Source organism: Homo sapiens, chromosome 4 (genome assembly GCF_000001405.40).
Source record: "Homo sapiens chromosome 4, GRCh38.p14 Primary Assembly".
Lineage (NCBI taxonomy): Eukaryota > Metazoa > Chordata > Mammalia > Primates > Hominidae > Homo > Homo sapiens.
Window position 1 is genome coordinate 107,795,092 of NC_000004.12, and position 252,028 is coordinate 108,047,119.

The window sequence follows — 252,028 nt, forward strand, 5'->3', positions numbered from 1 at the left end:
TGTTGGTGATACCATAGTGTTGGTGATACAACAGTGAAATAAGTCTCTCTCCCTGCCTTCGAGGTGCTGCTTTTAGTTTACTCCATTGCTGCATTTGAATTTTTCATTAAACTCTGGAGAATGGGCACTAGGTCTCATTCATCTCTGCACTCTCAGTGTCCTGCTGAGTTCCTGGCATACAATAGATCCACAATGAAGGCTTGTTGAATAAGTGAATAAATAAACAAAGGAATTAATTAAGAAACAGAGGCTACTGAACAAATATCTAAAGATCTAGGTAGCCCTGAGACCATTGAAGTAAGAAGCAATATCCATTTTTCTCTCTTCTTTGAGTTTAGAAAACAAAACAGACTTACTCTTTGCCACGATTCCTGCCATCTGGCTCCCAACCAGCCTCCAGAACCTGCCATTTTCCCATGAACATATTATTTCCTCCTGCTCTTTCATTTGTTCTATATGAAAAAGTTGTCCAGAGTAGCACAAGGAGCAAGCTGTTTAGTTTAATAAGCAGCCAATTAGCCAGAGTTTCTTCCCCTTCGATCTCCCAAAGCAGGTCACGTGGTGGGTTATTGCTAGCTTTTCAGATTTATCTAATACTTGCATTTTCTTCTGTGAATTTATTAGATCAGTCCTGAGCCACAGGTGACCCAGAAATCTGGTGGCTTATAGGAAGTAGAATGTAACAAAAGTGTCATTCTTGTGTCCTGAAATTCACTATGTATGTGAACTCCACATTTGAGCAGGGCATGGAATCAATTTGCAATTATTTACTAACAATGGCCCAAAGAGTCATCCTGTCCCCCTGAGCCTAGGAAAAGCCTATTTAAGTGACTTCTCAGGAGGTTCCCTGAAGATGTTCAGGCACTCAGCACCAAGCACCACCCTCTGGATGCTTCCACTTAGAGATCTAGGGAGAAATCGGGCTTTGTCCATCAAAACTGTGTGGAGAGTTCTAGTTAGTGAAGAAGAATGATCAGCATAATGTCACCTGTCTGCATATAGATCATTAGCCTGGACATTTTTGTTTCTGGGTTTGAAGCAATCACCATACATGAATCATGTTACTTTCAAGACTATGATAATTCTGGCAGATTATAAAACAGCAAAATAAATAAATAAGAAGAAAGACTGTGATAACTGTGTAGAACAGAAAACTCTTCAAAAGCTTCTTTGGCAAGAATAGTATTCATTCATTTAACTAAAAACTTACCTACAAAGTGAGAGACAGCAAACTAGCCAATAAAGATGAGCATAGACAGGTTCCTGTCCTGGAGGGACTTACAATCTAAGGAGTAAGAAGAGGTCAAAGGAAGGGGGATTATTTCGAATTTATTAAGTGCTGTGGAAGAACGTATACAAACTACTCTGACAGTAAAGAGGTAAGCGAAATCTGCTCTAATTTATACAATGGAGGCTGTGTAGCTCAGCGGTTAAGAATGCAAACTCTGGAGACAGATGCCCCAACCCCACAGCCCAGTATCTAAGCCTCACAGGGTGTGAGAACTCAAGGACTAAATGAGTTAATACAAGCACTTGGTGAACACTTACCAGTTGTTAGCTCCTCTCCCCAAATGAAGCTATCAGGCTTGTTCTATCCATTGCTATTTAAAATGATCTTTGCCCCATGTGTAACTCCATTTTTTTCTCATTATTGAATATTAATTTCACTCTCCGGAGTTTTTGCTAAAAATATAAATAAAAATTGTTGTTGCGCATTAGCTGTTAAAAGCTGTTTCCAAGACCAATGAGTGTGTTGGCAACAACAACAACAAAATCAGGCTTGGAAGGACATAGGTCCCAAAAACATAGCCAATTCGAGGTGGCCACTAGTGCAACATGAAAGAGTATTCAAGTCTCCCAGTGTCTAGGAAACGAGTTTTTTCAGTACAAACAGGTATACTGTTGAGCCCCAGGATAGAAGAAGGGACTCCAACTGACAAATTTTAAGGTATGGCCACAGGCAGTTCCAAATACCTATTTAATCCCAAAGCTATCTTTGGGTTATGTTTTGGGGATGGGGGTGAGGAATTCTGTCCCTACCTCTTCATTTTTCATAGGGAAAGAGAGAAATTTCTAAACTCCAGCCCTTGGAGGAAAGGACTAGAAACACTTCTGGACTCTCCTGACCCCTCCCCATCTCCTTCCCAAGAAAGGGGGAATGATATCTCTGATTGGTGACATAGGAAAGAAGAAATAGCATTGGTCTTTGGTCACTTTTCTCTCTCTTTTAGAGGGCCTGATCTCAGAATGCTATAGGCTGAATTGTGTTCCCCTACGAAACAGATGTTAAATTCCCAACCCCCCAATGCCTTAGAATGTGACCTTATTTGGAAATAGGGTCTTTAATGAGGTAATCATGTTAAAATGAGGTTATTAGTGTGGTCCCTAATTCAATATGATGGGTTTCCTTATAAAATGAGGAAATCTGGACAGAGACAGACGCAAGAAGAGGGAAGGTAAAGTCAAGAGGCAGGCAGAATACCATGTGACAATGAAGGCAGAGATTAGAGTTAATGCCACCACAAGCCAAGGCATGTGTGGGGCTACCAGAAGCTGGAAGAGGCAAGGAAGGATTCTTCCCCCGTAGGCTTCAGAGGGAGCATGGTCCCCACTGACATCTTAATTTCAGACTTGTAGTCTCCAGCGCTGTGAGACCATATATTTCTGTTCTGAGCTCTAGCCAACTGGTACACAAAACACTTTCTCCACTCACCCTGCCGTAGACTGCCTTCCCCTACAAAGAAACCTGCATGTTCATCCTGTTCAGTGACTAAAAGTGTTGAATTGAATAGATGTGAAGTGGGTATGGCCAGGAAGGGGGTCCCCTTTTCTCAACAGATTTCATTGGTAGCAAAGCGAATCATTTGATGTGTATCTTAAGTCTCAGTCGTTCCTGAATTTGGAGTGGGGAGAGAGTCCTGATTTTCTAGCCTAAACCCCAAATCTAGGCTGAGGCACATACTTTACACGTATTAATGCATGTAATCTTCATAATAAGCCTACAAGAATATGTCCTATTATTATGCCCATTTTATAGGTAAGAGAGTTTAGGCATGAAGAGGTCACATACCTTTCCCAAGGACAATGAATGCTGAGGACTGAACTGCAGGCAGCCTGGGGCCAGAGTCTACATCCTTGCCCACTAAGGGGTGCTGCCTCCCCAAGGGCTACATTCCAAGGAATAAGTCATCAAATGGTTCTATTAAATGGGAGTCTAAGGGTAATCACTGTGGTCCTCCCTATGTACATGTTAATAAGTTTGTATGCCTTTTCTCCAATTAAAAAATAATAATAAAAGGAAAGGGATTCTGTGGTCAAATTTATCAAGAGAACCCTGGGTGAAAAGAAGTGTTTTCTTTAATCTCTTCTAATCTTCTCAGAGTCCTTACAATGCCAACATGTCTTGTGACTGTTAATCAGGATATGGAGCACAGCGTTTGACCACAGAGCACTTTTCAGGGAGCACTTCTTGGGACTAGTGTTCTGAAGAACACCAATTTGGGTCTGAGAGAATATTTTGAGTGGGAGGTACTCTTTCATTTGGATATAGTTCTAGAATCTTTTATAATTTCTATAAGCCAATCAAAATGCTCAGAAATCCCTTAGTTTAAATTTTACAAAGCGTTTAATAGGGCTTAGAGGGAAGGCCGGGCATTGAGATCCACACGCTGAAGCGGACACATGTCCCAGCCACAGAAATAGAAGACACTGGAATGACTGTAACACCAGAACACAGCCTACCTACCTGCGGAAGGTAAGGCACAGCCTCACAGGAAGATGGGATGATTTCAAAGAGGAGTTGGACTTGAGCAGGCCTTGAAGGATGAGTGGGACTTCAGGCAATCATTTTGGATTAACTACCTTAGGACAAAATCTCTCTGTTCCAGGATGGAGTCAGACATCCTGCTGACTCTTGAGATCTGTTTTGATCCCACAGTTTGGACAGAGAAATTTTCCTACAGCTAAGAAAAGATCATAAATTGGTAGCCTTTAGGAAGGATGTGACCAGCAGATCCTTGTTTGGACAACACGATGTGGCTGGTGTGTGTGTGTATACGTATGTGTATGTGTACGTGTAGGTTTAATTTCATGTATATACTCTTGGGACTCACCATCTCTCCCATTTTACTGTCCAGTAAATGTCCAGTCCCGGAAGTTATCTGAGCTCCCCTTTCTAGGCTGATGTAATCACATGCACAACTAAAAGATGAGGTGCCTTTACGCCCCTGTCAACATTTCGGTATGACTGACAGTATCATGGGAAACATCAGAGAGGAAGGTTCTTCCCAACCCTTTTCAGCGTATATGTTTTGTTACTTACCAGAACCTGCCTCCAAAATGAATTCCCACTGTAGAGCAGTGGTATATATATTTGCACTAGTCCTGCCTATTCAGTATTCAACTTCAGTACTTTATATAATGGGTTATATTACATTAAACTAGATAGATCTATCATCCTCTTAAATGTGGTGGGGAAAAGGAGAAGCACAGGATGCCAAGTAATTTAAAATATAATCTTTAAAAATCATTAGATAATGATCTGCAGGCCAGCTAAGTCATTTTCCTAAGGAGATTTTTGTCTTGAAATCTTTTACAGTTTTGGTTGTTCTATAGCAGGATGGTTGCTTCACCAATGTTCAGAAAGTAAACATTATATGCTTATAACATATTGTTATGGTTATAGGCACTTGAGTGCAATAAAATACATCCCTACCCACAATACTCTCAGTAGAAGCGTCACCCCAAGAACTACTCTATGCCTGCTTATATTAATAATTACAGTCACAGGAGGACTGGACAATGATGTCAACAGAAAAGCTTTTTTGAGCTCATTTTTTCCTTTGCTCCTCAAGAGGGGCAGAGATAATCATTTCACTTCCCCAATCAAATTCGGTTCTCACTTTCAGCGACGCTGCAAATGGAATTGACTTTTTTCTTTCACCTTTGCACCGGCATTTTCCTAGTGGGACGTTGTGATTCTGAGAGTCCACAGGATTTTGCAGAGCACTACTGTGGAAATGCTCTTACTTCTGACTTCCTAGCCTCCCCTCTGGGCACTCATTCCCTCCGAAGGGCTTGGGTGGTGGGAAGAACAGGGCAGAGGATTGTGCCAGCGGCAGTCACTCCCTCACTGGAGAGCGGTTGCCCCTGTCCCTTAGCAGATATCGCTGTCTTCCTCTCACAGGGCAGGAAACTGCAGTCATGTGGACAGTAGGGCACTGAGAGCAGCCAGCATTGAAATGTTTATAAGTGAACAGAAAACAATGAGTTGGAAAGGGTGGAGCAGGGGACTTTGCTCTTCATTATAAACCCTGCACTAATTGATGGGTTAACTAAATATTATTAGTATAATTTTTTTAAGTTTAAGTCCTCCCTTAAATGTTTGGACTGCTGCCCCAACCCCTTGCTACACTTTGCAGGCAAAGCTTCCTGAAGGAATTGTCTACACTTCCTATATCTCCTTCTTCACCTCTCCTTCAATCTTACTGAAAAAAAAAGGAAAAAAAGTTGTAATGTGTAAATGATTTTTATCAATATGTGCATAGAATTTTAAATATTTGGCTAGTACTAAGAGGCTTTAATGAAAACTCACATTCCCCTGCCCAGCCCACAGTCCTGTTCCCCTATCCCACTCCCAGTGGAAACCACCTTCAACTTTCATGCTGTTTTTACTGGTAACGATTTACTGCTATTTCTTGATCTATTTTAATTTTTTAAAATTCACCTCCTGTTATAGAAGTTGAACTCTGTCAAGACACACACACACACACACACACACACACACACACAGAGAACTTCCCTTTCTTTCTTCATCCTCTCAATATCACTTTACTATAATGTTTGGCTAAGTCAGCAGTCACAGTCATTGACATTACTATGAGCAGTAAATATTCACTGCTTGACCCAAGTTGTTCCTTATGAATATTGTGGTTTATCCTAGAGTTTAAACTGTCTTTGCTTAGCTTTCCATGTAGCTAACATTATATTTTTTCTAAATGTTCTGATAGAGCTGCTGAAACTCTACTAATAATTTTTGCCAGACATCTGAACACATCAGTTCCTTCTTCACCTGGCAACCTCCCTCCTAAAGACCTCTGTATTCTACCCCAGGTAGGATAAGCTGGTTGCCCTCTTGAAAGACCTGTGCATGAAACCTCACTCTTTCCTCTGTTGTATCCCCTTCTATTAATCAAGGTAAGGTAACTGCCATTATAAATAGATCTCAAAATGTATAAAAACACACTATTGAAGTCTATTTCCTACTCACTGCTATGGACTGCATTGTGTCTCCCCCTCCTATGCCATATGCAGTGAAGCTCTAACTCCGGTGTTTATAGATAGGCATTTTAGGAGGTAATTAAGGTTAAATGAGGTCCTAAGGGCCGGCTCCTAATCCCATAGGATTGGTGGCCTTATAAGAAAAGGAGGATATTGCAGCACCTTGATCTTGGACTTCCTAGCTCCAAAACCATGAGAAATTAATGTTCATTGTTTATGCCCCCCAGCCCATGATATTGTGATATAGCAATCCAAACTAAGACACGTACAAAATTGTATAGTGAACTAGTTGGCAGGAAGCCCTCTTCCATGCAGCCACTCAGAGACCAGGTTGACAGGAGCGCTTTGCTGTCTTTAACACACTCCATTCGGTTTGCCTGGGAGCCATTCCCATTCCAGCCAGCCCAAAGGGGAAATGAGCATGGAGGAATATGTGTGGTAAGTTTTTATAGGCCAGACCTGGAAATGGTGCCATTCATAAACACTACTGTTAAAGTGGCTATGAGTCAGCCATGTGGGCACACTTAATAGCAAGAGGAGCTAGGGAATGTAGTAGTGTGTCCCAGGAAGAAAGCAGCATGGGTCAGGGTAAGTGGTTGGCTGACTGCCACACCTCTGTGTATTGGATCTCGTTTTCCTTTTGTATTGCTAGAATTTATACACCAATAGTTTTCTTTGATTCAAATGTACATGGAAGGGGAATTCTTCAGTCTTTACATGTCAAAAAACAATTTTACCTCATACTGACTCAGTTGACTCTGCATATCAAAGTCACAGCTCCACCCTCATCTAGTATTCTGTATGTTACTCAGCAGTCCATGCCATTCTGCATGCTCATCCTTTTCACTTGCTTTATTTTTTTCTCTTAATAATCTCTTGGTGTTGCATCTTTGTTGCTGGTTCCGAAATACCACGTTTTATTGATTGTATTAGGTATTAAGTGTCTCTTTCAATGTGGAAACCCATGAAGTTCAGTTTTAGACATATTATCTCCTTGATAATTTGTTCCCTCTTCCCTCTTTCTCAAATTCTGATTAGTCAGAAGTTGGACTTACTGAATTGTTCTAATTTCCTTGCCTACTGCTTTGGAAGAGTCTATTGGAAAAACAGCTTTGAAACAGTTTATTGGGTGTTCAGTTTTTCCCCACATAACCTATGTGGAGATGTTCCATATAGCCAAGGGATACACCTGTCAAGTGATGGCTATTTATTTTAGTGATTTATTGGGAAGCAGAGGTCACTGTATCATGTCATACTTGCTTCCCATTCTTCTTTGTTTTCTTTTTCCCTTATTTTCTACCCTGGGATTACACTTCACAATAACGCAATCATGCTTTGCCTTAGTCTATATTCTGAAAGGAATCTCCGTATGCATGTCAAGGTTGAGGGGTGTTTGTCAGCTACAAATGTTAGGGTGCTTGTTATGGACGGAATATTTGTTGAAGGTCTAAGCCTCAATGTGATGGTATTTGGAGGTGGAGCCTTTGGGAAGTAATTAGGTTTAGATGAGGACATGAAGGTGGGCCTCCCTGATGGAATTAGTATCCTTATATAGCAATAGTTATATACAATTATAAGGATATAAGGATATCCTTATTCTTATAAGAAGAGGAAGAAAGTCCAGAGTTCTCTCTCTCTCTCTCTCTCTCTCTCTCTCTCTCTCTCTCTGTGTGTGTGTGTGTGTGTGTGTGCAACATGTGACGACACAGCAAGACAGTGCCTACCTACAAGCCAGGAAGAGGGCCCTCACTAGGAATGGAATCTTTATGGTCCTTGATCTTGGACTTCCCAGCCTCCAGAATCATGAGAAATTAATATGTGTTGTTTGAGCCACCCAGACTATACGGTTTTTTGTTATGAAAGCCCAAACTGACCATGACAGTACCTTTTCACTGGATGATTCTGAAATTATCAGTACATGTCAGTCTTTTCTCAGGGGTAATTTAGATTCTCCAGAGAAGAATCCTTCAATCTGCTATCCAGTCTGTTGCCAAAATTCTGGAAGTAGAGCAGGAGAAGGGAGTCCAGAAACTACAATTCAGTGTGACAATTTTCTCCATATTAGGCCTCCATGCCTTGTCCTTTTGCCAGTCCTAGTGTCTCAAAGTCAAGAGTCTCTAATCAAATTTCTCCAGAGAATAAGACTCCTTGGGCAGGTTGGAAGCACATGGGGATAGGGTCTTCTGGCTGGGCCATGTAAGGCAGGGGATTGGTGAGCTCAATCATTCTATAAAACTTTCAACAAGCATTCCTGTTTTCATCCAGGCTTCTCACCTCTGCCTTCTGTAGTACCTGGAGTACCTGGAGAATCCAAGTGCAGAACATCTAAGGGTTCCTACATGGCAAACTGCCTCGTTCCTCATTAAATTTCTCATTCCTGTTACTTCTTCCAAGTACACAGGTGTCAAATCCATTTCTACTTCTCCATATACTTTCCATATTCCAAAAATGTATTGCCATTGTTGCCCGCTCTTCTTTTCTTTCTTATATGTTTTGACGTTGTGTTATTATCTCTTGTTATTCCTCTTTTCTTATTTAGTGAGGATGTATGACAGCGCAATCCTCCAGCTTATCCTTGAGCCATTTCCACTGCCCAGAAACTTCTCTTACTGAGGTTAGCAAAGATCTCCATGTTGCCAATATACTGGGGGCTTTTCTAGCTTTATATTCCCCAGCTCCACAGCCAGAGATGATATTGTTGGTCATTCTCTATACAACACCTCTCCAGGCATCTCCTGGTTTTTCTCATACATTACTGGTCCTAATTATCTATCTTCTTTCTTGGATTCTTCACCTCCACCTGACCTTGACATATTGAAATTCCCCAGGTCTTAGGACCTCTCTTTTCTAGCTATGCTTTTTCTCTGGGTAATTTCATCCATTCTCATGGCTTTAACTACTATCTACTTCTAGATTAATATTTCTAGACCTCACCTCTCCTCTGAGCTCCAGATTCTTCTACCCAGCCCCCTATTTAACATCTCCTTTTAGACATCAAATAATTATTTTTACTCATTCAGCCAACATTTATTGGGTATCTACTATGTGTCAGGGAATATTCTAGGTTCTTGGGACAGATTAATGTCAAATACCTCTCTCTCATGATGCTTTCACAGGAGACAAGACAAAGATTAATAATAGACTTTATAGAAGTGTTATAGTATAACAAAAGGTGATGAAATAGAAGTGATACAAAAAAGAAAGAGTAGAGTGCCAGGGATGAAAGAGCAGTTAGGATTTTAAATGAGATTGTCTGTGTAGATCTCACTGAGATACTGAAATGTGACCAAAACTTGAAGGAAATGAAGTCAGGAAGGTATCTAAGATATCTGTAGAAAAATTATTCCAGGCAAAAGGAAGAGACTACAAGGGTCCTGAGAGAGGAATGTGCCTGGCAAGTTCAAGGAAGAGCAAGGAGATCGGTGGAACAGAATGAGCAAGGAGAGTGTAGGCAATGAAGTAACGAGGAGAGGGTTGGAGGGGGGGAGAAAATATAAGAATTATATATCATTGAAATGACTTCAGCTTTAACTCCAGAATTAGACATGGACTTATTGGATAGTTTTAAAAAAAATTTTTAAAGGTTCCTCTTAGCGCTGTGCAGTGAATAGATACCATAATGGAGTATGGGTAAAACAAGTAGGAGACTGGGTCTGTCTAGTGCAGAAATTTCAAACTTAACATGTATAAAACTGAATTTTTAATCATTCTCCCGTAAATCTAGTCTTCTCTATCTCTGCCCAGAAGCTGAGGCCAGACACTTATGAGTCAGGCTCAGTTCCTCCTTTTCTATCACCTCCTTCTCTCTAAACCCATCAGTAAATCCTAACCTCATCCTGTGAACTCCTCACCATCTCCGCAGCCATCCTGTTTGTTCAACAACCATTGTCTCTTGCCTGGTCTGTCACAACTGCCTCCTCATTTATCTCCTGCTTTCACTCTTACCACAATCCATTTTTTTCCAACAGTAATCTTTTGAAAATGTAAATCAAATCACATCATTCCTTGCTTAAACATCATCAATAGGAAATGGAGAGAAACTGCTTACTAAGTAAGAGTTGTATTTGGAGTGAAGGCATGTTTGCAAATTAGATAAAAGTGGTGGTTGCACATACCGCAAAAGTACTAAAAGCCACTGAATTGTTCACCTTTAAATGGTTAATTTTATATTACATGAATTTCACCTCAATCAATTTTTAAAAACGCTTTGATGGCTAGTCATTGCATTTCTTACTATATAATTAGGTGTAGATTTGGTTGCAAGTTTTAGAAAACCCAAAATAATAGGGACTTAAACAACATAGAAGTTTATTTCTCTTTCACATTAAAAAAAAAAAACCCTGAGAATGGCCCTTATCAATAGTCAGATAGGATGTACATGGAGTGCAATGAGGTAAATATATTTGACTGAGGGACTGAGAACACCAATCAGTGCTATTCTCCATGACATAATCCCAGACATAAGTTACAGGATAGTGCAGTGTCAAAAAAAAAAAAAAAAAAAAAAAAAAAAAAGGACAGCAGCCTAGATAAATAAGGCTCTGGAATCAAATTCGTGACAATTACTGGGGTCTCCTTCACTGGGGCTACCACAGCAGCAGAGACACATCATCTGATGATTGGGGGTGTCTGTCACTCTCTTAGCCAACCCTTGGGGTTCATTCCTCCCAAATCATCATCTCCTAAAAAAAGAAATTTTTTTTCTATTTATTATTCAAATGTATTATACTTTATAAAAAAGAAAAATGCTGAGATGGTCTTTCAAAACCATTATTTAGGGGTAGAAACTGCCAAAACAATACAGAAATCAGAAGAGAAAGAGCAATAAAATTTTCCAGTTTGGGAAGGGAGAAAAACACAACGATAAAAGCATTCCTTTGCCTTTTTTCTCTGCCACCCAAGTTCTATTTGTACTTGACAAGACCAAACTAAACTTTTTTGCCTTGTTAGGAACTGCAAGGATTTTTCCAAATCTTTTTTTCCCAGACCACAACAGACCTCTTTCAGTATAGCTGGTTGATTTCAACTTTTCACCTTAATCCCATTGGATTTCTCTCCCCCGTTTTCTCAAGAGAATGTCATTTGAGTACATATTTCAGTGCCAAAAGAATGAGGGAAATGTTTTGGTTGGATTTTTTTTTTCTGTTGAGACAGAGTTTCACTCTTGTTGCCCAGGCTGGAGTGCAATGGTGTGATCTTTGCTCACTGTAACCTCTGCCTCCCAGGTTCAAGTGATTCTCCTGCCTCAGCCTCCCAAGTAGCTGGGATTACAGGCATGCACCACTGCATCTGGCTAATTTTTTGTATTTTTAGTAGAGATGGGACTTCACCATGTTGGCCAGGTTGGTCTCGAACTTCTGACCTCACATGATCTACCTGCCTCGGCCTCCCAAAGTGCTGGGATTACAGGCGTGAGCCACTGTGCCTGGGCGAATATTTTTATATCACTAATTACTGCTCAGTGAGGCTCGGATGCTCCAGTATAAAAACAGATTCCTTCTTTCAGACATGTTTTCATTTGGCCAGAACTCTGCATCCATCTTTCTGTTGTTGCAGTGGAAGACTTCATGGGAGACAATCTCAAAGAGTTTCAAGGACTAAGGAATTGCCTTATTAAATGGTGGTATCTCAAATTTTTTTTTTGCTTCATTGACTATTTCATTTACCTCCCTAATATTTCTGCAATTCTAAGCATTTCTGTTCATGTAAAGTAAGAACAGTGTCTCAGTTAAGAGCATGGTCTCTGAAGCCAGCTGCTTAGTTGAAGCCTGGCTAAGAAAGCTGTACAATCTTGAGGGCTCCCTCAGTTTCCTCATCTTATTGAGATGTAGAACTGAGATATGCCAAGCACATTCTAAGTGCAATGTAAGTGCTAGCAATATCCAAGAGTTAGGTATACACTTGTTGCTGTGGATCATATGAGGCAAGACTGACACCATCCTGCCCATATGCAGCTTATTAAGGTTTAGGCAAATTACTTAACATAGACTTGATTTAATTATTTGTAATAAAGTGTCTCTCTCACAAGATTGTTGTGAAAATCACGAGATATGCCAAGAAACATGCTTAATATGAGGTATGGTGAATATTAAACACTCAATGAGAACTGATATTGTCTGGCAAGAAAAGCGGATAATTAAACAGCCTTAGAAATGTAATTATAATAGAAAAAGTTCAGGGTGCTAAAGGAGCACCCACCAGGATATCTAAATTGAGTCCTGATAAATAAGAAGGAGTTAGCCAGATAAAGAAGAAGGGAAAGAGAGGTTCCAGAAAAGGAGGCCAGAGAGCCTCACCATTTTAGATGAACTAAAAGAAGTTTAACACAGAATGGGAGCTGGGAATAGCAAAAGAAAAAAATGAAGTGGTAGACAGAAATCAAGTTATAATAAACATTTTAAGCTACACTCGCAGTTGTATTTGATCCTGAGAAATAGGAGAAACAAGAAGCTATGCAATGGGCTTAAGCAGGATAGTGATAAAACCAGAAGGCACAGAAGGCATCTTAGAGTCTGGTGGCCACAGAGAGTGGAATGGAATGGAGGGGACCAAAACTGGAGGCTGGAGATGCCTTCAGAAGCTGCTGTTGATCCTAACTGAGAGATGGAAGGGGGCACTTGGGCAGGGTAGTGACAACAGGTGGAGACCTAGTATCCTTCATCAGTCACGCTGCTTTGCTGAGCACTTCACATCTTCATTTGAAATGTCCCCTTTTTTTCTTATATGTACAGAGTTCACTGTGACTGTTTCTTTGGTTCAGCTATTCTCTGTAGTGAGGAGTATTATTTGTCCTCCTGAAACTTCAAAAATGTGATACCACTGCTGCAGGTGCTGGAGGAGCATTCACCCGTGTTTGCTGGCTTCGGTGCTTATTATCTCCCACAAAGAGATTATCTCCCACAGTTTTATTTTCCTCAATTCTTTTTTTTTTTTTTTGAGATGGAGTCTTGCCCTGTTGCCCAGGCTGGAGTGCAGTGGTGCAATCTCAGCTCACTGCAGGCCTCCGCCTCCTGGGTTCAAGTGATTCTCCTGCCTCAGCCTCCCGAGTAGCTGGGACTACAGGCGCATGCTGCCACACCCAGCTAATTTTTGTATTTTTAGTAGAGACGGAGTTTCACCATGTTGGCCAGGATGGTCTTGATCTCCTGACCTCATGGTCCACCGCCTCAGCCTCCCAAAGTGCTGGGATTACAGGCGTGAGCCACCGCACCCAGCCTATCTCCCACAATTCTTAATCAGATGTTGTTTAAGCATTGTACCATGGGTTTTACATGCTGCTGTCTGAAGCTGCCCCCAGATATGCCATGTGACCAGCAGTGACGCAGAGATGATTAGGACCGTAGTTTTCTATCCAGAAGGTTAATGTTTTACCTTACCTGGAGGAGGAGTACAAGTACTTCTTCAAAAAATCAAATAATGAGTTACAAATGTCTTCACCACCTGACCATACCCTATCAAACAATTTTTTTAAATTCCTTGGGAATGACTTGGCTGGTGGGGGACAGGAAGAGTGTAAATTAGCTCTTTCATGGGAGCCCCACCCCCTCTAAGCACCGACTTCTTCATCAGAGTACAATGTGACTTGGCATAATCCATATAGAGGTTATGAGTTGTAATAAGATTAATGAGCAATAACTAGTTTATTTAAATAAAGAAGAAATGCCATGTTAAAGGTCATTGACCTTAACTGTTTTTCTCATAAAGCAATATGGGATTTGCAGACGAGAGGATTTATGGTTTGTTTTGTTTTTATTTTTGTCCAATAGATACCCTGGGAAGAATGACCTCAAGCAAAATTGTAAGTAAAGGAGGTGAACTTAGCATTTCCTACTTTACTGTTCGCTTTACTCTTTGCTTTCCCAGCCTTCAACTAAGACAGGCCCAGTCCCAGGGAAGCAAAGATGATCACGGACTCAGATGGCAAGAAGAACCTGCTGAAAAACATGGATTTGGGGTCATGAAGATAACAGAAGGAAGTGAAAGTCAGAGCCAATTCAGTTGAGATCAATGTCCAATCTGAGTGCCATGAACAGCAGGTCTTCCTCCCCTTCTCCTCCCTTCTGACCCTCCCGTGTGCAACTTAACAGGTAACTTCACAAACTTCAGATTTGTACTGCCACTACAACAGCAAGCTTTGCTCCATGTCACTAGTGCCAAAAAGACCTTTGGTCACTACTAGATTAAATCGTATCATTACTTGGAACTGTGTCCAGTCCAAAACAATAAACTTGTAAATCTCCCTCTTTCTTTCTCTCTCTCTCTCTCTCTCTCTCTCTCTCTCTGACAACAATGTCCTCAAATCTACACTTCAAGTTCACATGGAGACTCGGTCCTTATCCCTTTCCCAAACCCCCCAGTTTCCTCCTCCCCTTCATGGACTTTGTAGTCTAACCTGAATTCTCTCCCCTCACTGAATTAAATTTATTAGGTTTCTACTTTATACCATTGTTCTAGACCAGTTGTTCTCAACCTGGTTGTACACTGGAACCATTCGTAGAGCTTAACACACACACACTGTGAGTAGTCCCCACCTAGAGATTCTAATATAATTGGTTCATGGTGCAGCTTAGGTATAAGAATTGTTAAAGCTCTCCAGGTGATTCTAATCCACAGGTAAGATTAAGGAAAGCAGGTACTGATCCAGGTGCTGAAGATATATAAATAAAAAGACAACTAAGGAAGAGTCCATATTCTAACAAGCTCAAATTCTATTCCTCTTCTTATTATCAGCTGCCTGAATTTTTTTTTTTTGTTTGTTTTTGTTTTTGATACAGAGTCTTGCTCTGTCACCCAGGCTGGAGTGCAGTGGCACGATCTCGGCCCACTGCAACCTCCACCTCCCATGTTCAAGCAATTCTCCTGCCTCAGCCTCCCTAGTAGCTGGGACTACAGGCATACGCCACCACACCTGGCTAATTTTTTTGTATTTTTAGTAGAGATGGGGTTTCACCATGTTGTTCAGGCTGGTTGTGAATTCCTGACCTCAAATGATCCTCTGCCTCGGTCTCCCAGAGTGCTGGGATTACAGGCGTGAGCCACCGTGCCTGGCCAGCTGCCTCAATTATCTTGCCAGCTTGTTCTCTTACTATAGTTGCTCCTTCAGGTTTTGGTCTTAAATGAAACCATCAAACCACTGACTGGACTCAAGCTCCCAGGTGTCCTGGCACAGCTGTGTTAAACATGTGACTCTGCTGATTAGCTGCATTACAAATGTATGAGCTCCATTATCAGCTTGGCTTTCAACGCTGGAAAAATTTTACTTATATTTTGCCAACTCCCTTTCTCATTTCTGTTAGTAGATATTTCAAATCTTTATCTCTCTCTTAAGCCCCCATCAAGATCCTGCCTCTCTAAGCTGATAATTCAACCTCTTATTTAACAAAGAAAATCACAGACATGGTAGTAAACTCCTTCAGTGATCTTCCTCTCAACATTAACACTATACCTTTTTTCTCACTTGTATTTTTCATTTCTTTCTCTCTTCTCTACTCTCTACAAATGTGCTCAAGCATCTGCCTGCTGAATCTGCTTTGAATCACTCCGTTTCCTCTCTCTCCACTCACTGACCTATATCTTGAAAGAAATCCCTATACTTGTGGCCACAGCCTCCTTTTTTCCACTTATTCCTTCATATTTGCAACTTGATTTCCAATGCTATTACTCTGTAGGACTTCTTCCCAATTATTCCATGTCATGACACCCAAAGAAAATTATTATGTTTATTCAGCATCTGAGGACAACAAACAAGGTAACTTTAGCTGCTCCTGGCCATGTCAGAAACTGAAGGGGCTTATCTTGAGCTCACCTGTAATCATTCATGACTTACCAGCCTGCCTTGGCATATGAGGTGGGAAGGTCTGCTCCACTGAGCTGCTCTGGCGAGGGACACTAGTGGCCCCCATTGACAAGCCCCACATCTGCTTCTCTGTCCTCATCTGCTCTATAGCAGAGTTTATTGATTGTGAAAATTCTTTAGTTAAAGTTGTCACAGGTTGGTCAAGATAATGTGGAATTGGAAGCCAGAAAGTAGGTGAGAATAAGAGAAGGCTACTTTCCTTTCACTGTCTCGTAAATTAAATCATTTGAGAGAACTCTGCCATCAACAGGCAATGCCTTGGAATCCATGCTCAGATTAGGTGGCCAGAGATAGTCATTACTACAGGCAAAGGGCCTCAGAGTCTTAATTTGGCTAAGCAATGGGTAAATGGTGACACTCAAGAATTACTTGTAGGTTGGGCGTGGTAGCGCACACCAGTAATCCCAGCACTTTGGGAGGCCAAGGCACATGGATCATTTGGGGTCAGGAGTTAGAAACCAGCGTGGCCAACATGGTGAAACCCCGTCTCTACTAAAAAATACAAAAATTAGCCAGGCATTGTGGTGGGTACCTATAATCCCAGCTACTTGGGAGGCTGAGGCAGGAGAATCACTTGAGCCTGGGAGGCAGAGGTTGCAGTGAACCGAGATCACACCACTGCACTCCAGCCTGGGCAACAGAGAAAGACTCTATCTCAGAAAAAAAAAAAGAATTACTTGTATATCACTGTAGCCCTATAATGGTCTCACAAATTAATTGTAAGTAATTAAGATCCTGAGCATAGATTATCTGCATGTTTCTGAGGAGAGGCCATTCAAGGAGTTTTTGCATTAGAAACCTTAACATGATTATTGTGTGTGTGTGTGTGTGTGTGTGTGTGTGTTTTGAGATGGAGTCTCGCTCTGTCGCCCAGGCTGGAGTGCAGTGGTGCGATCTCGGCTCACTGCAACCTCCACCTCCTGGGTTCAAGCGATTCTTCTCCCTCAGCCTCCCGAGTAGCTGGGACTACAGGCACGCACCACCACACCTGGCTAATTTTTCTATTTTTAGTAAAGATGGGGTGTCACCATATTGGCCAGGCTGGTCTCAAACTCTTGACCTCATGATCTGCCTGCCTCGGCCTCCCAAAGTGCTGGGATTATAGGCACGAGCCACTGCACCCGGCCACGTGTGTATGTTTTAACTTGGGATTGTCCAGGGAAAACCTGTTCACTTTACCTTTACATAGATTCCTTTTCTCCTTATTGGCCCTTACTGTAGAGGTTAAGGTTTGGCCTGAGAAAAGAGCATTTTCCACTAAAATAAGAGAGGATAGAATGTTAACAGCTTGGCATACAACTATATATCTAAACTGTATAGCAGTTGGTAGATATAGTGGGAGGTGGCCTGACAGAGTAACTGGCTAAGTGAAATTCTGAGATTATGGTCTCTTCCATTTGTCCTATTATTCCTATCCCAAACTGGGCTGGGGATGCTGGAATTTACTGCTTTAGGGAGTTGTGCTGGCTACTCATCATTTCCTCCTCCAGATCCATTCTCCACCCTTCTCAGCCCTGTTCTCTACGCCTGGACGCTGACTGCATCGCCTGGGTGTCCTCACCCTTCAGCTTCTGATCGGGGGTCCATCAGTAGGAGATACCAGGAAGAAATCTGAGAGTAGGAGGAGAGATCGGGATAATTGCACCTCTCACTCTCTCCCTCTTTTGCTGCAGTTCTGAGCAGCTACAGTCCTCCACCTAAGGCCACAGCTCTCGCCCAGCAGCTCCCCTCAGACAATCCTTCTTCCATAATTCCAGCTCTTGTTGGCTCTGGAAACATTTTTCCTTCCCCTTACAGCTTACAGGTGGTAATGACTTCCCAGTAGACACTGGGTTTTTCATCATTTTTTATTGTATCTTTGTGCTGGCCTCTCTGCTACACCCTTTATAAACAGTCCCTTCATTAAGGTCTTTTTTGTTAAACTCTTTGAGTATGCATCTTTTCCTTGCCAAGATCCTAACTATATGAGTACATGTATAGCTATATGCCTATGCTTCTGCATTTCAGTGAATATAATTACTATTATTATTCTAGGTTTTTCTGTTAACTTTTTCTATTTATGTAGTTATCTACAACTTAAATTACTTAGCATGTAGGAGGGGCAGTGGGAGGCCAGAAGCTAGCTTGTTGGCACTGCCAGAAACAGTTAAAACCAGTTCTAAGTGGATTGGCATGTCGCCCATAAGTTGGGTTGAAAACGTATGAAAATAAATTTTAATTTACTTCCAGGTGAAATATGATTACATTATGATGAATATAATTCTAAGTGTTTATCTTATTTTTCCCAACCGTATTGAGGAAAAAAAAAAACTTTTTTTTTTTTTTTTTTTGAGAACTCTGTTTGTTGCTCAGGCTGGAGTGTTGTGCAATCCAGGCTCACTGCAGCCTTGAACTCCCGAGTTCAAGTGATCCTCCCACCTCCTGAGTAGCTGGGACTACAGGTGCCCGCCACCATGCCTGGCTAACTTTTTAATTTTTTTTAGAGACGGGGTCTCACTATGTCACCCAAGCTGGTCCAGAACTCCTGGCCTCAAGAGATCCTCCTGCCTTGGCCTCCCAAAGTGCTGGTATAATACCCGGCCTGAGAACACTTTGAAACTAGGAATATATGCTACTCTTTTGTCTCTTTTATAAAACTCAGGCTAGGCATGGTGGCTCATGCCTGTAATCCTAGCACTTTGGAAAGTATGGCCGAGGTGAGTAGATTGCTTGAGCCCAGGCGTTTGAGACGAGTCTGGGCAACATGGAGAAATTTTGTCTCTACAAAAAAATACGAAAATTAGCTGGGTGTGTTGACAGGCACCTATAGTCCTAGCTATGCAGGAGGATGAGGTGGAAGGGGCACCTGAGCCTAGGAAATCGAGGCTGTGGTGAGCTGTGATTGTGCCACTGCACTCCAGCCTGGGTGACAGAGTGAGACCCTGTCTCAAAAAATAAAAAATTAAAAAAAATTAAAAATAAAAATAATAAATAAAACTCAGCATACAATAAGTACTTGATAAATGTTTATGGGTTAAATGGGTTTGAAATGGGTGAAAAGGACACTTAATTAAATGTATTTATTGAATAGCAACAAGTTGCTAATAGTGAAACCTGGAATATATGCCACAAAAATAAGGTAAATTCCTCCTTCAAATTTAATCAGAAGAAAAGTAAACGTAATATATTAAACCACATGAGAGGAAGAGAGGGTTAAAAGAAAGACGAGATTAATTTATGTGAACCTGCTAGAACAGGGCAAGGGCAGGAGAGAATGAAGACTATCAGGTTGGGTGTGTCTATGAGGCTGGGGTATTATGTCAGGAAATTCAGTAGAAAACATTGGATTTTGAAAGGCCAAAAAGAAATATGAAATGTTTTTTTAAAAAAAATAATGATAGGCAATTACTTTCTTTTGAATATTTAAACATTTGATATTAATTACTGAATGCGGACTAAAAAGTCATAGAAATTTTATTTAAGGGGGTGTTGTAAAATATAACAAATGAGTTAATGGCATATGTAAGCGCTCTGGATTCTTTTCAGTAACACCATTAGTACAAATGCAAGGTGTTATTTCACATTGAATTTATAGATCATATGTATGATATATACTTTAATGGTTACTATCTGAAAACACACTTAAGCTTAGGAGAGTTGAAGAGGCTGAGGAGAAGTCAAGATTTCAGTCTATTATTACTCCTCTTTCAGTCTCTTTATCATACCATATAAACTACTAGGAAGTTGTAAAGATTATTGACATAGTATTTATTCATGTTTGAGATCATTGACTGGATACTTTCATAAGGAAAATACAGCACTGCACAATTATTACCTTCCCTTCATTATAGAAAAGTTTGGATAATCAAGCAGACTTTGTATATTTCTCGTTAGACAATTCAGCTTGAGTTAACTGCTGAAAAGTCAGGTCTGCATGAAGTTAGCATGTCCTCTGGCAATATCACTTTTTTTTTACACTCTTAATTAGAAAAAAAGTCTGTTTTAACTTGCAATTGAAGTACTTTTAGGAAGGGCAAGTTGGAGTAAGGTGATTTAATCATATGTAGTGCCCCAATAAACTGTGGAGAGGAGGATGTATGTGTACTTCTCACTGGAATAGAGCCAGGGGAAACCACTGGAGAGGCAGTCGATAAAGACATGTGTGGTCTAGAAGGCTAGCAGGCTGTCCAGATGTATCCTACAGGGAGTCACTTTCCTGGTGTGGGCACCAGTCTGTTAAGAGTCTGGTCTTTAGTTTGGTAGGCTTGACATTCAATATTGCTAAAACACTAAGGTGACTAGCCTTCTAGTGACTGACTTACAAGAATTATAGTCACAGAACACTCTCAAAACCGGAATATAACTATTAAGCTTGTTAGTAAATTCCCTTCCTCTAGACTAGTCTAGGCTGGTGACTGACAAACAATGAAGGAGATTGGGAATGGGATGGTGAGGCCTCGTCTTTCTTTTTCTTTTTTTTTGAGACAGGGTCTTGCTCTGTTGCCCAGGCTGGAGTGCAGTGGCACGATCAGGCTCACTGCAACCTCCGCCTCCTGGGTTCAAGTGATTCTCCCACCTCAGCCTCCCCAGCAGCTGAGATTACAGGTGCCCGCCACCATGCCTGGCTAATTTTTTGTATTTTTAGTAGAGGTGGGGTTTCACCATGTTGTCCAGGCTGGTCTTGAATTCCTGACCTCAGGTGATCCACCCTCCTTGGCCTCCCAAAGTGCTGGGATTACAGGTGTGAGCCACCACATCCGACCTAAGGCCTCTTCTTTCTATTGAGGCCACTGAGAAGAGGCCTCAGTCTCCCTGGAGAAGCTTTTCAAACAATTTAAGTCACCTCTGTCTTCCCTTCCCTTCTCTCTCTTATCCAACCCCAGACAGTCTTATAATTTTGATAGCCCCTTCCAAAAAGATGGCATCATCCCTGATGAACATTATAGCTAATATTTCTTTAGATAGTATGTAATTTGCATCTACTGCATAGCAAAAAAATTGAGGATTATCACCTTAGCCTAAAAATTTCCAAATTTTTCTCAACGTAAAAATCATCTCAGGCACTTACTTGAAATAGTGGCTAGAATCCCTCCCCTGAGGGTTCATTAAATCATGGGTGAATCCCACATGGTGATGATCCTTAGGAAACTTGCAAGTTCAGGCAATGCTGCACTAGGCCAGTCCCCCTGGGAATCAAATCGTTGTCAATGTACAGAACTCCTTTCCTTTGCTGCTGCTGAATTTTCCAAGGCGTGTGTTCCCAGTACTCTCCAGAAGACTCTCCGCCTATATCTGCCAGGTCCTATATGGCCCCAACACTTACCCCTTGATGATGGAAGTGAAGGTCATACAGTAAAAACAAAGCAATGTTAGCCAGTCAAGCACACACATAGAATTCCACAGGTTAGACCAGCCTTACTTCTGGTTCAAGCATTATGTTTCAACCAGATTCCCCTGAGTGATGGATATTTATACTGTTTTCTCTAGCCCTATCAGTTTACTCCCTAACCACCCCTACTCCATCCACAGCTGTATATTATCCCAGCAGACCCCATGGCTTCCTCTTCTTGATCAGCAGAGTGGCCCTAGCTCTACCCCTACTGAAATCTCTCTCTCTCTTCCCCAAGAGCTGCTCAGTACTTTTTAACTGTTTTTCTCCTACCTGTTTCCATAATATTCATCATGATTTGTCATTCATTATCACATACATCTAAGCACAGGTTAGTGGTCTTTGGGTCCTGAGGGAGGAAAAGGGAAAAGGCAGGGATCCTCATAGCAGTGCCAACCTAAAAGGAAGAAGTTGAGGCAAAATTAATATAAGTGGAGAGTTTATTTGGGCCAAGCTTGAGAATTGCAACTCAGGAGCACAGATTCAAGTTGCCCTGAATATACACTCCAATTAGCAGCAGTTACAAGTGGATTTTTAAAGGCAAAAAAGGGGACTCATACACAGTTGTTTGTCAGAAATTCTCATTGGCTTATTGTTACAGAAATAATAGTGATTAGTGATTGGCTAAACATTGTTAAGCTATAGGGTGTGAGTTATAGTGTCCAGTGTGACATTATTAGGCTAATTTATAGCTACTTGTGGCAATAGCAAGAAGTTTCAAAACATGAATACATAGCTCAAAGTGGGGAGTGAGACATCACTGTGGGTTCACTTTAAGGTTTTTCTGCACCTGATAATTAAAAGAACTAGCATTCTCAGATAACAGTTCTTTTCTCCCTATGGAATCTAAAAAAAAATCAAACTGGCTGGGTGCGATGGCTCATGCCTGTAATCCAGCACTTTGCAAGGCCAGGGCGGGTGGATCACTTGAGGTCAGGAGTTTGAGACCAGCCTGGCCAACATGGCGAAACCCCATCTCTACTAATAATATAAAGTTAGCTGGGCGTGGTGTTGCTCCTGTAATCCCAGCTACTCGGGAGGCTGAAACACAAGAATCGTTTGTACCTGGGAGGCAGGGGTTGCAGTGAGCAGAGATTGTGCCACTGCACTCCAGCCTGGACAACAGAGCGAGACTCTGTCTCAAAAAAGTAAAATAAATAAATAAATAAGTCAAAGTCATAGAAACAGAGTAGAATGGTGGTTGCTGGGGCCTGGGGGAGGAGGAAATGGGGGAGATGTTGATCAAAGTGTACATACTTTTAGTTGTAAGATGAGCAAGTTCTGGGTATCTAATGTACAACATGAGTGGTGTCAAATGTGTTGTGATCATCATTACACAATGTATACATATATCAAATCACATTGTATACTTTGAATATCTTCACTTGTCAATTAAATATTTTTTAAAAATTAGAAATCTCACCACCTGACCTCTTACGTTTCCAAATTCTTCCATCTGTTACCCCTGGTCCATATGTTTTGCAATGTCCTTGGAAACCCTAGGCCATTGATCCTTTCACTTTTCCCTTATTCATTAGCCTCCTCCTCTATTTGCTTGTCTCCCTGACCATCTTTTATTTCCTAGTCCATGGTTTCATTGATGCCATCCTAGGCTTTTTCTTTTTTGGTCTATCGATTCCAACCACCAGCTCCATTCTCTGTGCTTATGCCCAGGTGGCTGAGTGCTACTAGAGACAGCCACTTAGTTAATACCAAGATTATACCTGATTATACAAGAGTATAGTAATCTATAGTGCTGACTTCGATTCAGCCTTTGGTGCCACCTGTCAATTTTACAAAGTTCTTGTTCTTACTTTCCAGAATGGTTACTTCAAACTGTTTCCATTGTTTTTAGAACTTTTTCTACTTCCTTATTCTCAGTTGATGATGTCACCTTGTGGTCAGCAGAATGGGCCCACAAAGTTGAGCACACCCTAATCTGTGGAACCTGTGAATGTATTATATTACATGGCAAAAGTGACTTTGAAGATGTAATTAGGATTGTAGGCTTGAACACAGTGATAGTATACTGGATTATCCAGGTAGGCCCAATTTAATCACATGAGCCCTTAAAAGTGGAGAATGTTCACCAGCTCAGGCAGGAAGATGTGGCTGAAGCAGAAGGCAGAAACATTCCATGTGTGAGAGCATTCCACACACTGTCACTGATCTGGAACAGATGCCTCTAGGAGCTAAGAGTGGTCCCCAGTTGAGAGCCGGCAAGATATTAGAAACCTTCGTCCTGCACCTGGAAGCAACTAGATTCTGCTAACAACTTGAATGAGTTTGGAAGCTTGCCAGAGTCCCCTAATGAGAGCCCAACTGGCCAACACCTTGATGTCAGCCTCATGAAACTCAGAAAAGAGAAACCAGCAGAGAAGTCTATAGAACTTCTGACTTGCAGAACTGTGAGATAATACATTGGTGTTGGTTTAGGCTGGTAAATTTGTCATTCATTTGGTATAGCAGCAATCGAAAACTGACCCATGTCTCCTAACAGAAAAATTGAAGCATCAAAAGGAACTTTTTCTTTTATTTTTTTGAGACAGGGTCTGGTTCTGTCACCCAATCTGGAGTATAGTGGCACAATCTTGGCTCACTGCAACCCCCATCTCCCCGACTCCAGCCATCCTCCCACCTCAGCCTCCCAAGTAGCTGTAGGCATTCGTTCCATACCTGGCTCATTTTTGTGTTTTTTGTAGACATGGGCTTTCACCATGTTGCCCAGGCTGGTCTTGAATTCCTGGCCTCAAGCATCCGCCCACCTTGGCCTCCCAAAGTGCTGGGATTACAGGTGTGAAAAGAACCTTTTCAACTTTGTACAAGCAGCCTATGAACACAGATGCACCACTCCCATGCTTTTCTTTTCCCTTCCTCTCCCTTGTTGTTTTGGAGGAGTTGTTCCCTCTAATCTTTCAGGCTATTACTTCCATCTGTGTTCAGATGCTATTTCCTCCTGACTTCTCATGAACCTCAACTCCTCACTAACCTCTCCATTACCTCTTTCCTTATGTCCTTTACAGATTCCTTCCCATCAGTGGTCCATCAATTTTAGAACATTTTCATCAGTCTAGAGAAAACCCTGTACCCATTAGTAGTCACTCTTCATTTCTCACCAACCCAAATTATATTTTAACAAACTTATTCTGGGAATGCTTTAGCATCCCTCTTGTTTATTTATGAGACACGGTCTTGCACTGTTGCCCAGGCTGGAGTGCAGTGGCACTATTACAGCTCATTGCAGCCTCAATCTCCTGGGCTCAAGCGATCTTCCCACCTCAGCCTCCTAAGTAGCTAAGGCTACAGGTGTGTGTCACTATACCTGTCTATTTTTTTTTTAATTGTAGAGATGGGAAGGTGGGTTCTCGAACTGCTAGGCTCAAGTAATCCTCCACCTTAGCCTGTCAAAGAGTTGGGATTACATGTGTAAGCCACTGTGCCAGGTGTGCACCCTTTACTGACCAGCTGTCCAGGAAGCCAACTCACAGGTTCTCTGCTGAACCAGCTCTTCCTCACCCTACTCAATCAGAATTCCACATCTCCATAGCATAAGCAAACTCCCTCTGGTTAAGGTCAACAAAGACCTCAATGTCACCAAACCCAATGGACATTTTCTAGTCTCTATTTCACTTGCTGTCTCAGGAACATTTGATATAAATGGCATCTCATCTTTCTCAAAAAGAGGCTTTTCGTTGGCTTCCTTGTCACCACATTCTCCTGGTTTTCTTCTCTCTCTGGACCTGTATTTGTAGCCTCATTTGCGATGTTTTCCTACTTTACCTAAACTATAATGGGTTTTCCCTTGGACATCTTCTCACTCTCTAATATTTCCAGACAATCTCGGTTGATTTTCCGTGGAATCCTTTACTATTACATGCTGGCTATTCTCAAATTTGTATCTCCAGTCCATGCCTCTTTTTCTGAGTTCCAGACTAGTATCATCAGCTGCTCACTTTTCATTTATACATCTCACACCTCAAACTCATCAAGTTTGAAACTCATCATTTGCCCCCCAAAAGCTGCTGCTGTCTCAGCACTCCCTGTCTTGGTAAAGGGCACCACCATCCACCAAAGAGCTCAAACCAAAAAAAATATAGAAGTCATCTTTGGCTTCATCCTCATATCCCAACTGATCTGCAAATCCTGCAATAAACATCCTCATGCAAAATTAAAAAAAGAAAAACCTTTCAATTCCTGAGACATATGTTCGTTTAGAAGGTAACATGGTGATTCTTTTTCTTTTTCTTTTTTATTTTCTTTTGAGACAGAGTCTCGCTCTGTTGCCTAGGCTGGAGTGCAGTGAAAGGATCTTAGCTCATTGCAAACTCCCCCTCCCAGGGTCCAGCGATTTTCATGCCTCAGCCTCCTGAGTAGCTGGGATTACAGGCATGTGCTACCATGCCTGGCTAATTTTTTGTATTTTTAGTATAGACGGGGTTTCACTATGTTGGCCAGGTTGGTCTTGAACTCCTGGCCTGACGTGATCTGCCTGCCTTGGCCTCCCAAAGTGCTAGGATTATAGCCATGAGCCACTGTGCCCGGACCATGGAGATTCTTAGATAAACAGCCATGGGCACAAAGTAGGAATTCAATACAAATTTGTGGGTTGAGCAAATGACTTTAGATATGTTCAGATTCGAGTTACTGTAAGAGGAAATAAGTACTATAGATCTACATGTTTTCCTAAATCAGTATGTTTTATCAAATCAAAGAAATACCTGTAAAACTTGATTTATGCTGCCTTGGAGAAAACAATGGACAAGAACACACTTATCTATCATCCATTTCTCTCCCTTGAAACACTCAGTGCCATTATTTTTGAAAGGTGATGAATTGCAAATTTTGTCACTTTTCATACATGGTAAGAACAAAAGGTGCAGTTAAAAAACAAAAAAAAAATCATCTTTCTGTGAAAAGGATGTTACTATTTCTTAAAACATAGAAATTAAGATGAGTAATTTGCTTTCTCATATGTTGATAATGAATAGATTGAAAAAACTTCGTATCATCCATTATCAATTATATTATTTAATATATGTACTTGGGGATATTTAAATGGTATAATAAAATGACCTAATTACTTATTTCACAATATTTAAACTGAGGCACAATAGTAACCACTAATTCAAAACTACCCATTCAACAGCCTTCCACACAGAGGCTTATGAGGGAACTACAGGGTTTATATCAGCCAACAGTGCAGGCAGAACTGCAAGCTTTGTTTGGAGCTTTTTGACTTTATCCATGTACACAGGCCAAAAAGCCCACAATATCAATTGAGATCTGTAGAAAATTGTATTTAGACTTATCCCATAATGTCCAAATATTTGGATCATGAAGTAGGGAGTAGGTGGGATATTCACGCAAACTTACTTATAGATGGCTATACATTTGAATCTAGTCATTCAGTGTTACCAATGGATAGGACACCCATGCTTCTGAATTAGCTCTGTGATTGTCTATAAAAACTGCTGATTTGAATTTTGACTGCATCCTAGCAAACCAATCCATTTGCTATTGCCTTCTGGGCAAAATGCCTGGGCTTTGTAAATTTGAAAATGAGCTCCTTATTGAAGGGGAAAAATAAACCCCAGGACAATAACTTTCGATTGGTGGTCTCCTCTGGGTTCTAACCTTTAAAAGTAGCTCTAAAAGAGTCCATTTTCCACAACAATGATGTTGAGCCCTTGGTTAATTTTAGGAGCATTTTCATTTGGGGGAAACTTCTGTATTGTGACAACATCTTTTTTTGGTTTTATATTTTAAAAATTTGGGGGGACCGGGCACAGTGGCTCATGTCTGTAAATCCCAGCACTTTGCGAGGCCGAGAAGGGTGGATCGCAAGGTCAAGAGTTCGAGAACAGCCTGACTAACATGTTGAGACCCTGTCTCTGCTAAAAATACAAAAATTAGCCAGGGTTGGTGGCACACACCTGTAATCCCAGCTACTCGGGAGGCTGAGGCAGGAGAATTGCTTGAACCCAGGAGGTGGAGGTTGCAGTGAGCTGAGATTAAGCCACTGCACTCCAGCCCAGGCGACAGAGCAAGACTCCATCTCAAAAAAATTTTTTTAAATTTAATTTTTGTAGGTACATAGTAGGTATATTTATGGGGTACACACAATATTTTGATATAGGCACATAATGCATAATAATCACATCAGAGTAAATGGGATATCTACCATCTCAAACATTTATCCTTTCTTTATGTTACAAACCAATTATATTCTTAGTTATTTTAAAATGCACAATTACTGTTGCCTGTAGTTGCCCTGTTTTGCTATCAAATACTATACCTTATTCATTCTATCTAACTATATATATATTTTTTACCCATTACCCATCCCCCCTACCCTTCCCAGCCTCTGGTAACCATCATTCTACTGTCTCCATGAGTTCAATTGTTTTAAATGTTAGCTCCCATGAATAAGTGAGAACATGTGAAATTTGTCTTTCTGTGCCTGGCTTATTTCACTTAACATAATGACCTCTAGTTCCATCTATGTTGTTGCAAATGCCAGGATCTCATTCTTTGTTATGGCTGAATAGTACTCCATGGGTATATGTAACGATTTATCCATTCATCTGTTGATGGACACTTAGGTTGCTTCCAAACCTTGGCTATTGTGAGTAGTGCTGCAATAAACATAGGAGTGCAGGTATCTCTTTGATACACTGATTTCCTTTTTTGGGCATATATACCTAGCAGTGAGATTGCTAGGTCATACGGTATCTCTATTTTTAGTTTTATGAGGAACTTCCATACTGTTCTCCATAGTGGTTATACTTTTTACATTCCCACAAACACAAGGGTTCCTTTTTTTTTCCACAACCTCGCCAGTATTTATTGCCTGAGCACCTTTTCATATACCTGTTTGCTATTTGTATGTCTTCTTTTGAGAAATGTCTATTCAAATCTTTTGCCCATTTATTACTCGGACTATTAGATTTTTTTTTCCTATAGAGTTGTTGGAGCTCCTCATATATTCTGGTTATTAATCCCTTGTCAGATGGATAGTTCCCATTCTGTGGGTTGTCTCTTCAGTTTGTTTCCTTTGCTGTGCAGAAGCTTTTTAGCTTAATATGATCCCATTTGTCCATTTTCTTTGGTTGCCTGTACTGTGACGACATCTTGAAGTTGCGAGTTTGGGGATTGCCTGCCTTGTATATTCTTTTCTGTTACCATCATCTTTAATAGCCACAAATGACTGTTGACCCACATGATATCTGCACTAGAAACCCAAAGATTCCCGTCATTATTTTTGTTGATTATATGGAAGCACCCATAAACCAGCGCAAATCCTAAACATAATTATCTTGTCCAGAAGGAGACATTAATGTAAAACTTATGTCAAGAAAGATTTAGCCACATTCCCTCGGATTGGTCATTCCTAGTTAGAGTCCTTGAGGCTGCCATCGTTTACTTTGAAAACTGCCCAGCAGGTGTATGAATAGCAACTCCAGGACAATGTAGAACCATTACCATTTTAAAGACAGCAATCCCCCTTTTAAAAAACTACTGAGGCCTTCGAAGAAACCACACGGCTGCCTTGGGCCCCAAAAGCTGCGGAAAAGCGCAGTATTCAGTTAAGCAAATAACTACTTACACTGTTTATTTTGGTTACGATTCCTTAAGTGAGAAGTAAATCAATTAACAGGACAAATGACACGATGGTTAGGCACGAAAGGGACAGTGCTGCCACCTCATTAGCTTGGAGCAACCTTCCAGCTCATACCATGCGGACTGATGACTAACCTTGCCAGGCAACGCTGTGAGGTTTGGAAACCCACCTCTTTGACCTAGGCCCGGTCAACACCGATAAACCCTCTGAATCAACGCTGGCGCTCCCAAGCCCACTCACACGCCGTCAGGAAGCAGTTTCCGAAACAGGCCGGGTGCGGGGGTGGGGGATCCCGTTCCAGCCCCACCCCTGAAAGTTGCTGGGAGTGGCACCCAAAGAACTTTCCCAGATTGATCTCTGTTGCCGCTCAGGGAGGTCAGCTCCAGGCCCTCAGCCTTTCGGCCGGGAGCCAAACTGCCCTGCCTGCCAAGCCCCTCCTTCTCTGCACCTTAAACAGCCGCGAGGGGAGAGTCGGCTGGGATTTTCTTCTTAAGAAGTCGCGCAGGTTTTTCGAGCTCCACTCTGCGCCAGGAGAGCCACGGCAGCAGGAACGGGCACTGCTGCCACCGGGCCGACGGGTGAGTCACTGTTTGGAAATGGAGTGGGCGGGCGAGGGTGTGAGAGAATGAATGATGTCAAGAGCGCGCTGGGCGCAGGGCGCAGGGAGCGGGCCGCGCGCGGCGGGCGGGGAGAGCGGGCGCGGGGCCGCGGTCAACACTGAGCGCCGCGCCGTGGGCCGAGTGGGGCGGGGAGACCCAGCCCTCGGCGCGCACGGAGCCTGGCCGGTGCTGCAGCGCCGCCGAGTGCGGCCTCGGGGGCGGCGGCCGCGGGAGGGACCCGGAGAGCTGCTTCCCCTAGTCAGGCCGCGGCGTGGGAGGGCGAGACCCCGAGCAAACTTTCTAGCGGCTTCGGCCCGAGGGTGGTGACGCCCGGGGCTGGTCGCGGCGGCTGCGGCAGCGGGCTCCATCCCCTGGCAAATCCCCTTCCCGGGAGCAAGTGCCTTCAGCTGGGAGTGTCTGGAGCCCTGGCCACCAGCGGGTAAGGAGCGCGCGGAGGGGCCAGGAGGAGGATGGGCTGGGGAGCGGAGAGTCCTCCGAAGCGCGGGAGGGGAAAGGTGGATTGCGAAGCGGGGACGTGGCTCTAATCCGGCCCCCACCCTCCCCGCCCAGGGCATGCTTCCTCGATTTTGTGGTCTGGAGGAGAGATGTGTGCCTTAGTCTCCTTCCTCTGAGCAGTCATCTCATTCATTTGCAACCCATTTCGGGTACCCCGGTCCTGGCGTTGGAAGGGCACAGGTTAAACCCCAGATTGTCCAGAACCACTCCGGAGGTCAGGGCTGAAGTTCAGTTGGTGGAGGAGGGACTGTGTGTGTGTGTTTGTGTGTGTGGTTTTTCTTTTCTTTCTCTTTTTTTTTTTTTTTTTTTTTGAGAGGCACTTACTGATGATGTGTGAACAGTAACAGCCCAGCTCTGGGCAGCCCACACCGAAACCCTTCAACGTGTGGCATTCCAGAGCTGCTCCCTTTACGGAAGGGAAGACTTGGTTTCTCAGCGAAAATAAGGGGCGGGGAACCCCTGTCAACATCCATCCAGAGGTATGGATAATCATTAATTATCCACGGCTTGAAACCAACTCAAAATGTTATGTCCTGTAGTCTTTTTTATTTATTAATGTTGCCGGTCCTCTATTTCAAGTCTTGCCTGCTCTGAAATGACCTTAAAATCATTTTGACATGTGTGTTATATTTTGAAGAGATTCAACTGTTTAGTGTCACTGGATTCGGCGTGGGTTTTCAATCTGTACCTAACTTTTCAAATCCTTGGTTTCATTACCAGTCTCCTCTATTAACGGTGGGTGCTCAGGCACATTAAACATTCTGAACCAGTAAAATGGGATTATAGCTACTTCAGATAATAAGGTGGATTAAATAAGGATTAATAATGAGGATAATAATGAGGATTAAAGCGCAAAAGACTTCTCATAATGTCTGGTACAAAGCAGACCCCAACAAATTATAGCTGTTTATATATAAATAATAGTGTGTTGCAGCTGGCTTAGGTAATAACCAATTAATTTCCACAGAATGTCCTCCTTATAAGCCTGGTGGGCCGAGGGTTAGCATGTGAAATCCTTTGGCAAGTTCCTTAGATTGGGAAGTGATGTTTTCAGCAAGTTAAACATTTTTAGTACGGATACCTGAGAAGGTTATGGTTTCCATCCTGTGTCATGGGAACTGCCATTTACTGTTTAAACAATGTCAGAGCAATGGCTGAAAGTGACAACCTGGAATTTACAGGAAGAAAGGACGTGAGGAAGCTAACTTTACCTTTACCTTTTTTTTTTCCTAAAGAAGCAGTGCAAGCAGTGCAAAATTTCCTCTTTATGGCCCTTTCCTTGGTCTTCTAATGTTCTTACTTCACAATAGTCTGGTTGAAGTGTTTTTTTTTTTAACAAGTTAATGTTTAATTTGGTTCCTTTGGTTTCATTTTTAAGTAAAGCTAGTTGACTTGTGAACCTAGAGGGAAACACTTGGACACCTTGAGGTGGCTGCACCTTGTTCTGAGTTTCTCCCCTCGCAGAATCTCATAAAAGCCCTAGGAAATGTTTGGAAGAAACTTTAGCACTTGTGCACGTTATTGAAGACATTTGCTCTTACCATAACTATAACAACTTACAGGGTGAAAGATCTGGGAGCTGTCCTACGACAGTACCGTGTAGTGAGATCATGGACATGGGAATCCAGGAGACCTGAGGCTCTCTGAGCTGTGTTCCTTTGAGCAAGTTTACTTAAACTCTTTGGGATTTTTGTGGGACTTTAAACAAAATATAGGGGAAAAATAGAAATAATCTTAGAACTATTAAAATAGACAATGGAGTATCAGTGAGAACTTTTTTTAAAAGTGATGCTTTGAGGTGAGATGTTTCTTTTTTAAAGGAATAATTACTGAGAGTTTTGGACAGTTTTAGACTAAACAATGACTTACCCACCTTTAGCGTGTTGTCTCAATGGAGAAATTGAAGGCTTTGTCTTGAACTACTAGTATCAGATATTTATTTGCTTAACGTTTAGTATGCAACAACTACATAACAGCCACTGTGCTAGGGGCCAGCAATGCAAACGAAGGAGATAGTTGCTACCCCAAAGCTTATAGTCCAGTAGAGACCTCAGGCTGTGATTATCAAGAGGGGAAAAAAGGAGTCAAAAAAGGAGAGTGCTGGGGACTTGGGAAGAGACAAGAAGTGATTAGGCCGTCATAGGCTGCCTCCCACTGATAATAAGAGATCTGGTGGCATTCTGAATGGTCTTGAATAGGGGCTCGTAAATTCTTTATGAGGCCGAATAATAAAAGTATGCCTTGCTTTACACAGTAAAATATTACGGACAAGTGATAGCTCTTCAGTTTAAATAATTTTAAATATTCAAAGCAAGCTTGTTTAAATGAAATCTGAAGGGTCAGCTCAGCTCAACTGAGATATATTTGCTGTGTGGCTGGGTGCAGTGGCTCACACCTGTAATTCCAGCACTTTGGGAGGCCGAGGCAGGCAGATCACTTGACGTCAGAAGTTCAAGAGCAGCCTGGCCAATATGGTAAAACTCCATCTCTACTAAAAATAGAAAAATTAGCCGGGCATGTTGGTGCTCGCCTGTAGTCCCAGATACTCGGGAGGCTGACGCAGGAGAATCGCTTGAACCTGGGAGGTGGAGGTTGCAGTGAGCTGAGATTGCGTCACTGCACTCCAGCCTGGGTGACAGAGCTAGACTCTGTCTCAAAACAAAACAAAACAAAACAAAAAAAGATTTATTTGCTGTGAACAAAACACTATGGTAGATTTTTAAGAGGATTATCCTTGTATGAGTATTCCAACTTATTAGTTTTCCCCATATTATAAGTAATGTGTTACTTATGGAAATTTATAAGTATAGGCAAAACAAATCAGCCATAATCTCACCACCCAGAAAATCATTTAACATTTCTATCTGCCCCCTCTTTATATTTTGCCCCTATGCACAGATAACACAAACAGCTAACGAGTATTGATCTTACTATGGGCCAGGCAACGTGACAGTTGCTTTATACATCAAATCTCTTGTAATCCCCACTCCAACCCGGTGAGGTAGGTACTCTTATTACCTTCTTTTACTGAGGATACAACTGTTTTAGGGAAATTAAGTAACTTTCCTGAAGTTGCAGCAGCTGAAATTTATCTCTACAAAAATGGGTTCATTCTCTATGTTCCAACTTACGTTTTCTCTCCTCATCCAAACATGGACAACTGTATGTCACTAACATACTCTTACACAGCATCATTTTTAGTTTTCTGTTTTGTGGCTGTGTCTCAACCAGTCCCCTATCGCTGAACACTTAGTTTGTTGCCAGTGTTCACTATTTTAAGCAGCTCTGCATTAAATCTTTCTAGCTATGTCTGTGTACACATTCTTGATTATTTCAGTTATTTTGCATTTTAAAAAGTGAAACATAATGTTTAATTTAGCTGCCCTTTTTTCTAAACTGTATTCAGAATTAGAGAACTTTTCCCTGTCTCTTTAATTTAAAATTTCAGAGTCTTAATTTCTGCGTTCCTTTAGCATATCTCATAAGATTTCAGCAATAGGATCAACCTTCTCTATGGAGTCGCACAGTGGAGCAGTAGCTCATTATGCAAGGAATTTATCTGTTGAAACGGGAACATACAAACTTTCTTAAAGTACTGTTTGTGTGTGTTATTTTTATTAGCCATGAAGCTAAATGTCTTTTTTGGGGAAGTATAGCAGAATGGAGAGGTGCTAATTTTGCCAAGGAGCTCTCTGAAGGACATTCTACTTCTACACTTTGATGAAGCATTAGAACCCAGTGAGACAGATGAATTAAATACTTTCAGGTGTTGCATTTAGCAGACTTATCACTACCTTTAGAATAAGTTCCATCCATTTTAAATAGGTCACCTGTTTTTTAAAACATTACACATTTGTTGTTTGACATTTTGGGGCTGATTTAATGAAAGTGCGAGAAATTTCTATTAGTTTATTTTTATTATAAATATAAAGCATTTCTTGAAACATTCTCAAGTTTTACAATAATATCACATCTTTGCTACTCTGAGTCAAAATTTTAGTTTTTCATTCACTTTTCTATTTTGATTTCCAGTGTTAATTTATCTTTAAGGTTTTGATAAAGGATGTTAGAATATGAGTAGTGTTCATTTCAGCCACTTCATACAGATACCCAGATCAGTTCACTTTATTAATTTCTAACAATGACTTGTAATTCAAAGCAAAGTTTAAAGAAATAGCTAATAGAATTAAAGTCAAATCAGATAATGAGTTATTTTATAATTGGTTTCCCCTCTATTGACAAACCCCTATACAATTTGAAATTCAGCCTTATAATTTTGTGTTTGTGTTTATTTAAATTGATATCTCGCTTAAAGCTTTCAAACTAAACTTGTGCAACTAACTGAATTATTTCTTTTATATGTACAGTCTTTCCTTTCACTATACCCCATTTACTATTTATATTATTATTCTTTTATTTTTTTAAATTGAGACAGAGTCTTGCTATGTTGCCCAGGCTGGTCTTGAATGCCTGGACTCAAGCGATCCTCCCACCTCAGCCTTCCAACGTGGTGAATAACAGGCATGAGCCACCCTTGTCAGCCATGCAATTCCTTTATTTTTCCTTCCAGCTTTTATTTTGGGTGTGCAGGTTTGTTACATGGGTAAATTATGTGTCACAGGGGTTTGATGTACATATTATTTTGTCACTCAGATAGCATAGTACCTGATAGGTAGTTTTTCAGTCTTCACCCTCCTCCCACCCTCTGCCCTCAAGTAGGCCCCTGTGTCTGTGGTTCCCTTCTTAGGGTCCATGTCTGCTCAGTGTTTAGCTCCCACTTATAAGTGAGAACATGCAGTATTTGGTTTTCTGTTCCTGTGTTAATTCACTTAGGATAATGGCCTCCAGCTACATCCATGTTGCCACAAAGGACATGATTTCATTCATTTTTATGACTGCATAGTATTCCATGGTATGTATGTACCACGTTTTCTTTATCCAGTCCACTGTTGGTGGGCATCTAGGTTGAGTCCATGTGTTTGCTATTGTGAATAGAGCTGCGATGAACATACATGTGCATGTATCTTTATGGTAGAATGATTTTTATTCTTTTGGGTCTATATCTAGTAATGGGATTGCTGGGTCAAATGGTAGTTCTGTTCTAAGTTCTTTGAGAAATCTCTAAACTGCTTTCCACAGTAATTAGCTGAGCCAATTTACATTCCCACCAGCAGTATATAAGTGTTCCCTTTTCTCTGCAACCTTGCCAGCATGTTTTTTGACTTTTTAATAATAGCCATTCTGACTAGTGTGAGATGGTATCTATTGTGGTTTTGATTTGCATTTCTCTAGTAATTAATGATGTTGAGCATTGTTTCCTATGCTTGTTGGCTGTGTGTATGTTGTCTTTTGAGAAGTCAGTTTGTGGGTTTGCCCATTTTTTAATGGGGTTGTTGGTTTTTTTTGCTTGTAAATGTTTAAGTTCCTCATAGATTCTAGATATTAGACCTTAGATAGAGTCCTGTTTCCAAAGAGAAGTGGAGACCACTCAGGAAGACTTGCAGCATTAGTTGAACGTGAAGTTCAGTCTTTGAAACAGAGAGAGGTCAGTTGTGTGGGTTCTCCAAGCTTCTCCAAACACAGAAGATGGAGTTAGTGTTGATAAATAGTGGTGGTTAAATAATGATACTATAAGTACTAGTGAAGATTAAATGAACTGCTATCTTCATCTTCAGACAGCTCTGCAAAATGGAAATTATATCCACTCTGTAGGTGTGGAAGCAATTTGGAAAGTGTTTAAAGGTGAAACAAGGCAAAAGTACCCTTAAAGTAGCCAAGGGTACAGAGCTGGTGGGAAGTAGAGCAGGGAGTTGAGGCCAGGCCCAGCTGATTCTAATGCCATGCACTTCCCAGTACCCTGCATGGCTTTCTGTTTTGTCTCCACTAGCTTCAGCGATATGTTGGGTTTTGAGAGACATAGTTTGATATAGGACTGTATGTGTATGCTCTCCTGGAACATTTCTGTGGTCCGTGCTGCCTTAAGATCATGAAATTATGCCAGAGGTGAACCCTGACAGGCTTAGGCCGGCTTGGACCTGAGTCACAGCACTGCCACTCATCACTAGATACCCTGGAGCAGCTTCCACAGGTGAACCTCCATTTCTTGGCTGTATAATGGGAGTAAAATAATATTTACCCCATAAGGTGACTATACGAATTACATGGCTCCCTGTGTATAAAACATTGAGAGTAATGCCTGCTTCATGGTAAATATTCAAGGGCTCAGCAATCATTATTTTCTGCATATAAGCTGCACTTCTAACTTTTAAAACAAAGAGTTCAGTCCCGTTGTGTCAAATGGAACCATTCTTTCTCGTTAAGGTGGCATGTATCTTTTGGAATGGTATATCCACATTCAAGTGTTACATCTTGGCTGTGCTAATAGGAGCTGGAGCCTGTCCCATATTTTTCCCTCCCCGTTTCCTTTGGGGTTAAAATAAAATGATTGAAGTTGGTTGTACACTGCCATTGAATTCAAGAACTTTCATAAGAAGTGTATAACATCAGCTGTGAATGCTGAAAAGCTTTTCAAGCCACAGTCACAATATGCCTGCCCTCTTAGCAGATGCTGGTAGCGGTAGTCTAGCACAACTGGTACTGTCCCTCACAGAGCTTAGGCTTCTGGGGAGTATTGTACCATGAACACCACTGTCCCAGAAAGTGCCCGGGCCACTAAGAATCACAAACCCTACTGTCCTCGCCAGTGCTGTGCGTCTTTCTTTAGGAGGCCCTGAGACAGTTTATTTAACACAGCTGCTACTGTCTTCTGATATTTGCATTTGTTCAGCGAGTTGTTGAACCACCCAGTTATTACTACCCCAGTAGTTGCTACCAAACTTTCATAGCAACAAAGGGTATTGTTTTGGTTAGTGTAATATACCAGTTCTTCTGCATGAATGTCATTGAATATATTTACGTATATATAAAATATATGCCATATGGTAAATTAGCTAGGGCTGAGAAGTTTGCTCCCTTGAAATATAGTTTCATTGGCAAGTTATAAGCAGCAAGCAGGAGCATTTAAAAGTTTATTTAACAAATACTTATATTCACTATGTGTCAGGGTTTGTTCTAAGTACTTAAAACTGTTACTCATTTACTCCTAAAATTCACTTTAAGGATCCTACTTGAAACACAGGGGGGTTAAGTCACGTACTTAAGGCCACACAGGTGGTAAATAGTTGAATTAGATTTTGAAAGCAGGCAGCTTGACTGCAGAGTCTAATCACTGCACTGTTGCTTGTGGAATCTAGCATGTTTCTCACAGTTTGGGCCCTATTTGTGTCTTTGTGTATGCAATTTTGCCAAAGAAAAAAATTGCACCTGTTCAAACATATGATCAACTCCTTGGTTTACCATGTGGAGGATTACAACTAGATTATATATTTCAATATTGCTATTGAAAGACATTGATAGACTGGGTACTGTGGCTCATGCCTGTAGTCCCAGCACTTTGGGAGGCCAAGGCGGGTGGATAGCTTGAGTCCAGGAGTTTGAGACCAGCCCAGGCAACATGATGCAACCCCTCCTCTACAAAAAACACAAAAATTAGCCAGGTGTAGTGGTGCACACCTGAAGTCCCAGCTATTTGGGAGGCAGATGTGGGAGGTTTGCTTTATCCTGGGAGGCTGAGGCTGCAGTGAGCCAAGATTGCACCACAGCACTCCAGCCTGGGCGACAGAGTGAGATCCTTTCTCAAAAAAGAAAAAAGACGTTGATACTAATTTTCACTATAGTGTTATCAAGCATTTCCCTGTAAAAGCTTCTGAGTGCATGGTCGACCCTGGTGATGATCCGGGAAGGAAGCATGCATTCTCCCATCCCCCACTCAGCACACTCAGCTGAGCAAGACTAGCAGCAATCTCAGGCCTCCTGTCCTAACAGCATTCTTTTTATTTTTTTAGCTTTAGGGTTTTCATTTGTTGTAAATTAAAATAGTTAAAAATCTTTATCGGAGGAGAGTAGCTTGTACACTTGAGGTTGCTTTGTTTTCTAATTACTGTTGGAGATGGTAGTAAGCAGAATAATGGCTCCCCAAAGATGTTCACATCCTAATTCCCAGAACCTATGAATCTGTTGTGTTACACAGCTTGAACATTCCTAGTCTGAAAATCCAAAATGCTCCAAAATCTGAAACTTTTTGAGTGCCAATGTGACACCATAAATGAAAAATTCCACACCTAACGTCACATGATGGGTCGTAGTTAAAACAGTCAAAACTTTGTTTCATGCACAAAATTATTTAGAACATACAAAATTACCTTCAATCTGCATATAAGATGTATATGAAAAGTAATGACAATATTCCAAAATTCAAAAAAAAATCCAAAAGACTTCTGGTCCCAAGCATTTCAGATAAGGGATTCTCACTCATCCTGCACGGAAGGGGGAATTCAGGTTGCAGATGGAGTTAAGGGTGCTGACCAGCTGATGTTGACATTAAGATTATCCTGGGTCATCTGGGTGAGCCCAGTGTAATCACAAGGACCTTCTGAGTGGAAAAGGGAAGCAGAAGAGTCACAGCAGGAGAGTTGACATTATTGGAAAAACTCAAACATCCATTGCTGGCTTTGAAAATGGAAGGAGGCCACAAGCCAAGGAATGCACACAGTCTCCAGAATCTGGAGGAGGCAAGGGAATGAGCTCTCCCGTGGAGCCTCCAGAAAGGAGCACAGTCCTCCTGACACTGTGATGTTTAGCTCAGAGAGATCCATTTTGGACTTCTGACCTCCAGAACTGTAGGAGAAAAAAATCTGTGTTCTTTTAAGCCTCTAACTTTGTGGTAGAGCAGCAGTAGAAACAAATACAGAGCAATCTGTGTTTTGATTTGTTCCTTATGCCAGTCCTAGCAGAGGGCTGCCTGATCTCATGATTTATTACAGACACATTAAGTATAGCAAGGTTTACATTTTGACGGCTGTTTTATTTTATATGTAAAATTAACCACTTTGTGGGAGGGAGAGTTAACTTTTGATAATTCTGTGTATTTCTATACCTAACAATTATTTAAAATGACAGTACCAAGGTTTCCAGGAAAAAAGTGTCTTAGTAATTCTGGAGCAGGTAGAGCCACTTGAATCTTTTTTGTCAGAGTTGCCTAACAGGAATGTGGCTCTGCATCCTATGTAGTTGTGTCATACCTTTGCATTTGTTTAGGGTGAAATGATAGTCCCAGCATGGTGATACTGGGATGGTGGAGATTATCACTTAATTTTTACTCCAGGTTCCTTTTCATTTTTAAAGATCTGGTATTTTCTCATTTGCCTAGCAATGTTATTATGAAATCCCAGAGAACAACAGCTGTAAACAAAAGGTGACATCATTCATTGGGTCATCTATTGTAAGTATGTAAAGGGCTATAGGCTCTTAGAGTAGACAATATCTCAGAATCACAGTGTCAACTTCTGAAATTAAAAGAACAAGAGGCTGGGCCCAGTTGCTCATGCCTGTAATCCCAGTGCTTTGGGAGGCCAAGGTGGGAGGATCACTTAAGGCCAGGAGTTTGAGACCAGTCTGGGCAACATAGCCAGGCCTCCATCCCTATCCCGTGCAAAATTAGCCAGGTGTAGTGGCACACACATGTAGTCCCAGCTACTCAGGAAGCTGAGGCAGGTGAATCTCTTGAGCCCAGGATTTAGAGGTTGCAGTGAGCTATGATCATGCCACTGTACTCCAGCCTGGGCAACAGACCCCATCTCTAAAAATAAAATGAATAAGAATTATAATAATAGATGGGGTTTTTTTTTTAAGGAACCCTGTGATAACAATCCTATATTCAGTTAAAGGTCTTCTCTTTGTACAATGTAGCAATAGCACTAGTGTAAGAAATAAAATCTTGGGAATTTTCTTGTGTCTTAAAAAGTGGAATCAGAAATAGTGTAGAATTTTGGTAATTTTTATGAAATACAGGTGGAAAATTAGCTGCAGTTTCTAGGGGGAAGAGATTGTCTTGTGTAGAAGTATAAAAAAAATTGGAAACTCAAACCATAGAGACAGAATATTTTCATATTTGTAATACTTTTAAATGCATCCTTTTTAGATTTGGAGTCACTTTGCGACTTTCAGAGAAAAATATCTATACATATAAGCTGGATTGAATTCCTCTTATAAATGTGCACGTTTGAATAAAAACTCGATGTGGGAGGATAGGAAGTTTTGGTCTGTATTCTAAAATGCTTTTAGAGATTTTTCTAGGCCCTTGCTTCTCTAATTTAGAAACTTCTTGAGCCCTGGCTCTGTGGGTGCAGTGTCGCATCGGACTCTGACTCATTTGCTTACATTTTATCCTTGTCAAGCAATTCTTGGTTAATAGTTTGCTTTGTCGTGCCAGTATCTCCATAACAGAATGGGGATGTCTTGGCTATATAAGTAGCCAAGTAAGAAAGCTTCACTAGTACCAGAAGGGTATCTGTTCCATCTCCCAGCAATTGTTGATAAAAGATTGATGTTCTCTGTTGCATCTTTTGTTAATATGAACTAAAACTTATTTCTCTTTGATGAACTAGTTTCTGAGCTTACAAAGAGCAGACTCCGGACCAATGTGCCCAGAATCCCTAAAGAGTTAACCATCTCCCAAGAACCCAGTACTGTCAATGGAAATATAACATGAGCCATACATGATAGCCATTTATGTAATTTGAGTTTTCGAACAGCCACATTACAAAAAGCAAAAAGAAACAGATGTAATTATGTTTATAACATTTTATTTAGCCTAGTATACCAAAATATTATATGTAATGTTACCAGTTATAATCAATATAAAATTCTTGAAATTTTTACATTCTTTTCCAAGCCTTTGAAATCTGATGTATATTCTACACTTACAGATATCTCAGTTCAGACCGGCCACACGTCAAGCACTCAGTTGCCACATGTGGCTGGCACCTCCTGTACTGGGCACTGCAGCTCTAACCAGCCTTATCCTTAAGGAAAAATATCCCACATAAATCTGAAGACAATTCATTAAGCGTTGCCATCCAATGACTTTGGCATATTGTATTTTAAAAACTGAATTATATCATGGAGTTACTCAGTGAGTGTCACAGCACACTGGTTCCAGTGTCTTTTGCAAGTATGAGTTAACAAATCTTACAGTGAAGCTTCTCTCTGAGGTTGTCTGTACCTTCGATTTGTGAATATCAATGCCATAAAATGTGCCTGGGCCTATAAATGAAATGTTTAGATTATTTGATTCATGAGTATGGGAAAGATGACAACTCATACACTTTTGCATCTGGTCTGGTCTCTTAGCTCTAGTGCATCAATACATTTAACTCCTCATCTATCACCTCATCGTCTACCTCTTGTCCACCATCATCTTTACCCTATCCTTTCCTTGTTTTTGTGGGTAATGCTGTTTACTAATTTGTGCTCTTCCTCAGTTGCTTATTTTGACAATTTGGGAAGCAAGGCCACTGTAAAATCTAGATCAGAGAAAACATTACTTGATATCAAATATTTGGCGGCCGGAACACATATGATTAGAATGTAAGAAGACCCAGGCATAGTAGAGAGACTGGGAGAGAGGATGGGCAGGGGAGGGAAGGGAGAGGAGAGTACAGTTCTCTGGGGGAAAAATAACTCAGTGCAGATGAAAGATTTCATAGCAGAAAACTCACCTGACCACTGGGGAAGCCACTGCATTTATCAAGCTTCCAGGATAGGTTGCCTTGGATTTCATAAATATATTGACTTAATCAAATAACTTCATGACACAGATTGCTGAGATGCAGTCCCAAGCCCTCCTCCATTCCTTTGGAAATTGATTAATGTATTTAACACTTTTTTTTGCACTTGCTAGGTGCTAGACCTCATTTTTGATTCTGGGGATTCAGCAGTAAACAGGAGTCTAGGTTTCTCCTCCAATGGAAATTGGTTGTATATGTTGAGAGAGGAAAAGGTGTTGAAAAGCAGGACTGATAGGATGATAGGCAAGTAAAACCAATGAATAAGTTGAGATTTGGACTAGTTATTGGAAGGAAGTAGAGAGTGACTGGGGCAGCCTACCCTAGGACAGTCAGGAAAGGTTTGTCAGAAGAGGTCAGATTTACACTGAGTTGTAAAGGCTGAGAAAGACTCAGCAGAGTGAACAGAATGTACAACCTGTGGAGGGAAAAAGCGTGATTACACAGGAAAGGGAAGAAGGCCAATCTGCTGCAGCCTGTGAGCAGCAGAAGTAGGCAAGAGATGGGTGTGGCGAGGCAGGCAGGACCGAGTTGGGTAGGGCTGGCATGCTTTGTAAGGAGTATTAGTCTTGTTCCAAATGCCACGAGAAGGCATTGTGATGTGACATAAGGAGAATGAGGTCTGATTTACATCTGTAATAGATCCCTCTGGCTGCTGGGCAGAGAGTGGAGTAGGAGGGGGTTAGAGCAGAAGCAAGGAGATGGTTATGAGGCTATTGGGAGCATTCTGTATGAGAATTGATGCAGCTTGGAGAAGGGTGGTGGTGGTGGAGATCGAGAATGTTGGATGGGTTTGAAAGTACTGGAGACTTACAGATATGATATGTGGCATAACAGTAGAAAAAATTAAGCATGACTCCTAGTTTTTTTTGTGGGTAAAGAGTTGTAGTGAATGGTGGTGTAGTTTAGCCATTGATTAGAGTTGCCCATTAGTCATCCTAATGGTGACAGATGTCAAATAGCCAGTTGTGATGCAGAGACCTGCATTCAGGGGTGAGATCAGGGCCAGAGTTGTGTCAGTATAGAAGTGATATATAAAGTTATGGGAAGTCTAGAATCACCAGGGAATATTTTGTAGGCAGAGAGGCCCTGAGGAATAACAGTTAATAGGTCAAGTAGGAGACCATGGGGTAACCAATGAGGAGGACCGAAAGAACAATGTCCCAGATGCTACAGGAACCAAATGTTTAAGACAGGGTGGAGTAATCAGTTCTCTTGTTAAGTTCTTAAAGAGTTGAGTAAGATGAGAACACAATGTTTGTTGGGTTTAGCAATGTGGAGGATACTTGAGATCTTGTTGAGCATTTTTAGAGAAGTGATTCAAAGCACAAATTAATTACTTCCAGCATCCCCTGCAGGAAACTTTCCTGCTCTCTGTCTTTTCCACTTTACCCTGTGGGCTAGAGGACTTCTTCTTCTTCTTCTTCTTCTTTTTTTGAAGTTACATATTAAAATATTTTGAAATAATTGTGCATTTACAGGAAGTTACAAAGATGATTCAGAGGGTTTTGTTAGCCTTCACTGGTTACTCCTGATGGTTGCATCTTGTGTAATTCTAGTACAATATCAAAACCAGTCCTCTTTTTGTTCCAAAGTTCGCAGGCCCTTCTTTGTCACTCCACTACTATATTATAATCTGGTTTTCTGTTTATATTGTATTTCTTCTAGACAGAGTGCCTTGAGCAGAGTTTATCCTTTTTTTTTTTAAGTATTTCCTAGCATGGTGCCACTTCATACCTGTTTGCTGAATTAATGAGTTGAATATTCTTGGATGCTGCTTTTTGCTTATATCATCTGCTACTGTGTTCTCTTAGGCAGAAGCAAATGAAGAGCCCAGGTTTCCTGTTTTCCAATCAATCTGCTAACCTCTTCCTGCACCATCTGCCTTCTGTAGCCACTGCCTTGCCTGGACTGAGGATATCTTTGCCCAGAATTACATCACTCCCTCTCCTCTCTGACTCTTCCTCCACCACAACCAAGCCAATTGCCAGTGATTGATTCTGAAGGCTTGCTTAGCTCCATTCCTTTCTTCTTGGACATTTCATTTGTACCCTGTACTTTTTTGGGAGTCATATATGAAAACCTGTGGAAATCCCCTTCTTACCTATTTCAGAAACTCCATCTTTCCCCCACCTCTGAGTTCTTTGGGTGAAGACATCTCTGAATTTACTTCATACAATTTACCATTTTTGAAACTTTCATTTGCCCCATTGCACACTTAAGTATCTTAGAGACCTAGAAAGTTTGGGTTCTATTTGCCTGGTAATAGTTGACCATGGCAACTTCAAAAGGGTTCTTTTTAACAACTTCCCCCTGCTCCACCCCAACGGTAGTTATTTTGCTACCAGGGCTGTGTGGAAGTGGTTTTTTTTTTCCCTTCTCTCCTACTTCTATCAGTTTGTTTTCCACTTCATTATCCTCCTGTTGCAACACCCCAATTATGCTAGTTGCTGTGGAGATATTAAGTGTATTGCTAATGGAGGATTATTCCTTTAAGTGGAGGGGTAGAAGCAAGAGGAGGTTATAAATCTTGTTTTTGTGCAAATGTTTCCTAGTAACAAAAATAATTAATGTTACTGGAGACCGTGGTATATAAATGGCTATATAGGATTTGCTTGTGTTTTTAGAAGGGATTGAATTTCTTAATTAAAGAAAATATTAAGATTCTGATCTTATTGGAGATTAATACCCTATTTTAATACTTTGCTGTTCATTAAGTCCCTTGAACATAAATTCCCCATATAGACAGAATATTTTCTTGAAATGATCTTTTAAAATTTATTTTTAAAAGCTTTTTAAAACTTTACTAGAGGGAGACACATTTTTGAATATTGTTCCATCTGATTTCTATTTCTTGAACTCTTGCAGCTTCCCATGGCCTTTATTCTATAATAATTAAGGTGATTGTGTGTCCTGGTTCACGCTAGTCACAGTGTATACCTATTGTCCTAGTGTACTTATTCATTAGTAAGGCTGTCTTTCACTGTCACAACTGGCCAGGTTTGGATGTTAAATTATATGGTCACCCTACTTAAAGACTACGTTTAATAGAAAACTGAAGAGTGAAGTATTTCATATATCCTGTTTTAATCCACATAACTTTTATACACATATGCACATACATATGTAATTTTTCACTTTTGCAACTAAACTTGTAGAATCTTGCCCCAATGTCTTGAAACTGCAGAAAGATATATATTGTTACTGTTGTAAGCAAGTCAAAAGAACTTTTCTTGATAGAACTCTGATTTCCTCATGTTATGTTTTCACTAAGATTCACTGCACTGTAGTAATGCCTGACTTGGCTCCTCCTAACTGGGCGAGGGCTGTTTTTGGGTGGTCAGTGTTGTACAAATATTAGCTGTTGTGATTTGAAAAGATCGTATCTCAAGTTTGATTCCCTCCTCCATATACATTTTCACCTCATGTTCACAATAGATTTCTTCTCCTAGACTGTTCATAGCCTCATCTCTCTATTAGCAGCTCAGTTATTGATATACCCAAGGGTAGACTAACAGCCACTGGAGTGAATAGGAAATAGGAAAGGAAAGATCTTTTAAAACTTGGACACAGTAAGAGGTAAAAAGTTCCATGTTGATATGCAATCTTGCATTTAAAAATATTCACATTCTTTCCCTAACACCTTCCTCTTAATATCAAGTATATTATTGTAAAAACTCTGAAAATCATACTAAAATTTTTATAATTTAATGAAAGATCCTGGAGAAATTTTTGGGCAGGTTATGCTCTAGGGCCAATGGGATCTTGAAGTGATTGTAAAAGTGAGTAAGAGTTAGTGAATTACTAGTATTGGAGGCCATCTTTCAGGGTTAATCTCTAGAAAAGAGTCCTGTTGCACTCTTCAACATGTCAGCAGAATCAAGGTTGGTGAAGGTAAGAGCTTGGTGACAACCAAGCAAGCACATATTTTGTGCCAGGCTGAGTGTACTATTGTAAACAAAACAGATGTGGTCCCTACCATCATGGAGCCTACCACCTAGTGTGGGAGACACCCAATTAAAACAAGGAAATGGGCATATAATTACAAGTTATGGAAAAGGACCAATGGTGCTGGGAAAATAAGAAGAGAGACCCACTTTAAAGAGTGATTAGTAAAAGGCCCCTTTTAGGAAGGAATATTAAAGTTGAGAAGCTGCTGGCCATGTGTAGTTGTTAACCCAAACCAAAACTCTATGAAGTTGGTGGTGTATCAAGGTGAGACTCATTAAGTAATTTGTTCAGGGTAATTGAACCAACTATTACCAAACATGAGGCCCTTCTGGGTTCCTCTTGCAGAGTTTCCCAAATCTTTTTTTCATTATTAACCCCTGAAGGCACCTTTTAGGCAAGTTTTTTCTAGCCACTCTTTTTCCCCTGTGAAATTTTAATGCCTTTGGAAGACTACAGACCTTTTTTTTTTTCAATATGCTTTTCAAGCACCAATCTTTGCCCTTGTTGAGAATGCATGGTCTAGCAGTAGGGCTCATTTTGAGGCAGTCAGAAATTGTCCTTGGATCTTCAGTTGAACTTTAAGTCCCTTGAAGTAGAGACCAACACTAGTTGGGAAAGCTGTAATAATAGATGCTACTTATCATGGTACTTTTTAAAAATTTTTTATTTTTTATGGGTACATTGTAGGTGTATATACTTATGGCCTTTTTTTTTAAGAGACAGGGTCTCACTATGTTGCCTAGGCTGGAGTACTGTGGTGCAATCACAGCTCACTGCAGCTCAAATGATCCTCCCACCTCAGCTTCCCAAGTAACTGGGACTACCATGCATGCCACCATGTTCAGCTAAACTTTTCAATTTTTTTTGTAGAGATAGGGTCTTGCACTGTTGCCCAGGCTGGTCTTGAACTCCTGGGCTCAAGTAATCCTCCTGCCTTGGCCTCTCAAAATGCTGGAACTTACAGGCATGAATCACTATGCCTGACCTTTAAAAAAATTTTTTTTTAATATTCCATGAGGTTGGGAGAAGCAGAATAAAGATGTTGGAAGTAGAGCTTGAAAGTTCTTAGATGGCTTGTTAAGGGTAGTCATGTAATATGTATTAGGTTGCGAAAAAAGTAGGGAATATATTTGAAATTAGGTAAGAAAGCTGTAGTCTGTATCTTCTGCTCTGTATCTGTGTCTGTGTGTTAAGGTGTGTAGTAGGCTGTTCTTGCATTGCCATAAAGAAATACCTGAGGCTGGCTAAATTATTTCAAAAAGAGGCTTTAATTGGCTCACTGTTCTGCAGACAGTACAAGAAGTGTAATGCCAACATCTGCTTCTGGTGAGGGCCTCAGGAAGCTTACAATCATGGCAGAAGGTGAAGGGGAGCAGGTGTCTCACATGGCTAGAGCGGGAGCAAGAGAGAGAGGAGCGAGGTGCCACACACTTTTAAACAACCAGATCTCATGTGAACTCAAAGTGAGAACTTATCACCAAGGGGATGGTGCCGAACCAATTCATGAGGGATCTGCCAGGTTCTACCTCCAACACTGGGGATTACATTTCAACATGAGATTTGGAGGGGATGAACATCTAAATTATATCAAGATGTGTGTGAGTGAGACATTTAGATCAAATTAGTTCTAGTTGTCTGGTAGACAGTCATGGAAACTAGAGTAAGGTGTACACGACTTAATGACCTGTCGTGTAATTCCCATGAGTGCCTCAAAGAATTTTTGAGGCAGGCTCATTCTATCAGACTTCAACATTTTAAAGGCATTACATCCTTTTATTGTTTCATCAGCCACTAGTGCCAGATAGATCTTAACTTTTTTTTCAACTCTTTAAATCCTGTGGTGTAATCGGAGCTGATTTTCCCCCTTTTAATCTTTTTGTTTTGTTTTCCTTCTTAACAAGCAAATTCCCTTTAGTAGGGGCAGGAAAATTATGAAACTACATTCAGAAAGGATGTGATTTATAAAAGTTCCTTCTAAATGAATTAGTAGGAAAGGCAATATATGGTATTAGTCGCTACATTTCGTTTCTGTTCTTTTTGCCCCATTTGCACAAGCAACTGAGCCCCTACTTTGAGATGGCCCTATTTTGCCATCATCACTAAACAAAACAAGACCTTCAGTTTGTTTTTAAATGGTGTGCTTGAACCTTCTACTAAAATGTTATTTGTGAAACAATCTTAGGGTTGGGTATAGACTCACTGGTTTTTTTTTTTTAATGAAAACTTCCTCTTCACTTTTTTATACAAGTAATTAGCTATTCTGGCATTCTGAGAATCCTTTGATCCCTTCAACTTAAATATTGACAAAATGCGTAATTTGAATCATTTGTTCTCAAAAACGTTTTTACTTATTTATATGAGAATTGATTATATTCTAAAGAGAATGTGGATTGTGACTTTAAACTTATCCTGAATTTAACAAATTATTAAATGTTTATAAAGCACAAATGTTCCTAATAGTTTCTTAATATGGAATTTGGAAGCAGAAGTAGTGGAAGATGTGTGGTGTCAGCTGTGAATTGCCATGGATGTGCTTGTCAACAAAGAGAAGCCGAATAAGCTGAGTGTCATGGCAACAGAGACTGGAGGAGGAGCTCTGAGGCCTGGAGTGCTCAGGTCAACCTCCATCCTCTGGGTGCTTTCACCTGAAAAGGCTCAAAGATCTCACATCCTTTGGGTTAGGACTGAAGAGTAAATTTATTGTGCAACAGAGTGCTGTGTTATGAAGGGCATTCAGTGTGACCAACCAGGTTCCAAGAAGGCTTGGATGTCTTCTTCTCTGTCCCCTCAAGTCTGAAGCAGGGCAGAGCCCATTGAATTCTAGATGTAATTCACAGAAAACACCAAAAAAGTTTCAAAAGTTTGTTTGAAATTGAGATGTTTTCATTTAAAATCACAGTATAAAACTTACATGGAATTTTGAAAATGGCAGAAAATTATTTTTGGGGACCTGGCTGTTATTTCTGCAGTCAGTTTTCTGTCTTATGGTAGAATCTTATTTGTAGATATGCTTCATGTTAACTGTATATTCTTGATCGATGAGTAGTTTCAAGAGGTGATTAAAATACCTCTTTTTGCCAGGCACGGTGGCTCACGCCTATAATCCCAGCACTTTGGGAGGCCAAGACAGGCAGATCATGAGGTCAGGAGTTCGAGACTAGCCTGGCCAACATAGTGAAACCCAGTCTCTACTAAAAATACAAAAAAAGTTAGCCGGGCATGGAGGTGGGCACCTGTAGTCCCAGCTACTTGGGAGGCTGAGGCAGGAGAATCACTTGAACCTGGGAGGTGGAGGTTGCAGTGAGCTGAGATTGGGCCACTGCACTCCAGCCTGGGTGACAGAGTGAGACTCTATCTCAAAAAAAAAAATGCTCTTTTTAAAATCATCTTGCATTTGGCCAGGTTGGGTGGGCATGTAACTAAAGTGTCTAGGAGTGTTTAAAAAAAAAGTGTCGGATGGACATGGTGGCTCACACCTGTAACCCCAGCACTTTGGGAGGCTGAGGCTGAAAGATCACATGAGCCCAGGAATTTGAGACCAGCCTGGGCAATGTAAGGAAAGATAGTCTGTACAAAAAATAAAAATAAAATTAAGCATGGAGGTGCACACCTGTGGTCCCAGCTACTCTACTGGAGAATCTGAGGTGGGAGGATCACCTGACCTCAGGAGGTCAAGGCTGCAGTGAGCCGTGATTGCACCACCGCTCTCCAGCCTGAGCAACAGAACAAGATCCTGTCTCCAAAAAAATGTGTCTATTCTCATTAAGACTTAATTTTAGATTCTAAAATGAACCAATTTTAGATTCTAAAATGAACCAATGAAATGACAGTCCATCTCTTCAAAGAGCTCATGTGTAAATGGGATTTAACCAGGTATAGTCAAATACAGATTAATTTTCTTTCAGGTGCTGATTGATGTAGCCTTTGATCTGTCTTAGTTCCTAATGGAGACTGGACCATTTGTTCTCTCTTAAACTGGGGAGAGAGTTGATACAAGCTGTGGCAGATGATTGTAGCTCTCCTAGAAAAGAGGCTTGGAAGTCTTCTTCCCTGTCCCCTCAAGTCAGGGGCAAGCCAGAGCCCATACATGCAAGAGCAGTTTTGCTGAGCCAGGAAGGGAAACTAATCAGGAAAAATGAGACAAGAGGCTAGGCTGAATGCCCCAGGCCAGGGAGCAGAAAGTTATAGAACTCCCTAGAGATGGAGTCTTTTGGGCCACAGGATGATGTCGTAGCATCCTGCAAGAGGCATCTGAGGCCTGGATTAGCAGAACCTTCCTTCTCCAAGGCTCTGAGAACAGTCTGGATTTGGTACTGGAAGCAGGAAACAAGAAAGAGTGATCATCATATGTTGCAGGAGTAGTAAAGGAGCCCGTGATCTGAAAGGAAGAGGAGCATGTGGCCATTTAGTGAAAACAGGGTTACTGAGAAGCATTGTGAGGTGTGCTCTGCACCTTCCTCTGTTGTGTGTGGTTTGTACCCCAACATTCTCAACATAATCAGCTGGTCCTCAAGGGTGCTTCACTATTGTGAGCCTAATGGGACTCACAAACCAAATAAAGTATAGGATAGCTGTCTCCCCTTGAGAAAAGGTTTTAAACAAGAGAAACCTGGCTTGTAGTGTGGTTCCTTGAGACAAGCAGCTACTAAACCCTTTAATTAGGGGCACTATTAAAGTGAATCTTGGGCTACAAGTATGTTCTTAAGGGATGTCTGAAAAGATGTCATTTTGGAAGTAAAGCAAGTCTTCTCTTAGGCATTGTTTTGTCAGGGCACAATTTTGCAGATGCACATTAAGGATTTGTGCTAAGCTTCCCTACATGTGCTTGTGTTGCACGCTGAATGAGGGATAAGGCGTGTCCTGCCATTTGTTATATAAAGCTTCCCTTTCATGAATATGTATGTTGAATAGGAAAGCTATAGGAGGCAGCAATGGAGTTACAGATCTAAATGTTATGCCACCAAATGGAATGCTGCCCTGACCACAAATGTTGTTTCATCAACATTAAGCTGCATTTAGAATGCTCTTTACTTTTAGAAGGCTTAAGTGCTTTCGAATTGTAAGGTAAATTTAGATCAGTGATTGTATTTGAGCAAATTGTCATTATTCTTAAAGGATCTAACTAGGGGTGTGGAAAGCTGTTTTTTTTTATTATTATAATTGTACTTTAAGTTTTAGGGTACATGTGCACAATGTGCAGGTTAGTTACATATGTATACATGTGCCATGCTGGTGTGCTGCACCCATTAACTTGTCATTTAGCATTAGGTATATCTCCTAATGCTAACCCTCCCCCCTCCCCCCACCCCACAATAGTACCCAGAGTGTGATGTTCCCCTTCCTGTGTCCATGTGTTCTCATTGTTCAATTCCCATCTATGAGTGAGAACATGTGGTATTTGGTTTTTTGTCCTTGCGATAGTTTACTGAGAATGATGATTTCCAATTTTATCCATGTCCCTACAAAGGACATGAACTCATCATTTTTTATGGCTGCATAGTATTCCATGGTGTATATGTGCCACATTTTCTTAATCCAGTCTATCATTGTTGGACATTTGGGTTGGTTCCAAGTCTTTGCTATTGTGAATAGTGCCGCAATCAACATACGTGTGCATGTGTCTTTATAGCAGCATGATTTATAGTCCTTTGGGTATATACCCAGTAATGGGATGGCTGGGTCCAATGGTATTTCTAGTTCTAGATCCCTGAGGAATCGCCACACTGACTTCCACAATGGTTGAACTAGTTTACAGTCCCACCAACAGTGTAAAAGTGTTCCTATTTCTCCACATCCTCTCCAGCACCTGTTGTTTCCTGACTTTTTAATGATTGCCATTCTAACTGGTGTGAGATGGTATCTCATTGTGGTTTTGATTTGCATTTCTCTGATGGCCAGTGATGATGAGCATTTTTTCATGTGTCTTTTGGCTGCATAAATGTCTTCTTTTGAGAAGTGTCTGTTCATATCCTTTGCCCACTTTTTGATGGGCTTGTTTGTTTTTTTCTTGTAAATTTGTTTGAGCTCATTGTAGATTCTGGATATTAGCCCTTTGTCAGATGAGTAGATTGCGAAAATTTTCTCCCATTTTGTAGGTTGCCTGTTCACTCTGATGGTAGTTTCTTTTGCTGTGCAGAAGCTCTTTAGTTTAATTAGATCCCATTTGTCAATTTTGGCTTTTATTGCCATTGCTTTTGGTGTTTTAGACATGAAGTCCTTGCCCATGCCTATGTCCTGAATGGTAATGCCTAGGTTTTCTTCTAGGGTTTTTATGGTTTTAGGTCTAACATTTAAGTCTTTAATCCATCTCGAATTGATTTTTGTATAAGGTGTAAGGAAGGGATCCAGTTTCAGCTTTCTACTTATGGCTAGCCAGTTTTCCCAGCACCATTTATTAAATATGGAATCCTTTCCCCATTGCTTGTTTTTCTCAGGTTTGTCAAAGATCAGATAGTTGTAGATATGCGGCGTTATTTCTGAGGGCTCTGTTCTGTTCCATTGATCTATATCTCTGTTTTGGTACCAGTACCATGCTGTTTTGGTTACTGTAGCCTTGTAGTATAGTTTGAAGTCAGGTAGTGTGATGCCTCCAGCTTTGTTCTTTTGGCTTAGGATTGACTTGGCGATGCGGGCTGTTTTTTGGTTCCATATGAACTTTAAAGGAAAGCTGTTTTTGACTAATGTTTGGGTGTTGCGTTGCATCTTAAACCACGTAATTGGAGTATTTCTTGTTTTACTTTGTGAAAACAGATTATTGTTGTCTTAGATAATACTAAGAGTTTATAGCTAATTCTGAGAAATACTTTTTTGGTAAATTAATAGGCGTTTTTTAAAAAGCAGTTTCAGATTTACAGAAACAATGAACAGAAAGTACTGAGTTCCCATAAGCTATACCCCTACCCCTCAGTTTCCCACATTAGTGTAGTACACTTTGTACAGTTAAGGAGCCAATATGATATATTATTAACCAAAGTCCATAGTTTAGAGTTCACTTTTTATATTGTACATTCTGTGGGTTTTGAAAAATGTGTAATGACATGTAGCTCTCATTGTAGTACTATACAGAATAGTTTCACTGCCCTAAAAGTCTGTGTTCTGCGTATTCACTCCTCCCCAATCCTCAACCTCTGGCAACCACTCATCTCTTTACTGTCTCCATAGTTTTACATTTTCTAGAATTTCATGTAGTTGGAATCATACAGTATATAGCCTTTTCAGATTGGCTTCTTTCATTTAGCAGTTTGCATTTAATGTTTCTTCATGTCTTTGTAGTTTGAAATAGCTCATTTCTTTTTAGCCTGAATAATAATACTGCATTATGTGATGTACCGTAGTTTGTTTACTCATTCACCTATTGAAGGACCTCTAGGTTGTCTCCAGTTTTAGGCAATTATGAATAAAGTTGCTTAAACATTTGTGTGCAGCTTTTGTGGGGACAGAAGTTTTCAATTCATTTGAGTAAATACCAAGGAGAACTATTGCCTTGTCACATGCTAAGACTCTGTTTAGTTTTATAAGAAACTGCCTTACTGTCCACCAGTGTGGGTGGATTATTTTGCATTCCCACCAGCAATGAATGAGAGTTCCTGTTGCTCCACATCCTCACCAGCATTTGGTGGTGTTAGTATGGATTTTAGCTGTTGTATATGGTTGTAGCTCATTGTTGTTTTAAATTGCAAATCCCTAATTGCATATGATATTGAGCATCTTTTCATATAATTTTTTGTCATCTATATGTCTTGTTTGATGAGGCATCTGTTCAGATATTTTGCCCACCTTTTAATTAGGTTATTTTTCTTGTTGAGTTTTAGGAGCTCTATTTATATTTAGAATATGTTTTTTATCAGATGTGTGTTTTGCAAATACTTTCTCCTAGTCAATGACTTGTCTTTTTCTTAACAGTGTTTCTTAGAGTAGAAGTTTTTAATTTTAATGGAGTCCAACTTACCAATTTTTTCTTTCTTTCATGCTTTTGGTGTTACATCTAACAACCTATTGCCAAACCTAAGGTCACTTAGATTTTCTTCTATGTTATCTTATAAATTAGTATCTAGATTCATTTTTTTTTACATATGGAAGTCGGGTTGTTCAGCACAATTCGTTGAGAAGACTATCCTGAGAAGCAGTACTTTCAACATGCAGAGAAACAGACTGGTTCTCTAAGGGAATGCTTAATTTCTGCTTGAGTTCCTCGTGTTCCCTCTGTAAACCTTTCATGAAGTTTCATAGAATAGAGAGCTGTGTCTACAGGAGGGTACAATGCGTTGCCTTTCTCCTTAGTTATGTCTGAGAGCACTCCTGTCCAGCAAAACTGACTGCAATGCTGAAATGTTCCATAATTTTACACTGTCCAGTACAGTAGCCACAAGTCATCACATGTGCCTATTGAATACTTGAAATGTAGCTAGTGTGACTGAGGAACTGAATTTTAAATTTTAATGAATTTAAATTAAAATTTAAGTAGCCCCATGTACCTTGTAGCTGTTGTATTGGACAGTCCGGCAATAGAAAGTCAGAACAAATTTGAGAGACTATTAAATCAGTGTCTTTATTTTTCTCCTTCAACAAATACTTGATAATACTTACTATGTACTAGGAGATGTCTGGGTCCTGAGGGTACAGATGAACTGCAAATTGTGGTTGAGTTCACTGTGGTCCACAGAATTAAAGTGACTTTTTAAAGATCACAATTGACTTTTTAAAGATCACAATATCAGAGTCCAGATTAAAACCAGATCTCCTAATTGTAATAAATAGTTTTTGCCCATGGTCTTTTCCCCAGAAAGCCCTTGGCTTGTTTTCATCATATTTCCCTCTGCTCTCAATTAGAGGGTAGCTCACAAACTACATTATTCCATTATTATTACATTATTACAATTTAGCCAAAGTACTAAATTTGAAATGAAAAACAAAGTGAAAAATGAGTGTGTGTATCCCCACTGGAAAGAATACACGTGTGATATAGTTTGGATGTGTGTCCCCACCCAAATATCATGTTGAATTATAATCCCCAGTATTGGATGTGGGGCCTGCAGGGAGGTGATTAGATCATGGTGGTTGATTTCTCATGAATGATTTAGTATCATCTTCTTGGTACTGTTCTCACAATAGTGAGTTCTCAGAAGATCTGGTCATTTAAAAGTGTATGGCATCTCTCCTCCCACTGTCTCTTGATCCTGCTCTGGCCATGTGATGTGCTTGCTCTTCCTTTACCTTCCACCATGATTATAAGTTTCCTGAGGCTTCCTGAGAAGCAAGCAGATGCCAGCATCATGCTTCCTATAAAGCCTGCAGAACTTCAATTAAACCTCTTTTCTTTATAAATTACCCAGTCTCAGGTATTTCTTTATAGCAGTGCAAGAATGGTCTAAGACAATGTGGTTACATTTCCCTTATACTTTTTTGTTTGTTTAGAAATGTGATGGAAAACTGGTATTGTTTACTATCTCTAAGCCTTTTTGGAAAGATAAGAATTATTCTTTACTTTTTCCTATAGCAAGCTTTAGACTCTTTATGGAGGTAAGGGAAAACCTCAGAGGTTCTCTTTCTGTGTGGTAAACCCCATCCTTCTCTTGAAGGTGCCATATTCTGAGATCAAGGGGCATCCAGGGTACCTAGCCCAAGAAGAGAGGTGTGATCACTGAAAATGACATTAGTAACATTTACTCCTTTCACTTTCCCTTCCTATAGTACCTGAGGTGTAGCCTCTGACCTTGCATGACTTAGAAGTCTGAGGTAAAAGCATGTGGCTGACCTATTTACGTGGTCAGCATCACCATCCCGTTTTGTGACAGCCCATTAGAGCTTGGGTGGTTTCTGAGGTTCCACTGGCAGGTCCTCTGATTTCCACCTTGATACTCATCCAAATGCATTCATCTTCCCAACTTCTGGGGGCTTTGCTTTATTTTCCTTTATGTTGCTCAAGATTCAGTTGCAAAACCTTCTACGAGTGTACCCCTCATTTCACTTTCTTCTTCTCTTGCTCCAGTGATTCCTGGTACTTTAATACTCTCTTTCATATGGACACCACCAAATAACTCCTTAGCATCCTGAATATTTAATTTCTTAACTCCCGTTTTGTTCTCTCTGCATGTCATCCTGCCTCTAAAACTTAAAAGAAGACTTGAAAAAACTTTGCTTTGTGAAATAGGGGTTTATGTAAATATGCTAATATGCAACTTGCTTTCTGATTGCTTGGAAGGAATATTGGAAGCCTGCAGGGTGTGGAAGTCTACGGTGCATGCCATGCTCATGGTACACCTGGTGGAAGTCTTTGTAAGAGTTATGACAAGTACAAATCATTCATCTTTCAAACAAGTTTCTCACAAGAGAAGCAAACCGCTGATAACTACAGAGGAGGCTAGAGTAAGCAACCTCTTAGAAATCTTAAGAACAAGGACAACAACAGATTAGGAGAGAGGAAAATAAAAACTAGAGGACATGGATTGCCAACCAGGTAGTCCAAGTAATTACCATCCAGTCAACGAGAGATTTGGATGGCTAGAAAGCTGAAGGGCACTGCCTAACCTGGATAGTTAACATACACTTAGCTCTGACTAAATTACTCAGGTATAGCCATTCTGCTCAGTCTGTTAACCTACTCAGGTGTATATTCTACAGGATCCTTACAGTTTTGACAATAACACTTCTGTATATCCTGATGAGTTTTTCTGCATCCCAGCAAATATCCTCTCTCCCTAAGCAAGAAGGGCAGCTTCTCTATAATAACCCCCTCCCAAATTTGCTTCTATCTTAATTCACATTTTTGAATTAAGTTTCTTGTTTTATTTTTACTTTGGGTTTCATTTCTATTTCAAAGACAGGATTTTATTTGAGCATGAGTAGTAATCATAGTAAATATGTACATTTTCCTTTATTTTTATCAACTATATAATTAGGCTATATTTAACTGGAGAGGCTGACCTCTTTGCTACTTGGTGGTACATCACCACAAATGGCATCTTGCTAAAAGGAAAACTTTTAAGATTCCAGACTGAATGCCTTTATTTGCTTGCCCCACACACAGACTGATCAAAATGAAAAATGAGGTGTACCGTTTTTATCCTCGGAGCATAATGATATGAAACAATGTGCTTGTCATAATAATTTTTTTTTTTTTTTGAGACAGAGTCTCACTTTTTCACCCAGGCTGGATTGCAGTGGCGCGATCTCGGCTCGCTGCAAGGTCCGCCTCCTGAGTTCACTGCATTCTCCTGCCTCAGCCTCCCGAGTAGCTGGGACTACAGGTGCCTGCCATCACTTACACCCAGCTAATTTTTTTTTTTGTACTTTTAGTAGAGACGGGGTTTCACCGTGTTAGCCAGGATGGTCTGGATTTCCTGACCCCGTGATCCGCCTGCCTCAGCCTCCCAAGTCATAATAATTTTTTAAAAAAGAATGTGACTATGGTAGCTATTTGGAAATGTGTTTTGGGAGTTTTTGTGTCATCTTTTCTCTTTAACTTTCTAATTATAATAGCAACTCATGTTTATTTTAGGAAATGTTATGCCTGGATAAGCAAAAGAAAAATTTAAGTCATCTATAAATCTATTATATGTTAGCATTTTGCATTATCTTTCTAGTCACATTTATATTTACACATGCAACTTGTAGAAACAGGAGAAATAGGATCATACACATATCATTGTTTTATACCCATGAATATATAATGCACCTCTTATCATTCCCCACTAACTGTGATAGGAGCATTTCATTATTCCATTGTACCTACCCACCATGTTGTTTTTAACATGTCTCTTATTATTGGACACTTGTTTCTCATTTTTTTTTTTTACTGTTACTGGCAATGTCTTGGTTAATAGGCTCAGAACTAATCTTTGTTGATGTTCTTAGGAGGTTTATAGAATATATGAAATATATTTTACAATAGCCCTGGAAAGCAGTGTAATAATTTTATGTTGGTATTTTAAAGAGTCAATTTAATATGTAGAAAAATGGTATCTCACTTCTTTGAGTTTCTTTTCTCACTGGTAAGGTTAAACACTTTCTCACTTTAAATGTTAAAGTATAAGAGTTTATTTTCTTTTATTGTGAAGGTTTGAAGGCATTTGTTTAAAATTATTTAATTTTTACTGTTATGATATTATATGACCTTCTTGTCATCGCTCATGACTTTAACCTTAGGAGGTTAATCATTTGGATATAACAACTTTGTGTCATGAAAGAAAGAACAAGATTGCCAATTGTCTGGGCCATGGAAGACCTAACAGAAACTGTAGAAAGCAGAGCTTATGAGACAGAACTTTTTAATAGGTGTGTCAGGCTTTCTGGGCTTAAAAAAAAAGTCCTGTTTCTTGGATATTTTAATTCAGTCTGCATTGGGCAGAGAGAAGTACAGAGTTGCCTTTCAATATATTTTAAATTTAACAGTCTATAATTAGAAAACACTATTTGAGCTCTTATAATAAACTTTCACTCTGAAAGTACCCATCTAAATTAGTGGGTCATTCCTCCCCACTCCTTTTCTCCCTCCCCCTCAGTCACATCTGCCATAGCCATATCCATGGACTCTGCTTCTGTAAGTTCAAACTTGTGGGTCACTGTTTCATAATATTAAATGATATTAGTGGGGCTTACTCCCTCCCCTTATAAGATTACTTCAGTGACTTCCTTATCTTGAGAGGAACTGACATGTGATTCTTTAGGAACACAGCTTATCTTATAAAATGGGAGTTAGTCAGTGAACAAATATTTATAACCCTCAATTCTGTGCCAGAAAGACAGCAGAGAATCTGACACATGTGATCCCTTCCCTCACAGAGCTTGCAGTCTCACTGGAAAGAGACAAGTAAATCTCTACAAATAACTGACCAAAGTTACAGTTAGCAAACTGTTAAGTCAGAGAAAAAGTAGAAAGTAACGTGGAGCAAGGGAAAGGAAACCAAATGCGGTCTGGAATGGTCAAAAAAAGCTTCTCCAAGAATGCACAGGAGTTAGTTATAAATGCCATCTCTTGCTCTCCTTCCTTGCAGAATGCTACATTTAGTGTACGTGAACCGCAAGGGAATTAATCTATTTTCTATTCTCTTTAGCAATACTCCATAGGTATGCAAATGAAAATACATTGCTATAGTTGATTAATAAGATTATTACCATTTTATCTGAAGAAAACATTGTTAAATAATTAGCCTTAAGAACAACATGCTTTGCCAGATGGAATGAAAACGGCTGATAAATCACTGGGACATCAGCTTAGTCACAGGACTGTGTAATAGCTGTGGAAATTCAACTTTATCGTGTCTTCCATGTACAATATGGGACTATCTGAAGGAAGACGGGTCGTTTTCTAGCTAAGGTTTGCACCGTATAACTAGTCTTTTAAAGAAAAGTTATCTACTGTCCAATTTACAATAAAACATGGCTTAAGCATAATAGCTTTTGTAATTCATAAAAGTTCTGTGTTTAACTGTTAGGTGGAGCCTGAGATGACTATGACTAATAGGAATATTCTTCCAAGTTGTTTAATCCCCTGAGATGATTATGGCTGTTCTTTAGCCAGACAATGGCTCTGAAGTCCATTAAACTTAAAAACAGATGCTTCTAGGGGGAGTTGCTTTTCAATGCATCAGGTTACTTAGTGTTTTTATGTGGCTATATTTTGGCCATCTCCTAATGTTGGAGAATTTGTTTCAGAGATCTGGAACTGTCTCCTCCTCAGCTCTGGTTATCAGAAGCATGGCAGAGGGAAATGGAAGTAAAAGATGGATTGGAGATTTCTGGTGCAGTTGTGAGCCGATCATCAGAGCTGTATATTTGTATCACATTGCCTTGTCTTCCTACTACAGAAATTGTAGAGAGTTATGCCTTGGGATTTATTGAGAAACAGTGAAAAACTATCAAGTGACGTCATATGGCGGTCTTCCCTGGTCTGCAGTATTGCTCATTGCCTCTTGTGTACAGACCATATTAAAGTTAAGTGTCAAATGCTTTCTTTTTCCTCCTGAGGAACAAAATATGGTTCCCACTTGCCTTCCTCCAAACACATATGGAGATATATGCATTTTCTCTCTTTCTCTGAGTTTGGAAAATTTTTTCCCCTCTATCTACAAAGGAGTTGAGAGCCAAATATGCAGTACAGTTTTAGTCATTTTGCAAGACTTAACTAGTATGCTCTATTTTAATCATTTAACAAATACATATAATGCTTACTATATACCAGGTGCTGTTTCTGATGTCTTTATTAGTATTAACTCCTTTGGTTCTTTCTTTTTTCTCCATTTATTTCTGCTTTGATGTTTATTATTTCCTTCTACTAATTTTGGATTTGTTCTTTTCTAGTTCCTTGAGGTACACCATTAGGTTATTTATTTGGAGTCTTTCTATGTTTTCGATGTAGGCATATGGTGCTATAAAATTCCCTCGGTACTGCTTTTGCTGTATCTGATAGGTTCTGGTATGTTGTGTTTCCATTTTCATTTATTTTGAGAAATGTTTAAATTTCCTTCTTAATTTCTTTGTTGATTGTTCAGGAGCATTTTGCTTAATTTCCATACATTTGCACAGTTTCCAAAGCTCTTCTTGTTATTGATTTTTCGTTTTATTCCATTGGATTCAGAAAAGACACTTGGATATAATAGTGACTTTTTTGAATTTGTGGAGACTTGTTTTGTGGTCTAAGATATGATCTATTCTGGAGAATGTTCCATGTGCTGCTGAGAAGAATGTGTATTGTATAGCCGTTGGATGAAATGTTGTGTAAATGTCTGTTAGTAGGTCCATTTGGTCTAGAGTATAGTTTAATTCCAATGTTTTTTACTGATTTTCTGCGTGGATGATCTGTCCATTGCCAAAAGTGGGGTGTTGAAGTCCTCTACTATTATTGTTTTGCAATCTGTCTCTCCCTTTAGATCTATTTTTGTTTTTATATAACCTTTGATTCTTTTAAGGACCTTGTTAAGTTAGTACTATTTATAGATGAGGGAACTAAGGCTCAGGGAAATTAAGTATCATGCCTGGAGCCATAATACTTAATCGTGGAGTCATGCTAAGTGTGGAGTTGGCCTTCAGAATCCTTGTTCATAAACATCAAGCTTTGCTGTCTCTGCAGTGATTTGCTACCGGGAGCAGGTAGAACAATATTCAGTCCCAGGAGATAGCATTCCCTCTTCCACTACACCTTGTGATCAAGAAACCTTCTCTATATTTACCTGCCTCTGTGATTCTACATTAATCATCTCACAGTAGTATTTTGCTGTTGTTATATAATTTACTTTATTCCTTTGTGAAATTATACATTCTACATATACTTTAAAATAAATCATGAACTTATAAGATACTATTTAAAATGAATGTAGTCTTAATGTAACACCATGTTAAGATATATACAGAAAGGGATTTTGGAGTAGTAAGCTTGAATTTGTTTTGCATTTCCAGTATCTACCCTTTTGCCCATTCTCCTTTTTGACAAGGGCACACATTTTCAGCTTGACTAGATGAAAAGTGCTAGGTTTGGCTACGTAACTGAATAAAATCTATAAGCTGACCATATTAGAAATATCATTAATACCATGCTCTAAACAATTGTAATTGTCCACAGACTTGAGTTAGAGTGCAAAAGCAACTATCTGCTTTAATTTTATTTGCGTGGAGTGAGTGGGGATGGTAGGTGGAGTCGAGAGAGGGTGATAACCGGAGAAGGGTTCCAAGTGAAACGAGAAAAACATCCTCCAAGGATAAGGTGATCTTTCCAGAGGGGTAAACATGTACCATGGGGAGTGTAGTGTACAGTATCTGAAGTGTAAAACTAAACTGCTTGTCCCTTTTAATGGGGTCTAGTAATGCTTACTGGAATATAGCATTTTGGGCCAGTTGAAGTTTATTTCATCTGTTCACAGCATTTCAGATATTCTTTTGTTCTTTTAATTTTACAACAGTTGCACTGAGATGTAATTCACATACCATAAAACTGGCCTTTTTAAAGTGTACAAATCAGTAGTTTTTGGTGTATTCAGAGTTGTGCCACCAACCCCACTATTTAATTCTAGAATATTTACAGCACTCCAGAAAGAAACCCTATACCCATTAGCATTCACTTTCCATTCTCTTCTTCCCCTAGCCCTTGGCAACCACAAATCTTTCTGTCTTTATGGATTTGCCTATTCTGCACATTTCATATAAATGGGATCATATAACATGTGGTCTTTGTGACTGGCTTCTTTCACTTAGAATAATGTTGTCAGGATTCATTCGTGCTACAGTGTGTATCACTGCCTTATTCCTTTCCATTGCCCAATAATATTATATGGGTTTGCCACATTTTGTTTATCCATTTAATAGTTGATGGACATTTGGGTTTTTTCCACTTTGGGGCCATTATGAATAATGCTGTTATGAATATTTGTGTACAGTTTTTGCTTGGACTGGTGTTTTCATTTTTTTGGGGGGTATATACCTAAGAGTGACACATTTGTTCTTGAGTTTCTTCCAAGAGTTGAGTATTTTTGATTAAGATGGGATCTCAACTAAAAATCGATTTCTGGTTGCACATGAGTGTACATCCTGCAGTTGTTAAACAGATTTTAATGAAATTTGTTAGGTAGTTAAAAGATATATATATATATATATATATGCTACCAAATCATATACATATATGCACTATTGGGTAGTCTCAGGTTGTATTCTTTGGATATTCATATTGTGGTTCTATGAACTGCAGACCTCTGGCCAGTAGCCTATATTTTGCTTCCATCCACAAGGCAAATTTCAACTAAAAAATCCATTGAAAGACTGCAGCAACTGTATGTATTTCAAAGGAAATCTTCCACCATTTAGTAGAAGGTGACAGATTATGCACAGCACATCAACCTAAGTTTCTGTGACACTTAGTTTGCCCTTTATGTACATAGTCCTTCTACTGTCCTATAAAGCCCTCTGCACTCCTCTTCCCTTCTCTATGCCTAGTTCACAATACTCCCGCCGTGCTTTCCATTCTTTTTAAACCTTCCTGGCTCATTCTTGCCTCAGGGCCTTTGGGCCAGCCCAGCCGTTCCCTCTGCCTGGCTTACTCTTCTTTTGTAGCTGCCCCACCCCCCCCATCCCCAACCCTTATTAAGTCTTAAATATCCCCTTAGAAAGGCTTCCCTGACACCACTTGCTCTACATCGACCACATCAGCCTTGCCCTGACTCTGACTGACTTTTTTGAGTGACATTGACTGGTCTTCTTGTTTATCTGTGTGTTCCTGTGTTAGAACGCGAACATCAGGAGGCAAGGGAATCTGCCTGCCTGCCCTGCTCCAACTTTAAATAGGGGCTGGCAGGTGTTAAATATTAGTGGAGTGAATGGCTGAGTTGCTTTTCTTGACCTGAAGTGTCAGTACCTGTTATAGCCAGTGTTTTCCTGGCAACTCTCCTAGAGGGCCAGTATTGGAGAGCTCTAGGAGGGTAGCATCAGAGGGCTCTTCATTCCACCTCCACCCCCAGAAAACTAGCAAAACATAGCAACAAAGCCTCATTCTTATTTAATCTCTGACTTTTTCTTCCCCTAGAGCTGCATCCTGTGGCCCTATAACACTCTTCTCCAAAAGGACCTGCCAGAGACTGGGAGTGTTGACTGCTGCAAGGACCAAGGTGGGAATTGCTGTGCTACCATCTGGAAACAGTAGGTTTGGTGCTTCCTGCTGCTATAGCATGAGTCTAACTTACATCAGCTGAAGGTTGGCTGTCTATCAGTTGTCCTGCAGCTTTGCTGCTGCTATCTTCCCTTCTCTGGTTAAGACATTCATAAATGTCGTAACTCTGAGAATTTTTATTTCATCCTCAGGAGAGTCTTAAATTTCAAGTTCTTTCAGGTGAATGGATGTTTTCTCGGTCTTGGATTGCCGTTTTAAATGACAGCCAGAGAAATAGAGGTAACCCCATAACTTTCTAACCTGTTTGCATTACTGCCAAAAGAGAGCACTCAATTAACTGTCTCAACCATGCCTTAAGAAAACAGAAAATCTTCAAAGAGATATCAGTCAGCCATGCACCTTTCAGCAACAGTACGGAAATTACTAGCAAAGTTATTCTGTTTTTATAGTTATCTAAACCAAAATTAAAGAGCTGTGGCAGTTATACCCATTCTATGCCCACTGAGGAAGAAGAGGTTTTGCTTGTGTGGTTGAAGCAGTACAACTCAATTCACTGCCTAGAGTACTTGGAATTTTATTTCAAGTATAATTTTATTCTTGAAAATAAAAATAGTTGCATTTTTTAGTGCAAAAGAGTTTCCCTTTTCTTGCTATATCTCTGGGCACCTTAAGACTAGGGTTCATTTGACCCTGATGATAGCTGTTTTGTTTTTTTTTACTTTTTATCATTACTGTTTATTGTGGTGTTTGCCTAAAAAGATTTCTACCCTAAGATAGACACCAGGACCATGTAATCCCAAATCATTTAAAATAAATATTTGTAGGTAGTTAATATTATTCAGCACAGTATTCTATAACATTATTTGTCTTCTGTGAAATTCACAATAATTCTAGGAATGTTGCTAAGGTTAGAATGCCTACTTTGAGCTGGCACTAAGAATGGCAGCTATTTCTAAATATTTGACACCATTTTGATATCTTTCCCTTTGTCTGGTGGTGTCTGTCTCATTGAAGCTGAGTGAAGAAAAGAATTCATTTATTCAACAAATACTTACTGAACGCTTTCTATGTGCCAGGCATTCTTGTCAGTGTTGCGAATGAGGCAGTGAACAAAACAAAATCCTTTCATGAGCTTTAAAAAAAGCTCTTGAATATCCTCAGCCAACAAACCAGAGCAGGGAGGCACAGAGGACTTGCCTCGCTCTCAGGTACTCTGGGGAAACCCCCTTCAGGATGGCAGATGGACACAAGCAGGAAAGGAGAGAGTGAAACCCTGATTTGGAAAATAAAGTAGTCGTATGTTCTAATTTAATCACTGCAGAATTTTAGAAGTGTGTTAAAATAATAAACCAAAAAAAGGTGCTAGGTTGATATAACTTGGGCTTGAAAAATAAAGGATTACTGTTTTTTTTTTCCTTTGCAATGTCCCACACACTTGATGTAAGGATTACTTTTTAAGTATACCATTTTCATACATTTCGCATTCACAGAGTCTGCCCAAATTCTGCCTCCACCATCCTCTCAGCCTCTGTCAATGTCTAAAGCATCCTTCTAGAATTTCTTTATGCATAAATAAGCAAATAGGAATATTCCTATTTGCCCTCTTCATAATGTAAAAGATAGCGTACTATATTTCTCTGCAATGTATGTTTTTTTTCCTTACAATATATGTAGGAGGACTTAATAAGCTAGTACTAAGACACTTTCCTCATTCTTTTTTTAAAGCAGTTACAGAATAACAGAGTCCATTTATGGATGTTCCACAGTTAAAATAGTGATCTATTGATGGACAACATTTGGGTTGTGGCCAATTGTTTGCTCTTAAACAGTACTGCAGTAAGTAACTGTATGTAGGTTATTTTGCATGTAGACAATATATCTATATAAACTTGTAAAGTAGAATTGCAGGTCATAAGGTGTATGTGTAATTTTAATAGATATCATTAAATTGCATCTCTGAGAGGAAGGTGTTTTTTTTTTTTTTGAGACGGAGCCTCTCTCTGTTGCCCAGGCTGGAGTGCAATGGTGCGATCTCGGCGGCTCACTGCAATCTCCACCTCCTGGGTTCAAGCAATTCTCCTGCCTCAGCCTCCTGAATAGCTGGGATTACAGACACCCACCATTGCGCCTGGCTAATTTTTGTATTTTTAGTAGAGATGGGGTTTCGCCATGTTGGCCAGGCTGGTTTCGAACTCCTGACCTCAGGTAATCCGCCTGCCTCGGCTTCCCAAAGTGGTGGGATTACAGGCATGAGCCACTGCACCTGGCCAAGGTTTTCTTATTACATATCTACTAGAAACTTGTGAGAGTACCTGCTGTCATCAGCGTCTGGATATTTTGCCAATTCTCATAGCTTAAATGTCAGACTGGGTTGCGTGCCTTGGCAATGTGTTCTTATAGCATCCTGAACTTTCAATTATCTAAACATTTATCTCCCTGTGTGATAATGATTTGTTTGTTTCTCCAACCAGACTGCAAGCTTTGTGAGGCCAGGGACTAGGTCGGTCTCTTTCGCCTGGCCATAACAGACATTCACATATCTAATGAAGTTTAAATACATTTTCGAAAGATGAGACAATTAGTGGTAATTTAGCTCTCAGGGTATACAAATGCAGTAAACTGGCTTGCTGTCATAGATGGGGCTCTACTGCTATTTAATTATTAGAAATCTTCAGTTTCAGCATGGGAACAAACATTCTTCTTTTATGTTACTGCAATTTATATTAAGCAGGTAGTCAGCAACAAATTCATGAGGTTAAATCCTCAGTTATCTGCTGGCAATTTGATTTCCCAAGACCTAAATTCGATTTTGAGAATCTGAAGAAATAAGCTTTCTACTTCTGGTTATATGCATGAGCCAAAACATTTTACAGGGCTTCAGGAGGTCCACCTATCAACTACGAACCCCAAATTAGAAAACTTGCTTGAGAGATGTGGTTAAGGACTTTGAAATAGTTTGGAGAGTGATTCAACCCCCTTATTTCTTGCCACTAGTAATTGCAGCCTACAGTTAGCCAGTTCTAGATAATGAGGGTACTCTTTTCTTAAATCTGTTATGGACTTTGGTGGAATTCAAGAATTTTTTAATATGGAAAGATTTTTTTCCTTAAATATGCCTTTCAAAAAGAAAAATATTTTGGAGGAGATAAAGGATTAACATGTTTAAGTTGAAAATCTTTGCTAAGTAAACTCATATACCCATTTTATAGTTGTTAAAAAAGTGAAGTAATTCATATCTATTTGATTTTTAATAGTTCTTACAAATATCAGGATACTGAAACCCCAAGGTAAGGATGAATATTATTGGATGAAAGGAAGAAAAAATAAAATTTTCTAAACAACTTTTGTATCCTCCTGTTCATAAACATTTAATAAATCTAGAACTCAGGACTGTCCCACTAAGATTAGGAGTAACATTTAAGCACACCCTTACATCTTATTTTCTTGTTTCTATAGCAGGCATGTCCTCTGACAAGAAGAGCAAAAACGAAAGAAACAACAACAGAAATCCCAGTATTGGGGTGGTGGTGGGGGCGGCTTTTCTAAAACCACTTTTCTTTCTCTGAGTATTTAACGCATAGAAATGACTGGGAAAGTAGCGGAGACCTAAAATAATAGAGGAAAAGCCGTAACTGTCGGAGAATGTATATGGAATGCAAGCCCACAGTGTTTTGTTCTAGATTTTTGGCTCCTAGAGTAACCCAGGCACACATGCTAACTTAAATTTGAAGATGAAGGTTAGTAAGGTGACTTTAGGCCAGCTTTGCTATATATTTGTATTTATGACGGTATTGGAGGGTGAACCTCCTTGATTCCGAAGCTACTTATATTGTGCTAATCAATTCTTGTTATCAAAGAAAAGGGACAGATATGCGAATATGTGAAAGAACTAATTCTTTTAAGGATGACAAGTAATTTCCATGATACTGTATAACTCTTTTCCCTTTTATATGTAAGAACCCTGTAATTAGCTTTGTCTTAAAAGTTTTTTTTCAAAACTCTGTAGGAAAAATAGTAGCCTATATTTCAGCTACAAAGGACCTGTTTATTCTGTGTACAGCATAGTGCCTTTTGAATGCTCCTGACTTAAAGAGAATGACTGAAGGAGCCTCTACCAAGAGTGAGAAAGTGGGAAAGAACACTGTCAAGTTTAAGCACTAAATCAGCAGTCTAGTGTTGGGAGGACGTCGTGCTGAATAGATTTCTGCCTTATATCCGACTGTACCTGTGCCTGAGTTGTCTTCATCCTGCCAAACACAAACAAGTTGCTAGGCAACAGGAGTGATTCAGATGTTCTGAACACCTCACTGAATGAAATGTCTAACCATGATGTTTCCAGGAAATGCCGCCTCTACAAGTCACTGGGCAGCCTGATAAACATTTGCATGTGCCCTGAGGTCAAGTGACCTAGAGCTTCTCGCTTATGTGTTATAAGGTGGGGCCAGCTAATGTTTGGAAGAATGCCACCTTACTGGGCAAACATGGATAGTTTTCATGCTCCTACATGGTAACTGTGAGGAGGAAGAGTTGGGGACAGGACTGGGAGAAGTGCAGTCTCTCCCCAGAAGAACTCACCAGGATGGAAATCCATTGCCCTTGGGTCACATCTCTAATTGTAAAAATAGCCCAAGATCCCAGAAAATCACAACATAGCATGGTTCCAGGAGCCTGGACTCAGATGCGTTCAAATTCTACCTCTGTCACTTGTTACATTTCTAACTTCATACCTCAGATAGGGGTGGTAATGGTGACTACCCTATACAGTAGTTGTGTGTATTAATGTTAGCATTTGGGGAACACTAAAACTGGCATCTGTCATAAACTCTGGGAAAGCATTAGCTTGCTCGCCATGCTCTAGACAGCTCCTTGAGAGGTGGGGGCTGAATTGTGAAGGAATGAAGAAGAAGAGAAGTGAGATCTTTTCCAAGGATGTATTTATTCTTTTATGATTTCAAGGACTGCAATCATAGAAATTTTAACCATAACATCATTTAAGAAAGCTCTTCAAGGTCTTTCAGCACTGCATACTTTGAGAATTATGTATCAAAAAATGACCTCAGGGTTATGCAGCGGAAAGGCCATGCGATCATGGAGCATTGCTTTAGGGCTTCCAGTGGATATGTAATGCTCTGAAGCTAGATATGGGTTTTTGCTTTACTGTTTTTTCCTTCTGTTATATCCCCCTTTTTATATAAGATATAATAAAAATGCAGTCACAAAAAGTAAACCACAGTAAGTCAGATGAAATGTTTGGGCTCTGTGACATATATGGAAACCATATTTATACAGACACATTAGTGACTCATTTAGGAAAAGAAAGGTACCTGAAGCTCTCTGGGAAAGGGTAAGATAATTCTGGTGTCTTTGAGTGTGTGGGCTGCCACATTCATTCAACTGCTATTCTAGGGCTGGGCTGCAGGTTCTTGGCTAGTGGCCAGGAACACCAACACAAACAGGACATGGACTCTATCCTTGCAGCTCATAACCAGCAGAGGAGATAGCCCTGTGTTAAGCAGTGAGCTTTTAAAACCCTGTGCTGGGCTGAAGAGATGTGTAGGAGCATAGGTATGGGGAGAAAGCCAATGGCATTCAATCTCAATCTGATCTTTAAGAGTTCTAAGTTCGCTTGAATTTATCTTTGCAAGGGAAATCAGAATGTTAGAGAATTGTGTTGGGAATGTGTCACCACATGCCAGGCTAGTGGCTCTGCAGTTCCTGAGCAATGTTTTGTAGTAGTGACTAAACCCTGCTCTGAGGAAGTGGTGACATTAGGAGATGCAACGGAGAGTAAAAGTAGTTGGAACCTTTCTTCCTGAACTTGCAGAGTCTCTCTCTCTGGTTCTGTCTTTGCTGACTGAGAGATGGTGGTGTTTCCCAAGGAAGTAGTTGGCCTGAAAGTCAAAAGGATGAAAAGGATTGGGGAGTGACTCTCAGAGTTGCCTCAAAAGCCAGTCATAATAGTTAATTTTGAATTAGGTAGAAACTCTGGTCAGTTGTACAACATAAGTACATGACGTTTTATTCAACAGCTATAGAGATTTCTTTAAAAATATGTGTTTTTAATTGACAAATAAAAATTGTATATATTAAGGTGTATAACATGATATAATGATTTATTTATTGCCAAAATAATGGCCTAGTGTCTTAAGGTTAACTTTTCAATCTCTATAAAAAGTAAAGGAGAAAGCCCGTTGAACTGTAAAATTTTCCAGCTTTCCTTGAAGTCACAATATATAAAGTGCTTCACTGAATTTAATGTTGAAGGTAGAATCCCTGTTTTATATGCAGTCTTATGCCTTGAATAACTTCCTATAAGTGTATGTTGGTTTGGGGAAAATGCATTTAAGTTTGGTTTATTTTATAAAGAGCCCAGAGGTTTTTCTATTTTATTACCATTTACATGAATTTAAGTTCTCTATCTTTCATCAGGTATCTTTATGTTACTTGGTGGAAAACTGTATTAACATTATTCATAAAATATTACTGAACAAACATAACATTTTCAAAAACAGCCATAAATAATGCCTCAAGTGATTCAAATAAGCTTCGATAGAATTCACGTTGTTTATATTTGTTTGTTCCAAGAAGCATTTGAGATAGGAATTTATAGTTTTAATGAACAAAGTTCTAAGACATAATCAGCTGCTTTCTCAAAGCTATCTGGCTTAGGAGTGTATGTCATGTATGATGTTAAAACTGGAATAGTCTGCAACCCAGAAAAAAATACACAATCTGGGATTGCTAATCTTTTACGAGAGAGGTCTCATCTAGCTTAATACTGTAAATTGTCTACCTTTAAACATTAATGCTAATGGAATTTATAGTTTAACTTTAAATCAAAATATGCAATTTCAGATTACTTGGGATATTATTATATTTCAATTTTAGGTATTTTGGAAAAGGCCTTTTAAAGTACCAACTATTTATAAACACTAACCAGTTTATACTAATTGGTATTACATTATTTCCTAATTTTGAATCTGCATCTGTATAATGGTCAGTTAGAATTATAAAGCAGAATACTTTTTTATATTCTTTCATGTTGGCCTCTGAGCTCACCCAATAACTTTTCTATTGTTTACCTTCTAATTAACTATCTCTTGTTCTAGGGAATATGACCTTTCAGCTACAACTTTATAAAATTATTTTCATTAGCTTTAATGCCTTATTTCTTCTCTAATAAACCTGAATCAGGAGCTCTTCATTAAGATCTTATTTAATTGGTTTCAGTCCTGGTGGAAATCCCCCCACCCCCATAGTCTCCTCTTGTTCCATTCAGATGCCTTAAGTAGTGACTAGAACCTAATGGGTGATTCTTCCATGAATTTATTTTCCTTTTCATGTGGCTTATTCTGACTGTGTGATTGCCACAAGAAATAAAAGTATAAGATCAACCATAATATGCCAATGGCCAATCATTTAGCATAGCCCCTTATTTGAGAATGTGATAGGGGTAGGACAGAAGAAACTAAGGACCAAGGAGATTGCATTAATTCTCATCAAGTGGCAGAGTCAGGGTTAGAACCTGGATTTTAGGATTCTAAGATGTTACAATGTACATTTGACCTGAGTTTAATTTGCTTCTGAGATTAGCAAGGGCATGTTGTAGGGGCCATGGTTATTGAATAAACTTTTGTTATTGATTAATAGTAAATTCACATGGATGTGTTATCCACAAATTATCTACATCAAGCTAAATAAAAATACCAAGTTAAAAAAAAACTCTTGGCTGGGCATTGTGGCTCACACCTGTAATCCCTAGCACTTTGGGAGGCCGAGGTAGGTGGATCACCTGAGGTCAGGAGTTGGAGACCAGCCTGGCTAACATGGCAAAACCCTGTCTCTACTAAAAACAGAAAAATTAGCCAGGCGTAGTGGTGTGCACCTGTAATCCTAGCTACTCAGGAGGCTGAGGCAGGAGAATCGCTTGAACCTGAGAGGCGGAGGTTGCAGTGAGCTGAGATCGCGCCATTGCACTCCAGCCTGGGTGACAAGAGTGAAGCTCTGTCTCAAAAAAAAACCAAAAACAAAAAAAAAACAAACCAAAAAAGTGTTTGGGAAATATTAATATATGATGGGACCAATCTCACGGTGGTGTTCTGAGCACTAGATCATATGATGGTTAGTACATTCTTTATCAATAAATTACCTTACCCTATTTCTTTTCTTTCTGTGAGACATGGGATTTTTATTTACCTTTTTAAACTTTCTTTGGTGAGGTCACTAACATATCTTTTATTTCTTTCGTTTTATATGATGATATATTTTTAATATGGCCAAGAGTCTTAGAAATCTGTAAAGTAATGGTGTTACACTGAGAAAACTACAACCCAAGATTGCAAAATTACTGACCCAGGATTAATCATGACTTGTTTGTGGCCAAACTGAGAGAGAGATTCTTGGATTCTTGTTTTGTGACTTCTGATCCAGGGCTTTGTCATGGCACTATCAGTTTTTAAACTTCTTTAGCCATGGAACCCAGATTTCAGATGAGATTTTGGGTAACCCCTCTAAAATAGAAGGAAAAGCAGAGCTCCTCAAGTTGAAAGGAGGTGGAGGCCTGAAGACACATGCACATGGCCTCCCCAAGACTCTCTGTACTGTAACATACTACTCTCCTCCACATAGTTCACAACACAGATGAAGGGTGTACTCCTTCTCTCCTCCTCCAAATATGGTCTAGTTCTTTTCTGGAGCATTTCTGTCCCCTATATCTGAAATGAACGTAATTGGAAAGATTGGAGGAGTTACCGACCCAGCCTGGGAATTACATTTATAAATGAAATGCCAGTCTTCCCAGTTGATTCTGGAACATTTTTCCTGTGTGTCAAGAGGAAGCAGTGGGGAGATGTTGCTATGAGAATCCACTGATGTCTGATGTTGGTTCTTCTGACATAGCAGGGCTGTGCTATCCCATTTCCTTTTCTTTGCTGTAAGAATTCACCCTGAAGCTGTGTGCTCATTTGCGACGCTTTTCCCAAAGAGGGGTAGAACAGCCTGCCGAGTCAGAGCTACCAAAGTACCAAATGCTGGCTTCACTGCTTACTAGTTGGTGACCTTGGGCAATTCACTTGATATCTCTGTGCTCATCTGTAAAACATGGGTAATAATATTTAACCTCATAGAATTGTGGAGATGATTAAATAAGATAATCAAAGCATTTAGAACTGTGGCATTTGGGCAATAGTAAGTACTATATGAGTGTTAGCTATAGCTCTTGTTCTTAAGTCTAGGCTATATAAATTTATTTTTTTTATATGGAACACTTCGCGAATTTGTGTATTACCCTTGTGCGGGGGCCATGCTAATCTCTGCGTCATTCCAATTTTAGTATATGTGTTGCCGAATCGAGCACAGGCTATATAAATTTAAATCATTAATAGGATACATAGTCAAAATTTTTAAACACTTGGAAAATATTCCAATCTAGTGTTGTTAAACTGAAATAAAAATATATTTTTGGCAGAGGAAATATAGCATAATAGTAATAAAGCCCAATTAGCTCTGCATGATCACAATGTTGATGAAATTGTTTAAAGTGTATATTTGTAAATACTTTTCCAAATAAAAGCTTAAAATAACAACAAAGCCACAATATAATAATCACTTGGGTTTGCAATATAAATTAGATTGTTAAAGGCTTGGAGAAATTTTCACTTTTACTTAGTTTTGCATGATTTTATCGTAGGTAAGGAAAGCTACACAAAGTGGTCAACCAACATTTCCCAGAAAACTCTTTTTGACAGTTGATCTTCAAATTAAGGTTTCTGATTGCACTTCGGTAAAAACCTCTGCAAAGAAAGTGTGTATTTAGGCTGTTATCTGTTGAAGAGCAATAATGCCTTTGATGAGTGCATTCTTATTCTTAAAGTTGCTGCCCGCCAGGTGTGGTGGCTCTCGCCTGTAATCCCAGCAGTTTGGGAGGCCTAGGCGGGTGGATCACCTGAGGTCAGGAGTTTGAGATCAGCCTGGCCAACATGGGTGAAACCTTGTCTCTACCAAAAATACAAAAATCAGCTGGGCGTTGTGGTGGGCGCCTGTAATCCTAGCTACTCGGGAGGCTGAGGCACAAGAATTGCTTGAACCCAGGAGGAGGAGGTTGCAGTGAGCCGAGATCGTGCCACTGCACTCCAGCCTGGGCGACAAAGTGAGACTTTGTCTCAAAAAAAAAAAGTTGCTGCCATTTTCAGAATAAAATGAAGCCTTTTTCTGCTCCTGTAATCATAGGATTCTGGAGCCCTATTTTAGAGTTAGGATTTTCTTTTTCCACTATCCCTTTTGTACCTGCCTTTAGCACCCCTGGATATTTTTCACATTTGAAAGCTTTATGATTATTGAATATTATGTTCAAGTAATTTTGTGCATTTTCTTACTATTGACAGCCTTTGAACAAGTCTGATTTGTACTTACAGAACACCATTTTTAAGAGATTTGTGTAATTGTGCATGAATATAGGTCAAAAGGTAGAAGTAAAGAATAGTAGCCATACCATGAACATGTTGGGCACAAAGCACCCAAGAGGGGGAGGTTGGTTTCTTAAGAAGCAGAAAGTTATAAATGGAAATGAGTGTTTCTTTTTAAAAGGGAATTTAGGAGAGAGGGGACACTAGGTTTTGTAACCCAACTGGGTAGTGAGTGCTGTATTTGAAAGTTCATTTCTAGGTCCAGTAGCACATACCAGGGAGTTGTAGCAGGAAAGGTTTGTTGGAGGATATGACATCTGCTGAGACCTGAAGCACGAGAGCCAAGTGTGTAAGCAAGTCGATGGGATTGGGAAGAAGTTTAGGCTGCTAAAAAATTTTTACATAAAGCTTGATAAGAGGGGATATTGCATGTGAAATAAACAGAAATTCAGTAAATATGGTGGAAGTGCAGGATTTAGGGGATGGAAAAAAATACTAGTTTCAAAAATTGAGGCTAGAAGTGAAGGTAGGGGCCAGATTATGAAAAGCCTTGTAAGCAATGCTAAGAAACAATAGATGTCAGAAGGACATGCCACCATCTAAAAAGCAGTCTTGAGAACAAGTAATTGGATAAAGGTGACCTGACTAGGTATTTGTTTTTTTAAGTAAATTGTGTTAATTTTGTTAGGTGTAAAAATGGCATTAGGGTCATGTTGGGGAAAAAAGAATCTCTTTCTTACAGATGAAATTACATGGTCTCTGAGACTGCTTCCAAAAATACAGAGTAGAGGACAGATTAAAAAAAAAAGATTTCCTGTGATAATTGTTATGGCTAATGGGGTTCACTGTAGTATTTTCTACTTTCATTATGTTTGAGATTTTCTATTATAAATTTTTTCTTAAGTCAAAATAAGCAATGGACTTTTGGGTCATAGGGAGCCATTTAAGGTCTTTAACGAGGTCAGTAAAGCAGGAAATAGATTAGGAACAAAACCAGAGAGGAAGGGAGTGCTGCATTAAATACCATGATTGTGGAGCTGTCAGTTTTTCCTTGTGTAGGAATGTCCATGATTTTATATCTTCTTGGTGAGCTGTTCTCTATTATCTATTTTCTCAATACTTTTACGTTGTACTCTAGTTGTAAAAGTACTGGTGATGCCTGCTATTCCTAATAACTATATCAGCCTTTTATTTACAAAATAATCTTGTATGTAGCTTTTTAGTGGATGGATTGGATCCATTTAAAAATTGTTGTGGCTGTTGATTTGTTTGGACTTATGTCTGTCCTCTGTAAGTAAGAGATGTCTGTGAAAAGAAAGCAGAGGTAAATAGATGGGAGATTAAAATGGACAGGATTTGTAGTGATTTTCAGGTGAGCAGGGGAGGGAGTTTGAAGTCGGGTAATAGCCAACATTTATTTACTCCGAGTAGCTGATTGGATGGTGGTACCGTTTACTGTGATAAGAAATGGAAGAGGAGGTGCGTGAGTGGAAGGAAATGTCAAGTGTGTTTTGGTACATGAGTTGTAAGCATCTGCTTTTTCTTTGTTCTTAGAGCTATGAACTCTTAGATGGAATTCATTCCTTTCCTTTAAAGATACCCGCCATTAACCCATAATCACTTTTGCCAATTTTAAGATTTCCTCTAAAGTATAGATGCACGTTAACCAGAATGTCATTTTTGGTTTCGTTTGGTTTGGTATAAGCTTTGGAAATGGGCTCCCAATGTCCTATGCTTATTGATGCAGATTATGCTGTAAGAGATAATTTTAGAAACAATAAAAACAAAAACTCATTTTCTAGGCTGCTTCTTTGTTTCATGGTAAGCAAAGAAGTATAATTCTTTGATATTTTTAAATATAAATTTTTGATAGCATGTTTATATTTTAAAAAGCAATTTAAAGTGATTATTTATAGGCAAGCACTTTTATTTATATAGAGTCATCAATGACAATTAGATTTAATGGAAATAAGATTAACTATAAAATTACATCTTTTAGCTTCCTAATGCTAATTGAACATTGAGTTTGTAATGTTTCCTGACTACCTCTTGGCATTATGTTCAGGTTTAGAGACAGCGATTTTAATCATCCTGTGTTTTTCTAAGCCCATTTCACCCTTTAGAAAACAGTTTTGATCATAGTTCACTCCCATGGATAGACCAGTGCCAAACCAAATAGGATAAGTACTTGGCTGATTTTCTATTCACTGCTGATAGGCGGAGCTTGGCATTTTAAAAGGCTATTAACAGAGAGAGAGAGACTATTTTACTTATTTCTGATTTTATTTTCAGTTTTTATCTATATACCCTAGACGTTTTAAAAATTCCTGTTAAGTTATATATAACCAGTCTTTTTCCCATTTTATTTCTGTCATTTGAATTTACTTTTCACTTTTACATCTACCTGGCATATGGTTTCACTAAACTTCAAATGTTATTTCAGGCTGTTTTCTAATTTGTAAAAGTTTTTATCTCTCATTGTTCTTTTTAAGTGACTTCTGCTTGGGAAGAGGGGAAAAAGCAGTTACTGAATCAAAAATGCCTTGAGGACGGGAGCCAGCTTTCTCTTCTGCCGCCTTCCTTAGCACTTAGGACCCAATTCTGCACAGAACAGGAGGACATAAATAATTCTGTCTTTGTTGGCTGTCTGTTTACTTTACCTTCTAGGCTATCAGCAATAGTATTAACCATTGCTACATATTTAACCGGCAAGTACTGGTATCTTGAGTTTGGTCACTGTTTTTCATTCAACCCAGGGTACAGTTTTAAAAGTTTTCTATACCTGTAGTTTCTATCCCGTTTACTCAAGATAAAATTTAAAAACGTCTGCATTGAAGGTCAAATTCTGAATTCTTGTTAGATATTTGATAGCTTTAACTTTTATGTCTCCACATAATGCTTTTGTTTTTATTCTTCCTCTGCTTATAATATTGCATCTTTAGCCTTTTTTAAAAAACCTAATATGCGTTAAACACTTATTTTAAAAAAACAGCACTGGGATGATCAATTAAATAAAAGTCCATCATGACCAGTGTAATTAGAATACTATACACATGCTATTTTGATCTATTATAAATAGAAAAGAACTCAAAGGCAAAAATCCATAATTGAGTAAGTATGGGAGCATCTTCAGAGGAATCTTTTTAGTTTTAGAAAGTTATATTAGTACAGGTTTCTAGAGGGCATTTACTGTAATTGGATCTCAGTAGGTTGGAACATAGATGTTCCTGATGTTCTTTTGACTTGATGTTGCACTGATTTTTCTTTCTGACAATGGTTGTTCATTTAAAATTTTAAATTGAGTGTTATCTCATAACACTCAAATTGAGTGTTTAAATTGAGTGTTATCTCATAAGCCTGGTGAGCCTAATTGAATAGCCACCCTTTAACGTCCCATCCTGCTTTGTCTTCGTAGCAGTTTTAATCTTTCATTATTATTGTCTTACATTAGCAGAATTCAAGCTCCATGAGGGAAGCGACTTTTTAAAAAATTGTTATATCCCTAGAACAGTGACTAGTACATAGTTGGCACTCACTAAATATTATTGAATAAATAATTATCTTAGCCAAGCATAGTATTGTGCACCTGTAGTACCAGCTACTCAGGAGGCTAAGGCAGGAGGATTGCTTGAGCCCAGGAGTTAGAGGCTGCAGTAAGCTATGATTGTGCCACTGCGCTCCAGCCTTGGTGACAGAGTGAGACCCCTTCTCTTAAAAAAAACAATAAGAAGAACAACCTTTGTCTTTTTAGGCAGTAAAATTAAAACATGCTGCTTATTTATTTTTTCAATGCAAAAAAAGATAAAAAGTGAAGTAAATGTTCCATGTAGTATCACCCTTCCAGTAACCATGTAATTTATATAACACAATTTTCTTTATATAATATACATTTATTTATAATGTAACTAGTCCCATTTTGATGGACAGTGTGGTTCTGGTTTTTCAGTCTTACAGATCCAGAATCACTTATCCACAATTTCAAAATCTGAACAGTAGTAGAATTACTATGTCAAAAGATAAAAGCATTTCTAAAGCTCATCATATATTTACAAAGAGATTCTCAAAAGAATGGTACCAATTTATGATTCTACCAGCAGCTCACTGCAGTTTTTATGCTCCGTTCTGATTACAGCTTAAATTACATTTTAATGGGATTTGTTTCAAAATAACTTTCCAGTGTTCCTTATCCATGAATTAGAATAGGGTAGAAGCTTGTGTGCTAATTTGTCAATGAGACATTCTGTAGGAAGTTCTTATTATTGGTAATTTGGAAATATTTAGTCACAAGAACTCTTTTGCCTACGATTTGTCAGAGAAGGTATAGGGGAAATCAGCTTCAAATAGGAAGTAAAGAAATGAGTTCTGGCTTACCTCAGATTTACCTTCTACTTCTGTTTCTCTACTCCCTGCAGAAGTAGATATCACAGCAGAAGTTCTTCTCTGTTACCCATGTTTTCTCAGGGTTTAGATTTCTGAAATCACTTGCCTTCATATACATACGAGGGATATGAAAAGAATGTGAAAATGAAAAACTGACTTAATGTGCAAAGAAAGACGAGCATCAAGGCCCCAGATGAAAGCCTTGATTATATAAATAATCAAAATTATATTTTATATATTATTAATCTAAAATTTATTATATACTTATGCTGTGTTTATTTGCATACAATAATGAACTGTTCCTGAGAGAGTATCTGACTTTTTCACATGGTAAATTAGTTTTAATTGTGGTTCTGTATACGATTTACTGTTGCCACAGTCGAAATATTTCAGTTCAGTCTGTAGAATTTCAATATCACGTTGCTGTGTAAGAGCACCTGCCCACAGTTCCCACCACAATTTGGATTTTCATCCAAATACTCAGGATTTTAATGGCAAGGATTGATCCCCCTGTAAGTTTTACTTTTACAGAACATGTCTTACTTTGGGCTCCTAAGAACTATTTAAGTGCAGCTGCAGTGTCTACCTTCACTTTTCCACATTTTTATTCTCTTTTAAGGCTTTATTGCAGAAACTCTTACTCTTGTTCAGCTATTCCTTTTCTTTTCCAAACTCATTTCTCTCTTCTGATCACCTTCCGAAGGGACAGCTTGGATACATTGGAACTAAATTTCTTGTTTTATAATATATCTAAAAGAAATACAAAATAAGAGCTGTATACTGTGTTCTAGGTTTCTGCGAAAGAAAAACAGGCAGTTCACTAGGGATCACAGCATAATTAATGGTGTACAAATAGACACTCCACAATCATTATTGTGCCAGCAGCCACCAAAGCTTTGTGATGGAATGTTCAAGCTCTGTACAGGGGGCATTACTTTAGTAGAGTAGGCAACAAAAGACACATTTGTTTATTAGAAACTTTGCTTTGCAACTTTGTGAACCAGCACAGTTGGTCACAAATGGAAATAAAAGTCTTGAGTGAGCTGTTCTGCCTTTTTTAAGAGAGAAATGCGCCATTCCCTGAAGGTTGCTGGATTAGTTTACTTGCTCTAGAGCTAGCAACATAGGGATTTAGTTCTAAAGAACCTTATTTTTCCCTAGAAGACTATGTCTGTTGGTAGCCATTCTGAATATACTAAACCACTAATGTTATCTAAAACAGTACTTAAGTACTATGATGAATAAACCAAATTTATTTCCAAGTGATTTTTTTAAGTATACAAACTTTCTAGTGAACATTTTGGAAATTTACATTTTATGGCAGTTTCTTCATTTCCTTGATTTATTAGAATAAATGAAAATTCAATAGATAAATATTGTATATTTTAAGTATCAATATCATTGTCACTTGCATTCCTTAAAATTGTTTAAATGGCATTGTTAGATGCATGATTTTAATCTTTTAGGTAAATTTCATGTCTTAGGTTATTCTCTTCGTGTCTCTACCTCATGTCTTCAGTGAAGGGTTGGGTTGAGATATCTGCGTCCCTCTTCCTAGAGCCAAATTTGAAGAACATAAATCATCATTATTAGGTTATTTGCAGAAGCCAATCTCTGAAGCCTATGATTGGAAGCACTGGTCAAATAAGTGCTTTTGAGAGACAATTATTTATTTAAAAGCAACATAACAGTTTAAGTTCTAGGAGAACCTACAGCCTATTACAACAACCTTAATAGCTTTAGAGAAGGTTTACCTTTTTACAGTTTCATACCACTTGAAAGCAGTGGCTTATTTAGTCACTCATGCAAAAGCAACTCTGGAAAAACAGCCCTGCATAAATCGTTCTGTTATAAAGACACATGCACATGTCTGTTCATTGTAGCCCTATTCACAATAGCAAAGACACAGAATAACCTAAGTGGCCATTGATGATAGACTGGATAAAGAAGATATGGTACATATATACCATGGAATACTATGCAGCCATAAAAAAGAATGAGATCATGTCCTGTGCAGGGACATGGATGGAGTTGGAGGCCATTATCCTTAGCAAACTAATGCAGGAACAGAAAAACAAATACCATGTGTTCTTACTTATAAGTGGAAGCTAAATATTGAGAACACATGGACACATAGAGGGAAACAAAATACACTGCTGCCCACCTACCGAAGGGTGGAGGGTGGGAGGAGGGAGAACATCAGGAAGAATAGCTGATGGATGCTGGGCTTAATACCTGGGTGATGAAATAATCTGTACAGCAAACCCCCATGACACACATATACCTGTGTAACAAGCCTGCATCTGTACCCCTGAACTTAAAAGTTAATAAAGAAAAGAAAAACAGCCTTGCATTTTTAAATGGAAGCAGAAAATAGTATAGACTGTATATGAATGGTCTACATTGTTTATTACTTCATTTGTGGAACATTTTTGTGGTTGGCATAAGAGAATGAAAAATAGAGGATTTACAGTCCTTTCTGGTTCTTCTGTGTTGTCTCCCTTTCTCTATTTTTTCCTTTCCTTTTAATGAAGACCCTGCTCTACCTTGAAGAATCCAGGTGGACTGAAGCATAGGACTTCAGGACACTAGGAGCTTTCTAGCCCTCATGCTCCCCACTCCACAATGCCCCATACTAAGGCCTGGTAAATTGCAGCAAGTGATGGAAATAAACTGTTCAAAGTACAGATTCTAGAACCAACCTTCTCCTTAATAATTTTTCAGTGCCCAATTCCTGCTTCTAGGAAATGTGCCCCTAAACCTCTCAGGCTGTATTAAGCTATTTCTTGAACTCATTTTGTTAGCACAGAGCACAAAGCACAAATGTAATAACCAGTAACCCATTATATTTTAAATAAATATCAATGTCTAATTCTAGACATTAGACTCCTACAAGGAAATGATATTGAAGTGTATCTAGGTGCCATTTCTGCAGCAGCACAGGGATTGAGTAAACTTCCTGTTCTTAGGCATGTGCCATCCGCTATAACCACCAAATGTTCTAGCCACAGCACCTGGTTAAATGTTTCTCCTCAAGTCTCTGCCTTTATCTCCATACAGAGCAGGATTATCTAACTCACTTCTATAGATTTTTGCTTAAAGGTAACTTTGCTTAAATCTCAAAACAGAGAGGTAATATCTCTTCCATTGCACTAGTAAACAGCAAGCAATGTTTCAAGAAGTCATTTTTAAATACCCGTTTCAGTCGCCTGTTTTTATTATGCTTTGCAACATTGTTTTGAAATGGTATGAAATATATACACTGGTCTCCATGTGGTAGAGGGAGCAATCAATATGTGGATTTCTAAAATAATCTGAAGGTCACAGAATACAAGAGCTGTATTAAAATAGAGAGTTATAAAGTTATTTTCAGAGAACTATTCTTTTTTTTCATTTCATTTTTTATCCTGAGTTTTCTACAACAAGATTATGTTTCCAAATCTAGGAAATTTTTTGTGGTAGACAAGGAAATATACTGTTGACTTTGATTATGATCTATTTACTTAGAAGGAGATCTCTAGTTTCATTTAGAGAGTGTTATGTGGTTTGGGGAATATAATGTTAAACTACTAGACTCAGGTTTTGCTTTTCCTTCTTCCCTGGACTAGCCATTATTCTTAGGAGAAAATATTAACTCCAATATAAGTCTTAAATATCTTATTTTAAAACTATTAAATGGGACTGGGTGTGGTGGCTCACACCCATAATCCCAGCATTTTAGGAGGCTGACTTGGGAGAATCACTTGAGGCTAGGAGTATGAGACCAGCCTGGGGAACATAGCAAGACCCATATTTCTAAAAAAAAAAAATTATTTAAAAAATTAGCTGGCATGGTGGTGTTCACCTGCAGTCCTAGCTACTCAGGATGCTGTGGCAGGAAGATTCCTTGAGCCTAGGAGTTTACTGCAGCCTGGATGTCAGAAAGATATCCTGTCTAAACAAAACAAAACAAAAATGACTAAATGGGATGTTTTTTAAGTTTTTCAACACCTCTCACTTCAATAGGTAATCTATGCAGCCTCCTGTTACAGAGTAAATTAAACCCTGAGGTATTAAAACCTAAGAGAATCAGTTTCTAGGTATATAAATCTTGGGGATATATAAGGAAAGCTAGGAATGTAGAAGCAGATAATTATCACTGTTGTTCAGTTAGGCTGTTATATTTAACCTTACTGATAAAGCCCCCAGGGTGTTTGGCCTAAACAACTGCTGGCTGCTTTTGTTTGACCATTAAACATGGAACAGGTAATGCAAGTTGTATGAAATGTTTCTAGTGACCACGTGTCTATCTTGTACGAAATGATTCTAGTGACCACATATCTATCCTGTAAAGATTTTTTGTGAATTAGTAAAATGATAGTTTAGGTTATTGAAAGCGCAAATGTCTGTTTATATTATAGGGACTTCCTTTGTTCATCTGCTAAAGTAGATAAGCATTTTAACACAAAGATAAGCCTTCAACACAGCTTATTCTCTGAGGCCATGGGTATGTCATACTTCACTAGCAATAAGTCCAAAAAGGGATGGAAAGTAGAAAATTTCCACCTCACTCTTTCTTTCTTTCTTTTTCTTTTCTTTTTTTTTTTTTTTTTTTTGAGATGGAGTCTCACTCTGTCACCCAGGCTGGAGGGCAGTGGTGCAATCTCGGCTCACTGCAACCTCCACCTCCCGGGTTTAAGTGATTCTCCTGCCTCAGCCTCCTGAGTAGCTGGGACTACAGGTGCGCACCACCATGCCCGGCTAACTTTTGTATTTTTAGTAGAGATGGGGTTTCACCATGTTGGCCAGGATGATCTCAATATCCTGACCTCACGATCCACCCACCTGGGCTTCCCAAAGTGCTGGGATTACAGGCATGAGCCACTGTGCCCGGCCTCAGCCTTGCTCTTTCTACTAAACACCGAAAACATCTAGGTCAAGAAGGAAGACACTATTTGGGGAGTCCCGTCTTCCCTACCCTACAGAACCTCTAGATGTGTCAGAAATGGAGCTGGGGAAAAGGGGTTGGGAGCAAGCATAAACCATCATTTGGGAAAAGCTCAAATGCATGATATGCTCCCCACTCTCACACCTTAACTTTGAGAACCTCTCATCTAGGGTATATTTGAATGGAAATGTGAAGAATTATTTCAAATATCCCCTAGTCTTTGACCTTGTTTTACAGTCTTCTTCTGTCTTCAGGGTTTGGGTAGCCCTATCTATCTTTCCATTAACATACCTACCTATCTAGTTAATCTACCTACCTACCTATTTATCTATTCTCTCCTTTATTTTTTCATTTGTCCATTCATTCACCTTACAGCATTTTCCATATTGTACCGTGGATTATTAAAGCGACTTCCCATGTGACTCCATCTTCTTTTAAGATTCTCCTTCTGGAGAGCTTTAGCTTCACAATCCCAGGGCTGCAATTTCTCTCTTTCCAAAATATGCTAAGAATCAGATTTAATCATTAAATTTTCCAGTCACCAACAGAAAGCCTCACAGCTAGGAAATGTCTAAAAAAAGAAGCCAGATTTTAAAATATCCTGTGGAACTTCCAGTTGTATTGAAGGTACTTTATTATATCAACGTCATTAAGGCAGAAACAGTTGATACAGGTGAGCAGTCTTCCACCATCCCTGTGTGCTACACTGTGGACTGCAGATCATCCCTGCTTGTGAGATACTCTCAGTTCTACAGTTTATTGTTTTCAAATTTGTACAGCTAATATTTGCTGTGGGTAAGTACTGTATTCATTTCAACAAGTATTGAATGGTCTACCTGGCCATTTTTTTTTTTTTTTTAGTGAGAAATAGACCGATTTTCCCCCTTTTAATCTAGCTCTTAGTAAATTTTGATGAATTTTGCTAGAAAATCCATCTTGTCATTTTATGTTGTTTAATTACAAGTTTTTTAGAGCACAGTTTACACAAATTTTGTTAAACAGTTTGCTTTTCATTAGATAGTTCTTGATCTTGTCTGTAGAAAATTTAGAAATGTGTGTTATTTCAGAGTCACTGCAAAAGTAGTGCTCAGCTGGTAAGTACAACACTTTAAAGGGATAAGTGAGCCCAGAAGTTAATAAGAGAGTATGGGATGTTCCTTGGTTTTCTAGTTCTTTAGAAATAATTTATCTTGATGGGCTATTTTTTTTTTTTCGAGACCGAGTCTCACTCTGTTGCCCAGGCTAGAGTGCGGTGGCACCATCTCATCTCACTGCAACCTCTGCCTCCCAGGTTCAAGTGATTCTCATGCCTCAGCTTCCCGAGTACCTGGGATTACAGGCACACCCCACCATGCCTGACTAATTTTTGTATTTTTAGGAGAGACAGGGTTTTGTCATGTTGCCCAGGCTGGTCTCGAACTCTTGGGCTCAAGTGATCCACCTGCCTCAGCTTCCCAAAGTGCTGGGATTATAGGCGTGAGCCACCGCACCTGGTGGGCTATACCTTAAACAGCTTAATTGAGTGATAACTCAATATCATAAAATTAAATTGTTTTAAGGGTAAAATGAAATGATTTTTAATAAACTTACAGAATTATGCAACCATCATTACTAATTTTAGAACATTTCTGTAACCCAGAAAGAAACTTCCAGCCCACTTGCAGTCACTGCCATTCTCACCTGCATTCTCAGATAACCACTAATTACTTTGTATCTGTTTGTTAGGCCGTATCTTTCTCTTCGTATAAAAACTGGATATAGAACCAAAGTAGTCCAATCTGCCTTAATATGGGATGGAAAATAAGTACCAGAAATCAAAATATCTGCCCTCTACCCAAGCATATCTCCCCTGAAGTTCAGAAGTACAGCTACTAGAAGCTAATTTTTCAATTATATCTTTTACCTGAATTTTTTTTTTACCAAGCCATTCTCAGAAGAAAGTGTCATCAAGATACCATCAAGCTTTCCCATTTCCCAAATTAAAAATCCTATCATACTAAAAAAGATATAGGACTTAGTTAAAGTATAAAAACTTGTAATGATCTGACAAGGACTCTTTTCAATGTTACTTTTGTTGGGAAAGTATTTCAGAAATACATGGTAACTTTTTGGTAAGCAGTGGATCTCCTGTCAGTTTTCAAGAACTTGTTAGTAAAAATACTTAACAAATTTTGTGGGTGCTTCTGAAATAGAATCCCATCACTCACAAAGCACCCTCACATCCATAAGCATATTGGTACCTTCCCATTTTGGCTGGAAAGAATTTTATAAACAAGTTAGTCTCAAACACTGTTAATAAGAAAAAGCTGGCCGGGTGCGATGGCTCACACCTATAATCGCAGCACTTTAGGAGGCTGAGATGGGTGAATTACTTGAGGCCAGAGGTTCGAGATCAACCTGGCCAACAAGACAAAACCCCATCTCTACTAAAAATACAAAAATTAGCTGGGCATGATGGCATGCTTGTAATCCCAGCTACACAGGAGGCTGAGGCATGAAGATCGCTTGAACCTGGGAGGCTGAGATTACAGTGAGCCAAGATCGTGCCACTGCACTCCAGCCTAGGTGACATAGCGAGACTGTCTCAAAAAAAAAAAAAAAAGAAAGAAAAAGAAAAAAGAAAAGAAAAAGGTAAGATGTCTTGGTATTTAGGAAAAACTTTATGGGCATGAGATTTCTTAGCTAAACTGAATGCTGTTAACATAAAATTATATACCCACGTGTATTACAGATTTAATATGGTAGCTTATTAGTAACATTAATTAAATGGCAGATATGGGTGATAGGGAAATTTTTAACAGGCTCCTTTTCTTTTTTCCCCACAATAGTGGTGAATTATAAGTTAAATTTTTTTCTAAGTTTATATTGATTTTTACAAAATTATAAAGACTGAAGAATTGCCTGTATTGCAGTCTAGAAAACCTCAGCACCATGCAATATACCAGATAACAAACCTGTACCCCCAATCTAAAATAAAAGTTGAAATTTAAGAAATGAAAAAAAAAAGTTCATAATTGATTGTCTCTTAATCTTTTTCAGTGATGCTATTGTTGATCTTTTCATATGGAATGGTACTAGAGGCAGTGGTATACCATTTAGGCACAGAGGCTCCTGAGGTCAGATTCCTGGTTAAATCTAGGCTCTGCTACTTCCTCTCTGACCTTGGGCAACGTACATCATCTCAATTTCTTTTTATTTTTTTTTTATTTTTATGGGTACAAAGTAGGTGTATATATTTATGGGGTACGTGAGATATTCTGATACAGGCATACAGTGTGTAATAATCAAATCAGGGTAAATGGGGTATCCATCACTTCAAGCATTCATCACTTATTTCTGTGATAAACATTTCAGTTATAATTTTAGTGATTTTTAAATGTACAATAAATTATTGTTGACTGTAGTCACCCTGTTCTATCAAATACCAGAACTTACTCATTCTATCTAACTATATTTTTTTACCCATTAACCATCTCTACTTCACCCGCCCTGCCACCCACCACTACTCTTCCCAGCCTCTGGTAACCATCTTTCTATCTCTATCACCATAAGTTCAATTGTTTTAATTTTTAGCTCCCACAAATGAGTGGGAACACATGAAGTTTGTCTTTTTGTGCCTGGCTTATTTCAATTAACATAATGTTTTCCAGTTCCATCCATATTGCAAATGATGACATCCTATTCTTTTTTATGGCTGAATAGTACTCTGTTGTGTATATGTACTACATTTTCTTCATCCATCCATCAGTGGACACTTATGTTGCTTCCAAATCTTGCCTATTGTGAATAATGTTGCAATAAACATGGGAGTGCAGATATCTCTTTGATATGCTGATTTTCTTTCTTTTGGATATATTCCCAGCAGTGGGATAGCTGGATCATATGGTAGTTCTATTTTTAGTTTTCTGAGGAACCTCCATACTGTTCTCCATAGTGGCTTTACTAACTAACATTCCCACCAACAGTGTACAAGGATTCCCCCATCTCCACATCCTCACCAGCATTCGTTATTGCCTATCTTTTGGATAGAAGCTGTTTTAACTGGGGTTAGATGATATCTCATTGTAGTTTTGATTTGTATTTCTGTGATGATCATTGATGTTAAGCACTTTTCATATAGCTGTTTGCCATCTGTCTGTCTTTTGAGAAATGTCTATTTGGAACTTTTGCTTATTTTTTTACTCAGACTATTAGATTTTTTCCTGTTGTTTGAGCTCCTTATATATTCTGGTTATTAATCTCTTGTCAGATGGATAGTTTGTAAATATTTTCTCCCATTCTGTGGGTTGTCCCTTCACTTTGATTGTTTCAATTTTTAAAAAAAATCTGGCTAACAATATTTCTTAGGGTTGTTATAGTGATTAATTAGATAATACAGAAGCATAGTACCTGCCATGTAAGTAAGATTTGCTGAGAACTATTATGTTGTGACTATTTTATTCTACAAGTTGATTTTTTTAATGGCTTTATAGTGACAACAGTTTTCTTTTTTAAGGTCTAAGAAAGCTCTTGTGTCTGTTAAGAAATTCAGCAGATTGTTTCAACTGATATTCAATTCAATAAAATTCTGTTTCAAGACCTAGTTTTTCTTAAACCTTTAAGTTCAATGTATAAACATCTATTATTCATTATTGCAGTTTATAAATGCAGGAACATGCTTTTTTTGATCAATGTTTTGCATCTATCTTGAACAGATTAAATTCTTTTAAATATTAAAACTATAATCTGTAGATAAAAATCTCTTAATTTTAAAATTATATTTACACATTTAATATATCTTAAACACTTCATATGCACCACAAGGCACACTTACAAATCTGGAACACAAAGCATTTCTACGCCCTTCTACTGGAACCCATGTCTATGCTCAGTAGCCTCTGCAGCTGCCGTCAATGAGCTTCAGATCTGAACTGCCATCCCTGCACCTTTTTCTGTAGCCATAAGTATCGATCACATGGCCTTTTCCCATTTTTTGAACTATAACCTTTGATATGAATTATTGAGATTCTACAGTTTCTATTAAGTTTGAAGTTTCTTCTTAATTTGATACTTCTTTTTTTTATTTTTGAAATAGAGTCTTGCTCTGTCACCCAGGCTGGAGCACAGTGGTGCAATCTCAGCTCACTGCAACCTCTGCCTCCCAGGTTGGAGGGATTCTTGTCCCTCAGCCTCCCAAGTAGCTGGGACTACAGGCGTGTGCCATCACGCCCAGCTAATTTTTTGTATTTTTAGTAGAGATAGGGTTTTGCCATGTTGGCCAGGCTGGTCTCAAACTACTGACTTCAGGTGATCTGCCTACCTCAGCACTGTTTTCTTCTTATATGGTATTTATATATCTGTCTTGCAATTTTATAGTTACTATGGTATCACACATTATGTGTAATATTAAGGTAACCATAATTCATTTAGCTAACCCCATGTTCTTAGATTATTTCCAATTTTCCCTTATATGTAACTGTTGAAAATATGCTTGTAAAAATATGTTTTGTACATCTAATCTAATTCCCTTAAGATAAAGTCATAAAATAGGATAACTGAATAAAAATGCCATTCAAACCCAATTTAAAAGCCTATGTAAAAAATCATTATTCTTGCTGCACTGTCTACAAATAATTAGGCCAAGTATAATAAAGCAAACCAGTCCTACCATGATTTGTCTTTAGTAAAAATGGGGAACTGGAGAGAGAAAAATTACATTTCAAAAACTATAGTACACTTGTTAGATTCTAGTCTTGCCTAATGTTTTTCAATTTTTAATATTTTCTACAGTTTGGACTGAATTCTAATTTTTCTTGGCTAGAAGTCTTCAAAATAATGTTTTCAATTTTTTCTTCTTTTTTCCCCATTTTTCCTAATTTGAAGTCACTGAAAACTAAGCTGTGCTTTCATGAAGCCCTGTGAACTGAAGCTAGACAACTTAAACTTCAGAAGAAAATAACAATCTATTTACATTCATAAGCCACTTTCATACCTGCCTACTAATGTATGGACTTCAGAGTAATGTGATCTATATTGATTTTCCAGGATTATTTTGTTTGTTGTTGTTTTTCTCCCTTCCTTCCCCTATATTCTCTTCATAGGACATGAGACTTCACAACCTTCTAAAAATGAGCTTTCCTAATAACTCAGGGCCTACCCATCTAGGAACAAACCATCCTAGCCATGAGAGATAAGATGAAACCTGAGCCCAGAGACTTTTTCTTCTAAAATGCTTTCTCCAAAAGATTTAAACAAAGGGGGGGGAAATGTGAAAGGAAAATATCTCTGGGCCCCAAAATCACTAAGCTAAAGGGAAAAGTCAAACTGGGAACTGCTTAGGGCAAACCTGCCTCCCATTCTCACACATCTGCTCACTGAGATAAATGTATAACTCATTGCCGCCTCTGGAGAGGCTAATCAGAAACCCAAAAGAATGCAACCGTTTATCTCTTATCTACCTATGACCTGGAAGCCCCCTCCCCACTTTGAGTTGTCCCACCTTTCCAGACTGAACCAATGTTCATCTTACATATGTTGATTGATGTCTCATGTCCCCCTAAAATGTATGAAACCAAACTATGCTATGACCACCTTGAGCACATGTCATCAAGACCTCCTGAGGCTGTGTCATGGGTGTGCATCCTCAACCTTGGCAAAATAAACTTTCTAAATTAACTGAGACCTATCTCAGGTTTTCAGGGTTCACACTATAGTTATCCTTTCCTACCAGTGTCTGGGAAAGCAAAAAAAGCCACAATAGTTCCTCTCTCAGTGGATGGCAGTTTCATTAGTTCATTTGTTTAGGGTACCATGCCAGAGTGCAAAGCATATGCCAAGCCTTCTGAGTCTTCTTACATTGCAAAATACTGGAAGTTAACCTAGATAATACTGAAAAAGTTAAAGATCTCTATAGATTCATCTCCCTTTAGAAGGCAAATGGCAAACTCTGAACCTTCCAGTTACACTGCTAGTGTTTTGTTACATTTTTTTTTTTAACTAAGCATGATTTATTCCAGAAATGTAAGGAAGATTTAAAATTAGAAAATGATTGTAATAAAATACATCACAAACATGTTTAAAAGGAAAAGACATTATTATCTGGAGTGAAGCCAAAATGGCATTTGGTAAAACTCAGTATCCAATTGATGTTGCAAGGGAAAAATATTCAGTATTTTATTTTAATAGAAGTATGTATAGTTAGGCTCTTTTGATGTCAATATCACACAATTTTAGCTGTGTAATATATGTTCTAATACCTAGTGGGAAAAGTCTTCTGCTGCTTTCATATTCACTCCTAAATAAGATTTAGAATCTTTTTGTCAAATACAAGAAAACACATCCATAGACACCATTGTGCTTCTGTGTTTTACTTCTACATCTCTACTTTTTAACATTGTTCTAGCCAATTAAGCCAAGAAAATGAAAACAAAACAGGCAGGTAATGACTAAAAGGCAGAAAAGAATATATATGTGAAAATAACTAAAACATACAATATTCAACTGGAAGGTTAGATTTTGTTTACAAATTAAAAACACAGTATCCTTATAGAATCAGTAATAACCAGTTAGAAAACCTAATAAAAATATGATCACTTACTTGACTATTGGTTACTGATGTAGCCACTACAACAAAGACAAAAATGGCCTCAAATTTTAATAATTAAAATAAATGTTCAGAACTTATTTGAGGAAAGCTGTAAAAATTAGCTGATGTGGATAGAAGCAAACATAAAGCTATACTATATTCATACATGGGAAGCTGAGGTTATTATACCAGTAAAGATTTGATGTTGCCATACTATATAATGTGAGTCATTTCCTTTTAATAATGCCAATAGAATTTTTCCTGTAGTCTGATAAAATGATTCTAAAGTTCATCAGAGAGTAAAAATGGTAGCAGCAGCAGGTTTACACCACTAGGTTACATTACATAACTAATACAGCACCTTTGTTGTTGTTTTTTTTTTTTCTTGGAGACAGGGTCTCACTCCATCACCCAGGCTGGAATGCAGTGGTGTGATCACTGCTCACTGCAGCCTCAACCTCTTGGGCTCAAGTAATCCTCTAACCTTAGCCTCCCAAGTAGCTGGGACTACAGGTGCACCACCACACCCAGCTAATTTTTTTTTTTTTTTTTTTTTTTTTTTTTTGGTAAACGCAGGGTTTCGCCATGTTGCCCAGACTGGTCTTGAACTCCTGGGCTCAAATGACCTCCTGCCTTGGCCTCCCAAAGTACTGAAATTACAGGTATGAGCCACCACATCAATAGAAGGAATCTCCTCAGATAAGACTTTTTTAAAACCAGCCCAGCCGTGGATTTGTATCATCAAATACCTGTGAATTGGGTGATTCTCTCCTCTTGAGGTTCTAAGATAAAGCTTGGAGCTCCTAGGCCTGTCAGAAAGTGACATTCTTTACTTACCACAGGTCAGGAACCCTATACAGGGACTGTGTAGACATGTATGAGGCCAGTTTTCCCAAGAGGCTTTTATTGGCTCCATAAGTCAAGTTTGATTCTTTAAAGGAAAGCACACCATTCCAGCCTAAGCCTTGGTAAAATAACCAGTTTCTCCAGTTGTGTCCTGTTATAAATGAAAACAGATTCTTATTGCACTTACGCAAATAACTGTATTGCTGTAAGTTAAGAATACAAATAGTTGCCAATAGTTTCCAAATTCTTGAGAAAGCAGGTAGAGAGAAAACAAATATGCTCCACATTTTGTTCACAGGAGTATACTTTACTCAATTGTTAAAAGCTGTAAATAGCTTAAAAGTTTTCCTGACTCTGAAAAACAAAGGATGAGCAGGTTTTAAACAAAAAAAGTTAAAAAGATTACTTTAGACTTCTGTTAGTTTAGTCCATGCAGTTAATTCCTGTTCTGCTTAATATTCATGAACATTTCAGCTCTCCATGAGTCCTGAAAGTTTTTCCTCTATTCTGATGTCACAGTCTCCACAGTTATCAGAAACCTGCATTCAGGAGCACCTGTAAGGGTTTTATAGCTGATTATAAAACCACCTTCTAAAGAGGACCAAAATAAGACAATTTTCTGTGGATGACAAAACGTTTTAGGGCAGCCATAGTCAAAGACACAATTGGAAAGAAATTTGTTACCTCTGTGGCATACAATAATTTAACATAATTATAATTATTACTGATAATGTACATTAAGTCATATCAGAATTATGGAAGTTTCCCATAATTTTAGAACACATACCAATAGCATATTTATACAAATACAGCCCAAAGAAAACCAAACATCATTTTATATTTGACAATGCTTTCTGCATAATTTTTATACCAAAGCCAAATATGTCATTTTTGGACTTTAGGGAACCTAATATCTTAAAGGATTAATTAGGTAAGAAAAAGGCATACTTTATAATTTGATTTGGAAAGTTTGTCAAATATCAAAAGTTTAAAACACTTGATATCACAAAATAGGATCACAGGTCATTGTAAAATAAGTCATTTCATTTAACCAAAGTGATAACACAAGGATAAAAAGGCAAAACCTTCATTCTTTGGGAAAGGAGACTTAATTTTCCAAACAATAAGCCTGAATAAAAACAGCATGAAGCCAATTAAATTTGTTTTTCAAAATTTTATAAACCATAAAATTTTAATTTTGACCATAAGATAAAACTTCCATAAGCCTTTTATAACCTTTATAACCTTTATTAAGGAGTCAGTTAATGCTTCAAGAAAACCTTGTTAATCAGACACAGGGACCCATATGCTTGTCTTGCATCAGTGTGTCTTTGACATTGATAATTAATTTGTAGAGAAACTGAACTTATCTCTCAAAATCAGTTCCTACAGTCTCATACGCCCACCTCTTCCACGATAGTTCCTGGGCCTTGAGGAGTTGAATAGCTTTAATTTCTGGCCCAGTGTCTTAGGAATGCAGTTTATTTTGATTGGCATCTTCTACCTGGCCTGAAGATGGGGTTTAATTGCTGTCAGTGTTTAAAATTTAACAGGACTTGGTGTCCTTTTCAGACACAAAAGTCAAAGGCCTGTAACTTAATGTCACAAGTACCTTAAAAGCACATACAAAGAGATACATGGATGCAATAACCTTAATTTAAAAAAAAACTTTTAATCTCAGTTTTTTCCTAAGCAAACCAAAACTTAATAATATGACAACTTGATAATATAAAAGTTTATTTTTAAATCCTCTCATTGTGACTTACACAGACCGTTCATGACATGCTTGGACTTTCTGGTTTGTCCTGAACATCCCTCTTTCTTAAACAACCAGTCATTCTACTCTAGGACTAAATTCTCTCTCGTATGAAGAATCTCATACAAAATTATTTTTCATTTGAAATTATTTCTCTTTAAGCTTTCTTACCAAAAAAAAAATTATTTTTATAACTTTCTCTACATCTCTTGTATTTCCTGGTTCATTTTACCTGGTTTTATACATAACCTTTAAATAAGCTTTGAATTAGACAAAAATTGTTCACCCTTTTTTAAAAGGACACACTTTTTTTTTAAGAAAGAATGTTTTCCTACAAATATATTTTATTGGAAAATATCCAAATAATGAAATATCTATTATTTAATTTAACTTTAGATTCTAAATTATGACCTGTTTGTCTACAATTATTTATCCCATTACATTTACCTAATTATTTTAATTGTTTATGTAGATTATTTATGAAAACTGTGATAGTCATCATTTAAAGTTTTGGAACCACCATTGCAAAATTGTAACTGAAACAGTGAAAAAGATTTAAACTAACTGACTTCATCTTGCTTTTAGCCTCCAATCTGTCCTTGTTCATTCCTGGGTGTAGGCCAAACTATTTGGGACCTTAGCTTATAGTTTAGCTTTGAAACAAAGACAGTAACAGTCCTTTCTCAAAACAAACCTCAGTCCCTGTGGACTAAACTGCCCAAAGCCACAAGATTAGAAGTTATGGTAATCTTACTAAATTCAAGATGTAGCTATTTTTTATTAAACCAATATCAATGTCTTGTTTATTAAAGGTTACACAAGGAAAGTTCATTCAGCTTTGGGCTAGGTTCATAGTTTTATAACCCCCATGTCAAATTTTGACACCTTATAGTATTTGGCAGGGATAAGTATGAAATTGCTTGATTAATAAATGCAAACAAGAATGTATGCTGGCAATTCTTAAGACATTTCTAATATTACTTTACCAATAATTTTAAAGCTAGCTTATTTATTAAAGATTTCACTTAAGTTCCGTAAACTTGAAAAAGCATTTGATTAGTCTCTTATTTTTTCCTGATAAACTATTTGATTCAAGTGCTTTTTTCTTTAAGCCAATTAATTAGAGCTTTTTAATATATTTTCAGTAGTGAAACATTGTGTACACAACATATAAATGCATAGACATGTTAGGCATGCCAATAGAAACACATCTTAGATTCATAAAAAACGTTTTTTTCCTATCCTAGATTTTCAAGATTTTGATAACCTGTTTCACAACCTTAGGTAGTTGTCAGCTAAATAGCCTTAAATTTGCATATTAAAGGAAACAACTCAGGTGAAAATCAAATAGCAAAATTTGCATCATAAGATACAGAGAGAAAAAGTCTAGAGGGAGATTAAAGATGGATGCCAAATCGAACATAAAATTATAAAAATCTATCATAGGATTGCATAAGGAGACCAATTTTATTTAGAGACTACCTATCTTTTAACCAGATCTCTGAGCCCTGGGCAGAGCCCACACTGAATCCTGGGTTTCCAAAAAGGGAGAATTTTTATGAGGCTGGACCATGTGATGTTTTTATGGTTCACTTAAAAAAAATTTTTTTAAAACAAAGACATTTTTAAGTGTCTAAACTACACTTTTCTTTAAAAACCCAAGAGTAGCCTCTGTTGCAGTAACTATTTTAGTCAATAAATCAGGTAACAATATAAAAGCAAGCAGTTTAAAAGCTGAGATGAACTTGTCTGTTTACACTCTTCAAGTTCCATAAGGAGAAACAGGTTTCTCCCCGAAAGGGAGTCTGGTGTCTTCTCCATTTTCTTTAAGGAACCCCAGGCTATTATAAACTAGTTTAGGTCCCTCATGCAGCAGAGGGTGAAAGAGAAAGGAGAGACAGCAGAAGTAAATGAAGAAAACAGAATCCAGTCAACTGAGAAGAAAAAATTTAAAAAACGGGCGCTAGGCATGGTGGTTCACATCTATAATCCCAGCACTTTGGGAGGCCAAGGCAGGTGGATCAACTGAGGTCAGGAGTTCAAGACCAGCCTGGCCAACATGGTGAAACGTCATCTGTACTAAACATACAAAAATTAGCTGGGTGTGGTGGTACGTGCGTGTAATCCCAACTACTTGGGAGACTGGGGCAGGAGAATCCCTTGAATCCAGGAGGTGGAGGTTGCAGTGAGCCAAGATCACACGACTGCACTCCAGCCTGGACAACAGAGCAATACTCCACCTCAAAAAAAAAAAAAAAAAGACAAGGTCCTGGGGGAGAAAAAAGGAATAAAAACATGAAGGCCTTTTAAATACAAACACATGTAAACGTACAGACACACATCTTGGATGGTAGTTTTCAATTAAGCTGACTTTAACCATTAAGTTCCTTTAAAAAAACAACTCTTTAAATCTCATTTCCATATTTCACGAACTAGGACAAATTGCCGCTATTTCAGAAGTACCAAGTATCAAACCAGAAAGGGCTTGATTTAGGAAACAAAACTCAGGCTGTCATGGTGGGAAAAAAAAGGCAGAACCCTAGCTATTGAAATGCAGTGTGAGGTGACTGCCTTTGCTTTCAGTTTGACCTGGCTAGCAAAAAGGTGGCTTTGTTATGTAAATAAAGCCCCTTAAGTAGTCAAAATTAAAATTCTTTCCTTTTTTTTCTTTTTTTTTCCTTTTTCTGGCTGTTTTTCTCCCCCCCATTATACCACCTTACCATACTACCTTTTTTGTGTGTGTCTATGAGAATTTAGCCACTTCAGTGGCCTTGTTCCCCATAATTTGGAACTTTCCTTCGGATTTGATCAAGTCGGAAGAAGTTGGTCAAACCCAATGGGAAAAAGACTGAAACAACAAGAAAAAGAGAAACAATAAAAAAAAACAGTTAAGCAAAAAAAAAATGATTGCACAACTTATATGATTACTGAGCACTCTAATGGTAAAGACATTAAGACCAGCTGGTTGTTGATTTTAACTTTAGCCAAGACAAACCCCAATTTAGTTATCTAGGGGTTGTTGGGTCTCAGGCTGAAGACTGCTTTCTATCCTAGTGAAGCAGCCTTGTTGTCTGGGGTGATACCTGAGGTTCATTGTCTCATGCAGAGGAAATCAAGGACATGGACACACAAGGAGTGAGGTTAAAAGCAGAGGATTAATAGGCAAAAGGAAAAGAAGAACTTTCTCCTGCAGAGAGAGGGGTCCCAAATGGGTTTCTGCTTCCTCAGTGAAATGCAGGTTTTATAGATGAGCTTGAGGAGGTGGTGTTTGATTTACATAGGGCATGAAAGATTGGTTGGACCAGGTGTGCCATTTGCATAAGGGTGCAAAAAGCTGGCCACCCCCACCCTAATGTTTTATTATGCAAATGGATTATCTTCCTGGCCCACACCATGTTGCCTGTTTCTTTACACATGGTGACAAAAAGGAAGATGGAGCCTACACGTTGAACATACCTGGCCCCCAGGTAGCCATTTTGTATTGGCACAGCTGCTGGCAGTAACCTGTGCAAGCTTCCAGCTTGCTTATCTATGTCTGCAGCTCAATTTTTCAGGCTGCTCTTCATTAGACAAAAGAAGTTTCTCGGGCTGCTTTCTGTTAGAAGGGAAGCCTTGCCAAGAACTCTTACCCTCACTATCTGCCTAAATAACTTCTATCTCCTGTGTCACTAGGAGCAGGAAAAAAAAAAAAAAACCTCATCTTCCCTGTTGGAAGGGAAACTCCGTAAAGGAGTTACCTACCTTCCATCATCATGGAAGCAGGAAAAACTTGCCTGCCTTGTGTTGGAAGCAACTAAAACTCCAAAAAAAAAAAAAAAAAAAAAAAGGTTGTACAGCAAAATAAACTTTAGATCTCAACCAGAATTGGGGAGATCAGGGATTCTCTGGAATGGGTGCTTCCAGGCCTCAGCAAATTGTCCTATTGGTTTAAGCCATAAAGATAGCCCAAGGTTGAACCAAGCACTGATAGGAGATTTGTTAAAGGTCAGGGGCACCTCCACTCAGAATCCCTCTGTGGTTACCAAAATGTGAACCCTGAAAATCTGAGACAGGTCTCAGTTAATTTAGAAAGTTTATTTTGCCAAGGTTGAGGTTGCACACCCATGACACAGCCTCGGGAGGTCTTGAAGACATGTGCCCAAGGTGGTCAGAGCACAGTTTGGTTTCATACATTTTAGGGGGATATGAGACATCAATCAACATATGTAAGATGAACATTGGTTCGGTCCGGAAAGGTGGGACAACTCAAAGTGGGGAGAGGCCTTCCAGGTCATAGGTAGATAAGAGATAAATGGTTGCATTCTTTTGGGTTTCTGATTAGCCTCTCCAAAGAAGGCAATCAGATATGCATTTATCTCCATGAGCAGATGTGTGACTTTGAATAGAATGGGAGGCAGGTTTGCCCTAAGCAGTTCCCAGCTTGACTTTTTCCTTTAGCTGAGTGATTTTGGGACCCCGAGATATTTTCCTTTCAAAATAGGAATGAATATGTTGTGATCATTATCTTGATGACAAACATTTCGTCCCAAGATTTGTTCACACATGATGAATGTGCTATGTATATTTAATCTTAATGAAATCCCAAGGAAAATATTAATTTTAACACTAATAACGATAAATGGGCATTGTACTCACATAGTGTTCTTACTCCCAGGGGCACAAAGCTCTTCACAATTAATTATTTCAGTCATTCTCATAGCAGTCCCATGAGGTGGGTGGCTGAGTGTGTCCTCTTGGAAAAAAAAAAGAAAAAAGGTTACTAATTGGATTTTCTTCTGTTCCACATTCTGTGTTCTAGAACCGAGTAGCTACCTTATAAAGACCATCTGTACATCCACTGTGAAATGGAGTTTCAAAATCACAAGCTTCTTTCCCACATGAACATAAGACTAGGAGCACATATGGAAGAGTAAAGTTGAAGGGAATTTGGATGATGATTTGGCAAGATGCTGTAAGTGGATTAGGCAAGGCTGCTAAAGAGAGACAGGAAATGGCTGTGTTAGTGCTTCGGACCTCCGTTAGAAGTAGCAGTTCATGGTGTTGAAGGTTTGTTGTTGAAAATACCTTCCTGAGGCACCTCTTCATTGTGCTTATTCTTCCCACAACATTGTGCCAAGACACTGTCAAGCCTGGGCCTGTCAAAGCCTGGGATGTCAAAGGCCTGGGTCTTTCTCATCCTGCTGTAATGTATTGATAGCTGGGGGCTCTGCAGAAGGACAAGGGAAAGGTGAGATGTTTATAATTCTCAGTAGTACCTTTTAGCTAGTCTCATGCTCCCTTATCCCCCATTTCTCTACCAGGCCAGCTTTCCACATGCTTTTGCTTTCTCAGAAACAGAGCCTGTGTGTGGACACATCTTGTCCCTGGAGCAGGGAAACAGTACAGCTAAACCTCTCACTTTACCTAGTGATCAGCTCATCCCTCTCCTTCCTTTCACAATATGCCATTCAGTCTTCTCCAGTAGTCTTTCATCATTTTAGTCCTGTCTCTTTGGTTAGACTGCAAGCTCTTTGGCTGAATGTTCAGGTCAGGTGTTTTTCACTCCTTTTAATTTGCCCTACATAGCCTTCAGCACTGGGGCATTTAGGTGCACAGTAAACACTTGTGGTTTATCTATTTGCCACCCATAATTGTAAACAGACATTGCCTGTACATATTGACTGCCATTTTCGCTGTGTTTTTTTTCTTTCATTAAATAAAGGCTTAGCTGTCATCACTTTGAGTTTGTCCTCCTCAGTTTTCCCTGAAGTTACCCTGAAACGGGGAGGCAGGGGAGGGGGGAGGTCCTTTAAAATGCAGTGGATTGTGCTTAAGTTGAGCAGTGTATCCAGGGAGAGGACTAATTACGAGGTTTGAAAACCTCATCAGGTGGCTGGTTTCTGTAGCAGGACTAAAAGACTGCTCTCCTAAATTGAGAACAGCTGGGGCTGTGTGCTAGCAAGTATAAAAGAGGTGGCAGTGGTGCCCCGTGTCCGAAAGAAGTGTGTGCTCTCTGGAGCCTGTGGAGCTGAAGCCAAAGGTAGTTATCCTCATCAGTGTCGTGGTGGGTGAGTCCCCTGAGCTGGTCCTCTGGAGGCCCGTTTCTGTTGTTTGGTAGAAATTGTGGTAGCTGAATCAAAATATTGTTAGTTACTAATTTATCATGCCAATTGTAGTGAGGTATTTTTATCCTTCAAATAAATTCTACTTGTTACCTGCGTGAGAGACATAGCTAAGGCTTGGTGTATCTTTTCAGAGTTATTTTGAAGGCTGCCAGCTTTTCTTGTATATGGTGTGCGTCTCTGAATATAAAAGGATAAACTGAGGCTGTGCCATTTTAAAAATCTTGAATGTGTTGTTCTTGAATCTGTTCTTAAAAGCGGTCACTTAAAAAGACTTCTGTTTTTTAATTAGAAAATAGAAAATTGACTATTTTGACAAATGAAGAGTAACAATTATTCAATGCATATAAGCCTCTTACCAGTTTTTTATTCTTTCTTTATGGCTCATAGAAAATACAGTCTTAGGAAGGATTGATGTGATCTCTGGGTAATTTCTAGCTTATTATGACTTCATGGTTAGCAACAAGTGATAGTGTCTGATGAAGTGTTTGCAATGTTAGGTCCTGATTTTTCTTTAAGGAAATTTAAAGGGAACTGATTGTTAAAATGTTCCTATTTCTACCAATACTAGCTCAAAAAGAGACAAGAATTCCAAGATAAAACTGTTCAGTATTTTGTAAATAAACTTGATCTCAGCAGCTTTAACTAGGTTCTGACGTTACATTTATAAAGCAAATGGCTTTGGTATTTGTTTCCTTAGTTTAAGAATGTTTCTGTTTTGGATGGTTGACAGTTGGACAAGCATAGTTTCTGAACATAATTTTGTTTTGCTTTTAGGTGGGATAGTAACATCTTTTTGAGGGAAGAATTGGCTTCCTTTCTTGAAAGTGGTGAAGGTACAGCATATAGCTGCATGGAAGAAACAGTAATCGGATGGCTACCTTCTACATTTTGTATTAGGAAACAAAGTCCATTGTAAGAGTCCATGTTGATCTTGGAAATAGAAGGATTGAAAAAAGCTAAATTTCCACAAAGAACAAGAACTTGACCATCTCCTTTTTGATCTGAAGACTAGGGGACAATGGATATCATAGAGACAGCAAAACTTGAAGAACATTTGGAAAATCAACCCAGTGATCCTACGAACACTTATGCAAGACCCGCTGAACCTGTTGAAGAAGAAAACAAAAATGGCAATGGTAAACCCAAGAGCTTATCCAGTGGGCTGCGAAAAGGCACCAAAAAGTACCCGGACTATATCCAAATTGCTATGCCCACTGAATCAAGGAACAAATTTCCACTAGAGTGGTGGAAAACGGGCATTGCCTTCATATATGCAGTTTTCAACCTCGTCTTGACAACCGTCATGATCACAGTTGTACATGAGAGGGTCCCTCCCAAGGAGCTTAGCCCTCCACTCCCAGACAAGTTTTTTGATTACATTGATAGGGTGAAATGGGCATTTTCTGTATCAGAAATAAATGGGATTATATTAGTTGGATTATGGATCACCCAGTGGCTGTTTCTGAGATACAAGTAAGTAAATCTAATGTTTTGAGGATTTGTCATGGGTTTGTTTTTGAGTGAATAGATGGGTTATTGAGATTATTTTTCCTTTTTTTCCCCCAATAAATTCAGTCTTACCCAAACATTTGATGAAAGAAAACAGTAGAAAGCTCTACCACATTGAATAAATTCAGTCACTATTCAGTAAGTGTTTGATGAGCAACTGTGTATGAAAGTGGCAGTGTACAGCAGTACTGTGGTGGATGACTCAGAGTTGATGAATTTAAGGTGCAGTTCCTGACTTCCAGCAACTTGGTGCTATGGTATTTGTATGATAAATCAAGAGGCTTGGAAAGGAATAACATTCACTCCCATCATGTTTGTTATTTCAGGCTCTTGACAAGTGGGAAAAGGAATAGGTTGAGAAACTTTTTTCTCCATTACTCATAATGTGATGTCTGTATTGGTCTAGAGTCAATAGCCTGCTTTAAGGTTTGCCTAGATTCAATTCTCAAATTTTACATTTCTGTGGGGCTGGGTGTGTGGATGTGGTTTCGGTTTTTTGTTTGCTTGCTATCTAGTTACAAGTGTTTAAGAGACTGAGTTTAGAACCAGATCCATGCGGTTTTGATTTTTAGATTTCTAAAGTAAACTTGCCCTCTGATTTTCCTTGGACACCACAAAGGAGCTCATGGTTCACTGGGTTCAGCCTCCTCATTTTTGGAATAGTAGGAAATCAAGAAGAAATAAGTCAGGTACTTTTGCTTTGAAGACACTTAAGAATTGGACATAGCCCTGAAGTGGTTATTTCTGCTTCTCTATGTGAATTCTGACTCCTAGTCCATAAAAACGAAGGCTCCTTAATTCCTCCTTTCCTCTCATTCATCATTTAGACATTTGTTTTCCACTGGGATGGTAGTGATTAAATCACTAAAATATGATTTTGATCAAAACACTGACCATAATACAGAGTTTAAAAATGTAATGTATGCTAACTTGGATACAATCTGAACATTCCAAGTCAAATAGGATTTCAGTATTAATGCCACAAGATCATTCTTAGAGAATTTTGGCTGTATTGTTTTTTAGTTGGTAACACTTTTCATTACTTGATCAATTATAGAACTCTCAATGTGGTATATCCACTCAGACCCTAACACTGTTACTGTTTTGTGATTAGAGGAATTCAGTCTATCTTTGTTAAAGAGTTCCCCAAATGCAACTTTGCAGTCTTAAAACCTTATTCCACAAACTGCAGTCATTCCTAAGCATTTTCCTTAATATAACTCTTCATGTGTTTCCTTAATATGCTTAAGTAATAGACTTAGCTATGAGTTGTCTTTTACTTAAAAAAGTAACCTGCTCCTGAAATTGTTAAAGGATGCTTTATGCTAAAAGCAAAAAATGTATTTATGAACTTCAGTGTTTTTCTCTTTAGTGTCTGGAAATTAACACAATGTAAGAGCCTGCTAAGGCGGCAGATAATTTGCTTTCTCCTTTATTTAGAGCAAGGTTTTATTGATATATGTGTGAAAAGAGAAATTGTCCAGAATCTGGTAAGTATGTGGACTCCACCCTGAAGTACAGTCTTTCCCTCAATTTAGCTGTATTTTCATCTAGATCCTTTTTGAATTTTCATTAGATAGTTATTATTAACTGCCTCTACCTACCACCTTAGATTTTCAACATGTCCAAACACACGGTCACATAGCCAGACCATAAATTTTAATGATATCCACTGTTTCAGTCGCAATTCACACAAGTTTGCCTTTTTACATTTGAAGTAGAATTGGATCTTACATTTTAGTAACTAGTAGAATAATTTTTATAACCTGTTTTGAACATCCCAGCTGAATGAGGAATGTTGCTTGCTCTCTCTTTTAAAAGCACCTTTCAAAGCTATGGGAAAAAGTCATTAGCACTAGTTCTTTTTCTAAATAAGGCTGTAGAGTACATCTTTCACCTTCTAAGTTGGTTTTCTGTTCTGAGTACAGCTGAACTCAGAATGCTGGAATGAATGTAATTGACTCATAATAATTTCTGCTTATTACTTCCCCTTGTCTAACAGCATGGAGCACAATTCAAAACAGCACTCTGTTGGAACCTGAGGTTGGATCAAAGGCTAAATTGGTTTTCCCTTAACCAAGGGAAGAAACTCAGCACTGTTTATTACCTGCTCCTTTTTAGTACCAGGAAAGGCAGAACTAGAATAGCAAGCCTTTAAAGAAATTCCTTGGGGATAAATAAATACTCTCATCTACTAGTCTAGGTGGTGTTCCCTTCTATTTTTTTTTTGACCCCAGAAACCTTGGAATATTCTTAAAATAGCTGTTGGAAACAGACAGCTGAAATATATATTTATACATAATTCTTGAAATTAGAAGTTCCAAATGTTATCTGAATTAGACCTTGATTCATGTCAGAACCACAATCTTAGGGAAAACTTAAAATATGTCACATTACCTGAAACTGCCTGTTTTTTCAGAAGTCTTTGATCACTACCAGTCTTGAAAGCTTGAGACCTCTGAAAATGAGAGACCTAGAGTAATATGTTTTATGCAGTAATGAAGTTACACCTAGCAAGTCTAGGGGCTTTATGTGGAGTCCCACTCATCTCTTAATCCCCAGAGCCCAGAGCTGACAGACCTAACTATACAACAGAAAAGGAGCTGTCCTGTTCAGCTGGACTAAAGACATTCAGACCCATGATGCCCATTCAGATACCCATGAGGCAATGGTACAGTGGCAGAGCCCTTCCCTTTTGAAGACAGGATCCTCCGTCATCCACTGGGAAGCCTGCCTCAGGCTGAGGACTCAGGTCATGAAGCACAGGGGCTGATGTTAGGACAACGTTCTTCTCACAAAAATATAAAGTGAAAAATGACTTGTGGGATTTTTTTATCCTTTTTTTGATCAAGATTGAATGAAATAATCAGCTTACACATTCACTATTAAATGTAATTAACTGTATGAGAACACTTTGGACATTTTCAAGATAGAGTTTTTTGAAAATCTAGTCATAGAGAAAATAGTTCATGCCCGTATTGTCAAAATACCTTCAGATGGTCCTCAAATAAACCCTGCTTATATACCGTGGGCTAAATGTGTTGTCACATTTCCCTATGTGTCTAATTATGTAATGTCACCTTGGCTCATTAGTTAATTCCTCTGTTACTGTGGCTTGCTTATTCCTTTCATATGTTCTCAAGAAAGGGTTTTAATGCAGTGAGTTGACTGAAAATACAGACAGGTTCATTCTCTGGCAAAGAGTGCTTTTGAGGAGAGGTGACTATGTAGACTCTTCGTCTACTTTAGTTCCCCCACCCCACACACACACATCCTTTGGAAGCCAAACCACCTAGATTTATTGCAGTATGTGAATCTTCATTTCTGAAAACTGTGGTGCAAATCTCTCCATGAAACTGTAGGGATGGGCAACTCAAAAGTAAGCCTTTAAACTCTGTGAAACTGTGGTTTGTTTGTTAATGCCATTCTGTACTGATTATTCTTTATCCTGTTAAACATTGTTTTATTTTTCATTAGGAGTAAAACCAACCAGTAAACTTGTTTTTCCCCATCCCTATTTTTTCTTTTAGGTCAATAGTGGGACGCAGATTCTGTTTTATTATTGGAACTTTATACCTGTATCGCTGCATTACAATGTATGTTACTACTCTACCTGTGCCTGGAATGCATTTCCAGTGTGCTCCAAAGGTCAGTACCTCCAAACTGCCACTTAGAAGAAATCAGGCAAACAGTTATTGATCACTTACCCTGTATTATACATTCTTCTAGACACTTCCCTATGTGTTAGCTGAAATCTAGCATCTTTTCTATTTTCTATTTAGATTTGAGGGGAAGAAATTAAAATGTATTTATAAAATATATACCTTTTGTGCTAAAAAAATGTATTTTCTGTTAACTGAAAATTACCATTGGGGGTTTGACTCTGCTTTTTTACCTTCTCATTTACTTATTCATTAATGCTTTCATTCTACAGGCATTAAGCTTATGTACCAGGGATTGTAGTAACCCAAACAATGTCCCTCTTCTGGAGCTTATATTCTATTGAGGGATGACAAATTATAAACAAATTCATAATTTGTCACATGCTGATAAGTCAGGTGATTGTCAGGTGATTGTCACAAGCAGAACAGCAAAGCTGAGTAAGGTGAAAGGGTGCTTGAGGGTTCTATTTGATATAGAGGTCAGGAAAGCCTTCTTTAATAACGAGGCATTTGGGCAGGAACCAAGACAAGGAAGTGAGCCATGTGGACGGCATGAGAGCTGCAGGCTAAAACATTGCTTATTCACAGTGGGTTAAAGGAAGAGTAGGGAGGCCGGTGTCTCAGAGTGGAGTTGTGAAGGGTTGGGGTGTGCAGACCACAGATCACATAGGGTCTTGCAGCCTAGTATAGGAACTTTAGCCTTAGTGGTAGCAGTGGAAATAATGAGAAGTTGTTCAGTTCGGGATATAGGATATGCTAATAAGTTGGATATGGGTTTGACAGAAAGAAGTCAAGGATGACCCCAAGGTTCTTTAGCAGCTGGAAAGAGAGAGTGGCCTTTGACTGAGATAGTGTGTGAGGATGTCTTCTGAAACCATCCTAAGAAGGAATTACAGTTTATCCAGGAAGAGCGAGTTCTTGAGAGAGCTGTTAATCATCTCGGACTTCAGTGCACCCTGGTTTACAAAATGGAAAATTACAAATCATGTGCTTTCTGGACAAAGGAATGAAGTCTAACATCATATTTTACTGAACACTAAGCAGATGTCTGAGGTGAAAGAAAAATCAAGCTTCTCTGAAGACGTCCACAGTCTCCCTCACCAAATATAGGTGTGGTTTGGAGAAGCTATACTTTTCCAAAGCCATCAAAGCAGAAAATATCTGTAATTAAAACTGTGCATATTGAATTTAAACACTGGCCGATTTTAGTGAAGCTAATTTAAGGCGTGGGAGAAGTTCAGAAGTGTAATAAACACTTCTAAGGGGCTATTGCAATGTGTTAAATGGAGAAATGGCCACAGAAAAGAAGGCAAACCCATCTTAGTAACGGATGAGGTTTGCAGGATGAATTGCTATGATTACAGAAAGAAAGTAAATTAAAGATTGTCCTCTGTGGAAGAGTTGCAATCTTTGGAAGCCACATCAGTGCCGTTGGATAGCCAAGCTACAAATAGTCATAGTGGAACCTCTAGTAACATCCTTACTAATCATCTCCCAGGTTCACTTGTCGGGACCCCTTCCTGAAGCATAAGCAAGCCATATATGCCTGAATCATGGTTCAGTAAAACAAACACAAATCACTTAGTTTGACTAGAGGTGAGGTGCTTTTACAGAACAGGCATCAGAGTTGTGTTCTAAATTTGGTTCATCTGCTGGCTTTGGGTGCTGCTTAGATTTTTATGGTTACAAAGCTATTACAAAATCTTGTCTCCTGTGTTGCTGACTCTATAGGAATGTCCTTCATGAGTATAAGCATGGCAGAACTTTGTATGTGGAAGCCACTCACTATGGAAAAGTGTCATATCTGTTATAGTAATTGATGCCTGTACAACTTGTAACTCACCAGACATGCTTACAAGAGCCAACACAGTGAAAGCTTTGCTTTCCTAGTTTTCCAGTTGCCTGCTCCCTTATGTATCCTATGGTTCACTTTTAATTTTTTGCTTATAATTTGCTTCAACCTCCAACCCAAGTTTTGATTTACAGTCAGACAATCTGTGTTCTTCAAAGTGTGTTTACATAAGTGTTGGCCCCATTATTATAAAAGGATTATGTGAAATGATTTAGCTTTGCAAACCTATTTTTCCACATACAAGAATGTTTGGCTGGGAGAGCAACATTCCCTTCCCTGAGAAAGCTTTCTAGGGCGAGCTATCCCTCATCTTGGCCATAGGTGGCCAAACACTTACCTCCTTCTTCTTCTTTTTTTTTTTTTTCTGAGATGAGTTTTGCTCTTATTGCCCAGGCTAGAGTGCAATGGCGCAATCTTGGCTCACCGCAACCTCCACCTCCCAGGTTCAAGTGATTCTCCTGCCTCAGCCTCCCAAGTAGCTGGGATTACAGGCATGTGCCACCATACCTGGCTAATTTTGTTTTTTCCTTTTTTTTTTTTAGTAGAGACAGGGTTTCTCCATATTGGTCAGATTGATCTTGAACTCCTGACCTCAGATACTTACCTTCTTAATGGAAGAAACAGTGTAGATGATAAGCTTTCCTTTTTGGCAGCAGCCAAGTTGGTCTCTCCTGTACCTAATGTGCCACCCATTGCACTCCAGTCTGGGTGAAAGAGCAAGACCCTGTCTCAAAAAAAAAAAAGGTCTTTCTGTATTTCTCTTCCATGTATTCTATTACATGATTTTTTTTTCTGAGCATTGTTCTTTGATTTTCTCAATTTGCTTTATACTTATCTGATCTGAATCCCCCACCCTATCTAGCCCCTCAATAATTCAGTATTCCAATTTTCTATGCCTACAGTTTGGACCAACTCCTTCCAGTATGATTAAATTGTAATGGGGTACAAACCTCTCTGGCCCCTGGCCTAGCCCAGCGTTGTTTCTCACTGTCATCACAGTGGCTTTGCAGGGCTGCTGCACCTTGTCCAGAGGAGCTCTCCCAGCCTCCTGCCGTAGCACACAGGCTATTTCTTTAGGGGATGTTTTTCCTAATCAAAGCTACTCATTTTTAAAGCTGCCAGTACATCCCTAATCCATCATTTTCAAACCTATTTAAATTATTTAATGAGTTGCAACTCCTCTTCTTAATTGTAAATGTTTTGATCAGACATTAATGCAGCTATATATCTGTCCACTTTAGGCTGCCCACCTAATACAAGATACCAATACACTGCAGAGAATATTGGTAATGTGGTATGCAGCTGAATCAAATATTAACCATTCAAAACCCTCACTTCCCCCTGCAAAAAGAAAGTAGCTTTGATCTGCTTTTTAGCACGTAGCTGTGGTGAAGTCATTGGTTATTAATATTTTTAAAAGCTTTGCCCAAGGACACACCACCACCAAGACATATTATTAGTAACATATTGAATAATTTAAAACGTCAATAAAGCTTGCCAATAAATGAATAAAACCCAGTTTGAGGAGCTTCTCCTTGGATTCTTTTTGACTTTCTAGGTTAAAAAGAAAAAAAAAATCACAACCTGGTGTCCTTTCTAAGAGTCACACAATTAGACTGAAACATGATTTTAGCCACTTGTAAATTCCCTTCTTAATCTTCTTGTGTCATTCAGCTCAATGGAGACTCTCAGGCAAAAGTTCAACGGATTCTACGATTGATTTCTGGTGGTGGATTGTCCATAACTGGATCACATATCTTATGTGGAGACTTCCTCTTCAGCGGTCACACGGTTACGCTGACACTGACTTATTTGTTCATCAAAGAATGTAAGTAATAGCCCATTCCCACTGAACTGATAGCTGTAGTGGGAGGGATCCCTGGGCCCTGAAATTGATAGGAGCCCTTATTCTCTTGGGATTGATAAGCTGTGAAAGAGACGGATGTGTGTGTATATATGTATGTGAATGTGAATGTGTGTGTGTGCGTGTGTGTCTGTATATATATAAAATATAAAATTTCAACTAGTCATATGTGATTTGAACCCTGAAGGCTTAAAACCTGGCCCTGGCTTCTCTCTAGCATTTAACATGCCTCTAAAACATCTCCCTTCTTGGTTAGTACTTCTTAAGGTATGAAAAGCTATCTTAATATTGGAATTAATTGTTAATTTTATTGCAAAAAGGATTGGTACATTCTAAAGACAGATGTAATGACCTTTGAATTATTTGTAGGACACTTCCATTCTAGCATTCCAAATAATTCGGTTAATGTGTTCCCCTTTTTAAAACATTTCCAAGTCCCACTTTATTCTAATTTCATCATCATCTAGCACTTTCTGTGCTTTCATAGGAGTCTTCATGGACCATTTTGCCAATACCGATTATTTTCTTCTCAATAAGAAATGTGGTGGCAAGAAATAAAAATCTCTTTCTATATTTGTATGCTTAGTTCACATTATACAAAATCCTTGGGTTTTCTAGTAGGTTTTATGGCCAAAATCATGTCTTGTTCTTTGTAGGGTTGTACTGTTTTAGCTGCCCAGTAGGTCTCATTTTTATATATTTCGGAGGATTTGTATATTTAGGCCTATTACCTCAAAATCTTTTTGAAGTAATAATGCTTCTTCCTTCATGTTTGCAAAGCTGGTCAGTATTACCCTTCATATTTAGTTCCAAGTTACCTCATGGCAGTATTTTTTGGAGGTTTATCTTAATCCTTTTCACTGGGCATATTTAAAAGGGGGTCTTTCAGCAGAGAGCAGCAGAAGGCAGCTTCCCCTCCCCTGTCCTCCTTGTTCTTCCCTCCTCTCTTGGCCCTTTGTTCATCCAAATAGATTTATCCTAATTGGTGGTGTGGAAGTCAAGGGTTATCTTCAGTGGTGCAGAAGTGAATTATTGCCCCTTTGATTACCTGGGGTATTTAAGTTCTGCTTTGAGGGTAAGATGACAAGAGTTGAGGTTCTCTGTAGTAGATGAAGTCAAGTCTTTTTTGTGAGAATTGTAGCGTCTTTTTGTTGCTTCCTTTGTAAATTCTACATACAGACCTGCAGTAGGGAGAATAGTGGGATACATGTGGGGTCTTCATACTTGACTTAAAAGCTTTTTCCTTATTTCTGTTCTCACACTCTTGTGGTGGTGGAGTGGGTCCTGGATCTGTCTCTGCACCATCATCAGAGGATGGTCTCTTCCTTAAATTTAGTCACTCCATTTCTAATATTGAGTTATTGGTTCTGGGGGGTTGGATGGAAGGATATATGTTGCTTTGGTTCTAACTCTAATTTTCCCAAGGAAAGTTCCATGAGTATGCTATGTAAGATCAGTCATTTTCTAGTGTAGATGTACATTTGAGTTTAGGATCTTCTCTATAATCTGAGGATCATAAAAAAATTACAGAAGAAGATGGGGATGAGGGTGGAGGTGGGGGAAGAGGTGCATTTCAGAGTGAAGGCACTGTAGGTTTAAAGTAATAAAAACACCCCCAGGAAACTTAGATTCAGTTTTCTAAAATAACTGAAAACCAACTGATATTAACTGTATTAGTCTGTTTTCACACTGTTGATAAAGACATAACCAAGACTGGGTAATTTATAAAGAAAAAGTGGTTTAGTGGACTCACAGTTCCACGTGGCTGAGGAGGCCTCACAATCATGGTGGAAGGCAAAAGGCATGTTTTACATGGCAGCAGACGAGAAAATGAGAACGAAGCAAAAGGGGTTTCCCCTTATAAAACCATCAGCTCTTGTGAGACTTATTTCACTACCACAAGAACAGTATGGGGGAAACCACCCCCATGATTCAGTTATTTCCCACCAGGTCCCTCCCACAGCACATGAGAATTATGGGAGCTACAATTCAAGATGAGATTTGGGTGGGGACACTGCCAAACCTCATAAACAATAATAGCAAATAGACATAATACTCTGTCCCAGGCACTATTCTAGGGCCTTGATGTAAATTAACTCATTTGATCCTTACAACCACCCTCTGAGGAATGCAGTATTTTTTCCCATTTTTCAGATGAGTAAACTTAAGCTTAGAGAAAGTGACTTGGCCACAGTGCAGAGCCATCATTTTGAGAAGCAGGTATTCATGTTGAAGGAGGCTGAATCCAGGGGTTTTGCTTTTAATTTCTTGGCTCTGTTTAGAACTTTGGAAATTCAAGCTGGCTAACTCTATCGTATTGCCAAGGAATAGTCTACTTATCTATAAGCAGGGACATTGCTCATTATTGTACATTCTTTCATCTCAGAGCAACAGCAAGGCAACTTGTGATTGATTTTATACTTTAATGAAGGCCTCTCAGTATGTAGAGACATTTTTTCCCAAGACATGATTTTGACTAGAGGTTTCTAAAATTGTGTACATTTATATATAGTGTGCAAGGAATACCATTCTGCTTTCTCCAATATTTGATTAGAAATAGAGGGACAAATCTGTAATACTTAACACAAACTCAGTTTATAGTCAGTTCTGTATGTAAGCAGAGCATTCCATGTTTGTGTCTGTTTTTTTCTATGCAATTAGGAAAAACATTTATCTTCTAAATTATACCATATGTTCTTGTTCTGAGTAAGCAGTGGTTCCAGTGGTTTCTTTGAAAAGTCTGCTTCTAGAATTAGATGTATCATTTATATATATATTTTTTTACTTTCCCGCCTTTTGATCAGTTTGGGCTCTTTTCCTTGTTTGCTCTGTTGTCATGAGTAGATTTAAATTTAGTTGTGAGAGCACATGAAGATGTGGCACCAGGACCATTTCGGGGTTAGCAAGGGAGGGCTTCATACAGTCGTGCAAATATTATAATTGGGGGGTAGGTTCATGATAAAATTAGCCTGGAGAAATCAGACTAGCTGTTAGTGCCAATCATCTGGCTAGTAGAGAACAGTTTTTTGGTTTTTTGTTTTTTCACCTGGCCACCCTACCAAGTCTCTATTATTTAATGAGCCCTAGGGCTAGAATTCCACACAGACAGTGATGTTAGCTATTATTTGTGTCATCATCTAGCTCATTGTTATCCCTATGGGATGAATGAGAAGAGGATTACCATTTTGCCATTCTATTTCAAAACAGCTTCTATTCAATCTTTTCTTTGGGTCAGCCAGTGTTCTCAGTTAATGAGTGGTGGGCCCAATGTGGTAGCATAACAGGAAATACATTTTTATGAGAAAGCACTGCTGGGGTTTCCAGCCGTTCCTAAAACCTCACTTGCAATTCCGTGAGTAGTAAAAAGAAGATTCAGGCCACCTCTGGACCTACTTCAACTTTGCTTCTTGTGAATAAACAAATGCAAAATAGTTCTAGTTTGCCTAAACATTTTGAACTTCTAAGGTAAATCCCAGATGACCTGTAAGTTGGGAAGCAGGGTTGCTAAGAGACCTTGGGGGTGGGAGGCGGGTAGGGTCTGAGGTGCTGGGAAACGCATATTTAGTGAGACCTCCAGATTTCTCAATGTTCATTCAATTTTTAATGTCCTGAGTCTAACACAACAGTTATGGGGACTGGATCTGGCTCCTAAGACTGCAAGAGTAAGGCCTCTCCCATTAAAATTCTGAGATTCCATGAGTTTTCTTCCAGAACTTAGTGGCAGAATGAAGTAACTGACAAGTAATAAGGAATATATCCAAAATTAGAAAATCAGACTTTCAAATGCCATACAGGTTTATTTTCTTACTGTGTGCCATTTGGGACCAACAGAGCAACGGCTAGTTTTACCAAGAGATTATATTTGAATGATACCTGATTTGGTATTTCATTTAAAGTTCTGGAAATGGGCTGGGCGCAGTGGCCCATGCCTATAATCCCAGCACTTTGGGAGGCTGAGGCAGGCAGGTCACCTGAGGTCAGGAGTTCAAGACCAGCCTGGCCAACATGGTGAAACCCCATCTCTACTAATAATACAAAATTAGCCAGGCATAATGGCGCACCCCTGTAATCCCAGCTACTCGGGAGGCTAAAGGAGGAGAATCGCTTGAACCCAGGGGACAGAGGTTGCAGTGAGCCAAGATCGTGCCATTGAACTCCAGCATGGGCGACAAGAGCGAAACTCCCTCTCAAAAAATAAATAAATAAATATAAAGTTCTGGAAATGGATCCTTTTGCTATTCAATCATCTTTCTACATGTGAATGTAAATATCACTATAAATGTAAACATAGTTAAATATGAAATCAATTTCAGTTTATTGGATTAACTTTTATTGTGAGCTAATACAGCTTTAAAATAAAACAGATCACCAAGCTGCTAGAGATGAACTCTGGTTTCAGTTATATTTGTCATTAACACTTGTGTGAGAAGGGGAGGACCATCATGTTTAAACCAGTGAGTGCCACAGTTGTCTCTTACAGCTAGTAAGTAGAATGAACTTTTAAGTGGCTTTACCAGGAAGGCTGAGTCCATAAGTGAATGGTTAGGAACCCTAACCTTTACAGAGGGAATGTTTTATAGTTTCTATTGGCAATAACAGTGTAAAATTGCTGAGAATCAAAATATTGCTAGCCACAATGCCATTCCTTCTGACCCCCTTACCCTACACATACCCCTGGAGAAATAATATAAATTTAAAACCTGAAATTACTCCTGCTTTCCCATTTCCCCCCTTATTTTCATAGACCACCACCTTTTCTTTTGATCCCTACTATCTTTCTTTCCAGTGGGAAAGTGGCTCCTTTATGTGAGCCAGTATGCAGCAATTCCAGCAAACCTAATAAGAAACAATTCTGTTCTTTCTTACTAAACAGCTTATTCACGTGGGTAAGGCCTAGAATGTCTAGTGTTACCAGCTTCCCCAGTGAATGACTATTACGCCCGCTGCCAGGGAGCCCCTCTGCCTCCCTCCTACCTGAGCAGATCCTGGGCAGTTCATAGTGACTCAGTTTAGGTTATCAGTTTTATCCTTCTGGTGACTTCCTGATCCTGGGTTATTCTACTTAAGGTCGTTAGGACAGACTGTAATCATTACATTCATCTCTGGGAATCTTATTAACTCTGTAATTTTTCTACTGTCCAGATTCGCCTCGTCACTTCTGGTGGTATCATTTAATCTGCTGGCTGCTGAGTGCTGCCGGGATCATCTGCATTCTTGTAGCACACGAACACTACACTATCGATGTGATCATTGCTTATTATATCACAACACGACTGTTTTGGTGGTACCATTCAATGGCCAATGAAAAGGTGAGAGCAGTGAAGATGCTTGGATAATTTCTTTTCTTTGAATGCAGTGGACCCTTTTCATGTCGTGGGGTTTTAGATAGCCTAATGGGGATAACCGATGTTGCCACATTCACTTAAACATATATCCATTACTGCTTTTTAAAATAAAGCAAAGAACTTCACAAATATAAATGCCATTTATGGATAAAAATGCCATAAAGTTATGGAGCACAGTGCATTGCTAATTCAGGTAACTTAAACTAGAATGAAAAAATATATGTACTAAATTAAAATTTAGGAACCTTCTCTGTAAAAGCATTGTAGTGCAGCTGGGTAAGACATAATCCTGCCTTCAACTTAAATTAATTTTAAGGAGAAGGTAACAGCTATTTTTTTTAATTTTTTTTTTTTTTGAGACAGAGTCTTGTTCTATTGCCCAAGCTGGAGTACAGTGGTGCAATCTTGGCTTACTGCAACCTCCACCTTCCAAGTTCAAGCGATTCTTGTGCCTCAGCCTCCCAAATAGCTGGGATTACAGGTGCACGACACCACGCCTGGCTAATTTTTATTTTGTATTTTTAGTAGAGACAGGGTTTCACCATGTTGGCCAGGCTGGCCTTGAACTCCTGACCTCAGGTGATCCTCCCACCTCGGCCTCCCAAAGTGCCAGGATTATAGGCGTGAACCACCGTGCCCAGCCGATAGCAGCTATTGTTTAAAATCACACAAAATAAATAGCTTATGAATGACTGGATTTGGTATATCCTCTGGTGATAATGGTGCTCTCTGGCTTCCCTTCTGATTCTTCCTCATTTGCTACTGCTGCTTCCTTGTTTCCAGATGCCTTTTCTTTCTTCTCCCATTGAAACTTAAAGAGCTAGCTCAAATGCCACCTCTTCCAGGAAGCTGTCTCTAACTCTTGCTCTCTTCCTCTGGTCCGAAGGCAGAATTATTCCTCCCAGTCTCTCTTTTCTCCTAGTCTTGGTATGTGTCCTTGGTGTAATAGAGTTGGTCTGTGTACCATGACTTACTTATCTTTGAATAGACTTGCCATATTGTCAATTTGGAGAATTTGTGAGCAATTGAAATATTACATTTCCAAAGGATCTACGTCCAACTCTTGGTGTCCACTAATAAATGCTCTTTCTTTGGATTACTTTATTTCTCTTTGTAGCTCTGTTTCCTATTTTGTAGTCTCCCATTTCCATCTTCCTTCTTACACTTCCATCTAGTTGACTACTGACACCACTGAACCAAAATTTTCATCTTTCCTCTTAAATGTGTTCAACTTCTGAGCTCTTCTTTCACTCTTTGACTTGCTTGGCCCCTAGATTTGATCACTCACACATCCTGAAAATTATTCCTCCTGAATAATTCTGAAATCCATTCCCAGAGTCTCCATTCTTACTGGAATTGCAGGCAGAAGAAATTGCATGAGCCACAAAGGAAAGAAAGACACCTAGGTGTGTTAGGGGAGCGGAGTCATGGTAGAGTTAGGGAAAGGACATGAAAATCATTACTGCCATGTGATTCTGAATTCTGTTTTCCCTAGGTTACAGTGAATGACAATTTAAGAAAATAATTGGGATGCAAATTGAGAAAGATATGTCTCATTTAAATTTTTTTCTACCATTTACAGAACTTGAAGGTCTCTTCACAGACTAATTTCTTATCTCGAGCATGGTGGTTCCCCATCTTTTATTTTTTTGAGAAAAATGTACAAGGCTCAATTCCTTGCTGCTTCTCCTGGCCGCTGTCTTGGCCTCCTGGCTGCTTCAAATCATCATGCAAAAAGTATTCACGGGTTCAGAAGATTGGTGAAGACAATGAGAAATCGACCTGAGGAGCAAAACAAAGGCATCAGCTCTTACACCAAAAGAGTTAACGCTGTAACCAAAGGTATAGTTTTGTTTTTTATTTTAGGAGAACTGACTGGTAAATGAAGAAATGGACCAAATTTTGTGTAAACGATTAGAAAGATGAACAAAGTATTGCCCTTTGACTGGTTTTCTTCTTCATCCTGAGAAAGATACATTCTCTTGCAGCTCTTCATTCATTGGTGACAAGCCCCCACCCCGGGACTTTACTAATGAGCTTGTTAAAGAGGTGCCAAAGAACATATTCCTCCTTTCTTTATTCTTTCTCCACCAAAACCCTCTACTTCAGAATTTTTTCAGGATATTTTTCAGCCCAAGGTCAGAAGAATGTGTTAATATTTTAAATAAAATATCTGGACATCTACAGCCACTGTGTAAATAGAACTGCCTAATGTTGAGAGTGGTTTTTAGCATTAGGTTTAGCAAGGGGGAGATCCGTGGGTTGTGCGTCAGCTTTGGGTGAATTTTGTTTCTACCCTGTCACGGGGAAAGTTCGGGTTGAGTCCAGGAGTGCACACTGCTGCTGCCACCCAATGCGCTACATATCACTTTTTTTTGTTTTGTTTTGTTTTGTTTTTAAAAGATCATTTTATCTTAAAAAGGAAAGCTGATCCAAGTAAACACGAAAGTATTTGACACACCCCACAGATTTTACATGTGTGTAAATGTTTCACTTTAAAATCTCTATGACAGATACACAGGAAACATGAGATGGTTTCTGCTAATGAGTGGCCCTTGAGTACACACTTAGATGCTGTCTGCCCTGTAAATTTGGATCTGGTGCCCCAGGGCAGTCAACTCTTCTAGCACAGGCTGAAAACACGTGTGTGTCAACTGAGGTTCACACCACTTGGGGAATGAGCCTGTTTTCTTTCCAGGTCAGGCCCTGGTGTGAGATCAATTTTAGGGCTCCTAATTGGAGCACAGAAATGTATTTGGTCAAATTTCATTGAAGGTGATTTCTTCCTTTTTCTGTTGTACTTTATGGAAAAACCAAGATGGAACCTGAAAGTTAATGTATCCTTGCTTTTAGCAAGAGACTCAGTTTCTTATAACTAGTCCTAAGGACATATGCCGCAATTGAGTAATTTTACTTTTACCCTATGAAAATAACATGGTGCTGCACTATAATATACTCTCGGAATCAGTGTGTTAGTTACAGCTATACAGTGAAGGGGGATAACTGTTTCTAAATTTCTTTAAGGTGATGCCAAAAAATGGATTAAAAAATCTGATCAGATTTAATGTTACCAGATTTAGTGCATTATTTAATGCTATTGGATCTTTTGGATAATTCTTGGCTTAATTTCTTAGCTACTTGAAGGTTAATTTGCAAGACTTTTAAAACCTTAGAAAAGTTTTAAGGTTGCAAAGTTATCAACACTGGGGCAGAGGGTGGAGAGGCCAATGCGGGTAGAAGGAGGCAGTTATGTTTATATTGAAGGTGAAATTTTTCTTTCATTTAGAATGGAAAACATCCCCAAATGTATCATTATAAACTAGTCAGCCTTGACTACACAAAATTGACCTTTAAGTTGCTTGAGAAAAACACAATGCAAATCGTTCAGAAGGGTCAACATCCTTTGGTGCTAAAATCTTGTGTATGTTTTCAGAATGGCTTTTTCTGTATGTTATAGAATAATCACTAAAGGAAAGGTAGTTGAATTTAAAGTCATGAAGCAAGACTCTTTAATTCAGTTATTTTAAACAAGAATTAAAACCCCAAACATCCTTGGCAGGCTTTGAAGCACACAGAATTTTCTAGTATTTCTTATTAAATACACCAATAATAAACATATACTTAGTTTACCTGATGAGTTTAGACATAATTCTATATAATGTTCGCTTATATTCATTTATTAACTAGCAACACTTGTGCAAGAACAAGGTATTCTGCTTGAAAACACTGATTTTTAAGTTCCTGTTGCCCGATTGTAAAGAAAATCATCTGACACAGAAGCCTGGATTTTGCTCTCCTAACACTGGTGTTTTCCTTGAGCCTCTAATTCAAATAAAACAAACTGATACACCTTACAGCCTTATTCATCTGTGTCTGGATAACTCACTTTTCATCTATTGAATAAGAAAAAGTGTTTAAACTTAATAAAATAAAAAATTGTGCACCAATTACTACAGATCCTTGAAACAGTAAGCCTTGGATTTTAGTCAAGTAATCCAGTTTTTTTTTAATTTAAAAAAAACCATCACCTTTTAAAGAACTTTAAAAACACCTGTGATGCCAATGTGGACATTGCCGCTGCCATGTCTTTACACGCATGTGTCGTATAGCTCTGTCATCGAGTTGAGGAAGTCCATGGTTTGCAAATAAGGGTGGGGGAATCAAAATTTCAAGATGGAAAAATAAAACAAATAGTAAAACCCATTTACATGTAGGAAAGAAAAGTTGAGCTTCAACCCAATGTGCCACTTTGATATAAAACAAGTATGATATATATATAAACTGAAGATATAAAACAAGTATGATCTTGCCTTTGAAATCATAAATGTTTGGGGTACCTGTTCTTTGCCAGTTAAGATACATATCTTATTATCTTTGTTTTTTTCAAGTCTATGCTCCTGTTTGAAGCTTTTCCTGTAATTTAGGTTGTCTGTGAAATACCTATAACATATAATTCCTATAGAGTATGCCACATTTTTTTTCTAACTCATTTCAAATGAAATTCTCTCAGATTCTAGTTTTTGAGCTTGTCCACTAGATCTGAAAATAAAGCATCCTTTCCTGAGTCCACTTGAACTAATTGTGAATTTGTTACTTAATTTACTGGCATCTTGGGAAACAAGTTTTGCTGTGGCAGGAAGGCTGTTTTGAGAGTGAGCGTTGAGTCTACTCTGGTTTGTGGATGACATTGCATTAGGGTTATTTCCTGTATTACCAGTGCCCCCTTGTGGCAATATACTTTATGACTTGGAATGCAAACACCACTTTTAAAAGCCTGTTTTCAAGTTTTTGAAAGGCATTTGTTTTCTGTTGTTTGCCAATAATCTGAAAGTATCATGTGAAAGGAATTATTTTAAAAGCATTTTAAACCTTTCCCAAAGGTAAAATGTGCTCAGATTATAGGCACTTGTAATTCTAACCTTGTATCCATTTGATCAAAGAAAATTTGTAGAACATTTTTACCTCTCATGATCACAATCATTAGTGTCTCCCTTTATAACGACCTATGTTTTGTTTACTTTGAAACACCAAATTTGTTGTCTTGGTTTTTTTTACATGACAGAACTCATGCAGTTTCTTTTTTAGTTGAAAGTTCACATCTTGCCCCTTGAATAGTTTGAACATTTCTTTCTTAATTCTTTTTTGTTTTTGTTTTGCACTGTAAAACTGATGAAAACTTTAAGCCAATCTTAATGCACTAGCCTCTGTAGTGTAAGGAAGTGTGAGAAGGAGTTTCTTAATGAGTTTACACGTTTAAATCAAGCATATTATAAGTTATATGCCATGTGTTGAAGGCTTTTCTATTTATATATATAAAGATTTTTAGTATTTGTTTTTAGTGTCCTTGTGTTGCAATAATTTAACTCCTTTGACTCAGTTGCTGAAAATATTTCTTCTATTAAGAAGTGCTCTTGACTTCAACACCCAAACACTGAAAATCATGTCAATGTTACCCAAAGATAAGTTTTTATACAGATACACACCTTATAAGTTCTGATTTATTTTCTTACTCATTATGCTGTGTTCTAAATAAATCATGAATGAGAAGAGTGCTTTATTGTGAAATTATTTAAAACTGTCCTTTAAAAGAAAAAGAGGAAACGATGAACAAAAACTAATCTAATTGCCAAGTTAGAATTCATTATTTAATTTACCTCCTATGCAATGATTAATGCTGCAAAATGTATGGTTATGTTACCGTATATTCACAAAAGAAATATTATTACAAGGTTTCAGAGGTAGCCAATTGCATTCTTTTGGAAATTTACTGTACTGTTTCAATGTGTTAAGTGCCTTGTTGTAAAGTAAAATTTTAAGTCTAGATTCATTATTTTCCTGACATATATTTTTCATTATGATATCTACTGTATGCTATTGTGATAGTTTTATGAAATGCTTACATTTTAATCAAATATGTAAATTTCAGAAGCTCTTTTTTCCTACCCACCAGTACCTTAATCATTGGTTTATCACATTGGATTCAAATTCAGGTTCCTTTTTTGATAAAGAGGAAATTTGTTTTCCATGCTTGTGATTTTGTGTTTGTAAACATTTCAGGAGGAATTTAGGAGTGTAACTATAGTTTATACTTCTATAATGTTGTCTTACATTTACATTTTTAAGTGCCTAATTGTTAAAACTGATTTATGTTTCTCTTCTAAAGAGGATATGTGTACTTGGTTTCTAATCTCTTTGGTTTTGCTTTTTAAAAAATGCAAGAGCCTATACTTTGTATTTACCTAATAAACCACAGTGACATCAACAGTCTTTTCAAAATTAATATTACTGTTTCTTTCCATTTACAAAATGTGTCATTTTTAAAAGAGTTCTAGTTTTAGAGTACTTGTTAAAACCGCAAGAGGGATATTTTCTTCAAGCACTATTTTTAAAATAAAGTAATAACTTTCAATTAGTGGATTTAAGGTGAAAAATAATTCAGAACAATACAAGGTCATTCATGGAGAAGAAAATAATCACACATTCCATGATTCTGATTTTCATTGTTCACAAGAGGACAAAGTCACTCATGAAAAGCAGACCCCTTTCTGTCACTAGGTCTCCTTATGCCTTCACAAGACAGAAGCCTAAGGTAATATCCTCAACTGGAGTTTGCTAGACATTGCAACAGCAAGGTGCGGTAAGTAGGTTTTGAATCTGCTGATGACAAATGCCCCTCCTCCAAGATAAATTTTGTAAAAGCAATTCATTGGGGTGAAGTGAATAGGATAAGATAATAAGGTTCAAAGAGTAAGTTACAGGAGATAGTCCAGGCTTTATCCTTAGATTATCTAGAAATGATGGAGCATAGATCAGAATAGTTTTTCTGCCACCTCCACCCAGACCTTGGATGAAAAGCTCATCACAGTGACGTTCCCATCATCCTGTGGAAACACTGGCATGCTGATTTTGCTGGCCATATAGCTTCAAAGTCTGCCCTTATCTAGAATGCATCGTGCAAGAAACTAACGTGAACTCTTGTTCATCGTGCAAGGGACTAACAGGAACTTTTACTAAGGGGCTAATTCATTCTGGGTTCCATTTGTTTTCTTCATACAAAAGCTCTTGAGTGTGCCTCCTACGAGAGGATAAAACTCTCTGGGCATTTTTGAAAGTACTGAGGATAGTGAAGTTTTTTAAAGTAGTACTCTGTCTCTTACTCCAATAAGGAATCAATAGGCACTTTACAACTGCAGTTAAAGTGGCATTTTCAATCACACTAATCATGGGCAAGTTTCCTAAGTAATTAAAACCACTTTAAAACAAAAAAGAATGGTGATCATTCATGCTTGGTTTGAGATCTCTACCTCACAGCTGTTGATTTTAGAATTAGAATGTAGTGGTGTGTCCAAACAAGTTTTGCCACCAGGATTAGATGCTAGTCTCACTAGAAAGTGAATTTAAATTCGCTTACTTCAACCCCCATCTCATCCCCACCACATTTAAAGATAGAAAAGTATCTATATGATCTATATGTCTACTTAACGACAGACTCAGCTTCAAGTCTGTAAGGTTTTTTGATTGCAGGTCATTACAGTCTTGACCCTGCGTAATGCCTTCAGTCTCTCCAGATGATCATGCTATTAAGAGGTCGCCACAACTTTTGATAATATTCATCTTCCCTGATATTTTGAATCTCCTGCTGAGACACAGGAAGACAGGAAACTAGACTATGTTCACCAACCATTTGAGTGATTCTGTGTGCCATACACTAGAGCTGCTGATACATAAAATTCCTGACATTTAAGTGGAAATGTCTGCACTATAAGACTCGCCCATAACTCCTAAGTCACATCATAAGAATTTCAATTGCATAAAATATATGCAAGTCTTAGGAAATGTTTGTAAGTTTTAGGAAATGTTGGTCAGGGCCTTCATAGCCAGCTAGATGTTTCAGAAGTGGAAGTGAATTGCTTTTCTGGATGCATTGTCACTGAATTTTACCATTCTTTTCTATTTAATATTTTAGCAAAATTGCACAATAGACATCAAATTTTATCTCATCCAAAGGTTGGGAGAGGTCATATTTTATCTCATCCAAAGGTTGGGAGAGGTCATGTTTTATCTCATCCAAAGGTTGGGAGAGGTAATGTGCCATGGGCTCTGAGCATCCATCCAGCACATTTTTTGCTGGGCATGCTGAGTGCAAGGCCCTAACTCCTGTTACCCAGGCCATTTCTCAGGATTGTATTTGCAGTAAGCAATGTTAAGTAATGAGGTAGCATATCACCCTAAATAAAGAGAAGTCTTTTTTTCTGTTTACTGTAAAGCAGTAAAAATGCGAAGCTCAGTGGTCCTCAGTTGAGGTGAAAACCCACTGCATATGTAACATCTGTCTTCACCTCTCCAAGTCATCCCCATGGGATTTGAGAGACAAGGGAGCCAAAGGGACCATGCTGACACTTTGGATACTGCTATGCTATGTGTAGTGAAGTCCTTTGTCTCTGACTCAGGAGTCTTGTGTCTTCTAGCATCCAATGAAACAGGAACAGGCTAACTTGTGGGCTTGTAAGTAAAGTCATAGATGCTTCACGAATTGACATGTAAATTTTATTTTCTTCTAATAAATAAGAATATCAGAAGCATAATACTGTATTAAGTTAGGATAGTAATGGATTATGTATTACTGTGTGTGTATATAGATATATGTATATAATGCACATTTAATCCATATGTGGCACCCGTAATCAAACATAGCATTTTACAGTTAACGCTTGGCATACATTTTTTAATCTAAGTTAGGATAGTAATGGATTATGTATTACTATGTGTATGTATATAGATATATATATATATAAAATGCACATTTAATCCATATGTGGCACCTGTAATCAAACATAGCATTTTACAGTTAACGCTTGGCATACATTCTTTAATCTTCACAAAACCCTGTGAAGTAAGCAAGGCAAGAGAAGGTGACCCCATTTTATGACATGAAAGGGTTCATAAATGTTAGAGCTAGAACTTGAGTTTTGTTTTTGTGGGCTGTAGCTTGCTGCCTCCCTGTCGTAATTACTATGGTCACCATCACAGTTAGGGTTTTGTTAGGAAATTAGTTTCAGAAGCAAACTGTCCTTGGGACAGGTTCTTTGTCACATGCTACAGATTTTTCTTAAAATTACAATTTACTAATTTCAAAGGGGAGAAAAGTTGGCTCCTAGTGCAAAATGGCCTTGAAGGCAAAAGAACTCCTCAAGAATCCTCGAGTGTCTGAACCCACAAGTTTGTTAGAATAAAGCAAACTCACTGTCAATGAGTTTTAATGTCATATGTCTCAGATTATGTTTCCAAAGCCCCCACTCTGCCTGCCTTTCCCACATTGTGCACACTAATCAGATACATGAATTGTTTAGCCGTAATCTCTCCAGAAACTTCCAGAAAAGTGAATGATGAATTGCTAGTGTGGAAATGTCTTTTTTCTAATAAAAAGAGAAGATTTCATTCACTAATCTATGGCACCCTTGACCATGGGATTAAGAGTGATCCTGTTATCCCAGTCCCAAGTATTAAGTTGGTGCAAAAGTAATTGCGGTTTTTGCCATTGCTTTTAATTTCAAAAAACACGATTACTTTTGCACCAATCTAATAACTCCAGCTGATCCAGCACAGTGACACAATATGTTTAGTACCATCCTGTACCACCAACAAAATTACTGTATTTCACCAGTAACTAGTGAGTTGATTTTTTAATAACCTGCCTATATATTGGAGAGAATATCAGAGTTTGGGCAGTTCTCAGAGGATTTTGAGATTAAATTATATCAGAATTCAGTTCAAAAACAAATAATTGTTCAATATTGTTTTGTATAGCAGCCTTTACAAAAGAAGTGGTGACAAGTCTTCTCCTGGAGCTATATAAAATGAAATTGCCCAAACTGAAAAAAATTGCAAATATGTGGGAATTAACCAACACACTTAACTGGTGGAGCAAAGAAGAAATTGCAAGGGAAATTTGATAATACCTTGAGACAAATAACAAAAATGCAGCATACCAAAACTATGGGATGCAGCAAAACCAGCACTGAATGAAATGTATACCTACAAATGCATATGTTTTAGAAAAGAATAATGTAACTTTAGATCTTAAGGTACTTGAAAAAGAAGACGAAATAAAATTCAAAGTTAGCAGGAGGAAGGAAATAATAAAGACTAAAACAGAGATAAATAGAGAATAGAAAAATAATAGAAAAATCAATGAAATGAAAAGTTGGTTCTTTGAAAAGAGCAGCAGACTTGACAAACCTTTAGCTAGATTGCCTAAGAAAAGAAGGCTCAAATTACTAAAATCAGAAATGAAAGTGGAGATATTACCACTGATTATACAGAAATAGGATTATAAGAGTACAATGAACAAATGTACAAAAAACCTACCAGTACCGAATCATGAAGCAATAGAAAATCTAAACAGACCTCTAATTAGCAGGGAGGTAGAATGAGTAATCAGAAACTTTTCAACAAAGAAAACCCTGAACTGTGGCTTTGTTGGTGAATTCTACTATGCATTTAAGGAAAAAAGTAGCCAGACGTGGTGGCTCACGCCTTTAATCCCAGCTCTTTGGGAGGTTAAGGTGGATGGATCACTTGAGCCCAGGAGTTTGAAACTAGCCTGGGCAACATTAACAAAACCCCATCTTTATCAAACAAACAAACAAAATAGCTGGGCATGGTGACACATGCCTGTGGTCCCAGATACTTGGGCACAAAATAGGAGGACTGCTTGAGCCTGGAAGGTTAAGGCTGCAATGAGCTGTGATCACACCAATGCACTCCAGCCTGGGCAAAAGAGCGAGATCCTTTCTCAAAAAAGAAATAAAGAATTAACATCAATACTTCTTAGACTTTTCCAGAAAGAAGAAAGAACACTTCCTAATTCAGCCTGTGAAGCCAGTTATCACCAATACCAAAGCCAGACAAAAACACTACAAAAAAAAACAAAACTTAAGACTAATATACCTTATAAACATTGGCACAAAAATCTTCAACAAACTACTAGCCAACTGAATTCAGCAGCATATTAAAAGGGATATATAACAAGACCAAAAGAGATTTATTCCTGAAATGCAAGGATGGTTTAACATGAAAATCAATCAACATAATACATTAACAGAATGAAGAGTGAAAAGTACATGATCATTTCAATTGATGCAGAAAAAGCATTTTACAAAATTCAACATTCTTGCATGATAAAACTAAACATACTAGGAATAAAAAGAAGTTGCTTCAACATAAGGAAGTTATCATGAAAAAGCCAGCTAACCTTATGTTCAGTGGTGACTGAAAGCTTTTCCTCTAAAAGGGAAATGTCAAGAATGATCAGGAACAAGTGAAGAATGCCCAGTTCTCCACCTCCATTCAACATAGTATTGGAAGTTCTTGCCAGAGCAATTAAGCAAGAAAAAGAAATAAGAGGAATTGAAATTGGAAAGGAAGAAGTAAAATTAACTATTTGCATATGACATGATCTTATATGTTAAAAATTCAACAGAAAAACTTTAGATTTCAAATCATGAGTCTGAATGAAAAGTTAAAAATTAAAAAGTTAAAAATGAAAAATTTTAAATTGTTATATCTAATGAATGAATTCAGCAAATTTGCAGACAAAAACACACAATCGTTTGTATGCACTAACAATGAACAATCTGAAAAGGAAATTAAGAAAATAATATCAATTATAATAACATCAACAGAATAAAGTACTTTGGAATCAATTTAACCAAGGAGGCAAAAGACTTGTGTGCTGAAACTACAAAACATTGCTGAAAGAAATTAAAGATCCAAATAGATGGGAAGACATCCCATGTTCATGGATTAGAATACTTGATATTGTAAAGATGACAATATTACCCAAAGCAATCTACAGATTCAATGCAATCTCTATGAAAATATCAATGGTGTTTTCTACAGATATAGAACAACCTGTCCAAAAATTCATATGGAATCTGAAGGGAGTAAAATAGTAGCCAAATTGTTTGTCAGTATGCCCAAATTTTTCAGAATAGCAAAAACTACTGAAAAAGGAATGGTTGGAGAACTCATATTTCCTGATTTCAAAACTTACTCCAAATGTACAGTAGTGAAAACAGTGTGGTACTGGCACAAAGATAGACATACAGACTAATGGGATAGAATAGAGACCCCCGAAGTAAACTCTCACATATATGGTCAGTTGATTTTCAATAAAGGTACTAAGACCATTAGATGGAGAAAGGATTGGGGTGGGGCAGGTGGGATTGCTGTTTTTGTTGTTATTGTTTTTGTTTGTTTGTTTTGAGACACAATCTCACTCTGTCACCCAGGCTGGAGGGCAGTGGCACAATCTCAGCTCACAGCTACCTCCGCCTCCTGGGTTCAGGCAATTCTAGTGCCTCAGCCTCCCAAGTAGCTGGGACTACAGGTGCGTGCCACCACACCCAGCTAATTTTTGTATTTTTAGTAGAGAGAAGATTTCGCTATGTTGGCCAGGCTGGTCTTACTCCTGGCCTCAAGTGATCCACCTGCCTTGGCCTCCCAAAGTGCTGGGATAACAGGTGTGAGCCACCATGCCTGGGCAGCATAGTGTTTTTAACAAACAGTTCTGTGAAAATTGGAAATCTACATACAAAAGAATGAAGTTAGATTCTTACCTTATACCCCATACAAAAATTAATGCAAAAAATGGATCAAAGACCTAAATTTAAGAGCCAAAACTATGAAACTCTTAGAAGAAGCAGATGAAGCTCTTTATGACCTTGGACTGGGTAATGACTTATTAAGTATGACATCAGAAGAATAAGCAATAAAAAACAGATAAACTGAACTTAATCAAAATTAACTTTTTTGCATCAAATTACAGTATGAAGGGAGCAAAAAGACAATCCACAGAATGACAGAAAATAGCTGCAAATCCTATATCTGATAAAGCAGTTGTCTCCAACCTTTTGACACTAGGGACTAGTTGCGTGAAAGACAATTTTTCCACGGACCAGCAGGGAGGAGGGAGATGATTTCGGGACGAAAGTGTTCCAGCTCAGATCATCAGGTAGTAGTTAGATTGTCATAAGAAGCATGCAACCTAGATCCTTCGCATGCACAGTTCACAACAGGGTTAGCGCTCCTATGAGAATCTAATACCACCACTCATCTGAAAGGAGGTGGAGCTCAGGTGGTCATGCATGCTCACAGGCCTTCTACTCACCTCTTACTATGCAGCCCAGCTCCTAACATGCCATGGACTGGTACCAGTCTGCAGCCTGGGGGATGGGGACCCCTATGATAAAGGATTCATATTCAGAATATCTAAAATGATCCTACAACTCAGCAACAACCAAACAACCTAATTCAAAAATGGGCAAAGGATTTGAATAGACATTTCTCCAAAGAATATATATAAATGTCCAGAAAGCATATGAGAAGATGCTCAGCATCATTAGTCATTAGAAAAATACAAGTCCAAAACCACAATGAGATACACGTTACTACCATTAGGATGGCTGTTAAGGAAAAGACAAACACAAAATGACAAGTGTTGGTGAGGATATAAACAAATTGCATTCTTCATTTACAGAACCCATTAAAAAATAATAAAAGAAATTGCAACCCTTATTGTTGCTGGTGGGAATGTAAAATAGTGCAGCTTCTGTAGAGAACAGCATGTTGGGTCCCCAAAAGAATTACCATATGATCCAGCAATTTTACTCCTCTGTATTTAGCCAAATAAATTGAAATCAAGGACTCAAACAGCTATTTGCACACCAGTGTTCATAGTATTATTCACAGTAGCCCAAAGGTGGAAACAATCTATGTGTCTATCAACAGATGAAAGGATAAACAATGTGATATATACAACAATGGAGTATTATTCAGCTATTAAAAGGAATGGAATTCTGACACATGCTACAAACATGAGTAAACCTTGAAAATGTTATTCTAAGTTAAATAAGCCAGATACAAAAGGACAAATATCATATGATTCACCTTAAATAAGGTACCTAGAATAGGCAAATTCATAAAGACAAACGGAATAGAGCTTATGACTAAAGGAAAGGGAGAATGACAAGTTGTTGCTTATTAGGTACAGAGTTTCTATTTGGAATAATGAAACACTTCTGGAAATAGCAGTGATAGTTACACAACACTGTGAATGTACTTAATGCCACTGAACTGTACACTTAAAAATGGCTAACATGGTAAATGTTATACATATTTTTACCACAATAAAAAAACCCCAAAAAACTCCTGACATTTCAGCATATTTTTAATTGAAAGAAACCGAAAATAACTTAGATATTTACTAATAGAGGATTTGAGTAATACATTGTGACATACTTAAATCGATTTCTTAATGGGCTCCTTGGTTTGATCTTTGCCCCTTTAGAGGCAGCAAAAGTGATTTTGTTAAAATACAAGCCAAATGATGGCATTCCTTCTCAAAAACTCTTCAGTGATGCACCATCTTACTGAGAGTAAAGATCAACATCTCTAAAATGCCCTACATTGCTACCTCTCTGATTCCATCTCTTACCACCTTTCCCTTCCTCTTTCCACTCTAGCCAGATGGCCTCCTTGTTCCTGGAAAACTCCCAGCACACCTCAGCCTCAGGGCCTTCACACTTACCATTTCTTCTATCTGGAATGCTCTTTCCCCAGGTATCTAAAAGCCGTCCATCAGGTGATCAGCTGTCTATTTAAAAGAGGCCTTCCCTGAACAACCTAAATGAAATAAAACACTCCCCTACACACACATACACACACACACACACACACAGCAATTCCTACCATCCTCTTCGTGTGCCTTATTTCCTCCATAGTACTTATCACCAACTGACATTATACATTTGTCCATCCCTTTCTATATCTTTTGTAGAGATGGAGTTTTACCATGTTGTGCAGGCTGGTCTCAAACTCCTGGGCTTGAGCAATCCACCCACCTCGGCTTCCAAAAGTGCTGGGATTACAGGCTTGAGCCACCATGACTGGCCTGTCCATCTTTTGTCTTCCCCCACTGAAAAGCTCTTCGAAGGGCAAGCACTTTGTTTTGCTTAGATAGTATCTCCAGTGCTGAGAATAGTTCATGACAATTGGTGTGCTCCAGTAAAAATCTATTGATGAAGAGTCTATTCAGTGAAATTACCAGACAGCTATTAAAAAGGATGAGGCTGATGGATACTCACTGGCGTGGCGAGATTCTCAAAATACATTGGTAGGTTAAAAGAGCAGGTTAATTAACCAAAAGTAGAGTGTGATGCCATTTATGGGGGAGCAGGAGGGAAATTATGTAAACATAAGAAATCCGAAAGGATATATCACACTTTTAATACAAGTAACTCCAAGAGGTAGAAAGGCAAAAGGGTGTGTGTGTGTGTGTGTGTGCGCGTGTGTGCATGTGTACACTTTATGTATCAATAGCCTTAGAGGTGTACCAGTTCTTTTTGGTATATTTATCCTACTGAAATAATCAAAGATGTATATATCCCACTATGGTTTATAATAGCAAAAAAACTGTAAGGAGGGTCAATAACTGGCTATTGGTTAAACTTTGAAATATTTTTAAACAATCGACTAGATTTTTTTAAATTCAAGTGTCAGGAAATAAAAGCCTGCAGGCTAAGCACAGCTGCTGCCTTTTTTCTTAAAGCAAATTTTATTGGAAATAGCCATACCCATTTATTTACTTATTGTCAGTGGCTGCTTTCCTGCTCCCACGGCAAGCAGAGTTACACAGTTGTGACAGAGACCATATGGCACACAAAATCTGAAATATTTACTATTTGGTCCTTTTCAGGCAAAGACTGCTGATCCCGGGGCTAGAATATAGTAACTAAAAATGATTTGTGGGAGGCAAGAGGATCACTTGAGGCCAGGAGTTCAAGACCAGCCTGGCTAACATGGCAAAACCTGTCTCTACTAAAAATACAACAACAACAACAACAACAATTACCGAGGTGTGGTGGCACACGCCTATAATCCCAGCTACTTGGGAGGCTGAGGCATGAGAATCAGTTGAACCTGGGAGGTGGAGGTTGCAGTGAGCCAAGATTGTGCCACTGCACTCCAGCCTGGGTGACACAGCAAGACTCTATCTCATAAAATAATAATAATAATAATAATAATAATAATAATAATAATAATAAATTTTTTTAAAAATGAGCCGGGCACAGTGGCTTATGCCTGTAATCCCAGCACTTTGGGAGGCCAAGGCAGGTGGATCATGAGGTCAGGAGTTCGAGACCTGCCTGGCTAACATGGTGAAACCCCATCTCTACTAAAAATACAAAAATTAGCTGGGTGAGGTGGCAGGTGCCTGTAATCCCAGCTACTTGGGAGGCTGAGGCAGGAGACTCACTTGAACATGGGAGGAGGAGGTTGCAGTGAGCCAAGATCGCGCCACTGCACTCCAGCCTGGGTGACAGAGTGAGACTCTGTCTCAAAAAAAAAAAATACCATTCAGGACATAGGCATGGGCAAAGACTTCATGACTAAAACACCAAAAGCAATGGCAACAATAGCCAAAATTGACAAATGGGATCTAATTAAACTAAAGAGCTTCTGGACAGCAAAAGGAACTATCATCAGAGTGAACAAGCAACCTACAGAATGGGAGAAAATTTTTGGAATCTACCCATCTGACAAAGGGCTAATATCCATAATATACAAAGAACTTAAACAAATTTACAAGAAAAAAACAACCCCATCAAAAAGTGGGCAAAGGATATGAACAGACATTTCTCAAAAGAAGACATTTATGCAGCCAACGGACATATGAAAACATGCTCATCATCGCTGGTCATCAGAGAAATGCAAATCAAAACCACAATGAGATACCATCTCACGCCAGTTAGAATGGCGATCATTAAAAGGTCAGGAAACAACAGATGCTGGAGAGGATGTGGAGAAATAGGAACACTTTTACACTGCTGGTGGGACTGTAAAGTAGTTCAACCATTGTGGAAGACAGTGTGGCGATTCCTCAAGGATCTAGAACTAGAAATACCATTTGACCCAGCCATCCCATTACTGGGTATATACCCAAAGGATTATAAATCATGCTACATAAAGACACATGCACACAGTATGTTTATTTGTGGCACTATTCACAATAGCAAAGACTTGGAACCAACCCAAATGACCATCAATGATAGACTGAATTAAGAAAATGTGGCATGTATACACCATGGAATACTATGCAGCCATAAAAAAGGATGAGTTCATGCCCTTTGCAGGGACATGGATGAAGCTGGAAATCATCATTCTAAGCAAACTGTCACAAAGACAGAAAACCAAACACCACATGTTCTCACTCATAGGTGGGAGTTGAACAATGAGAACACATGGACACAGGGCAGGGAACATCACACACTGGGGCCTGTGGAGGGGTTGGGGCTGGGGGAGGGTTAGCATTAGGAGAAATACCTAATGTAAATGATGAGTTGATGGGTGCAGCAAACCAACATGACACATGTATACCTATGTAACAAACCTTCACATTGTGCACACATACCCTAGAACTTAAAGTATTAAAAAAAAAAAAAAGATTTGTGGGAGAACAACATGGAAAATGTTAATGATATCTTTTCATTCATATATTTATAAATATGTGAATATTATAAATAGGAATATTTATAAAGTTTAGAAATACATAAGACTAGAAGAATATATACATAAATGTTATAAATGATTACCTCTGAGTGGTAAGAATAAAAAGGTGATAGTTGGCTCCTTTATAGTTTCCTGCATTTTCAAATTTTCTATGAAAACTGTATTACTCTTTTAAAAAGCAGAATAAAATATTGGCTTTGAAATATCTGGTTTGCAATGAGTATGTTCTTACCTAAAAGAAGAAGTAAGTAACCTTTCAATGTCCTTTCTTTCTAAAACTTCATTCTCAGTGAGGTTTAGAAATAAGACTTCATTATTAGGCAGAGGGCCAAGCACAGTTACCTAAACCAGGAGGTAACAATCTTGTGTTAGTTTTTTTTTTTTTTTTTCTTTTTTGAGACAGAGTCTTGCTTTCTTGCCCAGGGTGGAATGCAGTGGTGTGATCTCAGTTGACTGAAACCTTCGCCTCCAGGGTTCAAGCGGTTCTCCTGCCTCAGCCTCCCAAGAAGCTGGGATTACAGGCATGTGCCACCACGCCCAGCTAATTTTTTTTTTTTTTTTGTATTTTTAGTAGAGACGGAGTTTCACCATGTTTGCCAGGCTGGTCTCGAACTCCTGACCTCCAGTGATCTGCCTGCCTCGGCCTCCCAAAGTACTGGGATTACAGGCATGGGCCACCGTGCCCAACCCCCTTGTGTTAGTTTTATTGAAGTAACTGGCTTACACTTTGCCATGTAAATATAATTTATTCTTTCAGATTTTATTGACTAAGCATGCTGTTAATCAGAGGCCAAAGTCAAAGTCCTAAGAATCCACTTAAGAAGAATGTTAGAGACCAGAGGAATCTAAGAGTCCTTGTGTTATAACTCTCTCTTTTGACCAGATGAAGAAAACAAATCAGAAATGTTAACAGCATAGCCTGGCCAACCCAGTTAGATTTGGACAGAGGTCCCCATGTGGTTTCCACGATGATTTCTGCATAGTAAATGGAAGTAAATGAGGAAGAAATAAGGAACAGAGAATTCAGCAACGCTTTGGCGTACACAAAAATAAAATGTCAGGAATCAGTAACAATTGTGGCCAGGCTAACTAAAGTGACTAACTGTTCCTGTGGGTACCCACCTCACAATAGATTCATCTCATAAATTAAACCTGCTAAGTCTTCTTACTTCACCATGTCTTTTTCGCCAAGATACTGGCTTTTTTAAAAAAATTGTTTTACTGAGGTATAATTTACCTATAGTGAAATGCACAGTTAAGTTTTGACAAGTGCATACATCCAAGTAACCAACACTTCAGTCAAGATATAGAACATTTCTACCACCCTAGAAAAAATTTTCAATTTCCCTTTCCAAACAATCCACCCTGTTCTAATGTCTATCACCATAGGTTCACTTTGTTTGTTCCAGACTTCATATAAATGCAGCTATTTAGTATGTATTCTTGTGCCTGGCTTTTTCACTTGGCATGTTTTTTGATATTTATCCACACTGTAGAGTGTGTCATAACTGATTGATTTTTATTGTGGTGTAGTGAGCTATCAAATAAGTATACCATAGTTTCCCCTTCCCCTGCCCCCCTCTTTTGTTGAAGGACATCTGGATTGTGTTCATTTTGGTGTTAAATAAAAAATGTGTCCTAATCCTGGCACCACCTTGACCAAATAAAGGGATGTTTTCGGAATTGGATTTTGTGACTTTTGAGATTCTGCCTTACACTGTTTTAGATTTTTTTCAGGGGCCTTTCTCCCGTCATCTCTTCTCCAAGTAAATCATACATAATACATGCAAGTGGAGAGGAATGAAGTAATACTGAAGATAGGCACGTTTATTTATTCATTATACAAGACATAAAGGCTAAATATAGGAAACAATATCCTGGCAAGTCTCACATTCTAATATTGGAAAAAGCTGGTAAATCTGCAAGGTGTGAATAAGAGGCAGCAATAGTGACAACCTATTAAGTTTAAACTATTATCAAGAACCCAGTGATAACTATTATAATTACAGCTTTTATGTATTGAGTACTAGTTGCTAGACATTGTGCTATTATTTAATTATTATTATTTAATTATTTTATTTAATCCCTATGCTTGGTATAGGTATATTTATCATCCCAATTTCAGTTCAGGAACATGGAGGCTCAGAGAGTACATAAACACATATATAGAAGACACTCAACGGAATATATATGAAGCAAATCATAAGAACTTAAAGGGAACAAAGGTGTTAATTTTTAAATGGCCAGTGGAGTTGTGCAACTAAATAGTGCTAATAACATTTCTACTTTCTCTTTTCATTAGCATTTTGCAAACCCTTCTTAAGCCATGCACTCTCTCTGTTCATGCTCATTGATTCTGGATGGGTGTCGTGTGTGGTGGCATTTACCTCCCAGAGAATTACAAACCAACTGAACAATTGTAGTTTTACAAATAGAGTAATTTAATACCACTCTTTATAACAAAATAAGTACTCAGCTATTTTGGATATACTGTGACCAACAATTCCGGCCAAAATCCATGTCGAACAAGGATATAGGTAGGAAAGTGGGTGGTTTAAAATTATCTTTAGGGTCTCAATAAAAATGATTTTTTCCCATAATCCTCTATCTTTCTTACCACTTCTGCCCACCCAAAAGATCTCTTAGTATTCTCTTCCTTTACTGCTTCTGCTATTATTTTTTTACCTATATAAAATAAGAGAGATGAAGCAGAAAGTATTCCTTTATGTGGCAAAATCGCCCTGAATGTAATTTGGGGAAATTCATCCTTAAGGAGCACTGAATGAGCTGTGTGGTTTCATGTTTAAAATAGTGCATCCAGCTGGGCATGGTGGCTCTCGTCTGTAATCCCAGCACTTTGGGAGACTGAAGCAGGCAGATTACCTGAGGTCAGAAGTCCTAGACCAGCCTGGCCAACAGGGTGAAACCCTGTCTCTACTACAAATACAAAATTTGCCGGGCGTGGTGGTGCGGGCCTGTAATCCCAGCTACTGGGAGGCTGAGACAGGAGAATCGCATGAACCTGGGAGGCGGAGGTTGCAGTGAGCCGAGATCACACCACTGCATTCCAGCATGGGCGAAAGAGCGAGATTCCATCGCAAAAAATAATAATAATAAAATAAAAGTGTATCCATAATATTATGAACAATATCCCTTCCTGTATTCGTTTGCTAGGGCAGCCATAACAAAGTACTACAGACTGGATGTTTTAAACAACAGAAATTTATATTTATATCCTCACCGTTCTGGAGACTAGAAGTCAAAACTCAAGGTGTCAGCAGGGTTGATTTCTTCTGAGACCTCTCTCCTGACTTGTAGATGGCTGCCTTCTGACTGTGTCCTCACATCCTCTTTCCTCTCTGTGTCCTTATCTCCTCTTCAGACACCAGTCATATTGGTAAGAGCCCATCCACAGGACTCCATTTTAGCTTAATTACCTCTTTAAAGGCCCTTTCTCCAAATACAGTCTTATTCTGAGGCACTGGGGGTTAGGACTTCAACATATAGTGGTGAGGAGAGGCTGAATTCAGCCCAGATTTCCTATCTGCCCCGCACAGCTATTAACCTAGTGAAAATGAGAGATTTAGGAAAACACTACACGTGCAGTTACATCCTGTACAATATAAAAGGGTGGCTGTTGGAGTTGTTAAATTAGTCACAGCTTCAACTATTTTAAAATCATTTATGAATTTAAATTGCTTGTATGGGATGATGTATATAGTGGCTACTGTTTCAGAGAGCAAAGCCCTAGAATCAGATGACATCCAGAATGTCATGTTGAAGATCGTATCTGCAAACAAGTAGTTTAAATTTTTAAAAACTTCTCTTAATTCAAAAATTCAAAAAAAATGAGAAAAGTAATCTCACAAGTAGTGGTTAATTATAGAAGATGAGAGGTGTGGAGGTTTTTTTTTTTTGTTTGGGGTGCATAAGCTTAAAATAACATGAAAAGCATGTCAAAAAGAATATGAGAACAGAGTGGACTTGAAATTTAACATATCCTACTGGCATCACTTGTTTATAGAAAAATAAAATGGATCATGTATTTATTTGAGGACTCACTATGCTTTCTTTGATCACATTTTTATAGGTACAGCGTGGTGTTCAAACTTTTAATGTATGGAGAAAAATGAAACGGCTAGAAAAATGGCCCAGTACAGACAATTCTATGCTCAATCCAACTTGAACAGAAACTACAGGATTTGGCCTAAACAAGACTGAAAGGGAAGCCCTTATCAGGAAAGCCATTATCTGAGAAGATAAAATAAAGTAATACTTTGTTTTTAAAGTATTATACAATTCATATCTAATATTTCAACCTCAGCCTTTCAAGTGTTGTCTAACACCAATAATAATATTGCCACCCCTCCCTCAACCGGTTATCTTCTTTTCATATTTCTAGCTACTTAAATCCACCAAGCAAATTCTGGTTTCGCTATTTCTGGATTTAAGTACATTTTCTAATGCACCCAGGCCACACGCAGGAATGGACACAGCTTTCGCTCTCCGCATAAGTTTTCTAGCCCAGGGCAAGCTCTCAGAACGTGACTCCTCGTGCCTCGCTGCCCGCCCCTCGCTCCCCCCACTCCCGCCATCATCCCTTCCGCAGAGTTGGCTGCCAAGCCGACACCCACAGATTCTGCATTCCACGGCTTCCCAGCATCCTGCTGTCTCTGCGTGGAGGAAAGGGTGCTGCGAATCCCAGTTTAGATAAGGAACCCCGTCTTTTCACTACTACACCGAAGCATGCAGGAATAGGGCGTTGACCCCATTCTCCCAGCTCAGGGCACAGGTGCTAAGGCCGACCCATCTCACGGGCCTGTTCACCAGTTTCCCACACTCAGTACAGATCCTAACACGGTTTATGCACTTCATAACCATGCGTTTGTGTTTGTCAACTGACAAACGAGTGATAATGACAAACGAATGACACAAGGGAAACCAACAGCCAATCAGAGCGCAAGGTTGTGTTGCCAGCATCCCAGTTTCAGGGACAGTCACCGCCAAGCCCGACCCTGCAAAGGGTCGTAACCGGACTTCGGGGCAAACTTCAGGTCCCCCGCCTGCTAGCCCGCCAACCCCCTCCGCCAGGCAGCCGGCGCGCCTCCAGGTTCCGCCCAGGCGTCGCTGAGTGGCGGCGGCGGGGAGAATGCGCGCGGCGCAGCCAATCCGGGGGCGTTCCTACACCCCCTGCCCGCCCCCGACCTTCCAGAGCAGAGCAGGACACTGGCGCCGCGGGTCAGGCAGCTGCGTGCGCGTCTCCTCCAGGCAGCAAGGGGAACCCGAGGCCGCCGGCGCCCGGACCATGTCGTCTCCGGGGCCGTCGCAGCCGCCGGCCGAGGACCCGCCCTGGCCCGCGCGCCTCCTGCGTGCGCCTCTGGGGCTGCTGCGGCTGGACCCCAGCGGGGGCGCGCTGCTGCTATGCGGCCTCGTAGCGCTGCTGGGCTGGAGCTGGCTGCGGAGGCGCCGGGCGCGGGGCATCCCGCCCGGGCCCACGCCCTGGCCTCTGGTGGGCAACTTCGGTCACGTGCTGCTGCCTCCCTTCCTCCGGCGGCGGAGCTGGCTGAGCAGCAGGACCAGGGCCGCAGGGATTGATCCCTCGGTCATAGGCCCGCAGGTGCTCCTGGCTCACCTAGCCCGCGTGTACGGCAGCATCTTCAGCTTCTTTATCGGCCACTACCTGGTGGTGGTCCTCAGCGACTTCCACAGCGTGCGCGAGGCGCTGGTGCAGCAGGCCGAGGTCTTCAGCGACCGCCCGCGGGTGCCGCTCATCTCCATCGTGACCAAGGAGAAGGGTGAGCGGGAGGTCGTGGGCTGTGGGTACGCGGATGCCGCGGATGAGTCTCCAGGTGCGTGGGGGCTGCAGTTCCTGTGCCCCTTCCGGCCGCCCGCGCCCCCAGGCTGCCTCACACCTGCATCCTGAACTAACAGGTGATGGTGGTGGCGGCGCTTCTCCTTTCTGATGCCTTTAAGATCCCATCAAGTAGTGACGGACGCGTGACTTGCTCATACTCCAAGATCATAAGTAGAAAAGTCATCCGGAGATTGAGGGAGAGTAATAGGGATGGCGGAAGGACAAGGTGGCAAGCCAGGTTCCATCTTTCCAAAAGTAGCCTTCCCTTCCACCAGCTGTGACCTCGGAGAGAAACTTTGGCCCCCATGTTAGAAAGAGGGAAGGATATTCTTTTTACCTTGTGGGTTTCGAATGTAAGAATTTAAGAAGATAATTTCCAATAAGATAAAAAGTCCAGAAAACACAGAAGAAGCCTATTACCAAATCTCCGGCTTTGGTTCATAGCCTCTGATTCCTGCGTATGGGAGTCTAAATTGGACATTTTTGGGGGTTGGAAAACGTGTTATCTGCTGCAATAAAATGTCCAATCTAACCTGTCTCTACCGTCCCCCTTTGTCTTACTGGCTGGCTTAGGTCTCTGACTTCTTTTCTGAGTCACTCCTACGCATCAGTCAGGTGTTAAATGCCTTTTCCTTGGGGAAGCCTTTTCTCACAGCCTCTGCAAGTAGGGTAGCCTCCCTTGTTAGAACCAGGTCCCTTGCCCAAGCACTTTTCCTTCACTACACTTTTCAAAACTGACGCTACATAACTTTATGACCTTGGGCCTGGATGTCAGTCTTCACCACTGTTCTGACATCTAGGAGGACAGAGTCATTGCTGTCTGAAACATAGTAGGAGTTCAAGTATCTATTAAATGAATGCTATTTCCTGCCCCTATAACATGGCAAAGAAAGATCTAGGCTTTTCAGAATCTGATAAAGCCAGAGTTTTGCATCAGGATTTTAAACGGAAAAGACAAATATTGTATGATCCACTTATATGAGGTGCCTCCTAGCGTAGTGAAATTCATAGGGACAGAAAGTCTCAGTTTTGCAAGATGAAAAAAGTTCTATGGATGGATGGTAGCAATGGTTGCACAACAGTGTGACAGTACCTAATGCCATTAAGGTGTGCACTTAAAAATGGTTAAGATGGTAAATTTTATATGTATTTCACCACAATTTTTAAAAAAGAAAAGAAAAGCAGGTAGGTTTTCTCCAGGCACCCATGAGCTCAGAAGAGAATTTTAGGTAGAAGCAGTATTACGAAGGCATGTAGTGGATGAGGTGTGAACTGTGACATTTGTTTTTCAGTGGGGCATTTAAAGTATTATGATCTTTATCCCTACTCATTTAAAATCCTTAGATAATGTCTTAGTGTTCATCCATGTTGTGGCATATGTGAAAATTTTCTTTTGAAGACTAATATTCCATCATATGTACAATCATCCCTCCTTATCTGTAGGGGATTCCTTCCAGGACCTCCTGCGAATAACAAAACCCTAGGATGCTCAAGTCCCTGATATAAAATGGTGTAGTATTTGCATATAGCCTATGCATATCCTCTTGGATACTTTAAATCATCTCTAGATTATTTATAATACCTACTACAATGTAAATGCTTTGTAAATAGTTGTTATACAGTATTGTTTAAGGAATGACAAGAAAAAAAGTCTACACATTCAGTACAGATGTGTTTTTTTGATCTGCGGTTGGTGGAACCAACAGATGTGGAACCCATAAATGTGGAGGGTCGACTGTATATACCACATTTTGTTTACCCATTCATCCATTGATAGACACTTGTGCCTCCAACTTTGGGCTATTGTGAATAATGCTGCTATAAATAGAAGGGGGCAAATATCTGAGTCCCTAGGAGTTACTTGATCATGTGGTAATTCTAGGTTTAATTTTTTGAAGAACCATCATACTATTTTACAGTGAGTGCACCAGTTTACATTCCCACAGGGGTCCCAATTTCTCCACGTCCTCACCAACACTTCTTTTTTTTTTTTTTTTCACACTTGCTTTTAAGATTGGGCTTAAATGTTACCTCTTTGAGAATGTGTACCCTGAGATGCTTCCCTACCCTGCAGAAGGAGATGAACTTCTATGATACCATTGTTTCATTTTAAGACCTTCCCAGTCCCTTCTAATCAATCCATAAGTCTTACTGACTCCTACAGCAGATATGTGTGCTACATCCATCTACTTTTCTCCATCTCTACTGTCAGCATCCTCATCCAAGCTACCATCATTTATTTATTTTTCTTTTTTTTCTAAAGCTACCATCATTTCTAAGCTGATACTTTAGAAGCCTCTTAACCGACCTGCTTGCTTCCGCTCCAGATTTTCATCCACAGAGCAGCCAAAAGTATCTCTTACATAAACCATGAATCAAATCTTGTAGCTCTCTGGCTGAAACCAATTGCCTCTGCACTCCTTACTTGACCTACTATGGCCTGAAGGATCTGGCTGCTGCCTTTCTCTTTTTTAGCTCTGCCTTCACTTGTACATTTCAACCTGACCTTCCTACTCTAGACACACTAAGCTGATTTCTGCCATGCCTGGGCCTGCCTCAAGGTACGATGTTTGTCTTCTTTGGGCCTGGAATAACTTCTTACTTGACTGATTGCTTGTCATCCCTCAGGCCTCTCAGGCCAATTGTTACCTTTCAGTGCTATTTTGGTCAATGCCCAGTACCACCTCTTATTTTATCTCATTCATATTTTTCTCAGTAAACACTGGCAAGTATTTAGCCTATGACCACTCCCACCTCTCAACGGAATGTGAGTTTCTTTAGGGCAGAGATTTTGTTCTTTTGTTAACCACTGTATCCCTACTTCTTGGCACAGAATAGAGAACCAAAAGATGAATGAATTCGTGCATACAAGCATCTATTGATGTATGTATCACATTTTATTGTAATTTGTTTTGTGTGTCTGTCTCTTCCTCTGGATTTCTTAAGGTAGGAATTAGGTTTTCTTCTTTGAGATCTCAACAGTGTAGTTTCCAATTCTTAACAAAACAGTTTATCAGAGTGCTTCTTGGTGGCTACTGTTTGGTTGAGAATCTATAACAAGGTCATTTCTAAGCATTAGTTGGATGACTGCTTACTATTAAATCTCTATTTAGAAAAGGGCTGGGAGCCTGGAGGCAATTTGGTGCTTCAGTAGTATCTCAACTAAAGTATTTATTCCCCCAAGAGACAGGATTTTCTTAGGCAATGCTGCTCTGGTATGTTTTGGGTGAATGTGCTGTAAAAGAATTAATGAGAGAAATTTCAGTGGCTAGAGAAGGTGTTGACAAGATAATGCAAGGCAAGAACCATATGGCATGAAGTAAATGCTTGTGGAGTTAACATGGAATAAAGAACAGATCATCTGAATAAGAAAGTGTGGCTAGCAGAGGATTTTTTTAATAGAACTTTTTCAAGAGTGAAGAATAAAAAGGGAGGATGTGAATTTATTTCAAGATGATCATCAAAGGATGAAGGAACAGATGAGGTGTGAGTGGACTTCCCAGATCAAGAAATGGACAGCATTATCAGCCTGAAGAAAAGAGGCCACTGTGACTACAGTCAAGATGCTCAGCTCAGCAAGACTTGAGGACAGCTCAAACCATCTTTGGCTACTGTGCCCAGTAGCAAAGGAGTAAATGTGATACTGTCCAGAAACAAGATGTGTAGGCCATAAGAGAAAAGAAATTATGTTAGGAATTAGAGGCCAATAACATTATTGAATATTTATTATTTTTTGAAAGAACTTTGCTGCTGAAGTTGGTGAGAATAGCAGAGAAGGGTATGTTTCATAACGCAAAGAGAGGCTAGAAATAGTTGACTTAATACATTTGCTGAAAAGTTCCAGAATGTAGGAATTTTATTTTTTATGTTTAAATTTTTCAAAATTTCATGATTAGACAAGGTGGTCTTCTTCTTAAGCCCATAAAAACTACAGTAAACTAGATAGGCCATAAAGATGCTGTGTCCATCATTCTGATTGATTCTTTTCCTAAGCACAAAAAGAAAAGAAAATTACAAAATCAGAGCTAAGGCTACCAAAGGAGCGTTTCACTCTTAAGTGTGCTGATATGGTTTGAAGGTGTCCCCAAATGTTTATGTATTAGAAACTTAATCCCTAATGCAACAGTGTCAAGAGATGGGAACTTAAAAGATGACTAGGTCATGAGGGCTCTGCCTTCATCAATGGATTAGTGCTGTTATCACCAGAGTGGGTTAGTTATTGTGGGAGTGGGTTTCTGAGAAGAAGGATGAGTTTGGCCCCCTTTCTCTCTCTCTCTCTTTCATCCTCTCTTACCCTTCTGCCTTCCACCATGGGATGATGCAGCATGAAGGCCCTTGCCAGATGCCAGTGCTATCCTCTTGGACTTCCCAGCCTTCAGAACTGTAAGAAATAAATCTCTGTTCTTTATAAATTACCCAGCCTGTGGTATTCTGTTATAGCAACACAAAACAGGGTAAGACATGTGATCTGTTTCTTCTAAAAGGTTTGTATACATCACATTTTTATTTTAAAATATTCAAATATAAAGCTTAAAGAACAGTATAAACTTGATTATCTGCAGCTCAGATTTGCTTCAGATTTATAAATAACACATAGCTTTATTTGGTATGTTCTTCTAAAACTTGCCTATGTTGGATACTTAAAGTATCTTTCTCTAACTAGCTTTTGCTATTTAAAATAACCGTATTATGCAGTATTCCACTAAATAGAATGAATAAAATGGTATCATATTCTCTATTTCACTGTTGATAAAAATTAGGTAAATTTTGCATTTTTTTGCTCTTACAAACTATGCTACCACAAGTGCTTGTAGGACACTAGTCATGAAAGTAGAAAAAGAAACACTGATTTGACTCTTAAAACCTGATATGGCTCGGATAATATCACTGGAGACTTGGAGCAAGAGTCAAAGCAAGTTGTAAAGCCATAAAAATAGAAGGCAAAAAGAAATTTTGAAGAATTTTAGAAGTATGGGATAGATCAGTCTGATATATACCTCAAAGGGGAACAAGATGCAAAATGAAATTAGGAAATGAAGATAAACAGAAAATGAAAGTTCATCTGGGGAATTTGAAAATGAATAGGGAAACAAGTTAACTGAGTATGTAATAAAATAGGTATTTGAAATGATTTTGAAATAGTTATGCACTCACATTGAGACGGCCTGAATTCTCCCTAATAGGAACACTTCTATGATCCTATGGAAGAAAAGGGTAAATGTAATCAGTGTACAACATCCTCTGTTCAGTAGGTAAAGACTGAGATCGTATTGACATTTTCATGTATCACCTTCCAGTCTTTTTTCTACATGTACATGTATTTTTTTTTTTTTTGAGGTGGAGTCTTGCTCTGTAGCCCAGGCTGGAGTGCAGTTGCAAAATCTCAGCTCACTGCAAGCTCCGCCTCCCAGGTTCATGCCATTCTCCTGCCTCAGACTCCTGAGTAGCTGGGATTATAGGCGCCTGCACCACACCTGGCTAATTTTTTGTATTTTTATCAGAGGGGGTTTCACTGTGTTAGCCAGGATGGTCTCGATCTCCTAACCTCATGATCCGCCCACCTCAGCCTCCCAAATTGCTGGGATTACAGACGTGAGCCACCGTGCCTGGCCCATGTACATGTATTTTTAGAAATATATTTGCCTCCTTAAAATGGAATAATTTTCATAATTTTAAAAATTGCTTTTTATCACTTAAAGTATTATGAGCATATTTTCATATTATTAAATATTCTCCTGTAAAGTTCTTAGGAGCTGTATAATATCTGTTTGTGAGAATGTATCAATGTCAATTTAGTCTATACTTTATTTGGTTTGAGTTGGATTTTTATGTTTCCACTGTCTAGCACCTGTTCCTTGGACAAGAATACCTGCTTCTTCTGAGGAATTCCTTTTTTCTGACCTCAGTCCCTTTTACCCTTAACTGTGGTTGAACGGCAGATGCCATATCTTTACATAAACTCACCTTCTTGGCCACAGTGATAAGTAAGTTGAGGGACATACTGACCAAAAGTAGACTGATCAGAATTTCTAACCTTTTTGTAACTGGTTAATCTGTAGGCCAGGCACAGAACTCAACAATTCACAACTATACATCAATCCTCACATAGTTTTGGGATAAGAATAGCATGGCATAGTTAGAAACCTCAAGCCATAAAATAAATTTAAGTTATCTCAAGTTGGTATCACCGCAGGACACCTTACTGAAGCATTTGAATCCTTCCCCAGAATTTCTCAGGTTGAATCTAGAAAATAGAGGGCTTTTCCTTTTGGTGGTGAAACTGGGAAAATAGGCATCTCAGGATAGCTCATTTTTCATTGAAAAGCTGGTTTGCAGTTGGAAAGAATGAAGTCAGAGAGAGAGGAGGGAAAAATAGGTACAGGGAGGAAGAGTTCTGTGACAGTATTCCCTGAGGTGGCAATACCCTTTCCTTCCTGTTTGTTCATTCCATAGCCTAACTGGCCTGTTTGATGAACTAGCTTGAGGGTATATTTTTGTTATTCTGAAGCAAAAGAGTCCTGATTTTTGCTTCGGAGCCATTTTGCTAGACCAAATATTTCTAAAATACAAATTTGTAGTTTAAAAATGGTTAGATGATAAGATCGAGGACCTAACAAAGGAAAAATAATGTTTTTTGATAAATAGGACAAAGCAGAGATGCTATATATGATATATTAAATAAGGAGAGGGCCAGGCACGGTGGCTCATGCCTGTTAACCCAGCACTTTGGGAGGCCGAGGCAGGTGGATCACCTGAGGTCAGGAGTTCAAGACCAGCCTGGCCAACATGGTGAAGCCCCATCTCTACTAAAAATACAAAAATTAGCCGGGTGTGGTGGCATGCGCCTGTAGTCCCAGCTACTCGAGGCTGAGGCAGGACAATCGCTTGAACCCAGGAGGCGGAGGTTGCAGTGAGCCGAGATCGCGCCACTGCACTCCAGCCTGGGTGACAGAGTGTGGCTCCGTCTCAAAAAAATAAATAAAAATAGGGAGAGAGGGTAGGTGGGATTGGTATCAAATCCTGAAGCTGGTGTGGAAGACCATATCTATCCAAGAGAAGAGGAGGCCCACCAACACTTGGCCTCTGAATACTCTGCAGCAGAAGACTTGGTCATGGTTAAAGACAGGAGGAATGATTAAACTTTTGTAGCCTAGGAAATAGTTTATGGGCCTTTATTACACAAAAGGAGAGTTCTGGTTTCAGGAGTGGTTAAGACATTTCCATTCCTTCTTTGTCTCAACAATCACATACCATACCAGAGGAATGTTGAACAGAAGAACACACTCTATCCACATTGAAATGAAATGACACATCTACATTTCTGCACCACAACATCTGAAGACAAAGTGGCTATATGATTGGCAAATGACTTAATAGAGTGGAGGATGACTACACTTAAGCATCTACAGAGGGGAATGCCAGTGGAGTATGAGAGGACAGAATGAGAACTACTCCCCTAGTTTACCATGCAGAATCTCAAAACGGGTTAGAAATTGGAGGTACCAGTGATCATAGGAGACAGAAATGAGCCAGTAGACTGAGAACAAGGATAGTTTGGAATGCACATAAAATAAGATCAGGTCCTTATCACTGCCCCCACCCCTGCAGAAAATAGTAGGTAGATGATCTAGAGAGCCTTGGCTGGGGGATGGGGGGTGGGGAAGAGATATGGCCTGGCAAAATGAAAAGTTGCTTCTAGACAAAGACAGAACTCTTGAAGTGCTTCAACTGGGTGAAAGTTTGACAGAGAACACTCAACAACCCTGGCCACCGACAAAAGAAAACAAGGACATTTGTCTATCTTGGCCTGGACCTTAGCATAGAAAATGTTTTCCTACCCCTACTCTAAGTGGCAACTATATACTTGACGCTGCCATTTCTTCTTTTTTTTCCTTTTTTTTTTTTTAGACAGAGTCTCACTGTGTCACCCAGGCTGGAGTCCATTGGCGTGATATCAGCTTACTGCAGCCTTGACCTCCCAGGCTCAAGTGATCCTTTCACCTCAGCCTCCCGAGTAGCTGGAACTACAGGCTTGAGCCACCACACCCAGCTAATTAAAATTTTTTTTTTATTTTTTAAAGACAGGGTCTCACTGTGTTGCCAAGGTGGTCTGAAACTCCTGGGTTCAAGCAATCCTCCCACCTTGGCCTCCCAACCTGCTAGGATTACAGGCATGAGCCACCATGCCCGGCAGATTTTGCTATTTTAATGCAAAAACAGCCATAGAACGTATGTAAACAAATTAGTTTTTTTACATCATGAACCGCTGTGTTCCAGTTAAACTTTATTTATAGATCATGAAATTCGAATTTCATGATCTGTAAATAGATCTATAAATAGATCTTTTTGCCCCTTGATTTTACACTAAAGGAAAGATTTAAATTTCATATGCTTTTCACGTATCAAAATAACATTTTGGTTTTTTTTTCAACCATTTATAAATGTAAAAGCTAGTCTTGGCTCTCTGGCTGTACAAAGGCGGCAGGATGGATTTGGCCTTTGGGCTGTAGTTTGCCAACCACTCAACTAGACTTTAAGTAAGCGTGTTAAAAATGTAAGAGTGAACATTCACCCTGTTTGTCTCAACCTAAAGGAAGATGAGAAGGAAGGGGGAAAAGAATGAATAAAGCAGATAAACAAATCTCAGAATAGTATGTTAGATATTAGTAATTAGAGTAAATGTAAGAGGACTAAACTTACTGGCTAAAGGACAGCTTGCCAGAATGGATTTTTTTAATATCCAATTATATGTTGTTTTAAGAGACATAATCTATCTTCCCCAAAAAAGAGACATTCCCCCAACATAAGGGTACAGAAAAGTTCAAAATGAAAAGGTTTTACAATACTAAGAAAATACTTTAAAAAGAAAAGTGGTTCTTTTTTGACAAAAGGTACTCTAAGTGATACTTTATTGTTAAGAAAAAGGAGGGCATTCATGATAAATGGATCCACTTTTAAAAAATTTAAAAAACAGGAAGATAGAATTCTAAGCTTGAATGTACCTAACAATGTCATCTAATATATATCTGTATTTAACAGCATATATATATATAAATATAAATCTGTATAGCTACATTGATATTTATCTACCTTTAGCAAAAACTTACAGAACTGTAAAGAGAAACTGATAAATCCACCATTATAGCAAAATAGCTTAATATAAGTATCTGGTTGAGAGATCAAGCAGTTAAAAATTTGTTAAGGGTACAGAAAATTTGGCTTTGACCGTTATCAAGCTTTCTCTATTGGACATATAGAGAGGACATATTCCTCAAAATTACTTGGACAAACATTCTTCTCAACTTTATTTAGAAATTTCATTGGCCACATACTAGGGTAAAAAAGCAAGCAAATGTCAAATGTCAAATATCAGCATAAGATAAACCAGGTAAGGTAGCAAAGAAGACTCAAAATAGAAACTTTTTTTTTTTTTTACTTAAAACCAAATAATGAAAATACATGGAAACAAGACTTGTGAACTGCAGCTAGAGTAGTACCCAGACAGAGGCAAATGTAGAGCTTTAAATTATTTATTAAGATAGAGGTCTGAAAATTAATGAGTCAGATGGCAAACATTATGTATTATAATAAAAAGAGAACCTAAAGGAAAAGAGGAACATGTTCCAATTTTAGACAAATTCTTTCAGAGACAAAGACTACACCCTGGCTTGTTTTAGGAGGCCAGTATATTCAAGACAAATACAGCATGAGAAAGGAAACTTATAAGCCATTGTCATTCGTGAATATACTATTTTTAAAAAGCTTACATTACGAAACAAAATCCAGCAATTTTTTAAAGAAATTTAAAAACAAGCAAGTTTAGATTCATTCTTAGATTACAAGTTCAATAATCATAAAGAAGGCAGTTTTCAAATTAACCTAGAAATGAAGTGTATCTGCGTGACAATGGAGACATAGACGCTACAAAGTGAGCGTCCAAGCCAAGTTCTGCCAGCAGAAATTCTGCCTCTCCTGGGGTCTTGGTGGCCACATCCAGAGACAAACAGTCTCAGACTGGGGATGGGGCCTGGGGGTGAACCCAAGCCCTCCCAGGAGACAACTTAGCTGCCAGTCACCACCTATTAGGCTCCTCCACCCACTGTCTGCACCTCAGCAAATGCCTCCTATGCTCTGTGGATCCCCCAGACCTCTGTGTTTAAAAAAAATAAAATAAAGGAAAAAGAAATTAAATGCAGTTCCAACCAAAATCCTAAATAAGTTTGAGAAACTGATTTTGAAGTTTTTGAAACAGTTTTTAAAAAGAACGAGGTTTTGTAGGGAAAAGGGGACTTCCCTATTAGATATAAAAATTACTATAAAGACTATTTATATCTTATTATAAAGTAACAGTAATTAAGACAATGTGCTTTGAGCACAGTGATAAACGCATAGACCAATATAACCAACTAGAAAGCCTGTAAACTGGCCCACCCCTATATAGGAAATGTGTATCAGAGACAGCATTACAGATTGGTGGTGAAGGGTGAGGTAGAGTGGGGACCCTTTGACAAATCATGCTTGAACAATAGGTTGTCTACATAGGGAAAAAATGTTTGGATTCCTACCTCACAATAGGTAGCAATACCTAACACAAATATAAATTCCAGGTAGATTATAGAAACTTAAATGTGAAAACAAAATTTAAAATTTTTACAAGAAAATAGAGAATGTGTTTATGAACCCATGGTAGGAGGAGATTTCTAAAATATGCAGCACAAATCAAAGGATTGATAAATCCAACTATATTTAAAACTTCTGCTTATCAAATAATACCATTTAGAAACTTAAAAAATCAGATGATAAAAGATCTGCTATGCATTTCAAATATATAAGAAAAAGAAAATTGCACAGTAGATAAATGCAAATTACAGAATAGGAAATCTGGCCAATAACCGTATAAAAAGCTGCTCTGACCCACTGGTAACAATCAGAGAAATGCAAATAAAAATCGATGAGATACGTTTCAGCCTTCTGATTGACAAAACTAAAACATTGACAAGTATCAAGTGATGGCAACTATTCTGAACAAATGAGAACATTTAAACACTTCTGTGAACACGCTTTCAGAGTACTCTCCAATTCAGAGAGTAAACTGCAATGTCTAGTCATACTGAATATGTACATATCTTATGACTTATCAGTCAGTCCAGTCTTAGCAATGTCTTTAAAATTCTGAGGAAGTCCAATGGTAAAATAAATATCACACATAATCTTTAGAAATTCGCCTCCCATGCGTCCTTTCTCAGAAGCTACTAGAGGATGTGCTTCAGCAAAATGGGGGAGTAAAACAAAGAGGAAGAAATATAATTCAGGAAATGGGTTCTGACACAGAAGAAAATTCCCAAATGATAACTAATAGAAGTCATAGCACCTGAACCAAAGGCCTGCAGAGCAACCACTGCAGATTTGAGCAGACATTTGGAAGATTCCAATGAGGAAAGTGGAACTGATAAATTGTCTGGTATGTTTGACTGCATGGATGTTTACATTGAAAGACATTTTCAAGGGACATTAAAGAATATGAGAAAATTTAACCATGGAGCAGGGTCTTTATTTCATTTGCAGCTGTATCTACTGCACCCCATGCCTGGCAAATAGTAAGAATTCAGAAGTAATGTGGGAAGGAAGGAAGCTAGCCAAAATGATAGAGTACACCATGGAAAATAGGATGAAATAGGTGACAGTAAACAAGGAATATTTGAGAACAATTTGATACAACATCTGGGAGCAATTTTGTGGGGTTTGATGGTGGGATGTATAAGTGAAAATCAAATAGGATGTAGTTGTGGATGACCTTAACAAGTTCATATGTTTTAAAATCAGGGCTGCTGCCGACAACAGACATTTTAGATTACCTGCCAGTTATCAGATTCCAAATTTTGATGTCCAGTAGTTCTAATCTAGTTGGGCTATTCATTTAGTCAGCTAATATTTAACAACCTCTCCTATGTACCAAGCACTATGCCAGAAGCTGGATTTTAATGGTGAGCACAATGAGATATGGTCTGTGCCCTCATGTCAATCTGTTGCTATAATTATCCTTCAGTTCAGAATGTTTAGAATATAGGTGTTTAGAACATGGGGATATATAGCCTGAATTATTTTTCTGTCTTTTTCTTCTTTTTTTAGAGGCAGGGTCTTGCTCTGTCACCCAGGCTGGAGTGCAGTGGCATGATCATAGTGGACTGCAGCATCCAACTCCTGGGCTCAAGTGATTCTCCGACCTTAGCCTCTTGAGTACCTGGGGCTTACAGATGCATGCCACCACACCCGGCTAATTTTTTTTTTTTTTAAATAGAGATGGGGTCTTGTTCTGTTGCCCAAGCTGGTCTGGAACTCCTGGCTTCAATCAGTCCTCCCACCTCAGCTTCCCAAAGCTCTGGGATTATAGGCATGAGCCACTGTACCTGTCCACCTGAGAAATTTTCTAAGCCTGGATTCACTCTTATGAAATATAATACTTTGAAATGCACAATAACTTTGAAAATGAAACTCATTGCTTTTCATTTCACCAGGAGTTACTAACTATAATAAGCTTTAGAGCAAATTCTCCTTAGATATGATTTTTGTTATTATTAGAAACACATACTATCTTGATAACTAAATTTTGCCAATCATTCTTCTTGACTAGTGGTCTTTATATATACATATATATATATTTATATGAGGAATTTTCCATAAGTGACTTGAAAAATACAGAATGCACTCCGTGGTAGGTCTGTTCAGTGTTATCAGGAATACTGTTTCTCATCTTCCTTTCTTGGTGTCCCTTTGCAGGGGTTGTGTTTGCACATTATGGTCCCGTCTGGAGACAACAAAGGAAGTTCTCTCATTCAACTCTTCGTCATTTTGGGTTGGGAAAACTTAGCTTGGAGCCCAAGATTATTGAGGAGTTCAAATATGTGAAAGCAGAAATGCAAAAGCACGGAGAAGACCCCTTCTGCCCTTTCTCCATCATCAGCAATGCCGTCTCTAACATCATTTGCTCCTTGTGCTTTGGCCAGCGCTTTGATTACACTAATAGTGAGTTCAAGAAAATGCTTGGTTTTATGTCACGAGGCCTAGAAATCTGTCTGAACAGTCAAGTCCTCCTGGTCAACATATGCCCTTGGCTTTATTACCTTCCCTTTGGACCATTTAAGGAATTAAGACAAATTGAAAAGGATATAACCAGTTTCCTTAAAAAAATCATCAAAGACCATCAAGAGTCTCTGGATAGAGAGAACCCTCAGGACTTCATAGACATGTACCTTCTCCACATGGAAGAGGAGAGGAAAAATAATAGTAACAGCAGTTTTGATGAAGAGTACTTATTTTATATCATTGGGGATCTCTTTATTGCTGGGACTGATACCACAACTAACTCTTTGCTCTGGTGCCTGCTGTATATGTCGCTGAACCCCGATGTACAAGGTAATTAATAGGTGTTTCCTTTGTTCATGGCAAAACCAGGTAATTTAAATGAGGATTAGCAACCTCAGTGATCTGGTGGCTTCTAACACTGAGCAATGTCTTCAGGCTGGCAAACAAATACTTGCAACTCATAGGGAGTTGGTAAGATGTTAACAGTGAAACCCAAGTTTCTAGACAGTAGGACTGAGGTCATAACTTGCTTACCCCTGCTTAAATCTCTACGCGTCTGATTCTATGTGAAATCTATGATCATGAAAGACCTTTAGAGAAGAACATTCTAGAGCTGAAGGGAATCATAATGCTGATCTGAACACATCTTGTTTTTTTGAAATTGGAGAACAGAGGCTCAGAGAAGTTGTGTGACTTTCACAAGGTCACACAGCTAGTTCTACCACCTAGTCCCAATAGATACTGAAAGTCTGTGGCAGTTCAGAGTAGAAGAATACAGGGAGGATGGTGTATTATTAGTTTCTGTTGCTGTTATAACAAATTACCACAAACCGAGTGGCTTAAAACAACACAAGTTTCTTAGAGTTCTATACATTCTAAGTCTGATATATGTCTCATTGGACTGAAAATCAGGATGTTGACAGGGCTGCATTCCTTTCTGGAGGGTCTAAAGAAGAATCAATTTCCATGCTGTTTCTGGCTTCCACAGCTCATGGTTTCCTTCTTCTGTCTTTGAAGGCAGCAGTGTTGCATCTCTGTAACCATTTGTTCATAGTCACATCTTCCTCTGACTCTGAACTCAACAGGGAAAGGTTATCTGACTTAAAAACCCATGTTCTTAGATTGGGCACACCCAGGTGACCAAGGATAATCTTCCAATCTCTGTGTCCTTAAGTTAATTACATCAGTTTAGTCCCTTTTGCCATGTAAGGTATTATGTTTACAGACTCCAGGGGATTAGGGTGTGTACATCTTGTATGGGCCCGTATTCTGCCTACTATAGATGTGATTATACCTACCTGTATTAGTTAATTATTGCTGGGTAGCAAACTACCCCCAAATTTGCTAGCTTTATAAAAACTGCCACCAGGCATTATCTCCCAGTTTCTGAGGGTCAGGAATCCAGGAATGACTTCCAGTTTAGGGTTTCTCATGAAGTTAGAGTTAAGATGTTGGCTGGGGCTGCAGACTTGAATGAGACCAAAGAATCCAGGTCCAGGGTGGCTATCCATATGACTATTGGCCAAGTTCCTTACCACTGTGACCCTTCCATAAGGCCACTTCACTTGGTGGCTTCCTTCCCCAAAAGTGAGCAACCTGAGAGAGGAGAGAGTGGCAAAGATGAGGAGCCACTCTGATCTCAGAAGTGACATGCCCTCACTTCACCCTTACTCTCTTGGTCACACAGACCAACTTGGTACAGAGTAGGAGGGGACTGCACAAGGATATAAACCACAAGAATAGGGAATATTGGGGGCCACCTTAGGCTATCACATGTTGTCACAGTCTACTTAGAGAGTCAATCCCATGTTCATAATGAGAGTATGACTTAGGATGCTCCTGAATCCAGAGTGTTTTCTCTTTGGCCCCTCTATCTGTTACACTATCCCACTTCTAAGTCACAGAGTGGCACAGGCACCCTGGGGCTAGCTGTCTCTACCTGAAATGTCTGACCAATGCTTCAACTTCACTGAGGCAGAATCAGGCCTGAACTGCCAACTGACCAGTTATGCATTAGTGGTGATGGAAAGTATGCAGAGGAGGGCACGTTCGACTCTGTCCCATGCTTATCTTCTGGTTTATTTTTCCCTTTTTACATAGAAAAGGTTCATGAAGAAATTGAAAGAGTCATTGGCGCCAACCGAGCTCCTTCCCTCACAGACAAGGCCCAGATGCCCTACACAGAAGCCACCATCATGGAAGTGCAGAGGCTAACTGTGGTGGTGCCGCTTGCCATTCCTCATATGACCTCAGAGAACACAGGCAAGTCCAGGGTCTTCCTCTTTGAATGCCCTTGACGGAAGCAGGGCCCTCTAATCCAGGGTAGTTGAGGTGAGGGGTGTGGTGACTGTTGTCTAGCTTGATCCTTCTGAAGATTTAGCATTGTGTCATATGTAATAAAATGTCTAGGGAATGTTCAGCCCTCCGCTGTGCATCACTGGTTGTACTAGAATTCTACTACTGCTTAGTTTTACTAGTAGTTCTGTAGCCTTCAGAGCATACACAATTATACTGGCAAAACAAATAATGTCAAAATTTAAATTGGCTATGTTGGCAGAAAAAGCTCCAGAATTGACAAAGGCACCTCTCCCTCCTTTTCATGGAGGTCAGAAGAGCTCATCTAAATGTGGATTAAGGATTTTGCCTGAAAATTATCTTACTTCAACTTTTAAAATTCTGCAGCTGAAGCATAAATATGAAATAATTAGAAGGCCGGGTGTGGTGGCCTACACCTGTAATCCCAGAATTTTGGGAGGACGAGGCAGGTGGATCACTTGAGGTCATGAGTTCGAGACCAGCCTGGACAAGATGGTGAAACCCCATCCCTACTAAAAATACAGAAATTAGCCAGGCATGGTGGTGCACAACTGTAGTCCCAGCTACTCAGGAGGCTGAGGCAGGAGAATCGCTTGGACCTGGGAGGTTGCAGTGAGCTGAGATTGCACCACTGCACTCTAGCCTGGGTGATGGAGCAAGCCTCTGTCTCAAAAAAAAAAAAAAAAAAAGGGCTGGGTGCGGTGGCTCACACCTGTAATCCCAGCACTTTGGGAGGCCCAGGAGGATGGATCACTTGAGGCCAGGAGTTCGAGACCAGCCTAGCCAACATGGCGAAAACCCATCTCTACTAAAAATACAAAAATTAGCCAGGCATGGTGGCACACTTCTGTAGTCCCAGCTACTCAGGAGGCTGAGGCAGGAGAAGAATCACTTGAACCCGGGAGGCAGAGGTTGCGGTGAGCCAAGATTGCACCACTGCACTTCTGCACTTCAGCCTGGGTGACAGAGTGAGACAGCCTGTCTCAATAATAATAATAATAATCATCATCATCATCATCATAGTTAGAAGAGCCCATCTTTTTCTAAAGTCACCTGTTTCAGCCTCTCATCTACAGTGAACTCTGTCTATTTGGTCATGTCCAGACTCTCTTTAAACATCCCTATTAACAAAGAATTTACCTCTGGAGTCAGCCCATAGTATAATGGGCTTGATCTAGTTTTAAGACAGTTATAGCATGCCGTTGCTTATACATGACATTGGATCACTTAACGGGTTTTTTTTGGTACAAGTTAGATAGACTGTTTATAGTATCTTTTGGGCATTGTTTAAAGCGCATATTGACTTGTCAGCTGGTAAGAGCCAGGGTTGGCTACCCTGTATATTTCTTTATCTTAGTTTACCTCCTCATTACATTGTTATATGGACATAAATGACCCTGTAAACTAAGTTTTATACATATTGGGAATTTTAATTTTTAGGGAACGTTTACTTGAAATCCCCTATTGTTTCTGTTTTAGTGTTTTCTCTTCATTGTAATGTTTTTATGGTTTTATTTATTAATTCAGCATTCATTGGAGCACTGCCTGCTCCCTGTCTCAGGTGGGTCCTGGAATGGTGCGGGGAGAGGGATGCCAGTTGGTAAGATCTTATCCCTGCCCTCAAGTACCTCACAGTTTGGTCTCAGCCAATTAAAGTGATAGGTATATAACTACATTTTTTTTTCAGATAATGATGTTCAGGGAGAACTACTAGTAAAAGCATACTGAATAACACCCATATGTTTCCTTTTGTTTTAGTGCTCCAAGGGTATACCATTCCTAAAGGCACATTGATCTTACCCAACCTGTGGTCAGTACATAGAGACCCAGCCATTTGGGAGAAACCGGAGGATTTCTACCCTAATCGATTTCTGGATGACCAAGGACAACTAATTAAAAAAGAAACCTTTATTCCTTTTGGGATAGGTCAGTTACACTTTTTTAAACTGCATAATTTTTAAAAGAAGTAGAACTAAAATAATATTTTATTATTTCATGTTGTTTTAAAAATGTTTCTTTCTTGGCAAGCTAATATAAGAGAAGGGATCAATAATTTAGACAAGGCATCTCCCCTATGTTCATTTCAGATTTTAATAAAGCAGTTGGTTTTAAATCTCTAAATGTGACTAGAAATTTTACTTTCAGAGCTGATCAGGTAATTTTGGGGGGTCCCAGGGAGCTACTTAAGAGCAATTTCTGATCTGGTCTGGTGGGTGAGAGGATGGGTTCTCTAATCTCAACAGTTCCTCTTTTAGGTTCCTAGATTAGGAACATAGAATTCTTTCTGTGGAAAAAGGGAGGCTCTAGGGATTCTTATCTGAATTTTTTTGCCTTAATCTTCCAGGCAAAAGTGGAGGAAAGAGGTAAGTAGGCACAGAAGAGACAGGATAGCTGCCACACTGGATCTGTCTCTAGTTCCTGTCTAGAATGGGGATAGGTTTTTATGAGTAAGAGTTAAAATGTGGATTTGATATGTAAAAATTCTGATCAGCATATGCTGTGGGAGGCTATGTGGTATATATGGCAATTTGACTTAAAAACTCCATCTGCATTTAGAATACTCAATTTAGATATTTCATATAAATTTGTACTTTTTGAAATAGGAGAAGGGATGGTATTATAATCCTTCATTTTTTTCTGATCTCATTTTTAGGGAAGCGGGTGTGTATGGGAGAACAACTGGCAAAGATGGAATTATTCCTAATGTTTGTGAGCCTAATGCAGAGTTTCGCATTTGCTTTACCTGAGGATTCTAAGAAGCCCCTCCTGACTGGAAGATTTGGTCTAACTTTAGCCCCACATCCATTTAATATAACTATTTCAAGGAGATGAAGAGCATCTCCAAGAAGAGATGGTAAAAAGATATATAAATACATATCCTTCTAAGCAGATTCTTCCTACTGCAAAGGACAGTGAATCCAGCAACTCAGTGGATCCAAGCTGGGCTCAGAGGTCGGAAGGAGGGTAGAGCACACTGGGAGGTTTCATCTTGGAGGATTCCTCAGCAGGATACTTCAGCCATTTTAGTAATGCAGGTCTGTGATTTGGGGGATAGAAAACAAAGTACCTATGAAACGGGATATCTGGATTTTACTTGCAGTGGCTTCCACCGATGGGCCAATCTTCTCATTTCTTAGTGCCTCAGACATCCCATATGTAAAATGAGAGTAATAAAACTTGGCTTCTCTCTACCTCTCAGCACTAATGATGGTCAAATGCCTTACATCTTTTCTGATATCTCTAAAATGCTGTTAAGTTCTGGAGAAGAACTTCAGGAGAAGAAGATCTATCAGCTGGCTTTTAAAGACCTATGACAACATGAAAGTGGTGTTCAGCCTGGAATGCTTTGTCAGAGATGGGTGTGGATTTAGGTTATACTGGGGGAGAACTTTTCTCAGCACAGATTCTATGCCAGCTTCTTTGGGCTTGTTCTGTCACTATCTTTTTGTTTATGATTTTAGTTTTTACTTTTTGTAGATGTGGGATGAAGTGGACTCTGTCGTGTATATTGAGGAAAAAAGAAATTATAATTTTAAAAAATCCCTTGTAGGATTATTATCTAAATTTATATGTCTAACTTCTACTACAACTACAGGAACAGTGAGCCTTGCTACTTCTTTAGTAGCTTCTTGGCAGAATTCCTTTCTACTGAGTTATTTGCAAAGATGCAGCTCTACCTTTTTACTTAAGGCCTGAATGGTGAGCATGGGGATTTTGATACTGGGACTCATCAGGAAAGGATTCTGCTTTCAAACTATACTGAACATTCCTGTCCTAGCGTCCCTGCCACCAGGCCCAATGCATCTGATCCTTGAATATACTCTCAAAGAATTCACTCTCTTTTTATTAAGAGAACTAAATTGTTTCTAAATGTAGATGGTCCCTCTGGAAAAGCAGTTTTCAGCAGGGGTGGTAACCCCTTCAGAGGGAGTTTGGAAATGTGTGGGTATGATTCTTGGTTATCATAATGATGGGGGTGCTACTGGCCTTCTGCTGCCATGGGACCAGGATGCTAAATGTCAAGGTAGTCCTATACAGTGAAGAATTGTCCTGCTCAAGATGCCAGGATTTCCCCCAGTGAGAACATGCTCTAAGGAATGACCACCCCTTTCTTTTATTCTCCCACAGTGCTCCATGTACAGAAGTAAGCATAGCAGTCATATGAGCAACCACATTCCTGAACCTTTCCTCATGCTGGCTCTACACTTAATCCTTTACTTGTATGTTTCTGTAATTCTTACATAAATTCTATTAAGAGGGTGGCATACTGTAGTGGATGAAGCTGAGGCTTATAGTAGGTAAGGCACAAAGTTAAAAAGTAACATCACTGGGTTTCAAACCTACTGGTCTCTGTGACTAAAGAACACTTTCAGAACCACTTCTTGATTCTGCCACCACTTGATCCCATAACAGGCTACCCCTTGGCCTCATGCTGGAGTTGTGTGTGTCTGTCTTCATCCCAGGCTGAGCTCCTTGAGGTGAGGATGTTGTGCTGTTTGCCTCCCTCACAGTGCCTTGGTCTTAGTGGATGCCCAGTTGTCTTGTGAATGACTTTTAAGAAGTGTACTTAAGAGAAAAATCCTACCTTATTTGAATAATTACAAGTCATGTTTTTGTTGCTTAAAGGTGATAAATCAGTGTATATTATTTGTTAATGTCCATTAAAGCCAGTTTTTAAAAAAATCACTGGACTTTTGTGTTTACCATTTAAAACAACCATTTTAAACAAACTTAGAACGATGCCTTAGCTGTTTATAGGTAACAGAATGTAAACTCCCACCACCTGGAGACTAGGCCATATCCAGGGACCTCACACTGACTTTCCTAAAGGAGAGAAGCAGCTACGCTGTTCATACTGATAGAGAAGAGGGCAAGAAAAGATCCAGAGTGGCTGTTACTTTGAAAATTAAACGAAAGATGAAATTCTGAACTTAAAACACTTCTGTTTGGCCTTCTATAACTGATCACCCTTCTTTGCTCTGTTTTCCAGATAAATGGAGACACCAGATCTCCCTAACCTCTGACTTCTGCCGTTAGCCATACTCTGTGTAGTTAGATCTCAGTCTGGGAATGGCATTCCAGGGCAATTGTGAACATGAGGCTAGATTTTTCCTTTGATTTAGCACATTCCTAGGCAGACTTTTGCAAGCTCAAAAAATGAAAATAATATCTGCTTAACCAAAACATAATCATAGGAAGAAGAAAAATTTTAAAATGATTGATTTTTGACTCTACATTCTTTATCTACCATACTGCTCTTTTCCTTTTTAGAAATATTACTAAGCACTTTCCGTATAGATAAATGAAATACAGGCTAATCTTTAGGTGTCTTAGGAATTTTTGCTTTTTGAAAAAGAAAAGCTAATAGCCTAACTGCAGAGGAACTGAGTGGATGGGGTAGCTGCTGTATAGATTTTTAGATGAGATGATACAGTGTGGATTACACTGTACCTTGGGCGGGAGAGTTTGTTCTTGATATGGAATTCATATGCTTTTGAATTGCACTAATAACTCAGCATTAACAAGTATATTACTCCTTAAATTATACATGCATTTTCAATATTCCTAACCAAATAGTTTATAGCTTATTGAGAAGAAGTCTGTTCTTGGAGAGATGTTGAAATTAGATGTTTATTAAACTTTAAAATATAATGCCTTAAGCTGTGGCACTTTAAAAACATCTTTATATATAAATTGCTAAAAGGACTGTTAATGCTTTTCTCAGACACATTGGCATTTTACAATTTTGCACATGGTTTATTTGAAATCAAAAAATAACTATACTTTGTTTTATAAGTCTACCTAATATCTCATTTTTGATTCTCATCGTTAGCACAGTTTTGTTGCTTTTATTAAACTATTTTAACTGAGAAAGTGTCATGTCTGTTTTTTGTTTTGATTTAATTGCTATGCAAAATTTTGTTTTACCAGATGTCAAGTTAATGTAAAAAGAAAAGAAAATAGGCCTCCAAAGACAGATGTCCACAATAGAATGTAAGCATGGTCCTTAGAAACAAGGGTAATTCTTTAAAACTTTCCCCATGGAGTGAAGTTCCTTAGAGGACTGCATCACCACCCAGGTGTCTTATATTCCCTGTAGAAGCCCAGCATGAGTTGAGTTGAGAGGAGATGGGCCCACATGAGCCTGCTGTGGCCAAGTATTGAGTGCTGGTCTCACACTTCCCAGCTCAGGAAAAAGAGCTTTTTCATACTTGAACCATATTTTGCCTGTGGAGGGACCCCCTGCCAGCTTTTTCCACAGCCTACTCTTCTTCCTGAAGTCACAGCTCAGACAGCATCTCCTCAGAGAGGTCACCCACCATGACATCCAAAGTGGCCTTTCCTGAGAACTCCCTAATCTCATCACCCAATTTCCTCCAGAGCCCTCATCACTAACTGCAACTACCTTGTTTATTTAAACCTTCTGTTTCTATCCTCTCTCTCATCTCCACTCCATGAGGATGTCAGGGACTGACTATATCTGATAACTTACCAAGAGTGGATGCCTTATGCAGAGCAGGCATCAGTAAATATGTTGGGCAAATGAAGAATTAAGTGAGTTTGATGGAAGGTGATTATTTGACCCTTTAGGCTACAGAGGTGATGATACAGGCAAACCTGTCATTGTTTTCTGTCTGCTGCCTCAGTGACTGTGGCTTGTGCCACCAGAGTATGAGTTCTGGTGAAATAACAGTAGTGAAACAAGGGGAACACCAAATAATGTGGCACCCTCAAATCTACTTCGGTTTTGCTGCACTGTTTTTAGAAACCAAATTCATTTAAGTAGGGTATTTGTTCATTAGTAAATAATTTGGTATTATCATCATTGAAATGATATACTTTTATATTATTTTATTTATTTTTTTTGAGACAGGGTCTCACTCTGTTGCCCAGGCTAGGGTGCAGTGGCATGATCACGGCTCACTGCAGGCTGAAGTGATCCTCCCACCTCAGCCTCCTAAGTACCTAGGACTACAGGTGTGTGCCACCATGCCTGGCTAAGATATTTCATATTCTTATCAGTTCTTCCCTTTGTATGAGGGTCAAATAATCAGTTTTTGTTAAGGGAAAAGGCTAATTATCCATAAGACTCTCAGTGGATTGCTCAGCAAAATCCCTGCAGCCAAGGATAGAGTAGGATGATGTATTCAAAATTCTAAAAGAAAAAAACTGCCAAACAAGAATATTGCATTGGGCAAAAATAGCCTTTAAAAATAAAGGATAAAGTCATCCCAAGACAAATGAAACTGAGGGAATCTGTTTGTTACCACTAGACCTGTCTTATAAGAAATACTTAAGGAAATTCTTCAAATTAAAATGAAAACATGTTAAATAGCAACATGAAAACATAAATCTCACTGGTAAAAGAAAATATACAGGGAAATATAGAATAATGTAACACTATAATAGTACATAAATTACTTTTTACCCTAATATAAAAGTTAAAAGATGGCTGGGCCCAGTGGCTCACACCTGTAATACCAGCACTTTGGGAGGCTGAGGCAGGCAGATCATGAGGTCAGGAAATTAAGACCATCCTGGCCAACATGGTGAAACCCCATCTCTACTAAAAATACCAAAATTAGCTGGGCATGGTGGCACATGCCTGTAATCCCAGCTACTTGGGAGGCTGAGGCAGGAGAATCGCTTAAACCAAGGGAGTTGGAGGTTGCAGTGAGCTGAGATCACGCCACTGCACTCCAGCCTGGTGACAGAGCAAGACTTTGTCTAAAACACACACACACACACACACACACACACAATTGTTAATGGATACACACTATAAAGATAATTAAACACTGAATTCAAGGACACAAAGGTTGGGGAGAATGGCGTTTTTGTATGAGATTGAAGTTAGTATCAGCTTGAAATAGACAGTTGTAACTATAAGATGCTTTATGCAAGCCCAAAACATAATCAAATCACAAGGGAAGACAGAAAGAGAGGGAGAAATGAATACAGAGCAACAAAATAACCAGAAACAGTTATCAGACTGGCAATAGTAAGCCTTTACCTATTGATAATTACTTTAACTGTACATAGACTTAACCTCCCCAGTCAAAAGACATAGAGTAACTGAATGGATTTAAAAAGAAGATTCAACTGTATGTTGTCTACAAGAGACTCACTTCAGATTTAAGGACACACATAGGCTGAAAGTGAAGCAATGGAAAAAGATATTCCATGCATATGTTAATTAAAAGAGAGCAAGGATGGCTATACTCATGCCAGATGAAATAGACTTTAAGTAAAAAACTGTAACTAGAGACAAAAAAGACCATTATATAATGATGAAAGGGCCAACTGAACAAGAAGATACAATTATAAATATATACACATCCAACATCAGTGTACCTAGATATATAAAAGCAAATATTGATCTATCTAAAGAGAGAAATGGACAGTAATACAATAACAGTAGGAGACTTCAACACCCTGCTTTCAATAATGGATACAACATCTGCACAGAAAATCAATTAAAATAAAAACAGGTGACTTGAACAACACTATGGACCAGATGGACCTAACAGACAACTATAGAACTTTCCATCCAACAGAAGAATATACATTCTTCTCATGTGTACACAAAACATTCTCCAGGATAGATCATACATTGAGTAACAAAACAAGTCTTAACAAATGTAAAAAAAATGGAAATCATACCAAACATCTTTTCTAACCACAATGGAATGAAACTAGAAATCAAAAACGGTAAGAAAATGAAAAAATTCACAAATATGGGAAAACAAAACAATACACTCTAATAAAGATTGGGTCAAAGAAGAAATCAAAGGGAAATTCAAGAAATATCTTTGGACAAATAAAAACCTAAACACAACATACTAAAATGTAGGGGATGCAGTAAAAGCTGTGTTATGAGAGGAGTTTATAGTGATAAATGCATACGTTAAAGGAGAAAGATCTCAAATAAACAGCCTGACTTTATACCTCAAGAGACCAGGCAGAACAAACCAAACTAAGCTCAAAGTTAGTGGAGGAAAGGAAATAATAAAGATTACAGCAGAAATAAATAGAAAATAGAAAAGCAATAGAAAAATCAACAAAACCAAGAGTTGATTTTTTAGAAAGATAAAATCAACAAACCCTCAACTAAACTAAGAAAAAAAAGAAGACAAGAGGTTCCAAGACGGCCGAATAGGAAAAGCTCCAGTCTACAGCTCCCAGTGTGAGCAACACAGAAGACGGGTGATTTCTGCATTTCCAACTGAGGTACCGGGTTCATTTCACTGGGGCTTGTCGGACAGTGGGTGCAGCCCACGGAGCAGGGCGGGGCATCACCTCACCTGGGAAGCGCAAGGGGTCGGGGAATTCCCTTTCCTAGACAAGGGAAGCCGTGACAGATGGTACCTGGAAAATCGGGACACTCCCACCCCAATACTGCGCTTTTCCAACTGTCTTAGCAAACGGCACACCAGGAGATTATATCCCGCACCTGGTTCAGAGGGTCCCACGCCCACAGAGCCTCGCTCACTGCTAGCACAGCAGTCTGAGATTGAACTGCAAGGCTGGGGGAAGGGCGTCCGCCATTGCTGAGGCTTGAGTAGGTAAACAAAGTGGCCTGGAAGCTCGAACTGGGTGGAGCCCACCGCAGCTCAAGGAGGCCTGCCTGCCTCTGTAGACTCCACCTCTGGGGACAGGGAATAGCTGAACAAAAGGCAGCAGAAACTTCTACAGACTTTAACGTCCCTGTCTGACAGCTTTGAAAAGAGTAGTGGTTCTCCCAGCACAGAGTTTGAGATCTGAGAATGGACAGACTGCCTCCTCAAGTGGGTCCCTGACCCTCGAGTAGCCTAACTGGGAGATACCTACCAGTAAGGGCTTACTGACACCTCATACAGCCGGGTGCCCCTCTGAGACAAAGCTTCCACAGGAAGGTTCAAGCAGCAACATTTGCTGTTCTGCAGCCTCTGGTGGTGCCACCCAGGCAAACAGGATCTGGAGTGGACCCTCAGCAAACTCCAACAGACATGCAGCTGAGGGTTCTGACTGTTAGAAAGAAAACTAACAAACAGAAAGGACATCCACACCAAAATCCCATCTGTATTCACCATCATCAAGGACCAAAGGTAGATAAAACCACAAAGATGGGGAGAAACCAGAGAAGAAAAGCTGAAAATTCTAAAAATCAGAGCACCTCTTCTCCTCCAAAGGAACACAGCTCCTCGTCAGCAACGGAACAAAGCTGGACAGAGAATGACTTTGATGAATTGAGAGAAGAAGGCTTCAGATGATTGGTAATAACAAACTTCTCCAAGCTAAAGGGAATGTTCGAACCCATTGCAAAGAAGCTAAAAACCTTGAAAAAATATTACATGAATGGCTAACTAGAATAAACAGTGTAGAGAAGACCTTAAATGACCTGATGGAGCTAAAAACCATGGCACAAGAACTACGTGACGCATGTACAAGCTTCAGTAGCCGATTCGATCAACTGGAAGAAAGGGTATCAGTGATTGAAGAGCAAATGAATGAAATGAAGCGAGAAGAGAAGTTTAGAGAAAAAAGTGTAAAAAGAAACAAACAAAGCCTCCAAGAAATATGGGACGAGGTAAAAAGACCAAATCTACGTCTGACTGGTGTACCTGAAAGTGACGGGGAGAATGGAACCAAGTTGGAAAACACTCTGCAGGATATTATCTAGGAGAACTTCCCCAACCTAGCAAGGCAGGCCAACATTCAAATTCAGGAAATACAGACAATGCTACAAAGATACTCCTCGAGAAGAGCAACTCCAAGACACACAATTGTCAGGTTCACCAAAGTTGAAATGAAGGAAAAAATGTTAAGGGCAGCCAGAGAGAAAGGTCGGGTTATCCTCAAAGGGAAGCCCATCAGAATAACAACGACTCTCTCGGCAGAAACTCTACAAGCCAGAAGAGAGTGGGGGCCAATATTCAACATTCTTAAAGAAAAAAATTTTCAATGCAGAATTTCATATCCAGCCAAACTAAGTTTCATAAGTGAAGGAGAAATAAAATCCTTTACCAGACAAGCTAATGCTAAGAGATTTTGTCACCACCAGGCCTGCCTTACAAGTGCTCCTAAAGGAAGCACTAAACATGGAAAGGAATAACAGGTACCAGCCACTGCAAAAATACGCCAAATTGTAAAGACCATCGCTGGTAGGAAGAAACTGCATCAACTAACGAGCAAAATAACTAGCTAACATCATAATGATAAGATCAAATTCACACATAACAATATTAACCTTTAACGTAAATGGGCTAAATGCCCCAATTAAAAGACACAGACTGGCAAATTGGATAAAGAGTCAAGACCCATCAGTGTGCTGTATTCAGGAGACCCATCTCACGTGCGGAGACACACATAGGCTCAAAATAAAGGGATGGAGGAAGATCTACCAAGCAAATGGAAAAAAAAAAAAAGCAGCAATTCCAATCCTAGTCTCTGATAAAACAGACTTTAAACCAACAAAGATCAAAAGAGACAAAGAAGGCCATTACGTAATGGTAAAGGGATCAATTCAACAAGAAGAGCTAACTATCCTAAATATATATGCACCCAATGCAGGAGCACCCATTTTCATAAAGCAAGTCCTTAGAGACCTACAAAGAGACTTAGACTCCCACACAATAATAATGGGAGACTTTAACACCCCACTGTCAACATTAGACAGATCAACGAGACAGGAAGTTAACAAGGATATCCAGGAATTGAACTCAGCTCTGCACCAAGTGGACCTAATAGACATCTATAGAACTCTCCAACCCAAGTCAACAGAGTATACATTCTTCTCAGTACCACATTGCACTTATTCCAAAATTGACCACGTAGTTGGAAGTAAAGCACTCCTCAGCAAATGTAAAAGAACAGAAATTATAACAAACTGTCTCTCAGACCACAGTGCAATCAAACTAGAACTCAGGATTAAGAAACTAACTCAAAACCGCTCAACTACATGGAAACTGAACAACCTGCTCCTGAATGACGACTGGGTACATAACAAAATGAAGGCAGAAATAAAGATGTTCCTTGAAACCAATGAGAACAAAGACACAACATACCAGAATCTTTGGGACACATTTAAAGCAGTGTGTAAAGGGAAATTTATAGCACTAAATGCCCACAAGAGAAAGCAGGAAAGATCTAAACTTGACACCCTAACATCACAATTAAAAGAACTAGCGAAGCAAGAGCAAACACATTCAAAAGCTAGCAGAAGGCAAGAAATAACAGATCAGACCAGAACTGAAGGAGATACAGGCACAAAAATCCCTTCAAAAAATTGATGAATCCAGGAGCTGATTTTTTGAAAAGATCAACAAAATAGATAGAACGCTAGCAAGACTAATAAAGAAGAAAAGAGAGAAGAATCAAATAGATGCAATAAAAAATGATAAAGGGGATATCACCACCGATTCCACAGAAATACAAACTACCATCAGAGAATACTATAAACACCTCTACACAAATAAACTAGAAAATCTAGAAGAAATGGATAAATTCCTGGACACATACACCCTCCCAAGACTAAACCAGGAAGAAGTTGAATCCCTGAATAGACCAATAACAGGTTCTGAAATTGAGGCAATAATTAATAGCCTACCAATCAAAAAAGGCCAGGACCAGGCGGATTCATAGCCAAATTCTACCAGAGGTACAAAGAGGAGCTGTTACCATTCCTGCTGAACCTATTCCAATCAATAGAAAAAGAGGGAATCCTCCCTAACTCGTTTTATGAGGCCAGCATCATACTGATACCAAAGCCTGGCAGAGAGACAACAAAAAAAGAGAATTTTAGACCAATATCCCTGATGAACATCGAGGCAAAAATCCTCAATAAAATACTGGCAAACCGAATCTAGCAGCACATCAAAAAGCTTATCCACCATGATCAAGTTGGCTTCATCCCTGGGATGCAAGGCTGCTTCAATATACACAAATCAAGAAATGTAATCCATCATATAAACAGAACCAAAGACCAAAATCAGATGATTGTCTCAATAGATGCAGAAAAGGCCTTCAACAAAATTCAACAGCCCTTCATGCTAAAAACTCTCAATAAACTAGATATTGATGGGACACATCTCAAAATAATAAGAGTTATTTCTGACAAACCCACAGCCAATATCATACTGAATGGGCAAAAACTGGAAGCATTCTCTTGGCACAAGACAGGGATGCCCTCTCTCACCACTTCTATTCAACATAGTGTTGGAAGTTCTGGCCAGGGCAATCAGGCAGGAGAAAGAAATAAATGGTACTCAATTAGGAAAAGAGGAACTCAAATCATCCCTGTTTGCAGATTATATGATTGTATATTTAGAAAACCCCATAGTCTCAGCCCAAAATCTCCTTAGGCTGATAAGCACCTTTAGCAAAGTCTCTGGATACAAAATCAATGTGCAAAAATCACAAGCATTCTTATACACCAATAACAGACAAACAGAGAGCCAAATCATGAGTGAACTCCCATTCACAATTGCCTCAAAGAGAATAAAATACCTAGGAATCCAACTTACAAGGGATGTGAAGGACCTCTTCAAGGAGAATTACAAACCACTGCTCAACGAAATAAAAGACGACACAAACAAATGGAAGAATGTTCCATGCTCATGGATAGGAAGAATCAATATAGTGAAAATGGCCATACTGCCCAAGGTAATTTATAGATTCAATGACATCCCCATCCAGCTACCAATGACTTTCTTCACAGAATTGGAAAAAACTACTTTAAAGTTCATATGGAACCAAAAAACAGCCCACAATGGCAAGACAATCCTAAGCCAAAAGAACAAAGCTGGAAGCATCATGCTACCTGACTTCAAACTATACTACAAGGCTACAGTAACCAAAACAGCATGGTATTGGTACCAAAACAGAGATATAGACCAATGGAACAGAACAGAGCCCTCAGAAATAATACCACACATCTCCAACCATCTGATCTTTGACAAACCTGACAAAAACAAGAAGTGGGGAAGGATTCCTTATTTAATAAATGGTGCTGGGAAAACTGGCTAGCCATATGTAGAAAGCTGAAACTGTATCCCTTCCTTACACCTTATACAAAAATTAATGCAAGATGGATTAGAGACTTAAATGTTAGACCTAAAACCATAAAAACCCTAGAAGAAAACCTAGGCAATACCATTCAGGACATAGACATGGGCAATGACTTCATGACTCAAACACCAAAAGCAATGGCAACAAATGCCAAAATTGACAAATGAGATCTAATTAAACTAAAGAGCTTCTGCACAGCAAAAGAAACTACCATCAGAGTGAACAGGCAACCTAGAGAATGGGAGAAAATTTTTACAATCTACCCATCTGACAAAGGGCTAATATCCAGAATCTACAAAGAACTTAAACAAATTTACAAGAAAAAAATCAAACAACCCCATCAAAAAGTGGGTGAAGGATATGAACAGACACTTCTCAAAAGAAGACATTTATGCAGCCATGAGACACATGAAAAAATGCTCATCATCACTGGCCATCAGACAAATGCAAATCAAAACCAAATGCAAATCAGTGAGATACCATCTCACACCAGTTAGAATGGCGATCACTAAAAAGTCAGGAAACAACAGGTGCTGGAAAGGATGTGGAGAAATAGGAACACTTTTACACTGTTGGTGGGACTGTAAACTAGTTCAACCATTGTGGAAGACAGTGTGGCGATTCCTCAAGGATCTAGAACTAGAAATATCATTTGACCCAGCCATCCCATTACTGGGTATATACCCAAAGGATTATAAATCATGCTGCTATAAAGACACATCAACACATATGTTTATTGCAGCACTATTCACAATAGCAAAGACTTGGAACCAACCCAAATGTCCATCAATGATAGACTGGATTAAGAAAATGTGGCACATATACAACATGGAATACTATGCAGCCATAAAAAAGGATGAGTTCATGTCCTTTGCAGGGACATGGATGAAGCTGGAAACTATCATTCTGAACAAACTATCACAAGGACAGAAAACCAAACACCGCATATTCTCACTCATAGGTGGGAATTGAACAATGAGAACACTTGGACACGGTGGGGAACATCACACACTGGGGCTTGTCATGGGGTAGGGGGAGGGGGGAGGGATAGCATTAGGAGATACACCTAATGTAAATGATGAGTTAACAGGTGCAGCACACCAACATGGGACATGTATACATATGTAACAAACCTGCATGTTGTGCACATGTACCCCAGAACTTAAAGTATAATAAAAAAAAATTGAACTATAAAAAAAAGACAAATCAGAAATAAGAAAGAAGACATTACAATGGATGACTCAGAAATTAAAAGGTTATAAGAGACAACTTATGAACAACTATACAGCAACAAATTGGATAACCTAGAAGAAACAGAAAATCCCTAGTAACATACAACCTGCCAAAACTAAATTAAGAAGAAATTAAATTCTGAAAATAAATAAGAACATTGAATCAGTAATCAAATACCTCCTAACAAAGAAAAGCCCAGGACCATGGCTTTTTCTAACATTCAGAGAAGAACTAATACCAATCCCTCTTAAACTCCTTAAAAAATAGAATAGGGAACACGTTCATACTCACTTTAAAGGCCAGCATCACCCCAATACGAAAGCCAAAGATATCAAAAGAAAAGAAAACCATAGGCCAACATCACTGATGAACATAGCCATAAAAATCCTCAATGTAATACCAGCAAACCAAATTCAACAGCATATTTAAAAGATCATACACCACGAACAAGTGGGATTTATCTCTGGAATGCAAGAATGGTTCAGTATATGCAAATCAATCAATGCCATATACTACATTAACAGAATGACATGTAAAAAACCACATGATCATCTTAATAGATAACAGAAAAAGCATTTGACAAAATTTGACATCCTTTCATGATAAAAAACTTTCAACAATATAGGTATAGAAGGAACATACCTCAACACAGTAAAAGCCATATATGTAAAGGTCACAGCTAACGTCATAATCAATGGAGAAAAACTGAAAGCTTTTCCTCTAAGATCTGATACAAGGAAGGGATGCCCACTTTTACCACTATTATCAATATAATGTTGGAAAACCTAACCAAAACAACTAGACAGAAAAAAGAAATAAAAAGGCATCCAAGTTGAAGAGGAAGAAATAAAATTATCTCTGCAGATGACAAGATTATTTACACATGGCTAGGCATGGTGGCTCATGCCTGTAATTCCAGCACTTTGGGAGGACAAGGAAGGCAGATCACTTGAGGTCAGGAGTTCAAGACCAGTGTGGCCAACATGGTGAAACCCTGCCTCTACTAAAAATACAAAAATTAACCAGGCGTGGTGGCAGGTGCCTGTAATCCCAGGTACTAGGGAGGTTGAAGCAGGAGAAATGCTTGAACCCGGGAGGCAAAGGTTGCAGGGAGCCGAGATCGCGCCACTGCACTCCAGCCTGGGCGACAGAGTGAGACCCTGTCTCAAAAAAAAAAAAAAAGAAAATATTATTTACACATGTAAAAAACCCTAAAGGCTCAACAAAAAAATCTGTTAGAACTAATTAGCAAATTCAATAAAGTTGCAAGATATAAAATCAACATAAAAAATTCAGCAGTGTTTCTATACACTAACAATAAATTATCCAAAAAGGAAATAGGCAAACATTCCCATATATAATAGCAGCAAAAAGAATAAAATACATAGAAATAAACTTAAAGAGGGGAAAGACTTGTACACTCAAAAGTACAAAACAATGATGAAGGAAATTAAAGAAGATTAGATAAATGGAAGGACATCCCATGTTTGTGAATTAGTGTTTATACTATCCAAAATGATCTACAGATTCAATGCAATCCCTAACAAATTTCAAACAGCACTCCCTACACACGCATAGAGAAAAACAATTCATGTGGAACTTCAAAAGACCCCAAACAGCCAAAGCAATCTTGCTTGGTTTTTTTTTTTTTTTTTTTTTTTTTTTAAGACAGGGTCTTGCTCTGTCACCCAGGTTGGAGTGTGGTGGCGCAAACATGGCTCACTCCAGCCTTGGGGCTCAAGTGATCCTTCCCCCCCACCCCCCCACCCCCCTGAATAGCTGGAACTACAGATGCACATTACCACACCCAGCTAATTTTTGTATTTTGTGTGTGTGTGTAGAGATGGAGATTTGACATGTTGCCCAGGTTGAAAGCAATCTTGAGAAAGAATAATAAAGCTGGCGACATCACACTTCCTGATTTCAAAAGATATTTCAAAGCTACAGTAACCTAAGTGCGATGGTACTGACATAAAAACAGACATATAGATTAACGGAACAGAATAGAGAGCCCATAAATAAATCCATGCATTCACAGTCAATCTTCACTAGAGTGCCAAGAGCACACAATGGTGAAAGGATAGTCTCTTCAATAACTAATGTTGGGAAAACTGGATATTCACAGGCAAAAGAATGAAATTAGACCCTCATCTGACACCATAAACAAAAATAAACTCAAAATGGATTAAAAACTTAAACATAAGACTCAGAACCGTAAAACTACTAGAAGAAAGCATAGGGAAAAAGCTTTCTGACATTTGTCTTGGCAATAATATGTTTGAATAAGATAGCAAGAGTACAGGCAACAAAAGCAAAAATAGACAAGTAGAATCACATCAAATTAAAAAACTGCTGCCCAGCAAAGAAAAAAAAATCACAGAGTTAAATAACAACCTATGGAATGGGAGAAAATATTTGTAAACCATATATCTTACAAGGAGTTAATATCCAAAATATATAAGGAACTCACACGAGTCAATAGCAAAAGCAAATAATCCAATTATAAAATGGGCAAAGGACCTAAATAGGCATTTCTAGAAAGAAGATATACAAATGGCCAACAGGTATATGTAATGGTGCTCAACATCACTAATCATCAGGGAAATGCAGATGAAAACCCAATGAAACATCACCTCATAACTATCAGGATGGCTATTAATCAAAAAGACAAGAGATTAAAAGTGTTGACAAAGATGCAGGAAAAAGGGAACCCTTGTACAGTGTTCATGAGAATTTATATTGGGACAGCCTTTATCAAAAACAGTATACAGGGTCCTCAAAAAATAAAAAATAGAACGACCATATTATCTAGCAATCCCTCTTTTGGGATATACCCACAGAAATGGAAATCAAGATTAAGATCTTGAAGATTTATCTGCACTCCCATGTTCACTGCAGCATTATTCACAACAGCTAAGATATGAAAAGAGTGTAAGTATCCACTGATGGATGAATGGATAAAAGAAAATGTGGTGTACACACACACACACACACACACACACACACACACAATGGAATATTATTCAGCCTCAGGAAAGAATGAAATTTTGCCATTTGCAACAACATGGATGAACCTGGAGGATATTATGCTAAATGAAATAAGGCAGACACAGAAAAACAAATACTGCTTGATCCCATTGATGTGTGAAACCTAAAATAGTCGCACTCATAGAATTATAAAGCGAATGGTGGTTGCCAGGGGCAGTAGGGAGGGAGAAACGGTAATGCTGGTCAAAGGATAAAAAGTTTCAATATGCAGGATGAATACGTTCTACAGATCTAATGTACAGCCTGGTGGCTATGATTAACAATATTCCTTACTTGAAATTTTCTAAGAAGTAGATCTTAAATGTTTTTGCCACAAAAAAAGATAATAATAAAAGAAGAAAAAGAAAATGGTAACTTGGTGAGGTGATAGATATGTTAATTGGTTTGATTGTGAAGACCATTTCACAATGTATACATACATCAAAACATCAAGTTGTATACCTTAAATATGTACAATTTTTATCCATCAATGTTCTTCAATAAGGCTGTTTAAAGAAAAAAAGAAAAAATCCAACTCTTAAAAAAATAATAGAATCAATCAGAAAACTAAAACAGCATACACTTAATGACATAAAAATAGAAAACTCTTGTATTCCAAAAAACGGCTGGCAAATCATGAAAAAATGTTTGTATCAGCCTTGCCAAAAATTCAATATCCTTAATATATAAAGTGCTTATAAGTCAGTGCTTATAAATCCATATATACTATAATATATAGTATCTTTAATATTTTCATATACTATAGCATAGTATTTCTTCTAGTGAACTGTAAGTGCTATAATTCAGTAGTAGAATACCCTAATTTTAAAAACAGGCAAAAGATACAAATTATTGTGTTAAACTTTTAAGTTCAGGGGTACATGTGCAGGTTTGTTACATAGGATAACTGTGTCATGGTGATACAGGAGTTAAGAAGAAATCACTTAGGCAGATAGTGAGGGTACAGAAGTCCTCGGTAAGGCTTTTCTCTTTAATGAAAAGCAGCCCCAAATCATTGTCTAACAAAGAGCAGCCTGTAAAGTCAAGCGGCAGACATAGACGAGGAAGCTGGGAGCTTGCATGGGTGAATGCTGGCAGGAACTAGGGGCTAGACATGTTTAAGATGGCAGCTTCATCTTCCCTTCTCTGCCAGCCATGTGTACAGTAAGAAGCAGACAAGATGGCTCAGATCAACTGGAAAGCCCATTTGCATAATAAGATTAGGGTGAGACAACCGGCCTTTCCCCATCTGCTATGTAAATGTCATACCTGATCGAACCTATCTGTGAACCCTTTGTAAATCAGACACTGCCTCCTCAAACCTGACTATAAAATTCAATGCCACCTGCAGGTCTTTTCCATTCAGGGACCCCACTCTCTCTATAGAGAAAGCTGTTTCTCTTTCTCTTCTCTTCTGCCTATTAAACCTCCACTCCTAAACTCCTCTTGTTTGTCCATGTCTTAACATTTTCCTGGTGCACGACCATGAACCCCAGGGTATATACCCCAGACAACATAGTCACTTCTATGGGGGTTTATTGTACAGATTATTTCATCACCCAGGTATTAAACCTAGTACCCATTAGTGATTTTTCCTGATCCTCTCCCTCCTCCCACCCTCCACCTTGAGATAGGCCCCAGTGTGTGTTGTTCCCCTCTATGTGTCCATGTGTTCTTATCATTTAGCTCCCACTTATAAGTGAGAGCATGAGGTATTTGGTTTTCTGTTCCTGCATTAGTTTGCTAAGGATAATGGCCTCCAGCTCCATCCACATCCCTGTGAAGGATATGATCTCATTCTTTTTTATGGCTGCATAGTATTCCATGTTGTATATGTACCACATTTTCTTTACCCAGTCTATCATTGATGGGCATTTAGATTGACTCCATGTTTTTGCTATTGTGAATAGTGCTGCAATGAACATGTGTGCATGTGTCTTTATAATATAATGATTTATATTCCTTTGGGTATATATCCAGTAATAGATTGCTGGCTCAAAAAGTAGTTCTGTCTTTAGGTCTCTGAGGAATCACCACACTGTCTTCCACAATGGTTGAACTAATTTACACTCCCATCAACAATGTATAAGCATTCCTTTTTCTCCACAACCTCACTAGCATCTGTTATTTTTTTATTTTCTTAACAGCCAATCTTACTGGTGTGAAATGGTTTCTCACTGTGGTTTTGATTTGCATTTCTCTAATGATTAGCGATACTGAGCTTTTTTATATAATTGTTGGCCACATGTATGTCTTCTTTTGAGAAGTGTCTGTTCATATCCTTTGCCCACTTTTTAATGAGATTGTTTGTTTTTTCTTGTAAATTTGTTTAAGTTCCTTATAGACTTTTGATATCAGACCTTTGTTGAATGTAGTTTGCAAAATTTTTCTCCCATTCTGTGGGTTGTCTGTTTACTCTGTTGATAGTCTCTTTTGCTGTATAGAACCTCTTTAGTTTAATTAGATCCCATTTGTCAATTTTTGCTTTTGTTGCAATTGCTTTTGGTATGTTTATCATGAAATCTTTGCCAGTGCCTATGTCCTGAATGGTATTGCCTAGGTTATCTTCTAGAGTTTTTATAGTTTTGGGTTTTACATTTAAGTCTTTAATCCATCTTGAGTTAATTTTTGAGATATAATTTTTTTTTTGAGACAGTCTCTCTCTGTCACCCAGGCTGGAGTGCAGTGGCTCAAACTCGATTCACTGCAACCTCCACCTCCTAGGTTCAAGCAATTCTTGTGCCTCAGCCTCCCGAGTAACTGGGATTACAGGCACGTGCCACCACCCCCAGCTAATTTTTATATTTTTAGTAGAGACAAGGTTTCACCCTGTTGGCCAGACTGGTCTCGAACTCCTGGCCTCAAGTGATCCACCTGCCTCAGCCTCCAAAGTGCTGGGATTACAGGCATCAGCCACCATGCCTGGCCAAAAATTTTTAGGAATACAAATGGCCAATAATATAAAACATTTTTCAAATTCATTGAAATGGAACTATTACAGTGAGACACCATTTTTAACCATTGAATTTTAAAGATATTTTTGAAAAAGGAAAATACTAAGTATTGATAAGAGAGAAGCAGTCATACATTGCTGTTGGCAATACAGACTGGAACCACATATCTGGAGAAAATTTAAGAATATGTACCAAGATTCTAATTATTCCTAAATGCACAGTGGCATCCTAGATTGAATCCTGGAACAGAATACTGACTTTAGTGGAAAAACTGGTGAACTCAAATAACATCTGTAGTTTAGTTAATAGTATCATACCAATGTTAATTTCTTAGTTTTGACAAATGAACCATGGTTATGTAAGATGTCAAAATTAGTAGAGGTTGGGTGAAGGAAATATAAGAACTTTGGACCATTTTTGCAATTTTTCTGTAACTTAAAATCATCCCCAAATTTTAAAAATTAGGCATTTATGTCATTTAGCCCAATAAATTCTACTCTAAGATACTAACTATGGGAGATAATCAGATGAAAAATAGTTTGGGATACGTTATTCATTGCAGTGATATATTTGAGAGCAATGGAGAAGAGAAATGGAAAGAAAAGAAAAAAAGGGATAAAAAATCCACATGCTCAACACTATGGTCAATGGAATACCCACCCTCATCCATGCACAAAACAATTATGAGGCCTGTTCTAGATGTTGGGGCACAGCAGTGAACAAAAGAAAAATCTGTGATGTAAGAAGCTTAATTCCTGGCCAGGCATTGTGGCTCATGCCTGTAATCCCAGCACTTTGGGAGGCAGAGGTAGGTGGATCGCTTGATGTCAGGAGTTCGAGACCAGCTTGGCTAACATGGTGAAACCCTGTCTTTACTAAAAATACAAAAAATTAGCTGGGCGTGGTGTCAGGCACCTGCAATCCCAGCTACTCGAGAGGCAGAGGCAGGAGAATTGCTTGAACCCCAGGAGGTGGAGGTGACAGTGAGCAGAGATTGCACCACCACTCTCCAGCCTGGGTGACAGAGTGAGACTCCATCTCAAAAGAAAAAAAAAAGAAGAGGCTTAATTCCTGAAAGGGGAAAAAAAGTTGAATGGATAAGAGAAACAAAATGTGTAGCATGTTAGTGATAAGTGTTAAGAAATAAAACTAGCAAGGGGATACAAAATGTCAGGGAGAGGTTACAATTTTAGGTGGCGAGACCAGGGAAGGTGGCCTCACTGGGAGGGTGATTTTTAAGTGAACAGCCAAGGAATTGAGGTGTGAGCCCTGTAGATATCTAGGAAAGGAACACCCCAGGCAGAGGGAACAGCAAGTCCAAAGCCCTCATAGTGAGCGTGTGCCTGCAAGGTCTGAGGAACAGCAGCAGGGAAACAGCACAGCTGAAGCAGAGTGAATGGACAAAAGAGAGTAGCGGATAGTGGTGCGGGGGAGTGCGTGGGGTAAAGACTTGCTCTTATCTGAATAAAATGGGAGCTATGGGAGAGTTTTTAGCAGAGAAGGGACATGATCTGACTTACAATGTATATGTTTGATTTTTGTTTTACTCTTAATTCTTTTCTACATTTCTCAAATTTTCTATAACGAACATCTATTCCTTGAAAAAATAAAGGAACAATGTCCTACCAGATTGCGATAGCTTGCCTGGAAACAATTGAGTTATTTCTTTCTTTTTTTTTTTCTGAGACAGGGTCTCACTCTGTCATCCAGGCTGGAGTGTCGTGGCGCGATCATGGCTCACAGCAGCCTGGACATCCTGGGCTGGAGCGAGCCTCCCACCTCTGTCTCTTGAAGACCTAGGACCATAGGCATGCACCAATGTGCCCAGCTAATTTTTGTACTTTTTTTTAGATGGGGCGGGGGGGGGGAGGGTCTCACCATGTTGCCCAGGCTGGTCTTGAATCCATGGGCTCAAACGATCCTCCCACCTTGGCCTCCCAATGTGCTAGGATTACAGGCATGAACCACCATTGAGTTATTTCTTATTGAGTTATTTCTTATAGCACAGAGCCTATTTGGTTCATGATACTTTAATACTCATCTGTAAAATGAAAGCCTCAATAGCTCTTACTAAAGCATACTAAGAATGTTTAATTGAAAACATCTTTAGTCTAGGCCGGGTGCGGTGGCTCATGCCTGTAATCCCAGCACTTTGGGAGGCTGAGACGGGTGGATCACTTGAGGTCAGGAGTTCCAGACCAGCCTGGCCAGCACAGTGAAACCCCATCTCTACTAAAAATACAAAAATTAGCCAGGCATGGTGGTACACACCTGTAGTCCCAGCTACTCAGGAGGCTGAGGCAGGAGAATCGCTTGAACTCGGGAGTCAGAGGTGGCAGTGAGCCGAGATTGCACCATGGCACTCCAGCCTGGGTGACAGAGCGAGACTCCATCTCAAAAAAACAAAAAAAAAAAGAAGAAGAAGAAGAAAACTTTTAGTCTAAAATGATGATATGCTAGAGTTTAATTACAGAATTTTAGAACTAAAAGGGAGTTTAGAGATTATCTAATTTAGTCTCCTAGTAGATGAACTAAAGGAGACTAAAATCTATGTTCTGACCCCTGGTCTAATTTCACCATATTAAAAAAAAAAAAGAGAGAGAGAGAGAGAGAGTAAGAGAGATATATTGAGAGTAAGCTGCCAAATCTTAAGGACCTACCAAAAACAATCGCAGGTAGGATTCTTACTTCATATTGTTTCAAGCACCTACGTTAAATGGTATTATTTTTAAATATACATAAATGTAAAGCTATTCACTTATTCATTCAAGAAATATGTTGAATGGTTAGTATATGCCAAACACTGTTAAAATATTTAAGATGAAGAATTTTGAAGATTTTTTTTTCTGTCTCAAAGAAAAAAATCTTAAAGGCAAAAGTTACATTGGAGGCTGGGTGCAGTGGCTCACGCCTGTAATACCAACACTTTGGGAGGCTAAGGTGAGCAGATTACCTGAGGTCAGGAGTTCGAGACCAGCCTGGCCAAAATGGTGAAACTCTGTCTCTACTAAAAATACAAAAAAAAAAATTAGCCGGGCATGGTGCTACACGCTTGTAGTCCCAGCTACTTGGGAGGCTGAGGCAGGAGAATCGCTTGAACCCAGGAGGCAGAGGTTGCAGTGAGCCAAGATAGCTCACTGCACTCCAGCCTGGGCAACAGAGCAAGACTCTATCTCAAAAAAAAAAAAAGTTACATTGGTTGTTAAATAATTTTCCCTGGGGGCCTGGGATTAATGTAATACCATTTAGCTGTATATCTGTATATGCTGTATATTCTTTCTGCCCTATTAATAAGAAACGTAATTGTAGGAAAAACAATAAAGGCTTGCTCCTCTCAGGAAACATCTGACCAGGTACACAAAGATAAGTTGGAGACAGAAACTCCTAAGGGACCACAACTCAAGCCTGTGGTGGGAGTTACTGCATGAAATGGCATTGTTTTTAAATAGCCATAAATTTCAAGCTATTCACTTATTCATTCAAAAAATATGTTGAATGGTTAGTATATGCCAACACTGTTAAAATCTTTAAGATGAAGAATTTTCCCTAAATGCACCTCAGTATAACTCTGAACATAGTGAAACTACCTTTGCAGAATTGTTAAGTAATGAGAGAAATCTAACATGACTGACTGTCTTGCTTTTAACCTCAACCTCACAGGCTCTTCTCTTTTCCTCTCCTCTTTTTCTTTTCTCTTTTTTCTTTCTTTTTGTTGTTGTTTATTCTAGCATGGAGGCCAAGATAATATGAAGGGAATTTAGTTTATAGTTAAACTTTGAAGCAAGGAAAACTGAATCCCCTCTTGCTGGAGACTAATGCTGCATTCATAACACAAGATTAGAATTATGGTTGGGGCTTGAACCTTGCTAAAGAATAAGCATGGTTAAACAATAACCTACTGCTGCTTAGCTTGCTTTTCTATACATTGCTTTCTGCTCCAAAGTCACATGAGAGGTCATAAGATTTGTAACTCCCCAGCTACTCCTATAGATAACATAACTATTGTGAAACCTAAAGAACTGGTCTTTAAGATATTTTTCAGATTTAGCATTTCAACAAAGAGATACCACTTGGTTCTGAGAACACCCTTTCCCCCTTCCCTGGGAAGACTTAGCTGTGTGAAGACAATTTAGACACCTCTGTGATTTCATCTTCAGCCAATCAATTGTTTCAGTTTCCCCACTACCTGCCTACCAATTTACCCTTAAAAACTTTACCCTCTGAATTATTGGAGAGACAGATTTGAGAAATTTCTCCCATTCCCCTCATTTGTCTGGCCCCACAATAATTAAACTCTTTCTTTGCTGCAATACTTGCTGTTCTCAGTGCATTGGTTTTTCTGAGCAGCAGGCAAGAAGAACCTGTCAGTCTATGACAACGATGGGACAATGAGGACTGAACCAGGAGTGTGGCACACTTCAGACCCAAGTCCTGCCCCTGCTTATAACTAGCTATGTGATCTCTTTGGTCTGTTTCTTCATCTATCAAAGATTAGAAAGATGATCTCTCAGATCTCTGTGTAGCTTTATTATTCCATTGTTACACCCTCCCTGCTGAGCATCTTGGCTGTGTCTGTAAACTAATAATCTAATGTCTCCGTTGTCCCCCAACTGCCATTTCCTCTGAAGCTCTCAGATGTAAGGAGTTAAAAAGTCTCTGGGTAACTCTCTCCTCTCTGCCTTTCTGCTACTTACCTACAGTGGCATGTCCAGGAGTAAATATAGATGGTGGAAAGAGGACTGCACTGGAAAACAAGGCACCTGGGCTGGAGCCCTGGTTCTGCAACTGCCTCTCTGTGTAACTTTTGGTAAGCACTCAACTTTCTTGGGCCTTAATTTTCCCTGCTGCCACAGACTAGAGTTCTTCTAGATCCATGGTTCTCATCTATGGCAGTATTTTAGAACCACTTGGGGTGTTTGATAAAAATACTGATGCCTAGATTTCACCCCAGGCCAATTAAATCAGAACCTTACCAGGGTTAGGCCTGAGCAGAAATAATTGCAAAAAGTGGCCAACGCTAAATAAAATTTATTTGTAAAAGCAAAGGGCCAAGAATAGTCAAAACAATCATGGTAGCAGATGTCAAGACTCCTTATAAAACTACAATAAGCAAGGCAGGGTAGCACTGGCACGAAGACAAATAGACCAATAGACCTACACACATAAGAGCACCTGATTTGTCACAAAGATGCCCCTGCAGTATGCTGGGGGAAAGAGTGGAAATTTCAATAAATGGTGCATATTAACTGCCTATCAGTAAAGGAATAAATGAACCCTGACTCCCTATCTCACACCATGTCTTAAAAACAATTCCTGACGGGTGATAGACCTACAAGTGAAAAGTAAAACACAGCATAGAAAATAACATAAAAATAACACAGAAAAGTCTCTTTACCATCTTGGGCTTGTGTGGTAGCCAGAGTCCAAGATGGCCCCTGATGATTCTTTATATGGTTCCCTCCCACACTGAATAACACTGACTTGTATAACCACTAGGCTATTGCAGAAATGATGTGCAGCTTTTGAAGCTAGGTCATAAAAAAACATTGTGGTTCCTGCCTTGCTCTTTTGGGTCACTTGCTCCAAGGGAAGCCAGCTGCTGTCACATGAGGACACACAAGCAGCCCTGTGGAGATGCTTACGTGACAAGGCACCAAGGCCTCCTGCTAACAGCCAGTAAGAATATGGTACATCCTGTCAACAGCCATGTACCATATGTGAGCAAGCCATCTCGAAAACAGACATTCCTGTTCCTGTCGAGCCTTTAGATGATTGCAGACTTAGACAACATTTTGACTATAGTTTCATGAAGAACCATTAGCTACAGCCACCCAGCTAAGTCACCCCTGATTCCTTGATCAAAACAAAGTGTGAGATTTTTTTTTTCTTTTTTTGACCACAAAGCTGTGGTAATTTGTCACACAGTAATATGGTTTGGCTGTGTCCCCACCCAAATCTCATCTTGAACTGTAGTTCCCATAATCCCCACGTGTCATGGGATGGACCTGGTGGGAGGTAACTGAATCATGGGGGCAGTTACCCCATGCTGTTCTCATGATAGTGAGTTCTCACAAGATCTCATGGTTTTATAAGGGGCTTTCCCCCCTTTTCTTGGCACTTCTCTTTCCTGCTGCCTTGTGAGGAAAGCGCCTTGCTTCCCCTTCACCTTCTGCCATGATTGTAAGTTTCCTGAGGCCTCCCCAGCCATCTGGAACTGTGAATCAATTAAACCTCTTTTCTTTATAAATTACCCAGTCTCAATTATTTCTTCATAGCAGCGGGAGAACAGACTAATACACAGGGTAATAGAGAACTAATGCATACTTCACTCAGCTGCCAGATTACTCTCTTTAAGGTACGGTTGTGCCCAGACCTTGGTTTCTAATACCATTTCCACTCAGAGGAACCAGAGCTTCTAAATGAAAATGGCTGTTTCTGGAGCTAGGTCAGAAGAGGTACAAGATGAGCCTTGTTATGTCCAAAAATCAGGAAGTGAGAAGATGGTGAGGAATCAAGAAGTGAGAAGATAGTGGGGAAATGTCACAAAGGAACCATCTTGGAGAGATTCCCACTGGCCAAATCTGGTTCAATTGGAAAATCAAAATAATTAAATAAATACAGTAATGAATTATATACCTTTGGAAAGACTAAGAATTCATGAGTACATATTGAAAATAAGTCTCTGAGTTGGTTCGGTGACCAGGGTCATACTTCCCAATACTTCACTCTTTCCACACAGAGAAATGAAGCACAACTCCAATAACAGGGTGAGGGTGCAAGTCAGGGACCACAGAAGTCACTACTGGGCTCCTGAAAGCCCAAGGCCACATTTGGGAAACGATCTGCACTTCTGGCAAAAGTGCAAGAGGGGCAGTGGTGGCCCCAGAAGAAATATTTTAATAAAGAAGATACACGAATGGCTAATAAGCACATAAAAATGCTCAACATCATTAGTAATTAGGGAAGAGAATTAAGTGTACCTTTTCACACACACTAGGATGGCTATAACAGATAAACAGAAAATAACAAGTGTTGGTGAAGATGTGGAGAAAAAGGAACTCATATATTGCTGGTGGTTATAAAATTTGTGTAGTCATTTTGGAAACAGTTTTGTAGTTTCTCAAAAAGTTAAACACAAAACTACCCAAGAGAAATGAAAATGTACGTCCAAGCTGGGTGCAGTGGTACATGTCTGTAATTCCAGCTACTCAGAAAGCTGAGGTGAGAGGACTGCTTGAGAGGAGTTGGAGACCAGCCTGGCCAACATAGCAAGACTCCTTGCTTGTGAATGTTCATAGCAGCATTATTCATAATTCCAAACTGGAACCAACCTCAATGTCTATCAACTGCTAAATGTATAGACAAAACTGGTAAAGCCATACAATGGAATACTATTCAGCAATAAAAAGTAACTAACAGCTGATACACGGTACATCATAAGGCCCCTTGAACTGAGGCATCAAATGCAAGAAGAGGTGGAAGCTATTTGAGTGAGGTGGGGGGGCAGGAAATAATAGGCTCAAATTTTGATAAGTTACGTTTGAAGTATCTGATAAGTATTTGAAGTATCAAGGAGAGGTGAGCAATAAACAATTAAAAATGGATGTTTGTGTTTGAGAAACAAGATTCTGCATGCCGGAAATCAGATGGTATAAACATATGACTCTTACAGTCTTCAGGTAGAACCATTGGGAATCACTGTGGGAAACTTGCAGCTCTGGGGTTTATTAGTAAGAATGTCCAAATATATTAATTGGCCTAATTTTTATGATAATATTACTATAACAGCAAAAGCTCCAAATCTAAACGTAGATAATGTTTACTGGAGAACATCTCCCTCCTTTTTTCCCCTCTAGAAGCAGGGGTACTGTCTAACAAGTATGGAATTGTGAAAAGCATGAGAGCCTTGAGGTCAGAGTGGGATAAAATCTGAGCCTGGTCAGTTATTACGTGAGCTACATTTAATAAATGGTTGAAATGCTCCAAACCTGTTTCTTCATTTTAGATGAGGATAGCACGAAAGCCTGAGGGTTGTTATGAAAAGGCAAAACAGCATGTAGTCAAGAACACGACCCCTGAAAACAAACTGTCCTGAATTTGAAGTCTGCCAGTGCCATTCATTAGCTGTGTGGCCTTGGCTAAGTTTCTGAACCTTTTTGGGCCTCAACGTTCTTACCCGTAAAAGATGGGTACCCTTAGCACCTACCACATAGGGTTATTGTGAGAATTTAATGAATGAATTCACATGTAGTACCCAGAATGGTGTAAAAATAGCAATGGGCTCAATAAATGCTGATATTACATGCAAAACCATTTAACCTAACTGAGTGGTATATAAAAATTGCTCAAAGGGATGGCCATCATTATTATCATTGTTTTTAAGGCTAGTGAATGGTTAGTTTTCATTGCATAAAACTTCATACCTGGAAATCCTAAGAAAACAAATCAGAAGGTATAATTTATGTGAAAGGCCACATTCTGTAGGTGGTTCCCCCCTTGGGTAGTAATGAATGTGTACTGCATGGTTCTCATTGTCCAACTTAGTGAGTCTTATGATCTCATGCAAGCATTTTGGAGACTGCTGGCTGAGGTTAGAAAAATAGTTCATTCTCAATAATTCAGAAATCCTTCCCTTCCCATAAAATAGAAAAAGAATCCTGACCTATACTCAATGAAACCCCAGAGCCACTAATACTTATGGTAAAATAGGCTATTGTCACCCTCTGTGTGCAAAATCTGTGTTTGGGGTGAAATGAACATTTCATCTCCTTAGCAAGAGTCCAAATAAATTCTCACCCAGATTGCAGAATATGCCTAAAACCCTGAATCAAGATTGCATAAGCTGTACTACACATCACCTTCTTTTTTCCAAAGGCAGCATTTTATACAAATGTTTGTTTTGCGTGTGTTTTGACTACTTCGATCCCAGGAATCCTATGCTTCGCAGTTTCTAGACTTTAATTTCAACTCGTTATTTTGGAAGGCCATAATGCTCTGTAAGTGGAATAAAGGTTTTCTAAGTAGAGGAGAAAATGGAGGTAGAAAGCACCTGGTATTACAACAACTGCTAGCATGATGAGAAAAACCAAGATATTTAAGGTCTGCCAGGATAAATTTTTTTTCTAAAAGCTCAAGAGCACAGAATTACTTGATAAGTTATTCAGTATTATTAGAGATTTTACTTTATATGTCTTATAAGTCATCCTGAGAGCATGTTTCAGTTTGCCATACAAATACATGATCATTCCCTTCTGAACTAATGATGTCTTAATTATGCAAATCATATGATTATTTCCTTGAAAACTCTGCTGACAAGAGTGGCAATGTCACCCATCTTTAATTTTGCAGTAGGTAAGCTTTTGATTGAACTTTCTGGACTTTGCTGTCATGCCACCCTGAGCAGCCACAGCCTCTGGTTTTCTGCCATATGAAATTTTTAAATTGCTCAACAAAACAGGAGAGGCAACATTAATTTTTCACTTTTTATCCATAAGCCAGAAATTATTAATTTCTCACAAATAGAAGGAAAATCCCAACTTACTCAATGAATCCCAACCCCAAATGCTCCTGGCTGTTAAAAAATCCTGTGCTTGGGTCGATGCATCTATCACCTGACAGTGTCAGTACTGTGTCAGCTCGACTCTCTCTGCCTGCCTACTTCATAAAGCTTGAAGACCAGAAAAGCATTGATATTTTTTGCCCACCACTGCTCTGTTGGAGGCAAAGGACCTACTTTACGCACTGCTTCTGCTGCACTCAGAGCCCACCATCATGTATGTTGTTAGATAATGCTTCTTTGATGTCTATTTTTTAAGTACTATAATTATCCATTTATAGTACAAAAATAAAAGTAGTCATTACTTACTCTGTTCTCTGTGCCAGCCCTTTCCTTTGCCAAAGCACTTGCTGTCTCTGAGTTGGTTTGGTGACCAGGGTCATATTTCCCAATACTTCACTCTTTCCACACAGAGAAATGAAGCACAACTCCAATAATAGGGTGAGGGTGCAAGTCAGGGACCACAGAAGTCACTACTGGGCTCCTGAAAACCCAAGGCCACATTTGGGAAATGATTTGCACTTCTGGCAAAAGAAGAATGATTCTATTGTAACTGTCATCTGATCAGCACTAGGCAGGAGGAGGGGCAGTGGTGGCCCTCCCACTTTAGAAGATGGTAAGTGGTGTTAGACTATTAGTAGAAAACAGCTGGAATGTTGTTTGTCCAACTATTTCTTTTGAGAGATGACATTGGAGCCAAAGGAGGGTGTTTGTAGAAGGTCATACGGCACACTAGTGACTATGCCAGGACACTGAATTCTGGCTACAGTGCTCCTTTCTTTACATCACTTTTTGTTTTGTTTTGTTTGAGACAGGGTCTCACGCTATCACCCAGGCTGGAGTGCAGTGGCATGATCACAGCTGACTGTTGCCTTGACCTTCCTGGACTCAGGTGATCCTCCCATTGCAGCCTCCCTAGTAGCTGGGACTACAGGCAAGCACCACCATGTCCAGCTAATTTTTTTTTTTTTTTTGTAGAAACAGGGTTTTACCATGTTGCCCAGGCTGGTCTCAAACTCCTGGGCCCAAGTGATCTGTCCACCTTGGCCTCTCAAAGTGCTGGGATTATAGGCATGAGCCACTGCACCTGGCCACATCACATCTTTACATACTATAGATACCTCAGATTTGAGAATTGTTAAAAAAAAAATACTGCAGCAGTATTGTGGACTGAATGTTTGTGTCCTCTCAAAATTCTTATGTTGAATCCTAATGTGAAGATATCTGGAGGTGAGCCTTAGGGAGGTGATTAGGTCATGAGGGCAGGCTCTCATGAATGGGATTAGACCTTATAAAAGAGACCCCAGAGAGCTAGCTCCCTTGTCCCTTCTATCACGTGAGGTTACAATGAGAAGGAGTCATCTGTGAACCAGGAAGGAGGATGAATCTGCTTGTGCCTTGATCTGGACTTCCAAGCCTCCAGAATTGTGAGAAATAAATTTCTATTGTTTATAACCCACCAAACTAGTGGTATTTTGTTATAGCATCCCAAGTAGACTAAGACAAGTGGCTATTTTTTCTTTCCCAAGGAAAATAATTACAGATCTGAAAATGTACCATTCTGAAGCATCACTGCTGTCCATTACACACAAATTTCATTAAAAAATATATGACAACACTGTAATTAGACTATGTTCGGCCTTGGATTGACACAAGTTGTAAATGAGGACTAAAAACCCACCTAATCATCCTCCCAATCTATCATCCTAGCTTCATCTCTAACCACACCTAATTCCTCACCCCCTTTTCCTGTTGCTTTAATTTCTCATGCTTCTGCCTTTGAATTTGTTGCTTCCTCTGAAGCAAATTCTCTGTTCTTCATAAATTGACTCATGCTTCAAGTTACTAAGTTTGTCTATGCAATCTTCATTTTTCATTTATACCCTATAGGTTTTTGCATTTGCTACAGTCTAGCACTTAACAGATTTTATTATTTGAACCTAACACTTTCTCTTCAGCCAGTAGTGATCTCCCAAGCCTAACATGGGGCTCAACAACAGTGCTTTCTGAAATTTTTTTTACAGAATTATATATAAAGATGAGATCAAAGCAAAAAAAAAGTGAACACAGGATCCACTATGACAGTTACTTCTAGTAGGCGGAGGACTTCTTTGATGTTCGTGGGTCTTTATTATATACTATTAAATTAAATATGGCCTAAAGTTCTCTCCATACGTAGTAAACTGTAACCTATCTTAATATGTAAACAAACTACAATCTAACTTGAGAGTATATTCTTGTAACAAGTAGCTAGGTCTCAGCCAATCATAGCAACTGAGATTTCAGCCAATTACAGGCTGCAACTGCTCAGACCATGATAAAATAAGGCAGATAAACAGTTGTAACAAATCAGGTTATTTCTATATGTCACTTTCTTTTTCTGTCTATAAATACTACCTATCCACTATTGCTGGGTGAAGCTCTCTGAATTGTTACTGGTTCAAGGTGCTACCCAATTCATGAACCACTTCTTTGCTCAAATAAACTCTACTAAATTTTATTTGTCTAAAGTATTTATTTTAATAGATTGGTGTCAGAAGTGGGACCCAAAGCAGACCTCCAGGGACACACAGGAGCACGGTATGGCCAAGTGAAGGTACCCACCAGGGATTATGTGCCCACTCATCTCTCACAGCAACTGGGATCATGGCAGAGTTCTCTCTTAAATTCAAGCTCTATGAATTTTTGTTTTGACCTCTCTGACTTTATTTGAGCAATTTTAGTGGAGTGGATCTGGGATGTGATTGGATCTAAGTAACTGAATTGGATCCAGTCAGAGGCTTGAGGTCAGTATCTTTTGAAAATAGGTTTCTCCAAATTAAAAAAAAAAAAAAAAAGTCTGGGATTCCAGCCAGGCACTCATGCCTGTAATCCCAGCACTTTGGGAGGCTGAGGCATGCAGATCACCTGAGGTTAGGAGTTCGAGACCAGCCTGCCCAATATGGTGAAACCATATCTCTACTAAAATTATAAAAATTAGCCAGGCATGGTGGCAGGCGACTTTAATCCCAGCTACCTGGGAGGCTAAGGCAGGAGAATCACTTGAACCCAGGAGGCAGAGGTTGCAGTGAGCCTAGATTGTGCCACTACACTTCAGCCTAGGTGACAGTGCAAAACTCCCTCAAAAAAAAAAAAAAAAGAAAAGAAAAGAAAAAGAAAAGTCTGGGATTCCAAGAATCTGGGACTCCACTTTTTGGTATGCCAGCTAACTTTATGCACAAAAATTATGGGCCTAGAACCTGTGAGTTTTTGAAAAAAATGTCCCTTACTAGGACAACTTAGAATTATAGTTGTTACAATGGGGAAATTTTAACATACATAAAATTGTTCATTTGCAGGGGCATTAAAAAAAGAATCCAAAATGCCACAAAGCAATGGGATATATTTTTAAATTGGTATGTACAGGCATCTAAAGCAGCAAATAAAGCAAAGATTGCCTCTTTATAAGGTTGCTTACAGAAAACAAATGAAAAAAATCTTAAATATCTTTTTCACAAATACTATTTAAAAGCTTTACCCATGGGGGCAGGAAATCTTATTCTATTGGCCAGGAAAACAATTCTGGTTCAGATATTTTTTAATAAATTACTGAGTTTTATATTATTGTGCACCTGGCAAATGGCTAAAAATTTTAAATGAAAGCTATAGAAGATCTGTATCTGCTTATACGTTTATGGACAGATCTGTATGTATGACACATGTGTGATATTTTTGTATCTCCTTATGATATTGCCAAAATTGAATTGAAAAAGTGCTCTATTTATTTGGGTTTTTCAAAAATAAGTGCTAATATAAATGAAGTATTCACTCAGAAAATTAAGAACTAAAATGCTTTTCAAATTCACATTACTTGGGTGATCTTGGTAAATAAGAATCTTGTTGATTTCATTAAAACAGTCATGTCTTCAGAATTTTCAGCATTAAATATAATACAGGCACATAACTTTTCCTACCTAGGTTCACTGGTAAAATAAACTTATGTTACCTCTATATTGCAAAATATGTCAGCAAGAGAAATAACTTAGATGATGACTAGCTGCTTACTGTCTCATCTTTATAAACAATCTATGCATAATTGTTAAAAATAAGTGAGTTAAACAGATGTAAGATAAAATTTCCATGTAAAACAGTCCTTCCTATATTAGAAGGTCTTAACATTCTTATCAAGATGGAAAACTGAACTTGAGGGAAATCTGTACAAACCACAATTTAATTCTTAGGCCTAGCATTAAAAAAAGAAAACCTAGGAGGCTAGAGATGAAATTTTGTCTCCTCTACAGCTTCTTATTACTGATACACTAAAGATATTTGTAATTGTTACAAACATGTTCTAGGCGACACTGATGAATTGTACTATAAGAAAGCATATGCTTCTAGAAGTAATGATTGATGGATTTGCCAAGGTACAGATGAGTGATGTGGCAGTTCCATGGGTGATGTGACAGTTCACAATTGCTTGCTTTGTAGTGTTCAGTGGCAGTTAAGGTCACTAAGGATTAAGAATTCTAATTGTGGCTGGGCATGGTGGCTCACGCCTGTAATCCCAGCACTTTGGGAGGCTAAGGCAGGTAGATCATGAGGTCAGGAGTTCGAGACCAGCCTGGCCAATATGGTGACACCTCATCTGTACTAAAAATACAAAAATTAGCTGGGCATGGTGGCACATGCCTGTAGTCCCAGCTACTCTGGAGCCTGAGGCAGGAGAATCACTTGAACCTGGGAGGCAGAGGTTGCAGTGATCCGAGATTGCACCACTGCACTTAAGCCTGGGCGACAGAGCGAGACTCCATCTCAAATTAAAAAAAAATTCTAATTAATATATTTTATTTAATATATAGAATTATTAGAAATAGAGAAAAACTCTATATGCAAGTGTATCAGGAAGTTAAGATGTGCTCTGGTTAAGAAAAAGTTATAAGGTATGAGAATTTTTTTGTTAAGGGAAAAAAAGAGTAACTTTTGTCCTCAAATAGAATGACTGGTTGTTCCAAAATGTGAAGAGGAAAAGTACAGGACAAAAACTGAACAGATAAGGAAGTTGTAGAAGTTTTCTGGAAGATGAATCTTATAAATGGAGTTTTATGTGTGATTAAGCTGGCTAATATTAGAAGAAAATTATTTGAGTTTCTCCAAAAGTTGAGCATTAATATCAAAAGTACACTGATGCAAAACTAGAATGTAGTCCTCTCTGTTAAAACAATAAGGTTTTCTTGAATTGTTGGCCTGCTCTTGATAGGAAATTATGAAAAGTTTTTCTTTACTTTTTATATAATTGGCCTAGGAAGCAAAGATTCTGTATTTTACCAAGATAATTTCCTGTGCTTCATGTTGCCTTTATTGGGTTTTTGATCACTTATGAAAACTGAGTCCGCTTTATTAAAAAATGTAATTTACAACTCTGCAACTCTCTGTATTTGCCTTTGAAGTCTTTAAATTACCACTCTGATTAAATGAATGATTATTGTTCACAGTGACTTGTGATCCTTTTTTGATCAAATGTTTTAAACCTTTGATATTTTTTATAAACTTTCCAAAATAAAATTCTAAATTAAGTCTTTTCTTGAAATTGAATTAACTTTGAGATTTTCCATATGCACCTTCAGAATATCTCAAAAGGATATCTCTTGTTATAGAAAGAGACATATTAAAGTAATTGGACTGATCTGATATATTAAATTATATGGAAAGGATTATAAAATAATAAATAATACTACTTTTTTTGAATTATATTTGTATAGAATGTGTTAATATGTATTTCAGAAATTGTGTAAAATTCATAGAAATCTAATAGTTCTGCTATAAAGCTATCAGTCATAATTCTAGTAATTATCTTAAAATGTTGAATACAACAGAAGTAACTGAGTTTCCTTGTCAATTGTGTCATTATTGTAATGAACTCTTCCCAGATCTTTAAAGTCATGGCCATTTTAAGTCTTGTCATTCACAGATAGTTAATTGTTTACTCTGATACTTTCTGAGAAACCATAAGCCTAAAGTGTACATCTTCAAGGAGATTTATGGAAAGAACTCTGAGAATTACAGGTTTCTCATAACTTTAAAATCACACCATTGGGTTGGGTAAGAATTCCCAGACTCTAATGAAGAAATTGACTGATTCATAAAACTGCTAACCTAATGTCACACAGAATAAAAATAATACAAAGGAAATGACTTGGGCAGAATTTCATGCTAATTAAGCCAGTACTGAAATTAAGATATACAACTTGAATGAACTATATAATATTGATCCAAGTCAAATTACATTTGATAAAACCTATTCAATAAATAGTGCTATAAGCACCTGAATTGGGGAAACAAAGTTGGTATTTAAGAGAATTAAATCCAATGTTAAGCCTGGATGCATGAAGAACCTGGATGGCTGCCTGGTTCTTCTGGAGTCTTAAATCTTCCAATATTAAAAGCTCTGCACTCCATGACTCATTATGGAGGAGATAAAATGATTCAAATTATGAAAAAAGATTGGTGGGGTGACTGTTATAAAATTGCTAAAATAGTTTATAACCAATGTCTGGTTTGTCAAACCCATAATTGTGGTAAGACAATAAAAACTTCAGGTGATACATTTCCTGAACACCTACAAATGGCTTTCATTCAATTTCCACTTTAAATGCATGTTTTCTGGTTGTATAGAAGATTTCCAATGCAGGAAGGCCAATGATATAACAATAGCTAAAAGGTTATTGGAAAATATGTTTCCCTTATGGGGCATTGCCGGAGAAATTTCTAGCAACAGAGAGGTATGCATTTCACTGGACACGCTGTAAAACAGTTAAACAGGTATTATAAACACAATAGCTTAGGAAAAGCTAACTGAATTGATTGGATTGCCTTGGTCAAAGGTATTACTGATTGATGGCAATAAGATCCATTCCCACTGTAAAACATAAATTGACCCCTCATAAAATAGTTACTGGAAGGCTTATGCCCCTAATAATAAAGTCTCATGTATCTTCCCCTCTTATAAACCCTGACATGACTTAATAGTGCAAGCCTTGAATGCATTCTGCCAAAGCATATTTTTACCAAGTGAAAGAAGTCCTTCATGACCCACCAACTGATGACAACCAAGTGTTTCATAATATAGAACCTGGAGGTGGGGGTCTTTTGGAAATAACTCCAGAGAAAGACATTACTTGAACTCGGTTGAAAGGGACCATACCAAGTTCTTCTCTGCAGCAAACTTCAAGGCCTTGAATCTTGGATCTGCATTTCTCAACACAAAAGAGGTCCTGTAGACTTCTGGAACTATAAACTTGTTGGAGACCTTGAAATAAAGCTGATCAGGGAAGTTTTTCCCTAGAAGCATATGGCATCCTATATGTAGACAGCTTTCCTAATATTGCAGATCAAGAGTTCTTTGCTATCATGAAAGCCTTCTCTTTTTTTCCTTTTTTCTCTATTTCCTGCAATACTAATTCCTTCCCTTTCTTTAGGAAAACCCTAAATAATGCCAGACTTTTTTGAATTATATATGTAAGGATATGTTATTAATATGTATTTCAGAACTTGTAAGAAATTAATAGAAATCTAATAGTCCTGGTATAAGGCTATTAATCGTAATTCTAGTTGTTATCTCAAAATGTTGTATGCAACAGAAATAACTGAATTTCCTTGTCAATTTGGGATGATACTCTGTGGATGGCTTTGGCAAAGTCTTATGGTCTCCAAGAAACCAGAGTAACTGTTGGGTTTATGAGCTAATGCGCAAAAATCTGGAAACAATTTCATTAACGCTAATGCCTGTGTTCCTAATGAGAGTCACCCTGCAACCCCAAGGAAAGAGAGGAAGGTTATCTTTGATATGCTACACATCACTGCTACCTGCCTTCCTATACTTGCTGAAAATAGTATCTTGATCTTTCCAGTTAATAACCAAACTGTTACCAAATATAAAAAATCTGGATAGAGGGGATTGGTCAATGGGTGCAAAGTTACAGTTAGACAGGAAGAATAAAAGCTGCTATTCTATTACACAGTAGAATGACTACAGCTAATAATAATGTATTGTATATTTCAAGATAGCTAGAAGAGATGATTTTGAATGTTATCCCCAAAAAGAAATGATAAATGCTTAAAGTGACATATTATTTAATAATTATCCTGATTTGATCATTGTTCAACATATACATGCATTGAGACATCACACTGTACCCCATAAATATGTACAATTATTATTTGTCAATTGTACATAAAAGTAAAAAAAAAAAACTATCAGAATGATGCCTGCAAAAGGTATCTTGTGCTTCCGGGCATTGCATACTTAAGACGTTGGGGACTACCTATGTGGGTACAAATAATTGCTTGTGTGATTTCACTGGATTAAATCTAGCAAAGTCTTTTTACTAGATCCAGTGGTTTGCACCCTTACAACATGCTATATAGGGACCACAGAAGAGTAAGTTCACCACTGGATTTTATTCAGGAGCTATGCCAACTTGTGGGTGGACAAATTTAACTGACCTCGGCTCAAACACCACTAAGTGGCCCTCTTTTCAAGCCCCCAAGGGCCTACATTGGGTTGGTGGATAATCTGACCTGCCTTCTCTGTTGTTTCCTCACTGGTTCAGATCTTGCTATTTGGCCTGGCTCGCTCCTACATCCCAATAGCCTTCCCTGAAAGTTCCCATAATACCTTTCATAATCAGAGGTTAAAGCAGTCAATAACCAAAGTAAGCACCAACCTAAAAATAAATGAAGACAAGTTAGTTTCTACTGAGGAAAGGTTCCAATGGAGGTGCTGGAACTCACTCTTGGCATTAGCAGGGTGCCTGTTGTATGGAATTTGAAACTAATCTATAAATTGGGGAAAATCTTGAATTTGTAGCCAGTCAGACCTCCTAGGGGTTCACATGGTAGAAGCTACTCAAATATTCTCAGTGGATCAAAACATTTGTGTTCAACAAACACACTTCATGGAACATTACACAACTTTGGATCTCCTCTTTGCTCATGCTGGGGGCTCTTGCATGGTGCTGAATAAAACTGAATGTTGCACTTATTTTTCCTCTAATTTTACTACTATAGAAAACTTAATTTAAAAGGTGGCAGATACTGCTGTTTCTCTAAACACTGCCACTGAATATATTAAGGAAACTTCTCAGGGGAAAGGAACACATGATACATTTATGGGAGCAGCTAATGGTTGGTTTGTAGGCATCCTGAGTAGTGAAAGGCAAGCTAGGCTATTCCAAACTTTTCTAATCTTTATGCTTCTTTAGTGGCTCTCCAGGTTATTATAACTTGTGTTACCAGGCTAATTACAAAAATGGATACCTCTTTAAATCAGGCCATAAGGCTGAATCAGGTCATTCAGTGAACTATGGTCCTTGTAAAAAGTAAAGTAGAGGTTCCTTTTCAAAGACTTTCCTCCTCATCTGATTAGGAATAAATAGTAACCTCTCTTAGAAGCAAAATTTATTCAAAGACCTGTTAACATTCTTAAATATCTGCTAGCTGTAATAAAGAAATCAATGTACTTTATGTTCTTAGCTCCCACAATTTAGCCTAAATATTTGCCCTGGCATGCTTATACTGGTCCAAGTGGGCATTAGGTCATAGCCTGTTCCTCTTCCTTATTTAGAGGTGTTTTTCCCTTCTCAGCATTCCACAAGTTACTTCCTCCTTCCTTTGTTCTCCTCTGCCTTTGCCTCTTTTAAGAATTTCTAAGTTGCTAGCCAATCAAGACAAATACAGAATGTGAAGTCCCGTTCTAGCCAATGGAAACCAGTCACAACAGTAAGGTGGACGGGTCAGGTTATAAATGACCCTGCCTCCTTTGTTCGGTGTACTCTTGTGGCAAAACTGCTGGCGAGTGTACTCTTTCCGCAGAAAGTAAAAATGGCCTTGCTAAAGAAATTAATTTTATGTTCAAGTGCTATTTCTTTACGGCACCAAGAAATAAGCATTTCTAGCAGTCCTTAACCGCCATAATGCCCTAAATTAGACCATGACCAATTGGACTCAAATACTTTGAACTATCTTTATTGCCTGAACTTTGAATTGTTTAATTTTGATCAGTTCAGTTTGTGGAGACTCCTGTTAAGGTGTGTACCTCAGTTTATTGCTATACTCCTTCTCGTGGCCATAATAGTCTCCCTGATGTGTTGTTGTCCCCTCGAGAGTCTTCAATGTCTCTATGCAGCCATCCTTTGTACACCAAATGGTGTTATTACAGTTAGAATAACAACATGAAGAAAGTATAATCACTCAACTAATTTGACATTGTGACTTCCATACTGAGACAAAACAAGGTTCTGGTCAATCTCGTAAAACTGAGAGGCTGACCCAAAGGAGGAAACTGTTATTAAATTAAATCTGGCCTAAAGTTGCCTCCCTACCTAGCAAAGCATAATCAAACCTAATATGTAAATAAACTGCAATGTAATTTGAGAGTACGTTCTTCTAACAAGTGGCCAAGTCTTGGCCAATCACCGCAGCGGAGCTTTTAGCCCATTACAGGCTGCAAAAAATATTGTCTATAAACGCGGCTTGCCCACTGTTAGGGGCTGGAGCTCTCTGAACCTTTACTGGCTCAGGATACTACATGATTCATGCTTTCTTTGCTCAGATAAACTCTGCTAAACTTGTTTGAAGTTTTTTTGTTAACAATATTTAAACATAAAGCAAATAAATTAATAAGAATCCTATATCACTAAGTTACAGTAATTAGAAAGTATTCACCTGAGTGAGAAGATTGGCCAAGCTGCTATCCAGTCTTCCATTATTTGACAAGACATTTCTTTCCTATGCTTTCTAATAGTATTCGTTATTCCAGAAAGGTTGCTCTATGACCTTAAACCGTCCACATGTTCACTGCACTGATAGACGTCCAACGTCAAGATGGGTAACTAAAGGTCAACTCTCTCTTTACCTTCCCTGAGCCTGATTTTTGCATTGTAACTCATGGTCACTAGACATTTGTTTTGGGTGTTCGCAGTCTACATTTATTTCCCTTTTAGGGGAAACAATCACTGTCCACGGGATTAAAATAATCCCGAGTTGATTATTTGGTGACATCAACCAACGGTGCACATTTTGGGTCCATTACCAACACAGCCAAGCAGCACATATTTCTTCAGAGCCTAGATATGCACATGTCATCAAAGGATAGCATTTTACAGAGTCAACACCACTCACTTCATAGAACAAGGGGCCAGTGGCTTTTCAGAAGAAGGGTCTGTTCTCGGCCCCACACCAGAACGCCAGCCGCCAGGTCCCGCTGCTCAGCAGGTCTCAAGCCCGCGCTCACTCGGGCTCCGGCTGCTGACAGCTGCGAGCCCGCGCGTGTATACCCGCTCAACGCTGGGACGTTACAGCCAGGGCCAATGGGCAGAGCGGGACTCGAGGCCCCGCCCCCGCCTTGTGGCGTCACGGGGACGCCGGGGGCGCGCGGGCTGCAGGGCCGCGTAGGTCCCCGCCCCCAGAGTCTGGCTTTCCGCGGCTGCCCGCCTCGCGCGTCTTCCCTGCCCGGGTCTCCTCGCTGTCGCCGCCGCTGCCACACCATGGCCTTCGTCACCAGGCAGTTCATGCGTTCCGTGTCCTCCTCGTCCACCGCCTCGGCCTCGGCCAAGAAGATAATCGTCAAGCACGTGACGGTCATCGGCGGCGGGCTGATGGGCGCCGGCATTGCCCAGGTGAGCGGCCCTCCCTGCAGCGTGCCCACGCGCTTGGCCGCCCACCCTGAGGTGGAAGCTCTGGCGCGACCGGCCGCGAGGGGCCTGCACCCGCCCGACACCAGGGAGTTTTCACCCCGCGCCTCCCGGGTGTAGTTGAAATATCTCGCGTCTGGGCCTGTGAGGGCCCAAGTCTCACTCCCCTCAAAATTCAGGGTTCTGGGCCGATCCTCAGCTTCCTCGTTTGGAAAATTCTGGCTGCCCCCAGGGCCCGCTGAAGGTTCCATGGAGAGTGGCGGTGAATGCATTTTGGAAGCGGGCCGTGCAAGAGAAGAAAGAATTGTATGTGCACAAGGTTCAGGCATAACGCGTTTGTTCCTGCTCGGCTCAAACGGGAGTTTGCTGCCAAAGACATGAACTGCGATCAGTTTTAATTCTATCAGTTATTTTTGATTTTTATTCTGTAATTGTGCAGTCTTTGTCAAAGTAGTTTTCTCTCCTAAACGGCCTCCCGGCTCTCCCCGGTCTTTCCTTCGCTTGCTAGGTTGTAAAGAATAGTAGTAGTCATGACTTTTGTAGCACTTTGTAAAGTCACCTAATGGAAGATTGCTGAGGTCCTGGTTTTGACCTTTGAAATAGTGCCGTCTGTGCAGAGTTCTGAGCTTGCGATTTTGGCGCTGCAGCGGAATAAGTCTCTCTCTTTTTTTTTTTTTTTTTTTTTTTGAGTCGGAGTCTCTTTGACCCAGGCTGGAGTGGAGTGCAATGGCGCGATCTCGGTTCACTGCAACCTCCGCCTCCCGGGTTCAAGCGATTCTCCTGCCTCAGCCTCCCGAGTAGCTGGGATTACAGGCGCCCCGCCCGGCTAATTTTATATTTTTAGTAGAGACAGGGTTTCACCTTGTGGGTCAGGCTGATCTCGAACTCCTGACCAAAGGTGATCCGCCCGCCTGGCCTCCCGAAGTGCTGGGATTACAGGCGTTAGCCACTGCACCCAGCCGGAACAAGTCTTTTATCCATTGTACATCTTCAGGGCTTTTCCATTGTTCTGCTGAGCTGTGGTTCAGGCTCAGTTGTGCGAGTGATTGATTACCTGGCTACTGTAATGCTTGTACTTTTTTTTTTTAAAAATTATTCCATTTCAGCTCACATTGGAGAACCATGGTTTTCGTATCCTAGCTGATTATATTCTTAGCATTTCAGTCCTTTGCAACTTGGTTTGTTGGGGAAGGCGGTTATAGTCATCTAATTTTTCTTGGGGACAGTACTACTGTGGCTACAGTCATGAGAGAGTTTACTTTTTCAATGTCTTGTTTCCAACCAAGTCCACGCTTTCATGCTTGCTTTTTAAAAACAAAAACAAAAAAACCTTTTACTATTAGGTATTATATATCTCAATTTTCTTCTCCTTGGCAAGTTTTTTACAACGTTTTTATTTGATTGCATTTTCTTCTAAAAGCTATATCCCTGTAATGTTTTATTTATATGACTTCTTACAGTCTCCCATTTCCTCTGAGACCATAATTTTGGACATACATTGCCCTTTTTATTGTGTGGATCCCCTGGCTGCTAGGTTATAGTATCCCCATAATCTATGTTGTATGTGGACTGGGAGGAGTAACTCCCTTTAACCTAAAAGTTCCACAGGTTATACTCAAGAGAAAGTTTAGTTTGAGTACGTTTGTATTCCCAGGCTCCACCCAAATCTCCCAAGGCTGTGAGAGTGAGATTTGTTGTGAGCAGGAATAGAACAATGTGTTTTTTAGAAACATTTTAACAACATCTTAGTAACAAAATATTAGGGCCTTAAGCAGCCTCCAGGAACATTATGGGAAATGGATCCAGAAACTTGTGGCTGGTGTCCTTGAAGACAGCAGTGGAAAAAGATTAGAAACTAAGTAGAAAGCGTCACTTCAACTTTTGTAGAAAATCAGAGTGCTTAGTTCTTTGAATGCTGCATCCATCATTGGCCAAAAATGGATGTTGTGTTGCATTAAAAGGCAGAGGGGCAATACCTAAAATTACAGGTATGGTGTTGGAGCTTTCACCTGACAAAGGAGTAAGGAGAAATGATTGACATTAATGGAGAACACAGGCTTGTGCTTGTCAATCAAACTCTTAAATAGGTGGACCAGGGAGTGCCTTTTGAAACTTAAGGGAAAAAAAAGCTATTTATGCCATAGGCTGGACACATAATGGAACTGTCATTCTGAAAGGTTATAAAGACCAGAAATCTATAAAGTGGACGACCATAAGAAACAGTTCCATCCTTATGTAACACAGTTTGGAAAAACCTCAGTTACTTTAGTTGACAGCTCCAATCCTCTAAAACATTTGTGAGCAATGCTTTGCAGTGGTTTAGCTTATCTGCTTTTGCACCCTACCCTGTAGCATGCAGTTCTAGGCAGTATTGCTTCATTCTTTATGCTCCTTGACCAACAGCTTTTGGCATAGGGTAAATCTGTTTTGCTTATTGAGTGCCAGAGACGAATTAGTTGATGTGTTTTGAGTACAGATGGGCTACAGTTCAATATAAGAAGTTGGATGGTCTGCATGCTAGCTCTGCCTCATGCAGTATTAACATGGGACTTTACCTCTGTGTCTCGGTTTTCTCATCTCTAAAGTAGACTAATGCTAGTACTGGCCTCGTAGGGAGAGAATTGAATAAATTCAATGAATTCATGCATATGTCAAGCAGTTACATATATCAAGCATATGTCAAGCACTTACACAGTGTCTGGCATGTAATAAGAGTTCACAGAAAGTTAGCTGCCTTTATAATAATTATCTTCGGCCCGGCATGGTGGCTCAAGCCTGTAATCCCAGCACTTTGGGAGGCTGAGGGGGGCAGATCATCTGAGGTCAGGAGTTCAAGACCAGCCTGGCCAATATGGTGAAACCCTGTCTCTACTAAAAATACAAAAAAATTAGCCAGCATGGTGGCATGTGCCTGTGGTCCCACCTACTTGGAAGGCTGTGGCAGAATAGTCTCTTGAACCTGAGAGGTGGAGGTTGCAGTGAGCCGAGATCGCACCACTGCACTGTAGCCTGGGCAACAGAGCGAGACTCCGTCTCAAAAAGATAAATAAAAAGAATAATCATCATCTTCATTGCAGTTGTCCTGTCCTTTTGCCCTTTTCCCCTCATATCCACTCCCATCCTGATCACAGCTGCTGAGGTAGGCCTGTAAGGTTTAGATGGAGAATATTGGTCATGATTCCCTGTTTCATCTTGCTTAATCTTGAATGCATATACCCGCTGATGCTGCAGCGGGTATGTTTTTTCAGGGACCTCTGAAAGGAGGGAGAACACTTTTTAGTTACCCCCCATTTTATTGTTAAACTTTAGTAAAGCCATAAAAGTACAATCACAAACTAGTATTGAGGTTATGTTACTGATTTTCATTAGCTTAATTTTCTTGAACTTTCTGACGTGGTTTTAATGTTAGTCAAGGTGCAGTTCTGCTTATAATTTTAATAGTTTTGTCATTTTAAACACGTCAGTTTGTGCTCAGAAGGATGAAAAAATATTTAAATAGATTTTGTGGGAGCCTGATGCATTTCTCAAGCAATTAAGCAATTTAAGACAAGTTCAGTGCTTAATTACATTTGATCAGAGCACAGGCCATTTGTACATGTGTATTTTCCGAGAGTATCTACTTTGCCTGTCATTTCTTTTGTTTGTTTTAAATTAAAAAAACAAAAAATCCCTTAGACTGCAGGTTAATATTTGAAGTTAACTTGTTTCATGTGTTTGCTTATTACACACTTCTGACTTGGTTTTGATTGCTAATTTATCTTCACTGGATACTTAGGCCAATAAAGAAGCTTATAGGATTAAATGAGCCTTGAGTGGGGGACAGGTTGTTTTTTTGCTTTATAAAGAGGAAAACAAGAAAGGAAGAAAGCTGGTAGCTGTGTGCATTTCTCCAGTATTGAATCCTTTCTAGGCTTTGCTTCATACATTGGGTTTTTTCATATGAGGAGCCCAGAGAGAATGCATAGCTTTCATTAGATTACTTGTGAGGAGCCAGTGGGCTCCCTGGGAACGGGGCACTTCAGATGTCCCCCTTGAGACACTTTACATGCTCTCCGGGTGCAACCTTCTTTTTAGTGCACTACTCTTCTTTGAGGAAGTGAGAAAGTTTGCATCTTAAAGGGGGTTGGGGATAGGTTCTTCTCTCCCAAAGCTTGCTTTTTTTTTTTCCTCCTTTTTAAAAAGCAGAAAGTGCATATTTTTTCTAGAGAGAGCTTCTTTGGCTATTAAAAACAAAGTAAGGGCAGGGAGAGCCTGCTACGTTGCAGGGATTTTGTGTGACTCTACCATGCTTGATAAGGATTCAGGTAGACCTGAAAGCTTCTCCCCAGCCACTGGATTTGTTCTCTCATCTCTTCTTCTTGCCCCCAAATCTGCATTTTCTGATGCTGAAAAAGAGAATGATCAGAGTTGTTTCATATTTTTTTAGCTTTATTCTCTTCTACTGTGAGTACAGCTCTGTTGAGCTGTACAGTACAGTACTGCTTTGCTTGCAAAGCAGTACAGATGCCTAGGAGAAGTTTCAGGATCACAGGAGACCAGCAGTTACCTGGCTGTAAGCTCTCCTTTTGACTGTTCCTTATGGAGGGAATATTTGTACTCCCAGTTGTTACCTTCCTGCTGAAGGACATGAGATGTGTCTGTTTGTTATGAAGTTTTCCCCCTACTTCCCGAGTTGTTGCTTATCTTTGTTGGGCTGTTCTCTGCTCTTGGTTGAGGTACTGGGATGTAGAACCACCCTCTATTAGCATATTAGTTATTGGACTCTGGGTGAGGTTGGAGATACTGTCATTCCTAGAGGGTAGAAGAGGTAGGGCTCACAGGCAACAGAAAATAATGCTATGGGATATGTTTGGACATTTTTTAGAGCAGAAATGGCACTTCAGTCAGTCAGGTTTTGGCATTTTCCTGCCATGTTCTGCCTCCAGCTTTAATCACTTGCCCCTTGCTTGAGTTTCTTCTTTCTTCCCCTCTCCCTTCTCTCTTATCTGTGGTAGGCACACACACCTCACTCTCTAGTTCTCCTGGGACCACAGGAAGATAATGTGGATGTTCTCTGTGGCTCCCCCTGTTATATTCATGATGTTATTATTTCTGGTAGTGGTATTCTAATCTCAAAAGTACAGGCTATGAGGTCCCTGCCAGGGTTTAGATGCTAGCCTTCCTATCCTGCCTTTAGGAACCTTGGGCAAATCACTTAACTCCTCTCTGCCTCTTTACTTACCTGGGAATAATGAGACTCACCTGACAGCTGTGAAAGTTAAATGAACTAATATACAAGCTCCTAGAATAGCATTAGTGTGTTTGATAGTAACTGTCTGATAAATATTAGCTGCTTTCACATAGACCCATCAGACCTGATCTAGTGAGGATTTCTCTTAGATTGTCTTCACTGTCGGAAGAGTTTTGATATAGGGAGTTCCAGCAATTCTAAAGATGTTAAGACTTATTTATGTGGGTTGTTGAGAAAGATAGTGTACCATTTACTGGTTTTTGTAGAGCTAAAACCACTCTACAAAATATGACACTTTATTCTGTTCAAAGAATTTTGATTTATTTAATTTCATGTGACCATTACAATAATCACCCCTGCAGAGATGGTTCCTGGGGTCAATGGTCAGAGGCAGAGCTGGGGTTAGAACTTGAGTTCTCTTCTGTTCTGCTGCCTGTAAATCCCCAAGCCTGAATTCAGTTCTGCCTGCACCTCTGGCAAGTGCTGTATTGTGGGGAGAAGTGTGGCATCCATGGCAGGGGATCCTCTGTGGCTCTCTGGAATCAGTACATCCCAGGTTGACGTCTCCTTGGCTCTGGACTCAAAGTTAGTCTACCTGCTGGTCGTCTACATCAGGGTGCTGTGCTGCCATCCTTCTGCCCATGGTAGACTCAAACTCACCTGCCAAGATCTAATTCATTATTTCCCCTCCAGCTTTTTCCAGAGAGCTTGCCCCTCCTGTTGCTGCAGTTGTTCTTCCAGCCACATGTACTCTGAAGATGGGATCACAATCAGTGTCTCCATACCAGAAAAGGCTCTGTAACTTTTTGGTCATGGGAGAGCTCTTTCCTCTGCCCTCTCCTTTGCAGTTCCTAGACCAGGTGTGTTAACCTGAATTGTCATGGGAGCCTCTTAATTGGTCCTTTCAGCAAAAACTAAAAGAAAAAACCCACTCATCATGGCAAACATTGTCATATTAGTCTTCCTGGAGAGGCATTTGGATTTATAACTCTCCTCTACCCGGAAAGTGTCCATCATAGCAACATCTTCCAGGGATTCTTAAATATAACGATGCTGTTGACATGTCTGGTTATCCCTTTACCTTTTCAGAATTTGTGGGAGGTGAGAAGTCTGGGAGAGGTTATCTGGGTTATTATGAAACCTACACACTTACTGAATTAAAAAAAAACTATGTAACACAATTCTAGTCTAAAAATGGGCGCACACTTTCTTTGCCTTTTAGAAATACTTTTTGAAATGTAAAATTCGAAGTCTAATAAAGGAGTCTGTCCAATTAATTTAACTGTTTGAAGAAAAAAACCAGTCCAGGCATGGTGGCTTACGCCTGTAATCCCATCACTTTGGGAGGCTGAGGCGAGCAGATCACTTGAAGTCAGGAGTTCGAGACTAGCCTGGCCAACAAAGTTAAACCCTGTCTCTACTAAAAATACAAAAATTAGCTGAGCATGGTGACACATGCCTGCAGTCCCAGCTATTCAGGAGACTGAGGTGGAAGAATTGCTTGAACCCAGGAGGCGGAGGATGCAGTGAGCCAAGATCACACCACTACACTGCAGCCTGGCCAACAGAGCAAGACTCCTTCTCAAAAAAAAAAAAAAAAAGAACAAACCAGCTGGTTGTGGTGGTGGTGGTTGACATCCTCAACAGAACAGCTTTTGCTAATTGTTGAAGTCAGGGAAGACAACTTGTGCTGATGGCAGAGTTCAAGACATTACACAACCAGAGACAATCATAAACCCAGAAATGCCAGCCCTGAGAGATGCAACTGATGTATGACTTTTTTCCTCTCTGGATCAAACCATGACAACCGTAAAAGGCAGGCCTTGCTGTTAAGGCGCTGCAGCCTCTGAAGCACAGTTGGCCTCAGGGAGCTCTGACTCAGTCTACTTATTCTGGGGATCTGAAGAAAGTCAGAAATCATGTGTGGTAGATAGTTTGCATAACTTTGGGATTTTCCAGAGAGAGGATGAAAACGGTGGCCCTCCTTGTAATGTCTAGGCACATGGGACATCCAGTGGAACTGTTGAGGGAGGAGATGGGAGGGAGACCAGTCACCAGACCAGTTGATGTAGGTCTCATAGACTCACCACTCAAGTTGTGCTTCGGAGAAAGCTGCTTCAAATCTTCTTGATACATTTACAAAGATAAATAAATCCAGTGTGCTTCTGCTTGGCATGTTTACTTGGTCCTGTGGTCAGAGTGCTCTGGGGCTTTGACAAATGTGCTAGTCACTTAGCCTATTTTTACAACTCTGAAGCAGCCGTGTCTAAAAATATTTCCTCTCTGGCTGAGCCTGCCTTCCACCAGGCCTAGAAAAGTCATGGAGCTGAGGACATAGCCTTCAAATATTTTTTTTTCCATTGCAGACTGCTTGTCCTCAAGGTCTTACCAGCATGTAGGTCACTGTAATATAAAACATGAGTTCTCAATGGATTGATTTAAATTGTGGTCACTCAAACTGCCAGGAAGAGTCCTCCTCATTTGTTGTAAAAATAACAGATGTCTATGAAAGGAGAAGAAGAAGGCCTTTCTTTTTTTGCAGTTCATTTCTCCACTGCCTTCTCCATCCCAGAAAGTTGGCGGTAACTTGGGTGTTACTGAATTACTCAGGAGAATGAATTGTACTTGTTTCTCTGTAGTTATTTTCTAAATAAGAGGTTACGTTATCAGGAGAGGCCATCAGCTACAGCAGTGGAAAGAGCCACCAGGTCTCATCTTGACTTTACCAACAAATGTCTTTATTCAGTCAACATTCCCTGAGGGCCAGCCACAGCCAGGCAGGGTCTAGGTTCTCAGTGTACAAAGATGAATGACATTTGGTCAGGAGCCTACAGTAGAGGAGTTCAGATTACTATAACACAGTTTGGTAGGTGCTGTGGTACACAGATGCAGGGATGTTACAGGGCATATGGGGGACATCTAGCTTAGGGCTGAGAGGATCTTGGGGAGTAGGCTTACTAACTGGAAATGATTGTTTTGTTTTGTTTTGAGACAGAGTCTCTCTCTATCACCCAGGCTAGAGTGCAGAGGCGTGATCTTGGCTCACTGCAGTGTCCACCTCCCAGGTTCAAGCAATTCTTCTGCCTCAGCCTCCTGAGGAGCTGGCATTGCAGGCGTGCACCACCATGCCTGGCTAATTTTTGTATTTTTAGTAGAGACAGGGTTTCACCATGTTGGTCAGGCTGGTCTCTAACTCCCGACCTCATGATCTGCCCGCCTTAGCCTCCCAAAGTCCTGGGATTGCAAGTGTGAGCTACCGCGCCCGGCTGATTTTTAGGCTTAGTTAATAGGTGAAGTTGGGGAGAAGGTGAGGCCAAGAGAAGGGCTGGAGTTGAGAGGCAGATGTAGGGAGCTACTGGCCTTGTGGTGGTGTTAAGACTGTCATGCATGAGGCAATAGTTGTGTTCTTTTTGTTTTTTTGTTTTTTTTTCTTAGTAATAGCCATCCTAATGGGTATGAGATCAGAGGTTTTTAACATTATACTGTGATGGACATTAGAGATTTCATGAATCTCCTTCATGGTTCCCGAAAGGTTGGTAAAGATTCCTTCTCTGACCTTTGTTGTACATATTGGTCTTCAATATGCATTCTTATGGAAAAAGGTGTTCATGGCTAAAACATTTGAGAGCCGCCACACTGAATGATCTCTGGGTTGTCTTCCTCCTCTCAAAATTGATGATCCTGATTATCTGTAGCTAATAAGCCTGAACAATAAATGCTTTCGCCAATCTCTTAAAGTAGTTGAGAAGCTAGGTGTGTTAGTTTCCCTTCTGTGATAGAGAAGAAACCTGTGTTGGAGAGCAGTGAGCTTATGTGTCTGTGGCCATCTCTGACCTGATTCACACATGTGCCCCTCACAGACAGGCACAGACACAGGGTTGGCATGCCTCTAGCCTTACAGCCTCTTGGATGAAAGGTATAAGACACATTCACATGTTGGAGTGAATTAAGCACACATCCATTTTGAAATCACAGGGCTGGATACCACTTAAAGAATATTGATCTTGCATTGGGCAACGCATAGCAACTGCCCTACATTTCCCCTTTTACCTAGCGTCACAACCACCAGTACTAGAAAGCAGTTAATCTGCTCACCAAAATAACAGAGAGAGACTTTAGTGGCATTTTTTCCACTTGGTAATTGACTAGACTCTGGCTATTAGCTCCTTTTTTTTCCTTACTATCCTTTTCAAACTAATAACGTGACTTCTCATAATTTTAAAGTAACTTGATGCTTACACAAAGTTTATCATAAAGGTTTCTAGCAACAAAACCAGTCATGACTTCTTGAGAACTTATTTCTAAAATAATTTACAAATTGAGACTTATGAAAAAATAGCTCTGTCATTCAAGTGTTCATTTCATGAGTATGAAATATCTCCCTTGTGCTAGACATCAGGCCAGGTAAAAAGTAAGATGTGATTGCTGCTCTTGAGAAACCTACTGTCTAGTGGAAGAAATACAGGTATGAACAACTAATTGTAATGAAGGCACAGACAGCCTACCTGTCATATCTGGGATTTGATCTGAAACAGATGAAAGTTATAATAGTTTACATACCTTACCTTAAAGTATGGTTTTTAAATACTTAAGATGTGATATGACATATAGTGTGTATATATATCTTATGCTAAGGAAAAAGGGACATTAAAAAAGCTTATGTTAAAAGATATATGTATACATTGTACTGCCTGTATGTTTGTGAAATTTGTATTTACTGGAAATTCTCATTGGCCTGTAGATAGGAGTGTTCCTAAGCACCCTATATTGGGATTTGTGGTAACAGCAGCTTGACAACCTGAAGTGGATGATGCAACAGCACTTTTGAAAGGTCTCTCCGTACTATCTTGATTTCATCATCTAAAGTTGGTGTTGGCAAAGAGAAGATAAGTGTTTAGGGTGTTGGATATCCCAGTTACCCTGATTTGATCATTACACATTTTAGGCAGGTATCAAAATGTCACATGTACCCCAAAAGTATGTACAGCTATTACATATCAGTTTTTTAAAGAAGAAAAGGTTGGTATGGTTAGCTTTTCTATTTCAAGTGTATCATTCATCTTTCACATCTGGGATTTCTCCTATGCTCTGGTTGGTTAATAACTTTTATTCTGAAATCGGTGAGATTCTTATGACATGAAATAGTCTATAACCAGTTAAGTTTTTATTTCTCTGTTCTGTTCACATCCTGGGGACTGGGCTGCCATTACATAACTGAGCAGCCATTGGTGGTTCACACCAGCGCCACACCCAGTTATTTTCTTTCAGTATTTGAATTCCTGCACAAAAGATCTGCTGTATCTGCAAATCACTAGAGGCACAAAAGAAGTGATTACCTCTACTAAGGGTTGGGAGAAGTTTCACTAAAGGAGAGATGGTGTCCATGTTAGATTATGAAGGGTAAGTTGAAGTCCATGAAGCAGCAATGAGGGAGCCGGACATGTATGGCAGAGGAAACCACATGAACAAGGGCACAGAGCCATGAGATAGCACAGAGGAGGGAGACGTGTGGTGTGGCTGGGGAAGACTACAGAATCGGGTTACTACCGTCCAAAGCATTTGTTATTTAGCAGTTATTGACCAGCTATCATATTCAAGGCATGTGATAAGTACTAAGGGCTACAAAGACCAAATCAATTTCTGCCATTAAGGGATTTTAAATCTAAGAGCAGAGATTAGACAGAGATCTAAATGACACAGTTTACTTTGGTGTAAAGTAGTACAATAAGAGCAGTAAAAATCTAGTTCTGAGGTTTCAAAATAGAAAGTACATTCATTTGGAAAAAGGCTTCATGGAGAGGGTAGCATTTGAAATGGGCCTGAATAATGGATAGAACATTTCTGGACAGCAGTTAATGGTTGGGATTAAGGAAAAAGTGTTGTCCAGAAAATGGTGACCTACAGAATAGTGGTACCAGTAATGAAGGCCAAGGAGAATTGATTTTAGGGTCAAGGTGATAACTGCAGCTTAGATAGATTATTTTGGTTTCAGGCACAGTTGGAAGTATGAGAACGATTGGAATTTCAGAAGGAAATTATATTGGAAACAGAACCTTGAAGGAAGTCCTTGTTTATAGGCTTAGAAGATCAAGAGAGGTCAATTAATATGGCTAAAAGGAACAGACAGATAAGAAACTGAAGAGTTTCAAAAATGAAACTTTTATTGGCAATGTACAGAGCTGTTGTAGAAGATGAAGCCAAAGAACAGGCATTGACTTTAGCAATTTAGTAGACCATTGATAAGTTACAGTAGTCCCCCCTTACGAGGGGAGGGAGTACATTCCTAGACCCTCAGTGGATGCGTGAAACTGCAGATAGTACCAAATCCTATACATACTATGTCTTTTTGATCTGATAACCCAGTCAACTACCAAGTGACTAATGGATTGGGTAGTATACAGTGTGGATATGCTGGACCAAGGGATGAGTCTCCTCCCAGACAGGACAATTCAAGATTGCATCACACTACTCAGAATGACATGCAATTTAAAACATGCATCATTTATTTCTATAATTTCCCATTTAATATTTTTGGACCATAGTTGACTGTTGGTAACTGAAACTACAGAAAGTAAAACCACAGATAAAGGGGGGACCAACTGTATCTAATTTCATGCAGCAGTGGTGGTGGAAGAAGCTACTCTGATAGGAATGTTTGTGTTCCCTCCAAAATTTATGTCGAAGCTGAATCCCCAGTGCAGCAGTATTAAGAGATAAGGCCTTTAGGAGGTGATTAGGTCATGAGGGTTCTGTATTCATGAACAGCTTAGTGCCATTTAAAGGGGCTTGAGAGACCAACTTTGCCTCTTCTCCCTTCTGCCATATGAGGACACAGTGCTCGTCCCCTCCAGAGCAGGGGTCCCCAACTTCTGGTCCGTGGCCCATTAGGAACCGGGCCACATAGAAGGATGTGAGCAGCTAGCAAGACTTCATTTGTATTTACAGCTGCTCCCCATCACTTGCATTGCTACCTGAGCTCTGCCTCCTGTTGGATCAAGAGTTGCATTAGATTCTCATAGGAGCATGAATCCTATTGTGAACTGTGCATGTGAGGGATCTAGGTTTCGTGTCCTTGTGAGAATCTAATGCCTGATGATCTGTCACTGTCTCCCATTATCCCCACATGGCACCATCTAGATGCAGCAGAACAAGCTCAGAGCTCCCACTAATTCTGTATTGTGGTGAGATGTATAATTATTTCATTATATATTACAATGTAATAATAATAGAAATAAAGTGCACAATCAATGTAATGCACTTGAATCATCCCTAAACCATCCCCTCTTCCCTGCAAGACGGTAGAAAAATTGTCTTCCGTGAAATTGTCTCCCATGTCTTCCTGGTGCCAAAAAAGGTTGGGGACCTTTGCTCCAGAGCATGCAGCAGCAAGGCACCATCTTGGAAGCAGAGAACAGCCCTCACCAGACACTGAACATGCTGATGATCTTGATCTCTGTTGTTTATACATTACCCAGTCTTTGGTATTTTGTTATAGCAGCACTAACAGACTGAAATAAGCCATATTACTAGAGTTTAGGAATTTAATGGCTCAGGAGAAAGTAGAAGCACCAAGTGTAGTGAATAAAATAGCAGCTAACAAGCTTTGTGCACCTTCACATGCCTGGCACTGGTCTAAGCATGTTAAACACATTAACTTCTTTAATCCTCACAACAGTTTTATGAGGTGGGTACCTTTGTTACTAACCTTTATGACAGATCAGGAAACCAAGACATAGAGGCTTCGTAGCTCACCCAAAGTCACACAGTGAGTGAGTGGCTAAATCAGTGTCTTAGTCTTTTTTTTTTTTTTTTTTTGCTGCTATTAACAGAATACCTGAGACTGGGTAATTTATAAAGAACAGAAATTTATTTTCTCATAGTTCTGGAGGCTGGGAAGTCCAAGATCAAGGTACCAGCTTTGGTGTCTGGTGCAGACCTACTCGTTGTGTCTTGCTGGGGGAAGAAGGCTGTCTGCACATGGCAGAAGGTGGAAGAAAGCTAGACGAACTTTCTCCGTCAAGTCCTTTTATAAAAACCTTTAATCCCATTCATGAGGGAGGAGCCCTCATGGCCTAATCTCCTCTTAAAGGCCGCACCTCTCAATACTATCATATTGGCAGTGCCTGACTTTTGAAGAGGACACATTCAAATCATAGCCAGGTTTTAAACCCAGGAACTCCAACTATAGGCTTGTTTCTCCACATATCACCATGCCACCAAGTAATTTAAAGACTTTGGTGGTAAAGCAAAGGCCAGCCTCAGGTGATTAAGGAGGATCCTTTTCTTCCTCCCTTTTTATATGGAGCAGGATCCCAGCCCGTTTGTAAAAAAATAGAAGGACACAGAAGGGAAAACTTGAAAATGAAAACTGAAAAACAAGTCATGAAATCAGAAGATGTGAGATCAAAAGCAAAATAAAATAGTTTACCTTAGAAGGCTGTGCCTGGATCCAACAATAGGCCTCAGACCCTTGCAGAAAGAAGAAGGGGGCAGCCCAGAATTAAAAAAAAAAAAAAACAAAAAAAAAACCCGCAAGCTATTGTGATGTGCCAGGCACCACTGCAGGTTTTTGACTTGTATTAACCCATTTAACCCTCCCAACAACCCTGTTGCCCCTGTTTTATAGATGAGGAGACAGCCTGCTGAGGTTAAGGAATGTTTTCCATCCCCAACTTGGCACACAGGCTCTGGAGTCTGGCCCTTGCCTGTCTCAGTACTGTTTCAGGCTGTTGCCCTCAGACCCCGCCATGCCTTCCAGGGTCAAGAAAGGCATGTGAGCAGGCAGCTTGAGCTCCCTGTCACGTGTAGACAGTGAGAATAATGTGCCTTCCCCAAAGGCAGTTATGAAGATCAGAGGAGATAATTTATGAAAAGTGCAAGCTCTCTTGAGAGTAGGGGATTTTGTTTGTTCACCTTACAAGGCAGGTGTTGAGTCAATAGGCTGCAGTCAGTGAAGGAATGAATGCAGTGGCATGCGCAGCGTGGTGGTCTAAGTGGTAGTTTTGGTCCATCCCTAGGGGAGCACAAGTCTTGGGCAGAGGATCAAAAGCACACACCTCTGAGAAGCCAAGTGTTTTTGTCTGTAACCTTTGATCATTCAAAAGGAAGCATTTTCTAACCTCTGCATTTTTTTACCCAAACTGTACAAAGGCTTCCTTGCTGTCCAAGTTGTGGTATACTCCAGTGCAGCTGCCTGGCTTCCAAGAGAAACTTAGCACTTCTTGTTCTGTTTGTAGCCTCAAATCAACATGTAACCAAAAGCTGTGAATGAATAATCCAAACTTGAAGAACCCCAGATTTTATTCAGGAGGAGTAACTGGAAGCCATAACCATGAACTTCCATATCTGTCATAGGAAAGAGGTTGGCCTCAGCAGCAATGAGGGATAATTCTTTCAAGAAAGGAATGAAGAGAGAAGTTAGATGGAAAAGAGATTTTTAAGGTCAAAAGAAGCAGCTGAAGAACATGTGTAGGACAGCCTTAGGAGTTACTACACTTCAAGACCTGGGTGTCTGCTGGAGGAAGGAACATGACCCTGCGGAGATGTTAAGGGTTGGGAGAGCTGAGCTTGGAGGCTGGAAGCCCAGCTGGGAGGCTATTGTTAAAGAGGTAAGATGACCCTAAACTAGTATTCAGGATGTTATGTGGTACTAAAAGGAATGTTAAACGAAGTGATAATACTGTATTCAGTTTAAATGTTTATTTTATACTGTAACTCACCATATATACCTTCTTTTTTTCTTTCTTTCTTTATTTTCTGTATTGGAAACTCCTAATCAAGATACCTTCTTTCTTAATATTTGATCTTATGGTTACCAAAAAGATTAAATCAAGCCATTGTTTTTCAAACTAGGGTCTTTGGGGATCTAAAACTTACATTAAACAATCTTAAAATTTGCCTTTTTTTGGATGATCCTAGAATTAATACAAGTGTATTCTGGATGATTTGAATGTTTCATCACTAACGAGATCTGAGATATCCATCCCCTTATGTGCATTTGTGTTCATATTATTATTTGTGCCAAGTGAAGCCACAGTGTCTCCTCCAAGGACATTTTGCCGTAAGTTGAAGAAAGAAAAATGGTGGGAGAATGGAGCAATTACAGGCACTTGATAATGTTGGTGTTAGGACTTCGAATGCTAAAGAATGGGGCCTCACAATGGTCAGTACAGTATTTATGTTGTAAATGTGTGTGTTGCCCGGATTCATTCTTTGGAAGAATAATTAGTTATAGGCATAATGGTAACTGTGAATGAATTTTCCTCTTCCAAATATCAAATACAGTCATATGCTCATTTAATCCAGATTTTAATATCATAATTATCTTGTTTCGAAAGAACAAACTGCATAACTAAAGTGATGCTTCATTAAAATTGACATTTGACCTTGGAGAACTGATTAAATAAAATTAAATGAGATAGGATAGGCCTGGTGTCTGGCATTTGGAACGCACTCTGTATGGGAGCTGTTATTAGGGCTGGCAAACCTCAATGGGCTCTGGTTTCAGTTGGTTGTGGAGTCTTTCACGGAATTTCTTCTCTAGGAGATTCAAGATTTTCTCCCAGCATTGTAGCCTGTGGAGAAGAAAGGAGGATCAAAGCTCAAAGGTGGTGGTTAGTCAGCCAGGAGCAGGCAGGTGACCATCAAGGAATCTGTACAGGGGATGGTAGATGCAAGTGTGGCCAGAGGTCAAGGCTAGAAAAGTGCTATTGCAGAGAAAGGGGCTAGAACAAACATAGTCAAGGAAGCAAGTGCAGGGCCTGACCTTCAAGAAAGGAATTAAGCAAGCTTTATGTAGGACTGATGGAGCAAGACCCTGATGTGAAGAGTCCCAGGCAGGAGGCCTGGTGGGGCTTGACCTTTCCTTAGGGAGTGTGTGGGGGAGGAGTCTTCCCAAAAGTGTCTTCAGCATAGCGTCTGGAACTTTCAGAGAGCAACAGGAAGACTTTGGAACTCAATTGGTTTAGAGCTTCTCAGTGGTTTGAGGAGATAGATGGCAACCTAGGAGTGGCTGGTGTAGACAGGGATAGGGATCAGAGCCGACAGGTTATTTTAGGGCAGTGCTCAGTATCTGGGGGTGTTTTTAAAAATAGCAATGACTAGGCACCACCCCAGACTAGAGGAATTAGAATATCTGTAGGTGGGGCCTGGGGTTTGGGCTTTTTAAATATTCCCAGTTGTTTCTAATCTGTGCCAGATCAGAGCACAGATCTTAGAGCAGTGGTTCTGAAACCTTGGTGAGCATCAGAGTCACTTGGAAGGCTTGCTAAACCACAGCTCACTGAGCCCTACCCAGAGTTTGATTCATTGGGTCTGGAGTGGAGTCTGAGAATTTGTATTTCTAACAAGTCCCCAGGTGATTGTTGCTGCTGGTCAATGACCCACACTTTGAGAACCCTTGTCCTAGAACCACAAAAGGGTTAGGGTGTTCTGTGTTGCTTTTGAGTCTGTAATGCTGACATGGAAACTGTCATTTGTCTGGATAGGTGCACTTGTTTATCAGGTAATTTTTGCTATTACTGTGACTTTAATTTGATTGAAGCTGAAGGATTCTTGTTGAGGGTGGTATGTGTTAGTTTCACTTACTAGCCCTGGGGCCTTAGGCACATTATTTAACCTCTCTAAGCCTCAGTTTTCCTCATCTATAAAATGGATTAGGGTTGTTGGATTAATCAGAAATAGTCTTGGAAAACGCAGATTATGAACCCGGCACATAGTAGATGCTCAGTATGTGGCACCTCTTATTTTTGCTGCATTTGGCTTTTTTCTTTTTAAAGGCTTAAGTTTTTGTTTGTTTGTTTGTTTGTTTGTTTTTGAGACAGAGTCTCGCTCTGTCCCTCAGGCTGGAGTGCAGTGGTGCGATCTCGGCTCACTGCAAGCTCCGCCTCCCACATTCACACCATTCTCCTGCCTCAGCCTCCCGAGTAGCTGGGACTACAGGCGCCCGCCACCACGCCCGGCTAATTTTTTGTATTTTTTAATAGAGATGGGGTTTCACCGTGTTAGCCAGGATGGTCTTGATCTCCTGATCTTGTGATCCGCCTGCCTCGGCCTCCCAAAGTACTGGGATTACAGGCATGAGCCACTGTGCCTGGCAAGGCTTAAGTTCTTTCTGAGGGTAGGTAGAGATTGACTTCTGTTGGCTCTCTCAGCCCTTGGAGATCTCATAGAAGAAATAAGACAAGTGTACTAATAATTCAGAAATAAACAATGTGGCCTTCAGGTGGCCTATGGCTGCTCACCCATGCTTAAGAGTACCATAGCCTGTCGAACCAGTCTGGGGATAAAAGTTGTGCAGTTTTTAATGGTCCAAATGAGAGAAAGGAATAGCCTGCCTAATATCTTGAGTCCATCTCTGTTATGGCCCATTTAGACTAACGCACCAGTAGGAGATGAACACCAACTCCATGTGGATAGATTAATCAAAGAACATTGGACCTATAATCCTGTGGATATCTTATTAAGCATCTAATATGTACCAGGCATCAGGTTATATGTTTTTCATGCATTGATTGCTCACTGTGGGTCATGGGTTGGGCACTGGGGTTTGTAAAGATGATTAAGACTTGAAGCTGCCCTTAGAAGTTGCTAACCTTGTGTCTCTAGGGTATGACTGTAAGAAATGATGGCAAGGAACCTTGCACTTTTAGATTGGGTTGATCTCTGCACATGGGTAAAATGAAAATGCTACTATAATTTGAAATCACTTGAAGTTATGCTATAGTGGTAGTTTATTGCAACACAATAAATTGTGACCTGCATCACTGACTTGAATCATTGGCTAGATGGGCCTTGGTCCGTTGCCACTTAGGGGAAAACCTTGGTTTGGATTGATGAGGGTTTTGCTTTTGGGACGTTGTTTTACTTTGCTGCCTGCCCGCAGCCTGTGGAATGTTTCTGCTGATGGGCTGGTTTCCTGCTTGCCTCTGTCCTTGTATCAAGATAATTCATTCCACGTTGCCCCGGTTGCCCAGTCCTGGTTGTCAGACTTTTTGGTCCTGGGAGCGTTTTCATGCCTTGGTTCCCAGACGGTGCTGATGCAGCCTGCAGGTCCACAGGCTCAGACATGAGCCCACTGTGTGCTGCTTTCTCAGGGAGCCATGAGTGCAGTTGAAATAACCTTGCACTTAAAACCTGTCTTACCATTTTGAAAACTGTTCTTTGGAAATCTTGCCTTGGGATTTGAACGTCTTTGCCTTTAGGTTTTGCTCTTTTGTTTCTGTTTCTTTTACTCATTGGTTTTCTGCTTTTGAGTTTTGGTTGCCTTGCTTCAAAAATCTTATATCACGACCATGGTTTGGGACTATTTCTGTCATCTCCTTGTTCTTCTCTGGGCAAGTTCATTCCAGATAACTTGCCCCTCTCCTGCACACTGTTGGTGTCATCGAGGTTCCAAAGCAATGGTTTTGCAGGGGGCTTCTCAGATCCTGAGGGATATCTCAGTTCTGCTGTCCTCTTGCATCATTTATGATTATATTAGGTCATGCCTGTCCTCTTGCTTCTGGCCTGAACTAATTCACTTACACGTGCCTATAAGGTGATCGAGGTGACCCAATGATCTTCTTTTAGCCACAATACCTATTCCATGATCCTTGCTGAAGCTATTGCCAGACAGTGATGAAATAGGGATTGATTTGTCACTCACTGTGACTAAGCTAAGCTGGCTGTGTGTGAGCTTGGGCAGTTTCACTAAACATTCCCCTTACCCTAGGATTCCTCCCTCAGCCAGGGTGGCATGGTGAAGGCAGGGAATTGCCCATCCTAAATTAGCTGATCCCAAAGACTTCATTTTCTTGGGAGTCTTGTCACCAAATAGCCCTTGGGGACAGGAGTCTTTTTGCCACCATTATTAGAGTTTAAATTCTTACCTATTACTGATTTAAGGGCTGTAGAAGAGAGAAGGGCCAAGAGGCCAAGCTGTACAAGGGGCTCCAGCTCCAAGGAGAAAAGGATGGTGGCTGGGGAGTGGGTGCTCTGGGAACAGCCTGCTGAGCACTTTGAAATATGGCTAGTGCCACTGAGGAACTGAATATTTAATTTTACTTAATTCCAATTAATTTAAATAGCCACATGTAGCTAGTGGCCCCTGAATGGAACAGTGCAGTGTTAAAATCAGTACAGAGAAGTATTTAGAGCTTGGCCTTCAGGGCTTTGATTCAGATTCCGGCTCTGCTGTCTACCCATTGAGTGACCATAGGGACACTTCTTAACCTTCTACAGTTGTTTCAAGAATTTGTTGTATTCAATATAAAGGGTTTAGAACAGTGCCTGGCAAGAAGTGTGTGTTTAGTTAATGTTGACTTATCATATGTTCACTCGGTATTTTGAATGGAATGGTAGTAGAATTCATGTGGAATATGAAATGCCACTGTTTTTTGGGGTGGGGTGTGTGCGCGTGCGTGTTATGTTTTCTTTCTTTTAAAAAGAAATTGTTCTTTTGTTGCTCTAGGTTGCTGCAGCAACTGGTCACACAGTAGTGTTGGTAGACCAGACAGAGGACATCCTGGCAAAATCCAAAAAGGGAATTGAGGAAAGCCTTAGGAAAGTGGCAAAGAAGAAGTTTGCAGAAAACCTTAAGGTAATTTCTTATTATCGATGTCTTCAAGACAAGTCCTCTGACTGCTTTACATTTGCAGGGCAATGGGGGATTTCTGGCTTTCTTTCTTTCTTTTTTTTTTTTTTTTTCAGTTTGTTAGTGTAAAACTCATTTTTCCATAACTTTAAACCAATATAATAACATAATTACTAAACATTCAGGGGGTACTGATTACAAAACAGGAGAAGTAAATAACCATTTTGTTGGGTGGGATTTGAGGTTGAGAAGAAAGCTTGTACATACAGGTGGTGAACTCATTCTAGAAGAACATGAGAATTTGGAATTGAAGAACACTTGTTTTGCTAAAAGGATGGAAGAAGAAGAAACAGGAAGATAATTTTTATACTACAAGTTAAGAAGAGAATGATATAATAAATATGGTATTTATAGAAACTAAGAGTGAATCATTCTACTTGCCAGGAGCAGAAGAGATAGAAGAATTTGAGGAACTCTGTGGAGGCTGGGAATACAACAGCATGGTGGGATGAGAAGGAGTTGGTGACTAAGGGCCATGCTGTTTTTCAGCGCACTTTCACTTAGGAGTTTGCATTTAATTAGAAATACAGCACAAATCACCCAAACAAATTTTAATTTACCTTTTGTCATCTTGTTAAAGTTGCTTAAGATTGATTTCCTTGGGGCTTGGATAGAATTTCTCGCTGTATGCAGCCAGAGAAAAGTACACATAAGGCATTTGTTGTTTCTCACTTCAAGTATCCAAGGTGGTATATCTAGATGCTTTTAAAAATTTTTTTATTATGGTAGAATATATAACATAAAATTTGCCATTTTAAACTATACAATTCAGTAGCATTAATTACACTCGCACATTCATACTTCATGTAAGTGGAATCATACAATATTTGTCCTGTGTCTAGCTTATTTCACTTAGCATAAAGTTTTCAAGGTTCATCTATGTTGTAACATGTGTCACAACTTCATTCTTTTTTTTTTTTTTTTTTTCTGAGACAGAGTCTCACTCTGTCACCAGGCTGGAGTGCAGTGGCACAATCTCAGCTCACCGCAACCTCCACCTCCTGGGTTCAAGCAGTTCTCCTTCAGCCTCCCAAGTAGCTGGGATTACAGGCGCACGCCACCACGTCCAGCTAATTTTTGTAGTTTTAGTAGAGATGGGGTTTCACCATGTTGGCCAGGATGGTTTCAATCTCTTGACCTTGTTATCCACCCACCTCGGTCTCCCAAAGTGCTGGGATTACAGGTGTGAGCCACCACTCCCGGCCAACTTCATTCCTTTTTATGGCTTAATATTCCACTGGATTATTATCATATTCCAATTTAATATTCCATTGGATTTATACCACTTTTTTTTAACCCATTGTATTAGTCTGTTCTCATGACATTGCTAATGAAGACATGCCTGAGACTGGGTAATTTATAAAGGAAAGAGGTTTAATTGACTCATAGCTCCACATGGCTGGGAAGGCCTTACAATCATGGTAGAAGGCGAAGGAAGAACAAAGTCATGTCTTACATGGCAGCAGGCAAGAGGGAGAGCATGTGCAGGGGAACTGTCCTTTATAAATTACCCCCCACTGGGCCCCTCCCACAACACGTGGGGATTATTACAATTCAGGGTGAGATCTGGGTGGGGACACAGAGCCAAACCATATCACTCATTCATCTGTTAATGGAATTGGGTTGTTTTCACCTTTTGGCTATTTTGAATAATGCTGCAGTGAACATTGGTATGCTATTGGTTTGGAGTCTCTGTTTTCAATTCTTTGGGTTATATACCTACAAGTAGAATTGCTGGGTTGTATGGTAATCCTATATTTAGCTTTCTGAGGAACCACCAAATTGTTTTCTGTAGTGACTGCACTATTTTACATTCCCACCAGCAATGTACGAAGGTTCCAATTTCCCCACATCCTGGCCAACACTTGCTATTTTCCATGTTTGTTTTGTTTTGTTTCTTATTGTAGCCATCTTAGGTGTGAAGTAGTATCTCATTGTGGTGTTTTTGTTTTTTGTTTTTTTGTTTTGGAAATGAGGTCTTGCTCTGCTACCCAGGCTGGAGAGCAGTGGCATGATCATAGTTCACTATAGCCTTGAACTCCTAGGCTCAAGCCATTCTCTCACCTCAGCCTCCCGAGTAGCTAGGACTATAGATGTGAGCCACCACACCCAGCTAATTAAAAAAAAAATTTTTTTTTAGAGACAGAGTTGTACTGTGTTGCCCAGGCTGCTCTCAAACTCCTGGCCTCAAGTGATCCTCCCACCTTGGCCACTCAAAGTGCTGGGATTACAAGCATAAGCCACCGAGTCCTGCTATCATTGTGGTTTTGATATGCATTTTTTCCCCAATGTCTAGGTGGCCTTTAGATGATGGTGGAGATAATTTTACCTTCTCTAGGATGAAATTCAAATAATAAATGTCACAGGCAGATTAATGTTAGAAATGCTTGTTCTTTGGTGCTGTAAAGAAATAGCACTTGAAATAAATTTAATTTCCTCAGCAAGACCATTTTTACTTTCTGCAGAAAGGGTACACTCGCCAGCATTTTTGCCACAAGAGTACACCGAACAAAGGAGACAGGGTCATTTATAACCTGACACGTCCATCTTACTGCTGTGTCCGGTTTCTATTGGCTGGGACGGGACTTCACATTCAAATGTATTTGTCTTGATTGGCTAGCAACTTAGAACTTTTTGAAAGAGGCAAAGGCAGATGAGAACAAAGGAAGGAGGAAGTAACTTGTGGAATGCTGAGAAAGGTAAAAACACCTCTAAATAAGGAAGAGGAACAGGCTATGACCTAATGCCCACTTGGACCAGTATAAGCATGCCAGGGCAAATATTTAGGCTAAATTGTGGGAGCTAAGAACATAAAGTACATTGATTTCTTTATTACAGCTAGCAGATATTGAAGAATGTTAACAGGTCTTAGAATAAATTTTGCTTCTAAGAAAAGTTACTATTTATTCTTAATTAGATGGGGAGGAGAGTCTCTTTGAAGAGGAACTTCTACTTTACTTTTTACATTAAGATATTCTTCACCTGTCCCTTATATTCTTTTTTGTTGAGACGGAGGAGTCTTGCTCTGTAGCCAAGGCTGGAGTGCAGTTGCGCGATGTCGGCTCACTGCAAGCTCCACCTCCCGGGTTCACGCCATTCTCCTGCCTCAGCCTTTTGAGTAGCTGGGACTGCAGGCGCCCGCTACCACGCCCAGCAAATTTTTGTATTTTTAGTGGAGACGGGGTTTCACCATGTTATCCCGGATGGTCTCGATCTCCTAACCTCGTGATCCGCCTGCCTCGGCCTCCCGAAGTGCTGGGATTACAGGTGTGAGCCACTGCGCCCGGACCATCTGTCCCTTATATTCTTAATTGTAGTGGGACCCCATGCAGGGGATGTTATGAGGAGGGTCCAGACAGATGAGATTATAAGAGCCCTGGGCTGAGGGTTGGAGTCTAGGACAGAGTGAGTTTGACCCAGATAGCCTGCATTTTCTGCTTGTTTACAGACTTTCAGCTAATTGTCTCCTTGGGCTGAGTTTCTGAGCCACACCCTAAAGATAAAAGGATGGCCCCTATGCTCAAGTTGCTCAGCTCTGGCTAGCTACTCCTCAGAAGTCTATACTCCTGAGGTTTCTCTCCTCTGCCAGGGACACCACTGAGGAGGGAGGTGTCAGTTTCTCTGCCTAGTTGACATACTATGCTTATCTAGCTCTATACTGACCACCAATATAATAGCTACTCACAAGTGGCTACTGAGTGCTTGAAATGTGGCTAGTCTAGATAGAAATGTGCTCTGAGTGTAAAATAGACACTAGATTTTAAAGCTATAATAGGGGAAAAATATATAAAACATCTCAATATTTTTAAATATTGAGTACCTGTTAAAGTGATGGCATCTTAGATATATTGGGTTAAATAACATTAATTTCACCTGCGAATGTCTTTTCCCTTTTTTTAATGTGGCTAGTAGAATATTTCTGTATAACAGCTGAGATCTAGCTGCTTATTCCATGATGATTTTGGATGCCTTTGCTGATTATGACTATTTTGATGCCCTGTGGACAAATTACACTATGAAATAAAATGGCGGCTTATAGAGGCACCATCTCCAATTCTGTCCTTATTGAGGTCTGTGGAAACCTGGAGTCACAGGAGAAAAATGAGGAAACGATGAAAACTACAGGCTCTTTGGCAGCAGAGGCTGTGTCTAGCTTGTTTCGGAAACAACAGTTTCAGGCATATGACAGACAATAATTATTTGATAAATGCTAAGTCGGCTTTCTTACCCTGGCTCTTGCCCTTGCTCTAATAGGAGCTAGTCTCTGCTTTTATTAGAGAGGAATAGTCAGCACCACCTCAAGACTAATGGATGGCAGGGAGCTATGGAAGGATAAATTACAGGCTTCGTGGACACTTTGAGAACAGATAGGGTAGGCCAATACAGGTGCTCTGAACACCCAGTTTGCTAACTGGAGCAGAGCTAAGAACTTGAAAGATAATTTCCAGTGAGCCCGGTGAATGTTCTCTTCTTCCTCCCACTGCATTAGGCCGGCGATGAATTTGTGGAGAAGACCCTGAGCACCATAGCGACCAGCACGGATGCAGCCTCCGTTGTCCACAGCACAGACTTGGTGGTGGAAGCCATCGTGGAGAATCTGAAGGTGAAAAACGAGCTCTTCAAAAGGCTGGACAAGTTTGCTGCTGAGTATGTAACCTCTGGACAATCTTCTTTTTTTTTTTTTTTAACCTTATTTTTGTTTTTCATTTTTATTTTTTGTTTTTATAGATTTGTGAGTACAAGTGCAGTTTTGTTCCATGCCTATATTGTGTAGTGGTGAAGTCTGGGCTTTTAGTATACCCATCACCCACATAGTGAACACTGTACCCAATAGGTAATTTTTCAACCCTCGCCACCCTCCCACCTTTTGAACTCTCCAGTGTCTGTTATTTCCCTCTGTACATCCATGGGTACCTGTTATTTAGCTATCACTTATATGTGAGAACATATGGTATTTGACTGAGTTGTTTCACTTAAGATAATGGCCTTCACTCCTGTTCATGTTGCTTCAAAAGACATGATTTTATTCTTTTTTATAGCTGAGTAGTATTCCATGGTGTATATATGCCACATTTTCTTTAATCAGCCATTGATGGACACTTAGGTTGATTTCGTGTCTTTGCTATTGTGAATAGTGCTGCAATAAACATATGAGTGCAGGTATCTTTTTGATAGAATGAGTTTTTTTCCTTTGAATATATACCCAATAGTGGGGCTGCTGGATCGCATGGTAGTTCTGTTTTTAGTTTTTTGAGAAATCTCCATACTGTTTTCCTTAAAGGTTGTACTAATTTACATTGCCACCACCAGCATGCAGGGGTTCCCTTTCTCCAGATTCTCACCAACATCTGTTGGTTTTGACTTTTTAATAAAAGCCATTCTGACTGGTATCAGGTGCTAAACTCATTGTGGTTTTAATTTCCATTTCTCTGTTGATTAGTGATGCTGAGCATTTTCTCATATGTTTATTGACCACTAGTGTGTCTTTTTTTGAAAAATATCTGTTCATGACCCCTGGACATTCTTGACAGATTCTGAGGGGTCCCTCCCTGGGCCTTGAACTTTCCTCCTTGTTTATTGCCTTCTCCCAGGAAGGGATCCTTTGACCAAGTTTATCCACCTCCCTCTCTCCTACCCCACAGCTATTTCAAGAAAAGCCAATATGGTTTCCGTTGTTCTCCATCCTCCCACTCCCAGTTTGCTTCTGAAGCTTGGGCTGCTGTGATCTGATCCTTGTCCCAGATGCGTGTAGAATTACCCATGGTAACATGGAGGGGTCCATCCAGGGACAGGCCTATGTTTCTTGAAGTGTGTAGGTCATGGATACTCCTATGCCAGAAGCTGCTCTGACGTTCCTTGGTTCATTTCACACTGGCATCTAGAGGCTGCAGAGACATCTGACAGCAGACAGTTAAGGACATGTAGGGTACTTCTGTGCTCCACTCTCGGGCATAGGAGTACCCTACGTGTCCTTAACTGTCTGCCAAGGACCCTCAGAGCAGTTCTGTGTTTCCTCCTTTTTTGGATGGAGCAAACAGAATGGTGTAATTGAAGGGAATGCCTATAGACAGAGAGGACTTTCCTGTTTTGAGCTTCATCTGGGTTCAATCGAAGTACTCTTGGGAGTGTTAAAGGAGCATTGACTTCTTAGCTGGCTGGCTTCCTGGTGGAATTCTTCCTGGCAGAATGTACCTTGGGATCCAGAGCCTTCGAGTGTGTGACACCTGACCCACTGATCAGTGCTCTTCTAGTGACTTGTTTGACTATATTTTCATGCTTCTTGGTTGGAATTGAATGGCAGAATAAGATTATATGACAAAAGCAATTCTCAGGGCACTTCCGGTGGGCAGTGGCTAAAGAGAGTCACTTGCATACCAGCTTGTCGGAATGTTAACCTTCAGAGATGGGTGGCCTTGTGGCCAGAGAGGCCCTGCCCCTGACAAAGAGAAGAGACTTGCCTTTCTGTCATCTGTCCATCACTGCCAATCAGTGTCCTCGTGCATTTCACACTGGCATCTAGAGGCTACAGAGACATCTGACAAAAACAGAATATACTTGTGGTACCGGGACTGGCTCCCAGGCCAGCAGGGAGCCCTCTGGGATAATAAACAGCCACCCCAAAAAAGGGAGTTTTGTCAAGCAGTTTGATCTTTATTGAAAAGATTGGTCGCTCTTGGTGACAGTGAAAGGCCTGACTGCCCTCCATTGTCCATGTCTGGTACAGAAGAAGGATCACTGGAGAAAGTCAGGAGGCCTGGGCCTGGTGCTGACCCCCTCACCACCTCCAGCCTTGGAAAGGTCCTCAGTTTCGTCATCTGTAATGCAAGTTGAGGTGATTGGGGTAAATAATTTCCTAGACCTTTCTGGCTCTAACTCTCTAAGACTAGCTTCCCCCATTTGTAAAATAGGAGCAGCAGCACTGGTACCTATTGTACAGAGTTGTTTAGGAAACTCATTTCATTTAGCTCACATTTCCTGAGTGCCTGCTGTGTATCAGGCACTACACTAGGCTCTTTAACCTGAATTGATGCAAAACAGATATGAGGTGTGAAAAGAAGGCATGACCCATAGTCATACCAAAGATGTGACTTTGCTGCTGACCTTCTCCACCTTTCTTGGCACTGTTTGTTTTTGTTTTAGATCACCACCATTATTGAATGCTTGCTACAATTTTTAAGCAGCCGTATTGAGAGGTACTTTACTGACAAATTTTACAGTTCGATCCTATAATGGGAGAAGAAAATATAGTCAAGTGATACATTTCGGGTTGGAAGCCCTGATGAAACAGTTGCATCCTGGAGAGAACATGACTTCTCTAGCAGCAGCCTAAGACACACAAATGAAAAGTATGACCAGACGCACAGGCAGCCAGATCGAAGTCCTGACTTTCCCCTTTAGACAAAGTACAGACTCTTGAATCCTTTGCCATCCCCACCAACCCTCTTGTCTTCTTTATACTAGGGTCTGGGGCCATTGCTAATAATCACTGTGCTTGTGTTGTCGATTTTCTTTTAGAACATTTAAGAGAAAAGTAGTTTTTTTGGTACCTGAGTGTCCGAATGAAAAAAACAAAAGATGGTTCAAGACAAGTGTTTCCAGGAACATGTAAGAGTACTTTTTTTTTTTTTTTGAGACGGAGTCTCGCTCTGTCGCCCAGGCTGGAGTGCAGTGGCATGATCTTAAGCTCACTGAAACCTCTGCCCCCCAGGTTCAAGCAATTCTCCTGCCTCAGCCTCCCTAGTGGCTGGGATTACAGGCATGCGCTACCATGCCCAGCTAATTTTTGTATTTTTAGTAGAGACGGGGCATGTTGGCCAGGCTCGTCTCGAACTCCTGACTTCAAGTGATCCACCTGCCTCGGCCTCCTAAAGTGCTGGTATTACAAGTGTGAGCCACCGTGCCCAGCCCAGAGTACATTTTGTTTGTGGATGAAAAGACTGTCCTATGTGTTTAGTATTCTCTGAAGACAGTGTGAGACTTTTAGGAACAAAGTCAGCCTGACCCTGTTGGGAGAGGCAGAAGCAGAGGTCTGCTGGGGAGAGATCATTTCCTCCTTCTGATAAAATGTGCCAGAGTGCCCTGGACTGGTGATACCTGGAACTGGGCTCTGATGTCACTTTATTTTACCAAATGTGCCCAAGTTTCCCCTTTTTGCAGGTGAATGGCCCTTCAAACATTCTACAAAAAGGGGTATTACGATTGTAATACTAATCTTTAAAATAACACTTTCTTTTCTTAACGGGAGTGTGGAGCCACAGCTGGCACAGCCTTGGGCCCAGGCTGTCCCTGCTCTGTTTTTGTGGTTCCAGGTGCTTGTGGTGCAGGTTGTGTGGTTGAACAGTGCTTGTGTTGGCCACACACATTGTTATTGGAAGAGGATCTTTTTTTCATTACCTTCTGTAATGGGGAATAGTTTATATTATTTTCCCCAATGACCAAAAGCAAGAAACTTTGAAAACTGAAATTTTAAGACCTTAAAACAATGTCATTTTTTTTTTAAAAAGGAAACCCTGGCATTTAAATGGCCTACCTTGGAAGCTGTTGGAGAAGGTGGATGTGCTCATACCTGGAAAGAGAAGGCTCTCCGCTGCCTACCCACACTGGTCTCGCCTTTTACCTCTTTTCCCTCCTTTCCAAATAACTGGTTTCTTCTCCCTTCTCTTCCTCCTCTCCTCCCACCCGCCCCTGATTTGAGCAGATTATAGTATTGCCTGTTAGGTAAGCAGAAACCCCCAAGCCTGGTCAGTAAGGGATCCTTTCCTTTCCTGCCCTGTTACAGTCCATCTTGGTTGGAATCAGCACCAGGCCTGTTTGTATGTTTTTATCCGCAAGGTGGCGCTGCAGGAAAGCCTGGAAGTCAACCTGTTTAAAGCTTTTCCTCTCATGCTTTTGGCACGCCACTTTACTGTGGCCTTAAAGAACTAAATTTGGTTTAAGTCAGTATGGATTTTTTTTAATGAATAAGTTAATGTCTTATATATGCATATGCCTATATCCTCTTTTCCCCATATCTACCCATGTAACCTTAAAATTTTTTTGAACCATGTTGGTGTTCTTGTTTTCATTTTAATTCCCATTCAATTGAAAAATAAAGCTTTTCACTTCAGGGAAAATATCTTAATTCACGTTTATTATCATATGTTTCTGATTGAGGATTTATGTGTTCATTTAGAATTTTGTTGCTTTTAGGTGTCTTTCTTTCATTATTTTTTGATCACTGAGTTTCGTTTGTGACTGGGGTTGGTTAAGTAGCTTGATCAATTAGCCACCTCTTGTTATCTCACATACCTTGGAAGTTAACTAATACAAGTAGGTAGGGGAAATTTTGTTCTGGAAAATCAAGGAAGGATTGGTGAAGGTTAAATACCTCTTCGGAACAGGAAATTCCAATTTTATTTCAAATTTAAAAATTTTTAAAAAGCTGAAGTCACTTGATTTCAGCCTCTTATATGAAGATGTGTCTTCTCCCTCATTCCCCCAATGGGTCAGGACAACAGATGTGGCAGTAAGCAGTCACCTTGTGCATTGCATCCAAGAGTCATGCTGTTTTGAAAGAAGAGATTCACTCTGATACTCCCACTATATTTTCTCTTCACAGACATACAATCTTTGCCAGCAACACTTCCTCCTTGCAGATTACAAGCATAGCTAATGCCACCACCAGACAAGACCGATTCGCTGGCCTCCATTTCTTCAACCCAGTGCCTGTCATGAAACTTGTGGAGGTCAGTGGGTGTCAGCTTGTGTGTGTCTGCCCGCTCTGCCAGCTCTCTCAGTCCTGCTTTTCTGTGTTACACCAGCCCTGCCACCAGTTGCCTAGGATGGGTTTTAACCTGAGGGTAGAAGGTTGTCCCTGAGCCTCATATCTAGGAGGGCTTCTATGCTTTGTTTCTTCACAGCCCTGTGTCTTGCTTAGTGATATCCAGAAAGGCTGTTAACTTTGTGGAATGTCATTTACTTATTTGTGCCAGAGCTGATGGGCAGTGCTGAGAGGCATCAGAATGGGAAGGCAGCACTAGAAACCGTGGGCTGGATGGGACCACACAGAGGGCAGCTACATGTGTTCATATTATCTCGTCGAGGTCAGCTTGCCCATGCTGTAAATGCAGTTCTCATTAGATACACTATACTAGCTTGTCCACAGTTCCTGGGGTTAATTCTGACCCCATGTAATGGTGCCTTAGCGTTGTCCCCAGATGAGGTACATCTCCTGTGCATTGTGATCAGAGCTATTAAAACCAGCTCCCATTGGGTGCGGCGGCTCATGCCTGTAATCCTAGAACTTTTGGAGGTGGAAGTTAGTGGATTGCTTGAGACCCAGGGGTTCAAGAACAGCCTAGGCAACATGGCAAGACCCCATTTCTACAAAAAATAAAAAATCAGCCAGGGGTTTTGGTGCACGCATGTAGTCTCCAGTACTTGGAAGGCTGAAGTGGGAGGATTGATTGAGCCTGGGAGGTTGAGGCTGCAGTGAGCTGTGATTGCACCACTGCACTCCAGCCTGGATGACAGAGCAAGATCCTATATCGAATAAAAAAACCCTAAAAGTAAAAAAATAAAACCAGCTTCTGATAGCCTTGAGCCTCCTGACCATAAACCTGGAAGGTGGAGCGGGGAGGCAGGGAGGGCTTCCCCAGCATCCTGTTTGGAATGCTTGGAGACTCCAATATGTTGGAGTTGGAGTCACAGTAGGCAATTTGCACCTGAAATGGGACAACTTGCCTTTTACAGGGTCCTAATTACAGGGTCTGAGGAGCAGCCGCTATTAAAGTAGCATTTGTTCTGAGGTTGAGGAGTTATTGCCCTGCGAAGTGTGGGGGACGCTGATGCTGCCATGTGGGTGATGTGGGGCCAGGCAAACCTACACACACTGGCTGTGGCCTCTCTGGGAGTGTGTATCGTCTGTTTTCTTCATTATTGCCTTTTCCAACTACCTTTTCCTTCCTTTATCCTCCTCATTCCCTCACCACTACTCAGCATAAGCATTTTTAATAAGTCATAATAATGACCATTTTTTTTAGCATTTTCTCTCAAGTGACAACTTTGACCATCTTGCAATGGGACTTTTTCTGTCTTACTAACATTGCTTCTCAGCTTCCTCCTATTTTCTCCTATCCCCTAAGGCTGATTTTTTGAAGAAATTGAAGAATGAAGGGGAGGGATTTGGGGAACAGAAGAAACAGCATTTAACAGCTCTTATCTCATGCAGATTAAGAGCAAAGAAGTGGCATGCATTTCCAACATTTCAGTACTTAGGGACTAGTTGATTTCTTTAGTTATTATATTGTATATATAAGTGTTTTGGAGATAGGCACATTCTGTAGATTTACTTTAATAATGTTTTCAACTGCATTTATCTGGTAATGTATGCTTTTGTCTTTGGAAATGTAGTGTGTTGGTTGTTAACAGCTGATGTTTAGCAAATGCTACTATTTTTTAGAAAGTATTTTGTAAAAGTGTTCTTCTCTATTCAGTTTTTATTGTTTAACTTTAGCTCTTCCTTGTGTTGCTGGTGGTGTACACCAAAATAACTTGTATAATAAGCTAAGTGGCTCCTTTACTTAGGACTGGGCTCATTTAAATGTATATATATATGTATTTTTTTTCAGACTCTGTTGGAACTAGGAGCAGCGTATCTGTACAAATTACTGTTCGTTGAATGAATGAATGAGTGAATAAACATCCATCTCTCCTGTTTAAAAAGAAACAAACCTTCACTATTATTAACTCCCTTAAACCAAAAACTTAATTTGAAAACTCCATAGTCAGCAGTGTTTGTCCCCCAGCTCAGTCTGTGGTTTTGATGGAGACTTTTTAGACCTCCTTTCAAACAGCTCTGGGATTCTGTTTGATTTGTGGTACCCGCAGGGTGGCTTCTGGTCTTTCTCGTCCTGCTCCTCTTCTCCATCTTCACTGTGTCTTTTCCTGTTTCCATCCATTCACTTCTCTTGATGTCACGACATGACACCATGGCCCAGGCTGTGATCACACGAAAACAGGAGTGAGAACTCTTCTTTGTTTATATAGCACCTTTCATCCCTGCACAGACACTAGCTCATTAGTTCACCGAGTCAGACGGCCCTCTTGCACAGGGAAGACATGCCCATGATCCCCATTCCAGAGAAGAGAGGTGAGGCAGTTGCCTAAGATCCCATGAAGGGTCTAAAGTAAACCCTTTGACTCCGATTGAAGTTCTTTACTGGCCTTTACATTTTACATATATATATGTGTGTGTGTGTGTGTGTGTATGTGTGTGTGTATGTGTGTGTGTGTGTGTGTGTGTATAGTTGAATGAATGAGTGAATAAACACGCATCTCTCCTGTTTAAAAATATATATATATATACTTCATCTGGTTCTTTCCATTTACCATTACACATGAGTTCTCTAACTGCTTACTGAGGGCTGACTGTGCCGGGCATCGTGCTTGGTGCCATCCCCTACAGATGCCAGTAGGGCAGCCCTTGTGCCCTTGCCTGTACCTCACAGAGGTCAGGAGGGCTGCTGGAGCAGGTGGCAGGCCCCGCTTGCTGTAAATGAAAGCCTTCCCCAGAAGGATGAGTCTGTTCTGAAGCCAAGGGGCCGCTGGCCTCTAGAGCATCTGTGTGGCAGAGGGTGGAGTCATGGGAGAAATACTCAGGAATCCAGGAGAACTGTCACTTGGGCAAATTACTCACTTTCCTGGGGCTCCTCCTCCTCTATAATAGAAGATCAGGTCCCACGTAGAAGACTTTAAGGGCAACCATCATATACTTCCAGACTTCTAATAATTAAATAATGGAAGTCAGCATTTATTGAGCATTTGTGCTTAGGCTTTGTGCTTTACTCCCAATGTAATTTCATTCTCACCTCAACTTCCTGAGGTGAACAGAGTGATTTCAGTGTCATTTCAGTTTCAAGAAACATACTCAGGGTCACACAGCCAGTAAGTGGTGCAACTGAACCCAGGCTTGTCTCAACAACAAAGCCTGTAAAACTGTCCTATACACACACGTACACACATACACTTGTATTTTAAGCCGTGATTTTGTACATTCTACAGTACACTGTTGTCTTTTTTTTTTTTTTTTTGAGACGGTGTCTTGCTCTGTCACCCAGGCTGGAGTGCAGTGGCATGATCTCGGCTCACTGCAACCTCCACCTCCCAGGTTCAAGCAATTCTTCTGCCTGGGCCTCCCAAGTAGCTGGGACTACAGGCACATGCCACCATGCCCAACTAATTTTTGTATTTTTAGTAGAGATAGGGTTTCACCATGTTAGCCAGGATGGTCTCGATCTCTTGACTTCATGATCTGCCCGCTTCAGCCTCCCAAAGTGCTGGGATTACAGGCATGAGCCACCACATTTGGCCTCTGTTTTAAAATAGTCATTTTGGGAAATACATTGTTTCTGGCTTGAGATTCCTACTTCTATGCTGAAACTCAAACTATTTTTGTTGCCTATATGGAGCCTTTTGATCAATCATTCCTTGAACCATTCTACCGAAGTTGCTTGCTGACACTCTGGTCATAATTCTCTGCTTTGCATTTCCAGGTCATTAAAACACCAATGACCAGCCAGAAGACATTTGAATCTTTGGTAGACTTTAGCAAAGCCCTAGGAAAGCATCCTGTTTCTTGCAAGGTAAGAGTATGGGTAGCTTGGGAAGGAGGTAGTTCTTTTCTTCTTGGACCCTGACTTGTTCCTGGTAGAATTCTTCTCATAGAATGATGTGAAAGAAGGAGCATTGTATACTGCAAGCTTGTCCACATGCTGTAAAGAGCAATCCGTGCCTCCTGTTCTAGTTTGTAGACAGGGAAACTGGACTCCTAAGCCATGCCTAAGGCCATTATGTGGATAGTCTGAGACCTGAATGGAGCTCAGGACACCAGCTGAGTAGAAGACACGGGACTGCTCTCTGTCCTGGCTTTTGTCTCCTGATGAATGGCTGCATTTTCATAAATGATTTTAGGTACAGCTTGGTAAACACATACCTCCCTAACAGAAAATGAGGGCTTTACTTTTGCAAGAAATACTACAGATGGTGAAATAAATGATAAGACAGTGAGAGAGCAACCTGCCAAAATAGCAATAAGGAACCTGTTTCTCACCGGGAAGTTGCATTATGTTTTTATTGTTTGTTGTTTTGTTTTTCAAGAAGCAGCATGGTTTAGTGGGAAGCCTGCTTGACCTCCATCTTTTTTTTCCCCTTTCTTAAGCTGCCCAGTTATTGTATATAAAATAATCCCAGTTGCTGAAATGATAACCTACCTGAAGGTAATTATTTTGATTACCTTCAGTTTCTCCATTTGCTTTAGTTCCTCTTTAGTTCCCCCAAAACTCGGGGACTATACTTATGCATGACTTTGCAGTTTTTCTTAAGGGGTAGTTGTGTCACAAAATGCTACACCATTACAAAGATTTACATATAAGTCATCTACTTTTTTTTTAACTGTAATCCTTTGTATCATTATAGTTCTCATAGCAAACTTTTGCTTTCTAAAATATTCTCGAGTTTGAACTTACAGTACTGTACTAACCCATGAAAAATCATGTTGTTCATGAATCACCTGAAGAAGCCATCTGTTGAGGTGGACTCCAGCAGCCAAAGAGAGCAGGCTTGTGTGTCCTGCTCCTCCCCGTCCATGGGTAAAGTGTTGTTAGGGAGTCTCATGCTTTAACACCCATTTTTTGTTTGTTTGGTTCTGTAGTTTTAAGTCATCTAGATTTCTAAACTCATATTAATAATTGGATGTTATGATTGTACTTTCTTACGCAGTTATGCTTTGTTAGTGGAAGAAAGTAGTAATGGTATTGAAAAGAACATCTGTGCAAGACAAAAAGATATGGAAACAGAAGTACAGGGAAAAGCTAATGATTATCTTCAGCAGCATAATAATTAATCTACAAAGTAATGATTCAGTCTTCCATCAGAGTGGCCACGGCAGCTGCAGAGATGGGAACTCTTTGTTCTCATTAAATTATCTTGTTAGGTCATTCCAGAACTCTCTCTGTGTGGTATTCTAAGGGCTTTCAGAGGGTCTTTCTGGGTCAGTTATTGAAGCTCTTTATGAGGCATCTGGACAATATATGGCAACTACATAGGACAAGGGTCAGCAAACTTCTGTAAAGGACCAGATAGTGAATATTTTCAGCCATACAGTCTCTGTTGCAAGTAGTCAGTTCTATTGTTGTAGCATGAAAACAGCCATAGACAGTATATGCAATATGAGTGTGGCTGTGCTCCAGTAAAACTTGACTTACAAAAACAGGCTGTGGGCTACAGTATTGTACTTTACCAATACTTGACATAGAAGAGGGGCATTAATGTGCCTGGAATGTGCCTTCCTAGTGAGACTTCATGAGGGGATTGTGGTATATAGGTTAAGGGTATGAACTAGCCCAACTGGGTTTAAATCCTGGTGCCGGCACTTATTAGCTGTGTAACCTTAGGCAAGCTACTTAACCTCGCTGTGCCTCAGTGTCCTCATGCTTCACATAAGGATAATTATAGTACCTCTGTCACAGGGTTATTATGAGGAATGAATAAATTAATATTTTTAAAGTATTTAGAACAGTACCTGGCACACAGTAAGTACAGTAAATAAAATGTGTTTAATAAATAATCTGAAAAATATGAATTTGATTACATAAAATAAAATTACTTTATTTAAAGATTGTGTCTCCTGCTAGGCACGGTGCCTCACGCCTATAATCCCAGCACTTCGGGAGGCCAAGGCTGGTGGATCACTTGAGCCCAGGAGTTCGAGACCAGCCTAGGCAACATGGCAAAAACCCTCTCTACAGAAAAATAGCTGGGCATGGTGGTGTGCACCTGTGGTCCCAGCTACTTGGGAGGCTGAGGTGGGAGGGTCGCTTGAGCCCAGGATGTGGAGGCTGCAGTGAGCTGAGATCATGCCACTGCACTCCAGCCTGGGCAACAGAGCAAGACCCTGCCAAGAGAAAAAAAAGACTGTGTCTTTTCACATTCCACCAATATACTGATAGCATCTGTCTCTCTGCATTCTCAATAGCATCAAATATTATTACAGTGGGGGAAAAACCTTTGATAATCTTGTTGGCAAAAATGCGTATTTTTTTGATTACTAGTGAGTTTATTTATTTATTTTTTTATTTTTCGAGATGGAGTCTTGCAGTGTCTCCCAGGTTGGATTGCAGTGGCGCAATCTCAGCTCACTGCAACCTCCATCTCCCGGGTTCAAGCGATTCTCCTGCCTCAGCCTTCTGAGTAGCTGGGACCACAGGCGCGTGCCACCACACCCGGCTAATTTTGTATTTTTAGTAGAGACAGGGTTTCACTGTGTTGGCCAGGCTGGTCTTGAACTCCTGACCTCATGATCCTCCCGCCTTGGCCTCCCAAAGTGCTGGGATTACAGGTGTGAGCCACTGCGACTGGCCAGTGAGTTTAAATATTTAATGAGTCTTGGCACTTTTTCCTTATTGAGCTCTATGAGCTTTTTCTGTAGAAGATATTAACTGTTGGAGCTTCATGTTCTCAGGTACCCTATCTTGAGTCTATAGTGAACCTTTTGAAGTTGAAAAGAGTATTTTTGCCTCAATTATAAAATCTGTATTGTTCCATAATCTTAATTAAGCTGATAAAACTTGTTTGTGCATCTTTGTGCTCATGTGGCAATAGATGGGGTTAGGGCTTGGTTTCAGTTTGCCTAGGGTTAAAGGAGGTTCACATCCTTTGTGTTACTGTCCAGTTTCCCCGCATGCAGTCAGGTTAGCTCTGTGAGGAGTGCCTGGTCATCTGTAATTCAGACATTAAGGAAGTACCTGGTGTGTGCTAGAAACAGAATGCAGAGTTCAGGCCAGGGTGAGGATTTCTGCCCTCAGGAAGATCACAGCCTTTTGACAAAAGAGGAGGCACCATTTGCCTAGTGGAAATCAGCTTCAACAAAAAAATCACCTGCTTTTCTCTACAAGTCCCCGGAAGAGATCAGTAGATAAAATCCAAATCCCACACCTGTCCTCCAGAGAGATGATTATTGTTAGTTACTGAGAAGGGAAATGGATGAAAGGCATATGTGGCACAGGGGTCACCGCAGGATGCAGAGGTCTTAGGGGGTGTGCCGTGAAAGGCCAGCTCTCTGTCAGAGGCTCTGCTCCTTTGTCGGAGCACGTGCCCTCAAGTCAGCTCCACTGCAGTGTGCGCTGGAACCTGAGAAGTTGCTGAGTAGCCGAGGAGTGGCTCCAAGGAGCCTGGAAAGCAGTCCTCCTTTGAGGACCATTCAAGGTGGAGTGTGACGTTTTGTCGATTCTTGAAAGGGAATTGGGAGGAAAGAGGAGGAATAAAGGGATGGGTGTAGGGCTGTGTGTACAGCATTTTATGTGTTTTCTGATTTATCTTCACAACTTTGAGACAAACTGTCACCCCCAGTTCACAGATGATGAAACAGATTCAGAGTGACAGAAGGACCAAGAGAGTATTCAAGATTGAACCCAAATCTGTCTCTCCCAAAGCCATGCTCTTCCAGGTCACACCTGTGCCTTGATCTGTCTTTATGTCAGGATCTGTGCAGTGGGGCATCTGGGTTTGAATGTTTTTTTAAGTACTATGATTGTTGGATAAATTGTCATATGAGATAGAAATAAGGCCATGCTGCAAATTTTGAAAATGTACAGCTTGATAAATGGGGGCAAACATGATCCAGGGTAAGAAGGGGCAATTTGGTGACTTCACAAAAGATACCATTTAATGAAAATTTACTAGTTTTTTGTTTTTCTGTCTCCCAAAACAGGACACTCCTGGGTTTATTGTGAACCGCCTCCTGGTTCCATACCTCATGGAAGCAATCAGGCTGTATGAACGAGGTATCCTTCTGACCCAGGCCAGGAGCAGCAGACCTCAGCTCCTGGCGCCACTGTCTGGAATTCTCAGTGTCTCTAGGAGGGGTCGGGCCGTGCACAATGGAGGAAGCAGTGTCTGTTTTCTAGCTTTGTGAGCTCAGCTGCACCCTGAGCCCTGGTACCTTTTTCACTGTTTTCCCAGGGCCTCCTGGCTTCCCTGTGGGCCTCTGAGAAAGGTTTCTGGAACTCCCACCACCCCCACTACAGTCCCAGCCAGAGCAATTGCATGGCCGGCCCAGATTGATATCCTGGATCTCTGCTTTTGATTAAAAGGTTTACTGCTTTTAAAAATAATCATAATGTAAAAATCACTAGGCTAGGAGATCTTGAAAGTTCCTTAAGGTTCTAAAACTTGTGACTGACAGGTGATTAGAAATATGTGACAAGGCCGATATGTGGTAAGGACAGTTTTTAGTAGTCTGTCCTTACTGAGTGATGTCATGATGTACTTTTTGTAACCTTAAGAATGGTGTAAACAGTTTTCCTCAGTACTTGATTGACAAAGAATGCTTTTCTCTGCTGTAGAAATATCAGATTTGGGACAGGGTCCAGGCCTCTAAATTGATCTGCATTCTCCTGCCTGCTTTCCCTCCCTGGTTTCTGGAAAGGTAGCTCTCATGTCTGCTTCAAAGGCAAACAAGCCTTAATAGGACTGGATAAAAAGCAAGTGTAATTGTTTTCAATTACTTCATTCATAAATGCTCACTCCTGAGAGTGTCATTTTTTAAACAAAACATTTACACCAGCTCTTCCAGAGAGATGAAAGCACATTTGCTTCCTCAAAATCTGCTTTAAATATTAAAACTTTTCTCTATGGTTTATGGAAGCAATTGCCTCACTTTTGCTCCAAGATCAAACCAACAGTTCTGGTTTATCTATCAACAAATATGCCTAATTACACCTCAAAGAAAGCACAGAGCATTTTACCCTACCTTGAAAGGCAGTTGTATGTCTTTTTTTTTTTTTTAACAAAATGTAATGTTTTAGAATGTAGCATGTGAGAGATCCACCTTTTAATGGTGTTTTCCTCACTGTCCATTTGATGCATTCTCCAATGCACCAAGTATCAGATGGTAAGTTGAAAGCCCTCTTCTTGTCTGTGGTCCCTTTCTGCATAGGTGCATGCCCTTTAGCCCTCACCATCCCTGGCCGCCTGTGGGCTGAAGCTGGAAGAGCAGGACCTGGCCTCAGGACATGCTCTTAGCTTGCTCTGGGCATGGGCTTCAACAGCCTATCATTGCTGGTCCCTCTGCTTCTTTTTCCACCACCTTCTCAGAATCTGCTTCTGAAGTTGCTGGGTGTCCTGCCTGGGGTGGGTGCTGCTTCCCTACTGCACACTACAGTCACACCCTAGGCCTCTTACCATGTCCCCCCGCCCACCACCTGCTCCCTCCTCTCAGCCAACACAGAGGAGTGCTCAGAGCATGCCCACCGTGCCATCTCCGTTCATACAGTTCCACCTTGAAGCTTCAAGCATCTGGAGGCTCCTTCTCGTCTGCCACATCTGTTCATCACTTTTGATTCCTTCCTGTCATGCCTGTTCCACCTCTTCATCCCACCTTTTCCCCATCCCAGTCAGGCTGCCTTCATGAGGTTCCTTAGGTAGCAGAGTAATTCACGCTACTCATGTCTTTTCCTGACTGGTCCCCGCTACTGCACTTACTGAGAAAGTATCATATTGTCCAGGAAGTTGAGACACCGCCTACTGCATCTGCCCACACACCCCCTGCACAGCCTCGGCAGGAGCTCTGTGACTGTTTCTGAACTCATGCAAGGAGAAATTTTCTGTACCCCACTGTTGATACACCTGGGGTTCCAGGCACATGGTTTGGCCAATGCTGCCTTGAGTGGTGCAGGCTCTCTGGAAGGATGTGTGTGCTGTTGTAGGTCAGGCCTCCTGGATGACCGGGCCTCTGCCACTAACACTTCTTGCCAGTCCCCATGGGATCTCGTGGAGGCTCACGCCCTTTTGCTCTGCTGTTTGTCCACTCATTTTGGCTTCCATGTTGGGCCTTCTTTCCCAGTATCCCAGCTCCGTCCTCACTCTTCCTATTGCTCTTGTTCGTTCACACTGTGACTGAGGCCTGATGCATGCCCCAGTCACTGTCACTCCTGTGAGTCAGAGGGACAGAGGCTGGATAGGCTGTGTCTGACAGTGGACTGCTGCCCTTGCCAGGCACCCACTCCTAATGGCCAGTGTGGGCAGGATGGTGGGGCCAAATGGTCAGCTCTTCTCAGGAGGGCTCTGCTGGCAACAGGCCTGGGAGCACCATGAGCCTGCCCCCCAGTCACCATGTGACATCTTGCTCACATTGTCGCCCCTGCTCAAGACAGGCTCAGTGGTTCTCTGGTTTCCTGCCATCTACAAGCTCTGCCAGAGAGCCTTCCTTCTGGCCAACCTCTGCCCCTGCTGTTATCACCGCCAACTACTCCTGCCATTCCCACGTTGCCCCACCTGAGTGTCTGCAGAGCTCCCAGCTGGACATCATCTCTGTCATCACAACTCTTCTTGCTTTGGCTCTCCCTTGGGTCACTTGTCACTGTCTTCCCTGTGGCATGGCAGGTGTTTTCTTTCCCTTACTATACTCTCTTTTCTGGGGCACTCTGGCTCCTCCTCATCTTCATATGTCCCAAGGTGCTGTGTAGGGCGGGCACATAGGCAGCTGCTGATGAGTAAAAATGCTGTTTCTGAGTTGTTGCTAAGTGCCTCTGTTGTTCATGCTAAGAATGGTTGGCAGGTGGTGCTGCTGAGCCAGACAAAGAAGCAGATGTTGGGCAAGTCCCAGCCCCTCAGCTGTGCTGATCTGGAGTTCACTGAGGAAGCTTTCCTTTGCTGTCTTGTCTGGAGTTAGGGGCTCTTAACTGGAGGGAGGTAGGAGAGGGTGTCCAATGAACCTCCTAAAGTTGACGCAGAATTTGGGTTATATGTGCATTTTTTATGGAAAGGGTGTCTGATTGTCAGAAGTACTTGATTCTAAAGAAGTTTAAGAATTATTAGTTTAAAACATGATTCCACATCTAACTGTCACTTGGCACACCAATCTCTGTATTTTGTTTCTCTGTTTCTGAAAGTTTGCCTCTTTTGCTCTGCATTATTGAGAACACGATCTTTAGAGTTGGGCTGACTTTGTAGAGTTATTTAGATATTTTTCTATCATGTGCTGTATCTTCATATTATTTCTTGAAATAAAACAGTCCTCAAGTGAGTCTCTGAATATGGAATTACAGCGTTGCTTCTAGGGTTAATTGTCCTGTCCTTGAATATAGATTTCATTAAATGGCTTTAGCTGAGTTGCAACCATTATGCTGTCAGATTTCTGTCCCAGGGAGACTGCCAGTAACAAATGAACCAGTACATAAGCATGTTAGGTTGTGATGAGTAATTGTGGAGAAGAAGATAGTAAGGGGTGGCAAGAGTCTTGTCCTAGTGTCCTGGCCTTTTCTTTAGTGCAGGGAGTTGCTTTTTTTATATATGCAGGGAGGAGAAGAGGCTGTCAGAAGTATGACACCTGAGCAGAGGCCTGGAGGAAGTGAGAGACTGAGCTCCGAAGCTGTCTGAGGGCAGCACCTAGGCACAGGGAGCATATCCCAAGCCTGAGGAGCCTGTGAGGCCGGCACTTCCAGCATTCCAGGGCTCTACCAGCACAGAAGCTGCGGGGCTTCCTAATGAAATCCTCTGAGTAGAACCCACTTTTAAGCTTCATAGCCACACCCCAAATATGCTGTGTTCCTTCCCATTCCTGCCTCTGCATGTGCTGTTCTCTCTACCTAGAATGCCCTTCCTGGTCTGCTCATCTCAGGATTATCTTCACCTTCCAGGACCCAGGCATGGGGGTGGTTTTGGTGAAGCCCTGGCAGTGTGAGTAAATCTCTCCATCTTTACTCACACAGAGCTGTGTGAGTCATGAATCTTCAGGTCTTATTATGTTGAAGTTTTTGGCTTACACATCTGAGTTCTCCCATTATGTCATGAGTACCTTGAGTGCTTGTCTGGTTTATCTTTGTCTCATTCTACATCTCTGGTGCCTGCTACATAATGAATAGAAGTTGAATGAATGAATGAATGAATGACGCTGCCTATATGATTATTTTTGTTTCTTTGCTTTCTTATGGCCTAACACTCAAATCATGATTTCTCAGGCGTCTCTAATCCTAATTAGTGTAGTTATTAGTAATGTCAACCATAATAAATAATTGTGGTGTATTTTAGTCACCTTAAAATGCCTTGAAATCCTTTGGAATTACTTTAGTAATTTATTTGCTTTTAAAAATATATCTTCTTTATCGATGTTTAAGTAGTTTCTCTCTGAGTGTCTTAACATTTTTCCCTCTTTTCTTTAGCTTTGATCTGATTGACTTCTTAATGCTTTGGAACAAAATTCTAGATAGCCACCTGTTGCAGACTATTCTACTTTTCTGATTTCAAAGAAAGGGAACAGATTGTTCTCCATAAAGGCCTCTTGGGGCCAAAGGACATAGTAAATTTCCAAGGGAAAAGCACATTGATCCTTGTCGTAGTCTACTCAACAGACTTCCAAACGTGTGGTGATTCTAACTCGGGTTTGGGCTTTTCTTTAAAAGGTATCTTGACTAAAAGGTTTGTGTGAAATGTGATGCCAGGGGAATACTCCTTACTTGTAAAACCCAAAAAACTGGGGGAAAGAATACATACAATAACTATACATACAAAAGCAGAAAGCTTAGTTTTCTTTTTAAGAAAGTTTATTTATAAATCAAAAATATGCTGTAGCATTAAATTATACTTTAATAAATGATTCCAGAGTTGGAAAATCCCAATGTATTTGAAAGTAGCTGAAGTTTCAGGCATGGAGACTTCTGTCTCCATGAACAGGGTATCAGTACTCCAAAATTCACCTCAGTGGTGCGTAGCTTTGAAAATCTTGGGCCACACACTGTGGCTTACACCTGTAATCTTAGCACTTTGGGAAGCTGAGACGGGAGGATCACTTGAGGTTGGGAGTTTGAGCCCAGACTGGCCAAATGGTGAAACCCTATCTCTACTAAAAATATAAATATTAGCCTTGTGTGGGGGCGCACACCTGTAGTCTCAGCCACTAGGGAGGCTGAGGCAGGAGAATCACTTGAACCCAGGAGGCGGAGGTTGCAGCGAGCCAAGATTGTGCCATTGCACTTCAGCTTGGGTGACAGAGCAAGACTCTGTCTCAAAAAAAACAAAGTCTTATGACCTCTTTGGCATGTACTTTAGAGAGGAAATCTTACCCAAGCCAGAAAGTCTCAGTCTAGGCATTTTTTTTATTGTGCAAGCATATAAAATTCTAGTAATTCTGGGGCTAATCCTGTGATAGGGAGAATTCAAGGAAAGGTGGTGGTGACCCAGTGCTGCCGTTTTCTCCTTAGGTGACGCATCCAAAGAAGACATTGACACTGCTATGAAATTAGGAGCCGGTTACCCCATGGGCCCATTTGAGCTTCTAGATTATGTCGGACTGGATACTACGAAGTTCATCGTGGATGGTAGGAATTGGAATTTTTTGTTGTCTTTAATTGAGGTAGTTTTTCTGAACTGTAAATTATAATGCCTTTTTAAAAAAAGTTAGCAGGGGTCTTAATAAAGACCTTCCAAAATCCTGCCTCACCAGGTTGAGAATTCATGAACAGATGTCAGGAGAAGGAAGAATGTGACTGTCTAGTGTCTCTTTAACAGGGTGACCTTGAAGAAAAAAAAACCTTTATGGATTCACAGGAAGTTACAAATATAGCACAGACAGGTCTTGTGTGTGTGCCCTTCACCCAGTTTCCACCAGTGGTTATATAGCCATAGTACAATATTAAATCCCAGGAAATTGACACTGGTACACTGTGTTATCACATCAATAGATTTGTGTAACCTCCATTGCAAGCAAGATACACATCCATTTTAAAAAATATATCCATTGTAATGTAAAAGCTCTGAAGACAGGGTAAAAATAATAATTAAAACTGGACTACTGAAGTTGAATGTAGCTATCTGTTCCCAAGTTTCACAGAATGCTAGTTGAAGAATTAAATTTTGAATCTTATGTGGATGCAAAATACCAATGGCAGGAATGCAGATTTTTTAACGTGTATTCTGAAAGTTAACTGTGCCAGTGATGAATCCAACCAGCAAATTAATGGCTTCTGTCAGTGTACTTGGGCCTTTGGCCGTAGTGATTTCTGAGAAGACACTGGATAAGCAGGAGGACCATAGTAGGGCCAGGCTTCAGGCAGCACAGGTGGGTGGCAGTGCAGCAGCTTTGGGGCTGATGTGGCTGCACCAGCACAGCCTTCCTTGGTGCCTCTGCAGTGGTGGCCGGAGGGGCGCCATGCCTGGGGGGCTCTCCCACATCAGAGGCAGGCCTCCAGACTTGTCCTTGGAAATGCCAAGATGTAAAAATAAACCCAGCACTTCATCCTGAGTTCTCTTCCCTCCGCTCAATAGGGTGGCATGAAATGGATGCAGAGAACCCATTACATCAGCCCAGCCCATCCTTAAATAAGCTGGTAGCAGAGAACAAGTTCGGCAAGAAGACTGGAGAAGGATTTTACAAATACAAGTGATGTGCAGCTTCTCCGGCTCTGAGAAGAACACCTGAGAGCGCTTTCCAGCCAGTGCCCCGAGTGCCTGTGGGAATGCTCTTTGGTCAGACATTCCCTCACACAGTACAGTTTAATAAATGTGCATTTTGATTGTAATCTATCGAAGTGATTATTACACCAGTTACAGCAGTAATAGATTCTCCATTAAGAAATAATTCCCTTTTTTAGTCTGTTCATTTCTGTGTATTTTCTAAACAGCTTTACACCCTTGGTGCCTTGGAGCAAACATGTTTTTTGAACCTTGTCATTTTTGTGAAGAATTGCCTAGATTCCTTCTCTCATCAACGGGAAAGTACTTCCTCTGAGAGTGCGAGTGCACCATGCTCACTGTTGCTGCGTGGGAGAGTCACAAGCCACTGGCAAGCAAGTGGTATAGTCTGTGAAGCACTGCAGCGAGCAGCACCTGGATCTTGCCTTTATAAGAACATTTTACTACCTGCAGCTTTGAGTCTTGCCCTACATTTTGGGCATGACATAAGATGTGTCTTTATTCAGCTCGTCGTGAAGATGCTGCTGCTGAATGGGTCAGCATATCTCTGTTTGCATGGTTTGCAGGAGGTCGGTTTTCATGGTCATTCAGTTCCACAGATCTGAATGATTACTGTCTGTCTGTGTCTTTTTTCCATGAGAAATCACTGTTGCAAATTGCCTATAAATTGACTCTACTAAAATAACAATGTTTCAGTCTGAAAATTTGAATTGAAAAAAATGTATAATATAAAATTGTAATACACTCAAATGATTATAAAAGTAAAAGTTGGTAATTTAGGCAGAAGCTATTTCTCCTCTTCTTTGACCTGCTGTTAATTTTTAAAGTGGGAGTGACGGGGAGGGAATGGCAGGACAAGGCATTTGTGTAAAACCTGCCTGGGGCCGTCGCTGCCAGATTTCTTACCAGGAAAGCAGTAATAAGGGCACAGAGAACAATTTTTAAGGAACATCTGTTTCTTCTTTGCCAACAAAGTGAAGTAGTGTAACGTAAGCTTCTTTTAATCATTGGCTTAAGAAAGTGTCTTCCAAGATAGAATTTTGGAGTTGGAAAGACATCAGAAATCCTGAGGTCCAATAGCCTCATTAGCAGAAAGCTTAAGGGATGTGCCCAAAGTCACTAGATATTTTGTCACATAGCCTAGACTAGAACTAGGTTTTGATAAAATTAAGTACAAAATAGCCCATTTGAAAATCTCCGATCCAAAATTTCAGACAGGACTCTCCCTAAAATGGGCATCCTTGTTTGGTGTTCTGGGTCATAGGTCTAATAGTCAAGAGATTTTTTTTCTTCATTTTATGACTGATAAAAGGGAGCTTATTAATTTTAAAAATTTTGAATCTATAACATAGTGGGAAAATAAATACATCGGTGCATTTGTACCGCACATAGAACCTGGGTAGGACACTTTTAGGTTATTCTTATAAAATGCTGCCTAACGAACCAAAGGAAGCACCTGTGAGGCCACCCGCATTTCCATCGCTAAAGGTTACCCTTGTGGTCTGACAGCTCCCTGCTCTCTCAGGCTGGCTCTTGACCTTTGGCATGAGCCCTGGGCCTAAGTGGGGGCTTCACTTCCTTACTGTCTCACCAGAGTCCCCATAGGATGCAGGCCCTTGTCCTGGAAATGGCAGGGTTCTTTCTTGACCACTGAATTCCAGGAAAGATGTAACTCAGCAATGCAACTATCAGACTGCCGGGATGAGAAGGTAGGGGCTGCAGCAGTCTTTCTGGCTGGCATTTTAAAATACACTTTAAGCCTACCAAATAGTCAAAAGGCCTAGCCTCTCAATATCCTTTTATCGTTTTCAAAAAATATTTTCCATGCACCGTGTTTGGGACCAGGAAGGAATTTTGAACATCCTTCCTTTAGACATGGGAGGTGAGGGAGTAGCTTTTTCTTTCCCAACTCCATGTCTCTGCGTTCTCAGGTGAACGTAGCTGCTTGCCACGGAGAGCTCTTGGGGCGGGGGGAGGGAAGGTCATGTCAGTCAGGTTCTCTGCTTCCAAATATAGGCCCGCTGCTGCTGTTTGCTTCAGTCTGTGGTTAAGAACTGAGCCTCAGTGAGAGCCCCAGGTGCCTTGCATCATCCTCCACTGTGTTTTGGCAGCACTTGTTCAAGAGGGAGGGTGGGTCCTGGCAGTGCTGCTGGGCCTGGTGTCACTGCTCTTGGTTCTCCTCACCTCCCCAAACTTGCCTCCTAACCGTCATGAATCTTTTATGACACTTGAAAGTAAAGACCAAGTTTTAGGTCAAGAGGATACTTTTTTTTTTTTTTGAGATGGAGTCTTGCTCTGTCGCCCAGTCTGGAGTGCAGTGTTACAATCTTGGCTCACTGCAACCTCCACCTGCCAGGTTCAAGCAATTCTCCTGCCTCAGCCTCCCGAATAGGTGGGACTACAGGCGTGTGCCATCATGCCTGGCTAATTTTTTATAGTTTTAATAGAGACGGGGTTTCACCATTGCTGGCCAGTTTGGTCTTGAACTCCTGACCTCATGATTTGCCTGCCTCAGCCTCCCAAAGTGCTGGGATTACAGGCGTGAGCCACCGTACTTGGCCACTTTTTTTCCTCTCTCCTATGCTTCCCCTTAGTGATATTTTTATTTATTTATTTGTTTTTTGAGACGGAGTCTCGCTCTGTCGCCTAGGCTGAAGTGCAGTGGCGCAATCTCAGCTCACTGCAACCTCCGCCTCCTGAGTTCAAGCGATTCTCCTGCCTCAGCCTCCCGAGTAGCTGAGATTACAGGCATACATCACCACGCCCAGCTAATTTTTATATTTTTAGTAGAGACGGGGTTTCACCACGTTGGTCAGGCTGGTCTCAAACTCCTGACCTCGTGACCCACCCACCTCAGCCTCCTGAAGTGCTGGGATTACAGGCGTGGGCTACTGCACCCGGCCAGTGATATTTTTATTTACCTATAATACAAGTGAAAGTTTGAGATTAAGAAGAAAACCAGGCAACTTATGAGATGACTTGCTGAAAAAGATGGTGAGCCTCTGATAGCCATCACCTAGACTTCAATTCTGTTTAGTAAAATGGAGTTCTCTGAAGGATCGTTTTAACTCAAGATATCTTTGTAAAATGAAAATCATGGCCCTTTCATGTTCTTAAGATTCACTGTTAATAGTAGTTTTTCTGGGGAAAATGGTTAACTTTTTCTGACATCAATTGTAAAGCGTATTTCCACTTTGGGAACTTCAATGACACAGCGTGGGGGTAGGTGGAACCATGTCTTGGAACTCGGAAACTACTATGAACAAATCCGGTGTTAGAAAATACTCTCAGCTGGGTGCAGTGGCTCATGCCTGTAATCCCAGCACTTTGGGAGGCCGAGGGGGGCAGATCATGAGGTCAGGAGTTTGAGACCAGCCTGGTCAACATAGTGAAACCCTGTCTCTACTGAAAATACAAAAAATTAGCCAGGCGTTGTGGCGGGCACCTGTAATCCCAGCTACTCAGAAGGCTGAGGCAGGAGAATCGCTTGAACCCAGGAGGCAGAGGTTGCAGTGAGCTGAGATGGCACCATGGCACTCCAGCCTGGACAACAGAGCAAGACTCTGTCTCAAAAATAAGAAAAAAAAAAAAAAAAAAAGAAAATGACTCTCCACTGGGTTCCGTTAATAGTAAGTGTTTTGACTAACACATCAGCTTTCAGAAACCCATTTGAGATTCAACTAGTCATCATTGGAGAGGTTACAGCCACTATGTTAGTCACAGCTTATACAACAACATACACTAATTATGCTTTCTTTGTGAGTTATACCGTTCACATATTTGAAACAAGCTTTTGTCTTGTCCCCACCTTGATTTTAATCCCTTTAACATTTCAACCTAAGTAACTCATTAAGTCTACCAAAAGTATAAGGTGTGGCTATAATTTTATGAGACTAATTTTCTTATAAACAGGCATTGATGCTACATAAATAGTAATCGAAAAAATGCTTTGAACAATGAAATCATGGCTGTGCTTTCAGTACTATACTTTGAAAGAATCCATTTGGCTGTGTAAATTCTATTTTTTAAATTGGTCTCACTGTTTCATCATCACAGTTTTAATGTCTATTTTAGCATTTTTTTTCTTGCTACCATTTGACATGGCATAACAGACTTTAACTCCTGAAAGACAGAGAACCCTGTCATTGATACTGATGTTATTCAATGTTTTAGTGAAAATCACCAACTGTAGTTGCTGCTACAGGATTAACCAGCACAACTACTTGACAGCATGGGCTTTGCAATTAAACCAACTTGGGTTCTAGTTCTCAGTTCCACTGCCTTTACCTGTGTAACCTAGAGAAGTTATTTGTTTTCTGGGTATATCTGGTAGAATGGGCATAAGGATGGAACCTATGCCATAGGGTTGCTGGGGACCAAGCGAAGTAGGTTTCAGGTGTTGAGCACACTGCCTAGCATCTATAGGCCAATTGTGAAGGAAGCCCCAGTAACCTATGTTCATCGGGTTACAGATGACAGCCCTGAACATGTGACAGCAGCAGGGAGTAGGCTTAAGATTCAGAGCAGGCCTGAGTCTTGGAAAAGTGAGTCTCAGAAATTAAGCAGTTGGGCTACCTGGCAAAAAGACCAGTGCTGGGGCTCTGCACTCCACCCCACAGCTCCTCTGGAAGGTCTTCCCACACTTTCAGAGAGGTGCTGGTCGGGGCTAGTCAGAAAGGGGTTGCTGTCACTCAGGTAGGCTACATGTTATGTGTGAGCAGTAGACTGGATGATTTAAGACCCCAGACAAACAGCAGGTGTGTAGAAGAGACGTTCCCAAGATTCTCCTAACACATGGTAATTAGAGAAGTGGTGGCATATGAACAGGAGCATAATGATGCTTCATTCTATCATAATGTAATTTTATTTTTATTTATTTATTTATTTATTTATTTATTTATTTATTTTGTTGAGACAGAGTCTTGCTCTGTAACCCAGGCTGGAGTACAGTGGCACGATCTCGGCTCACTGCAACCTCTGCCTCCCAGGTTCAAGCGATTCTCCTGCCTCAGCCTCCCTAGTAGCTGGGATTATAGGCACTCACTAGCACACCTAGCTAATTTTTTCATTTTTAGTAGAGACGGGGTTTCATCATGTTGGCCAGGCTGGTCTCAAACTCCTGACCTCAAGTGATCCACCTGCCTTGGCCTCCCAAAGTGCTAGGATTGTAGTGGCCAGTAGTTTTAAATGACATTAGGTTACTCCTAAAGATTTATTCAGAACAAAATTGTGGGAGGCCCTACTAGGTCTATTAATTATTTAGCCAAGGGAGCAATAGGATGGCCCCTAGGGTTTAAACAAATTCAAGCTGCTCTTGATTCATCATCAAGGAGGGGAGAGGATACCATAGCTAACTTGAACATCAGTTTGTCAAGCTGGGTGGGGTGGTGCACACCTGTAATACCAGCTTCTTGGGAGGCTGAGGTGGAGGATTGTGTGAGCCCAGGAGATTGAGTCCAGCCTGGGCAACATAGCGAGACCCCATCTCCTAAAATAAATTAGTCTGTCGAGGTAGAATCCCTTTGGATGACAGAGTGGCAATGGAGCCCTTCATGATGTCAATAAACTTCATGGAGACACCTCAGTTTCACTTCTACAGATGCAGTTACTGGAATATTCTATGAGAAAATGTAGTCTGTTCTCAGGCAAGCAGGTATTAGAAGAGAAAACCTCCTGGAATAAGAACTCTACCCTTGCTACCTGCTCTTGAACAGCCACTTCACCACTCAGATTGCAGGTGTAGAAGACAGGAAATTGGGATGCCTCCAAAACTAGTAGGGAGTGAGGATGGCATTTTTGAAACTGAATTTCCTACTTGAGGCAGTTTGAGTGGTTTCCAACTGCCTCATTCTATGTGGAGGTTTTGGTATATGCTGCTGGGAAGGTAGTTTTCTGGAGCCCTTTAGCGTCAATATTCAAGTTGCAGGGAAGGGTGGGAGTGGAGAGAAATCTATCCTTCCACCACACCAATTTGTAGTAGGACCAAGGAGGGTGAAATGGAAAAGCTCTGTCCAACCCGAAAATCTCCATATCTAGGCAGAGACTTTATTTTTATTTATTTATTTATTTTTGTTATTATTATACTTTAAGTTTTAGGGTATATGTGCACAATGTGCTGGTTAGTTACATATGTATACATGTGACATCCTGGTGCGCTGCACCCACTAACTCGTCATCTAGCATTAGGTATATCTCCCAGTGCTATCCCTCCCCCCTCCCCCCACCCCACAACAGTCCCCAGAGTGTGATGTTCCCCTTCTTGTGTCCCTGTGTTCTCATTGTTCAATTCCCACCTATGAGTGAGAATATGCGGTGCTTGGTTTTTTGTTCTTGTGATAGTTTACTGAGAATGATGATTTCCAATTTCATCCATGTCCCTACAAAGGACATGAACTCATCATTTTTTATGGCTGCATAGTATTCCTTGGTCTATATGTGCCACATTTTCTTAATCCAGTCTATCATTGTTGGACATTTGGGTTGGTTCCAAGTCTTTGCTATTGTGAATAGTGCCGCAATCAACATACGTGTGCATGTGTCTTTATAGCAGCATGATTTATAGTCCTTTGGGTATATACCCAGTAATGGGATGGCTGGGTCCAATGGTATTTCTAGTTCTAGATCCCTGAGGAATCGCCACACTGACTTCCACAATGGTTGAACTAGATTACAGTCCCACCAACAGTGTAAAAGTGTTCCTATTGCTCCACATCCTCTCCAGCACCTGTTGTTTCCTGACTTTTTAATGATTGCCATTCTAACTGGTGTGAGATAATATCTCATTGTGGTTTTGATTTGCATTTCTCTGATGGCCAGTGATGGTGAGCATTTTTTCATGTGTTTTTTGGCTGCATAAATGTCTTCTTTTGAGAAGTGTCTGTTCATATCCTTCACCCACTTTTTGATGGGGTTGTTTGTTTTTTTCTTGTAAATTTGTTGGAGTTCATTGTAGATTCTGGATATTAGCCCTTTGTCAGATGAGTAGGTTGCAAAAATTTTCTCCCATTTTGTAGGTTGCCTGTTCACTCTGATGGTAGTTTCTTTTGCTGTGCAGAAGCTCTTTAGTTTAATTAGATCCCATTTGTCAGTTTTGGCTTTTGTTGCCATTGCTTTTGGTGTTTTAGACATGAAGTCCTTGCCCGTGCCTATGTGTTGAATGGTAATGCCTAGGTTTTCTTCTAGGGTTTTTATGGTTTTAGGTCTAACGTTTAAGTCTTTAATCCATCTTGAATTGATTTTTGTATAAGGTGTAAGGAAGGGATCCAGTTTCAGCTTTCTACATATGGCTAGCCAGTTTTCCCAGCACCATTTATTAAATAGGGAATCCTTTCCCCATTGCTTGTTTTTCTCAGGTTTGTCAAAGATCAGATAGTTGTAGATATGTGGCATTATTTCTGAGGGCTCTGTTCTGTTCCATTGATCTATATTTCTGTTTTGGTACCAGTACCATGCTGTTTTGGTTACTGTAGCCTTGTAGTATAGTTTGAAGTCAGGTAGCATGATGCCTCCAGCTTTGTTCTTTTGTCTTAGGATTGACTTGGCGATGTGGGCTGTTTTTTGGTTCCATATGAACTTTAAAGTAGTTTTTTCCAATTCTGTGAAGAAAGTCATTGGTAGCTTGATGGGGATGGCATTGAATCTATAAACTACCTTGGGCAGTATGGCCATTTTCATGATATTGATTCTTCCTACCCATGAGCATGGAATGTTCTTCCATTTGTTTGTATCCTCTTTTATTTCATTGAGCAGTGGTTTGTAGTTCTCCTTGAAGAGGTCCTTCACGTCCCTTGTAAGGTGGATTCCTAGGTATTTTATTCTCTTTGAAGCATGTGAATCACTCACGATTTGGCTCTCTGTCTGTTATTGGTGTATAAGAATGCTCATGATTTTTGTACATTGATTTTGTATCCTGAGACTTTGCTGAAGTTGCTTATAGCTTAAGGAGATTTGGGGCTGAGACAATGGGGTTTTCTAGATATACAATCATGTCGTCTGCAAACAGGGACAATTTGACTTCCTCTTTTCCTAATTGAATACCCTTTATTTCCTTCTCCTGCCTAATTGCCCTGGTCAGAACTTCCAACACTATGTTGAATAGGAGTGGTGAGAGAGGGCATCCCTGTCTTGTGCCAGTTTTCAAAGGGAATGCTTCCAGTTTTTGCCCATTCAGTATGATTTTGGCTGTGGGTTTGTCATGGATAGCTCTTATTATTTTGAGATACGTCCCATCAATACCTAATTTATTGAGAGTTTTTAGCATGAAGGGTTGTTGAATTTTGTCAAAGGCCTTTTCTGCATCTATTGAGATAATCATGTGGTTTTTGTCTTTGGTTTTGTTTATATGCTGGATTACATTTATTGATTTGCGTATATTGAACCAGCCTTGCATCCCAGGGATGAAGCCCACTTGATCGTGGTGGATAAGCTTTTTGATGTGCTGCTGGATTCGGTTTGCCAGTATTTTATTGAGGATTTTCGCATCAATGTTCATCAAGTATATTGGTCTAAAATTCTCTTTTTTGGTTGTGTCTCTGCCCGGCTTTGGTATCAGGATGATGCTGGCCTCATAAAATGAGTTAGGGAGGATTCCCTCTTTTTCTATTGATAGGCAGAGACTTTAACTTGTGCGTGCACGTGCACACACACACACACACACACAGAGCAGTCAGAGTGAACAGCGCACACAGATTGCTTAGAACCAGCTACCCTTTCAGCACTGAGTCTCATGGTGGATTCTGCCACTAGCTGGCACAATGTTATCACAAATCACAGGCCTAATGTAAGGGTATTAATACTTTTATCTTGATTTTTTTTCTGTTGTCCTCCCCTTCTTAAGTCTTGTGTATGTGTGCATGTGTGTGCATGTGTGCACACTCACACACACCCTTTATTAAATGCATCCCTTTATTAAAATAGTTAATCCCAAATGCTGGGAGAGGACAGCACGTCTCATCTCATTCACGTGATTTGTAGTTTGCAGTGCCTGCCCCTTCCCAATTAACCATGGCCTCCTTGAGACTCTGCACTTCCTTGACATCCTCATCCCTGCCAGCTAAAGATCTCATCATCCAGTCTGAGAGATGCTGTTCTAGGGAGCAGAGGCCTGGGAAAGAACAGAGACAATCTAAACAGATCTGAGTATAAAAGAAGTTGCAGTGGCCATGATATTGTCTTTCATTCAAGTCGAAAGCTCTTGAAAGCCAGGTGGTTTTCGTAAGGGCTGCCTGAATGGGTTTGCACTCTGTAGGGCCAGGCACTGAGGAAAGATCATCCCCAGCTAATTGGAACATGAGAAGCAAAGCAGGCAAAGCCTATACAAGATGCCAGCATGTGGCGAGCAGATGAGATTGCTCACAAAGCACCTCTGAGCTTTAGTGAGCCCTGCAGTGAGCACTGCACAGCCCTGGCTTTGTGCAGTGCTGAAGGCTGTCACCAGGGCTGAGCGTGGAGGGCAGGCGAGACTCTAAAGCCATTGTTGCCATCCTCCAGTTGAGCAGTGGGAGTCTGAACTAACTTTGAAAGGACCTGTAATGACAACCAGGCCAGCTTGTGGGGATCTGTTTTACTTTGGTTGCCTCATACATCTTCCTGTTGGGGAAAAAAAAATCACTATGGTGTAGAATATAATTCAGTGATTCCACTGATTTCAGATTCTGAGACAAGTTATAGATGGAGAAGAGAAAATGACAAGTCTACAAATTCCACTGTGACTACAGAGAAAACCGTTAAAATGATGTGTGGTGACATCTATTTGTATGCAGTGTTCTCATTCCATCTGGCAAATACATTTTTCTACCAATTTCTCCCACTTATTTAGTGGGGGATCAAAAATTTAATAATTTAGCTGGTAACATCCCAAGCTATTATGTATTAAGAAAAATATTTATATGAACACATCAGTATAGATGACCCAATAAATCCAAACTCTGCACCTTTTGTACAAGTACTTCCATGGTCCTGACTCCAAAACAGAGTGCTTAGTCCTGTTACCCACTGCTTCCCTAGGCAGAAATAAGCTCACATGTTCTATGGCTACAAGGCAATATATAAACAAGATATTTTTTGCACTGGACAAAACATGTTTTCTAACACATTATAAAACAATTCAAGGGGAAATTAAAAATTTACTAGTCACTTCCTGTCAGGCTTCTCTCTCCTTTACCTCTCACATACCCTGACAGAGGTCTGTGATACCTTAGCCCATGAGGAAGTGTGCCCAGAGGGGTTTAGTGTGCCGTTCCCAACAGTGGGATGAATAGATTTTGTCCAGCTCTGTGGACTCTAAACCTGGGCTTTCCTCACTGGGCCACCTCCTGCCTAATATAACCTGTTTTAAGTCCAAATTACCATCCAGGGAAAAGAACCCTTGCACATTGTAACAAATGCGGGCAGTAGGCATTTCTTATATGCCTACAGTAGACAGACAATACAAAACATTTTTCTGGTGTCCAGTTATTTGAGCATAGCCCATTGGAAAGTGCTCAGTAAAAATGTATTGAATGAATGCATCTATTATTTAACACCAGTTTACTGTTGATGAACAATGCTATAAACAATATTAGCACTGCTTCTTCAATAAAGGCAAGTAGTTTTCACTTGTCTCAAGTTTTACTATAAATTATTAATTTTAATTAACATGTATACAGTTTGTTTACTTTGATTCGTGCTAATAATGTTTATTTTAAATAGTTGCTGTTAGTACACCCTGTGTAGAGGTAGGTGTATCTGAGTCACCTTGGTACACGCTCCCTGAGTCACGCCTGGCTGCAGAGTAAAGATAATAAAAGTTTTCCCAGAAAAGAGTTGAAGAAATTTAGAAGAGCCACTTCCAGAATGATATCCACTGAATTATTGCCAAGAAAACCAATCTTATTTTTTCCCACAATAAATCAGTATAAACGGTGTATAGAATCACATCCTTCTATTAGTATTAAGATACTTAATTGCCATCAAATTTTACAGTTTCTATTAAAAAGCAGTCCACATTTTCTTGTGTGTGTATCTTTAGAGGTTAGGTTTCACAGGGCAGCTCTTAAAGTTCTCATCTTCCACATCTGGAAGATCACATTCTGTGGCAGAAATGGTAAATGCGATTTTTCAACAACTACTACATCGTGCGGATGTTAGGGGCCTCTTTTCTGTCAGAACGGTACATTACTCGCTCATGACTCTTCTTCTTTAAAAGCACAGCCACACAGACATCTTGTTATTGTTCATAAGCCCTTTATTAGAGTTTCCATATTGTTGCAGCCATAGACCAAACTAGAGGAAAAAATTATTGTGTAAAATACTTAAGACAACTGTAGTCATGAAACAGTTCAAAGTCACCTTCCAGCTAAACAGGTAGTTGCCAGCAGCCCTAGCAACCAAACTAGAACCAGGAGGAAAACACCCCTTCATACAGACCCGCATGCCAGCTGTGACCTCAGAGAAGGCTCAGCTCCCAGAAAGAAGGCTGACCTAGCCTCTTCTTGGCACACAGTTCAGCTCTGAGTTCGCTGCAGGGAAGGAGGCCAAATCCCTTCAAGATCAAACAAACAGAAGAAGTGGCCAGAGGAGTGTCCCTCTCCCCGCAGACACCTGCTTTGATCCCTATCTCTAGGGGGACTGTTGACTCTCCCCCAGAACTGCTGCCTACAGAAAGCAGGATTTGGGCAGAATGAGCCCAGAATGAGCTCTGTGCAGTGACATCAAAGTTATTTGGGAAAAATTATTGTGGAAGAAATACAGGAAACTAGGAGGGGACCAAGTTTGTGGAAGGAACTGGCTGAGGGTCCAAACAACCCGTTTCTTTCAACTTCACCAATTTTTTGTGAAGTTCAAATAGATTATTTGGACCATAGCAGGATATACACACCTGAGACTCGGGACTTGGCCTCTGCATTTTTGAGAGGAGGAGGAACCGAGGGAGAGAAGAGTTGAGCAGGCTTTGGCCAAGCCTCAAGTCTCAGGTATAGATCCAGCTATGCCTGTTGCCTTGATGAATAGACTTTTTTATTATTAATTGCTTTCTCTCTATATCCAGAAGAGCCCATCAATGTGTTGGCATAATGCTCCACTGTCACCTCCCTTACCGTTTTGTTGGATTTTCTAGTTAACTCTCAAAAAGATCATGGTGGCAGCTTTAGACTGTTTTTTAACTACTTGGTTTATGCATGTTAAGAGAACTCAGAGAGAGAGAATTTTCAAATGAAGTTCTGGCCAGGGCTGAATATGAAACCTTTATAACAAGTAGGCCCCCTAAACATAATACTTTTTTTTTTCCCTGGTTCAAGTTTAGGACTAAATGAAGAGGAATTGGAAAGGTTCCAGAGGATAGTAATGAAAATGATTAAAGGACTGATGATGAAAGTTTCAAGGAATTGGGATTACTTAGCCTGAAGAAGAGAAATTTGAGGGGTGATTTAATGGCAATCTTCAAGTACAGTATGAGGAGGGTTATTATAAGTATGGTAGCCAGCTGTTCCCCAGCTGCACCGAAGGTTAGAAAGGGGAAATCGAGCTAGAATTTCAGCAGAGAGGTTTAAGTTGGACCAGTGATAGTGGTTCTCAAAGTAGCTCAAGGGATAGAAAACCATCGTGGAAGACCATGACATATTCTTTTAAATTTAAATATACTTTTTCCTAATCAGATACCAACTTATAACATGTACTAGTAAGGTAAAAATTATGAAATACAGCTCAGGACTTAGAAAATGTTGACTGGGGAGATGGGTGGGGGTGTTAAGACATAC

General features: G+C 39.8%; 3 protein-coding genes, 4 long non-coding RNA genes and 1 pseudogene across 29 annotated transcripts, besides 9 other annotated features; 3 read left to right on the forward strand and 5 right to left on the reverse strand.

Moving 5' to 3' along the window:
* The first annotated feature begins 29,471 nt into the window (after positions 1–29,471).
* On the forward strand, positions 29,472–119,956 carry SGMS2 (sphingomyelin synthase 2). Of its 18 annotated transcripts, none has more exons than NM_001375906.1 (8): positions 29,472–29,702; positions 30,581–30,718; positions 63,381–63,462; positions 100,219–100,917; positions 104,484–104,601; positions 108,142–108,295; positions 113,474–113,640; positions 115,259–119,956. In NM_001375906.1, exons 4-8 carry the CDS (start codon positions 100,463–100,465, stop codon positions 115,460–115,462), a joined length of 1,098 nt encoding a protein of 365 aa, NP_001362835.1. In that variant the 5' UTR covers positions 29,472–29,702; positions 30,581–30,718; positions 63,381–63,462; positions 100,219–100,462; the 3' UTR covers positions 115,463–119,956. The 18 variants fall into 18 exon arrangements, with proteins under 18 accessions (NP_001362835.1, XP_047305673.1, XP_011530003.1 ...); XM_047449717.1 differs by lacking the exon at positions 30,581–30,718 and adding an exon at positions 33,138–33,240 and having other exon boundaries at positions 63,381–63,493; XM_011531701.3 differs by lacking the exon at positions 30,581–30,718 and adding an exon at positions 33,138–33,240.
* Positions 32,059–33,258: an enhancer, noted in NCBI's record as "BRD4-independent group 4 enhancer chr4:108748306-108749505 (GRCh37/hg19 assembly coordinates)". NCBI's record gives its function as "activates an origin of replication core promoter dependent on BRD2, P300/CBP, MED14 and CDK7 cofactors, and independent of BRD4, by STARR-seq in HCT116 cells {active_cell/tissue: HCT116}" and the evidence as "EXISTENCE:reporter gene assay evidence [ECO:0000049][PMID:35650434]".
* Positions 68,388–137,028, reverse strand: CYP2U1-AS1 (CYP2U1 and SGMS2 antisense RNA 1). The gene is made up of 7 exons (NR_125929.1): positions 136,880–137,028; positions 97,976–98,546; positions 91,576–91,735; positions 78,889–78,997; positions 78,239–78,353; positions 71,817–72,554; positions 68,388–69,355 (listed from the first exon to the last, which is right to left on the reverse strand). It is a non-coding gene; the product is annotated as a CYP2U1 and SGMS2 antisense RNA 1 (long non-coding RNA).
* On the reverse strand, positions 72,716–72,819 carry RNU6-733P (RNA, U6 small nuclear 733, pseudogene; annotated as a pseudogene).
* Positions 96,226–96,956: an enhancer, noted in NCBI's record as "OCT4-NANOG hESC enhancer chr4:108812473-108813203 (GRCh37/hg19 assembly coordinates)". NCBI's record gives its function as "activates a minimal SCP1, AML or CMV promoter by ChIP-STARR-seq in naive H9 embryonic stem cells {active_cell/tissue: H9 hESC(naive)}" and the evidence as "EXISTENCE:reporter gene assay evidence [ECO:0000049][PMID:30033119]".
* LOC107986298 (uncharacterized) lies at positions 108,620–183,832 on the reverse strand. Its single transcript, XR_001741784.2, has 2 exons — positions 183,629–183,832; positions 108,620–115,458 (listed from the first exon to the last, which is right to left on the reverse strand). It is a non-coding gene; the product is annotated as an uncharacterized LOC107986298 (long non-coding RNA).
* Positions 111,259–111,844: an enhancer, noted in NCBI's record as "OCT4-NANOG hESC enhancer chr4:108827506-108828091 (GRCh37/hg19 assembly coordinates)". NCBI's record gives its function as "activates a minimal SCP1, AML or CMV promoter by ChIP-STARR-seq in naive H9 embryonic stem cells {active_cell/tissue: H9 hESC(naive)}" and the evidence as "EXISTENCE:reporter gene assay evidence [ECO:0000049][PMID:30033119]".
* Positions 133,054–136,494, reverse strand: LOC124900751 (uncharacterized). Its single transcript, XR_007058221.1, has 2 exons — positions 135,882–136,494; positions 133,054–134,812 (listed from the first exon to the last, which is right to left on the reverse strand). It is a non-coding gene; the product is annotated as an uncharacterized LOC124900751 (long non-coding RNA).
* Positions 135,828–136,335: an enhancer, noted in NCBI's record as "H3K4me1 hESC enhancer chr4:108852075-108852582 (GRCh37/hg19 assembly coordinates)". NCBI's record gives its function as "activates a minimal SCP1, AML or CMV promoter by ChIP-STARR-seq in naive and primed H9 embryonic stem cells {active_cell/tissue: H9 hESC(naive and primed)}" and the evidence as "EXISTENCE:reporter gene assay evidence [ECO:0000049][PMID:30033119]".
* Positions 135,828–136,785: a biological region, named in NCBI's record as "H3K4me1 hESC enhancer GRCh37_chr4:108852075-108852582".
* Positions 136,196–136,785: a silencer, noted in NCBI's record as "silent region_15613". NCBI's record gives its function as "represses an Ori minimal core promoter by ATAC-STARR-seq in GM12878 lymphoblastoid cells {active_cell/tissue: GM12878}" and the evidence as "EXISTENCE:reporter gene assay evidence [ECO:0000049][PMID:35858748]".
* Positions 136,458–158,370, forward strand: CYP2U1 (cytochrome P450 family 2 subfamily U member 1). Of its 3 annotated transcripts, none has more exons than XM_005262717.2 (5): positions 136,458–137,096; positions 149,879–150,514; positions 152,285–152,446; positions 154,259–154,426; positions 155,154–158,370. In XM_005262717.2, the coding sequence occupies exons 1-5, from the start codon at positions 136,553–136,555 to the stop codon at positions 155,330–155,332; spliced, it is 1,689 nt and encodes a 562-aa protein (XP_005262774.1). In that variant the 5' UTR covers positions 136,458–136,552; the 3' UTR covers positions 155,333–158,370. The 3 variants fall into 3 exon arrangements, with proteins under 3 accessions (XP_005262774.1, NP_898898.1, XP_005262777.1); NM_183075.3 differs by having other exon boundaries at positions 136,458–137,042; XM_005262720.2 differs by lacking the exon at positions 149,879–150,514 and having other exon boundaries at positions 136,458–137,042.
* Positions 136,996–137,065: an enhancer, noted in NCBI's record as "active region_21791". NCBI's record gives its function as "activates an Ori minimal core promoter by ATAC-STARR-seq in GM12878 lymphoblastoid cells {active_cell/tissue: GM12878}" and the evidence as "EXISTENCE:reporter gene assay evidence [ECO:0000049][PMID:35858748]".
* Positions 137,126–137,195: an enhancer, noted in NCBI's record as "active region_21792". NCBI's record gives its function as "activates an Ori minimal core promoter by ATAC-STARR-seq in GM12878 lymphoblastoid cells {active_cell/tissue: GM12878}" and the evidence as "EXISTENCE:reporter gene assay evidence [ECO:0000049][PMID:35858748]".
* LOC107986299 (uncharacterized) lies at positions 140,928–142,434 on the reverse strand. The gene is made up of 3 exons (XR_001741785.3): positions 142,256–142,434; positions 141,396–141,482; positions 140,928–141,089 (listed from the first exon to the last, which is right to left on the reverse strand). It is a non-coding gene; the product is annotated as an uncharacterized LOC107986299 (long non-coding RNA).
* Positions 194,565–194,794: a silencer, noted in NCBI's record as "silent region_15614". NCBI's record gives its function as "represses an Ori minimal core promoter by ATAC-STARR-seq in GM12878 lymphoblastoid cells {active_cell/tissue: GM12878}" and the evidence as "EXISTENCE:reporter gene assay evidence [ECO:0000049][PMID:35858748]".
* On the forward strand, positions 194,798–240,080 carry HADH (hydroxyacyl-CoA dehydrogenase). Of its 4 annotated transcripts, NM_001184705.4 has the most exons (9): positions 194,798–194,973; positions 214,668–214,796; positions 219,340–219,497; positions 224,449–224,575; positions 228,383–228,472; positions 232,597–232,669; positions 237,236–237,286; positions 238,085–238,201; positions 239,148–240,080. In NM_001184705.4, exons 1-9 carry the CDS (start codon positions 194,842–194,844, stop codon positions 239,264–239,266), a joined length of 996 nt encoding a protein of 331 aa, NP_001171634.3. In that variant the 5' UTR covers positions 194,798–194,841; the 3' UTR covers positions 239,267–240,080. The 4 variants fall into 4 exon arrangements, 3 of the variants coding, with proteins under 3 accessions (NP_001171634.3, NP_005318.6, NP_001317956.2); XR_007096395.1 differs by lacking the exons at positions 237,236–237,286; positions 239,148–240,080 and adding an exon at positions 232,848–232,978 and having other exon boundaries at positions 238,085–238,172; NM_005327.7 differs by lacking the exon at positions 237,236–237,286.

Excerpts from the sequence above, each read along its gene's own strand:
- SGMS2 (NM_001375906.1), top strand. The coding sequence starts at position 100,463 with ATGGATATCATAGAGACAGCAAAACTTGAAGAACATTTGGAAAATCAA. Across the intron at positions 100,918-104,483 it reads TGGCTGTTTCTGAGATACAA|GTCAATAGTGGGACGCAGAT; the intron begins GTAAGTAAATCT and ends TTTTTCTTTTAG. Across the intron at positions 113,641-115,258 it reads ATTCAATGGCCAATGAAAAG|AACTTGAAGGTCTCTTCACA; the intron begins GTGAGAGCAGTG and ends TACCATTTACAG.
- CYP2U1 (XM_005262717.2), top strand. The coding sequence starts at position 136,553 with ATGTCGTCTCCGGGGCCGTCGCAGCCGCCGGCCGAGGACCCGCCCTGG. Across the intron at positions 150,515-152,284 it reads GCTGAACCCCGATGTACAAG|AAAAGGTTCATGAAGAAATT; the intron begins GTAATTAATAGG and ends CTTTTTACATAG. Across the intron at positions 152,447-154,258 it reads TATGACCTCAGAGAACACAG|TGCTCCAAGGGTATACCATT; the intron begins GCAAGTCCAGGG and ends CTTTTGTTTTAG.
- HADH (NM_001184705.4), top strand. The coding sequence starts at position 194,842 with ATGGCCTTCGTCACCAGGCAGTTCATGCGTTCCGTGTCCTCCTCGTCC. Across the intron at positions 194,974-214,667 it reads TGGGCGCCGGCATTGCCCAG|GTTGCTGCAGCAACTGGTCA; the intron begins GTGAGCGGCCCT and ends TTGTTGCTCTAG. Across the intron at positions 232,670-237,235 it reads AATCAGGCTGTATGAACGAG|ACTTCCAAACGTGTGGTGAT; the intron begins GTATCCTTCTGA and ends TCTACTCAACAG.